The sequence below is a fragment of the Melospiza melodia genome, chromosome 1, assembly GCF_035770615.1.
Source record: "Melospiza melodia melodia isolate bMelMel2 chromosome 1, bMelMel2.pri, whole genome shotgun sequence".
Lineage (NCBI taxonomy): Eukaryota > Metazoa > Chordata > Aves > Passeriformes > Passerellidae > Melospiza > Melospiza melodia.
In genome coordinates, this window is record NC_086194.1 from 131,121,436 (window position 1) to 131,392,595 (window position 271,160).

General features: G+C 41.8%; 1 protein-coding gene and 1 long non-coding RNA gene across 20 annotated transcripts; one reads left to right on the forward strand and one right to left on the reverse strand.

Moving 5' to 3' along the window:
- The first annotated feature begins 19,394 nt into the window (after positions 1–19,394).
- On the forward strand, positions 19,395–243,447 carry DTNA (dystrobrevin alpha). Of its 19 annotated transcripts, none has more exons than XM_063168293.1 (24): positions 19,398–19,506; positions 74,211–74,284; positions 145,094–145,161; positions 150,956–151,036; positions 175,093–175,306; positions 182,467–182,552; positions 184,047–184,201; positions 188,409–188,514; positions 190,506–190,672; positions 193,136–193,260; positions 197,869–197,949; positions 199,825–199,914; positions 205,423–205,500; positions 206,114–206,206; positions 213,073–213,160; positions 215,628–215,725; positions 217,096–217,209; positions 220,376–220,472; positions 221,740–221,757; positions 225,694–225,853; positions 228,620–228,709; positions 229,209–229,377; positions 230,103–230,235; positions 239,925–243,447. In XM_063168293.1, the coding sequence occupies exons 3-24, from the start codon at positions 145,095–145,097 to the stop codon at positions 240,078–240,080; spliced, it is 2,466 nt and encodes an 821-aa protein (XP_063024363.1). In that variant the 5' UTR covers positions 19,398–19,506; positions 74,211–74,284; position 145,094; the 3' UTR covers positions 240,081–243,447. The 19 variants fall into 19 exon arrangements, with proteins under 19 accessions (XP_063024371.1, XP_063024363.1, XP_063024353.1 ...); XM_063168283.1 differs by lacking the exon at positions 19,398–19,506 and adding an exon at positions 62,889–63,153; XM_063168339.1 differs by lacking the exons at positions 19,398–19,506; positions 74,211–74,284 and adding exons at positions 62,890–63,153; positions 233,474–233,518 and having other exon boundaries at positions 239,925–240,065.
- Positions 141,226–150,228, reverse strand: LOC134424577 (uncharacterized). Its single transcript, XR_010029457.1, has 2 exons — positions 149,651–150,228; positions 141,226–144,484 (listed from the first exon to the last, which is right to left on the reverse strand). It is a non-coding gene; the product is annotated as an uncharacterized LOC134424577 (long non-coding RNA).
- Positions 243,448–271,160: the final 27,713 nt, after the last annotated feature.

Genomic DNA, 271,160 nt, shown 5'->3' on the forward strand with positions numbered 1-271,160 from the left:
CAGTTGTAGAAATCTATCATGCATTCCCATCTTGACTATTGCACATAATTCTGATCACTCACTTTCACAAAGAGCACAGGAAGGAAGGAGAAAGCTGTCAGAACAATAAATGCATAGAGTGCCTCCCATAAGATGGCAGACTAAATTCTATGGGAACTTTCAGCTTCCAAATGGTTTGTGAAAGGTGAGCAGGGAATAGTCTTTCACTATTTTCCCCAATTCAATTGTCAAATGTCTTCTGAGCTCTGAGTTCTAATAAAGAAAATGAAAGGGGTTTTTTTTCATTCAGATTTGAATGATGAACCTTAATTGCATAGGAGATTCTGCAGGTGAAAAAAAGTTAAACAGTTTTTAAAAGGAATTATAAAGTTAATAAAAAATAGATCTATTGATGTAATTTAAAAAGGTAGTCTGCATACTATCTCCATTGGGGGAGAAATTCCCTATAAGGCCTTTTTCAACATATGTGCCCAATTTCAACATCTTATACACACATTGTTAAGCTAGCCAGACCTTTGATTTAATCTATCACAGAAGTACTTCTGTTCTTGCATTCCCTGGTCTTGGGAAGAGCAATACCCAATATGAAGTTTTTCAGAGATAAGTGCCAGTTCTTACTTTTGGCTTTCTTATTCTGCTGCTGGGGGATTCTTCCTAGTGCAGGTCTCTAGAAGGCTTCAGTTGAGACTCAAAATAATAGTAAATAGGACAGTTGAACCTGGGCTAGTGGGATAACTCAAATGAACTTTGAGGTCCCTTACAGACGTTTGATTTGGCAAGCTCCAGTGCAGATAAACCCTATTCCTTGCTGCTGCTCAGGAATAGGGTACCTGGGATAATTATGTCCTGTATCTATCCACATCAATCAGTTTTTGGTCCTCAGACACAAATCCACAGCCAGAGAGCAATGAGCTCTCATGGTGAAAGACAAATCATGGTACTTTTACACTTATGTTAAAGAATACAGAAAATTTAGATTTACAGTGACCAATAACTTCTTAAAATATGCTTCTAATTCCAGTGACATAATCCCAAAATGCCCTGCCCCCATCAGTCCCAAGGAACATGAAATTCTAGCTCACAGCACTGAGGGAGTACTTTTAAAGAAATCACCACTACAACAAAACAATGACTTACAGCAAGATAAAAGTCCAGTGCTTCTTTATCTCTACTTATTCCAGAGCAGATAATGTGAAGCAGTTAAAGAGAAGCATCTCATTTCAATTGAAAGCCTCTCATGTGTAGAAATCCTGGGTGTGAAACTAACCTGTGGAGTTTTTTTTAATTCCAAAATTTTCCCTTGTCAGATACTCATCAATGAAGCTTGAGGCCATCTAATCCCTTTTATTATCATCATACAGTATAATATTGTAGAGACAACTACATTACAAAAAGACATCCATTAGGAAAGATATCCTCTATATATGTGTCAGGACTGCACAAAGACAAGGTTTGTATTATACGAGTACTAAACTTGTACATGAGGAAGACATGAGGAAGAGTTTTTTATCCAGGACAGCAAATCTATTCCAGTCTTAAAAGACAGACAGATCCTGCTGCAGGAAAAAGGGGTACAAAGGAGCCATCAAATTACTCTGGGGGAGCTTCTAAATATTCTTCTGTGTGAATAAAGTGAATAATGGTTTTGTTATTTCTTCTTATATCTCAGTAGATGGTTGATAACTACATTTTGTTCTCTATCAAAATGGCAACCATTTGCTAAAATCTTTGCTGGGTTCAAGTGCCAGACAGTCAACATTTGGTGAGATTAATCACTCCAGAGTATTTAAAAGCTTGTCCAGTATTGCCCAAAGAGGCTCTTTTGGGATAGAAAAGCAGGCCACATGGAAGAAGAATTTGTGGAATCCATCTCTCTGCTGGCATTATCTGAGCTGTTCTGCTAAAAACCCAAATACATGGCTGAAGTTTCTTACCTCTGTATTGTTGTGTCCATGTCACTCAGGTGCCCTGATCATATATACATTCATGCAGTAATGCCAACTCAGCAAACCAGCAGGTATTGCTGCCTGTTACTCAAAGTTCTCAAACGCCCAGGTTTACACAAGGGCTGGATTTTGCTGCCTTAAATCAAGGCAACATAACAGCTGCTGCCTTCCTTTAAAGGAAATAGTTTCAAAGTGGTTAATCTGATGATTGTGGTACAGACTTTTTTCCAGCTGTTTACTGCTCTTACAGTTGTTTAAAGGAATAGCTGATGGTAAGGCTCAGTACATTGAAGAAGAGCAAACTGAAATTGATTTAAGCATGTACTTTTACATGGTAGGTGAGTGCACAGACACAATGTCATTACCCTAGGCTGGGAGCACTGGCAGTGGCACTTTTCTGGCCCCAGCTTTGTCACCTGAAGATGCTCCTGTGGCTCCCTACGTGTAACCACCCACTGGCACAAGGCACAAGGGTCCCATCCAGCTCATCACCAGGTGCAGTCACACAAGTGAGCATTGCTCAATATGCTTTGGTGTAAATTCTCCAAGATTAGCACAGTCCAGTTTCAGTCCATTTGCCGAGGGGAGTCTGAGGAGCCCCTTTGCTAACTCTGCTCCCAGGTGGGAACTTCCAACTCAGAAGAGTAAAAGGTAAAAGGGTCATCTGCAAAGAGAGTGTGGCTCAGCTCTGCCTGCAGATCCTGCCGTCTCTGAAAGATGCAGCAGTAGAAGCACACTGCCTTCATCGAGGGGAGGAGGTGTGTGGGAGCAAGCAAGCATGACCAAAATGATAGAGTGCATTAATGCATAAACTGGACAAATCCCTGAAAAGCTGTGCATGCACAAGAAGATTCTCACAGCTTTCCGTGAGGTCTGAGTTTCCTGCCAAGTCTGTCACTTGGATATTCATGATTTAAGTCAGCAGAGTTTATTTAGTTATAAAAGCTCTGGAGGTGGTAAGGAAGGGTATGCTTTGCATGAATGCTAAATGCAATCTACCTATACTCAAGAATTAACATTCATATTTAAGCAGGTCAGTCTTTGAATCAGTTTTGTTAGTCTGTTTGAGTTCTGATCCTTTAAAAAGTACCTTACCTTTGTCAGCCTGTTGAAGACTCTGAGAGTTATAATTTTTTAGAGAGAGATCACAGAACAGTGTGACTTAAACAACATTCTGAAATCTATGTTCCCATGTCGCTCAACTTATCCAAGTAATGTGCTGAGGTTTTGTGATTCCAGTAAGAAGTGGACTAATACTAACTTAAGCCTAACATTTTTAAGGCCTGTTGTTTCTTTTCTTTTCCTATCACCTAATTTTAACTCACACTGCTAGGACATTTTTGAGTGGGTTTTCTTTGCAGCCCATTTGCTTTCTTATATTTGAACAAGTTGGGGCTAGACCTGCTAGACAACTTAAAAAGGCTTTTTGTAAGCATGTTATCAGCCACCATCTCATGTTTAGAGATGTGACTGCTTTGAAAAGGACTCTCATTTCAACAGACATCTCAGTTTGTCAAATATGGTGAAGGTTACTTGTTTTCTTAAGAAACAATTATGGTATGTCACTATGGTACTAGAAGTGACATTGAAAAGGCTAAATGAAGCTGAAATAATTATAATAAATACATAATAATATTAAACATTATATAACATATATTAAGTCACATAATATATATAATTTATGTCAGCTTGCACAAAGTCTAAGCTTTATTTTATCACGTTGGAGCATTGAAACTACTATACCCAGATTCTGTTGTGATTTCTAGTGGGTTGTGTACCCATTTGTTAAGGTTACTCAATCTTTTTCCTGTCCTGTAAGGCTCTGATGCTGTGTTATTAATATTGGGCCACTACAGCACATGAGGAAAGGAAGCCGATCGGTATCAGGGAGGAAATTACCTTTCTGCCCAGTTAGCTGAGTCACCCAACACATGATTCACACTGATGACACTTCATAGTGCCCCTCTAAGTTATTCCTCATCCAGTACCAGTGCTTAGGAGAACAGTAAATACCTGCTCTGGCACGCAGTCTGTGCAAACAAAGTTATCCCTTCCAAACTTGTAGAACAAATCTGAAGCCATCCGTGAGCTGTCCTACTTCAGTGCCTTTCATCCTCCAGCTGTGCCACTTCAATTCCCAGTTGCTAAGCACCTAGGGCCTCACATGATTTCTCTTGGAATCAAAACTTAAGACAATTAGTCCTCAAGCCTTTAAAATCCATCTGCTTTACTATTAAACTGATGAACTGTGAAGTCTTACCCGGTTGTGTATAATCTCCCTCCTTCAGAGCAGTTCAGCTGATGCACCACAGAAGCTGCCCAGCTCCAGGTTGTCCACACTTTCACTAGGAAACACAAAATATATGTCCTCTGTGACTCACTGCCACTGAACTAGGGCTGCCATGGGTCTGTGAATAATGCAGGAGCTCACAAATAAGCAGGGCTTTGTAAATAACATCCTGCCACTGCTGGTGGTAACAACATTCTTCCAGGAGAGGCCAAGCTATGTACCACAGTTCTGGTATCTCAAGCACTATGTCTCCATGGGATGTGAAAATAGCAGGGGTGTTTTATAACTTTTAGCAAACAGGCTTTAATAGCAGCTAAAAACCCTGGGACTTACTTTCATATCATCACTGGGACTGGTAACAGCAGAATTCTCATGGGTGACAGGGTCTCCTAGCTGACACACCACAGATCATGGCATCCCTACAAAACTTGTTACCAGTCATGTTTGAACTCATGGCTTAGGGAATCAACATATCTGGAGGTAGGGAACACAGGATTATATCAGTATCTAAAGACGTCTTTCTCCTTTTGTGTAAAGTGTCCATGGTGTCTTCCCCACATAAGAGACAACAGTACGCAGCCTCACCTATTTAATGTGTCCCAAAACTGTTCAGGAACATGAATCCTGATCTAGCTAGAGGAAGGTCAGCACAGTTTACTCAGAGCTACACATTCCCTTGCCACCAAAAGGGGTTTTCCCTTCTATTTCTCTCCACTTCTCCTTACTGCAAACAATGCACTGAACAATTATGGTTTGTGTCCTGTGAATACTTGAGGGCAAAATTAAATGTATTTTTAACTGTTTCTGAAATGTGCACATTAGTGGACAGTTTTTTGTCTTATATGTGTTTTTTCTTTCTATTATTGCTATTTCCCAAGTTTTTTTGCTGACATTATTTCCTGATTGTACTTTTGGACCTGCTTCTAAAATTATTACGTGGCTAGAACAGGTGCTAGGATAATCCCAGGGAAGGTTTTCCTGTAAATGATCTCACTAATGCAGAAACACCCAGATGAAATCTGCATTCACAGATACCACAGGGTAAGACTTTTAACTACCTAGAAACTATTGATACCTTACATAACTCCTCATCACTGTGGTGTTAGGAAACTTCAGAAAACAGAAGAATCCCACCCCATCTTTAGCTGATAACAATGGAGATAATACTGCTGCTTCCAGGCTAACCTTCACAATAGTAGGTTCAACTCAGCTGTCTAGGAAACACCTCCCTCATTTCTCCTTTTTCCATAATCATGTGCTGGCTCTCAGAGCAAATGAAAGTAGCCAGCTCAGCTCTAGAACAAGGATAACCATCTTTGCATGGCTCAAAAGCAAAACCAGTGAGCCTGGCAGCAACTCAAAGTAGTTCAAGGCACAAACACTTGTGGCTGCAGCAAGATTCCAGCAAAGTTTGCTTGGCCCCAGCACCCCATAAACACGGCTACAGTCATTCCAGAGAGAAGCTGGCTTTGGGTCCAACCTACTCATGTGCATATTTCTCCCTGCTTTTCCACTAATGAACTCTACAAGAACTGCAAAGAAAGAATAGCAGGGTCTTGGAATGCCTAGAGGGGCCTAGGACTTGGGAAACTGGGCAGTCTAGCAAGGGAGAGTTGAGAGTTGGCCATGGAGGAAGAGCTTCAAGGTGACACATTTCAAGGAGAGTGCATTGGGTGAAAGTCCAGATTTTCAGGTGTGGTTATGCTGAAAATAAAAATGTCATTTGAAAAGAAAGGGGAGGGGGGGAAAGGAATGGAAGTGAATATGTTGATCTGTAAAAAATAAAAAGGGGAGAGTGGGAGAAAAGACCACAGGAACCTCTCTTCTATCAGTCACAGATCTTCTCTCTGCTTGCTAGAAGATACAAAAAGGTTAAAGTGCTGTTATCAAGGAAGAAACATTTTGTGTATTTTCTTCTCACCCTGCTTTCCTACTATCAAATATTCTATTTAATTAGTTCTCACTAATTCAGTAAAGTGCAATTATTATGTGACTTTGATTTTGTACTTTGTTATTTCTGTTCAATTATCAGAAAAGTGGTCTATTACTGGCAGTTGAATGTTACACAAATTTCTGGCCCAAATTACAATCTGAGCAAAAACTGTCTTTAGGGAGAAATTCTTCTCCATAGAACAAAAGAAAAAGAATTATATTCACCATAATTTGTTACTGGACTAGTACAGAGTACCACAAAACAAGTGCAATTTACATTAAATGTTTGATCTGGTTGCTGGGTAATCAAAAAGTAGGGATTTAATAAGAATTTTTTAAACAGAAGTGTAACATTTCTCAATTTAGCCAGCTTCTCAAATGTATCTGTTCTGCAAAGTGAATAGCTGAAGAGGAGAGTCCTGCAGATGGAAGATATAGCTACAGAAGAGATATAAAAAATAATTTATTTGATTTATAGTCTCTTCCTACTTTTTTGTGTTCTTGTAGCTTGAGAAATGCTTGGCTGAGTGAAGTTCTACAGTTCTTTATTTTGGAGAAATACTTACTCTGTTTTAATAAATCAGGATTTTCCCATTTCTTCCATAAATCAGGGAAGTGAAGGAATCCTATTACTTTTCTTTCATGAACAGCAAGATGATGGAGTCTCTGTTGTCTGTGTTATGACTAAAGTCAACAGCATTATCCATGAAAAAGCTGCTTTTTGAGATGCACCCAGAGACCAGTTCTCCTCTGCAGCCAGGAGGTTTGGACTCAGTGTCCCTCATCATGAAGGAGGAGATTGCTGCTCTCAGCCAAAGCTGCAGAGGCTGGGGGGATATTCTCTGGGGTAATAAGACTAACCAGCTCCTGTGTGATTAGGTGTTAACCTCCTTGTTAACCAGCTGGTTCCTTCTGCTGACAGACATTAGTGCTACTCAACCCCTGGACCTCCACTTTACTGCTTCTGTCTCTGGTCTCACAAGAAAAAATACAAAATGCTGTGCACTTCAGCTGACCTTAGCTTTGTGAGATACTGAAAGTTCACCCCATTCTGTTGTAATCTTAATGCAATTTGTTAGAGAAAATAGAGCCTTCTTTCCACTACCTACCAATAATGCACACCTAGCACTAGCATTGGATGGGGAATACTCTAACCACTTCTCAGAGCAGATATAACTATCCAGTCTTTCCCTCAGTGAGCAGTTCTGTGTCTCCATCAAAAGCAATCTCTTCATAAAATTAAATCCACTTTGTTCAGTGACTGAGCCAACTGCTCTCCAAAGCCAAAGAGTTGTTGCTGCTGACTCCCACACCTTGCTGCTGTTCTCTTTCTTTTACAGAGCTGAAGATCAGATGGCTTCTTTCTTATGAACCATATGATTGTAGGGGACATAAGGGCTGGCAGGGCTATTGGAAGACTGGACAAGCACATCTAGACCAGCACTTAGCCCTTACCACCTGCACTTAGCCAGAGCTGACTTTTGATACTACAGTAAGAAAGCAGGTCAAGGTGAAGGAAGGGAAGAGGGAGATTGAAGAGGCAGAGGCAGGGCTGAAGGCAGCCCCAGGGAAGAGTGGAAGCCAAGATGAGATCTGGGCTCCAAAAGGACCAGCACCTTGTTTGTGTTTTTTGCTCATGTCCTCACAGCTCACTCTGCCAGCTTCTGTAGTCAGGGCTGCAGAAAGGGTGTAGAGCAGAGCTCAGGTTTCTGCAGAGTACCCTGTGGAGCTAACCACAGCATTCTGCTCAGAAGGGTCTGGTTGTTCCTCCTTCACAAACCCCTAATGGCCACCTTACCCCAGTCTCAACCTTGCTCCATGAGGCCAGGAAAAACTCAAGCCTGAGCTCTGGGCTCTTTCCAGCCACCCTCCAATTACTACTTTTTCCCAGTCAACTTTGCCCAAAGAAGCTGGGTTCTGCTACACCTCCTGTCCCAAAGGCCAGCCAGAGCATCTCAGGGTAAAGATTAGCTGTGCCCCAGACAATAAATTCTTCATGGGAGAATTCCTCTTGCAGCCCTCAGCCTCCTTTGGTAACTACCTGCCAGCCCCATATCCACTATCACTCTGCTCCTGCTCATCTTGCTCTTACCTGCATTTCAACTCAAACTGGCCCAGCCTCTGATCAGCTTCCCCTATAGCAGGAGGTCATTCTGTGTTTTTCCCTGACCGAACCTGGAACTAAACCCCCAACCCTAACCCTAGACTGACCCCTAAGCCAGGCACCTAGCCATGGCCCAGACTGCCAAGGGGAGCTCTCAGGTTCTGTCCCTACATTAAAGCCTTTCTCTCACTTCCTTTATTTACCCTCAAGGATAAAGGGTAAAAAATAAACTCAGGGTAAGAAGAAGGCTTCTTGCTCAAGACCTGACAGACTTTTTCCTAGCCCAATACTCTGCATAACCAACTGGGAATCTCAAATCTCTGCAGCAGTCTCCAGAGACCCCAAATGTCTCAGTAAACTCACCTGGTCTCCAAAGCCCAAAGAGCTGGTAATAGGAAAAAAGAGAAACAAACGAGTGAATGAATAAGCAGCATTTCATGACATCATGCTCGGTTTTACAGCATTTCCTGTACTCTCAAATCAAGGATTCTGGGAATAGAAGAGGAGGCAAAATGCTAGAACAGAGCGTACACAGCAAAAATAAATTGGGTCCTTTCATGATGCTATTATCAGAGCTGCACAACAGTACTGCAGAGAGGCTGCAGGTCAGAGCCTCAGCTGCTGCACCCGAGCAGAGCAGGGCACAGCAGGCACAGCAGGCACGGCAGGGCACAGCAGGGCACAGCAGGCACAGCGGGCACAGCGGGCACAGCGGGCACAGCAGGGCACGGCAGGGCACAGCAGGCACAGCAGGCACGGCAGGGCACAGCAGGGCACAGCAGGCACAGCAGGCACAGCAGGCACAGCAGGGCACAGCAGGCACAGCAGGCACAGCGGGCACAGCAGGGCACGGCAGGCACAGCAGGCACAGCAGGGCACAGCAGGGCACAGCAGGCACAGCAGGGCACAGCAGGCACAGCAGGGCACGGCAGGGCACAGCGGGCACAGCGGGCACAGCAGGGCACGGCAGGGCACAGCAGGCACAGCAGGCACAGCAGGGCACAGCAGGCACAGCGGGCACAGCGGGCACAGCAGGGCACGGCAGGGCACAGCGGGCACAGCGGGCACGGCAGGGCACAGCAGGGCACAGCAGGCACAGCAGGCACGGCAGGGCACAGCAGGGCACAGCAGGGCACAGCAGGCACAGCAGGCACAGCAGGCACAACAGGCACAGCAGGCACAGCAGGGCACAGCAGGCACAGCAGGGCACAGCAGGCACAGCAGGCACAGCAGGCACGGCAGGCACAGCAGGCACAGCAGGGCACGGCAGAGCACGGCAGAGCACAGCAGGCACAGCAGGGCACAGCAGGCACAGCAGGCACAGCAGGGCACAGCAGGGCATAGCAGGGCATAGCAGGGCATATCAGGCACAACAGGGCATATCAGGCACAACAGGCACGGCAGGCACAGCAGGGCACGGCAGGCACAGCAGGGTATATCAGGCACAACAGGGCATATCAGGCACAACAGGCACGGCAGGCACAGCAGGGCACAGCAGGGCACAGCAGGGCATATCAGGCACAACAGGGCATATCAGGCACAACAGGCACGGCAGGGCATATCAGGCACAGCAGGGTATATCAGGCACAGCAGGCACAGCAGGCACAGCAGGGCACGGCAGGCACAGCAGGGCGAGCTGCCCCCGCACCCCGCGGCCCTGGGTGTGCGGGAGGGAGGCAGCAGGGCAGCAGCTGGCACACACTGCAGCAGCTCCCACAGCGCCCCCCTTCCCACCTGGAACTGGATCGAGGTTTGGCTTTAGAAGGACTCAGTCCACACCTACAAGTGACAAAAAGCCAATGACACACATCACCAGGCTGAGAAAGGTTTCTGTGCTGTGCACGTCTGTAATGCACAAAGAAGTGAAATCCTTCAATTTTATACCGATGTGAGGAGTTTTTTCTTTTCTCCAGAGTAAAGGTAAGATAATTATACAAAGTCTTTTATGAAAATTCCTAAGACTGAGCCCTTTAGTGGAAGGAGCTGTGCCATAACAAAATATTATGGTATATCAGCTTTTTGGTCCAGTACGCCATCATACAAGAGTTCAGAATTTAATTGATTCACACTTTTTTGTATTGACTACACACTTTTACACTGAATTGCAGCATTAGGCAATTAAGAATTACGTTGTCTCTAGCAATTGAAGGTGTTAGATGCAAATCACAGATACATAAGATTGGAAGAAACCTTATAAATGTCCTATCTCCATTGAGGAAGAATCAATTCTGTAGCACATTCTTGAATGAAGTTTGACTGTCTTGTTCTTCTAAAACTTTGACAATGGGAATTCTTTGAGAAACCTCTTCAAATCCCAAGATATACTGAGAAAATGATGCTCTAACATACATCTCTCTTGCTGCAAATCAATTTTCATCTTTTTGTTGGCATGGAGACGACTTGATGTTTCTCTGCAAATCTTTTACATAGGTGAAGAATGCTACCAGGTCATCTCTTATTTTTCTTTTTTTTCTAGATTAAATAAATATAATCACTCCTCTTCCTCTTCTGTAGCTAATTTTGCTTTAGATTCTTTTCTCATAGTATTCCAAACTGGGTGCACAACCTGAATAATTAGTGCTGAGTAGCACGGAGTAATTATCCTCATATTCACCAGAATTACATTTGTTCAGCTCATGGGACAGTGAAGTCATTATGGGGGCGAATGTTTTTCCAGCAGCATTATACTGTTGACTCATCCTCAGTTCATGACTGACTGCAGGACCCAGAGCCTTGGCTCCAGTACCACTGCCTGGCCAGCTATTCTCCATCTCACACCTCTGCATTTGACTTCTCCCCCCTAAGAGGAGTCCCTTGCATTCTTTATTGAATTTGATCTTATTGATTTCAGAGCATTTCAGCAGCGTAGCAAGATTGTTTTAAATTCTAATCCTGTTCACCAAAGTGCTCACAAAGCCTTCCCTCTCAATGTCATCCACAAATTTTACCCTCCATACAAATCATTACTCCCATCCAAGTTGTTAATGAAGGCACTGAGTAAAACTGACCCCAGACAGACCCTTATGGGACCTCACTCACAGTGTTCCCCTGGTTTGACAGTGAATCATTGATAATTACTCTGAACAAGTGGTATTTCAACCACTCATGCCCCTACCAGACTGCAGAGCGATTTGAGCGATTTTAGCCTGGCCTCTTTTCCTTTTTTTTTTTTTTTTCTTTTTTCTTTTTTTTTCTTTTTTTTTCAGTTCGGCATAACAACGTCATGCAGGACTACATCAAGAGCTGTGAAAAAGCCTTCCTCACATCTGAGTTTGCCATATACCAGCAGCTAGGTCAGGGATGCCCAGCGTACACAGTTTATCCTTGCAGCATCCTTGCAGTTAGATTGTGCAACTGCCCTTGCAGTTAGATTGTAGTAGATTGAATCTGCCTTACCTATGCAGGCAGCAGATGATCTAACAACACACAGCAAGGTTTTAACTGACCACCTTCCCCCAGACACAGTCAAAGGGTAGGGAGGGACTCAACAGTATGCAGGATCTTTGTAGCACTTGTCCAGTCAATCCAGCACCCACAGAAAGGGATGAACTTGATGAACTTGTGCAGACATTGTTTTGAGGGGTGAAAACTTCTCAAAACAGAAGGGGAAAGCATGGCACCCCCCTGCATGTCTCTCAGAGACATCATGTCACCATCAGCAATAGGGGTAGGTGCCTATGGAATGAGGCTCTTTGTCCTAAAGAAGGGCTTAGATCTATTTAATTGGATTTATTTGTCAAAAGTCTTTGTTGCCTCAGTGTATTCTGCATGATTAGGAACAAAGTGTACTTGCTTCAAAATGTTTCTTAGTGACAGTCCTAGCTTGACTCCCCTGAAAGTTACCATTTTCTTAAATTTTGCCTTTTTAATGACAGGTACTACATTTATCCACTGAGATTTTTCTTCTAGCAGCTGTCAAAGATCATTGTTAGTGCTTTTAAGACTGCTGCAGTCCTTTAAATTTGCCAGCGTAAAGCTCAGTGGATGATTTCTACATTCCTTAAATGTCTAAAAGGTTTTCTGTCCTTGATTTTGGACTTTTCTACACACCTGTTAAAATGAAGCATGCTAAGTTTCTGGGTACCGCCTTGTTTGTGACTGGAAACCACTGAACATGTCAATCTTCATGTCACCTCCTTTTATTTTCTTGTTGCCCACAAAGCAGTAGACCTTCCTTTGGCCTTCCCCCATTTCTAACATCCTTTCAGACTTGTCATTACAATTTGTTCCCTCTGACTCATTTTGTGCCTTTCTGCATCCTTCCTATTCAGGCAGCCTTTGTCCCTGTGTTCCTTTCTGTGCAGTTGCTTTTGTGTGATCCCAGTATTGTTTACTCTGCAAGGTGAACCCATAGTGCCAGGGCTCAGTGCAGTCACAAGGACAGAAGGGAGGCTGTTCACTCACACAGCATCTCTCTCACACACAACACAGTGTGCACACAACTGAAAAAGCTGTTCTAGCTTCTTTAGAGCCACATGTAGATGAATTCATGGATTTGTTATCTCTCAAGATCATACAGCTTCACATGTGCTTGTGTTTGAAGTGTGGGCTCCCATTGTTTCAAGTGTCTGCTCTCATAAATCACTGTCTTGTAACTATTTTAGGCAGGTACGGATACACCTGCTTACCTCAAGGATAGCTTCCACTTTTCCCTTGTAGGTCTTAAGGCATTTACAAGGCACCACCACCTTTTCCTGCTGCAGGTGGATGTACAGAAAGGAAAGGGCTGTGCCAAGGGCAACACTCAGCTCAGACTGGGTTAGGAATTCAAACCAGTTGACAAATCCCAATCCCACATTCTTGCATGCAGCAGCATCACAGGTGAACCACTGACTTCCCTCAGCATGTGTAGAGGTCTAGGTGATACAGATGTAACTTCACTTCCCTTTTAAAATGCTGCATACTATTTAGCTGCTTGGCTCAGACTGCAGCAACGTGCTAATGAAGTCTCTGAAAAAAAGTCTGTATATTGCTCCACAATATCATTACAATAGCCAGCTTGCAAACACTTTAAAGTTACACTTTAGCATTTTCATGACATAGAACACAACAGCACAGTAATGCACCATGCAACTACAATAATGCAAATAACACTCAAACTCGCTTATACCGGCTGACAATAATTGTGCAGCACAATGTTTTCACTCTCTTGAAAGCTGACTTCCAGCTCTAGAATGTATAATTTATTTAATATTAATTCCTAAAAGGGAATTAAATATTTTGCTGTTGTAACTGGTGATCTTTGCAGTTTTATCCTCTCAGACAACCTGAAATCCAATTGTTTGAAAGAATACTGTTTGGTGAAAAATCACTCCGCTTCCTCACAGCCTCCCGTGGAATGCATTTGTCAGTCTTTCACACAGCTGCACTCCTCTCAGATTCCCTTCAGACCCATTATTCACTCTGGCAGACAGGCTGGACTCTCAGGGTGAGGGTGGGAGCCTGTTGGAGCTCAGCTGAGGAGCGGTCACACTGCAGCAGCATTAAAACAACACAAGGCAGGTTCTCCTGGTGTCCCTAGCCATGAGTAACAGCCAGTCTCACTCACCACTGAAAACGTTCTGAACTCCTCTTGGAGTAGGGTAAGTCATATCTCAGAAGGTGCTTTAGAAGTGGAAGATGTGAATAGTTTTATTTTGCCAGCAGATAAAGGTCTGTGGCAACTTCTAATACAGCGTGATGTCTCTGGAACTGCCATCACATTCTGAATAAAACTCACGCAACTACAACAAAGCTACTAATTTAGTAACAGACTTAATCACAATTCTAACTTCCAGGTCATTAAGAAAGACCAATTAAACCCATAATCTGGTGCTAAACAGTCAACACAGTTTCCTTCTTCCAAGGAGCGCATATATAAAATTATTAATGAAAAAAATTACAGTGCAGAAAGTGGGGTTTTTTCTGCCTGCTAAAATCTTTAATTTCTATGTAGCAGAAATCCTACTTCTTCCTTGTGACATCTCAGTGTTAAGCACTGCATTTTTCCAGAGTGAAGAATGGACTTTATTCTCTGGCTGTAATGAGTCAAGGAAGCCACTAATGCACAGTGTCAGTATTTTTACCATTATTATCTGTATTCTGGCATTTCCGACGAGTCAAAGATCATACTAATGATGATGTATCCAAAGGCCCAGTTCAGATAATGTACCCAATGGAACAAATTCAGTTTACTATTTGATTTCACAGGTACTTAATCATACAAAATGATGCCTAGTTGGCACAGTGATAGATGAACTGAGGACAGATTAGATTTGTTAACACTGACATTAAGATCAGCACTGTCTAGTGTGATTCCTGCTCCCATCACACTCTTGGATGTAGGAGGTGTGATCTCTCATTCCTCAGCAGTGGGGGGATGTGAAATTAGGAACCCCAGAATCTGGCACTGAATGGTGGGAGTGCTGCATGGTCAAAATATGTCATTATCATGTCTGTCATCTTTGTTGTTAGAGAGCCATTTCTGTTATCCAAGAGGAAATCAGCTGAGCGTGGAAAACCTGAGAGAACTGTTAGAGATCTCATGGTTTAATGTTACTAAATGCAAATTGTAGGAAAGACAGTAAAAGCCTTGGAAACTCCTTCATGAATTGGTGGCTGGAAAGAAGGGTGGGTCAATGTGTGATAGGAGAGCTTGTTTAGAAGTTGTGACAGAAAAAAGGTTTAGGAATGCAGGAACTATTTTGAACTTCAAACAGAACGACAGCTAGTCATACCTGAGACACTTGCCTTGTGCTGGAAGGGAGCAAGACAAACCACACAGTAGAGGTGCAAATTAGACTTCTGGTTTTTTTATGGATGAGACACCTAAAAAACCTAAGGTGAAAGATAGTGGGGCAACTAGAAAAGAACCTGTTGTTAAATTTGCCCTAGAATTACATTTTAAGTTTAAATTACTTCCAGTCATTCCCACTTTCCAACCTTGTAATTAGAAGCTTGACCTTATGCCTGGCTGGATTGACACTCTAATTTGATTAATGTTTGTACTTGACTAGTGTTGATGACAAGCCCAGGTGAAGCTAATAAACATGAGAGTGGTTTGTGAGATAATCCAAATGCATCTATACAAAAGAGCATAAAGAAGAGTTTTCTGGAGAAATGGCTCCCCAGGGTATTTATAAAGGCTCAGTACATTGAGTGTGCTGCTTTGCAGGTACAAAATTCATGGAGGGCAGGGGGATGTAGGGTGGGGACCAGAGTTTTTAGGTGTTTGCAGAAAGCAGCCTGCTCTCGTAGACACAGGCTCTCTGCAGGGGACAGAGGGCTGAAATACATCTCACAGTTGCAGGAAGCACTCAGACTGCTCCTTAACAACGCTGCATTTCAATTTGTATCATCAGTGTGTCCATGAAACTGCCCAAAAGGCAGGATTTTCACTTTGCAGATGCTTCCCCTTTTGGTTTGGTTTTCATTTAGTTTTCATAAATTTCAAGCAAATCCAGAAACACGTTTTGCTCCTGCAAACTGGGCATTCAATTAAAGCTTCACTTAGAATATGCTGATTTACTATGTACCCTAAACAAAACAACCTTCCTGACGTAGTAGTAGCTCTGTCAGGCAGGCACACTTGTCTGTCTCAAAACTGCTAACCACACTTAGAGCATCATCAACTCCTTAAGTCTCGCTCCTGTGGTGCTTTGACAGGAATCAAAGCATTTTCCTATGGGAATTCTGCCTTCCATGTGACGACAGTTTGCTGAAAAGCAGCTTGCTAACTGTAGTCTCAATCCCCCTTGAAAACATTTGTTCTCCTGCCATGCACAGTCCATCCCAGTCAGGTCTGTGACCCGTGGAGTGGGGAGTCCATTGCTCACTCAGCCTTGGAAGGGCATGTTCCAGAGAATGAAAGATTAAGATTTATTGTGGAGAAACTGCCTATAAGTGCAAATAATTTAGCACTATGTTAAAACAGTGATTAATTTAGCCCATAATTTCAAGAAATGAAGCAACACTCCCTGACAAAGCCTCAAAGCTGTAATTTATAACAGCTCTCCCAGTTAGCAGCCTAGAGAGCTCTCCTCAGTCCTATTAATGTCTTCACTGGACTCCCTACTGAGCATCAAGGTCTCCTGGTATATTCTCCTGTGAGCTGTAAACAGAGATTTTAAGGACAGGTTCTCCTGTGGTCTGATCTGTTTTACATGTCACTCTTCCCTTTCAGTAAGGTTACTGACACTTAAACATCCCTGCTGAAACACAAGTCTTCCCTTACCTCATCATTACAGGGACAAAATCTCTGATTGCAGGCTCATTCATTTCATCCTCTGTGGTGCTGCCCTTCCCCTGTGTTCTTCTGTTATATTGTGATAATAATAATCAACTTCCACGACTGATACAATCTGCAGACACAAAGACTTCCCTGCTGCCTTTCCCTCACCCACCACATCTCATTCCGAGCTCCCATTCCAACCTCAGTGTCCTCCATGACCTCATACCTTATGTCACCTGTTGCGTCACCTCTTATGCACTCCATCCCTCCCACGTTCCCCGTGTGTCTCACCAAGCCAGGGGATACCAGCAGGCCACTCTCTGTGGTACCAGCTCTGCCTGAATCACATGTCCATCCTTTTCTCACCTCTCCTTCTGTAGTAGATAGGGTCAGGCGTTCGGAAAATCTCGCGATGTCACGGAAAGCAGCAGGATCCCTCTCCCCCTAACGCCTAGTGATAAGGGATCACCCAAGAATGTAGACCCCCCTAACATTAGTAACTTTCTACTCCTTATTAACCAATTACAGTAAGGTAAGACCCCCTGACGTAAGGAAAAAACCTCCCCGATTATAAAACCCGACGAGACGGGACAATAAAGGCCTTTGAACCGTCCACCACGTTGGTGCCTGCGTGTGTTCTTGGCCCGAGCGACCCTGGAGAGTGGGTCGCCGTGCCGTTTCCTCAGAACCAGGTCGCCTTGCCTTGCATCAGAAGGCAGCATCCTTCCCACTGCTCCAGCAGTGTGAGGAGGCCAGTACTCAGAAAGTGCTATCAGAGTGAGAGTCCAGCATTGCCTGCGCCTTTCTCTTAAGACTTTTAAAATGAGGATTACTATGCTTAATGTTTGCATGAAGGAGGGGAGTGTAATGCCCTAGCTATCTAACCAGGCATGCTTGAGCCTCCAGTATGATCAAACCTTCCCCTTTTCATTTTCATGTTTGCTTGGGTTTTTTTTCCTAGTCAGAAATGCAGTCTCTTCATGTTGCTTTCAGATTGGACAAAGACAACGGATAGAACAAGAGGACACAGTCTCAAGTTGCGTCAAGGTAGATGTAAGTTAGAAGTAAGAAGGAAATACTTCACAGAAAGAGTGGTCAGAAACTGGAATCATTTACCCAGTGAGGTGGTGGAGGCATCATCCCTTGAAGAATTTAAAAAAAGACTGGATGTGGCACTTGCTGCCATGATCTAGCTGAACAGTTAGAACATCGGCTGGACTAGATGATCTTATAGGTCTCTTCCAGTCTTGAAAATTCTGTGATTCTGTGATTCTGTGATTATCATACAGGACTGATGTAGAAATATCCCAAAAGCCTTCAGCCTTCCTGGCACCCTGTGATTAGGAGCATTTAGGCCATTAAATGTTATCCCAGCTCAAGATTTTAAGTATGCAGCCAAAGAGTTATACATATTGTTCTTTTTGTTAAGTGGATGGGAAAATCTGTGAAAACTGAAGATGAAAAACCCCACCCAACTTCCAAATGTTGTTGCTTTAAAGACCATGCATTGCATTTCTAATGCAGATAGTTAGTTGTGTCTTATTTAAATGTGCTGATGGTTGAAGATGAAAGGAAACCTGAGGCTGCTACTCTGAAAGGTGCTGAATTTTCCTCTCAGGTACCTGTGTGTTAAGCCTACATGGTTAATCCCTACGGTTTATCTGACCAGTTAGGAGAAGATAAGTGGGTCACAGAAACCGAGTGCTGGAGACCATTTCTCCAGCAAACCTCCTGTGCACATTTAGAGAACCGCAGGATGAGCAGAAGCCTTTGCTGCTCGTCACTCCCCGCAGCCGGGCTCCCCGATGTGCTCGGGAGCTCCCGCACACCCACCCACACGCCAACCTCGGCTGTCAGCAGCGAGCCGCGCTGGAGCCAGCGTGTGCCCCGCCACCGGCACTGGCACCGGGCCCGGCAGGACACGACGGCTCCCGGGGCAGGGCTGCACCAAGAGCTCTTCCCCCGATAGTCCCGGCCGGCCGTGCCGCTGCCCAAGTTGCGCTCCGCTCTGCGCCCTGCAGCGGGAGCGCCGGTCGGGCTGGCGGGGGCAACAGGGGACGCTCGCCCGGGGCTGGGACCCACAACGGGGACACCCGGGACCCCTGCCCGGGGCTGGGACCCACAACGGGGACTCCTGCCCGGGGTTGGGACCCACAACGGGGACTCCCGGGACCCCTGCCCGGGGTTGGGACCCACAGCGGGGACTCCCGCCCGGGGCGGGGTGCCTTCCCCGGTGCCTGCCCCACGACCCGCTGCTGCGGCACGGAGCGATCGCCCCCCACCCGGCCCGGCCCGGGGCAGCGCTGGTTGGGACGCGCGGGTTCGGCGCCGTGAGGGGCCGGCACCGTGCGCATCCCCCTCCTCGCCCGCTCCTGAGGGAGCCGCGGCGTCGCGCCCACCTCCTCCCGCGGACAGGCCCCGCCCCCCCTGGAAAAGGGGATGACATCATCCCTCTGCCCCCGCTCGCCCCGCCGCTCCCCCGGCCCGCCCGCCGCTCCGACAGGGATCGGGGGGTCCCGTCCGCACCCCCTTGGCGGAGCCGCGCTCTCCGGGGGCCCGGAGGGGGCTCCCGGCCCCGCCGCCCGGCCTCGCCCCTGCCCCACGCCCCACTACGTCATCCCTCCCACCGCCCCCTCTCCGCCGGTGCTGGCGGGGGAGCGTCTCCCGAGGGGAGCGCCGGGGCCGGGCAGCGGCTTCGCGGCGGCTTCAGGCGGCGAAAGGCGCCGGCGCACCATCGCGGCGCCGGCGCGGTGCGGCGGGCGCGGCTGCGCATCGCGGCGGGGCGGGCGCGGCGGGCGGGCGGCGGGGCAGCTCCTGCGCTGACACCTGCAGCATGTGCCAGGAGCTGCAGCGGCAGCGGCCGCCTCTGCCTCTGCGCGGCGCGGCCGCCCCGCTCCGGCGCCGTGCGCGGCGGCGGCGGAGCAGGAGCAACTCCCGCTCCTCCCGGCGCGTCCCTCCTCCTGCCTGGCACCGTGTGCCGGCGGCGGGTGCACGGTGACCTTACGGAGCGTGCATTACCTCACAGGTAAATATCAGCTGATCCGCCCCGGCGGCGGCGGCGGGAGCAGGCGGCGGCGGGAGCGCACGGAGCCTTGCCGAGGTAGCGATGCCGAGCGGGGCAGCGGGTGCGAGGTGCCGGGCGGGGGGCGCCGCCTGTTGCCGTGTGCCTGTGCGGGGCGGGGGGCGCCGGGGGTTCCCCATCGGCACCGCGGTCAGGGGGTGCGGGGCGGCCTCCGGAGGGTGGGCCGGGCGGGGGGCAGCCCCCCTGTCCCCCACGCTCCGGGGGCCGCCCCCCGTGGGGTCGCACGGCGCTCCCGCCCGTCCCCAGGCGCCGCTGGGGCGCTCCCGGCGTGCGAGTGTGCACAGGCATGCGGCACGGCACTCGCTCCCTGTCGCCCACCCAGGCGCTCCGTGCAGCGGGTCCCGGGCTCCCCGGAGACCACCTGGGGACCCGGTGGGCTGTCCCTGCTCGCCCGCTGTCGCCTCTTGCAGCCGGCTGAGGTAAAAGTGACGAAAGGACGGCGCCCCGCAGCGCGGCAGCGACTGCCTTTACCTGTGCGTTCGCCGGCTCCTTGGCAAACTTTGGTGCTGGGCGGTGAAAACCTCGATCGTTGCAGCCAAACTGGCTTGTTCCACACTCCCATGCTAGAAACCAGCTACCACCCCAAGTGAAATACTGCTGGCGACCGCCGAATCGGGTACTCAATCACTGGATCCACTTCCCAGCATGGGTGATGTTTTAGGTAGTACTTCAGTAGTACTTTAAACATGGGTGGGAAGCAGCGTGGTCTGGTAATCTTTGGTAGTTACTGGTGACCCAGATGTTAAAAGGAGAGATTCAAGTATATAAGGAGCATCAGAGATTTGGTGCTAGTAGGCTTTCAATATATTCTGTAGCGTTTGAAGTTTTGTAACTTGCTGTTCAGTTCTGAACGCTGTACCTCTGCTTCTCTCCTTGTATTTTGGATGTAGAAGTATTTTAATAGTGGGGGTAAAGGCATGGATTCTGTGGTTTAACAGTGTCATTAGCTATGGAGCCGTTTCCATAACTTTTACCTGGATACCAGGTTGTGTCTCACACCTGTGACTGCCACATGACCAAGACTAATAAAATTATGGCAACCGAAGAGTAGTAAGTGCTAGGTTTTTAAGTCACCCTGGTTGCTGGTTGTCAGAGAGTAAGTGAGCATGAGATAAGAGCCAATGCTATGTCTATTTTAAGTTCATGTCTTTATAGTGCTCCTCAAAAGAGAATGATCCTACTGACACATTTTTGGGTTTCACCTTCCTGTTGCAGTCAAGGTCCTGCATTTATTCAAAGTCTGTATTCATTGCAGTGGACAGTTTTGTGGGTTTTTGTGGATTTGGTTTTTTCTTTTTCATAAGACAGAGGTAAAACTCAAAGAACTGAATGCCTCAGAATAAATCTCGCCTTCCTGTACAAAAGCACACGTATAATACCATCTCCTGCCTTGACCTCTCAGTGGGATGTCAGTGTAGTCAGAATGAGATGCTATCGTCTTGCAGTGGTGGTAGTAAATACAGAATTACATACGTGTGCCCTCTGCCCGCACAAGCAAGTGGATGGTTTGTGCGTGTAATGCTCAGTATGTGTGGCTCCCCAGTGGTGTGTAACCATTTCCACAAGCAGTTTTCTGGGTGTTACTGGTTGTGTGCACCAGTGCCCAGCATGGCTGAACTGTGCAGGATCAACCATCATAGATTCAACTGTCTCTGCAGAGTAGCTCAGGACCCAGTCCTGGACAGAAACCTGTGGCAGTGATCTCTGTGTTCTACAGTAACCCACTGATTCTGTGACTGAAAAACAGACAAAAAGCACAAGGTACATTATGGTAAACTGCTGGATACCAATCCCTTAACGTTTAGAGCAAGGTGAAGGATGAATTGTTTTGTTTGGCTTTTGAAGGTTTATTATACCTTTATTAATTATTTCCTTGTTTTCCACAGTTCTATGCTGTCAGACTGTAGATTGTCTCCTCTTACACATTTTGCCCAGTATAAATCCATTCAGAATTGCCTGTAAGGGTCAGCACTGATATAACATCCATTCCAGGCAAATAATCAGATATAATTGCACTGAAATCAATGAATATATACAGACATGAAGTTGTGAGAAGAAAATGGGCCTCATGGTGTTTTATATTTCTATAGTTGAAAGCCAAAAATAGCTGTCATAAACACTGTGTGTCCTTTTGGAAGAAAAAGTCAATGCCTACCTTAGAGTTGTTCAAAGTTTCTTGTGTTTCAGCAGCCTTGGGTTAGAAAAGTGAAAGCAGCAGTCTTGCAATGAGAACTTTTTCAGAGAAACTTTTTGTTCCAGTAGCTAATCTCCTTCTTAATTCCATGTTGTTAATCTTAGCATGCCCATGTTGACACTATTAACATTTGGAAAGGACTACTTTCTCAAACAGGGTTCCTTGAGTGTTCTTCCAGGTGTACTAGGGTTAATTCCAATTACTATATATTAAACTGCTGCTCTTTACATTAGTTATATATATTCCTATCTCTAGGCTTAACGACAAGATGCAAGTGGTGTGGAATGTTACATTCCAATTAGTTTTGCAGTGCAAATGGGGATTACAGTTGATGGGTAGGTCTGACATGTACTGCATGACTTGTCATGTTTTTCCTGGAGAGAGGGGAGCCTTGGGTCTGAGTCACCATGGAAGAACATGGAGCCCCGTAGGCATAAAACTGGTGCAGTGGAGTGATGAGTCAGATCTCTTATCTTGAATTTCAGTATTATGTGCTATTCATGCCTCACATCCATTGTGCACCTAGGCAAGTAACTAACAGGCAGAAAACTCACCTAATAGGACCTCTGACTCGCCTTTTCTTTGCAAAGTTGGTCCTACTTCTATGGAAATAAAAGGCTGCTGGTTAGGATCATGTAGGAAATCATGGTGTATTAACCTTTGGAGCAAATCAGCTCTGCCAGGCTATACCCAGTCATTTCTTACATTGTTTCAAGTCCATGTAATACAACCTAATACTTAAATTTTCACTTTTTGGGCTTTAGAGTTCAACCAGCTTTTTCAGACTTCTGGAACTGGATAAAGAATAGCAGAGTAAGAGCAGTGTTGCATCTTCATAGACCCCAGCATTTGTTAAGCTAAATGACTTTTCATGACCATTGCTGTGGAATGTCAGTATTGTTTCTTTTTCCACAGGAAACTGATATAGCTGCTAAGCTAACAAAAACAATTGATAATTCTTAGAAGTGGTAGCCTCAGAAATATGTTAAACAGCAAGAGTGAAGATTTGCCCACGCAGCTGTTTTTGGAAACAAAACAAAGCCCTACATCAGAGGTGTCTTCACTTAGACACTTACTGTGAACTTCCTTGAATAGCAGTCATTAATAACGCTGTCTTCTCAAGCTAATGGAGCATGAAGGTTCCTTGATTTATAATCATTTGGGAGCAGATGCTTGAAATTCTGTCCACTTACACAAACAGCACAAGAATGACACTTTTGCTGAAAATTGGGGGGAAGCGGGGGGAAATTATGTGTGGGACTATCAGAATGGCTTGAAGAGTGTAATGCAATGTCTCCCTCTCCAATGTCATTACAAAAGCTACTAGAGGGACTGTGTTTGGAAAAAATTACATGAGGTTTCTGTTTGAAAATTGTAGCAGACCATTATTGATCTGTATATTTTTAATCTCCTGTGTGTAGCCAGTTACCATATTGTGATTGCTGCAGATGTTAGTGCTGGTTTTTTGGGGTAGGGTGTGTGTGTGTGTGTGTGTTTTCACGGTCTTGCAAAAAAGAGCTTCTGTCTTCTCACATTGCCTTAAATTGGGAAACTGTTACAATGAAGACATATGGAAAACCATATAGGAAAGATGTGCAAATTTAGATCTAAATTGTACAAATTCCAATTAAAGCGTAAATGCTTCATCTGTTTTTAAGTTAGATGCATCTATTGTATTCTTTATCTATGCAGATATCTAGTGTCACTTGTGGAGAAATCAGTGCAGACAAGGTTTAGTGGTCTCAGCTACTGAGATAAAATGCCAAGCCACTTGTAAGAACTTGGAACTTTCAGTGGTCTTTGTGTGCTGATGTGGAGATGACCAAATCTGAGACTAATTGCCCTGATGCTATTCACTTCATTAGAGCCAGGTTTTTGACCTGCTGCTTAAGACAATGTCTGGGGACATGTGTTTTGTATGGGGCAGAATCCTTCCCTCAATTACGATGACATAAATCCAGTCTTTGTGTATTTTCTCCATCCCACTGAAGAGAGAAGGAGATCACAACTGTTCGGTTTACCTGTGGCATATCCACAGCTGCTGCTGGGGACTACAGTTGTTTCATGCAGAGCTTGTACTATAAAATGTGTGACGTCATCTCCTCTTGGAAGCTCTGTATTTGTACTGATTATGTGAGAAGCATCACTGGCAGTTCACATGCCTGTGCATATGCCACAAGGACCCGGAGGGAAATCCTGAACCGTACCTTTTATTGTACAGAGGCTGCTGCATTTTTATAGGTGTGCTCTCTCTGTATAGGCAGAACAGCCTGTAAAGGGAAATGCAGCGATTTCTATAATTGTTCAAAAGAGATTACAACTTGACAGAATTCCATCCTATAACATACAAAGTACAAAAATAAAGGCTCTTTTCAGTTAAATCTTTCACCAGATTGATGTCAAGAAGCAATGCAGTATCTCAAATGATTTGGTCTTTTTTAATCTTCTTAGCTGGAAGAGATGTCAGAAGAGCCATTCAAAATTGAAGTAGAAGATACATGCGGAATTTCCTCATGTAGTGGTCTGGATGTCTGCTTATTTTGCTTAAGAAGAAATTCAGACTTCAGAGGCACACTTGATTTTCTTTTCTCTTGGTGCTGACAAGCTCTGCCTTGGCTTAGTTGTTTAAAGAGGTAACAGCAATTAAAATGTCATGTGACGGAAATGTCTATAAACTGTTTTGTGATGTAATTATCATAATGTAAGATTTTTCTGACGTGATTAAAATCAACAGGGGAAGGAAACTTGCAGCATTGTCTCTAGCTTTTCAAAAGTTCAGCTGGGACTTCTTCCTGACCACTGAATCCTCACGCAGTGGGTGTGAGTGGAGGCTCATTTAACTGGTAAAACTCCTCCATAGCAGAGTTCGAAGATGTTGATTTAAATAAAAGCATGATATAATTTTGCCCTTGGGCATTCCTGGGGAGCAGAGGAGCTGCTGGTTTAGTGCCAGAATTTGCTTGTCATGCTTACGGGTGAATAGACCCATTGAATAGTGAGACCACATTGAACTGTTCATCTTGGCTCATGCAGGGAGGCGGAGCTGTGTTTGCATCCCACTTAACACCAGTGAGGGTGGGATAAGCTGATTCCAGCCACATTGAGAGGTTCTAAAGCAGGGTTCTAGTGGCCAAGTTCACAGGTGACTGGAGGAAAAGAAAAGCAGAAGATAACATGCCAGGAAATGTTGCATTATTATTGTCATTGAGAGATTAAAACCCCAATGCAAAGCATGATCCACCTCTCTTCACGCAGTGCAAGTGTAAAAGTGAAGGTCAGCTTTAAACAGAAATGTGAACAGGAGCAGCATGTGCAAGATGATCCTCCTGGAAAGATCTGGGCTGAATCGAAATCTGATGCATGTAGGTCTGATCTTGACTGCTGTTTCCTGGGCAGCTGGAGTTACTCACCTTGTCTGCACGCGTGTGGAAGGAGCTGCCTTTTGTAGGCCATTTGTCTGTGCCCTTGCGCCACACAGAATTGCTCTGTATAGTGGCTATTTACATCTATTGAGTCGTCTCACAATTACCCTGTTGTACTTGATTGGTGCCAAAGTCAAAGTTAAGTGATGGCTGGCCTGTGCTCAGCCACAGCAGCATTGTCCGCCATAATCACCTCCACAAAGTAGGATCACAGTCTGAAGTACCAGTCAGCTCTCCTCTTTTCTTTCCCCTTTGAAATCTTCTCTGCTTTGGCATGTGTGCCAATGGTCGTGCTCCCGTGGTGTGCCACAGAAATCTGAGTGGCACTGGGAGGCTTTGGTCCCTGCAGAAAGGAGGGCTCCTGGCTGCCCACCAAAGTCCGTCACCGCCTGACAGCTCTGCTTCAGCAAAAGGGACCGACCAACGTCCCGGTGGGCACGGTGCCAGCCTGGCAGATGGGCTCCGTGTGGGCAGCCAGCAGAGCACATACATGTGTGTAGATGTAGATAATTGTATGGATGGGCATAATAAACAGGCATCTCTGCAGTTTGGAAAAAGCTGCCCAAGTGAACGGCTGCATAGCAAAGCAACGAGCCCAAAGAGAGACTTCTTTTGGACAGGGGGCATGCCAGAGTGCTCAGAGGAAGGATCTGTGCTTTCCTTGTTGCTCTCTGCCTGCAGTTCTGCAGATTATGTGATAAACAAAGGAGGCTATTTAGTCTTTTGAATCTAGGCACTCTTGTAACAACTGGGAATGTGGAAAAGGACACTTCACTGAAGTGAATTTCCTTACAAACCACTTGGAGCTTGCTACCAGCTCTGATTCTACCAACACAGTTACTGGTACAGCGTGAGATCAGTGAGAATTTGTGCACGCCATACTTTTTGTTTTGAATTGTGTTCTAAAGCGTGAAATACTAGAGTCAACAAGAGTTGTGTGGAAATCAGTTGTCAGTACAAAATGTACCAAACTTTCTTCGTAGGTGATTTCTTCCAAAATCTTTGCGTAGTTAGCTAGACTCCTTAGCTAAGCCCCTTCCATGGAAGGCAGTCAGCTAACACATGCTGGCCATATATTATTTGATAGTTAAATATGTAGAATTCTTTCGAAGACATTAACATTATCTGCATCTCTGCAGAAAGGACATAGGAAAGCTAGGTGACTTGAACTTGTCTGCACATGATTTGATTGCAGAAGCCCATCTCCCTAATTTTATAGATGTGATGCTGGAGAATCACCTGGCCTTGCTGTCTTAGGGCACACAGGTTTCTTGCTTGAAGGTCCAGCTCTCACTAGGAGAGAGCACTTGTGGATTGCAGGATGAATAGCATCACATACCCAGCTGGAAATTGCCATGGTCTTCTCTTAAAACTCTGGAAGGTCTGTGGATGCAGCTTTTTTGAGCTGGTTAGGCAAACCACGGATCTGTGATTTCTGGCAAAATCCGTAATGAGCTCCAGATACTCTCAGTGTAAAAGTAGAGATTCAGCTTTATCTTTCTAGGATCCTTAAGTTAGATTATCTGGAATTACTGGGATAAGAAAAATCTTTTCTCAAATCCTGGAAATAAATGACATTTGCCAGATCTAATACAATCCCTTTATGCTTAACCCAAAGACATGGCAACTGCCTGTGTGACTCCCAAATCAGGTACTGCTGATTTCTAAGTGCACACAGTTCACAGAGAAATTTTGCAAGCCAGCACATTAAATGCAGTGGGGCAGACCTGGGGAGTGTGTTTTGGCTTAAAGAGCAGGACCAGGCTTTTGTTGGGGACTGACCTACCTGGCAAGGTGTCCAAAATGACTGTAGAGGAAAGCACTGTTCTGAAGTGGGGAAATAATGAGGTAATTTCTTAGGGCATGGATTTTAAAAAAATGATTAAAACTTCTGCAGGTTTCAGAGGCAGGCATTTGCTCCTGTAATGGAAATGAAAACACCATTCCAGGTCTGGGTATGATGTCTGACGTGTAAACACACTTTTATTAACTTCTTATTCTTTTTTTTAGGCTTCCAGACATGTTTATCATGTGACTCTGCTCATTTTTTCCCTTCTTAAATATTAACCAGAACGAGCAGTTTGATGGTGGTGTGCACTAGTTAACGGGAACTACAGAAATTTAAATCCCCTGTGTTGGAATTCTGCAAGTTTTGACTCATTTAATCCCTCTCTCCTTAGCCCACATCGGCCATTTCCCTTTGTGCAGGCTAGTAGGAATACAGCCTTTAAGTCTCAAGAGGTTTTTATCAGTTTCTTATCACTTGCCTTCAGCTGCTTCTGGTGGGACTGTTAGAAAAACACAGGTGTAGTCCTTCAAAGGACTGGGAGAGGACAAAGGGATAGGAAAACAGGATGCAGGAGGAGGAGGTGGGTTGTTAAAAGGGGAAAGTAGGATGGAGAAGAATAGTGCATGAAAGGAGAAAAAAAATGCAAAAGGGAAGGGTAGAACAAAAAAAGCCTGAAAACAGCAAAAAGAAAAGAAGGAAGGAGAGGAAAGGAGAAAAACCCCCAACCAGATCATCTGGTAAGAAGGATGTACTGTGTTAATTTAAATTAGTACATGCTCCAGCTAGGTTCCTTTTCTCTTAACATGACAGAGCAGAACTGATTTTTGCAAAGGCTTGTTTGGCAAAGAGTCTCATTTGACCTTACAGGACTACTTGCAGGAGGAATTCTCTCGAGAGGAGCAGTGTGAGCAGTAGCAGGGTCAGTTTGCTGGGTTTTTCAAGCCCACAGCCAGGACATTGGAAGCTGAACTGCATCAGGCCGTGCTCTGTATAACCTTCTGCAGAGAAAGGTGATCCACGCTGTAAATACTGCAATATTAGAGTGACTCAGAAAGTAGTCCCTGTTTCTCTAGACAGATGCAGAAGATTTTAAAGCAGTTTTTGTGAACACTATGTTTCTTAAAAGGCACTTTGCTAATTTTTCCTTCATGACTGCTGTTTATCTAGTCATATCAAGACTCAAATGATTATGGACAACTACATGGAACTTTTTTTGCACAGAAAAGGTACACAATATCTGTTGTACACTGTAGTAACATAAAATGCAGCTACTTTGTACATTTCTCTGCATTAAGCATTAGCCAGTCATCCTTAAGCAGAAGGAGAGGTTTCACCTTCATGTTTTGGTGAGAGGTATGTTTCATTTGTCCCATTGTGGTGGTGCTTCTGTATTTTCACAAGGAAAGCTAACTTTCTGATACCTTGGGAGCCCCATATTATCCCTATTTGCATTTACACGTAATTGTTACCTATCTTCATTTTGAAGATAAACTGGCAGAAAGATAATTATTCTTGCACAGTTTGTGGTTTTTTTTTTCTTTCAGCATATGAAAGCACATAGCAGGGCTTACAAAACTCTCTTGATTTGTTGTAGGCAATCAGACTTTTGATTGTGCACTTGACTATCAGAACAAATTACTTCTTTACCATAAGCTCTGTGCCAAATAATGAATGTAATGTTAGTGGGCTTAGTGAAGCAGTGGGTTATATTACAGTGACTGCAAAGCATGAAAACCTACTGTGTCTTTCTGTCATAAAAAGGCCCTGCCTGTGCTGTAGATCCTGTGAAGAATTTGTAGAGATACTTGCAAGGATAAAACACTGTATAAATTCCTAAAGTTCAAAGAGAAAATACCACTCAGGATAAAAAAAGGGAGCTTAGCCCAGCAGCAGCTTAACCATATACGACAGATCTAGTGCTAAGTCCTGCGCCATCAATGCAAATGCTTCTGGAGTTCACCAAGTAGCCACATGGAAAGACTAGAAGAAAGGCTTTGAGGATACTGACCTGGGGAGAGGGGCAGAAATAAAAGGCACATGCTTCCCAATAAATGACTCTTATTCTCTGGGCAGGGTGCAAACAGGGAGGGTTTAAGAGATGTGCACAGCTAGATTTGTATTGCATTTCCTGTGAAAATTGCTTTTGAAGGCTTTAATGTGTTTGTCTGTATTTCTGTGCAAGTATTATGCTATAAATAAAATTGGGAGCCGAGAAACTTGGGCATCTTGCTAGAATAAAATAGGGAAAGGTCACACCAGGCCTAAACAATGTTTTTGAGTATTGAGAGTTAAAAAAACATCATTAGCTATGCCCTCCTTTGGTTGCCATATAATGACATGAATATTTGATCAAACCAGATCACACTTAGGCCATGAGGGTAATCAAAAATGCAGTGAGAAGGCTGGTTTAGAGGTCACGCTACTTCTGGATACTTCCCTTTGACCTTCAATTGCCTCTATTACATGTCCTGGACCCAGCTGTTTCCCTTTCTTGCCAGCTCCACACAGAAACATCCCATGTTACAGTCATGCCTCACGCTGGCCTCCCTCCTTCCCCTGCAGCTGCTTCGGTGTCCTCTTGTCCTCTGCAAGCCCAAGGATCCTCTCCTGTCCTGCCCGTGGCACCTGGATTTAAGCTGCTCTGTCTTAACCACTGCTGCCCATTGAGTGAGGATGGCCTGTGAATATGCAAACCATCTCAGTAATTATTTGCATTGCTTGTCTCACAGAGTGACTCAAACCCTGGTGGCTTTGGCAGGTTGCTGTCACCGTAGATGTGCAGGGACAGCTTGTACAAGTGTCCAAGGAGAAGGATGACACAACAGTGTTTTAGCAGCTCTGCTGGTACCAGGTTTCAGACTTTGTACCCGGCGCTCAGTCTTGTTTCAAATAGCGAAGGTAAGAAGTGATGTTCTACCTGGAACACCTTAATGTTAAATAAAATGAAACGGACACATTTTGTTGTCATCTTATTACAAAAGTTCCCATACCTTCTTGGTAGTTTCTCATGATCAGCTCCTCACAGCACAACCAACAAAACCCCATCTGTCTCCTCAACCAGCTAACCCACTCTTTTTTAGTACTCATCCTTATTGGGCACAGCTGTGGCCTGTTAAGGGCAGGCCTGTTCCTAATCTTTGGTGATTAGTACAGCTGCAACTCCTCAGGTGTGAGACTACCTTCTGCACTATCTTTATTTTCTTACATTATGTCTCTCCACAACATTTCATGCTAAGTGCAGTCCTAGGAAAGTAGGTGTGAGGTTGTAGTCCCTGCTGTGAGATGAGCATGTTTGTTACAGGCCATATTGTGGCTTTCTGGCCCTTCCCAGTGACCACAGGGGTAGAAATGGTTCATACTGCTTTTGTTTGTCCATAGGAAAAGGAAGAAAGATGGAGCTGCATCTCTGTTCTGAAGCTGAAGTACAGGCTAAAGGTATTCTTTTTTTCCCATGGATTTAGGGTTTTTTTAGGAGACTGCAGCAGTGTATTCTAAGCAGTCACAGGAGCTTTAATGACAGCTGTTTTGCTTGAAAGCCTGTATCTGTCAGTGTCAGTAACATGGTTTGATGTAATCCTTCGGATTTCCTCATGTTTAAAAAAGCTGCAGTCTTCTTTGCCTACCGAACCACATTTAACAGTTGAAATTTTAGCAGTGAATATTTCTAAAACCTGCCATTTTGTATATACTGTGTTTGATGATCCTACTGTTTATGTATTTTTAATACATCTCTTACCTTAATCTGAACATCCAGTTAAGAACATGAATGAAGAAAATAGGGTAGTTTGGAAGAAAAAGAAACAGAAATAAAGTAATACTAACAGAAACCTCAGTAGTCCCATATGTCTATGCCATTTGCTGCTCAAAACCAAGGAAAAAGATTTAAAAACAAAGTTGTCTTTCAGAGCAGACCTTCTGCCAATGAGTCAATGTCATCTCACTACTCAGGTGTCAAGAAGATTTGTCCTTGAAACCCAGATTTCCCTTACATACACTGACATGTGTTTTGCAAGACCTTGAAGTTACACAAGGGAAGGAGAGCTGGAAGCTGCTGCCCTAGCTACAAATGGTCACAGTTATCCCATGAACCTTCAATTCCCTGAGCTCTGGGGCTGCAGATGGGAACCCTGGGGCTGCAGGCAGGGCTGGAGGGGCTGCCCCTTTGGCTGGGTGGGGAAGTGCAGGTGTACCACTGAGGGCAGGATGCAGATGTTATCCTCCTTTTGACATCACCAGCTGGGCTGTTGCTCACCTCCTCTCTTTTTCTTTTTCTTTTTCTTTTTCTTTTTCTTTTTCTTTTTCTTTTTCTTTTTCTTTTTCTTTTTCTTTTTCTTTGTGGGGATATAGGACCTGACCTTAGCACTCCTGAGTTGGCTATTAGGAAATCAACCAGGGCACTTGAATTAACTGCTGTTTTTTTTCCAGGGGATTCTCTGTGGCCTCTGTTTAACAGAAAGAAAAAGTGATGTTGTCCCATTACATCCTAATTTGTTGAAACCAACATGCCGAGCTACAAAGAAACTTGTTACCCAGTATTATCAGAATCTAGCTGGATGATTCTCAGGAAGCTTTGGGAGGGGGGAAAAGGTGTTTGGTTTTTCATGGTGGTATTCTTCCTTTCCTCGCTTTTCTTTGTTTTAACTTCTTTCTGCTGAGATGACAGTAGAGCTTGCATGTTGCTGTAGTTAGCTCTTCACACATCCATTTCCGTTTAAGCAAGATACTGGACCAATCTACATTTTTCATGTGGTCTTCAAACACAGTGATCAAGAACAATGTGTTGCTTTGTTTGCAAAACCCCAAACCAAAAGTTTATCACTTCCTTGTCTCTGACAGCCTCACAGTAGTGGAACTTCCTGAACCTCTTGCTCTCTGCTTGGCTAAGTCCAAACAAATCCCTTGTTAACGTGGGGTTAAAAATTCATTAAGAATATATTTGCTCTTTATGCTTTACCCTAAATTGTATTATACTTTTATTTGGAAAGAGCACATCAGTGATTGGAACATAATTTAGGAAGAGTTTTAAATGGTGTTAGAGTGTTTGAATTGAAGCTCCTGCATACACTCATACACAGTCCTTGAATTATGAAAACATTTGTTAGTGCTTGTTATGTGAGCAGTGTGGCTGGAAGCTCAGACCTTGAAAAGGCCTTTACTATTTTTTTCACAGCTTATTTTTCAGAGTTTATTCCTTCTGTTTCTTTTTATTTTTGTTTTTAAAGAAGATGATCCTCCCCTACCCTCCTAGAGCTGAGTGTTTGATGTGACTTTGTTTTGGAAAGTGGTAACACCCACTTGCATACTATTTGTGAATTGTCAATGTCATTAGATATTAAGGTGTTTAGCTTGATTTGGAAATACAAGGTTCTGCTCTGTGTTGTCTGTGCATCTGCATTAACAGTCTCCTAGCTGTTGTGTTTTTCTCCTTGGTAAGTATTCCTAGCAGCAACTCCCACAGCAGTTCCTTCTGAAACTTCAGCATTTGTAACTGTACTGTTACCACTGACTTTTTTAATATTCTATTTTTAAATCTCCCTTTTAAAAACAAAATACATGGAATAGTTATCAAGAAATGTAGCAAAAATCCTACCCTAGCTTCTAAGCCTTTAAAGCAAAATACAAAGCAGTACAGCCAATCTGTGCCTTCTCATACAAAAGGAGAATGTAACACAATCTAGGCAGTAGATCCTGAGCTCCAGAAATTCATATAGCTCCAGTAAAGTCACTCTTAAGGGAATCTCCTATGACTGTTCCCTGTGTGTTTCCTGTGAAATGTCCAGTGCATACGCTGGGGTAGGATCAAACCACAGCTACACCAGAGATGAGAAATAGGTGCCTGAAGATGTACAAACATGCATGTCTACAAAGGTGAGGTGACAGGATTTCTTAGCACATTGAGGAGAGTTGGTGAGGAAGGAGCCAGTGGTAATAGAAAAGAATAAGACAAAAAAAGTAAGGAATGAACAACAGGCTTTCTGTAATTACTTGTAGAGTGTATTGCAAAAGCACAACTGCAAAGAGTAAGTCAGTGTCCTAAGAACAAGAACTGCAATGGTCAGTCCCTTTCAAATGGTGTGGAGTCCATGCCTGCCTTAATCCCAGAGACTTGTTGCAGTAGGGGGGGAGCTTTTGAAATCCATGAATTGTTCTTTTGTAACTGGAGTATACTAAGTCAGCTCATAAGTCAACCAGTGTCTCACAGTGGGGCTTTTAAGGTGGGAGTTCATCCACTGTTTTATTTACCAGCCATATTTATTTGGCTTTAGTATTTAATTATTGCATTCCCAGATAACACTGGTCACTGCTAAAAGTAATGACTTGGTTTTTTCAGATTTAAGTGTATTTAATAACACTGTCAAATAGCAAATCACAGAATCACAGAATCACAGAATCACAGAATTTCAAGACTGGAAGAGACCTATAAGATCATCTAGTCCAGCCGATGTTCTAACTGTTCAACTAGATCATGGCAGCAAGTGCCACATCCAGTCTTTTTTTAAATTCTTCAAGGGATGATGCCTCCACCACCTCACTGGGTAAATGATTCCAGTTTCTGACCACTCTTTCTGTGAAGTATTTTCTTCTTACTTCTAACTTACATCTACCTTGACGCAACTTGAGACTGTGTCCTCTTGTTCTATCCGTTGTCGCCCGGAGAAAGAGGCCGACCCCCAGCTCACTACAGCCACCCTTCAGGAAGTTGTAGAGAGTGATGAGGTCACCCCTTAGTCTCCTTTTCTCCAGGCTGAACAACCCCAGCTCCCTCAGTCGCTCTTCATATGGCTTGTGTTCCAAGCCCTTTATTAGTTTCGTTGCTCTCCTCTGGACACGCTCAAGTAACTCGACGTCCCTCCTGAAGTGAGGGGCCCAGAACTGGATGCAATACTCTAAGTGAGGCCTCACCAGTGCCGAGTACAGGGGAATGTTTCTATTTCTGTCAGTACACCTCCTTTTTAGCTCTTGCAGCACAAGTAGGAAAAAATGCTATAACGAAAACTTTGGGAGCTGATATTAGAGCTGACTTTCTGTGGGAAATTTTGTGTGCAATCCCAGGTGGTTCAGCATGACGGAGATGCCAAGTTAGCCCCTGGGTGCAGAGGGAAGGCTTCAAGGCTGAATGATAACAAGTTATGTCCTTCCATGTTTTGTACACTTACATCCTCCTTTTTTCCTATCTGAGTACTTCAGATGATGAAAATAACTGGCAAGCATTTTTTCTTGTTTGTTTTGTAAGTGGTCTTGAACTGACAAGACAAGAAATCCTTAGACCAAAGGACAGTATTTTTGTGAAGGCTGCAAATGTCTGAAAGTAGAGAGGCAGAATATATTTACCTCTGCTGTGATTTACTGCTATAATAAGATTTTTTTTTGCTTTGCTGCATACACCAGGACTTTAAGATTATGCTAGGTTATACTGAGCTAAATCCAGATATGGGATTTGGTTGTAAAATGTACAAGGAGAGGTTTGTGTCTGCAAAAAGTCCCTACAATCCCCTTTCCATGAGGGGATATTAGCAGGTTGAAAGGAATCCATTGCACAGTGCTGCCATGCAATCCCGGCTGAATTAATTGTGACCTTGCTTTTCACACCCCCGCAAGGGGTAAGTTCACTGGGCTCCTTCCAGATGGCAGTGTTCCTTCCCTGCAGGTATTTTGGTGTTGCTGAAGCTCATGTTGAGCAGAAGTATGTGAACGTGTCGGTGAGCGATGCTCTGCTCCGCTTTGTGCTGCTGTGCCGTGCAGTCCACGGCAGGGGCTGCAGGACCGGCACCTCCTGAGCCTGCACAGCCCACTCCAGAGGTCACCCACCCACCCACACCCTGCGTGCTCCTGAGCCAGCCCTCGTGCTCCCCCTCAGCAGGAGCATCCACAACGGCTGGAGCATAGCTACTATCATTTGGTGATTCATTTGCAGTGCGTATTTTCTAAAAATTGCATAGCCCGTTCTCAAAAGCAAGGCGAAGAAAAAAGCAGCTGTGATGAAAAGAGAGGAAGAAAATCTCACACATATAAAACACAGAGCTTTAAAGAACCAAACCCACATTGTTAGGGGAGGGGAAAAGACCCGAAATTTGCCATGCCATATCTTTGAAAAAGATCAGAAAGATTTTTGAGGTGCTATTCATATTTTAGACAATTAACAGCTATACCAGTGAGTTTAATAACATACAGATTTAAACTCAGGTCTGACTTGCATTTCTTATTTTGTGGGTTTTCACAGAGAATAAACCAGGAAGTTTTCCCTCTTGTAAAAAGATATGATTTAATATTCAGTACTAGTGAATTTTACACATGTGATACTGATAGTGAAATAAACACTGCTTTGTTAGTGGTCTAAGAAGCATCAGAACAGACTAGTCCAACTTCTATTCTATCAGTGAATACAAAGAGCAATTTCATTGTGCCTCTCTTTATTCTAGCACAGCTTATGTAGAATTTGATTAAAAAAGCAGAAAATTGACATGACTGAAAAAAAGAAAGAAAAAGCTAATCTTCAGTGCTATGGAATGTTTTGCTAAAAGCTTTTGCTTTCTGTGTAAATTGATCAACAAAAAACTGTAGCCAAACCCAAAACTTCCCATTCAAATATTTAAAATGTTTCATTTAAAAATTCTTGATCGAAAGATTTTAATGTTGCCAAATTCATTGTTTTCTTTACCTCAGTCTGAACTTTTTTTTTCCTTCCTGAGTCACTGCAGCACTTCATCCTTTCTGTCTCCTACTGTGTCAGGTTTCCCAGCCTGAAGATACATTTTTTCTTGGCATGTCATCAGTATGCAGCTTCTGTGCCCAGTGGGGAGGTTGTATTTTGCTGTCCAAAAGCAGCTCCATAGTCCAGTCTACAAGACACCAAAATTAGAAATCCGCTGAGATCCTCCAGCAGCCCAGAGAGACACAGCTTATCCCAAAACAAAAACACTCAGTCTGTTTTGAAAGTGATGCATTTTCTCTGCATGAATTAAACTTGGCTTTTAATGAAGCACTTCATTTGATTTTGCTGATGGAAGATTTCAGTTTTCAGCTCAAGTTAAAGCACTTCCGTACTAAAATTTCTGCTGTTTGATTTTGTTCTCCTGACCAAGTCTCTTCCAAGACTCTCTTAGTCTTTGTTTGCATGGTTTGTAACTGGGAAATATCCTTGTTGTAAAGGTTTCTTTTCTTCTGGGATGCATTCCCTGTTCTTACAAGCAGGGAACTATGGAACCAGTACTCTTTCTCAAAGTGGAAGAAACATGTCAAGGTCAGATGATAAATTTCCTTGCAGACTAATACACGGATTTATGTTGAAGGTCCTGACCAGCTTGAAGCCCAGTGAAACAAAAATTCCTGCCTGTGTGTGTATTTAAGGAATAAGCCACAGATGAGTCATGAATGCAGCATTACTAATGACCCTACCCACACCACAGCTGCTGAACCTTTCTGCAAGGCAGACCTCCCCCAGATGCCAGGAACACCTCATCAGTACTCTCTGTGTCTGATGGGCTCTGACAGGCTTTCAAAGCTGGCCCCCAGCTTCTAGCTGAAGAGACTGTGTAGAATCCCAGAAAAAAAAAAAAAAAATCTGTTCCCTGCCCCATGGGTGATGTGACCCACCCACATCCTTCCCCTGGCCTCACCTCCTGGGTGATGAAATCTCTCAGCCCTCCAGTAATCCTTGTAGCTCTGAATTTACCTCAAAGTCAGGAAGCTGCAGCAGAGAATCGCTGAATGAGTGAGTGGATGCATGCAAATACATGCAAACAGAAATACATGCAATTACATGTGGTAATTTGTGCAATCTTAATAGTCTGCCTATATGTCTATTAGCATTTTCTTTGATGGACTAGCTTTCCTTTGACATACTTTTTTGAATGACCTCTGTAAAGACATTTTATGAAAGTAAGGTAGGAATAGTTCAATGTTATTTTAGAATAGGCTACAGTCCTTTTGTGGCTCTTCTCGTTAAACAAGCAGTTTTTCTCCCAGGGCAACAAAATGTGAGTTGAAAGTAGGATGAGAGCAATTAAGATCCAAGAAGGGGTGTGTATAAAGATAGGATTAAAGAAAGCTGAAAAGCAAAATTTCAGCTGAAAAAGAAAAGACTGATACATATATTGAAAGCTTTTGATGGCAGCAAAGTATGTAGAAGGGCAGTTCATTTAATTTCAGCTTTTGTTTTAACTGCCAGTTTACTGCAAATGAAGATTTTGATTTAATTCTAAAGAACATTTTGGGGAATGGTATTTCTTCTGCCCCTGAATGCGATTGGCAAAACAAATTTGAAAGATTTGCCACATGAATGTGATTTCTCTCTTTTTTCATGAAATCTAGATTTAATAGATCTTTTTTTTTTTTTAAATGAGAGCTGTCATTCTTTTTTCTCCTTTCTATTTTGCTTTTCTGGCTGGCTACCGTTGTGTGGTCTTTTGGGCCACTGTAAGCCCTTTTATTAAAAACAAGCCATTTTCATAAGAATCTTGCTGCTTCCCAGTTTGGAAACCTGTACATGAGAGCTGCTGCCTTTTTAAGCCCTGTGCTGTCTCACAGTGGTGCCAGGAGGAGAGCTTGCTGTTGGATTGCTCCCACTCTCCCACTGCTGGAAGCTGCTCCTCTCTCTGAATGGGAGGCACCTGAAGCTTTCAGAGAGTTCCTTCTCAATGGTTCTTTAGATGCTTGACCTGATAGATGCTTCTTAGAGCTGCTCAGTCTGCTGCTGCATACTTGGAAAAGTGAGGTGGTTTTTTTATGAAACTCAAGTGTTTGGATAAAATGGTGCTTTGTGTTGCCTTGCTGCCATGTAAACAGTTTCTGGGACAGTTTTAGTGGTGAACTGGAAGTATGAACTCAGAAACTTTGGGCTTTAGGCTCATGCTGGCTTCTCCACAAGGGAGATGGAGTTCTGAAGCTCTGTTTCAACACTACCAACCCTCAGAATGCTGGTGCTTTTTTGAGCCAGTACTATGATTTCAGGGTGATTTGTGTTGATATTCTTTATTTTCATTTGAAAACAAAGTTAGTATTAAAACATTTATTTTTTTTAATTTGGAATTAGATCAAGCACCAAACAAGCTCATCTGAAACAGTTCAGTAGTGCTATACCATAGACCTGTTTGATGTCTAGGGCTTAATAAAGTAATTTTTACCAGATAGGAGGAGGATTTTAGATTAGAGTTGCCTATGCAGTAGTATCCCTTAGTATGAATTAATTGATTCTAAAAAGTGCAGGTCAAGTGCACAAGTCTACTTTATGAGCAAAGGTAATGGATTTTCAGTTGAGGTGCTGGATATACAAGCCAATTTACATCAGCATATGTTTATTAGTGTTTTTTATACTTCTGTTGAAAATTATTGTGTGATTTTATTCCTTTCTCTTCTAGTTTGTGTATCTGAAAATGGGAATCATGTTGGTTTTCAAGCAGCGTTGGCTGTTCGCTGAGCGCCCAAAATCAAAAAGTAATAATTGTATTTTAGAAAAGAAGGGAAAAATCACTGCCAGCTTCTCCTTGTGATTTAAGTTGTGAATGGGGTGGTTTGCATTGCAGAAAGTTGTGATGTGTATTTGAAAATTTTATTCAAGACAGAAAAGCTGAAAACAGATTCAGCCAGTTGATGTGCTGGGTTTCATTCTGCCTTTATCTTTTGCTCCCACAACAGGAGGAAGTATTTGTAGTTAATCATGTCCTTCAATATTTGACAAAATATAAATCTGCTGTGACTTCCAGACTTAGCTGAGGGTGGATTAGGAGTCAAAGAACAAGAAGAGCTGCCACGCATGGTGGGAGTAGTGTGGAGAAGTTTAGTGTAAACTTGACCCATAGCATTACCAGTCTGTCAGTACACCCAAACATGAATTAAAAATATAACAGATAAATTGACAGGTATCCTAGTAGAGGCTTTCAATTTTCAAAAAAGTTTTTTAAATTCCTTTTGGAAATACTTTAAAAAATTTATAGTTCTCATTGTCCTTTCAGCTATAATTAATTATAATAATTATAGCTGTGGACACAGATATTCAAGAACAGATGTGAGTAGACAAGCAATCTGTGGAATCAAAAACTTTATGCAAAGAGCTACACAGTGGAGTTTCTTGCTCTAGGCAGTTCAGTGCATGTGCCTATCCTCACTGGCTCAAATCCTGGAATAAAGACCTTGATCTTCTTTTTGGACGGATAAAGTGAAGCTTAAAAATGTTTTCTGAGACCTTTCAGGTGGAAATCTAATACTAAATTGTTTCTGCTGCGCTTCATTAGAGGTGCTTGCGACTGGATTGCTATTGATTGCCTTTTGAATGTGATTCTGCATTTTAAAAAGTCGCAAGAGAAAAATGACAGTGATGGATGTGTACCTTAACATCCCTCTGTCAGATGTGAAGGAAGCTGCAGTTCATCAATGGCCTGTTAATGGCAGAAAAGCCAATGACTATTCACAACCCGAAGGCTCTGATCCTACAACCACCTGAGACTTGTGTGTCTTCATTAATGAAAGCAACTGCACTGAACATCTGGGATTACTCACATCGATAAAACAACCTGAGTTTGAGTGATCAGTACCTTAGAAGCTGTTCATGTAGGAAAGAGCTATGATCAGATAATCAAAGTCAGGAATGTAGGTGTAAGAAGGATATCAGTGCTTCTGACACTTTAGAGTTTCCCTGCGCTTTCTAGCTCACAGTAGCAAAACATGCAAGGTTAATAATGTAGAAGTAATACACTTTGTGGTGTTAATCACTAGAACTTGCTTTGTCCCTTCTGTGACAGCTCATGTCTGAAGGCTGGCTGAGGTCACTGGGTTATGCCACTTAGGTGAGACAGAGAACTTCACTGGTTTTCACCCATTCTCTGCTGCTGCTTTGCTTTGTGTAGCCTCACTTTTTTAGAGAAACATTGTTGATACATGTGACATTTCCTTATCTTCTTTACTGTGATAGTGACATCAGACTGTGCTAGGAAATGCTGAGGCATCTTCAGGTTCTGCTATGGCACAGGAATTAAAGGAGTGTTTAGATGTCATAGGGATATTGTGGTCATAGATCCCCTCCCTTCCTAGGTTCTTTAAGCTACCCTAAATCACTCATTAGCAACAGGTACTCCTAATCTTGCACATGTGAAGTTGTCCTGGTGTGCTTGTGTGTACAGCAGAAGTCCACAGTTCACGTGAAGGGGGACCTTTAAGGACTGCAGCAGCTGGAGTGAGAGCTCTGGTGATCACATTTCCTCATCCCCTCTCTCCTTTTCTCCCATCCTAACCCCACCCTGCTATTCCTGTCATTGACCCTTCAGGACCACCCTGTGGATTTAGTCACTGGCCCAGCATTCCAAGGTCCTGGTTCCCTGTGGTGTAGGAAGACAACAAAGCACTCTCTTCAACAGTTAGTGCCAGTTAGCCATAACTTTTCTTCTAAGATAAAAGTTATTCTGAGAGTTTAGCAGCACTTGGTAGGACATCAAAAAATTTGTTCTGGCTTTTTGTGCCTTTCCAGATTTGTCCATTTTGTTATGCCTCCTGTCTTCCTTTGTATTAGCTTTACCCCTTCTTCAGTTACAGTAATTAGAAGAAACACAGAGTATGTTTTGAAGGCAAATATTTTGAAAAGTGGAAAAAAATTAGAACAATTCATACAGGTTTCACGGAAAATAAAAGCACTATCAGATTGTAATGTTTATAATTTCATTGGCTTTGCTATGCAAATGTTAGAAATGGTCCTTTAACCAACTGTCTCCCAAAATATGTAGTTGCATCAGACCTCAATTCTCCAGTCCATGATTTTCTGTTCTAATTAGATGAAGGAACCCAGTTTACTCTGGCCAGTGCTCTAAGTGAGAAGTGATTGTCTTCTGGGACTTGAAGTGTTTGCTTTATAAATCTGAATTGCTGTTTGTATTGCAGTGGATTTCCACCGAAGTCTTATGTGAATAAATATCTTTGGTGTGCTACTGATTTTCATGTTATTTCAGTTTTCCTGTGCTACTGTGAGAATGCAAGAAGGAAAGGACTGTCATTTAGTTACTATATGCTGGTATGTGTTTTCCTGTGATAAAGAAAACCAGAATTTTATACTTTATGCTATATTGCATGCACAGTATTATCACTGGGTCATCTAAGCTGATTCCAATACCAAACCTGAATGTATCATTCTCTGGTCATGAAGTTGTTTGAACAATGACACACAGGCATAGCCACTCAAGGTGATTGGAAAATAATATTTCAGACAGCTTAGACTCTTTGGGAAGAGACTGCAAAGGCAAAGTAACCTGCCAGCAAAGGAAACAGATTGTTTCCAAAGTGCAGTAAGTAGCAGTTATTGCTCCTCTTGTCCTAATTGTTAAGCTACTTTCCATCCAGACAATGTGTGATAGACCATCCTCAGCCTGCTCCAGTGACAGGATCTTTGAAGAAACGTGGAGGTTGGTTGGTTTGCTTTTTAATGAGCTTTTTTTTTTCCCCAAAAATGGTGAAATACCAGATTTAAAATTATTTTAAAATTCTCCTACTTCCTAATTCCTAAACGGTTTGTGGAAAATTACTGCCTTTGTTGTCTGATCTGTTGTTTGCAAATTTGTAGTTGGAGGTGATTATTTAAACAGCAGAATAGGCACCCCAGTCAGTTTCACTTTCTGTGATCCTCGACATACAGTGCTTTAGAGTACCCTTTTTTATGGACAATCTTGCTTTTTAAAAAAATTAAGGCACACCATGTTCAGATTTATGCAAGATACCGTCCCATATATAGTTTAAACTGTTGCTTTCCCCCTCTTTTGGTTTGCAGACCTCTGCTGCAGTGGTGAATGTTTAACCCCAGTTTGTGCTCCCAGCAGCATGTCACTGTCAGGGCACAACTCTTGTACGGGTCCCGTGTCACATAGTGGCAAACAAGGCACTTGGGTCAAACAGCAAGGCCTGGAAAGATTAGTTCAAATAACCCTTGTCTCTCTGTGGTACTTGAGAAAATATTGGAAAACAGAAGAATCAAATAAAAAGCCTGTGTTTCATTCTTTCTCTCAACTTTGATCAGGAAATATTGAACTCTTACACAACAGATCAAGTGTTTGTCTTAAGTATGCCTTCAAATAGTGAATTAACTGAACTCAAGTAAAACACGGTTTGACCTGAGACCAAAAGTTCTTACTTCTGATTACATGTAAAACCCTGAGTTCATAAAGTAGCTCTAGTAGTTTTTAGCTAAGGAAGTTCTGTCCCAGCAAAATAGGTATGGATGCAGTAATGAAACTGGCATTCCTTTTGTTGTTTGGGGGAACAGGGGGTGGTATGTAAAGCCTGCTATATGAAATCTCTGTAGAATGTAGGCAGATAGTCTAATAATGTGTATTTGTGGTTTATGGTGTATGAAGAATTGGATCCTCCAGCCATTACCAACAAGTGCTGTGTGAGAGCTACCAGTTTGCATTTCCATCTGTGTATAGAAACTCCAGTTTTTATACAAGCCACCACTGCACTTGTATGATTCATAGCTGTTTGAAAGAAAGACTTATTAGTCACCTACTTCTTTCCCCTTCCTGTATGGAATTATTTTTTATTGTGCTGTACATTTGCTACTTTTTTGTCAGTCTAATTTTAAATTATCGAAGTAATGGAGCTCCCACTGCTTCCCTTGGGAAAATGTTCCAGAGCATTAACAGATCTGCTGTTAAGAAAGATACTAATTTCCTGATATTATTTTTTCTTTTATTAACTTTATTTCATTGCTCCAATTACTGTCTTCTGTGCATTTTCCCATGTTCTCACTTTGAAACTTAAGCCTTGCACTCTGCAAACATGTCTTGTTTATTTTCAGCTACTATAAACGTATCTGAACAGGTAGAACTTAAACTATACAGCCCTTTGGTAGGAGTAAGGCAATAAAACTGCTAAAATTGGTTCATTTTAGAGCAACACTTTGTTGCAAGAGCTCCAGAAGTAATTACAAACAACAGCTAAAAGCTTCATGTAAGCTGAAAGTTGATTTCCTAGGCTACTTTGTAAAAATAGTGGTTGTACTTACCTGAATTAGGTAGACAGAGTTCAAGTAAAACCTCGTGTAGACATCGATTTTGATTTGAGTTTTCTGGTTTATCTAGGGGATTGGTAGGATACTTCAGGTGGTTGGAGAATTTTCAGTTTCCTAGTGGAACTTAATGTGAGCTTCCCCAAACTGTTTCAGCACAAACTTCAAGCCAGAGACAGTATTGGCTCGTGCTGCCTTGCAGTTCTGCCCTGAAATGGATGAAGAGCAGTTGGTGCTCATCACAAGTTCATGGTACAAGATGGTGGTTTATGGTATTCTTTTCTGATCATTGTTATCTCAGATAAGAGACAATAGCTTAGCTCAAGTTGTGTCAGAACTCATTAGACACTCTTTCACCTTACTACAGTTTAAACTCATTTTCAGTGGGTATCAGTTTAAAGAAAAAAGTAATTCTTAAGTGGAAATAACTTACAACAAGTTTGTGTTCCTGGATTCTGCATTCTGGAATAAAATCTGGTTTAAATGTGTGGCTTTCCAGTACCTTGCTCTAAGTACACGTACTTAAGTCACTCCACTCAACAGAATGCTGAGCAAGTCAGAATGCTGTGAAATTTGCTGTCATTAATTTCCTTGCAAACTTTGGATCACATGAACAGCATTCAGATAGCTTGCATGCTTCCAGCATCCATCTCTTTTCAGTCTCTCTGGGACTTGGACTGTATTGCACTGGCCTTGTCCTAACTGCCAGCCCTCTTTCTGCTGAGTTTCTTACATAATTCCAGTTCACAAAACTCCATCTTCTGCATGAGATAAAGTTTCAGCGATGATATCTTACCCTGGATGCCAGCTGGTATAGCAGGTTAGATTGCTTGCTCTAAAATGTTTCATTTGTCAGTTTTGTGAAGGATGTGTCATTCTTTTCCAGGAAGTGTCAAGGTTTTAGATGATACTATTTCCCTAGGAAATGCTTACAGTAGAACTCAAGGATTTTGAAATGTTTTCTGAGGCTAAATGAGGTCAAGAGCATAAATAGCACTTGATTTTACAGAACACATTCTGTAGTCGTGACTATGGAGAATGAAATAAATACATACAATGCAGAGAGTGGGATGGCAAACAGGGCTCTGCTCCTTGCTCAACAGTGTGTCTCACTTCTTGAAATATTTGCATCTCAAATGGCCAGCCTGTCAGGCCTTTGAAGCCAGAGAGAAGACTGCAAATGACATCTCCTGTTGTTTTGGTGTACTCAGTGTTCCTGTCTAAACATCCAGGGAAGACATGAGGGCAACAAGACAAAAGATGATCATACACATAATATAAATAATATAAACTGGCCATCCTAACTTCTGGCTTTGCCAGGTTACTCATGGGTAACGGAAGGGAGACACTGCATTCTGACATAGCAAATCCTAGTGTACTTTCTTAGCTCCTTTTCTAGAGTCAGTGTGTGATTTTGTTCTGTAAAATGGAGTAAAATGACAATCAAAACCAAATCAGTCTTTTGGGGTTTTCCCCAAGATTTGCTCAAATTGGCATTGCTGAGGTTACTGTGAAAATATTACAAGAACTGCAGTCAAATGTTGAGTGTTTGAACAGGTTTTTCTGTAGCTTAGTTGCTCAGACTGTCTTTACCTAGAATATGATCTTGCTGCCACTGAGTGATGAATCTGTTCCTTTTGTTAACTCAAGCTGTTATTTAAAAGATAATTGTTCTTTTTAAATTATAATTGAATCTTCAGATTTTATCTGATAAAGCTGAATGCAAAATGCATGAACCAGCATTAGGATTATTTTTTGTAGTGTAACTGACCATGCATAAAATTCATGTAGTAAGTTAAGCACTGACAAATAAAGTCTTTTTTCCCCTTTATTCTCAGTGGAGTCTAGGTGAGCAGAACACATGGACATTCCCTATATTTGGCTTTAGCAGTCTTACCAGGACCTGTGCTGTAAAGGTAAAAATATGGACTGGGTGTTTTGGGAGTATTTAGGTCTAGCTTATTGTTGTTCACTCGGATCTGTAGATTTCTTGCCAAGAGATAGGTCCAGGTTGAAAATACTTGGTAGGAAGTAGCTGCTCTGCATGAAAAGCAAATGTTAGTACAGAGAAAGGAAGTTTTCTGACGCAGTCTATTAGATAGGTTTGTTGAGATGAACGTCACTTTTGGGATTGCATCAGCTGAGGCAAGAAGCAGAAACTGGCTTTGCAAATCAGAATGGAAGCCTTACTGTAAAAAGTTGCATAGCAGAGAGTAGGATGGAATACTGCCCTACTCAGAGTTTACATTCAACTTCGGTGCTGCTATATACTACTACATCTGTGGTATATTGTGTCTTTTGCTATGCAGGTTTAATGATCTATAAAAAGCTTTTATATGAATTTGTCTTTGAATGTCTGCTCTAAAATGGTGACTTTACATATTTATATGATGAACTCTACATTCATGTTGACAGATGAATAATTCAGTAGCTCTGAGAAAACAGTAAAAAGTCAACAAAAGCAGAAGAAATGTCTGCAAGACTGTAGAGAGCTGAGATTTCTAACCAGGAGACATAGCTGTCGTGTTCTGATGCATGTCTTGATCCCCAGATGGATCCCATGGTGAAGTTGGGTAATAAAAATTTGTGACCTCAGAACCCTGAGAAATTAAGACAGAGGACAGTGACATCACTGGAGATATGAGGAAAAGGGTCAGATTGAGAAAAGCAGTTTTGAAGACATGTTTATCTAATCTAAAATACAAAATGGTTCAGGAAAAAATTGCTTATAAATTTGCTCTCTTGGTTTGCCTTCAGAAGATTTCTTCTTAAGAAATTGTAGAACAGCTCAATGGAACAATAAAAGCAATTGCCAATCTGGTCTATAGAGAAAAACAAACTTTTTTTAAAAAGTAAAGTATTAATTCTCTCACTTACTAATGAAGTGTCATATTTTTGGATAGAAAAAACAATCTCTTCACCTATTCACTTCCTTTCTCTAAACTTCTATGAATTTGAAAACTCTTCTGAAATCTTACTGGGAAATTGACATGCAAGTTCTTGAGAGCTGTTTGGCAATATATAGACTACAGATGCAGAATTTGGGAAGCTATTTTAGTTTGACCATTTGGTTATTTTATGTGCAAAGAGCCTTTACAATTAAGTGTATGCTGGTACTTCTGTCGTGTCATAAATGCAATGACCCTCAACAAAAGAGGTTAATGGCTTTCGTGTCCTAATGCTGTTTGTCCAACAGAGATGTAAAACAGAGCACTAAAGTTGAATTTGTAGTGTTCTTTGTCTTCTTCGTAATATTTTCTTAATAAACGGCAGCTGAGAAGGTTTTAGGATATAGGATACAAATAAATCTCTAATTGCCATCTTCATTAAGTGAAAAATACTTGTGTTCTAGTGAAAAGGACCTTTTTTAATCATATGAAAAGTATCTTGAGAATAATATAAGGGTGAGTAAATACTTACTACTGATGCAGAATTGTAGTAAGCCACAGCAGAATTTTATTAAGAAATAACTTCATATTTAATAATTATGTTATATACAGAAACAGCAATAATGGGCTTTCAAAATATGGGTCTGTGCCTCTCAACAGTATGGTAAAGGCTGTTATATAAGAAGATGTGGAGTGAGCTAAAGGGAATGCTCCTGGGAGCTGGCAATTAACACATTCTGAGCACACAGCTTTCACAAGAGTGCTTACATTGCGTGTGGCTGAAGCATTAGGAAAACTTGATTGTTTCACAGGGTTTTTTTTCTAGTAACAAAACTCACAGCTACAGAAGTTCTATTTATGTATGCATTAGAGGGAAAAGCTCTAGGCATTTGTGCATAAAACTATAGGAAGCACATTAAATGGTTTTCCTATCCATAACATGAAATTTTCAGGGAGGGTCACCACTCCTGCATGACAGACTGTGTGCAGAGTAATAATTCAGCAGATCACTAACCAAGGGCTAGAAGAGATTTAGCACTTCGGGTTGGCTCTTCCACTGCTGTTTTCATTGTTGGAGCCAGCTGCTGCTGGGAATGCTGAAGTGGACTGCTGGGTCCTGTGATCCAGCCCCTAGCGCGCTCCCAAATCTTCCTCTATGACAGTCTGTTTGCAGAGGGTGAGCATCTCCGCCAAGTGCTGTTTGAAAGGCTGCAGAGGAGTATCTCTGGGTAGCTCCACTGTCCTTGATACTCCTTCACACATTTGTTGTCTTTTGTGAAGCCAAGGGCTTTTGTGCTGGAGTTGTGAACCCAGGGGTGAGTCTCAATTGGATTCACCTGTAACTGGATTCACCTGTAAATCCAGTACTATTGATGGGAATGGCATGCATACATTCCTTGTAGGACTTCATGAGTGTTCTGTGGAGAAAATCCTTAAATACCACGGGCCAAATATATCCTTAAGTATAAAGTGTTAAATTTAAATAAGCCAAAACATCTTAAATCCTCTACAAGTTGATTCTATCCCTTATTTTAGCTCCAGCAGCCTTCATCTTAGATCTGACAGCAGTGTAAGATATGCAGATAAGTATTTTTGTGCATTTTCAAAATCCAACAGTAAGCAGAGTGTCGTGTATCTTGGGGAGCAACTGAAGAGCTTTGTTAGTTGAGTATCACTTGCATAATACAGGCATCTTTAGTCTCTTGGGGTTTAAAGCTCAGATTATTGTTTGCAGTTTTCCATGGACCTGATTCAGGACTAGTGGTTTTGAAAAAATGTATCAAATGGATGTCAGCAGTACCTGTCCTCTTATTTTGTTACCCCCTCTGTGTCCTGAGGTGCAGACTTGCAACATCTTGTAGGATAGGAAAGGGATGGGCAAACTGGGGATATTGGTACTACTGTCTGCCCCTGGGAAAGTAAAAATTAACAAGTAGCAACCTGTATTAGGTTTACTGTAAAGATCCTATAAATTGAGAAGCTTTCTCAACAAAATGGACCCCCATGCTTCTTGGCTGGCAGGTCTCTCTGGAAGAGCATCACCATGGAAATGGGCTGCCAGTGAGATGGACCAGCAAAACAGATCATCAGCTGCTCCAACCAAATGGCCTGAGGACCAAGAGTACAGGCATGGGTTTTGGCACTTACCCCACACTGACCTCCCTCTCAACAAACCTTTTCTCAGGGCAAAATCTAGTAGAAGGATCCCAAGCAGAGCTGCAACCTCCCTCCCATTACAGGAAGGAGCAAGCCTGCAGCCATTATAGTCCTATTTTACTGCCCTGTTAAAAGTGATGCAATACTGCTATTTTTAATTTTATTCTTTTTGTGAGAGTGGAGGCGATAAAACAAATTGTTTCTATGCTTCATTCACACACCTAATGGGAGAACAGTGCAAGGGAGCTGCAAACAGTAATCTGCATGAGGAACAGCAGCAAGAATTTCCAAATGCATGTGCTTGGAGTATGCTGAAAAGCTATAAATTGCTAAGGAATCCACTTTTCATCCCTGTTTCTGGTTGTATCCAAGTATAATTCTTACAAGGGTACCTTGCATCCTGAACCCTTTCAGGTTCATTTGTGCTGTCCTGTGGCTTTCATTGTAAGCCAAAGAACACCTGACTATAAGGTGTGTATATACATGACCTTGTAAAAGGCTCTGTGCTGTTTCAGCAGAGGCAGGACAGACCACAAGTGACAGCAAAGATCCTTATCAGGGGCCAGAAAAAGAGACCTGGGCTTGGGCAAATTGTGCCCACAGCCATCCAGATAGAAGGCTAAGGGATTAAAGAGCCCCACAAGCAGAGAGCCAAAGGGCTCGAGTTGCAGGGCCACAGGGAATGATGAACAGTGTGAGAGAGATTTACTAAGCCAGTCAGAGGATTGACGGATTTTATTTCCCTCCAGATTCTTGCATTGAGAGCAGAAGGCTTCCTGGGTAATGTGAGACTTCATGTGCTCCAAGAAAAGGAGAATGCAAACTACCAAAAGGCATGAAGGGTAGGCTGTTCATGAACCTCCTGGTAGGTAGGCAGTTGAAAGGAATTACATATGCTTGCTGTGGATGCCTGATAGTCAAGATTGTGTGCAAGTGGTATCAGTGAGCTATGAGGGTGCCTCCCCTCTGATGCTTCCTTCGTCACGCCACTGCTGTTCAAAAGGACAAACTAAGGCAAGAGATGGGTGATCTCTTAATGCAAATACACCTAAGACCAGAGATGGGTGATTTCTTAATGTAAATACACCTTTCTACATACTATATTGATGTTTGTTGAGGTTGCTGCTTCATGATTAGTTCTGCCTGCTCCTGGTTTCCATATGTCTGAGAAAATGACAGTACATTCTCAGATTTACTTCTATTTATACTAATTAAATACTAGTAAACCTGTCTACCTGAAGAACAGGTAGATGATACATCATTTTTTCCTCAGTTCTGTATTGGACTTCTCTATATTCCTAACTATTAAGGCTCCTCATTTTTTATGTTCTTCTATCTTACAAACAGTTATGTAAGTTTATAGTCCTGCATAATTTAGCTGTGCACTTCTTGCATTGAACTCAAAGTGAGGAAATCATGACACATTCCGTAGGAGGAGGATTTCCAGTTATTCAAGGCCTGAAGTGATGAAATTATATGGAGATTTATGTTTTTGTTAAGCAAAATCATGGTGTCTCCAGAACATCTCCATTGCATACGAGCTGAAGAAAAATCAGTATCAGAGTCATGTACCTGAATTTCTTTTAAAAAATGATTATACACAGTTGGACAATAACATTTAGCACCATAGCACTTAACAAAGGAAAAACCTTTTACAGTGTCCTGCCATTCCAACTGAGCAGGCAGAGGACTCCTTCCAGGGGCTGCAGGTAAAGATCCTGTATTGTGGACAGTGGTCTATTACCTATCTAGTGCAGCTGCAAATAGAGTTGCTTTTTCTCCAGGTATATGGATTAATTTAGGGAGAGCTCCTGTGTGGTCTGCCATGCCACAGAAAGTCAGGGATAAAGGTAGCAAAGAAAGGAGCCATCAGGCACTGAGCTAACAGAGGGTCATGTGCCCACCTGCCTTGTGCCACTGAGGCTGCCAGCTGGCTCTGGCAAAGAGAGGGTAGTTTTGTGCTTAGCAACATGCCTGAAGGTGGAACACAGCACGTTTTGTAGGCCTGGCTGGAGGTAGAACTTAAACAGTTCTAGCTGCTCAGTTATGTCTCTGAAGCAGTGATGTGGTCATGGAAACTTGGAGAGGGGATTATCATGCCAAGTGCTGTATATCCTCATTGGCCTTCGTGCTAAGGAATTGCCAGGTTCTTGGAAGAGAGTTTTATTTTACCCTGCAAAGTTGTGGGATGGTGCTGTAGAAATTAAGTATTTGTTACTGTAGCCAGGAAGGGCTTGATATTGTCGCCTGTTAGGGTCAATTACCCCACAGTGTGAGGCAAGCTGGCCCTACATGGCTTTGGGAGAGAAACGCAGTGTTAGCTTTGCCTTGAACAGGTGAAAGCCCAAAAGTACAAGTCAGAATTATGGGTAAATGTCTTTAAACACAGGGTGCATTCTAACACCCCATTACATTCACATTTGCCTCCTTCATACCTTTGTAATCTTATTTCAGTCTCTCCCTGTAGCTCAGTTCCCATCCCAGAGGCCTGAAGTGGATAAATCCAAACATGCTCTATTTAGAGTTCTGCCCCATGGCCAGCACACACGATATGGCATTTCAGAGACTGAGGGAAGTGAGCCACATTTGCTCATGGAAACAAGAAAGAACTGCAGCAATATAGTGACGTAAGGTTTACCCTGCAGGTTCACCTCGGGTTACAACCGGATCTAATTCAGCATGCTCTTGTCAGTACAGCTTAGTTCAGCTAAACCAAGAAAATACAGTTCAATTCTGCATACAGCTAACTCCCACATAAAGCATCAAAACATTTCCAACCAATCTATTTTTTTTTATTACAGGATTTTTTTTTCCTTTCATTTGAAGAACTGTTGGGTCTGAATAACATTGGTTTATTTATCTGTTTGGTACCAAATAAAAGTAATTTTATGAGTTTGATTAAAGGGCCATCTCAAGGTAGATGGGAAAAAGCACACATTTAAATGAGATGTTCCTACACATCAGATGCTAATGAGGTCACCGAAGAGAACATTATTGTTGGGGGCCTCTACTCATCCCCAGAGTGCCTGTTCTCACTGGGAAAAGGTCCTGCCATGCAGTCTTAATCTAGAGCATGTTTTGAAATAGCTCTTTTAACCAGTGAAGTGCTAAACTGCTTCTTTGTTTTCATCTTAGTAGACTGAGAAGAAAAATGCATGAATTTCACAGCAGTAATATTTTCTTTATATCTGAAATAACTTTACAGTTTGATTCTTATATCTGTGTAGTTGCAAGTTTAATCAGCCAGAGTACTCTGCAACTTCCTAGAACTGCAAATGTGCCTGGTGCAGTGGCAGACCTGAAGTCAAGTTTGTGTTGAACACATCAAGCAGCTCAAAGAAGTGAAATCGTGTATCTTGACCCAGATCTAGACCAAAGTGGTTTTATACACCAAACCAAGTAGAGTTGATGTATGCTTGCTGCCTTAATCTTCAAGTGCTTCTAGCTACTGGCAGTCAGAGCAAAAAATGGTTTAGAAAATAAAGCTTTATGGTACACTCACAATGCTGTCATCTTTTTCCTTAAACAAGCATTTTAGACAGAAGTCTTTTGACTGAACTTCAGTGTTAACCAAACATTGGTTGTTGGATCTGGGCCAGTACATTGTTCCTGACAGTGCTCAGGAACTGGCCAGCTGACAGTTCCGGAATAATGTGACAAGAGGGGATTTTCTTAATCCTTGGGGATTCCCCTTAAGGGATGTCTTACTCCCTGACACTTAATCATTGTTTGTATCAGGAAATATAAGTGTTTGTCTTCTATTACTTAAAAAAAGCGAGGTTCATTAAGGATTATATTCTTTCTTTTTAAAATAGATGAGTTTCTAATGGGAACATGCAGGTATTCATTAACAGTCTAATTAATATTTTCTTTTATAGTCCTTTCTGGCCCCAATTATATTTTGCTGCAGGCAGCTCCACAGGGTAAACTTACATTTTAAGTTCCAAAAGGTAGAACAGCATTTTCCTTAATCTCTTATAAATTTCCCTGTCAGTTTTAAACTCCTTGTTTAACTTGCCTTTCATATCTCTTAATTATTTTGTCTTCCGGCTTCAATATATTCTTTTTCTTTCATTTTGAGAGAATAAATGAGGTTGTTTATTTTTCCTCATTTTTATTATGTATAATTTTTTATACAGCTGTCTTGCATTGCTTTCTCATTTGACTCTTTTTGAGTCTTTCTTCATACAGCTGATTTTCTGAGGCCCAGAGTGATTTATGTTCATGGGATCTGAACCCTTTCTGTGGCTGCTCTTTTTTCAGCACTGGCTGCCTGTAAGCATTCCTCATGCCAGATTTACAGCTTTTTGCTTTTCTTTTTTTTTGTTTGCTTTGGTGGAGAGTGTCCCCCCCCCCCCCCCCCTTGAATTTTGAGCAATTTGCTTGACATTGCCAGTGTCATCAGAAGTGGTAAGAGCCGAGTTCAAACAGGTGGTACCGTCGGGCTGCTGTCACAGGGGATGAGATCATACATTCATTCTGTCTCCGTGATGGGTTTGTCTAACTCTCTCCAACTCGAGCTGACTTTGATCCCATATAATGAAAAGCCTTAAAATAGAAAGTGGAAGGGAACAGAGAGGAGCTTTAATTATTTACTGGCTGGGTTGAATCCATACCTTTTGTAAAGAGACTTCTTTTGTTGTTTTTTGGTCTATTCAGTTTTCATTAAGCCAAATTTAAATCTTTATGTTCAGCATTGGTTCAGATTCTCGAGCTGATTAAAGAGGCTTTTGAAGCAAGGTGCATTTTCCTTTCAACTCAGTTATTTTTCCACTCACTAAATGGAATAAAAATGTTACTTGAATGGTGTTCAATATTTAGTCCCAGTAGTGCTAGGAGGTCAAAGGTACTCCAAGTTTTAGTTGCTCTGAGCACCTAGAAACATGACACCCACCTTAAAACTACTCAAGGCTATGCAGACAAAGCATATGGGAAGTGGGAGGGAGGAAGTAAACATGTCAATTCCTAAATTGACAAAACAAACCTGTGGCATAGCTGAGACCTGGTCAGGGTCTCTACCACTGCTAGCGTGATGTTTAACAACCAGCCCTGCCCCAGTGACCTCTCAGGTAATGCCTGAGCAGCAGAGGCATGATGTGCTGGTCTCCTGCCTGCACTTCAGAGTGGCATTCCAGGTTACAAATGTGGACCCTGCCTCTCTGAGCATTTTGCTAGTGTATGTGTCTTTGCCCTTCTCTGGAAACAGCAGAGATGTCATCTCCCTTGTGGAGCAGGAGGAGTTAATGCAGGGGCATGAGTACAGCTCCTTTGTGAGCATCTTGCCCTGGCAGGTTGTGCAGGAAGAGGCTGGGTGCCATCCCAGACCCATCTTCTTCTCGGGAGGCTGGATGGTGCCTCCTGAGGGCATGAGGGCAGGGGAGAGCCTTTAGGTGCCCCGCTTCCTTGCATCATTACACCCAAAACTAGCAACAACCTTGCAGTTACCTCTGTAGTCTTAGGCAAAAAGCTTACCTGATTTATTTCAGAAGCTACTGTCTTCATGGTGTGCATGTCTGTAAAATCTGCATGCTTGAGTTGAGGCTCAAGGAACCCCAGTGCCTATCAATATCACTGCATCCACAGCTCCCTCACAGGAACAGACAGTAATGTGAAAGATAGTGATGGCTCAGAGAAATGTCCTTGCTTTATCCTCACTCTCTCAGTGCCTGTGGATACGTTAGCAGACTACTGTACATAGGGGAAAACATGCCTTTAATAGTTCTGTCTCAGCTGCTGTTAATTTGATTTCCCTCAGGTAGTCAGTGTTGTCACAAAGTCCTGGAGCAAGACTTTTTGTAGCAAGAAGTACAAATAATTTACACTGGAATGTCTGAGGCTCTTGGATAAAGCATGTGCTTTTCTGAACAAAGGAAAAAAAAAACCCAGTAATTTCTTTTATTTGGGGATAAATATGATGAATTCAGTGAGATGGAGGGAGGTGCTATAAAAAGGAGCAGCTTTGTGGCATCTGACAGTGAGGTTATGACCAGACCTGTGCTTGGTCTCTGTGCCTCATACTTGGTATATTTTGTGGCTGTTCATCATGAAACGTAACAGGACAATGTCAAAATAATCTGTAATTATTACTGGTTTGCTACAGATAAAATTTTATATAGTATCTCAGTTTTCCATTGGAAGTTGTTATATTTCAGCTCCAGTCCAGCTTCTTCTTCCCATGTAACTTAGGCGGTTGGCATTAGGTACATTGTGTCAGTCCTGAGGTCAAACTGCATTTGTTTGCATTTGTGAAAATCTCGAGTGCTGCCTTTGAAAAGAATGGGCTTCATTCTGCCCCAAATTGCCATGTCCCATTCTTTTGCTGGAGTCATTCATTTAAGGGTAGAATTTTTCAGCAGGACTCGCTACTGCTGCAGCATTCTAATACTACTGTAGTATTGCATGGCTCATATAGCTTCACAAAAACTAAAATGAAAGAATTTAGAGCAGAATTAGGTCATGAATTTGATCAAGTGCATTTGAAAATGCCATGCTAATTATTCACAACTTTAAAATTACTGAATGGATTTCTTCCAAATTTGCTCTATTTCGCAGATTCCGTTGACATTTAAATATAATTCATTTTATCACCGTGCTATATAATAAAGTCTGGTTTCCCGTACTTTCATTAGCTGGTAGATGTTCTGTAATATAGGAAGAAGTAATACTTGGGGCATGGAGAAAAAAATGAATTCAGTCTTCTCTGTTAACACTGCCTTTCTGGAACTCACTGATTAATTTTCTTTAGTCTCATATTGCTATTAGGAAGGGTTGTTTTGTTTCTGGTTCAAGTTGTGTAAAACTCCTGAGATTCTCTAGAAGGTTTAAGATGAGTGTATGGCTGAATTTTCAAAGCCCTAACCTGGCACTCCAGCCTTTCATCCCCTCTTTTATTATGGAAAGTGTCCACTTTTCCTGAAGGTGCTGATTCTTCTCATCATTTCTCCCAATTCTGATGAGTGTGCACCTTCTCAGAGAAAAAGTGCTTGAGCGACATTTCTTCCTTTGAAATGGTTTCTTCTCTAGCTTGGATTTCCATAAATTAGTGCTAAGAGGAAAGTGTGGAGTAACTGAAATATTGCTATGAAGATTACCGAAAGACATTGTAATGTTTGAATGTCTGAGAATATGTACTTTCCTTGGGGTACAAGTTTTCCCTGTGTTCAAATAAATGCTTTCATGGCAGCTGCTAATGTCTTCCATAGGTAGTATCCAGTTCTGCCAAATTCTCGGCCCTCAGAAAAAAGGTTGCAGGGTGGAATTATTGACTGCAGTTGTGTTCAGGTGGTTTTTGGTTAGGAAAAAAAAAAAGTTCTCTAGAACAATCAGATTGTTAATTACCACATGATTAATTGACTTCATTAACATAAGACACTTTTCCCCCTGTTCCTTTTTTTTTTTTCCCTGTGCTCCCTGTTGTTTAGATGTGGCTGGCACTGATGTGACTCAGGGTGGGCTGTTTTCCCCCTTTGCTGGGGGTGTTGCCAGTATTCTCTAATTGTCGGGATCTTTAGCAGGTCAGAGTGACCCTGAGAAGAGTTCGAAAATCTCTTTTCCCAGCCCGGTGCTTGAAGAAGGAGTCAGAGTGCTTCATTTCTCGGTCTCAAGGTTGTTTATTATGTCTTACCTATAAAAATTTTTCTCCTGCCCTGCCAAGGTCCGTCCAGCAGGACAGTTCCAGGCACACTGCCTGCCCCCGGGGCTGTGTTATGTCTTCATACTAAAAACTTCGTATACAATGTTTACAAGTACTTTCCAATATCTATCACCTATGTTAGACAGTGAGCTTCTACTCTAAACCAATCTAAAAGTGCCAACATCACAGCAGAAGATGGAGGCCAAGAAGAAGAAGGAGAAAGGCTGGACACACACAGATCCCTCCATCTTGCCTCCTGAACCCCCATGCCAGAAACCCTAAAATCTAGTTTTCCACCCCATAATAACTTCACTGTTATTCTACCTAAACTGTTGTGGCTTGCTGATCTTCATCTAAGGTTGGTAATTTGCTCCACGGGTCATGATCAAAACCACAGGTGTTTTGGGCTGTGTGCCAGGGCTTCTGAGCCCCCTGGCAGGGGTCCTGGCCATCCTGGACAGCCAGAGGGATGTTCTGGGTTCCCACACCTAATGTGGGACTCGGCTGCCGCCCTGCCCAGGGAGCTTCCTGGCCTTTCTCTGGGGCTGATCTGGACACCCATCTAAATCCTAAGATGAGCCAGTGATCTAAATACGTGCCCAAAGTGAGGTGATGGTGCCAAGGAGAGGCTTTATTCCCTGTTCGGGAAGCACCAGTGAAGCCCTGGCAGGTACAGGGCCAAGGAGATGTGCTGGGTGGGACACACAGGTCCGTGCGGTGCCATGTCCCGAGTGTGGTGGCGCTTTCTGCCTCCTCACCAGCGGCTTCACCTCTTCCCCCGGCCTGTGCTACCTGCAGGCTCGGAGCTGCCGTGCCTTATCCCGGCTCTCGGCGCTGCCATTTGGGATTTCTGCGCAGGATGGGTACAGCAGAGGGAGCAGTAGGACAAGCTTCTCCCGGGCTGTCTCACCCTGCGTGCTCCCGCCCCAGCGCAGCCCCTCGGGCCGAGCCGCCCTCCCTTCCCTTTCCTTCCCGTGCCCCAGCACGGGCGCCCCGGGCCTGAGGGTGCGGGCATCCCCCGCGGGCTGCGGCTGCCGTGGGCCGGGATTCAGGGGAGGAGAGGGCTGTGTGGGAGGGAGGGACACCTCCCGCAGCCCTGCAGGGCCCTGGTGCGGCGCCGAGAGCGAGTCAGGCGCTGCTGGCTTTTACATAACCGATCTGATGGGATTCCTGCTGCTGGTGGCCTATATATTAATGCTCCGGCTCTCATTAGCAGTTTCTGAGACTTCCAGGCCTCCTTCCGTGTTCTTGCTGTGCATTTTTTTCTTTATGGAGAAAAAAAAATTATTTCTTTTCCAAGTTTTTCGTCTGGAGGGTGAAATAAAAATGAGTTTTATTTGAGAGCAGGAAGGTTTTTTGGCAGGATGTAGGATGAATGAAAGGGGATTGTTCCTATCTTTAGCTCAATTGAACATAGAATCTGTTTCATAGATTATCCTCTTCCAGTTCTGGAAAAAGTGCATGTGCCACTCCAGCACAGTCTTGTCTGCCTGCATGCACACTTCACACAGTGGCTGAATTTGCAGAAAAACTTGGGGTTGCCTGTCCAGGCAAATATAAAGAGAGAGCATTTGTGGCATTTTTGTAAAATAACTTACTGGAAACCATTTTTAGTGCAGAATTTAGCACTGCAATGAAACCAAGGTACTGTAGTGAGGCAGGAAAACAGAGCCATTTCCATAACAAAAATATCAATATATAATAATTTCAGGAATAAGGACTTTGTCTTCAAGTGAATGTTGTGACAAGTTTTGGTGTTGTGATCTTGACTTTCACAAACGTTTCACTTTTCCTGTCCAAGAACAGGATGCAGTGAGCTCTGTTAATTAGCACTGTGTGCTGCCTTTTGTATACTTGGTTAGACCAGACATAAAGCCTTTAAAGCAGCAGAGGGTTCTTATCATTGAAGAAGACGAAGAGCATCTTCTGCTGGAGCAAAGACTGTGTCATGAATCTTTGTAGCTGGCATGTGGGCTGTTTGTTTATTTTATTCTCAGAGTTTGGCTTTTTAAGGGAACACAATCATACTATGTTTGTTTGTTTCACAGTCCTGGCCACAGCCAGGACTTTTGAACTCGCTAGATACCTTCTGCTATATTAAAAACCTTGCAAGAAATCTCAGCTATACTGATTCTCCTCGATTCTCCCGAAGTGGAATCCAAGGTATCAACCCAAAAAAGAACAGGACATGCAACATTCCCCTCCTAAAGCAGCTCCCACCTGTGCTGGCTGCTCAGTTTGAGCACACACAGCTCTGAATCAAGCTGCACAACCTGCTTGCTGCTTTTTCCACAGCTAGGGAGAAAATACAGAAGTGGAAGTGGAAGGGAGTTGGGAATACTGATAACTGAGGGCAGTATCTAGAAGAACAATCATGAGGGCCTGGGGAAATTAAAAGGATAATTGTGAAGGCAGGCAGTGCAGGTTGGCTGCATGAAGCTGGATATGGAGGTGGGCAGCTCTCCTGTCCTGAGAGGCAGGAGTGGTCATGAGAGTTTGGAGGAAACAGGGATTACTGTTGTTGGAAGCAATAAATAGCAGAGGATCATAAATCTTGAGGAAGACAATCTTCATTAGGGGCGCTGCTCACTGAGCGACCTAAATGAACTATAGCTGTCGCTTCAAACCTTGAAAGTTCAGCATTTTCAGGTAGAGGACAAATAATAGATGATATTAGAAAGTCTGAAAGCAGCCTTTCTATTTATCTAGGAGCATTACCAGTTCCAGAAAGACTTTTCCAGGCCTCAGTACTTTGCAGGCTTAGGTTTACCCATTGTTTTTTTTTTCTTTTTAGAAAAATATTTTTCAGTCTGGTAAAATTATCCATTTAACTTACAAAACTTCAATTTTTAAAAGTTGCTCTTAATTTTATTATATCTCAGACCCTAATTTTGTTGCTCAATTTGGGCAGCTCACAAAAAGGAGTAGTCTTTTTCCTGTATTTAGTGTAAAGATAAATGGAACCAGAATTGTTCTAGTTCTCCCCTTAGGCATTTTTCAATTGAGCTTGAAAATCTGGTAAAGGCAAGGGCACAGAGTTTTTCAAAAGTTGCTTAATGCTTCATAATTAATGTTAAAACATGTGACATACTTGTATATGATGATAAATACTGGTTTAAGCCATGTGTTCATACCAAAAACTTTTACAAAAAGTATAAATACAGGACATAGCAAAAAGAAAGACATGTTTAAAAGTAAAGAATAGATTTTTTCTTAATTTAGTAAAATGCAGTGACTGAAAATATGATTTATTTCTGAAGCTTCAATTTGTGACCATGGATGATCTCCCTTCTTTCCCTGTGGCTTGAATCACAGAAACAGAAATCAAGAACAAAAAAGCTGGCACAGAAAATCCTCTGTTGCTGCAAAAATGGTCATGGAGTATGCATTAAGTGCACTCCCCATTTACTTTATTAATGCTTATTAAGAATTCAAACAATTTGCATGTGTTTTACAAATAGCAGAGCTAACCCATCTGAACATGTTCAGTGACTGAGCTGCCTGCCATTACCCAGTGGGCCTCATGGCAGTGGCCGGAGTGTTGTGCCCAGGCCAGGGAGACCAGGGCAGTGTTTTGCCCTCGCTGAGCCCATGTCCATCCCCTGCATTTCCTTCCAGGACAGGTGTATCCTGCTGTGTTGGGCTGTGTGGTGGGGAGCAGCAAGGGAGTGGCTGCTTGGGGGCTGCCACCAAGAGAATGCTCTCCCCACTGCTGCAATTGCTGTCCCCCATCTCTTAAAGGAAAAAAAAAAAATGGTAGGCAGGAGAGAAGCAGCACATGGATCAACACTTGGCCAAACCCCACCTGCAGGACCATGTTGGAGAGGGCTGTTGGTGGAAGTACATAGCTGAGTAGGCTTGGCTGGAGGTGAGCTGGGGCAGTGAGGGTTGTGCAGGTTGAGTAATACTGAATAAACAGTGCTGAATCCATTGGGATGGGCAGGAACTCCGTGCCTGCCAGTGCAATTACAGCCCCTACTCCAGACCTCTTACTCTTGGACAAACCTGTGCTGAAATATCTGCAGAGGTTAACAAGATCATTCCAAAGGGAAGAAATACTCTTGAGTAAGACCTAGAAAGATTGAGCCCATAGGGTAGAAGTTGTTGCTTGTCCCAGTAAGCCCAAATCTTTAGACTGCCAAGACTAATGAATTGAAGACACTGACAGACAAGGGGAGACAAAGAGCAAGTTCTGTGCGTGTTAAAAATAGCTAAACACGAAGGGACAGATCATGCCTCTTGGGCACTTGGCTAAATTGGGAATGGTAGGAAGTCACATGGCTCCAAACATGTTACCTCTTTGCACTTGTCACTGGTACCAAATTACTCTCCCCTCTCTGCCACTCCCTTGTCTGCTCCTGTGCCAGCTCTAACTCGAGCTCCCACTCCTCCACAAGAACTTACTATTAATATGTTTTCATAGATCTCAAATCCAGTGCCACAGAAGTCCCTGATGTGTTTCACTGATGCTGGCTATAAGCAGCAGACCCTGCTGGGAGAGCAGTATTCCCTGTCACAGCAGTGGTAAATATTGCAGCTGTACACTTTGTGTTGCACATTAGACCCTGGTATTACTGCACAGCTCTTCATCTGAGGAAACTGGACACCTGTCTTCTCCTTTGGCTTGTGTGATACGGTTTTGGACATATGACCTCTGGCTGTCTCATTCATGGGATTGGGATCATGCTGTCCATGTTGACATCCAAGGTTTCCCAGTAACTTCCAGCCTCATTTTCCAAAGCTCTTCCCCTCCCCATACTCTTAGGTTTTTAAATACCCTCTTAGGAGGCACAGGAAGCAAACAGTGGCCTTTTAGAGGATTCAAAGTCAAATCTCTTTTTCCTCTGTATCTACTAAGGGAAACGCAGAAGCTTAGATAAAAGTGTGGATGTACTTCAGTGGATTTCCCTACCATTGTTTTCCCTAACACTTAAGCACTCTCTAGAGGTAGTTTGAAGTCCTATAAACAGCTCAGTCCTAATCCTTCCTGTACATGACTTCATTTCTGAATCACCACATTTGTCTATCACACCTTCTTCTACGGGGAGCTTCTTTCTTCCTTCCTTGTTGCCCTAATTAGAAGGGAGCCCTCAGCCACAAAGGCACAAAGACTTTCCTTTGTTCTTTTGTCTCTCTGAGCATCTTAAGCACTGTTCTTTTTAAAACCTAATGTTAACAGTTGGTCTCTGCTTCTAGTGATTGTGTGCCCTTCAAGGCTGACATCTTTACAAACAATTGGGAAAAAGAATTACTTCATGTACATACTGCATTATATGAAGTTGCACCATTTGAACGGGAATTCTCTGGCTCTATTTTTCTGTGCTCTGAGGGATTTATAAGCCAGCAGTGTTAGAGGTGGCCCTGTCAGAAAGCAGTGCCTGACAAGGCAGCTTTCCTGCAGTTCCCTGCAGCTCCTCAACCTGAGTAATAGACACATGCCCTGAACTGTTGTATCAGGAATCCTGAGAAAAAGCAGTGAAGTGACTTATTCCTCATCTGTCGGGAAATCCATGGCATATTTAGCTGGAGTTTTTAACGTGCTCTGGAAGGCAGGTATTGAGCATAATGGGGTCTGGCTTTGCTAATAGTAACAAACGTTAGTGATTCAAAAGAAATCTTTCAACTTGCTGGGAGTTGTGAGCTGATTTGTTATTTAATGTTTCTGTGCTGCTGGCAACACTTCCAGGCCCACAAACCTGACCTCAATCCAGGTTAAGAAGAGCTCTCGCCTTTCAGTGTATGCAGACTGACCATGAAAATTACTGTGGAGTTACTATTTTTCATTAGGCTATATATGCTATATGTGTTCTCAAACACACTTATTTTTATGCTTGTTATCAAGCAGGCAGGAGATGTGGAGACTTTCTTAATATGCCCTATGATACAGCCCTTTGGCTGACTTTTTTACCCCCCCTCGAGGCCTTTCCAAGTTTGACCCGTTTCCTTCATTAGCCTGAAGTAAATGCTTGATCACTTTTACTACTGTATCAGTCCAGCATCTCAACATTGGCATTCTGAAAAGTGTAATGCTCCATGAAATTGGCCATTGGCAAGGCATTTTCAAACCCTGTTTTCAGCCAAGGGATTCTGGGCACAGCTTGGCTTTGCCCCCTCTGCCCCAGCCTGTGCTCGCTGCTTGCTTGGCCCCGTCCCTACAACCCCCTCTTGGCAGCAGCTCAGACAAAGGCTGAAGATTCCAAGAAAAGAGACACATTTACCAGATTATTCTGTTTGAATTGGTGTGACTGGCAATTGGTATTTTCCTGTTGCAACTGAAAGTGTTCAATAATTCATACATTTTACATAAAGTCTTGCGGCTTGTTCCGCTCCCACCCATGTCTGAGATAAGGCAGACTTGATGGCAGGCAGTATTCAACAGAATATGCATTTGAGCATTAAAATCTGCTGCTTCAAAACGCTGATCTTAAGAGTCAGAGGTTTATGTCAACACTAACAACCTCTGGTAGGGGTACTGACTTCTGGAGTTACATGGAAGGGGTTTTTCCCCCACTTCAGTCACCTAGAATTCTATCATTCATCTGTAGTCGTTACTTCAAAGTGTAAACAACATTGCAATGCATTGTTACTGTAAGGAGCCACGGACTAAAAGTGAAGTTTAACAGCTTTGTAGTCAAGATCTGGTACAAAGTTTATTATATATTTTATTTTGGGTTAGGATTTTTTTTTTTTTTTTTTTTTTTTTGTTAAAATGGCCTTGCTCCATAAAGCTGCCTGTGCAGTCAGTCGGAAGTGCTGTGAGCTGCAGGTGTGTCTCTGCCGACCCTCCGTGCAGCAGCGGGTGAATTGCTGCCTTGCCCCAGCCCCTCCGGCTCGTGTTGCCCGGGCTGCCCTGCCGAAGATGCGCCCCGGGGGTCCCGCTAAGGACCGCGGCTGGGTCGGTGGCGCTGGGGCTCAGGGACCCTGTCTGAGTGGGCACAGGCTGCGATTCCAGGTACCTGCCCCGATTTGCGAAGGCTCCGTGAGGCGCTGCTCGCCGGGCCGCTGGCCCCGGTGCCCGGCGGGCGGGCGGGCGGCTCCCTCAGACGTGGGCGGGCAGCCGGGGCTGGAAGCCCGTGAAATCCTGCCAGCCAACCCCCTCTGTGTGTGTGTGTGTGTGTGTCTGTGTGTCTGTGTCTGTGTCTGTGAGGAGAGGTGGGGATGGGGCAGATGGGGGTGGAGTGGCAGCTTGGGAGGATGGGAGGGAGGGAGGGAGGGAGGTGGAGGGACAGAGGAGGAGAGGGGGCAGGGTGCCTGCGATTGGTAAAGCTCCGCGAAGGCATCTGCCAGCAGGACTTCAGAGGAATGTGAAACCAAATCATTTAGAAGTTAAAGATAGACGCAGAATACACAGCATCTTGAGCCAAGGTTTAAATTCATCCCTCTCTGCCTGGCTTCTCGCAAAGTTCTGCTTGTCAGCTTGCCTCTGTCTCCTCTAGCAGCTGTAATATTCCCTAAAAAAGTAACATCATTCTGGATTCTTGGGAATTACTAAGGTGGCAGAAGAGATCATGGTGCATACAGTGGGGTAAGTAGGAAGCTTGCCTCTGCATTTGCTGGGGTGGTTCCTCTGGGCTTTCCTGCTGACTTCAAAGCACTCCGGCGGTTCCTCTAGGATGAGGTGGATACTGAAATAATGCTTACCCCGGGCGATTGAGTCTCCCATTTTCCCCATATGGAGCATTTGAACTTTATTCTTCTGTGAAGTGTTAACTTTTCTTGGCATACCTAGGGAGTCTTGGGCTTTATTTTGCACTATGGTTTGGAGTGCTGTGTTCCTAACAGATGATTTTTGTTATGTACCTTTGCTCTTCGTTAGTGGGACATGCTGTTCGAAATGTTGCTCATTATTACAAAGTTGAAAAGCAAGTTGTTTTCCACGTTAGAGAGGATGTAATCAATGTTTGCTTGCTTGTTTGGCCATGGTTTCATTTACAAACTATTTCCTCATGGGTGAATTTGATCGCAGCACAGGGTTAATTAAATTTAACCTTCGTGTTTGTTTGTTCCCAAATAATGCTTTTACTGGGAGTTTGATTTTTTTTTTAAAGAAAAAACAAAAAACATTTTGGCTATCATTTTCTTTGAACAAAATCCTTCTAGCAGTAATTTAAAAATCTGTGCATTCCCCTGGTAGTCCTCACTTAGATAGTGAATTTCTGAGTAAAAAAAAATAAATTCAGGCTATCATGTTCTTTCTAGAACTTATCAGAAGTAATTTCAGTATCTGGCAGATACATTGCCTCATTGATCAATGTCTTTTTCAGGCAGTTTCTGAAACATTTCTGGTGAAGTTGTGGTGATCCTATATCCAAAAGGATTTTAAAATACAGCAACTTGTTTGGAAATTAGATGTACTATTTGTTATATAGCAAGAACTTGTAGTCTGAGAGTTTCGTCTGAATCTGGGCTTTGAGTGTGTGTTGTCTAAATGTCAGCATTGTTTATACCATTTTTTCTGGGCATGTGTGTTTTACACTCATAGTAGAGGAGCTCCTAACTTAGGATCTGGTGTCAGTTCCCCCAAACATACTCAGAATTCCTGACGTGTTAGTGCTGCCCATAATACCCATAGGAAATAGGTGCTGGCTGCGGATAACTGAGACGCCTGACATTTTTGGTTATGGATATCACTGCTCAAGGGATGCATATAATGGCAGTGTGTCATGCACAATATGTGAAAGTGGGTGAACTAAAATAGAAACAGTTCCTCTGTTTCAGGGAAAGATGATGTGTCTGGTATCTTTTGGTATCTTTCTGGCATTTGATGGAGTTCATCTCTATTGGTCAGCTTGCCTGAATTTTGCAGAACATTTGGGTGTGTTTGGATGAGCAAATCTGCTGTAAAGTGATTTTTGTGGGATTAAGTGTAGGGTATGGAGAAGAAAGATATAGATAGATAACCTTTAAGGTAAATCTGGCACAAAAACCAGATGCAGGAATGAGAAATGAAATCCAAGCCAGTTCTTTTACAGTTTGTAGTAGCTGGGTGTTCTTTTAAGTAACTCTGACTAGCTCAGCGCTTCAGTCCTGGGCTAAATTTCCAGGCCAACAGTTGCTTACATGAAAGATTTTTTTACATTACATCAAGAAATTATTGTAATATTTATTTAGGTTTGAAGTGGAAGGCCTTTGAGACAAAAAATGTCGAGATGAGTAAAACTTGCAGTGAGTCTTGGTGAAGTTGTGGTTAGTTTCTGGCTCTTGCACAGGGTCCTGTGCTGCTTCATGCAAGTCATGTGAGTTCTCAAAGCCTCTGCAGACCAGAGGGGGCTGGAAGGGGGCGAAAATACCTTTAGTGTTTCTCTCTGTTGGGTATCCAGGTAGCAGTTCCTTGGGTTAGGCATTGCCTCTGATAAGGTTTAACACAATAGGCTTCTGTTTGCAGATACGCTCTTCCCATGGCTATGGCCTTCCCAAGGAGGTAGGAAGAATTCACAGATTTAGAAGTAGGGGTTCACTGCACCTTTTATAAGCTTCCTAAACTGAAAGAGAAAAATAGACTGACATTCAGAGGTGAGCAGAAAATAGAATTAATGTTCCATGGGAAATTCCTGAGTCAGTTCAAAATTTAATTGCATTTCCCTACCACAGTGTATTGCTTTTCAGAAGTTATAGTTCAGGAGCATGATGTTCCCATTTCATTATCTGAGACCCTTCTCCCATAATTAAATGTCCAAGAGGCACTGGAGAGCTTTGTCACAAAGAAACATGCTTTGAATTCTGGGAAGTGCAGCTGCCTGAAAAACCTCGCTCCTGGAAGGGAATGAGCATCTGACCCCGGAACAGGATGTTCCCAGGGTAAAGAACTACATTGTGGTATTAGATTGACTTTTAAAAGTGTTCTGCTCTACCTAATTCACCTGAAATAATATTTTCCAATTGTCCAAGCAATAAATGGAAAACGTTCAATAAAGTGATATTTTCCCACAGAAAATGTAGTTGTATTTGATAAAAATTCTAAATTATTATAATGTTGGCATACTTACTGAAGTGGAAAATCCTTGGCCAGCTGTTAGGATGAATTTTTCCTGATTAGGGTGAGTGTGGTACTCCATGTATGGGACTGCAGTGAGTGAGTGAATTTTTCCTGATTAGGGTGAGTGTGGTACTGCACTCAGTGATAATGGTACTACACAGCAGTGTGATACTGAGTGAGGTTTTGGCTTAAGGGGTGAGGGTGTGGTAGCTTTATGAGGACATGACACAAGGACTAGAACCTCTTTCCTCTACTTGCCCTCCTCTCCCTGCCCATTCTCCCTCACTAGCCTTGTGCTCCTTAGGTGACTAGGATTTGTTGGGAAGTGGAGAGGAAGCAAGGAGAGAGAAGCAGACATCACTTTCTAAAAGGCTTTTGTAACAAGGTGTTGCTAGGGGTGGTGACATGCTCTTCTTGATCTTCTGGCCTTCCTTCCTCACTGCAGCTTTCCCTTCCTCCCATTTCCCCGAACCCCCAATAATCCCACCCAGGGGGAAATGGAGAAGTGCTGCTGAGGCAGAGGGGATGGGACAGTGAGAGGGAGCCTGTGCCCTGCCTTTGCCTCTTGCTGCTGCAGAGAAAGGAGAGGTCATGAAGGTGCTGATCTTCAGGGGGATCCTGCAGGGGTCAGAGCATTGATGGAGCTGGTCCCCCTGGTTTTGGGTATTGTGTGAGTGGGTGAGGTGCTGCTCTGATGCTGGTACCCTAGCACTGTCAGCATATGCCATGCTTTCCTGCTCTGAGGAGCTGACTGCGTGCTGTCCCCCTAGGGAGAAGCATTGCTTTGTCATGGCTGGTGGCATGTCCCCTTCTCAAGGAGGTTGGTTGTGTCCCTCCCTTTTGGTACGGTTTTGTTGTGACTTTGTCATGAGATTTGAGAACATTGTTCTTTCTGAGGTGAAAATGGGTTTGCACCATGTTTCCCCTTTAATAGATCCTACAATTTTTTTCTTTGCAAACCATGCTAAAACCAGTAGCAAGGTTATGCTTATGAGTATTACAAATACCTCCTTGCTAGATTTTAGTTACTGTACGTGGTTTCCATTTTCTTTCTGTCATGATCTTTTTTGCCTTTGCAAAACTTTGCTTCTAGCCTCATCTTCAAGCTTTTTGCAGTGGTCATTTTGCCATATATAAGAAAATGGAAGTGTCATTAGGAGCTGGTTGGTAAGGAGTTTAAGGACTGTTTCCCCATAGTTCCCTGACAATGTGCTGGTGTTTTTCTGAGCTCTGAAGAAGCAGCTTATACTGATACAATTTCCTATATTTTCCTTTCCTGATTCTTCTCCTAGTGATTTGTTTTGGCAGAGTATGACAGTCTGGTGCACCACACTGTAGAAAGCCTCAATTCTCTAATTTTGTAATTCTGTAAAAAAAAAAAAACAAACAAGAACCCACCCACCCCTCAACCTAATGCAATTATTATTATGTCATATGCAGCCATATTATCACCTCTGAGCCCATGAGTAGAAGCCCAAGGAAATTGCCTGTCCAAGTGATATTGGATCTCCTGCACTCACTATTCATTCTGGCTCCTGCTGTATCAGGGAATAAAGGACTTCCTGGCTAATTATTATGGTATGCAGTGATTTACCTGGAAACACAGTGATACTTCCCACTAATAGGATGCTTAAAAATGCATCTTATTGCATCTGTGGTAGTTGAGAGAATGCCCAACACCTAACAGTCTTGAAAAACCATCTTTCCTGACAGGGGGTGTTACAGGAAACTGAGTTTTACTGTCTCCTTCCTGTGTCTGAACCAATTATGTGGCCTCTTGCTCTAAAACTTGATTTGGGGATTATACTCTGTATAATAAAGAGATAGGAAAGCGGTGGAAATGATGAATCTTTCTTTATTAATTCATTTGCTGGCGTGGTGATAGCTGTTTGCTGAGCATAACCTTGCCTGGGGCAGTGGAGGGAAGAAGTCAGCTTCTGTGCCTGTGATCTTTGTCAAGCCAGGGAGGGAGAGGGTTTTGGTGCATCCCATTCTGAGAGCAGTGATGGTGATACTTGCCTGGTTCTGTCAAGTGCTCTAGGATCAAGGGATGAAAAGTAGTACCTACATGCTGCATTCCTGTTTTCTTTTTATGGTAAGGATAACACTAGTCTGGCCTCTTTGTAAGAAAATTTGCACTAAGGGGAACCTTAAAAATAAAGGAGAGAAAAATGAAACAGAGACAGAAAAGTCTGTCAGCAAGTAGACTTTCAAAGCAATTTGATGACAACTTGTGACTACTTTTTTTTAAACACAGTGAAAGTAAGCAATGGCAAAGCACAGAAGAACATGCTTGGAGTGAAGCTGTCCTTGAGTACTCTTTACCAAGTAACAGCTGCAAATAGAATTAGTAATCTTGGGCTTTCCTGCTATATCTTAAAAATTCCTCTTGTAATGGAAGTATGTGCTTTCTAGTAATTACTACCTTTGCAGTGCATGTTCATTCTTAGTGCAACATTGTCCTTGGAAGAACATCAGGGAACACTTTGACTCTTTCCAGATTTCTAAAGCAATGATTATTTGGCTATCACAAGTTTCTGTCCGCCTGTTTCTTTCTAATTCACAATACATTTACATTGGATTAAGAGACCTACTGTATAATTTGTGTTATACAGAAATACGATCCATTCCCTGCTTGTAGATCATTCTTTTTTTTCCTGTGAATTGACTTGAGAATGTCTACCTTTTCATCTAAAAAATTATGTTGAATTACAAAGGAACACATTGATTTAATCATTTTTTAACTTGTGAGTTGGTAATTCTGAAATCTTGTCACTTTCTTAACATGGAATCCTAACTGTCTTGTAGGACTGAAAGCTTTCTCACTTACTTGAAAAGTTAAAGTTAGTCTAGGAGAGCTGGCCAGTCCTTTATCTTGGTATTTGATGTATATTTTTAATTGCTCTTATGATAGCAAATACTTTTCTTTGAATATACACCAACAATCTCGCTTCCAAAAAGATCGCTCAAATTTCCAACCAGATTTAACAAAATGCAAAGTGCTTTATGATTTTATTTTTGTTCTTAAAATTTGGATCAGTTTCCCTGTCTCATTGGAGAAAAGAAATCACATCAGCTTAATGCAGCAATAAATTGTATTATGCTGGTTGGTACAGGAATGCAGGGAGAACCTAACAAAGCTGAGAGTCAAGCTATGTTCTCTGCCAGGCTGTTCTGTAAACAAGCCATATTTTTTTCCTTAAAACCCCCCACTTCTGCTAATGCCATCTATCATATTACTTCCCCTACAACTTATTTTGTCCTGGCTTCCCATCTCTCTTTCTCTGCCGCCTTCCAGGCCTCTTCATCCAAAGCTCTGAGTTGTCTTCCCCCTGATTCCAGCCATAGAGTTGGGGGACCCATCAAACACAGTCACAGCAAGCGAGGCAGGCTGGCAGCACATTCAGAAGTGGAAATTCAGCAGCAGTCCTTGCTCCATCTCCTCTGCTCGCCTAGGGAGTCTCAGGGAGGAGACACATTTTCAAAAACAAGAGGTTGTGTGAGCTTGCAGGGAGCCCCCTGAGCATGTCTCCCATAGACCCACATCAGCTCAAAACAGGAGTCATCAGCAAAGGTGCAGACCCTCAGCTGCCAGAACAATCACTTGCACTTGTAAGCTCTAAAGCTCCCTGTGAGCCATCCTTGGGGAGGGAGTGGGACTTCTGTTAATAAATTCAGTGGCTGTTCAGTGATAGGGACAGGAAAGTAGCAGTTGTATCTGCCTGCAGAATTTTTGTGTGTGAAATGATGGAGAAATGAAGGCTTCTCAGCAAAAGAATAATTAAAGGTGAAACTCTTTCTTTTCCCTAACTTTAGCTTTGAAACTTGCCAAAAATGTGTAAATAATGCATTCAGCCTTGCTCTGATATTTGATATATCAAAGTTTCAGCTCAGCCATAAAATCTAGCAGAGCAACTGAAAAAATGGTTTTGTAGTAGGAAGTGGGGGTAAACAGAGGAAACTTGCTAAAATGATAATTGCAAATAGCAATTATGTGACCCTAGGTGACAGTAAATAGGATTTCAGAAATCATACAGTTAAATAAATAAAGAAGGTAGTGGATAGTTGAAGAGAATCCAAAATATAAGTTTTTCACCTACATTAAATCTGGTAATATATTCCTAAATAGAATTAAAATTGTTAGAGATAAAAGACTTTTGAAAAATAATAATTCCAGGCTCATATGAGCTCTTTGCCGGACAGTACATTTTCATGGAAGGGGTGTCATGGTTTGACCCAGATATAGGTGGTGGCTGATTGTCATGTGCAGTTACTCTCAATTTGGTGGAAACCTGGACTGAACAGGCCTAATCTTTGCTGTTACTCTTTTTAATATCCACTTCTGTTGGAACAGTGTATTCTCTGTGAAAAAAGGCATCAGCTAAGAAGACAGATAATTTTTCATGCCACTCTCATTTACAGGAAGCAAAAATAAATTCCTTGTGCACAAAGCCTGAGCTTTTGCCAAATACTGAAGTAGAAAAGAAGACATCCATTGTGTTATGTCCAAGAGAAACCAAGCTTTGCCAGAAAGGAACCCCAGCCTAGCCAGGTCTGTCCATACCTATTTCACAGGTCATTGCTCCTATCCTTTTTCTGTTGTGCACCACTGTAGGTGAGTGCTTGGGTTGTACTAGGCTTGACTGCCTATGCTGACAGGCTCTATACAGAGCAAGGACATAAAATTGGGTATTTCAGCCTTGGGAAAATAGTCCTACCTGGTTTTCCACCCTGCTTCTGGTAGATAGAGCAAATAAAAAGTGAGGAAGTTTATGCAAATACTGCTCAGTCCTTGATGGATTTCCACTGTTTTGCACTGTGTGCTGATGAAAAACTACCCACAGCTTGGTGCCTTTTGTGAATCAGCATTGCAAGGGCATTTTTGTCTTAGGTGCACAGAGGCTGCAGTGGTGGTGTGTAGTTCAGAAGGTTCACTGAGCTGTTGTCACCAGCTGGCTGGGGAACAGCTGGGGAACAGCCAGTGGGACAGCAGCTCTTCAGGGAAGGACAGAGTTTGCTGTGGATCCCTGGTTGAACATGGATTGGCAATGTGGAGCTGTTGCAGAATAGAAAGGGGAAACAGGAAAGCGCAGTATTGAGCTGCATGTGGGCCCACAGCCTGCAGGGAGCAATCCCCACACTGGTGAGCACTCAGCTGGAGTTCTGTGTTCTGTTTGGAGCACTGCTCTTGAAGCTAATGCTGACCACTTTGGATGTGGAGAAGAGGGCAGGAAAAGTGACCAGAGATCCATAGGACATAGCCCAGGGGGAAGCCCTGAAAGTGTTAAGTTTTCTGTGCCTAAGGAAGAGCAGTCTGCTGAGGAGTGAGTAGGAGAAAGGCAGATTTTCAGCACAGACAGCACAGTACAGGCTGTTGCCAAGACTGGGCAAGTAATATTTTTTCTGTGCCGTGGACAGAGAGAAATGGATCTAAAACGAAACAAGAGGAGGTAAACCCTACAAAAATTTCATCCACAAAATACCCTGCTGGTGGATCTTGTGGAGTCTCCATCACTGGAAGTGTTAGGAATGACTTTAATAAACATGAACAAAATGTATCTGACTCTTATCTCCCAGTGGGAGGTGGATTACATATCTTTCCTACCATCCCTATGATTTGATGATACTGGTGATAATACTGCTCATGGAATTATTTTAATGACAGACATTCTTTCTAAATTCTGGTTGCAAAGACCTCTGCCGAGTGGAATGTGTTTTGCTGAGGTGGATGAGACACTTAATCATCATATAATTTCCTCATTTTGAAATGTTCCTTAGATAAGGCATAAACAGCTGGCTTTGCATTTCATCTCAAATATCATTGTCCTGAAATACTTGGGGACATCACTTTGTCAGCTGGCACTTGACAGTCCATCCTAAATCTGAAATATGTAATTGGATTCTTCGGATGAAATCCGAGTTTCCTTTGAAGTCATGGGGTTTCATAGGGTAAAAATTTCACACTGAGGACAGAGTGATGTCCACTTGTATGTGCTCAGCTTTACTGTCCCAGGCAGGCCTGTTGTTTTCAGGACAAGGATACAAGGAGTGGGTTGTAAGAGCGTGTAACCTTTGTTATGACAAACATTTGGCTGCAGAAGGGGTCCTGCCTTTGGAGTTCTTGTGTGGGTGAGTGAGAGCTTGCAACAGGCATTACATGAGGTGAATTAATTTTTTTCTTTTTTTCAGATAATGTGAACAAAACTAATTTACACCATCTGTTCTGAAATAGACAGTAGAAAAGCAATATCCTTTTTTTAACTTTTTTTGATAATACTTTAGGCACTACGTATTCTCTTTAGTGCAATGTAATTTCTGCCCTTTTTCTCATTGAGGAGAGGGGTCTTCTCCCCCCAAATTTTTTTATTGCCATTTAGTATTTATTAGTTAGTTAGTTAGTTAGTTAGTTAGTTAGTTAGTTAGTTAGTTAGTTAGTTAGTTAGTTAGTTAGTTAGTTAGCCTTTAGGATTCAGATAACTATAGCTGGAAGTTGAGTGTTTCTCCAGCTACTGGATAACCCCTCCTGATGAAATGCACTCAGAGGAGTCTCCAGGTGCTATGAATTGGAGTACTTCCATTGGAAATATTCTGGCTTTGTTTATGCCAGTGCTAATGCAGAGCAAGTTCACTGCTCACAGGTTTAAAGGAGGTGATAGTCAGAATGGCATCCTAAAAAGGAGATCACGTTAGTGTAGAAGCTCAGTGTCAGTCTCAGAGCTGAATGTTAATTTCTTATGCCTCATAATGCATTGCATTTCACATCTAGATTTCTTTGCAGGCTTTTCTTAACTGTGCCACGATGGGCCATGTGTAGGAATTGCATGTATATATCTAAGGCTAAAATAAGCCTCAAGAAAGCACAAACCCAGACTTTAGGACCACCAATACATCAGTTGTTAATAAACTTACAGTGTTACTATGCTCACACTAGAAACATAATTAAATTGGAATGATTTGAAACTGCCATTAGGGGAAAGAAGATGGAGGAAAACAGTTTCATCCTTACAACATCATGTTTTCATTGACCTACTTAGAGTAGGGAGGAAAATGTGTCCCTTCCCTTTACAGCAGAATAGGTTTGTTCAGCAATTTTATAATGCAAATGCACAAGAGAAGACTGGATTTCCTCACCACTCTGGGAGGACTTGGAAGGGAGAGCAATATTATTTCACACGCTTACGACTAAGATATGTACGTTCCTGTTCAAGCTGTAATGTTATTAGTTTAATCAGTTTGGCAGAAAGTGCTTAGAGGAAAAAAAAAGGTGAGAGGAAAAGGGCAGTGCTTGTGCTGCAGCTGTGCAGAGGGACTTTCTGTGGGCAATGACATTTCCTTTGTCTTTATCTCCCCTGTTTCAAAGCCTTTGGGACTGCTGGGCTGGAAGAGTCCCAGACATGGGTGCAAGGTGCATCTCTGCTCATCCAGCACCCCTGCCCAAGCCACTGAGCGAGGAGCCATGGCTGCAGCTAAAGCACCTCCAGAGAAGAACTCAGTGTGCTCCTCCTCCTCCACATCTGTGCCATGAGCAGGGAGCAGGATGCAGGTGTCTGGGTTACTCCAGCCACGGGGCCTGGCAGTGCTCATGGGGTAGGCAGCATGTGGGCTTTGGAGACGTGGGCATTACTGTGGTACTGCTCTGTGCCTGAGTTACTAAGCCATCTTTATCTGAAAATAAACACCTGCGGGTAGTCCTTTCTAGGCTGCTCGGGTCACATTCCTCCACAAGGTGTTGTTGGTAATTTAGTATTGTCAGAGGCATTAGTCACTGCCACAGTAGCTTAATAATGCATGGTAGGAGCCAGCTGGTAATTAACAAATTAGAGATATCATCTACATTTTCCTCAAATATTTCAGATGTAGCAAAAATAATTAAACAGAGAGCGCTTTGGGTGTTTAAAGCTGTTACATATATTTAAAACATCTCGCCGTGTTAGGAAATTATTCATTGTTTTAAAGGTCAGCTAGGCCTCATCTAGCTGCGCTCCTAGGATTCTGTAACTCACACTGAAGAGTTGTGAAGCAGGGGAAGGGCCAGACTCCTGTCTTTTCCTTTAACACTTTAATTCTGCATCATTTAGCAAATTCATGCCAATGCCTGACTTCTGTGCCTGTTTTTAGGAGTGGCATGACTTTGTAGGTCTCAGCTGCTCTCTTTTGCACATAACTTCCTTTCGTATGAGAAGTGTCTTGAATTGAAAGGTTATGTTTGTGTGTATGTGATGGAAAGATGAAATTGGCTTGTAATTGAAGCTAAGGAGGGAAAAAGTTAACACAAATTGTATGAAACTGCAATGCTGGGACAGACACCACAGTATGAATGAAGGTGATGATGGGTTTCATTTTGTAGTGTAACTAAAATATGCTGGTATGCACAAGCTCGCTTTAACTCACTTGGCATCTCCATATTTTATCACCAGATGGTGGCCAGCAGTTTCAAACTGAGACGCTCTCAGTTACCTATGTGTGATGACTGAGCACTAGTATACTTTGATACATCTCCCATCCATGCTGCTTCAGCCCAGTACTGCTTGATCCTCCTGCAGCCTGGCTCCAGGACTCGGCTCTGAGTGTCACAAGCCTTTGACTGTGCTTTTTCTCCGGGGCAGGATCTGATCTGGGCACTCTGAGGCAGACGGAGCAGGGAACAGAGCAAGCGGTCGGAGGAGCATCATTTCTACGGGTAGGGTGTGGTGTTACCTGTCTTCCTGGGGAGTGCTGGGGTACTGCCAGTGGCTTGGGGAAATACAATTTATGTCTGAAAACATTCTTCTTGGAGTTAAAAAAAACTGCTTTTGAAAATGTGGCTCGGTGCTCTTTGATACACAGTGCAGAGTTTTTGTCAGACAGTAACAGTTTGTGTTCAACTCATGGTACGGATGTGAGCAGCTGTACAATGTAATGAAAAACAGATAAGAATCTGCCCTGTAATACCTTTGCTCTTTGCTACATTTAGTCACCTCCACATTGATGGAAGAGCACTGGGGATTTCAAGGCATGCATTTCTGAAGCTTAAAAAAGAAAAGGAATTCCATATGCAATTTCTATTAAGATTTTTAGCCTCTTAGAGTTAAGCTGAGGTGTTTTGAATGCTTCCTAATACCTTTTGGTACTAAAGCTCAAAGGGTAGAGGTTGAAAAAGGCTGGTAAGATACTCACAACACTGTTAACAGTGTAGACTTGTTTTGTGCCCCCTGAGTTCTCATTTGTTGTTCTGGGTGGCTTTTGCTTGGGGTCTTTCTGGTCGCTTTGTACTGACTGTTGCCTCAGCAGAAAACATTCCCTGTTTGTGCTGTATAACAGCAGAGCATGAAAGTGCAGGCAGCACTGGGTCCCACAGCATGCAGACACAGGGAGAGAGGGGTGCTGCTGGGTGAGAGCTGACACCCCAGAGGGCAGGCAGAAGCACAGCAACATGCCAGCCTTTTCCTGCCATCCCACAGCCTCCTAAGAACCGGCCTCACATGTCCCTGCCTGGTGCCAGCAGCACAGCAGGCACATTTTGCACATTTCCTGCTCCTTCCACTATCCACACCGAGGAGCCTGTTGAATGCACCACTTCTCTGGTTTTGTTGGTATTCCTGGATCTCCCTCAGTGCAGTGCAAGGGCAGGGTGTGGGGGTGGTCCTGCCTGGTTCTATCCCAGGCTGTGGGGTGGTACCCTGGCACGCACACTGGCCTGGCAGGGCTCCTGGCATCCATAGCTCAGACATGGCTGGCCAGCCTCACCTGCAAATCTCTCCCAGTGACAGAACAGTGTTTCCTAGTGCAGGAACTCTTCCTGCAAGCAGGGCCTTGCAGTTCATCCAGGGATTAAAAGGCACATCAAATTCTACTACAGTTGTCATCCCCCTGAAGCCCTTCATATACACAAACAATTACACAGACTTCATCATGATTATGGCCTGTTAAACTGCTGTATAAATATTGGTACTACATTTTTTAAATTATTTTTTGCCCTTTGTGTTAATTCAGTTCATAACCTTCACACTTCAGGTTTTAAAATGCCACTGCATCCATAGAAGACTAGATTGCTGTTGAGGGGAATGCAAATAACTACCATAGCAAGGGGAAAAAAAAGTTTTATTTCTTCAATCTGATACAGTTCATGCAATCATGGAAGGTAGGTGATGTCTTCAATACCTGTCATTCCTTTGTGCTGATACTTTCAAAATATTTGGACACAAGTCATGGAGCTTTCTGTTCACCTGGGAATGAAGAAAGACATTCTGTCTGAATGTCCTTAGTTGCTGCTTTTTTCACGTTACGTTTTGGGTTAGTATTTCTGCAGAGAGGCTATACAGAAATCCCAGAGCAATTTAGGCCTCTAAGATTTCTCCATTCTGTAGTTTATTTTGACAAAATAATAGCCATATTGCTCTGTATTCATGGATTATTGTGATGCTTGGATATTGCATTCAAAACACTGCATTTCAGTGCAATTGCTCAAACCCAAACTTTATATAGCTAGAATATGTTATTTGCGGCATTCCTTTTATTCTGAGCAAATCTACAACATCTAACTCTATCATTTTCTGGGGAAAGGGCCTCTTACTTTTGACACATTTTGTTCTGTGTTCTTTTTCTCCACTGTTTAAGTCAGAATTAAGCTGTCCTCTTTGTATTTTATTTTTATTTGATATTTGGGAAGCAATAAGCTAACCTATGTTCTGTGTTCAGTCTGGAAGAGTGACTAATTCCACAAAGACTGCTGCTCACTGGCTGATCACTGCACTTGCAATTTACTTTTACTGTCAAAAATGCTGAAGCCCTGCAGCTAAGCATTTTGCTTCCAAATGCAGATGGCCAAGCTAAAAACCTTTTTTTCCCTAGTTTTTGGGACTGATCAGTGAGATTCAGGAGTCCCCACCAGGGTTGTATTGGAAGTAGTAGGAGTTCTGGAGAAGCTGTGAGGAATTTTGGTTGAATTTGGGGATGATCTGCTGTTAAGAGTTGTTCAGTGCTCTACTTAGTTCATGCTTACAGAAAAGAATTCCTTTTATTTTTAACAGCAAAGAAAAATTTCATTCTCAGCCACTGCATCAATGTCTTCCCTCACTAAAACAAAACAACAGGTGACTAGATCTTGAAGTGTCATATCTGACTTATTTGGCAGTTCTTTTCTGCTTCTTGATAGTGCTGGGATATGAACTTGAGGTTATCCCAGCTGCTCTGGCCACTTCTCTGCTCACTAAAATAAAGACTGCCTGGTTTAGTCATTAATATTTGCTGAGGCAGCTTTTACATGTGCATTTACTCTGTTCAGAAGGTCCCAAACTCTGCATGTAAAGATCTCTGTTGGCATCTTGCAGTGAGAGTCTCCCTGCCCATGGGAACCCAGGCTTGTGTATGTGTGTTTTTGAAGCAAAGGGTTGTGCTGGTATGTGCAGGCTTATCTGCTCAGCCTTTTCATCTGAATGGAGCCTTCCACGATGAATTGACAGCATGAAAAATTCAGTCCATCCTGTTCAGAATTACATGTGTTTGTTCAGTCCTTTGTTAAAGCTGGTGCTGTTATTCTTGCACCACTTTTGCTTCCATGTAAGTTTTATTGTACTTTGATCTCCTGTAGCACCCAACAAACTTTTAAAAACCACTTACCCAGAAACCATTGTTTCACTGCAGTTATGAAAGAACATGCAATGAATCACAAATGAGAATATTACCCAACGAGATATTCCTAGAAACAGAAGAGCACTTACATGCAATACAATACATTAATCATTTATAAGGAGTCAGTTATTAAAATATTTTTTTTAATACTCTGGATGTGAGGATGTGGAAAGTCTGTTCATTGAGGATGTTTGTGTGCTTTTGAAACTTTCTTAAGTTTCCATCCTCACATTCTTGTTACATATTTGAAAAGCAAAAGCTCAAGTATAGTAGTTTGGGTGACTGCAGGTTAAGGTAACTCTATGAGTGTATATGTCTGCATGTGTATATACACATATGTAGATGTATGTGTAATTCAACAAAACTTTGTCTTTAAGATAAGTCCATGGTGTGCTTGGTGCTTTTTCATTTCTACAGAACTGCTCATGATCAAAGACTTTGTCTACTGAGCCACTTTCACAGTTGGGATCTGTGGGCATTGTAACTGGATCTCTCAAATGGACAGAAGTCTGATAAATCTAGCTGAGCTATCACTTCTTCACTTGGGTTGGCTTTAGACACACATTCTTATAAAGGACAGGATAGGGAAGGGAAAGGGAAAGGAAGAAGGCCTCAAGAAATCTTGTTTTGAATTGCCTGTGTGAAGGTGTAGTGTCCCCACTCCCCATTCGGACACAGGCCCTGTGTCAGCAGACAGCAACATGAGCTGCCCTCTGTCCCTTCCCCAGGCTGGTGGGATGTGCTCCAATGCCAGTCACGAGCTGCAGAGCTCACTTAGCACCACACTGTGCCCAGTGATGATGCACAGCATTTTAGCAACTGCTGAAGCTGGAACCAACTCAGAGTTGCCTTGTACCTGCACAGCTCAGAGAGGAAGCAGAGAAATTGGAGTTTCAGTCATGGCCCATGGAGACATTCCTGGGATGGTGCACATTTGTGGTGAAACCAGTAGAGTGGGAGACCCTTCCGGCACAGTGTCTGCTCTGACTCCTGCTTTTGGAGCAGAAATATTGTCATTAAGAATTCTGTCACTACTGGGCAGAGATGCAGAGATGCACTCTTCCCTGGGCATCTCTGCCTCTGCTCCCCTTCTTTGGAGGGGAAACAAAGCAAGGGAAAGGACCAGCTGCAGACAGTAATTGTTTTGAAGCAGCTTCCCACTCCATTAGTAGAATGAAGGTACAGTCTGGGTCATTTAATTTCCCATGTTGATGTAGGCAACAAATCAGATAGATGTGTCGGGGAATTACTCACCACATCTGATAACTCAGCTTTTAAATAAAGAGCAGGACTTTCCAAATATTGCAGGAAGTAGCAAAAGCAGCAGGTGATAACAGATTAAACACTTCTACACTGTCTTCTTTTCAAGTGCTAAAGTTTGGGCAGAAGAAACTGCCATTTTTCTAGAAAGAAAACTCTGTGCAACAAGTAAGTTGGTTCCAACCAAAATCTATTCTACTTGTCATGCTGGAAAATGCAGCAGTTGTGATTCCTGTAGCAGAATTTAAAATGGCAAGCATATTTAAATGAGTTCTTCTAGTGAAACTTGGCTAAAACTATCACATCAGTGGGATGATACCATGAGAGCTTTACAATTTAAACCAAATTTCTTTTGGCTGTGGTGCCATCCTCAGCCCCATTGTGGTGAATACCCTGTGTGGCTCATGCTTTGTGCTTTCAGATCATTCTGCAGTGATTCTTCTCTTTCTCCCATTTTCATGATCCTTCTGTAGGCCAAAGTGCTGGAGGTATGTGCTGTTCACAGACCCTGTGCTTGAGGAGTGGTGAGAGAAAGGCATTCCCTCTTGTTTTCACCTGGCCAGCTGCATTCTTGAATAAACTGGATGGTGTGGTTGTGGGACAGGGAAGGGAGATGGTTTTTGACAAAGATCAAAATGAAGGTATTCCAAGATGGCTTTGTGGTTTAGCTTTCCTCATGAGATCAAATCCCAAAAGAGATCAGACTGTCTGAGTATTAGGAAAGGAACCCCTCTCCCTTCTTCTGACAGCTACTGCCCTCTGCCCTAATGGCTTTTTGGAAAGCACATGTGTTCATTCATAAATGCATTCTTTTTTCACTCTTAAATATCCCTGTTTATGCTCTGAAAGTATTGGTGGTACACAATACAGGACAACAGTGCATTATATTCATAAACTTTCCATGGCTTTACATGCAATATTACTCTTTGTGTCTTTTTTCAGAGATGTTGAGCATCTCTAACTCTGAAGGCCATGGAAAGTCTACATGGCAGTCACACGTTACTCTCTTTACCAGGTATCTCCTCCTTAGTACTCACAGTTCAACTCTTTATTGAAGGTGAATTTCTTATCTCCTGTCTCCTATTTATCAACTCTTGTAATTTATCCTTGTTTTATGCTGTCGTATGCATGATCCAGAACAACAGTTCTTTTGACCCTATAAAAAAATTGATGGCTAGAATGGCTCAAAAAATAATCTGCACTGGAAATCTTATTAAAAGTAAAATTCAACTCGTTATTACAAAATTGACAATCTGATTCATTCACCTGTCCAGGGCAGAATGGAAGGTCAACTAAAACTTGAACCCTTGGTAAGGAAGTGTCACTTCATATTAGTGTAACAGGCACTCCAAAGATAGGATCACACATTACTAAAGGTAAGAGTTGCAAAAACCCACTTACAGACATAAAAGCAACATCTTGTACAAGTATAGTTATTGAGTAGAACATTGGCATTATAATCTCTCAAATGACAGCTTTATCTGACTGTAATTCATCATGAAGTAGAGTTTCTGGTGTGTCAGGAGTTCTCTTGACCTGATGCAAGAACTTTATAGCTTAACTTTATGCCCTCAGGAAATTAAATAGGTTATCTCAATCCTAAATCTAGTCTTTCCCAGCCTGAAGATACTCAAATTCCTGTAATACCCACTACTTATTACAGTGGAAACTTAAAAATTCTAAAGCTTTGTCTTTTTGTCATAGCTGACACAACTGGACTGAAGTGTCTTAACATATTACAAGATACTTGTTTGCTGGTTTTTATTTTGGAGTTAGCAGAGAAAAAGTCACACTCTTAAATCTCCACCAGTTTTCACTTCATTTGAGTTGTTCTGAGAGTTGTAAACAGTACATTCAGAAATAAGCTCCTAGGTGGGATCTTTTGTGTCCTATGTGTGCCACTGCAAAAACATTTTATGTCTGTCCAGTGAATTTGGAAAGGAGACTTCAGTGCCAAGTGCTCTTTGTAGTCACATGGATTGATCTGAGGTACAGTCCTGAACACACTGTCATCACATGGCTCTGAAACACTCATTTACTGCCTCAGAAGAAGGAACTATTTTGTTCCTCTTTCTCCAGAGCTTGGTTTGTGTGAGACCTGCTTAAGTTTTCCTTACAGCATGCTGATAGGATTGCCTGTTGCTTGGCCAGGGATTCTATTTCTTGCAGCTAATCTGAACATGCATCTCAGGTTTCTTTTCAATCCACTGAAATACGCCCGTGATAATTTTATCTCGACAGCCTGTACGGCTCCACTCGTATGCGAGCGTCAGTCTGCCTGGCTGTGGCTTTCAGGCACATGACCTTGGGAGAGGCACAGACTGCTCATGTTGTGGGAGCCTTCTCTGTCAGGGAGATGTGCATGTGTGTGGTATGGCTTTGTAATGCCATGGCAGACACAAAAACTGTCCTTGGGTGTCTCTCACTGGTCAGACTGGCCACAGAACCCTTTTACTGGGCTTGTGCAGGTTCACCTGGCAGCTCTGCCTGCTCTCTGCTCCCCTCCTGGTTTTGTTTTACTGCTTGTTCTCAGCTCAGTGGAGGGTAGTTGATAGTGTAGTCCGTGATAAATAAAATATATAAGTTCCTGACTATGTAATAGATTGGTAGCACCACCAATTAGGAAAGTTGCCCAGCAGTTCCCATTATAGTACCTTAAAGTATTTGTAAAACTTTTAATGTCTGAACTAAAATTTTTCTAGCCAGCTGTTTTCCTCAGCCTGAGTATTTTTGGAATATTTCAGCAAAAGTGATTCAGTAAGACTGAGAACAAGATTGGCATAAAAATAAGTTGGGTTTCTTCACATTTAAAGAAAACCTTGAGTTATTTTCTTTGGTGTACTTTAGTGTTCTTGTACACTGGAACAAGGATGTAAGCTTCAGTAGAACACATGACCTTTGCATGAGTAGTACTTCTCTTAGTTGTCCCCGTGGAAATCTGCCCATTTGGCCTATACAGTAGCCCTCAGGGGAGAATAAATCCAGAGCAGCTTATCCATGTTAAGAACCAGCTGCAGAGGAAGATCCTTGATGGAACCAGCTCTCTACAGGTGCTGGGGAGTCTCCCATTGTGCTCATGGCAACCAAGTTGTCCCTTGGTCCTTGAGCACTTGTCAGGGTTTCTGCTGTATTTGTCTTCACGTGGATTTGGGTGCACAGTTGTGTACTGAGAAGTCAAATGCTGTACCCCTAAGTCTTGCACACACTGAGGGCAAAGCTGCAGCTTCACAGGCAGCCTGAACTTTGACATCTCCAGTCTCTTAAACACTGAGGCTGCTAAAGCAAAAAAACACATAGCATTCTCGTTCCTAAATTCCTCAGGAATAATTCTGCAATATAGTGTGGTTTGTGGAGTAAAGGTGACAGAACCTCCAGTTTCTTTGTAGTAATCACACTGCTTAGCGTACAAAACAACCTTGATAGAGGATCCTGAAGCATACTGGGCTTTCCCATCTTTCTCACATGAAGTATGCATGACATCTACACTTCTGGCAGCATTCTGGTAGGACAGACTACTTGTTCTTGGACAGCACTGTCTCAGGGGAAGGAGAGTGGCTTACATTCTAAGTTCATTTCCATTTTAGTTTATGAAGCACCACTTTTCAAAACTCCTGGGTTTACCATGCTTCCAGCCCTTAGCTGAACAGATGTCAGAAAAAGACAAACAGAAGGAAGATAAATATGTGAACATTTCAAAACTTTTGCTATGGTGCATTGGCCAGTACTGAGTAGAAAATAATCCTGCTGTCATTAGTGTGTTTGATGTTAGGATTACACCTCTGTTCAGCTCTGCATTTTTTGTTGTTGCTGTTCTCTTTTAGCAATCTCCCTTTTCTTCAGAAAGAGCCTTTTGATTCAATGTGTGTTTTGTTCAGTGTGGTCAGATGAATGTTATTTCCTACTTAGTAAATGCCCCATGCTTACTGTGCTTTATTCACATGAGTAGATTTGCTTGAGATCAATGTGAATGTTGCATATTCGGGTTAGCAAAGAGTTAATATTTTTGACCAAGCTGCATAATACTTCGGGATACATTTCTCTATTGATCCTCCAATCCTCTTAGGTCTGCCTAAATAAGTTCTTTATGATGGAAAATAACTTTGCAATTTATAATACTGTGAGATCACTTTCCCCTCAAAAGATCATGTGGATATGTATAGTCCTCCTTACTTTCAGACTCACTGCTTCTGCTCCAGTTTCCTCTCTGGTAGCAATGGTTTAAGGATAAATAATAAGTGAAGTTTGCAGGAAATCATGTTTTTTACAAACTTAACTTGTACCTGATGAAGACACAAACAAAATTCTGGCAAGTGGGCGTCATAGCGTCTTAAAGAGATGCATAAATCAACAGGTCCTTCCCCCAGTTGTCTGTAATAACAAGGCTTTGGGATGTTTTTCTGATCTCCTTCATAAGATTTTCTGTGTTTGCTTGTTGTGCATTTTGCTTCAGTGGACCCCATGTTTTTGACTGCTTGATGACAAATGTCCTGGCCAAGGCACAAAGAGCATGGAGAGGGTATGAGTATATCTCAGTGACTCCATTCTACAAACATTTTCCAAAGTTATAAAATTCACCAACTGAACAACTAAAAATACCATAGTTGAGTGGTTCATTAAAGAGCCTTTTATTAGTGTGAGGCAGATTTTCCCACTTCAGAGGAATACATGTTTGGAAACAAGTAAAAAGAAGACATCCTGCATCCTAGCAATTTATTCCAGACAAAGGTTGCTTTCCTGATGTCTTCAGGGAAACCATCAGTTTTACATACTCTAATTTGTGTTGTGACCCCCAGGCCTTGTATAGCAATGAATTAAGGGGTTCAGGAAGCTGTGGTGAACTCAGTCATTATTTCAATTTAAATCCTACCTGAATAAATGGATTACCAGCTGCTTAGACAAAAATATTTCCATTAAGACAGGAGAGTAACTGGTAAATTCTATGGATAAACATATTTCCCACGTAATAATGCAGGAAAATTGTTACCTTCACGTTACAAAAAGGAAGGGTGCTGAACAGCATGAGCTGATGTGCAGATACGAGCAACTGTGAGTTTATATTGCTGTTGCAAGTGGTTTCGTGTGTACAGAAATAACTGCTGTGCAGGCCAGGCTGGGTGCCAGAGTCGTCATCTCTGCTTGTATGGCACTGAGGCTGCCAGCACTTACCCTGAAACTGCAGCACTTACCCTAAAACTGATGTAGCTGTTGGCACAACAGAGACGCGCAGTGTTCTCTTTGATGTCTGACGTACAATGCAGTGTATGGGCGCCTCCGTTACAGAGGGAGCAGCAGAGGTACAAATCTTCATGTCTGTGGTGAGAAGGAGCGGCTGGGTGTTTGCTGGAGGCCAGAGAGGGCAGTTGGAGAGCAGAGCACGAGCAGGATTTTTCTGTTGGTGTCCTGTTGCTTCCCAGGTGCTCTGACCAGAGCCTGACCACAGCATTTTGTTGAGTGAGTCCAGAAAGGGGCCACAGGGTTGGTGAGGGGACTGCAGCACCTCCTCTATGAAGACAGACTGACAAATGTGGAACTGCTCAGCCCAGGGAAGAGAATGTTGCATGGAGACCTCACAGCAGCCTTCCAGTACCTGAAGGGGGCCTGCAGGGAGGCTGGAGAGGGAGTCTGCATCAGGAGCTGTAATGACAGGCAAGGACTAATAGGTACAAATTGAAAGAGGGGAAATTTAGGTTAGATACATGGAAGAAATACATAGATGGTGAAGCCCTGGAACAGGTTGTCCTTAGGGGCTGTGAATCCCACCTCTGGAAGTGCTTAAGGCCAGGTTGGATGGGACTCTGAGCAACCTGGTGTAGTGGGTGTCCCTGCCTTTGGCAGAGGACTTGGAACTAGATGGTCTTTAATGTCCCTTCCAACCCAAACCATTCTATGATTCTACGATCTTGTTAGCAAAAGAGTTCAGGTTTCCATCTACAAATGGGTTCAGAGAAAGAGGCTTAAAAGAAAGGGAAAAAAAACTGTCTTAGGTCCAAAAAGATTTAAAATATTGGCTGTGCAACTGAAAATAAAACTCTGTGACAGTTACTCTCCAATCATATTAATCAAATGGCCTTTAAACAACAAAACCATTCAGATTATCAGCTGGGAAGTGGAGTTGGGCTGTCAGCTGAATAGACTCACTCTGCTGACAGTAAACATAACTTTGGAGATGAAACTTTGCCTCTGGCTGCATGATAAAGGAACTAAAACTTTCACTCTCTGGTACAGTATAAAGTATAGATAAAGTATGTAGTTCTCAGGATATGTGATACCATGAGATGTGCTCCTCATCCCAGGAATTTGCACCTTACACAACAGTACAGAAAAAACAATGTAGCCCTGCATGAAGAAATGAGATACATCTCATTCATAAAAAGTGCCATGGCATATGTCATCAGTTAATAGGCAGCACAGCATGTACCAGGACTACTTTGAAAAATACTGGGTTGTTTGAAGTTTTTCTTTCTAGCTAAAAGGTACTTTCAGTCCTTCTACACTCAGGAGCAGAAGCTAGTATTTTTTAGAGCATCTTTGTTTTCATACTGTCCTAGGATGTGTCCTACCTTATTACCACACCTTTTCATTTGATAACCTCTGTTTGGAATTAAGAGTAGTGGAATGTAAAATACTGATTCTTAGAGAAGCCATTAAAACTGAAGTTTACTTTTTATGAGGCAAAGTAGCCTACATGAGTTCTATTTATACATTGCTTTGGCTTGCCAAACAGTTTTGTTTGTATATGTCCCAGAGCATGGCAATTTCTTGGAGAGGGATGATTTCTGCCTTTGTTTCTTGCTCCAAGCATGTGGTCAGTGCTAGAGGAGAAGGCCAGACTTAGCCTTAATTGGGTCAGATTCTGGCTTCTGAGAGCACCTGAGTATTCAGCTCATTTTAAAAAAATAGCACAGAAACAGTGAGTATAAAGGATATAATCTCTGTAAAAGTGGCTTTAAGTCTGAGGATTCTCAGGAAGCCTGTCAGGATTCTCACTTGTGGCTATGGACAACATGTATTAAAGACTGCAAGGGAAGTTGCAATTCTTTCAGATAAATCAGCTGGTCTGATTACCATTATTATTAATACTTCAGAGGGAAAAAGCTGATTTGGACATGAGCTTTTTCTAAGCAACATGTCATTTTTACATCATTTTGGAAAGAGCTCTGGCATCCAGATTCATATATCTAGCTGAAGAGGAGGAAAGCTCAACATACTGAATAACTCACTGACTGACATCTATTCTAGTAAACACACCAGAGGTTTGCCTCTGGCACCAGGACAGACTAGGATGGCACAGCACGTGTTCATACCACTGAACTCAGCCTCTAGGCTGGGTGGCCACAAGCAAACAGCCTGCTGGAAATGTCTCTGGACTCTGCAAACTCCCCGACTCTGCCCAGGAGCCCTCTGGAGGAAGGAGGCCCAAAATCGTGCCAGGAACGCTGTGGTGTTGTAGCAGTGCAGGCAACAGCTCCAGCTCTCAGGAGCATGTCCTTGCCTTGTGCCACTTACTAATATAGACATATTCTTATCAGAGAGATGGCACCAAATAAAGAAGAAGCTGTGGCTTGGTTGCTGTCACTCTCCATTGTGTTGCAAGATGTGGTTATGAACCCTGCTGAATGCTGTAATAGGTTATTGAATAACTCTGGGCAACCTGCCCCCGTAACAGCTCCGGAGTTAAGTTGGAACAAATCTGCCCTGGGAAAAGCCACAGCCCAGCATGACTGCTTTTCTTCTTCTGGGCAGGATCTTTCTGTCAATGGGGTTTTTCAAGACACATGATACATTTGCTTTCAAAAGCCATGAGAATATTTGTGGGGAAATCTTGACTACAACTGGCTACAAAAAAGTTTGTCTCCTGGGCCCAGCACTCTACTCGGTGTGCTGCAGTAAATCACTGAAGCCCTAAATTATGGCATTAATTTTTTTTCCAAATTCCTCTATATCTGGCATTCTGTTTTCTCTGTTTACAAAGAAGTAATTTTTTTGCATTTTTATTTTATTTATTATTTACCTTTTATTGCTACCTCAATGTACATAACATGGTGATATTACTGTGGATTGGGTAGCAACACGTAGCTCTGTTGTCCCGGCATTGCCAGATATTACTGCTGCATGTGTGCAAACAGTTAAACAATCCAAATGGGAAAAAATTTGGTTTTGGAAGGAGACTGAGCTTTCAGGGCTTGTCAGCATCAGTTCCAGTAGATCCAAATTGTGTCAGGATGTGCTTGTGTGTAGATGTGAGAGAAATCACAGTCAGGTGGTGAACTGAAGGACCAGCACTGCACAGCTTTCATTCCTTTTTTTTTTTTTTCATTCCCAGAGCAGTTTTCCTGAGTCATGGCTGTGAAGGAAACACTTGTTCATATGCATGATACTAAGCATACGATTCATTCCACACAGACTGTTAAAATTAAGTGCCCAAAGTTTGTATCCATTTCTAGGTGAAGATCTGTTTTCTGGTTGCCCAAATTGCTGTTTTCAAATACCATAATAGTGGACATTATGGGAAAGCTTAAATGTAGTAGAACTGCCTGTCCTGTTTCCACCTGTGTCACTGATGATCACGGGGATGGAGCACCTCTCATATGAAGACAGAGAGAGTTGGTGTTGTTCAGCCTGGAGAAGACTCCAGGGAGACCTTGGAGCAGCCTTCTGGTACCTAAAGGTGACCTGCAAGTGAACTGGAGAGAGTGAGACTTTTTACAGGGGCATGTAGGCATAGGACAAGGGGGAATGGCTTTAAATTGAAAGAGTGTAGGTTTAGATTAGATACTAGGAAGAAGTTCTTTTCTGTAAGGCTGGTGAGACACTGGAACAGGTTTCCCGGAGAAGTTGTGGATGCCCCATCCCTGGCAGTGTTCGTGGCCAGGTTGGAAGGGGCTGTGAGCAAACTGGTCTAGTGGAAGTTGTCCTGCCCATGGCCAGGGGCTTTGAACTACATGATCTTTAGGGCCCCTTTCCAACACAAACCATTGTATAGTTCTGTGTTGCCCACAATATCCAAAAGCTTAAGGAAAGAAAAATTCACTGCTGGCCTATCACTGGTGCGTAGGCCAGCTAAAACTGCTGAGCACTCTGCAGTTTAATCATAACAATAAACATTGTGACATTTTTAGGGAGGTAGATTTATTTCTTTTCTTAGAAATAAATTCTGTGCTGAGTAAGCAGGCTACTTCTGTAGTTTCCTTGACATAAATCAAAAATTTGATATGACATATATATGAGATTCATGCTTTGGAGTAAAGTTTCTAGTTTAATTTGCAAATATTTTCATTTTCCTTGTGCACAAGAATCCTTCTGCCCATCCTCCTTCAGTCTGGTGGTGTGGGAGCTTTGGTTTCCAGTTCAGTGTTCATAGTTTCACGTTTCTATAGTTAAAATACCCATAGTGTGATGAAATAAGTTTTTGGATAATGGTAATTCTGCATGTAATTTGCCATCATTGGGCATTTAAAGTCTCAGGCAGAGCAGAACTGTTGTATCCAGCTCAGGACTTGATCCACAGCCTAATATGGATGTAGAATGTCTCTGGCCTCAGCCTCTCTGAGCACGTTCAGAGCCTGCCAGGATCTCACTTTGGACTGTTTGCATGATGAATTCATCCTAAGCAGTAAACAAAATGTCGTTAATGCTCTAAATAGACTGCCCTGTTTCCTGGGTTCTCTGTGGTTCAGCTGTTATTTAACTTCAACAACACCATTTTTTTCAGATCAGAAAATTAACATTTCAGGTTTTTGTTGCGTCTGTGCAGGGACATATAGCTGAACTGTGGCACTGTGAAGCATCTGTTTTGCTTAAAAACTAAACTTTGAAGAGCATTTTAGTTCTTCTTTAACGTTGCTATTGTTCCACCATTTACAAATTCCCTGCTTTTAAAATTTACCCTGAGAATGATGTTGCAAATGTAGTACTATCACGCTAGAAGGAACTGAGAAGTTCCTGGGGAGGACATCAGCAGTCCTGGGCAGGCAGCTCTGAGTGGCCCTGTTGGAGCAGGGGTGGGAGCAGATAACCTGCAGAGGTCCCTCTCAACCCCAGCCCCTCTGCGGGTCTGTGGCACAGTTCAGTTGCTGCCTCTACAAGAGAGCTCCTTTTCCTGTGAGAGCAGACACCTGAACATGGATGCTAACAACCTACTTAATTTTTCTGTTGTTTATAGTTGTCAGAAAGAAGATTAAAACTCAAAATCTCTCTCTGGTGGCATTGTCTCTGAAAGAAACCTTTGATCTGCGTTCTCTCTGACCATGGTGTGTGGCCATATGGGTCAGTTGGTGGTGGGGGATCTGGACACTGCACAACAGCCCACCTCAGTGGTTTTAAAAAGTATCTGTAGGAAAAGTCCTGTGGGGTCCTAGGATGTAAACCAGTGTGTTCCAATTTCAATAAAAATATAGTCCAGAAAGAAGAAAAAAGACATTCCCTCTGGGATGTTATTTCTGGCTCTTATTTGTTTTTGTTAAATGGAGGGTCTAGAGGGAAGAGACTTGTTTCTCCACTTTACCCCATGCCCTTGAATGGGAGAGATTCTCTTGCTAAATTTTGTCTCTGCCAACTACAGCTGGTAATCAGTTCACCAGCTCTCCCCACTTGTGCTTCAGTGTACTGAACCTGAGAGTCATCAAAGAATTACACAAGCTGCTTTTTTTGTTTTTTGAAGGTCTGAATTACCTTCAGGGACTTGCTGGACCTTCCCAAATAGTAAGAAACTCTTTCATAGTTTCATGTGGCTGATCTCTGACCACTGTTAATCATGTGCTCTAAGTTTTGTAGTTGCTTTCCTTGTTAGGGAATTAGTGACCACCAAGCCCTGTTTGTGTCCTGAGCATTTCATTTTTAATAGCTTTGGAGTCATTACCCAATCCACTTAATTGCTATTAAAGCCAAATGCAAGGAGGGGATACACCCAACCACCACTACTTAGAGAGTTCAGACTGGAAAAATCTATGTACATTGTTATGATTAAGATGGAAATAGTGTTGTTTCTGCTGCTATCCCCACCAGGTTTATCCAAGTTACTGTTTAGAAAATGGGCACTGTTGGGGAGGGGGCTTGTATGAAACTCCATGCTCTTTAGAAAAGAGTTTATCAACTCTTGAAGACTAAATTACTTGGCACTGCATTTGGTTTTCAGGGTTTTTTTAAACTTAATTCATCTTAGATAGATCTAACTAAATCTTAGACTATTTCTCCCATCATTTCATTCTTTCCTGGTGTACCTCTAGCCCCAGACTAGACACCAGTGAACATACAACCTTGCTGGCAGATAAATACTTTGGAGAGAGACCTAGTTTACTGTGAAGACTGTGAGACACTCCTGAAAATGAGCAGAAAAAAGCAGTAATAGTATTTAAAAAGTACTCAAATATGTTTGTCTCTGTAGTCCTTAAAAATGGCAAAGTAGTTCTTGATTTTATCCAACCATTAACAAATTCTTCTGTAGCAGTAGAGGTGTCCATGGTGTTATAGGTATTTTTCTTTTGTTCTCACCAATGATCTTGTAAACGCATGGGTATGTGCTTTACTCTGTTCAGGTAATTAACTCTGCTAGCAACGTGCTCAAGTGCCCTTCCTAAATGTCATGTTTTGTCCTCAGTTTCCTTGAATTAGAAGATATTTACTTAGTAGCCTCATTCACTAACCGATTGGAAATGAAAATAAATTATTTTCTCATTTTTAACATCAGCTTCAAGGGTTTTTTTCATAGGCTAGGATTTGGAGCTCTAGCGCAGCCTTGTATATGCTTGAATGGTCTTACAGATTAAATGGACCAGGTCAGTTGAATATTCAGTGTGCAAAGCTAAATTTACCAGTCCCTTAAGTAATATGACATCTTTGAAAAACACAGATAAGGTGTTTCTGTAATGCAGCCTTTCCTCTTGACAGCATACTTTTAAAGGACAAAATAAATAGGCGATTAAGGAAAATCGTTTCTGACCGATGTTCAGCCTTAGAAAGCTTCTTACTGCCCTGCCTCTGAATCAGGAGGATAGCAGGGTTTATCTGCTGGGAGCACACACAGGGACCTCCACCTCCTCATAAATGTGCTGCTCAGTGGGAGCTGGCTGCCTGGGAGCTGGGTCAGTCCTTGTGGGGCTGTGGCTGCCAGGGCTGCCTGGCTGTTCCTCTGTCGTGCTCTGGGGTTGGTGTGCCACAGCTCTTACCCTGCCCTGACCCTCTCCTCCCTGCACAGAGGAGATCTCCTCGCTGGGATTTCAGAATGCTTTGGTCCTGGCTGGATCCTGCTGGCTTGGCAGCAGTAAGCCAGGGCAGACCCACAGCTGGCTCCAGCTCTCCTCACTGCCCTGGGCTCTGCAGGCAGGCAGGCAGATGCTCCTGGAATCGATGCAGGCAATCAGGAGACTCCCCTGCAGTATTTCAGCACAAACAACTCACACTCAGCTGCACTGGCATGCTGGAAAAGGCTTCATACCACCACTTTGCATTCAAATAAGATTTTACTGGTGAGGAGAGACATACCTGGTGTAGGCTGAGGGGCTGGTGCACAGGGCAGTGTCCAGCTCTGGACACTGAAATGCCCCCTGCCTTTTTGGATGAGGGATGTGTCAGATCACCTACCAACTCCTGTGCTGGGTGTGTGTGGAGAGCAGTGGGCATGGTGTGGAGGGAGGGGAGCCTTGCCTGTGTTAGGTGCTGGGGCACTGGCAAAGTGTGTGCCTGTGATGGGGAACTGGATGTACTTTCTGCATCCATTAATACAAGCACAGCAGGAGTTATCTGTTGAGTTGAGAGGGGCAGTATTTTCCATAGGTGGCAATACCCACACCAGTCATTTTTTGAACTTTCTGTACAAACTGCCAAGGACTGACAGAAAATAAATTGAAGCAAAGGATGAGTTGTAGCACAAACCAGTGAGACACTGTTTCAAGTAACTGTTTGAAGGCTTGTTTTAGAGTCTTGAAAGGAAGCAGGAATTCACGTGTTTTATTTTTAGCTTGCAAGGGAAGAGTTATTTAATGTTCCTTTGTATCTCATCTCTGAAAATGTTCTCACTGAGGCAGGATCTGAAGTCCTGGAGCTGGTTAACCCGAGACTTGCCTGCCTGTGGAAATTTATATTTTACAAAGGGGAATTACTGAGATTGTTTTTCCCCTATAAAATTTTAAGTAGAGCTGAGTCCAAACTCGAGAACCAGTAGAGAGTTGAAATACTTTCTGCTGCTGGCCCTGATTTGTGATTCACAGTATAGAGTCGGGCGTGTTTTGCTTTCAGGATCTATAAGCATTTTCAGGTTTTTATTGTGGAGTTGCTTTTCTTGCCATTTGCTTTGATTTTGGCTCCCATTTGGTTATGGGAGCTCTAATTTTTCTAAAGGAATATTTTTATCCGAGATTTTAATGATATTGCCATGACTGGGCCTTAAATCTCTAAGCAGAGATGGGACGAGCTACTCACAGCTAGTGCTGGAAAAAACCTCTCTTGCATTTCCCTCTCCCCTCCTCCCAGGTCTCTGAATGTCAGTACCATGGCTCATGCTTTAGGTTCCTGAAAATCAATGAAATATTTATGATACTTGGTTTTCCAGCAGCTGGGTAATGAATGGGCTTGCAAGATATTGCTGGTCAATACTTGCCCCTCATGTCCAGTACTCCTGGGTAAACAAACATGCATCTTAACCTCCTTGTGAGACTGCTCTCATTTTCCTTGATTTTCTTTCCTGTGAGGCAGCAGAACAGTGTCAGCAGCAGTGAAATGAGAGCTATCATTTCCTCGAATGGGTAAGACAATCTGCAAAGCATGTATTAAAAATAAAACAGGAAGTCTGTGATTATCAATTTTTAGCAAACACGTTTCTGCTGATCTTCAGGCTGATGCCTAATGGTAACAAAAGGACAAGCTCTGCATCTGGGCAATGTAATTTGTAGTTATTTGGAGTATCTTTTCCCCTCATTAGACATGGATGGCTTTTATTTTAAGCCCCAAGACCTGTAAGAATAATAACAGAGGCCTAGTGTTGTTGCTTGTAAACAGCGTGTGTTGAACAGCATGTCTGGGATAAATAGGTATCGGCTTAAAAAAAAAAAAGGGAGAGTCCCTTTTTTTGTGCATTTACAGTTTTCTGAAGTAAAAGGCAGCATATGGCACCCCTAGCAAGGAAGAAGTCCCTCCTTTCAGAGACTTTCTCCCAGCTCAAGGAGTTAGTGATTGCTTCCCACCCTGATAAAGGAGTTTTACTGGCATCCATGTGGTGTGGGTGACAGGAAATGAGGCTTCCTCCAGACCTGGCACCTGCTTGAGGAGCAGCAATGGTGGTAGGAGGGGAATGCACCTGCCAGCAGGCCAGCAGTCCTGATGGATGTCTGTTCTCCCTGCCAGAGAGGAGCCAGGGCTCTGCTGCACGGGTGGCTTCTCATTATTGCATCTCTTTTCCCCTCGAGAAGAGTCAGGAGTGTTCATTTGCACCCCTCTGCAGAGGAGAGGGAACAACCTGCACACCTGCCAGGAAAGGGAATCCTACACAACTGCTCCTGCTCAGAAAAGATTGGGAGCTGGGCCAAACATTTCATACGTGGGTGATTAAAATTAGGCTCCTGCATCCATATGTACATTCTCATTTTGAAAACACTGCCTGGCTTACTTTTCTCTCCTGCCTTTTATGTATTCCCCTAATGGGAGAATGCTTCCACCTTTCCTGTGGCTTTGACAGTGGCCCCTGCACTCACTGAAAGTACATTTATCTCTTCTGTGTGTAATCATACCTGATCACAGGCACAGGAACACAGCTCTGTCTTTCCATTTTCCACTAATACTCCCTTGACAAGTATCTTCTTGAAAGGGGAAAAAATGTGATAATCTCTCCTTTGGAAAAACAGCCAAGTTCTGCAGCAGACTTGGCTTTCTGCCTGTCTTCCTGTGCTGCTTCAGCCTGAGCAAACTGAGACCTTCCTGCAACCCACACTGCCTGATCCAGAGGAGTACAGGTCCTGCTGGAAAGGCATCCTGAGGACGAAGGGGGGAAGGTAGGCAGGCTGGCACAGCATTCAGCTGTGATGTGCTTGTGTGCAGCCTGTTCTGTTCAGAGGCACCAAAGCCACCAAAGGATAAAGAAGCAATAGGGCAGTGAGTGCATGGCTGCATGACCTCCGATTGTGAAGGATGGAGACGTGCACGTACTAAAGGTATGTTGGTGCAGGAGGACTTTGTGCAAAATTCCAGCTTCCAGTGTCAGATGCATAAGATCACAGAGATGCTTATCATCATTAGACAGCGATTTGTTCCTGAGAGTTCTGAACCATTCCAAGACGCCAGTACTTCCAGAAAGAAATCCTTCTGTTTCTAAACACTTCTGAGTATTTTTTGATGTTCTCCTCATAATGGCTCTTCATAGGAAAAAGAGACTTCCTGGAATTAGCAATTGCTAGGAAAGCCCTATTAATGCTGCTGTTTTATAAGCAGCCAGATGTCTGCATTCTCCTCCTTCACAGTATGTACCCACTGCAGTCTAAGGGCTACCAGTGGGGAGGGAGCAAGGGGGATCCACATTGCCCTGGAGGATGGTTAGCTGTGTCATGTCATGCTTCAAAGACAGAATTCTTACTTGGGCAAACTGCTCTGAGCAAGGAAGTAGCAGAGGCTCCACTGTGCCATGTGTGCTTGGGAGGTGAGGACTTGCCCATCACCCAGTAATTGCAGCGCTGTCCTGGTTCTGGCCCTTGCACATGGACATGCTCTCCCATGCATTTCAGCAGCCATCCTGTACCTTTCCTGGGGAAAAACCTGCTCACACAGAAATGCTGAAATATTTTCCCTGTTGGGGCACATCTTGGATGGTAAATCAAGGCTTGAATCCTCCCCACATGGTCCCAGCTGGGGCTTGCTGAGGGTGCGTGGGATCTCCCTGTGCTGGGTTTCCTTTCCTTTCCTCTGGAACAGCTACAAGCTGCTGGGTGCAGGCCAAGGCAGAGGCAGAGGAGGCAGCTGATGCACACCCCATTCTTGCCCTAACATGGAGCTAGGACAAGGCTGCGGGGCACACAGAGATACAAAAGCTTTTTTTTAATCAAGACTAAGAACAAAGCACCTTGTATAGCAAAGTGAATTTTATAGCTTTTTCCAGCCTGGCAAAAGGCTTTTCAGAGCAGATAGTGCTGGCAATGTCTCCTTACAAGTCTGCAGGCTTTACTCAAGGTAGTTTATCTCAAGCTGTTTTTTCATTCCTGCAAATTTTAAATTGTCCTCCCACACCCACAAAATTAAACAAAAGCAGTGACTTAAAAGCAAAATACCCCAATAAAAAAGCCCAAGTGAAATTTGTACATTTTTACAGAGCAGCTTCCAAAAGCCTTTTAAGAGGACTTGCAATTTATGCATGGCATCTGAACATCTCCCTCCATCAGTAAGTTTTCTGGTGCCATGTGGAGTACAGGAGTATGGCACTGCTAACATTAGAGAAGCAAGCATTCATTGTGTACAAGCAAGAGGACAAGGTATGTATAAAATACTTACAGAATTACGCAGCAGCTATTGCTGTCATCAAAATGTTGGCAACTGAGCACAGGGGAGAAGCCAAAATATGTTCCCCAGGGAGCAAAAGAGGAGCAGGACTGAGCAGTTAGATGTTGGCTCTGGGAGCTGAACCATCCCCATGTGTGTAGCCACTGTGCATGCTGTCTCTTGCCTGGGAAGGCTGCTGCAGCCTGTCCCCCCCACAAACAAAGGTGCAAAAGCCCTTACATGAATGAGAGGGGAAGATGGAAATTAGCTACAGAGGAAGGAAGTTTTTTGAGAACTACATCTCACTGTTTCAACTGTTTAAGGAAAAGCTTGTTTATAATAGTATCCTGTCAATAGGAGGTGTCTGTGTAGGTGGGTGTATATATGCAGAGAATGTATGTGTATGAGGAAAAAGAACTTTCACTGTGGTCTGTCAGCCTTAAGCACATGGCTTCTATTTTTCCTTAAACCCTGCAACTTCATTAAAAAAGGAAAGAATAAGACATTAAGAAACTCCCAAGGTAGAGTGCATGTGATTGTGTGTGTGCGAGGGAGTATGAGTAATTTATCTTCACATTTAGCTGGAGCCTTGGTATTGTCAAAGCAGCTGAATCACTGCCTGAATGCTGCCATCTTTGCCATGGTGATAATTTGTCAGAGTGCCAACACTGCTGCCTACTGTCTCTGAAGAGCTGACCTTGTAACAACATCAACACTCTTTCTTTGGCTTTTGCTGACATACTCTAGGCTCTGGAAACTGTTTTCAAAACAAATATATAATCAAGTGTTGTGCTTGTAAAAGCAATTGTGTTTCTGTCCGTCAGATTATTTTAGGGTGTCTCGCCTGCCAAAGGGCAAAGCAAAGGAACAAACAGGGAGGACACAACTCCACATAAAAAGTGAGGGGCTTTCCATATACAGGAATGATGGGAATCAAAATTAACCATCCCAAAATCATAAGTTAATGGTAAAGGGACAGCCTATGACTCCTTGTGCTGTTCCATTGTAAACTTTTGTTTCTTAAAGCAAGGACAAGTGAGCAGAGCTCTGCAGACAACAGGAAGAATACACAAGGACCAAAAGCAAGGAAAGCTCTGGATTTAATGGGTGCTATTCTGGCTTTCTTCACACAGAAAAACATTGCCATCTAAAATACTGATACTTTGCATCTAGACATTTGATGTGGAGACATGAGAGAGGCTTAGCTTAGCAGGTAGGGTAAAAGCATCGTCAGTACCTGAAAATACCAATCTTCTTGGCTCTGGGTTTACACTGCTCTGTACCAGGTAACCTGATAAGACCAGGCATTCCCCAGCTGGGGGACTGTCTGAGCACTTTGTATTCCCATTGTTCATGCAGATGTACCAAAGTCCAGTGCTCTCTGTGTGTCCTGTGTGTTTGGCAGGGCACAGCTGCAAAGGAAGCAGAACAAGGCAGACACGTGACTCAACTCACTCCACACTTGCTATGCTTTTGATTGTGGGGGCCAGTGGTAGTGAAATGCTGTTACTGATCTCTTTTCTTCTTGCTGTCTTTACTAATCTAAATTAATACAGTGCTCACTGCTGTCCTAAATGACATTTCATGGAAAGATTTTTCTGATATTTGAGACCAGGTAATGGATGCATGACAACCTTTCCCTTAAAGCTGCCATGCAAGGTACAAAACCCATGCATATGATTAGGTAACAGCAGTTGTAATTTTAGATATAGGATTGGAAAATGCAGTTAGATTAAACCTGGTACTCTCTAGGTTAAGACCAGAATGAAAGATGTAGCTAGCCAAAGTTTGAGGGCAACATCTTCATGAAACACCTCAGTTTTCACTCCCCCTCAGAGATCTATTTTCAGGTGTTGCCAGAAAGGAAAACACTATAATTTATACCAACATGTTTCCCCTGGAACCTTCTGAAAGTGCGATCCTTTGGATTTATTGAAGTGAGGTGAATATTTTATATAGCCGAAGTTTCACTTCTGCCTGTAGAAGTAAAAGTTACTCTTGATTTTGTGTAACAGAAGATAAAAATTGTGTTGTTTGTCCAGTTTCTGACTTATTTACTTGAAAAACCTCCAATGTAAAGCACTCTGAATTCAGCTTCTGACACTTAGAGGAGCTTTGAGATGTGTGGGATTTGGTTCACATGCATATTGCTCTGTCTTTATGTGTATGTGTGTGTATATATATATATTTATATATATACATATATGGCCAGCAAAACTGCTGAAAATTATATTCGAGAGAAACAGCAAGCAAATTATATTTGATTTTGCATTGTTTTCCAGCTTGCTTATGTTTGCAGTTTAGTGCTGGATTTTAACCTGCACGTTTTCTGTTTGGGCTACATTTCCTTTTCACATTTCTTCCTGTTTAGCACTTGAATCGGTAGGCCAAAGAAACAAACTAGCAATCAGGAAAAGACTGAAAGCAGGATTCTTAATAATGTGGAAATAACTTGCCATGAGAGTTATTTTCAAACCTGTTGGCCTTTTTAGAGGCAGAGGGCTAGGCTATGATCTTGGACATTGGAACGATACAGCACTGGAATGAGACAGCATCTCAGCTTGTAAGGAGTGAGAGCTGTAAGTTGCTGAGCCTGTTGTATGTTGTCCAAACGGAATGTGCAAGTTTAGCTTTGAAAGGATCATTTGTACCTGAAAAAAAAGAGGTTTTGTTGCCTTAACCAAAGGCATAACTAGTAATGGAAATCTGAATGGTCTCCAAGCTATGGTGGACAGGCAGTGACTAAATCTTTTTAAACATGGCCACCCATATGTGTTCAAATTTGGGAAGGCTTAGGAGCTTGTTGGGTGGGCCGTGTCTAAAATGCTTGCTTGAAGCAAGCTTTTAACAAAAATTTGGTGCAAATTAGCCTCCTGAGATACTACTGAAAGCTCAGTTGTCTTTGCAATGGAAACTTGAATTTTTTCTGATAGTGAGAAAGTTTAGTCGTTTAGTGCCTGAAGTCAGCTCACAAGATGCATGGATTACAGTTCATTCAACTTTATATTAAAAGCAGACACTAGGTTTTAGTGAACTATTTTCAAGCTAAATGTCAATCCCCTGTACCACAGAAACCTGCTTCTTACAGGTTTAGCTTCTTCAGGATGGATGGCAAGAAGGACTTTCAGAATGACTTTCCAGGGGACCCTGCGTTCTTACTGGCAGTGCATGATTTTAGCTAATGGAGTTATTATTACCTTATGATGGTTTTTTGCCTTCCTGTGTGAGTGGGATCACACAGCAGAGAGCCTCCCAGCATGCAGCCCTTAATAATAGGTAAGGAAGATTTTTCTATCAAATGAGAAATTGCTCCTTGTGAGAAAGCTAATTTGATGCTATCTGAGGCAGACCTGCTAGGATTTCTACCAAGTAGTGCCTAAAAATGCAAATTGCATTTAAAAAATGAATATTTATTGTTTACTTCTGAAAACAAGGGAGCCATGCATTAGCTGCTCAGTGAGCAGAGTATCAAACTGGACCACAGAAGGAGAAGAGGAGAATACCATGGAAAATAGGCCTGTAGGCTGAGCCAGATTTTTTCCTGATTTTGTGCATAAAAAGGTCTTGTTAGCCATATCCTTTAAGCCCTGTGGAGTCAAGATGCATTGCCAAGAAAGGCTTTTGCATCTCTGATCGCATGCTGCCTCCTCCACCAGCCTGTATTTTTCTAAAAATAATCCTGATTTCATACCTTAGCTGATGGACCTTATAGCAGCCATAATAGATGCAGCCTCCCTGGAAAACAGTCAGTAATATGAAAAAGCATTGGATCCACTCTTTGAGGGAGGTTGTACAGAGCTTTTGAAGAGGCATCCTTTGTATTTTGAGCCCTGCTAAAACATAGTAAGCTTATCCCAAGCCCCTTCTGCTTCCTTGGAACAAGCAAGTCGCTGCTGAATACAAGGTATCTAACTCAGCAGAAGAATAAGAATTCCTTTTTTTCTTTAAAACAAACAAAGTCACTTGGCAGGGGGCAAAGAAAGGATTTGTTTTCCTATCCATTGGGAGATTTGTCAGGCAGCACAGCCTGAAATGTCTGCTGGGGGTGTGTGACAGCCACTAACAGTGGAGGGAGCGTCCCAAGACAGGTGTCATATTCTCCATTTGATAAGCAGGGAGATGAGCTGCCCTGCAAGTGGCAGCACAGCTTTTATGGGCTCTGGGTCTGTGTTGCTGCACTGTCAGTGGCAGATCCCTTCTCCCACACACTCTGCTCTGCCCTGTTCGTGTCACCATCCTCACAGCTGTGTCAGCTCCTTTATCCATTTGGCTCCTGGGATGTTGCTACCCCAGATCTGCTGCAGGAGCAGCAGTAATGCACAGCTGTGCTTACTGTGGATGTAAGAGCTTGCAGGCAGCCCTGAGGTGTCATACATGTATTCATCAGGGTGCCAGAGGTAGTGAAAATATGCTGATGGTCATTCAGAATATTTTGCCAGCATAGAAATGACTCTGACTTGGTAACTCCCTGAACCAGAGGTGAGGTCTTCACATTTAACAGCATTGGAATATGATGGCATGGTGGTGTGAATGTCCCCAGCCTTCATTCTCTGGGCCGGGCTTGTCTCTCTCTTCTAAGTGGTGCTTTTCCTCTCCAATTTTTTCTCCACAGCAAAATACAAAGAAACTGGTGAGGTTTGATATGTACCTTGTAGTCATGCTGCACCCAGGGCTGCCTAGGCCTGACCAAGCAAAGCTGGACCTTAAAATTCATTGTGCATGTATTTGTATCCGTAAGGTTTCCCAGGCTATAGCCAGGTGGCACCAGAAAAGGAGAAACACAACCCATGCAAACATTGATACAGGAGGGAGCCACTTCCATGTGGTGATTGACACTGGATTGACTCCAGGTGCCCATCAAAGCTTCTTTGTCACTTTCCTCCTCAGCTGGGCAGGGAAGAGAAAACACTGGGAAAGGCTCACGGGGCAGAGGGAGATTGGTCAGCAGTTATTGTCATGGAACACTTGGGGAAGTTAGTTACATTCATTATCCAGCCAAAGCAAAGGAGGATAATGAGAAATAAAGCCAAATTTAAAACCACTTTCCCCTTCACTTTTTCCCAGTTTTAACTTCATTTCCAATTTTTCTGTGCTTTGTCCCTCCCCGTAGCACAAGGAGGATAGGGAATGGCAGCTGCAGTCAATTCATTGCACATTGTCTCTGCTGATTCTTCCTCCTCAAGAAGAGTACTTACCATACTCTTCCTCTGCTCCAGTGTGGAGTCCCTCCCATGGGAAACAGTTCTCCATAAACTTCTCCATTTGTCCTTCCCACTGGCTGCAGTTCTTCATGAACTGCTCCAGCATGGGTCTCCCATTGGGGTCACAAGTCCTGCCAGCAATCTGGCTCCTGTGTGGGCTCCTTTTTCCATGGGGCCACAAGTCCTGCTCCAGCATGTGCTTTCCATAGTTCACATCCTCCTTTGAGCATCCCCCTGCCTCTGGTGTGGGGTCCTCCACGGGCTCTGGGTGGATATCTGCACCACCATGGACCTCAATGGGCTTCAGGGGAGTCTCCTCTCATGCTGAAGCACCTCCTCCTGCTCCTTCTTCACTGACCTGGGAGTCTGCAGAGCTGTTTATCTCACATATTCTCATTCCTTTCTCCATCTGCAATCATTTTTTTGTGCTACCACTGTTGCTGGTGCACTCAAACTTGGCCAGCATCTTGGAGCAGGATAGCACAGACTCCATTGAACATGGGGAGAAAGTTATTAGCAGCTTCTCCCAGAAGCTAACCCTGTAGCATACCCTCTACCAAAACCTGTCCACACAAACACAACACACAGTGTCATCCAGAGTTGTCCTCTGCCATTTCAAGAGATCAATAAACTATTAACAGAAAAGCCTCAAATAGTTTCTGTCAGCCAGAAACATGTATGGGATCAAGAGTAAAAATCGAAAAGCTGTAGTGCATCAAAGAAGGCAGGCAGCACTGATGGCACCCTTGTGCAGGTGTTGGCCAGCTCATCCCTGACTGTTGTTTGACACTGCAGCACATCAGGCTTTTGGCTCCTAGAAACAGCTTCAGGGTGTCCAACACCTAGCACTGGGAGAGGAGGTGGCAAAGCACTGATCCCTGGTTTGCAGGCTCAGAGTCACTCCAAAAGCGATCTCCTGTGCGCAGTGTCAAGCCAACAGAAGCTGTGCCTTGCACGCTGAGGCAGGTTTGACACCAGGGTGCTTGTGTGACAGTCCCCGATGCAGATCAGGTTTGTGCTGCTAAAGTGACCTGTCAGTCACAGGCTGCTCCAGTGGTCGTGGCATCCCAGCATCAGCTCGAGTGTGGAGCGAGCAGGTTGAGCCCTTTGTGTAACACAGCAGGAGGATCAAGTGGGCTTTGTGGAAAAAATCCCATACAAAATGAAAGGTTTTCTCTTCATCTTGACCTGGGTCTTATCACCAGCACAGAAATGTGAGATCTTCATTTAAACATTTTTTTTTCTCTGATGTAAGAATCCTATTCTTCAGTGTTATGCCTAATTCAGTGTGTCTCAGTGTCATCCTGATGCTACACAATTTTACAGTGTATCAATAGTACATTTCCCACTCACCATCTCACATTATAAGGGGTTTCCCCTAAAACGTTAATTTCCCAGTCTGATAAGCATAGAAATTTTTACTCTGACTTACTTTACCTTTAGAAAACACTCTGGAAGTTTGCAGCCTTTTGGCTTAGTTGTGCTGGACCAGAAACATCCACAGCAAAATCAGTACCACTACCATGTTTATAGTGCTATGAATAAGGAGCCAGGTCCACTTGCCTTTGGTTGTGCATTGGCACAGCAGGTCCTGCAGCCAGAAACCCTTTGAGATTTGGAGGAGAATCATAGTTTTGCTTTCACTCTGTGGTCAGGGTTCAGTGTAATTTTAAGGCCTTAGTGGAAATAGGAAGAATGTAATAATATGTGTGTGAACAGTATTTGAAACTCAGGGTGTTGGGGCAAGGGGAAACTTGGTCTGTAAAAACACTGGCAAGTACTCTTTTGCCCTACATTTGAAGTACTGATGTGTTCAGTAGTTAGTGAAACATACAGCATTCACAAACAAAGAGAAGTATTGAGAGTAAACAAAGATTTTCCCAAGGGCATTTGTGGCTGCTCAGTTTAGAAATTTAATCTGAAGGTCTCTGCTTGGTGAAATGGGCTTTCGATTTGTGTCTTACCATTCGTTTTTGAGGTGATTGGACTGGAAATTGTGGTAAGATACTGGAAATTACTACAAAATCCTGAACCATTTAGAGATCCTCTACAACAAAAGGTCTGCAAAAGCCTGTACTGTTGAGAAGGGCTATACAACGATGCCAGAGCTGTATTTATTGTTTTAGCAAATAAATTTGTCAAGCCGTCAAAGCAAACAAGAAAGAGATTTCTCAAAGACACACACATTGTATACCTGGGTGAATTCCTTGGGGAATCATTTCCTTCCTCAGAAGATGGTGCCTTTCGTGTCACTTGGGTGAGCATTAAGCACTATTAGGCAGAAGGATGAAAACTGGTGCAGTTGCTTTAGCGAGACAGTGGGATGTTCAGACTTTTGGCTCACTTGATTTATTGCTCAATTATTAGACTGTGCCCTGACACTCATGTGTGAGAGACAGGGAGAGCTATACATTTCTGCCTGATTTCTATTAACAGCCTTCCAAATAATACCCTGTGTTAACAGCTGCTTTATCCTTTTCATGTTGAGGGAAGAAATGTCTGAAAGCTTTTATACTGTCCAGGTGAGTAAGGGAGAGAAAGAAGGAGCCCTCATCTCCAGCTCAACCTTTATATGCAGTCTCCTTATTTTTTCACAAAGAGCAGTGAAATCCAAGGCATGTTGTAATGCTCTTTGCTATTTTCTTATCTCCTTATTGATGAAACAGTTTAGAGAGAGGCTAACAGGTATGGAACTGATGAACTGTTAAGGGCTGAGTGTTCAGGACATATGGTTATCACATGAGTGATGAGTGAAAATCAGCTGATCCATCAGTTTCCCTCATGCTCTTCACAGCTAAGCTTTATGTTGATCCTGGTGGAGGAAGTGATGTCTTTGGTTAAGAAGGAATGGTATTTTACTCTGTGCAGCTACACTGCAAGAACACTGTGTGTGTTATGTGAGATAATTTAACTGCACTTCTGTGTGTTTGCGTGGAGTGAGAAATGTGAAGTATTCAGGCTGCTCGGAGGTGATACTGCCAGTGGTGTTACAAGACACAAGAAATATAGGAACTGAAAATTCTGAGAAAATTTCCATTAAGACCTGAACTGACTCCAGGCTGGGATTACTGAACGGCTCCAGAAACTACTGATAGGTTCATTTGAGCATGAATAAATGATCATTAATAACAGTTATGATTCATAGGCAAGGGATGTGTGCCTTGCAAGAAAGTTTTCTTAATAGCTGCTACACCTTCCCCCCTCTATTTTCACCATCATTTGCCTCTGCTGTGTCCCTTCTCTCCTGCTTTGATCCTATCTTTCATCATGTCTCTACTGTTACTCAGCCCACTTCTTCCCTTCTCCTCCCCAATGTCTTCTGGTATCCCAGGCCATTCTCCTGCCCAGGAGCTCCCCTTTCTCCTGACCTTCTCTGACCAGTGTGGCTTGCTTGCACTCCTCTCTGCTGTAACAAACACTGCTCCAGGGCTCAAAGGAACAAGGTAGTCCTTGTATTCATGTCCAGCTGGTGCTGAGCCTCTTGGGTTATTGTCCACACAGTTCTACCAGGAATGGTCTGTCTTGGATATTTCTAAGCTTCTTGTCGATGGGATCTTATTATCACACCAGGCTCATGAATGTCTGTGTCCCCAGAAAAATGCTGTGAGATAAGATGTGCTATTAAATCCTGTTTTATAGACAGGAGACTGGAATCAGAACAAACAGGAATTCAGCCAGAACCCTCCTGAATGACAAATTAGGAACATAATGCAATCTTTATGAATATGTCCTTTGTTTCAATTTGCCTGGATAGTTTTTTAAGGATGATTGCAAAAGAATGTGGTTATGTGGGACCTGGAGAAGGCTGAGGTACTCAGCTACTTTATTGGTTAAATTTTTACCAGCAAGTGCTCCCACCACACCACCCAAGTCACAAAAGGTAAAGGCAGGGACTAGGAGAATGAACCACCCAATGTAGGAGAAAATCAGGTTTTAGACTATCAGAGAAACCTGAAGGTGGAGAAGTCCATGTGACCTGATGAGGTGCATCTGTGAGTCCTGAGGAAACTGGCAAATGATGTGGCTAAGACAGTATCCATCACTGTCCATGAGAGGCTGGGACAGTCTGATGAAATTCCCACTGACTGGAAGGGGAACCATAGGGGAAGCATAACCCCCATTTTTAAACAGGGAAAACAGAATGGATTTTATGGATGGACCACTCAGTGGACAAAGAATTGGCTGGATGGTCACACTTGTGGTCAGTGGCTCAATGTCCAGGTGGAGAGCAGTGACTTGTGGCATTCAGGGGTTGGTGGTGGGACTGGCACTGCTGAATGTCTTTGATGGAGAGTGGGATTGAGTGCACCCTCACCAAGTTTGCAGATGACAGACTTGTGTGGTATGGTCAATACACTGGAGGGACATGGACGGGCTTGAGGGTTGGGCCTGTCCAAACTTTATGAAGCTCAACACGACCAAATGCAAAATGCCACACCTGGGTCAGGGCAATCCCAGGTACAAATATGAGCTGGGTGGAGAATGGACTGAGAGCAGCCCAGAGGAGAAGGACTTGGGGGTGCTGGTGCATGAGAGGCTGGACATGACCCAGCACTGTGTTCTTGCAGCCCAGAAAGCCAGTTGTGTCCTGCCCAGCATCCAAAGCTGCATGACCAGCGGGGTGAGAGAGGGAATTCTGCCCCTGTGTCCAGCTCAGGCGTTCCCAACACAGGAGCAGCACAGACCTGCTGGAGCGAGTTCAGAGGAGGCCATGAAGATTATTGAAGAGCTGAAGCACCTCTCCAAGAGAGCTGAGCTGTGAGAGTTGAGACTGTTGAGCTTTGAGAAAGGAAGGCTCCAGGGAGTCCTTACTGCAGCCTGTCCATACCTGAAGGCAGTCTCCAAGGAAGCTGGAGAGAGACTTTTTAGAAGGGCTGATGGTGAAAGGACAAGGGACAATGGCTGTAAACTGACATTAGGTTGGATGTAAGGAAGAAATGTTTTATTATAAGGATGGTGAGGCACTGGAACAGATTGCCCAGAGATGTGGATGTTCCATCCCTGAAGTGTTCAGTGCCAGGTTGTATGATGTTTTAAGCATCATATGCAAAAGGTGTCTCTGCCCATGGCAGTGGTTGAAACTACATGATCTTTAAAGTTCCTTCCAACCCATGAATCTGTTTTGGGAAAAGTCCCAGCCATCTTGGCTTTCCACAGTGCACTGTAAGTGTACTTACACAGTACACATTTCTTACAGTGCGCTGTTAGAAAAGGGCTCGTATTTCAGGTGCAGGTTTTGAGCTCTCTGAGCAATGCTTGCTGCAGTCTCTAAGCAGATAAGCTGATTTCAATTATCTTTCATTTGATTGCTTTCTATTTGTTTTCAGCACTGTTGTTAAAAAAAATAAAAGAAAAAAAGACCCCAACATTTATTTAAAGGTACCAGTACTGGATTTAGCTGTAGCAAAAGTTAAGTGAAGTTAATCTCTGCTGGGGAGAATGGAGGTTTAAACTGACCTCACAGGAGGATAATCAGGAACTGAACAAAGATTTTGAGTTGCCCTCAAGGAAAGCAGAGGTTGCAGCACTGAGCTGCAAATAGTGCCAGGTGTGGGCTGACTGCACACAGGAAAGAGTCCTGATTGCCCTTCTCTCAGCTGGTCCATTCTCCTTCCTGCCAACTGTACTAAGCAAGAAAAATGGACCAAACAGAAGAACTGCTAGGCAAGCTTCCCATTTGGAAAATCAGAGCTACCTGGGCTTTCTCATGCGCTGTTTGTGAGCCATTTGCTTTCTGCAGACGTAGATGAGGTACCCAGGTGCCTGGCATATTCTCAAAAACTGGTCCTTTGCATCTGTGTGGTGAGGAACATCCTGGAAACAAGTCCTAGGTACATCTCCCCACTCATTCCTCCAGGCTCAAGAGCATCTGAGCCCAGGATCCCCTGTTAGGCCAGCTCAAATAAAGAATAGCTGTAGAACTGGAAAGTTCCCTCCACAATCAGCTACTAGTTTTAAGTATTTATTGCAAATACTTGAGTACAAGTGATTTCTAATGTGTCCTTTTGTATTTTTTTTCTAAAACAAATTTCCTGCTGTAAACCAAAAATAATACACCCAGTTAAGAATGATGTTGCTTTTACTGTATTCCTTAAGACTTTACAACTTGCCTCTCATCCCTTGATGGAACAATTCTTAAAATACAATGTTCTCAGTGATCCCAAGATATAAATTATAATTTGCTATAATTTCAAAGATACATTTCATTTTGAAGTATTTTTGCAAAGTGTTTGGTATGTTTTACTATTAAAAAAATTTCCATATGGAAAGCAACCTTGTTGCTACTGAACTGTAGAGAAACAAAAGTTTTGGTGTCACGTGGGGCAAGTTCAGGAGCAGAATTTCAAAGGAAAAAGTAAAAACAGACATCCACAGTTTTCTCTGAACATCGGTAGCTTTGAGTTTTAAGTAACTGATTAAATATGGTATTTTCAAGGTAAATGTATACAAATCCTTTAAAAAACAATTTTTAATTACAGTTTCTCTGAAAAGTTTGTCATAGTTAGTCATAATAGGACCCCATTGAAGGCAAAGCAAACAGGTCTGATGGACTAATGCTACCAGAGGACAGTCAGAACGGATGTAGAGTCATTGCTTAAGCTGTGGGGTATATTTGTCCCTTCTCCTACAGTATAAAGAGACAAAAATATTGCTCTGTGTGGTTTGCATTTTGGGCCTTGCTTTCCCTACCCCAGAAAGCTTTCATTTTCCAGTGCAGGAATCCACATCCATTTCGTTGTGCATTTTTTACCACGGTTGAGTGACCTGTCATGCACATGTTGGCTGTGGCTGCTCTGTGATCTGCAGACATTTCAGCAGTTTCTGTAGTGGCTGCTGCCCTGGCTGCCCAGGCCAGATGCCCAGGACATGCAAACACTTTATTTGCATTCTTGCTCCCAAGTGCTGACTGGCTGGGTGCTAATTAATTAAAACTGGTTTAATCATCTGCAGCTGTATTCAACTTGATTTCTTCACGTACAAATTCCTAGCTGTCTTCCCCCAGCATTTATCTGGAGATATGTTAATAACATCTATAAAGATAGATAAGGATAATATCAAGATTATCTATATTTATGAAAGTGCTTCGTTTGGAGGTCCACAGTGTAATGCACCAGTTATTCCCAAGGGTTTGAATTCCAGGAAAGCTGTCACCTCTGTTTCCTGGACCAGACTGCACTTAACTCTTCAGGTCATAAAGGGTTTTAACTCTTCAGGTCATAGAGGGTGTTCTCCTGAAGTGCTTGGTGTGGAGAATCATCCCTGAGAAGGGACAGCTGTTAGTCACCTGACAGGCTCTGCTCTTTCTGCTTGCAGGTGAAAATATAACAGGATTCTTGTGTATCATGAACATCCTCTCCCCCTTAAACAAACATGCGGTGACTCAGGTTTCCTTTTGTCCAAAATTGCTGAAGAGGTGCTTTAGAAAGAAGAACAAGGTGCATTGGGATGCAAACAGAAGTTGTTTTTAATATGTTCAAAGCTGGCTAAAGAGAAATGGATCCCACAAAACTCAGGATAAGTACAGGATTTAGAGTGTCTTTTTGAGGTACTTTACAGCTTCCATCACAGGTGAATAGTAGCTTAGAGAAATCCTTCCTGTCATATTAAATGTGTTTCATTGATTTACATCTGGAATAAAGTCAAGATCAGTGGGTCTTGCATGAGCCTGGGAAGAAATGTCACTATACCTTGTACATCCATGTGTCAGGAAAACAAGAGTAAAGTTGCAAGAATGGCACTAGCTTGGAGACTAGAAGCTTCTGTCTTCAGAAGGGGCTGGATCTGGAAGGGAATAGGTCTGTGTGTCCTCCAGCTCCCCTACACAGTCAGGGACTTCCAGTGTCTCTGAGGTGTGAGGAAGTGAGTACTGGAGTCCTGGGCTCTCTTCCCACCTGCCAGGTACATGTGAAATAAAAGAGGATTTTGCAGAGCAGTGGCAGAAGGGGAGAAGAGTAGTCAAGTTTGGTGGTGCATTCACACTGGCATGCATCTTTTTAGTAGAACTGGAGTGGGAAATTTGAGGCTGCAGGCGAAGTGAGACGTGATTAGATAGAGCTCATTGATCAGGGAACTGACAGTCAGTGAAAGAGGATAGTAGCACACATTGCTAGGTTTTAGGACAGCTATAGGTGAAATGTGTCATGGTACTGGGAGATCTGGCTTCCCAAATGTCTCTGCTGATCTTTCATATGCAATCAAATCAAAACTCTCTGTATTTTATAATTTTTGTCCTGTTTCATCTTTTGTGCTATGGATGGCAGTCCTATTGATTCTTCTGAGTGAAAAATTCAGAGACTTAGGGATCATGCTTCCATTTAAATGCTGAAGTTTAGTGTGGTCAGAGGACCAGACGAAAAGGCAAGGGGGATTCGTCATTTATATTTTAACTTTAGCAAGGAATTAATTTTAATTTTAATATATTTTGTTTTCAGGGAGAAGTATGGGCCAAAGTATTGCCATAATATGTGGCATTTTCTAAATTGTCAAATATTGTTTCTAAAACTGTTTTGATAATGTTGGGTTTACAGTTACAGATACCTTCTTGCTATGGTGATTGTCTGATACAAATACCAAATGTTGCTATTGGAAGAAAAACAATTGTAGTTAAACTTAGATAAAAATGAAGGAAATAAAGTGTTGTCAAAACAAAGATGATAAACTGAGAATACTTTTCAATTGATACTAAAACTAGAGCTTAAAATAACAACGGTGAAATGGCTAAAATATATTTGACCACATTCTTCAAAATAAAATTAAGACATTTTCTTGTTCAGTGGAAATTAATTAAAACTACTGTTTTACTTAATATGAATGCACTTTGGATTTGTGCTCTATTTTTAAATGATCGGGAACTCAATCCTGAGAGTAATTTTTTCAATATGAGCCTCCAGGCTGTTTTAGTGTGGTGTTTTAAGAATTGTGTAGGTCTCCTCAGAAAGGCAGGTACTGCTTTGCCTCTCTTTTAATCAACATCATTCATTTGCTTTCCTTCATTGGCCTCTCTAGAGCAAAAGGCTGCTTATCTACTCACATGGAATGGGAAGTTCTTTTGGAAAAGCACAGGGAGAAGATTTGAGTGTTAAGTAGGAAATGAATCAAGCCTGTCAGAGCTGGAAACCAAACACATTAACTCTTTACAGACTTTTCTGCCAGAATGCCTTATGCCAAAACTCTGTATGGAATGTTTTCAAGGGAAATCAGTTGGAAAAATGTCAGGAGAAGGCAAACCAGACAGCTGGCTTCAGCAGTACTTGTGCTACCCACAGCCTTGATTCCATCCAACAATCCCAGATGGATTCCCCAGCTACCCAGCTCAGGGGTGATACCTCTGCTGGCTACTTTAATTCCTACTCTCTCTCACCATCTTGTCCCTCTACTTTCAAGCTGCTCTTGGCTGTGGTTGAGTCTTTTCACACACTGTTGAGGGGGCAACTGCCCACAGCTTTTCCCAGCCTTTCTGGGGACGCCCTCCCCTGCAGAGCCACGAACAGGGGAAAAGGGTGGGCACAGGAAAGGGTCTTCCAGGTGAGCCCACCAGATATGGGTGGAAACCACTTGCGCCCTAGAGATTTGGGAATAGGATGTTACAGTAATTGTGAAGTTTGTTTCAGGCTTCATGGCTGAAGATTGCAACAAACGGGTTGCAGCTGAAGCCAGAACCCTGTTCAGCCACCTGAGCTGATGGCAGGCATCCAACCTGACTAATTTTAGCCAGGACACTCTTCCGTTTCCTGCACATTTCACACTTCAATGAGTCAAAGTGAAAGTAGGTGTGGATATTATGAACGAGGTCCCAGCTTGCACTTAGAGCTCTTTAGACACTGGCATGTGTCTTGTATGGCCAGATGAAAGCAGCAAGATGTCCCATCGCAGTGCCCTCAGCTGGAGAGTGTTTCATCTACTGCACAATGACAAAGCTCACTGAAACATGATGGTAAAGTTCCTTTCATTTTGTCTTCTTGCACCTTTTCTTTTGTTCCCCATCTAACTGTACTTCAGCATACTCCCAGCAGGGAAGTCATGCTTGTCTTGGTAAAAGTAATGTAAAAACCTGCACTGTTGTTTACCTACTGTTTATAATCACATTTTCCTCAAAAATTTCTTAGGAAGGCTTTTACATTCATCACAGTTCTGTTCCTTGTACTCACCTTTCATGCTAATAACAGATAGACACAATTATACCTACATATTATTGTAATTGTGATTGTTGATGGTGCCCTATTTAGTTCACACCATTTCTTTCTGTGTAGTAATAGATTTGCTGAATCTGTCCATTTTTGCTTTTGCTAAATTAAAAAGAAGACACATTAACATGCTTTCAAAGAGATTTAGGGAGAGGGAAACCACCACATCCCAGTGCATGAATTAAAAAAAAATGCTAATAGGCCCATAAATGAAAATCAAGAGTTGTTTTTATTTCAAACAGCTGCATCTCCGTCAATGCAAGATTTATTGGTTTCCAGTCCTCCCAAGACTTAGGAACGTGCTTAGTTGGACTCATTGAATTCAAAAGCAGAGTTTCTTCCACACAGCAGAGCAGAGGTGCAGAAGCCAGCTAAGTTTCAGCAGATCCTGTGAGCCTCACTTGTGCTTTGGCTGCATGGGAGCACAGTGACCTCCAGCAGTGAGTCTGATCACAAATACTGGCTCTGTTAGATGTGACACAGGGCCTTCAAAGAGCCAGTTTACATCTGATTTGCCTTCTTAAGGTCAACCAGGTGATGGAGATGTGTTCTGTAAAATATGGTGGATAATATGGCAGAGGATTGAGGCTTCTACATTGTTCCTTGTGCTTGGTTTGTCCGGGATGCAGGTGGAGACTGCCTTGGACCAGGTAAGGCAGTGTTGAATCTGTGTTTCTCTGAAGACCATGCGTGAATGTGGTTTGGATCCCTCCAGAGTTCTGGGGCTCTTGTTGTTCACTCAGTTAAGAGCAGTGAGGAGGTGGAAGCATGTCAGGCACGTTGCTGCTTCCTGCTGATCTCCCAGACTTATTTAGGCAAGTTGCTAAAAGGACAAAAGATGGCTATTGGCAAAGAACTATAAGTAAAAACATTGGGGATAAGATAATAAAGCAATTTGTAAAATTGCAGCAAAATCCTACTTTCTGCCTTATTTCAAAAATATAAATGAGTGACATGAAGTGTAATCAAATATTAAAGTAAGAGTTAAAAATACCTTTAGCTTAATGCATTTCTCTTAATCTCTTTTCTGTGTTACTTTTATTCTGTTACTGCTCTCTGCTGCTTTTATATTAAAAAGCTGCACAAATAGAAGTACAAAGTGCTGTTCAAACTATAAAGCAAACAAAAGGAAATAAAAATATACTTACTTACAGAATTTTTTTATTTGAAGTAATTTTACATACTGTGTAATAATAGCATATTTGAAAGTTGAAGATGTGATTATTTGAAAAAAAAAAAGAAGTTGATTGTATATTTTAAGGACTGTTCATGTTAAATACTATGGTTCTTTTTTTAGTGAGAAGCCTTGTCAAACAAAATTGTGTTAGGTTTCTGTTGCTTGAGGGCAAAATAACTTTCATAGCATTGAGGGAGGCATGCTGTTGCAGCCCCACAGCAAGAATGTTCACGCTGCCTGGCAGCACAGGAACACAGCAGCAAGCTTGAGAAGACGTGTGTGAAAGCAGACAGATAGGAATTTGTTCTCGTTGCCATGGTGTTGGACACTGTTTACTTCACCTATCAGCTGAGTCTGGTTCTTCCCCTGTCCTCTGGAAACCTGCAGACCTGACCTGTAGCCAGGTTCAGCTTCAGGGGGGCAGTCAGCTCCCAGGGGCGCACAGACAAGAAATGTATGGATTATTGCTTTTCTTTGAAATAAGGTTTCTGGCATTTGTGGCTGAGGAGGAAAGCTCCAGATGGTGCAGTGTGCATTATCTGTGCAGTGTGCATTATCTGTGCAGTGGTGTTTCAGACAGCCTAAGCACACAGCTGGCCCTGGGTCAGCAGCAAGAGGCCCCCAGAGATGGGTGCTATTGCTTCTGTCCCCTGGGCCTGGGGCTGGCAGGTGAGAGAGGGGTAGTCATGAGGTCTCACTTTGCTCCAGTCCCACCCTACCTGCCAGACCACAGGGTTGCTCTCAAATAGAGATGCTTAGCTGTTCTGAAATTTGTGGCACCTTAATGTTTATCACAGATGAGGAACTGGATGAGCGCTGCGCATCACTTTCCCTCATAAGTATGTGCCAAGCTGTAAATATAAAATGCCAAGTTGTGGTTATAAAAGCAGGCTGTCAGGTAGATATGGCACACTTCCCTTGATACCCTTAAACTAGGTAAAACAAAACAGGCCAGACATGCATATCCATTTTAGCTTTTCAGCTACTAATGTCATGGTGCTATCTTCAGTGACTTTGGTTTTATCATGGTGCTAAAACTGCCAATGAACTAGTGAACTTAAAAGGTTATTGGCATATCCTTTGTAATTTTGAAAATAAAATATCCTTGTCTCCCTCTGGCTGAGTAGTTAAATCACACTACAGTGGCCCTACTTGATAATTTTCTCATGAAAGACTCAAATCCTAGGGTTAATTAAAGCATGGAATAAGTATCTAGGGAGGCATATATAAATGCTAACAGGATTGCTACCACATATCTGCAGAGACAAACATCACCATGTATAGTTTATGCTAAGCTGAAAAAAGGAAATCCTTAGATCTCTTACAAGGCAGCCTTTTTATATTTCGTGACAGATGTAGGCAAAAAAAAAAAAACCCTCAAACTTAACAAAACAAAATTTGATAATGACAGTATGTAACTATATCCCTAATAATCATAGGGATTAAATTTTCTGGGAGACTGTATAAAGCTTTGTATTTCCAGGAATTTTAATACCTGTTCCGATCAGAGGAACCTGGATCTGGGATCAGAAAGCAAGGAAGACCGGTGTGTCTGACTGAAACGGCTGGGGAAACTTTAGCAATCCAAATTATCTACTGATAACATAATCTGACCAGTACTGCAGGGCAGAATATTATGGAGAAGAACTGCATGACTCATAATGATAGATGATCAGAAATATGGCTCAGCTCCTTGTCTAAAAGCCCTGGTTCTGAGAGGATCCACTGTCACTCACCATCCACCCACCCCTGGCACAAGCACTGACTTGAGGGAAGGGCGGCGCTTCCTGACTTCCACCCACCTCCTTGGCTGGCCTCCCTCGTGCCCATAAGGTTTGTTTTTCTGAACTGGGTTGACCTTCTTCAGTTTGTGCTGGTGAGGTGAGGTAAAGGTAAAAAAATAAAAATGGATGAAGTGACCTAGAGCTTCAGGCAGAAGCCCTCACTGCTATTCTCTCAGCAGCTATAACCACTCTGGCATAAGGGGATTCTGCAAAAGATCCCTACAGCCCCTGGATTACCTGGATTTTAGTCTGCACTCCAGTAATTTATTTTGTTCATTTTAAAAGAGGTTAAGGTTTGTCTGCTTGGAGCAGAACCTTAGGAGATGTACTGATACCATCTGCTTTAGGCATCCAACTTGGATGCATTTCAGATGACAGCGTTAGGAGCAGCAATTCCCAGTAACTGCATCATAGAGAGGCAGGTGTCTCCACATGGGCAATTCAGGCCATTCATGCTAGATGCTTAAAATAGAATGTATGCAAATTCAGACTGTCTGCTGCCTTCACCTTGTCCATTGCTTACGTCTGTTTATGTCTTAAAGGTGATTTATCCTTGAACTGCTGAAAGAGACCTTGCACTCTTTTAAAATTGCCCAATGTGAAAAAAAGGGTGTCTGTGTTGGGCCATGACTGCATGGCAATTACAGCATGTGTGCCCCCAGCACACACTGCACAGCTAAGCTGCTTGGGGGTGCACCTTGGAGGTGCTGATGGGTGGGCAGTGGTGGGGGACAAGAGAGCAGGAGGTCTGGGCAGACCAGCAGCAGCCCCATTGCTTTTGGGTGAGTGGCCAGAGGCCAGTGGATGGGCTGATTTTTTTTAAAATTATTCAAGGAGATTTAGCCCCAATGGTTTTTTGAGGCAGTTTAGCTCTTGCCTTTGCAGAAATATGTTAAAATATAAATGAAGAAATGTGTTTCATATAAAACCATCTCTGCAGGAGTGTAAGCGACTGTGGTGGTAGGGAACCTAATTGCCAGTTTATTTGTGGATGTTTTTTTAAACACATCCTTTTGAGAGCCATTAGAAAAAGGCTGTTTCATCAAACTGCTCCCTGGCCCCTTGTGTTTGCATGTTTGCTCTGCTGCTTTGGAAGTGCTCGAGCTGTCACTCTGCTGTAGAGTTGTCCAGTCTTCGAACATTTGTTCCTCCCAGTGTTACAGTGCTGCTTCATACGGCATCCCTGGCCTTGCATTCAGTGCCATAGTAACCATTCTCTGGAAGGACAGCAGGATGAGACAAGGAACATGTCAAGCACCTAGAAGAGAGAGAAAAAATGCAAAGACTGACTTGACAAAGTCTTGACAAGTATGGCAAATATTTGATGATGTTTTGTGGTGACCGGTGAGTTCTCCCCAGGAAGGAGAAATACAGAAACAATTCAGAATAGTGAGCAAAAACTCCTAGTGGCCCACCAGTAGTTAACAAGGGGATTGCACAGACCAGTTCTGTGTTGAAAATAATGTGCTGCTTGTAGCAACATGGGGGACACAGGTCAAACCCTCCAGTTCCTAGGCTGTTCACAGGCACTCTTGGCGAAGAGGTAGGAATGATGAAAAATAGGCTGGATATTATATATATCCTCCTTGCTTGCTTGCTTTCTTCCTCTCTTTTTCTCTTCCCTTGCCCATGTATCTGGATGTTCTCAGTTGTTCAGCAAGCCTGTAGGAGCTGGCAGGCATCTTGCAGGCACCCATGGAGGTGTATGCAGGCAGGGTTGCTGCATTTGCTCTCTGCCAAGGTATGGGTCCCTTGTTTGGCTTGGTGTGGCAGTGCACTTGGGTGGCACACCTGTCTTCCCAGCCACCCCAGGAGTCCATTGCTGGTAGGCAAAAAGCAAGGCTGAGCCCAAGCTTCAAAGAGTTTTTGCTCATTCTGACCTGTTTTGCTTAAAGTGCTTTATTTTGCATTCAGAGTTTAATCTCAACCAGAGGCACACACTCTGTGAGAAATCCAACTCATCAAATAATTGAAATAATTTTTTGGGACACTGTGGGTTCTTGCACCATAGGGCTTGAGTGTTTATTTGGCTGCCAGTGGCATGCACTGCCAGTTAGCAGATAGTTGGATCCTCAAGGAGGAGGGAGTAGGGGGAAGGAGGAGCTGTAAGGACTTTAGTTGTCACAACCTTTTTTCAGCTATTACAAGATAAGGGCGCGGTTTCGTAACACAAACTCTGCCTGCCTTCAGTGCAGGGTCTCTCCTGTGCCAATCCAGGGATGCTCCCTCCCGTCTCTCCTCTCTGCCTTCCCAGCAGTGCTGGAACTGGAACAAAATAGTTGCGGTGTTGTGAAATGGCTCAGCCACACAGAGGATTGTGCGTTGTATTTCCACCACTGTGGCCTGAGGCATTTTAATTTGAGAAGGGCATCCAGGTGAGCTGGAGCCCAGATGGGTTTGTCAGCACTGGGGCAGCCACAGCCATGCCCTCTGGCTGGCCCTGCCCTCCCCTGCAGTGGCTTGCATGAGGCTTGGAGGCTCTGCAAAGCCAGCTGGATCCATGCTGTTGGGGCTTGCAGAAGCCTGAGGTGATGTCCAAGTGATTGCAAGATTTGTCTGGGTCCAGCCTGGCAGGCTGGGAGCCCGAACTGGCTCAGCATCTTGTTAACTCCCCTCAGGAGCCAACTGGGTGCCCTTGCACTGTGCCCAGCAGCTCTGCTGAGACACCGAGGCTGGCTCAGCCAGGATGCATCTTGGATCGATGGGACTTAATGGTCCTGGCTCCTTGTGAAAGCAATTAAATGAGGAACGAACACTGGGCACTGGTGTCTGTATAAAGGAAGTGTAAAACTCTGATCCTCTCTGGCTCAGAAATCTGGCAGCAAACAGCCCTAACCACAGGTTGTTTCCTTTTAGTATCTCGCCATCTCCTGGGTTTGCAGCTCAACCTCCAGCCCTTTGGGCAGCACTAGGGAGGCCTTTCCTGCCTATTGACCCAAGCAGCTGCCTAGTGCCTGGGCAGGGTGCTGTGAAGGAAGTGCTGCTGTCTGTCAGGCAAGTGGAGCAGTGAGATGTGATTCCCTGTGCCATTTCCTGCTTGGCTTTGGAAGTGCTGGAGCAGTGCTGTTACTCCATCCTTTGTGCTCACACTGCCTTTTAAAGGGAAAGTCAAGTTTTGGCAGCTGCTGCAGGCTGAGTTCATCCAGAGGGAGTCAGTACCCACAGGAGCCAGGCTGTACCTTTATTTTGTATGACTCAAGTATTGTGGGAAAAGATCAGTTATCCTGTGGCAGTAGGAACAGAGCCCTCTAGAAGGTTCTACTGAACCTTATGAGAAAATATTTTGATGGGATGACAGCCATTCATGTTGCAAGTGCACATGTGCTTGGTGCCATGTGTGTCAGGCAGCCCCTGGCCCACAGGTGTTTAAAGAAAGGCAGAGTAACCTTCCTCTGAGTACATTTGACATTGGCTCCTTCTCCTGTTGCATTTCCAGGTAGTTATTAACTGACTCTGTTCCAGAACAGTGAGCACACAATGATGCTGCAAGCCGTGCCCAACCCTTTCCATACAAAGGTAACTGCCATCTGGAGGCTGGTTTCCACCTTTCTTAGCACATTCCAAAGGCCTACCTGTGTTTAAAAAATCCCTGAAGAGTTCAGGGCTGTCTTCCATTACTGACAGGCACAATTTCTAAAACTGTCTGGATTTTCCTGCAGATCTCCTGAAGTTTTTTACAAATGCATGGGAGGAAGGAGATTTGGGTTTGGGGGGAACACAGGAGGAAAGATAAAGACTGTGAAAGCGTGAAATCATGAGTGACACAGGAGGCTGCTTTTGGCCTTGGGACATCAGAGAAGACATGAATTATTGAAATTATGGCTCTGTTAATCTGTGTGTTGTCAGCCCTTCTATAAACAGTGAGCAGGTGCTGTATGACTGCAAGTCCTGTTGAGTGGGAAAGCCCTCTGGTCATGGAGTGGGGGGGGGCATCTGCTGGGGCTGCCAGACCTGGATCATTTGTGGGTTCAAAGTGAAGGATACTGTTCTTCAAAAGCCTCTGTTCATTTCTTTTCTAACAGGTGATGTTGTTTAATAGATTCCATTAGAATCCCTTATTAAGTTTTCTTTTTTACTTTTTTTACTCTATACAGGGTCCAAGTGAAGCCACTAACAGTACTCAGGACAGACTGTAATATTAACAGATATGCATGGAAAGTTTGTTTGCCTTTCAGCTTTGGGGCTTTTTTGCAGTTTTTGGTGGGTGAAGTACTTAACACTGTGTTGCAAACAACTGTGTAGCAATTTAAATTCAAACATATTATACAACCTCAGGAGGTACTTTTTCTGTCCTGATCATCAGCATCAGGGGAAGAAAATTCCCTGTGTATTAAAAACAGAATGGCATTGAGTAACTGTAGAAATTATTGTGAGGAGAATCCTCTTGCACCATGTGTTTTGACCCTGTATCCAGAGTGCCAGACAGAATTTTAAATGTGAATCAATAGGTAAATACCTATTTCAAGGCAAAGTAAGGTGACTCTTTCAGGAGCCTGCATTGCTGTTTTCCATCCTCGGAGGTCTCTCAGAACAGCTGCTACTTTGAGCACCTTCAAAACTGGAGATCTGTGGACTCCAAAGCCAGCTTTTGCTGACAGATACAGCAAGATGCAGATTCCACAAACAGCTTTGGCAAGTCTTGTATGAAAATAGGGTAAAAATATTATGAATTAACTTGGATAGAGTTTGACTCTACTTACAAAGCAGTAAAAGAGAATGAATTAGTAATTAGGGGTTTATTTTTGTTTTGGACTCTCCGATGGAGTGGGTTGAGGTCCATGATAGCAGTAGCTATTTTTCTACATCTTCCATTACATTCAGACAAATTGAGAACTGAATAGAAAAGTTGACTTTTTGATGATGTAGTTGCTGGACTACATTATGGAGCAATAGTATCTTTCACACCTTGAACAGGCTTTTAATCCTGAAAATGAGAGGAAGTTAGTCCTAGTCAAAATGCCTAACACGTTTTGGGGAAGGCAGGTTCCTGGGAAAACCTCATTAGGATCATTTCAGAAAAGCAAGACCCAGTTCATGTGGCAGGTATCAGGTTGCTGCCACTTCAGTCCCTTCTCTTGCAGAAGCTTTCTGCAGGGAAAAGGCTTGGCTACATTACATGCTCTGTCCTTTTCTCTGCTGAAACTGCTGGAGGAAGAATATGGCCCTGCTTTGCAGGATGAATTTGTTCTCCAAGACTCAGTTACAAGATTGGGACCTTAGTGTGGTAATTCATGTGTTCTAATACATTTCCCAAGGCAAATTTTGAATGGTTTTCATAGTGCAAGAATACATTTGAAGCTGTAAAGCATCACTGTTTAACTCAAAAGTCTCTGCTATGGTTAGTCCTCATGCCTAATTTGGTAGGGCAGTATTAATAATGATTATTTAGTGATTTCCAGATAAATTGATTTCTGTTCCGCAAGCAAAATACTTCGTAAGTCTTTTTCCAGACCACAATGGTTAAAGTGCATGGTTGTTTTGTTTCTGAAGGTGTAAATCTGGTGTTCACCACCTGTACTGGCTCTGTATCTGTACCTGTATTACCAGTGAATTTCTGACTGCTGAGCATGATTTTGTGGTTGCAATTCCTATGGAGATAAGGACCTAAATTTTGAAACCAGTGAATGGCAGGAGCAGAAAAATAATGATTATCTGCTTAAGGGGTGTTGATGTCATACTACTGACTCATTTGTTTTATTAAAAATAAACCCTAAGTTGTCCCCCAGAGCAAAACCTATAGTTTATTTGTGTCTCTCTTTTTAGACTTTGCCATTACTTAGCTCTCACAGGTGACATGAGCCTATCTGGGTTAGATTTGCTGCATGAGAAAACAACCCTGACTTTTACCAGGTGGGTGGACAGGAAAAAAACCCAACTTTTTGTCAGTCTTTTGTGTTGCAGCAGCTGGATTCATTGCTGCTATAGCAACACACCACATGATGAGGTGTATTAGATTGCTCTGCGCAGAACACGAGGGGGAAAAGGAACACAGCTCCTTGCTGAAGGTAAAGGTTGCACTGGAGTTTCTGCTGGAGAGCTGGGGAAGGTCAAATGCTCCAGGTCCCAGTGCTTGTTGTGCACAGAGGAAGGTAGAGGCGTGTGGAGGTGTTAAACTGCAGACCCAGGTAAGGTACAGCTGCATTGATAACCTGAGATCTTAACCCTCCTCCCTGTGGCAGCTCAACTTTCCTGAGAGTTTTCTCTTAGCTTTTCCAAGTGGTTATTTTAAAGTTGCTTTGCTAATCTGACAATGTGAAAACATTGACAGCAGTTGGAACAATTAGAGAGAGACTTCTACTGCAGAGAGACCAGTCTTACCGATTAGGAGGTGATTGTCTTCAAATCAATGCAAAAAGTATATGTAGGGGGTTTTTGTTGTTTCAGCTTCGCTTGAAGGTGTTGAACAAGTTTTGATTTTGTTACTATCTGCACAGTGGTTCACAACATCTCTGTTTTCAGTCAGAATTCAGGGCATTATCTACTTTATTATTTTTATTATCAGTACTTTTTAATGATCTGCTCTCTTTAGCATTTATTAACACTTCTTCCTCTCTCTCTCCCAATCTGCTCCATGAGGTTGCCTGAGTCTTCTTGGAAATGAATTTTCATATCATTTACTCCTTCAGGTTTTATGCTGCTTCCTTAAATCTTGCAGTGTTGTTGATGCAGTTAAACAAACTTCAGTGCACCTGTAAAGACATGAAAGTGGAAACAGTGCCACAGGTTATTGTGGTTTTTACCCTGTTAACCATTCATCCACAGAGGTAAAGAGCAATAATTAATGTCAGCCTTGAACTTAAATGTTTATTCAGACCCATGTCAAACTCAAAAAAACTATTAATTCCGCCATGTTCTTTATACACCTTTTTTTTTTCCTTTTTTTTTTTTTTGCTTTTGCCCATCGCTAGGTTAAATGTGACAGGCTTTCAAGTGGCATCCATGAGGTGAAGGAAATACTTTAGAAGGGGAAAAAGTGAGGGACCAAAATGATAGTGGAAAAGATGGAGAGCCTTCCTGAAATTCAAGTTCAATGGTTTAGTACTTTTCCTGCTTCCCATCAAGGGTTTCCAGCATTTTGAATGCTTTCTATTATCTACAAATTACAACATATTTCTTTCTAAAGACTTACCACTGCTTTAACATCAGGCAACATATCAAGGATGTTGAAATGTGCAGTCCTTCTCTACTGCCCTAAGTAAAAGATTTCAAGCAACCTCTCTGTTTCTCCCCATGCATTTATAGCCTGGTGGTCCCGTGTTCAAAGGGCTCATTGGCAGACTGGGAGCATTCCTGTGGAAACTGAGGGATGGTGCCAAGGCCAACCTTCCCCTCACTCGCCCCTTTTAGTGACAGGAAGGGGCAGTCTGAGTTAGGGTATAAGTGAGCCAGGTCTGAGTGGTGGGCAGCTTTTTCACAGCCCTGAGCAGGTGTGCTTTGTGTGGCACTGTGGGGACTGCACGGTCACAGCTCAGGTTTGACCAGGCTCCCCTGCCTGCAGTGAGGTGACTTCAACGCTGCTGAAGAGGGAAGCAGCCACACTGCCTGGGAGAGAATTTGTGAAATAAAAAACCCTATAAATTCCATTGCATGTATTTCTTTCTAGAACAATATTAGACTATACAAATGTCCTTAAAGATTATAAATTTGGTCATGATTTGGTGAATTTGATGTGTTTTCAAATATCACATTTTATTCATTTGTAGGATCTGTGGGTACATATGAACTTTCCCCTTGGGCTTTTGTTCCTCTTACTTTCTACTGTCCCATTAACCCCAGTGAATCTTTTCTAAAACCTTCAAAACAAATAATACTCTCTGCTAGCTGAAACCTCTAAAATAAACAAACAATAATTCTTTAGTTTATGAGTGCCTCTTCTGTGTGAACCAGCTGAGAAAGTCATGGAAGACTGCTAAAATGCACTACTGTGCCTTGAGAATTAATTTACTGCACAGTTTTGCAATTCAGATTTTATTCAGCATTAGAACTGTAACTCATTAATAATGTCAACAGATTTGCAAGGGAGATCTCATCTGCCCACTCCTACAGATTAAATCACACAATTTATTGATATGATAATCTTTTTACTAGATTTGGAATTGTGGAAAACAGCAGAAATACCTAACTGACTTGCCTGCTAAGAAAAAAAATTAACCCATTGAACTGACATGACTGTGTGTCAGCCTCTGAGAAGAAAGAAAGAAATCTGGACTCTTGATCAGTAGGAACCCAAACTGTGTCTGAATTTCAGACACAAAATCGTAAGGCTACATGCGGGATACGATGTGTATATGCCTTGTATGCAAATAGTAACGTAGGCAAGATTCCAATATGGAACAACTTGCAGAGACTAATTGATATAGGAATATGTGCACCAGTAGGAGCAGGCCAGTCCCTCACTCAGCTATCAGATGGCTGAGATGTTTTTCTAGGGATAAATATGTACATGGGTGATTACAGTAGCAGATGCTAACTCTAGGAGCTTGAGCTCCATATCCAAATGTTCATCTGGCTCAATCAAAATGAACAAAAGCATTTCCAAAAGGAGGGCTAACATCTCCAGGGCTGAGTGGGCATTGGAAGCAGTCCAGAATGTCTTCTTCAGATGCAGGAACTGTGCTCTCAGGAACAGTTATTTCCAAAAGATCCAGCCACCTAAAGTATTGAACATGGAAAATTAAAGAAAACTGTTCTCTTTCGAAGAAAGCCTGCTATGAAATCATCCTAGGAGAAGTTGGTTCAGTTCTTCATAGAGCACAAGAGCTTGTGGTATCAGGATGTTCATCTCAGATATCTCTAGGGCTGGCTTCAACAGCCATTTCAGCTTTAAGTGTGTGCTGAAACAGGTCAAACACATTCAACAGCTTGTGCAAAATGAGGTTCTGGTCCAGGACTGCTATAGCCACTGAGCAAGGAAAGGAGGCTTCTATATTAATGCCTCAGGGACACAGGTAAAACTGCCATTTGGCCACATTTGTCTGTGGTCAGACTTCCTGTAATTTTTCCTCTGAGGAGCTTGTTTTCAATATTGCCAAGTCCCAAGTGCTCACAGATCACGAGTCTGTGCTACAGAACAGTCATGAGATGCTAGAGTTCCCCTGCTTTCAGGCTTGCTGCATGTTGTTTTCTGCAGCTGTGAACCATGGAGAACTTCTTTGTTCTTTTGCAGAGCAAAAGAGTCTGTTCAGCCTCCTGTTTCCAGTAGTAGGGTCTCCTAAGGAAAAAATGCCAAATGCTGTGACACCCTGAGAAGAAAAATCTCTTATCCTGATGGAGTGGTAGAGATACAGCCAAAAGAAAAGCTTTTTAAGGTGGGCATATAGTGCAGAGACCCTAAAACTTAGAGATGCTTTTGGGAATATGTGCAAATTATTATTTTCAGTAGCAAAAGAAGAAAATCAGCTCCTTTAGCCAGAAGCTTAGGGCCTCTGGTGGCTCTTAGAGAAGTTAAGTCTTTGAGCTGAAAGGGAGCACAGCTTCTTCCAACAGATTTGTTTCCTGATCAGCCTGTGCTGGGATGGTCTGTAGCTCTGAACGTCAAAGACTAAAGGTCCTGTCCAGATGCTGAGCTATGGAAAAGGTCTTCTCTGTGATTCTACCACCTCCTCCACCAACTTCAGGCTATACTAATTAATGAATCTATGACCAGACACCTCCCTCCCTGCCTGCCTGTCCCATGTAGCCCAAGTCATGTACTTGCTTTTGTGTGTGTGAATATGCACCAATGCACACACAGACACAGCTGAAGAAATTCATGTCTGTCGTTAGACATAAATTATTGGGTTGAATTACTTTGTTTTTCATGATTTCCAGAAAGAAGAATGACTAATGAAAAGATGAAAGGTCATGAGATCTATTATTAAAGATAAGTGACCTAAGAAGTGCTGTCAGATTGGGTGAAGGAGGGTAAAACAAGTGCTGAGTGCAAGTCTCCCCTTCCTTTTGCTGGGCAGGTAGTCTATTAATGGTGTCACATTGTGTTCTGTTCTTCTGAGATGCTGAAGCAGCTCTGGTTGCTTCTGAGGTGTCCCAGCCCAGTCTCACTGAGAGCTGCAGCTGAGCACTGGACTGAAAGCAGCTGCAGGGCTGAGAGGCACTGTGCCACCCACCCACCTGTAATTAGGATCTGTAATTAGGAATGTTCCTTCTCACTGTCACAAGGTGAGCACTGAAAGTCTGTTGGCTGTCTCTAGTAGGGGTATTTTTGTGTGGAGTGCTTCTTAGAACGGAAAGAGGCAGATTAGGCTTTCAAGCACACTTTGACAACAGCACTGAAGCTCAGGGTGCACTGAGGAATGCTAATATGAGAAAACTAGGAACATCTTGACTGTTAATTCTGCTGAAGTTAGCAGAGCAAGGCAAAAAAAAGGGTTGGTTTTTTTTTTTTTCATTTTTGTAACCCCTAGGCTTCATAAATACATCACCCTTCTTTATTGTCAATTTGCTCTGAAAATCATTGCTGACATCTCACCTAAGGACTTATTACCATTCTAGTCAGGCTATCTTTCACTTATATAGAAGATTTCTTGGATTTTTACCAGTCTTAAATTGTATTGAAAGTAGGCAGATGAACATTTAAATTAAAAGGTTAATTGAAACAGAGATATTGCACTGGCACAGTTAATTTGTTTCAGTTTAAATGTTTATTAGCTTAATTGAATATTTACAGAACCCACACAAAAAAAGTTGTGCATCTATTTCCACAGACACAAAAGTGAATGTCCTTGTACTCAAAAGGTAAATACCCACTAATAACACTTAAAAACAGTAGTCTGTAAGAGTGTATTTCCAAAATAAGGAATTTTTTTCTGTATTTAAACACCAATTCTTTTATGATTTCTTATCTGTCACCAGTTTCTTTTACAGTTCTTTAGGATTTATGAGCACAATGAAGTCCTCAAAGGTGTCAGGAAAAAGAGCTTCCATTGTACAAATGCTTGGGGCAGGAAGCACTGGTAAGATCTTCTGCCTGACAGGAGATTACCAAATGATTGTCTTGTCTTCTTGTCTTGTTTGAGAATGAATGATCATCAAGATCCTCATGAGGAAAAGTTGTTAGAGAAATCAGAATGCTTTTTCTTTTCTTTAATTGGAGAGGGATCAGGAACTGCAGAAAGGGGAAAATGTGATCCTTTCCAGATTTCCTGGAAGAAACCATATTTCAGTTAGTTGGCTTTCCTAGGGTGCCTAATTTAGTAGCACGGTCAAATTGTATAACTAATCTAGGGGGAAAATTCAACAGCAATATTAACACCAGAATTTAACTGATCAGACTTCATCTGTATGAATACAAATGTGGTTTTTAGAGAACAAATGGTGCAACGATTTCCAAAATAAGGAGTAACACATGTTATTTGGAATATGTTTAAACATGGAAAAGTGCTTTAATTGGATTATTTTAAAGAAGTTTATGTTTGAAAACATTTAAGCTTAATAGAAATGGTATTGTGTGATTCCCTACTCAAAGAAACATTATGGCCCTAAATAGCAACACAAATGGTTTTCCCCCCCGCCCCAGTATCTAATAGACAGACTGTTTTAAATTCTACTTCATCCCCTGTATTAGTTTCCTGAGAGGATTTTCATCATCAGGCTTTAAGGAATGCACTTAAGCACTGAGGTCTTGAAACTATGGTAATTTTTAATCTTTAGGAAAAATCCGGTTAGACCTTGTTGCCTTATGGCAATGAGGCATTCAAACTTCTCTTCACATCTTAGTTGGCAATTTTCTCCTTGTAGCATCTGTCCCAGTTATAGAGGTAGTTGTACTGGGACAGTATTGTACCAAAACCACCAGTTTGTGACATATGGAATGGGGCTGTCATGTCAAACCATGATTTTATTTTATACATCTTAGCAGCACTGCAGGATGGAAGACAGTTTGTAGTCGTGGGCAATGATGTGGATAGAGAGGTGAGGATGTGCCTCCTGTTTCACTGGAAGTGTGGCCATAGCTATTTTCAAAGAATATTATCCTACCCTGTAGCTAACTGCATCAGTCTTGAGCATCTTAAATGTGCTGCTTCCTGTGGCTTGAGAAACAAAGCCCAGTCCTTTGGCCTCTAAGCAAAAGAGCTACTGTTGGATTATGATAATTTCCTGCCAGCCATTCGTTGTTTCCTGAGCGGTGCACACACAGCTCCCACGGCAGCAGCCATGCAGCAGGTGCCCAAATGCTTCTCTGGTGCACTGCTTCAAACTCATGTGTTCTTCATGTAGGCTGACCAAAAATACCTGTTGTTCTTGTTTTATTCCATAAGCCCTCTGTTTGTTCCCCGTTAGAAATGTAGCTGTTGACTGTGACAGCGTTCACAGGGGTCTCAGGTTGAGGGAAGAGATGAGGATGTTGACTCCATGTTTCAGAAGATTTGATTTATTACTTTATTATATATATTATATTAAAACTATACTAAAAGAAGAAAGGATTTCATCAGAAGGCTAGCTAAGAATAGAAAAAAAATGAATAACAAAGGTTTGTGGCTCAGACAGAGAGTCTGAGCCAGCTGACTGTGATTTGCCACCAATTAGAAACACCAACATGAGACCAATCACAGATCCACCTGTTATATTCCACAGCAGCAAACAATTATTGTTTACATTTTGTTCCTGAGGCCTCTTGGCTTCCCAGGAGAAAATAATTCTAAGGAAAGGATTTTTCATAAAGTGTGTCTGTGACAGTTGACCTCTGAAAACGGTGTATTCAAAGGTACAATTCAGTCTCTTCTGTGGGCTTTGAAAATATTTGCAGTATCTTAATATGAAAGACACTGATAGGAACCCCTTAGCTTCCAGGCTGCACATTCCCTGTATTTCCCTTCTCCTCTGGTGTCCCCACTGCCTTCCCTGGGCTGCATTGTCACTCCCTTCTCTCTCATCTTGTTTCTGAACTACTCTTAGGTGCTTTTGTACTGGAGACTTGGAAATCCCTTCCCTGAGTGCCAAGATAATGTGTCACAGGGCAGCAGTGGTGGTCTCTGCACCTTGAACGCTTGGCAATGATCTTTGGAAAGGAGAATCTGTGGGTTCATGACAGAAGGGGATGACGGGGGATTGTGAGCACAGAGACAGGGCACTGGCTGCTGGTGAAAGAAGAAACCTTTTCTTACAGCTGGATCATGTGTAAGGTTATGAAACCAGCTCCTGCCATGCCTTCTCTTTCATGTTGTTGCTGCACCTCAGTGCTGAGTCTCCTTTACAGAGTGAATTTATTAGTGAGGTATTAAATGCAGGGAAATGGAGTAATCCTGAACCATGATTAGAATCTAAAGAAGGAGTATGTTTTAAGCTAGCCATTAGTAGGGTTGTTTTTTTTCTCTGACTTGGTAATATAAAAGTCAGTAAATCACATAAATAACTTAAGAGACTAAAAGCAGAATTAAATAATTATTCATTTTGGGTCAGGTTTTAGTTTTTAAGAGCCTAAGTGTAATTATTCTGACACAAGGGACATTCTAATGGTTTTAAAGCAAACTGAAGTGACTGCAACAGGAAACCCTTGTGCCATCAAACACAACCAGTTGGTACAAGCAGTGAGGCACATTCCCATGAGCTGGAGTATCACCAGCTTGCAGTGGTTCTGGGAAGTTTCAGGTCTTGGGGATCTTCCTTGCAGGAGAGATTGTGATTCCACACATGTGGACGGTATATGGCTAGCAGGGAAGCATTTTCTTTGCAGGGCTTTTCTTCCAGCCTGTTCTCTGTTTTCTCTTAGTCAAACAAGGGACTCATCTCAGCACATTTAACTGAGCTGCATGGAGAGAAAGATGAGATTTTAAACTACTGAAATTCTAGGAGTTCTTCTTCTGTAAGGCAGAGAATGTATCAGGTAGATGCAGAAATAGCTCTTGCAGTTCAGAAATATATTTTGAATAGCAGAACATCCCAGGCCCTTACGTTTTGGGTGAAGTTCAAAGAAATCCTTCCAAAAGCTAATTCAGAATGTAGCCAGGCCATTCTGTTCCCATTTGTCTTTCTAAAGCCTAGGAAATAAAAAGTTTTTCCAGCAGTCTACCAGTGCAATTAGTTCAGAAAATTTTCTTTGGTTTGGGGTTTGACTTGGCAATGTAGAGAACAGCTACAAATCTGAAAATAGTGAGACAAGGAGCACAAAGTGCTTTTGCTCCCTTTTACTAAGTTCACGTAACTGTATTTTGAATTCTGACCAAGACCAGGTTAAAGTTGTAAATAAATAATAAAAGGCTGTAAATAGTGTAAGGACAACATTGCAATGATCTCACCAGTTTGTAAAAAGAAAAAAAAAGTATAACATTTTCTGTTTAGCAAACATAGTCTACGTAGTGTATTTTAAATTGAGTGCTACCACATGAAAGAATATGTCTTCATAATGATGCTTCTGATTTTGAATTAACTGTCAAGCCTGGGCTTTTATATTGTTCAATTGTACCTATTGGAAGGGGATAGTAAATATATGAAGCTCCATTCTGGTTTCTGAAACTTATCTTCTAGGCAAGTAATACCAGGGCTTTAAGTACATTCTGCCTGGGAAAATCTAATCCATCTTCCCTTCCACTGGCTGGCCAGATGCAAACAGAAAGGCCCCACTGATGTGCTGAACGCAGAACAGACCATCCCTGGTCCCTAAAAACTCCTGCAGGCCAAGAAGAAGAGTTTCAGTTGTTATGCCCACATTTTAAAATAACTTCCCCTCTCTTCTTTGATTTTTTGCATAAGGATAGAGAATATTTTAAACCTTTCTCTTCTGGGAGTGTCCCATGCAAACTGTAGTCACTGTTTGCTGGTTACACTTTTCCTGTCAAAATTCTGGACAGCTAAGTGATAGATTACTTCCATTGGAATCAGTGACTGAAATTAATACCTCAAGGTCATTAGGTGACTTCTTTGTCTTTGTAAAAACAGCATATTATTTTAAATCCAAAGTTATTAAAGTGGATAAAGATGTGGAAAAAAATTGAGCTGATTAAATGGTTTATACAGTCTCCATTAGAGACAGTTTAACATCTGCCACTCTAGGATGAACCAGATCCTGTGGTTTCTGACAAATGCCACTTTTTTCATTGAGAACTTCACAGTGACTAAAGAGCAGAAGTGATTGTTGATTCTCACATTGCTGTCATTCATCTCTTATGGGTTGTTATTTCTGATGTTGCTGTTCTTTTGTCTTGGCTCCCTCTTGATTTTGAATCTGATCACATTACAATTTAACCTTGCAGCATTCTAATTTTAACACTGCAACACCACAAAATAAACAAACATACAGATGAGATTGTTTTCAAAGGATGATGTTTATTTTCATTGCCCAGCTTGATCTTTTGGTACAGAATGAAAACTCTTCTTCTATGAAAGTGGACACCTAATGGACATCTTACAATATATCCAGAAATAGAGGTATCCTAAATCATAGGTTACTTTTGAAGACACAAGATGTTATGGCTAAAATTAAACATAGGTAAAATCCTGGCAAAATTGACTTCATTGTCATTGAAGTAATTGCAAGCCTTTTCATTGATTTAAGTGGAACTGAGATTAAACTCTGTATTTCAAGAGAAGATGTTTTTCTCTTGGAGACATATGCACCCTTTCTGTTCCCTTCTTTTTCGCTCTAAATGAATGTACCATGCTGGAGAAGAGCCACTCTGCAGTTCATGGCCTGTAGGAAAGTTGGCATGCCAGCTGCAGAGAAGCACCAGCCAGTGCAGGCCAAGCATGGCTGCAGAGTCAGCCCAGCCCTTCTGTCCACAAACAAGAGGGTGTTGCACTTGACTGGGCTGCAGCCAAAAACTCCAGGTGGATTTTAACAGGCTTCAGTGCCCACTGTTAAGGGGAGACATTTTAGACATGTTTACGGGGACTTTGAGATCCCTACAAAACATTTTCCATAAGATGTTGTGCAGGTTGCATTTGTGAAAGGATATTGCTGTAGCAGCCTGTGTTGGATATCAGCTCAAGGGAGTAAGTCTACAGCAAGCTAAGGGATAGCAATACTCAGAGTAAATGGCTTCTGACTTTTAGAAGTGTTTGTTTCTGTGGAGAGATGTTAATTTTGCCCTTTGTCTCTGTGGCAGAAATTAGAGGAGCAGTGTTATGTCTGCCTTGTCCCAGGTGTTGATGCTGAGGGAGATTACCTGGGGGCATGCAAGGAGTAGAGCGAGTACTGTTGCATTTTACAACAGTGGACATCTTCAAGGGAGAAACAGGGGTTGTACCAGGATGCTGTATTTTCAAAGTAAAATTCACAGTGTTTGTTCCAGACAAGAGAAATCCACCACAATACTTTGCTCCAGGACTCAGGTAACTCTAGCTAGGAGCCATTAAATGCAGATCTAAGTGTCTGCTCTTCCATCATTCAGGCAGCTTTGCCTCAGCTTCTGAGGAAACCTAAACCCTTTCTTTTAAAGAACTAACATTTACTTTCCCATACAATTACCTGCCTGGAATATAAGAGGATTGTTTACAGAGGGAAAAAAGAAAAAAGACAAAAAACAAGAAAAAAGGACATTTTTCTTTTTTAAAGTCACCCTGTAAAAAGGCTGAAAAGTATACCTTAAGGTCTTTTTTCCAAATCTGTACTTTTCCTCCATAAATATCAGCATAAATTGATGCATATACTGGAGTTTGTGTTTGATGCTTTGTGACTTCAGGAACAAGTAAAATACCTTTGTACCAGGTCAGTGATGGTCCAGATGCTGTATTTTGCCTGGAAGGACCAAAAATGTGTATAGAATTCTTTTTCATGCATAGAAGTAGAGAAGAAAAGATTATTCTGAGTTGGTGTTGCCTGTGGGCAACTTAAAAATTTTAATTTTAAAAGGTTTTCCATCCCATAAACATTCAGGTGTTGACCTGTTTTGCAGTCAGTGTTTTTAATACTAGGGAAACAAACATAAAACGAACACTTTCTTTATCCTGATGTAACAACATGTGCAGATGTGACTACTGTTTGTTTGGTGTGCATGAGGAGAATAGGAACATCTTTCCCTTAGACATTTGAGGGAGTACTTCCTTGTACTGTATTCATTGTTTTTCTGATCCTTTGCCTGTCAAGGACTGAGCGGTCAGGACTAAGATAATGTGATGTGTCATTCTGACCATAGCAAATACAATATTCAAGTTGGATGCAGTGCATATTTTTTTTTAATGTTTGTACCTGGCTTTTCTGTTGAGATTTCAGAGGTGAACAGAAAGCATTCAGATGTGAAGCATTGGATTTGGTGCTCAATATTTTTCCTCTTCAGAGTAGCTCACCTAAAACTGTTCCAGTATCTGAGTTTTTGGCAACGTTCAAGAATTTAGCAGATGTCACAAACTGTTGCTGACAGATTCAGCAACTTTCAGGGCCTTAAAAATGTTGATTCTCCAACTCTTTCTTTTTAAAATACATTATAATTTTTATGTGTATGTATTTTTACAGTTTTATAAATCTATAATCTTAAAAACTTGCAAACTTTTTGATGTTTTCTAATACTCCCCTCAAGAGAGCAACACTATTTCAGTCAGAACAATTTCAGCAGAACACTCTGAAATTATCTGATGAATTTTAGTTATTTGTGTTTCAACCTTGAGTATGTTTCTTACACACCTAAGATGATTATCAAAAAAGCAAAATCTTAGATGAAACTAAAGTGTGAAGGGATCCTGTTACTGTTTCTTTTTCCCCTCCTTATTTTGACCTTATTAATGCTGCCAGGTTATTGATAAGCTACATGACTGCTGTGCTAAAACCTTTGCAGGCTGACTGACTGTATTAGAAACTGACTGACTACAAATTCTACCTACATAAGTGCTAAGTGTAAAGCTTTTGTGTCTGTCCCAAATCTCTGTGATGCTGTGCATTAGAGGATACAGCCTTAAATAGTGAGGATAATAGTGGGGGATGACTGGCACTTGATATAAACAAACCTCCTGGTGCTGGAGATTGCCATTTGAAATCCTTTCTGTTGTTCTCTTCAAGTGCAGAATAAAGACATGTATGCAAGGGACTCTACCAAAAGGCCTCTGCCAAATATTTCAGCGCTCTGCAGCAAAGGTGTTTGTGCTCTCTAGCTGCTCTGAAATTGAGTGGCAAAACGGTTAATAAAAAAAAATAAAATTGTAAGCAACTGGGAATAATCTGCCTCTCTGACTCCTTAGAGTCCCCTTTTCCATTCATTTGTGTTGTAAAACACAATTTCACAGGATTGCTTAAAACCAAGCCTGCAGCTAAATATTTACCCAAAGGATTTTGTTAAATCTGTTTCAGTGCCTCTGGAAATGAATTCACACCTCTAATTCCTAAGTACCCTTTGCCTCTGGGCATCTGTAGTGAAATGCAGGTATTAGAAGAGCTGAAATCAGTTGAGATAACTGATAACCTGAGTCAATAAGCAATGGACTGAGAAGACAGAATGATCTTTTGTCTCTCTGGGGTTTGGAAATGGAAATTTTTGAGCTGAAAAGTGATTTTTCAGATAATGCTTGAAAAGTGATTTCCGGGCCTGTTGTCAGCCTTCCTGCATCAGTTAATTGGCAGCTAATTTAGTCCAAAAATATTGCCCACCAGCACTTCTTCTCATAGCAGGTGGAGAACGCCTGAGAAGGCATTTGTGCCAAAAGGCCTGGCCAGCCCCCTTTACTAAGGGAGGAGCAGCTTCCTAGGAGCTCTAACACTGCTCACGGTCAGCTTGTGTCTTTAATGCATTTCCCTGTTTTATAGGGTGTTACTGTCATCTCAGTCACAGGTGATAGGGGAGTTTGCCAATTCTTCTGTATTTTTCATGTATCAGCCTTTGGCATGTCTTTAACACACAGGAGACCTGAGCCCAGTTCCCAAAATCCAGCTGGATGGTTTGCTCCCTTCCTTTGCTCTCTGTTTGACACTCACAGGACTAAGGCAAGAAGCAAAGTGGGTAAGCTGACACTGAGCACTCTGCTGTTGGACATCACAACCCTGTGATCTAACACAGGGCAACTCTGAAACATCACAAGTCACTAGAGGCAAATGGATGGTTTGGGAGGGACAAAACAAAGGTAATTGTGAAGGCAGAAGGAGCAGTGGGGGAGTGTGATGTGGCTGCTGAAATAGTCTATTTTGAATATTCTATGTTTAAGAAAATAAATTATGAAATATGCAGGAGGAAAAAGCATATCCACAGGTGAGGAATGCAAGATGAGCCTCTGCTGATAAAACTCTACTGCATGTTTTTTTATACCACTGAGATTCTCATCCAGAAATGTGTCTGGAGTCTCCATTTCACCTCATTGAAAGTAGCATTGGGCCTGCGATATATGTTTCAAAAGATTTACTGGGATAGTTTTAAAAGCCACAGACTGTAGGGCATTCACTGTTTCTCTTGAGAGACTGTCTACAGCCTCATACATCTTTCACTTCGAGTTCCCCTGTTGAGATCAGACGTTTTCTGTGTTTAAATGTTATTCTTGTTATTCCTAATTAAACCCTGTATATCACACCTTATAATTCTCTCCCCAACATGAACAGCAGATAGCATTTTTATTCCCAGCTCATCAGCATTTAACAAAACTGTATAGATTTGATGTTACTCTCTTCTGAGAAATAAGACTCTCTGCTCTGTCATTGGAGTGTTTTCCTATCTCTCTGCCTTTCCTTGCACTCTGTCAATGGCTTCCAGACAACTTGGTGCCTAAACTAGAATGTAATAGTTGAGTGTAGTTGAACCAGAGCCAAACAGGAGGAGGAGGAGGTCTCTTGCTTCCTACTCTGATGTGATGCATTTGATAAGGCAGACCAAAAACACACTGTTGCTTTCTTGCCAGAATACCCAGAAGAATATTAGACATGCTCTCAGAATTAAGCAAATGACACCTGAGGTGCAAATGTACTTATTCTTGTTTGCAAATATCATTAACCAGCTTAGCTCAAATCTGCTTATTACCAGCTCAAATACTTTCAATTGAGATGCCTCTGGACCAGTTTAAGAATTGTCTCTACTTACCAGCAGGGTCAAGTTGGACATGGCTTTGTCCAGACAGTGGTGTGGCACGTGTAACTTGCACAGATTTCTCCTTAGAGCCAGTTTCTGCTGCTCTCTGGATTAGGCTGGTGGCATTTCCTACAGTGTGTGGCTGGAGCATCACTCAGGAGAGCTGCTGCTGGCTCAGAGAATGGGTGTTGTACACAGGCCCTCTGGGGGTGGAGGAGCTGTAATTGCAAATTGTCACTGTGGCAGTGAATTCAAGTCTGTTTTTCTTGTCAAAATCCAGGCCTGTAGAAGTTACTGCTCTCTGCAAGGATTCATGTAATGCTCTCATTTTCATGCCCTAATTGAAGTGTCCCTGCAGCAGCCACGAGTACCTGGATACTGGGCTGCTATGGTCAGTGCTTCATTCTGAAAGCATCTGTAAAGTGTTTTATCTGCTCAGAACTGATGCATTTCACATAAAAATTGGCTTGTAACAGTTTGCATTGCTACTCTCTGTCCAAGGATATATTGTGCCTTGCAAGCTGCTGGAGGCCCTAGTGCCCCTTGCTTTTCTGTGGGATGTCTCTGTGCGTTCACATTGGCCACCCCTTCCTCTTCTCCTTTCAGCTGTGAGACCTTCTCATGGGTGATAGCTGTTGAGTTTTGGTGACTGGTCTTTGTAAAATAGCTCTTTAAGTGTTGTGGGTCTTGGGAATGGCTTTACAGCCTTTACAGTGATTGAGTTTCTCTCCGGAGTGGTTTTTGAGGTGGCTCTCCTAGAACTGTTGTGTTGTATTAGAAGAAAAATGAAATCTTTTCAAAGGAAGAAGGTGTTGAAAAAATTGTTTGAGGACATTTAGTCTTTGGGGGAACATGACATACAGACATGAAGTGCTGTGTGATAGTGTCTTGCCTGTTTTGGCACCTCTTATTTCCTGTTGTTAATGATACAAATGTCATCTTTCCACAAAAGTTGATGCATTGTGTGCATTGTAGAGCAGTGCTTGTGTAGGAGTGTGTATTCTGCCTTGACTACCCTTAGAGGAGTGTTTCTAAGAAGTGATCTACTTCATTTTACACAAAGAAAAATCTTTAAACAACCATTTGGGGATTTCACAGCACATCAGGAATCTTTGCAGCCATAAGTGCCAGCCTGCTTAGATGTGCTTCTTCTGGGCTTTCATGTGCTCCCTTGTCTTTCTTCACATTCCCTTCTTGCCGTGGGAGAGGTACATTCAGGACACTGAAATTTCTCCAGATGAGAGTCTGCTTACAAGCCCATTTCTAGTCGCTGAAATATTTATGTGGTATTGGAGGAATTTTTATAATCTCAATGTTCTTTTGCAATATAATTAATACTGTTTTATTTTAAATGTTCCTCCTCAAGCATATTCAACACTGACTCGAGTTTAGCAGGGTCCAGCCAGTGTTAGAAGTAATGTGCATTATCTGAGAGGAGAGACACAGAAGAGCGAATCACATGTAGCAGCCTGTTTCTGTTGTGTCCATTTACAAGCCATTATCTTTGAATTCAATATTTCAAGCATTAGCTTTCTGTTCTGGCTTAATATATGAGACTATTTGCTACATAATTATATTGTATTTCATTTTCTTCTGTATGCTATTGTAATAATGATATTGCCTAATAAAATAATGTCAGATTTTAATTAGGTTAAAAGTAATTTGTTATATTAGGTTTTTTATTTGAGAAAATGAACTAGCTGATAGTGCATATCAAGCTATCCTTTTTTTTTTTGTTTGCATTTGCTTTCATTTCCTGTTGTCCTTTACCTGTTGAAATAAGGGTAGGGTTTTTTCTTCAATTGTTTTAAGTTATTACAGCCTTCCACAGCCTTATGTCTGACACACTGATGTTCTAGTGAGGACATAATATGCCTTTCTATTTATTAAAAGGATAGTTTTGCAAAAATTTCTGCTCGTCGTTAATAGCTGCACCTTTTTAATCATTGAAATAAATTATCTAGACTAATGTGAAAGGGTGTTATGATAATACTGTGTGAGAGTACTCCAGCAAAGGGAGGCTTAAATTTGCTGGTAGGCAAAGACAGAATACATTTGCATCAAAGACAGTTTTGGAAAAGAAAAGCTTGTGCTAACTTTTGTTGTGGGGTACTTCAGGAATAACCAGTGATGTAGGAACTGGCATAAAGTGTATTTCTCTTCATAATTTATAAGAGTGTCATGAATAGCATCTCAACATACATCCAAATAATGAATAAAAAGGTGAAGGGGTGAAAGATTCTTCTGTTTCCTAATGCTCTTTAATTCTTTAATTCCTTTTGCTTTCAAAGTGACCTCAGTACTCTGTAAACTTCCACATCACATGCAGAGGAGCTGTGCTCTCTGTTATGTGATTAAAGGTTATCTTTATTGGGAGACACTGACTCCTCCTTGAAGTGCCATTTCCAAGTACATTCCCTTTTATGTAACCTACTGCTTTTAGGCTGCCCTTTTTTCTTATTTATTGAGAACTAAATAGAAAACTTTTGAGCCCAGTTCAGCAGCCTGTTCCTCTTTGGCTAAGTATGGTAATTACAATGGAATTCAAGCATATGCTTTGGGTTCAGTGTGTATGTAAAGGTTTTGCAGGATAAGGGCAGGTTAAAGAAAGCTTTTGTTGAACAGGAGCCCATCATGGCTTTTCTATGTATTCATCATTAGAAGACTCAGAAATTCTTATATTGACATGTGATTTCTTGTCACTTAAGCTCTATACAAAGGTAGGCATCCCATTGCTGGTTTTTATTGCTGATTCTTCTGTTACCAGTGGTACTGCCAGCCTACCTGTTCTGTTCCTGTGGTGTATAATGACTGTATGCTGTATTGCTTGTGTGGTTGTTGAGGGCTATGCAGGCAGGCACTTAGGGGACAGGAATGTACAGACCCTCATTTCACTCATTATGACTTCAGCAGAGTTAGTATCTTAACTGAGTATCTTGAGGATTGAACTTTTTTATAACTAAGGCTGCCTAGTGAAATAATTTAAAAAATGCATGTGAAATTTCTTTTTCCACCACAAAATTAGAGACATAGAGGTGTGATTTTCAATGAGATCTGATACTTGAAAACAGAATTAAAGTTAACAAGTTGACATCTGCTTTCAAAGCATCGTCATTTGAATGCAGCCACCAAAACAATCAAGTTGTATTCCTGTTACCCAAGGGCCACGCACAGCCAGGTAAAAAAGATAAAATCTTACATTTCTTTATGCCCTTAAAGCAGCTAATTGCTAAAAATGTCTTCTTCAGATATTAATTAGATCAGCCTGGAGGCTGCTCCTGCTTGCATTAAGGATCTGATTTCTCTCTGTGTGAGATTCATACAGATGCAGTAATCAAAGCTTTCTTTGTCTCAGAAGGTATATACTTAACCCAAAATGCTCCTAAATGCCTTAATTCCCATCCTGGTTTCATTCTTCTGTCCTAGTGCCTGCTCTCACTGAGCTTCAGGACAAATTAACAGCTACCACTATGAAGGAGTATATGTGAACAATTTCCTCAGTGCCTCATCATTCTTTCATTTGAAATCTATTTTCTACCTTTCTGGCAAATAGAGATGGAGAGACTTGAAATTCCATGGGATTGTTTTTAAAGATTCTTTTTTCTAGCTGTGTTGTTTAGATATAGTTCAGACTTTCTTTTCTATAAATCTATTTGTTGTAACATTTCCAAAAATTGAAAAGAAAAAAACCCAAAGGTATCTGTTTCAGGCATAAAGATAAAAAAACCTTAAATACCCCTTGGTTGTCAGTTGTATAATGGAAAACATCCTAGCTGATAAGATTTTTTTCAACTCCTCTGAATCAGTGGCTATTGCATAAATTGTTTGGCTCCAACACTTTTCATCAGATAAGGTTACAAAGCCAGTGGCTGTTCTATTAAGTAATTTGTTTGACTACTCACAGTACTTAATTTTAGTGAGATTTTCCCAGTACATGTGAAGGATCTTGATAATTTCAGCTTCCTAGGAATGCATTTTCTACTGCAGCTACCATTTGGTTTATTTAGTTGGTTTTGTAATTCTGAGGACATGAAAGTACCTACTGTCCTACAGCAAATAATCATCAAATCTGTATTTACCAAAACTGACAGCTTGTATTATTAAAATTGGCAGAAGCCAAGAAATGCTTCCTAACACAATTGTATCACTGACAGCTTACTCTCAAATGAATTTGGGTTTAATTATGGCAGCACAAGAAGAACTGAAAGATCCCTTTGACTAAGTAGGATTTTAATTATATTTGATATCCTGCAGCCTCCTTTTTGCCTCTACAATGGCAAATAAAAAAGAAAGAGGACCAGACTATCAAAGTATCAGATTATCAATTAAATGCTTCCTGTGATAGTCCTTATAGTTTTTTATCCCTTGAGTTTCATTACAGTTTTGTCTATGAATTATGCCTTCTCTAACTAAGGCATATTTGAAAGGAGTAGAACTACATATTTGAGTGTTCAAAGGTCATCAGTTCTTTATTGATCTTGGCTTTTAGAAAAATAGTTTTTAAAAATCATATTTTGAAGGAAAAGCTACAATGCCAGTGAAATACAGCTCCAAAATGAGTTCCTGGGAAAACTCCATAAAAATATTTACACATCAGACAAATAGAATTTGGTATTGTATATCATCAGCTTTTTTGTCTGAGTTTTGGGGGCTTCTTCTTTGCCTGGAATATGTTTTGAGTATAACACAAAATAAATGACCATTAGTGGAGGTTATTTCTAGCTACCCCTTAGTTGAACTAAGGCTCTAACAAGTCATATATAAAGGAAATTGGCATCTTCTTTATTGTTTTAAAATATTTAATAAAATTTAGATTAAATACAACTTTTTAATCCCATTTGAATAGAACTTTGAAATTATACATTTAAATCTGTAGCAGTTAGCTGGAATCAGCCCCTAATGTTTATCAGAAGTGATGGCAGTGAAGCCCTGGAGAAAAGATTTTTGGAGTTGACCAAAATTATTTTATTGGATAATCTTATGCTCTTAAAAGATGAAAACATATTTGAAGCACTGAACATTAGTTTTCCTTCCATATTTCATCCAATAAAGTAGTTTCTTGTAGTATCAGGAAGCATGACTCAAAAAGAGCTAGAAAAAATTTTTAAGCAATGCCTGTAAGACAGCTTTTTAAAGTTTCCCATGTATATTTTAAGTGTCAAGTAGTCATTTTCTTAAATGTCTTTCATGTCTGGAGTAGTAAGGTTCTTTAAGAGAAGTTCTTCATGTTGCAGAGAAAAGCTGGAAATTATAATGTAGAAGTACCCATGAAAAGGATGGATGAAAAATAAGGATTTTGGGCCTTATTTTAGCCTAGTTAGGAAGATTTTGAATTCCTAAACCTGGTGCACATGGAAAACAACTGATGTTTCCTTTGTCATGGCATCCTGTAGTAAAGTGCTGATTCCATACAGTATTAAATATGAAATGGGTATATTTTAACTCTCATATTTTCTGTCTCAAAATTATGCCTTTTTTTTTTATTAATCCCTTCACACTTGTTTTTTAGACCTGAGAGATAAGATTTGCACAGCATTCAAACTGTGCCTTATGGAAATGAGTTGCAGTGGGTCCCTTATTAGGCATTTTTGAGTTTCCCACTAAGGACACAAAACTCCCAAAAGGGGGAGCTGATGAAAAGTATGTTGGAAAATTCTTTCTTAAAAACAAAAACACATTTCACTAAAGGAATAAATCAAGACTGAATTTCAATTTTTTTGGTGGTATTAAAATTGAAAAATATGATAAAAATGAAAAGAATCAGACTTGCTGAGACTCATGTTGGAGATGAACTTAGCAACAGCTTTTGTTTTCTTTCTTCACTGTAAAAATCTCTAGATAAAATACAAGCACACTTTGTGAGTGCAATGCAATTATAGCTAGCCTCAGGAAAGAGCATTGACCAGTTTTATTACAGTGCCAAAGATTAGCCCTGGAATGTAAAGCTGAGAGAGGCCTATTAGGGACTTGGTTCATTAGAACATGTGGAACAAGACATTCATAAGGCACCAATAAATCCATTAAGGGGAAGAGGGCTCTGAAATGGCCCTTCAGGATTTTTATTATTAACTACAAGGATTGCTGAGGTTGGTGACGTCAGAAATATGGTTTTAGCCAGCACTTACTGTCCCTTTTAACTCACTGTTCTCCAGTCCAAGTTCGCTTTGAAATAAGCAGCCACAAGTGTTGTAGTTAGCAGAGCAGGATCTGCCTAACACAGCTGTATTTGGAGAAAATAAAAGATCAATGGAAAATCTCCTCTCTCATACTGCCACAAATCCTGCATGAACAGAATCCTGGATGTTGACTACAGCTTTTAAGTTCCTCATAAAGTCACGGTTAGATAGACTCTAGCAGGCTCTTTCATTTTCATAAATCAAAATTTCTGATGCTGGTAAATCCTGAAAAGAAACAGCAGTTTGTTATGTATGAAGGACATTTTGATAAAACTGTCCCAAGCAATGGCAGACAAGAAGCCTGTGCTGCTGAAAAACAGTATTGCTGTCTGCTCAAAGCTGGGTTTAAATATTGACCAGCTGCATAGAAAATAGATTTGTCAACAGCATAAAAAATAGCCACTGAGAAACCAGAACATTTCTCTGCATCCTAATGCTTCTAATTCCCAGAGAAATCAAAGCTTCCATCATTTCATGGAAGAAAAAATGGCTTCTGTATCAGGAGTTTGAGATTTCCTCACTAGGGAAATACAGACTGCTCAGATAAAGGATGCTTGATCCTGGTTGATATTTTCTACCAAATGGGGGAACTTAAACTTCCAGCTACTTGGGTCCCAAAATGCTTCCAAGAATTTCAGAGCCCCAGCACGCTCAGCTGGACAGGACTGGGGCAGAGAGGTGTTCCTGTTTCCTGTGTCCCTGCTTGGACAGAAAAGCAGCTTTTGTCCAGCCTGAGAGGCTGTCACAAGTGTCACTGGCCGGGATTCGGAGCCTCTTTTTCCAAACGCCCGCTGCATCACAGCCATCACATGGGACTTGATGAATTTTTCATGCCAGAATTAATCAATTTCAGTGGGCAGTTTTCCTCACTGGTGTGTGTCCTGCCTCCCTGGGGCACTTCATCTGTCACAGACAGACAGGATGGGCAGTGCTAGTGGGGTGGCTCTTCTCAGAAACATCAAACCGCGTGTGCACGGTTCAGGTCGGGAATTTTTGGGTCTCCTGGGACATGTGTGGGGCTTTCCAGAGGGGAGTGCCTTCTCCAGGCATATAGGCAACTGCTTCTTTTGGTGGTGTGGTGGTTTAACCCCAGCTGTAAAGTAAGTCACATGCAACTGCTGGCTCATTCCACCACCAGCCCCACCCCTCCCAGTGGTTGGTAGAATCAGGGGGGAAAAAGTTAAACTCATGGATGGAGATACAAACAATAATTGAAACAAAGCAAAATATAATAATAATAGTAGTAATAGTAGTACTAATAGTGACTCAGAGAGAGTAGTAATAATGAGACAGAGAGATACAGCCCAAGATAGGTAAGTGGTACCCGCTACAGTGGATCACCACCCACTGACCAAAGCCTAGCCCATCTCCAAGGAGGGATTGGCGCCTCCTGGCCAATTGTCTCCAGTTTATGTAGTGGGCAGGATACTCTGAGGTGTGGAATATCTCTTGGGCCACTTTGGGCCAGGTGTCCTGGCCATGCTCCCTTCCAGTCATTTGTGCACCTGCTGACAAGCACAGCCTGGGAAGCTGAGCAGTCCTTGACTTGGGGTAAGCACTACTGAGCAACAGCGAAAGCAACAGTGTGTTATCAACATTATTCCCATATTAAATTCAAAATACAGCACTGTACCAGCTACTAGGAATAATATGAACTGTATTCTGGCCTAAACCAGGATAGATAGGTTTTTTTGGAGCTAATGATTTAAATGTAGCATGCATTATTTTTATCAGGCACAGACATAGCTCGAGAAATTGGATGTAATGGAAATATACTATTTATGAAAAGAATTACATATACATATATAGGGCTTAATAAAAGATATTATTTAGCCTATAAATACTGAAACAAGAAAAACACTTATTTGTGAGAAAGTTTATTGTAGTGCTCATAATCCAAGCAGCACAACAGGAAAGGAAAGATAAATGAGGCATTTAGCTCTCATGTTATGCATATTACATGATATTCCCACCCACATTTTATAAACCAGAAAAGTATATTAAAAAATAGACCAATTATGCTTCTGATACATGATAAGCATGAATATGAAATTGTAGTCAAAATAGTTCCAATCAAACTATATTATTTGTTTATTTATTATTTTCTTTCTAGCACTACTAATATCATAAAAGTTTTCAGCTTGAAACGTGGGTAAAAAGGAAACATTCACAGTATCTTTTTCAGAGGCTGGAAACCTCACACTTGGAAAGATTTCTGCTTTGGAATGTCTGTAATATATTGAAGCCTTAATCCCACTCTAATTGGTACTTTACTAATTAGCCTGTGACTAGAATTTTAATTAGATACACAATAGGTGTTCTTACCTGCAGTGGAGGAGGTATTTCCTGGGAAGAAAAGTGAAGGGAAGAAGATAGTGAAAGGAACCTATAGAAGACAAATATAATCTAATCCCTACTATAAGAAACATATACAGTAATTAATATTTTTCAAAATTATGTCTCTGGAAATGTATTCTGTTTTTCAAAGCACATTTGCTTTGTGACTTGCTTTTCTCCTGTGGAGAACAAATTGTACTTTGGTTTTTTTCTGAGACATGACTTGTGCTGTGAGCAAACTGAGGAATACTGGAGCACAACTGTAGTTGATTGGCTCAGGGCCAGCCCCAGGGACTGAGGTGGACACATGATGGGCTCGAAGCAGGAGTCTGCAATCTGAGCTGAAGAGCTGAGCTGTGTGCCTGTGAGCTGGGTCACAGGGAACAAGGCTGAAAAGGAGATGCCCAGCACCCTGACAATGGCATTAGTTGAGCCTGGGCTGTAGCATATTCTAGAGTTAAAATGCAAGTGAAAAGCTTGGAAGATGCAGCTGAGTGCATTCCTCCCAATGGCGACTCAGAAGTACCAATACTCTGTAGATGAGCATCATCTATCACTTTTTTCTATCAGGAAAAGACAGGAAAGAGGGATAGAATGTGTCTGTCTGAAAATACTGCCACCATTAATGTTCTCATTAGCTTAATGGCATATACCCTTATAGAGAATTTTAGGATTGTCATTTGGGCGAAGACTGTTTTAAAATCTGCAAAATACCTAGTGCAAGACTCCTAAAAACATAAATCTGAAGTTCCCTCCTTCTCTGAGGAAGCCTGAGTTGTGTGTTTATAAATATAAAGTTATTTGTCAGGCTTGGTAATCCCCATAAGCCCCAGCAGTGAAAAGGGTGATTCAATTTCAGAAGATAATGGGACATTCTGAAAAATGATGATCAGGTACAGGGAATGTTCTTATATGGGGAGATATAAACAGTAAAAGTAAAGGGAGGATGAATTGCAGAAAACAGAAAAACAGTTAAAGAATTATTATTTTTCCCTCCACTAAAGGGACACTTCTACAACAGGCTTTCTGGTGGAAGTGGAAAATGTACTGTACAATTTGCATGATTTGAAAAATACTTTTTGTTACTAAATTTAGACTGGGAAAATTCTTCCACATGGTGAATAAGGTCACAGGTGAGCCACATTCCATGCTCTGCAAGATATTTAAAAGCAATAGCTAAGGAATATTTTTCTCTAGATGTCAGTATAAGGCAAGTAAGAACAAAGTTGCACCCCTTATGTTTTTGATGAAATTTGTAGCAATCACTCTGAGAGCAGTAATTACTTCACAAATGCTAGAGAACATTGGTGAAATGAAAACAGCAAATTATTAACTGGAGAAGCATCTGTAAGATTTAGGTGTCAGTTGTGTCAAGAAGTGGAAGATGATGTCATCCTTGTGCCAAAATCAAATTATCCCCAATCTCAGTCAAATAACACAGGTTATATGTGGTCTGAAAACAAGTTGCACATTGTGGAATAATGCTGAGTATAGGAGAAGTCAGAGAAAATTATGATGGCTATAACCAACTCTACAAGCAATAAATATTAATCAAAAATTGTGTTTGCTCTGAAGAATTCACTCAACTGTCCTGCCTAGTAAAAGATATTATCTTTTCAAAGGGCTTTATTAACTCACCTGTCCTATGAGATCTGGTCATTTCCCATGGCAAATTTGTCTCCTACAAAGAGTTTCATTAGAAACAGAAAGGAGTGGGGAGCTCAAGCCATGGTTAGTGGAATTATATCGCTTTTAATTTTTTATGGGAAGACATTTAAGGCTGATTCATGTAAAAAAGACATTACTTCTTGCTGTCTAATTAAGATGTTAGTTGGGCCTGGCATATCTTGAGGTATCTCATTTTGCAGGGAGGTTTGAGTCTTCCCTGACACCTCCAAGACCCCAGCTGCCTCACATCAAAGGCTGAGTGACCACTCCTGTGAAGCACTATCCTGAGAGCTGCTATCCCTGCAGAAAGGGAGGATACATTAGCTCAGACTTCACGCCGTGCTGCACACATCCCTGTCACTCCTGGGCAAATGGGAGCCTACTTGAATACGAGGTGAACTTGAATATCCCTGCAAAGAGGCTGCATCCATACCCTTTGTCCCCTTCCTAGTGGGACTGCTGCTCACATCACAAAACATCCACCATAGATAGCACTTTAGCAGAGTCTTTATCAGTACCCTGAAAATTGAATAGGCTGCTTGGAAAAGGCAATTATAATGTACCACCACTTCATTTGAACTGTGCAGTTTGAAAGGGAAAAAAAACCACAACAAAACACCTCTTATGTGATTGCCTTCCCGTCTTTGTGAAATAAAAGGAAACTTGTTTTCTGTCTTGAGTTCTTTGGTGATGGTAGACTTCAGCATCCAGTACTTTCATCCTTCCTGTTGTATACATATGGAGGTTTGCTGTGGGATACAGTGCAGTATTTTTGATTGCAGGCTTGTATAGAACATCTCCTTTGTAACCTGGGTAGTGTGATGTTATTTTACACCGTCTAGTTGACATAAGGATGGAGATTAAAATGCAGGTCAGAAGTTCTAACCAGACTTGGCAGGCAGGAAAGGATATTGGTTCGACAGGGTAATTACCCATAGGAAGTGGTGATGCTGACACCAGTTTTAATTTTTTGAGTGCTGCTAAAGATGTTTATCTTCACTCTGAAAGCTTTGGTCTTTTATAGTTTGAATGCTGTCTGTGAGAGAAGCTGTCACTTTTCTCTCTGCTCTATCCAGCAGTAGTGCTCTTCAAAATAGTCAAAAGATTTTTTTTATCTGAAAACAGAAGGAAAATATATTCTTACTTCTGTGCCTTTTTGTGAAACTCATTTAACCAGAGATACACTGCCCTGAATTTGAATGAATATTGGGAGAGTGCTTGCTTGGGTAAATAACATGTATTATGTTATGGAGTAGAGATTTAATTGCTGTTGTTTGTTGTTGGTTTTTTTTTTGTCTCCTCCACATAGAATTGGTTAGAACATACTTTTAGGGACTATAAAATAATATCCGAATCTTTTATGATTTCTTCTCTCTTACATAATTTAAACTGAGGATTCCTTATTTAAGAAAACCTAAAATGAATTTCAGAGCTTGTGTTATGTAAGCCAGTTAGTTACATCAAGCAGAAAAACTGAACACTGCCTTTGGGAGAGAGGGGCGGGAGGGGAAACAAATGCTTGAAAGCAGAGTCCAGAGAATGGAGGGCAGTGTGGGGACCAGGTTCTCCACGCAGCACGCCACAGAGAGGCCGGCAAAAGGCACCGGGTACACGTGGAGCACCAGCCAACCTCCAAGGTTCTTCAGGAGCAATTTTGGATGCTTATGTACGTATGTTCAGTCTGGGAATAATGCTTAATGTTTGCACATGATTTTGTCTTCCAGAATGATTGAAGATTGTGGGAAAAGAGGAAATACCATGGCAGAAAGAAGGCAGCTGTTTGCAGAAATGCGTAAGTACTTCCTGGAAATGTTTTGCTGTGATAGACCAAGCCAGTTGCTATGCAATGTCAGTAAAATTTATGCAAGCTTTCCACCTCAAATCTCCCTTGCACAAATGAATATCATGAGACCAAAACTGCACGAAAATGGGCTGATTTGACCTAAGCAGGAAAGAGAGGTTTTCTACATCAGATTTTTTAATTGAATTATTCATCCGTAGTTTTCTTAAGACAAAGATGATGGAGTACAAAGGTTGCAATGAAGAGGGATAAAGGTCTCCAAAAGCTACATCTTTTTTTGGAGGTATCTGTAGTGGGTTGACCCCAGGCAGCTGCCAAACTCCCACATACTTGCTTAATCCCTCACCAGCCTCCAGCAGAATGGGAGAGAATATAGGGAGAGCAAAAGCAAGCAAACTCATTGCTTGAGATAAAGACTTGATTAGGTGACAGAAAGAGAGGGAGAAAATTACAACAGAAGCCAAGAGCCAGTAATGCAAAGGTGGCTATTCCCCACTTCCAAAAGCAGACTGATGCCCAGCCACTCGTGGAACAGTGGAAGTTTTGTCTGCCTTGGAAGACAAAACTCCCCACCCCCTACTTTCCCTACCCCAGTTTTATTGCTGAGCATGACATTATATGGTGTGGACTAACCTTTTGGCCAAGTGGGGCATCTGTCCTTGCTGTGTCTCCTCCCAGCCTCTTGCCCATCCCCAGACAGCCCTGGGAAGGGACAGAGTAGGAAACCGAAAAGCCAGAGTGCTGTGCAAGCACTCTTCAGCAACAGCTGAAACAGCGGTGTGTTATCAACACATTTTAGCCACAGATCTGAAACACAGCACCGTGCAGGCTGCTCTGGAGAAAGTTAACTGCATCTCAGCTAGACACAGTACAGGGACTCATGTACTTCATACCTCACTTCAGTGTAATTTTTTGTAGTTCCTGATGAAGTCATGTACTCCCTGCACGATAGTGTGTCAGGGATGTACCATACCAACAATGTTCCTGCACTTTTGACAGTCATCTCTGATTTCTCTTACAATCCACTCTTTCTCCAGGAAGTTCTGCTGTCAAGTTTGAGACTGTCACTCTGTTACTAGATTTACCTGAGTTTTGTGTGTAATTACTAAGCCTCCTGTTGTTTGTCCCCTGGCTCATAGTAAACTAGGACAGAGCATCTCCCTGATCTTTGGTGGCAGACTAAGATGGGCATTACTGGGACTGGAATTGTTATGCATAATGAAAGGCCAGGTGTGTGCTGGTGAATTCAGTGTGTGTGAGCCCTACATCTGAGCTCTCCAAATTAAAGATTTCCCACTCAGATGGCCTACCAAGGACTGGTTTGGCCCATTCCACAGTGTCCACTGGCTCTGTTGTGCCCTGTAATTGTTTTAGTATCACACAGTGCTTGCTGCTGTAACTCATGACTGTTTCTCACTGATCTTTTCTCTCTGGTGCACAGTGACAGGACCTGAGGAAATGGAATGAAGCTGTGTCATGGGAGGTCTAGGTTGGGTATTAGAAAGAGATTCTTCACCCAGAGGGTGTTTGGGCACTGGAACAGGCTCCCCAGAGAAGTGGTCACAGCACCAAGCCTGACAGAGTTCAAAAAGCATTTGGACAATATTTCAGGCACATGGGGTGATTTTTGGGAGTATCCTGTGCAGAGCCAAGAGTTGGACTCAATGATTCTTGTGGCATATAAACTCAGGATATTCTTTCATTCAGTTGTCTCTTGTGTACAGCACCTTGGAACCTTGGAGGGAGGTGTTGTACTTTGGCCAGAATCAAAAAATGTATTTGTCCATTAGCAGAACATACTGTAGTTTTAATTATAATTACAGAGGGGCATTGATTTTTATCAGCTCAAGTCAGTGACATAGGTACCATTAATTTCAAATAGTTTTAAATACTCCTAAAATATTTAGGACTTTGCTGTGAAAATTTGTGGTTTGTTTCCACAGTTTTGAAGGCTCTTTTGATGTTGGATTGTTTAGCAGGAGTTAAGGAGGTATTGGGAAGATCAGCAGCTGGAGGCAGAGGAGGGACCATTTTCCTGTATTACACACCAGTAGTTACAGTCTGCTATTTTCTTCTTTCACATTTTAGTATTTTGGCATACTTACTTCAGTCTGGTTTATCTCACGTGTGCTTCCCTTTTCTGTTTGCCTGCCTCTGTTCCTCCACCTACTGTCTGTGTACACAGAGAACTGGATGTTCCAACTAGGTAAAATGAGGGGAAAATATTAAGTCTTTGTGGAAAAACTAAATGTATTTTAGCCATCTTCATAAAACACTGACCTTTGCATTCTGAGAGCCCCTCAGACACCTCTGTGTGTGGAGGGTGCACATCACTGAAACCAAAATTCATCCTAGGATTGCATTCAGCTGTGTGCAAGCCCACACTTTATTATGTGTAACAAAAACCATGTGCTCCTGATGCCATACATATTGTGGGCCATGTGAAGCTTCTTAACATTCTGATAGGCATAAGCCTGTGGCAATAGGTAAATTCCACAACCTGCCAATATCAAAGGAAGAAAATTCATAATATAAAGGCTTTTGCCAGTGTTTTCAGTTCTTGGGACCTACATCTGCAAGTCTGTGATTGAAACCTCACAATAATTGTACAAAGTGGGTCATGCTCCAGGCTACACAAGGTAGAAAAGAGGGGGGAAAAAACAGAAAAAAAAAGGAGTCCAACTTTTCAAGCCCTTTTAAGTGGGAAGTCTGTCCTGAACAAGGAATTGAAGGATTTGATTCAGACTTTAAATTTGGACCACTGTGATTTCCCTGTATTTTGAGAGGTCCAGTTCAGCCCTTTTTGTTTCCTTTCCTTCAAAAGAGGCATCCTTCTAGTTCCAAATTACAAACATTTGTGAATTGATATCATTATTATTATCACCTTCTGTAGAGTCCCGTGATTAAAGCTTGTGTTATAACTCACAATGCTCTGTTGGACATCAAGCCACTAGGTCCTAGTCTTACCTTAGTCTGACCTGACATGCCCAGGTGTATCCACACTGATGAAGAGTTCAAAATGTGCATCACTTTTGGCACATATTATCCAGCCAGAAAACAGCAGCCAAAGTTGCAGCGTGTCCCTTTGTTATTTTTGCAAACTGCCATCAGTGTTACTTGACATGAGCATATTCAAAGGAGACAGAGTGAGGCATTGCCAGGAGGCAGAAGAAAGGAGAGGCCACTGGCAGTCCTGTAGGGAAGTTACAAATTTGCTGTCTCATTTGCTGTGCTCAGTCCTGGACATCTTTCCATTTGTTTAGCAGGACTCTCCATCATGTAAGTGATGGCACTTTTCTACAGAAGCCATTTGACAAACAGATTTCTGACTGTGGCAAAATGTGAATCATGACAAAATTAAATTGTCTATTCCAGGGTCGTCTCAGCAACACCTACTCCCCAAATAATATCAAAATAATACCATCCACTATGTGTGCAAATAGTAAAAAAGAAAATAAAAAGCAGTGTTGCCTACAAATTTGTTTATTTAGAATTATTACTGCAACCTCAGAAGCTCAGTGAGCCAGAGTCTCACTTTGTTTTCACTTTTAAAACCTTGTTAAAAGGCTGAAATTTTATAAAGGAGCACTGGAAGTTTATTGATAGCTTTCACTGAAGAGGGAAAAAGTTACATTAATTTTACTTATTTTTCCTGTTAAAAAAAAAAAAAAAAGCTTAGTGTTACAAGCTTTATCCTCCCTTTCACCTACAAAGAAATTCTCCTAAAGCTGTCAATGAGATACCAATGGAGAAGGGAAAAACCTGTATCATTTTAACAATAGAGGGGATGATGGAAAAACTCACAAAAATACTTCCCATACCTGATGTTAAGTAGTCAAAGGTAATTTCTCCTAGGAGCAGATGGTGTAACTGGCAAAAGGGAGTAGCTGGGAGCTTTGGGAAGATGGTGGGGGAGAATTTGGTCAAGAAAAGAGCAGAATTTGGGGAGAATAGAGAGTATCGTTCTCATTTTCATGTCATAGGCCAGAGCACATTTGAAAAATTGGGTCTGAAGGATGACCATGTTTAAAAAAGTGTGGGTGAACAATGCTGCCACATGCAGAATGGAAACTTCAGGCAAGATTTATCAGGGAAGGAAGCCCTCCAATTGAGTCATAAGGTGCAGAAAGGATCCCCCTCACGCTGGAAACTCCTTCTTAGAGAGTAGTCTGAGTAGAGCTCAATCCAGTCCTAGCCCCAGACTTGGTCAAGAGTTTATTTCTTAAGCATTATAAGATGTAATTGATACTTTATATGACTTCATCATGCAGGATTAAGGATAGCAAACCAAATATATTCATAGAAATAAAATAAATATTTCAATTGGTGATAATGATAACAATTAAGCTAAAATATTTTATTCAAAATTGTTTACCAGGTAGTATAGATATTTATAACTAATTGTATTGGTCACTATTTATTAAATAAATCATTTCAAAAATAGCTTAATAATTATCAAGTACAGATTGGTGTTACTCACCCATATCAACACTGGGGGCAAATCTCTTCCACTTGGCCTGAAGGAATAGCCTTGAGGGGTGTCCCCAGTCAAGGGAGGAATTGCCACAAATGTATCCAGAAGGAAAGTGTTGAAGTCCCTGCCATTAAAAAATGGAACTGAGCTTTTATAGTATAAAGTGATTGACTGTCAGTCAGATGTTTCTAGGCTCCCTTGCCAGCTCAGCAGCCTCAGATAAGTTATCAGTGCTATCACTTGTTGCTTCCTTTATCAGGAACTTTGTGTGCCACATCCTCAGCAGTGCTGATTTCTCTCAGGCAAGACTGTTTTTCATGTCCCCAGAAGGTTTAGCTTTGGGGTTGTGAAGTCAGGCTGGTCTCAGCATTTCCAAACACCTGAAGCAGCATGATCCACCTTCTCCATCCATCACTGATACCTTTTGCAAATGGGAGAAAATTTGAGCTGTTTTACCCCCACTTAGACAGAGTATCCTGCTACAGATGCCAACGTGGCCATATGTTCTGCAGTTCAGCTGAGAAATCTCAAAGCATTTAGGAAGCCTGTGTAAAAGCAGGGCTGTATGCCACTCCTCTCTTGACTGTACCTTGTTTGGATGAGTTTGTTGGACACTGTGCCAGGTTCTGCCCCCACACTGGCCCCTGTGTCCTGTCCTTGTTTGTGAGGGAGCTGCCACTCAGTTTGTTCCCATCTCTTGGACATGTTTGGAAATGTTACTGGATCTTTATGTTGCAGCAGCCAGGGCCAAGATTTGTGCGGTGCACAGAGCTGACCCCCAGAGGTCTCCATTGCAGAGAACACAGAGAACATACATCCTCAAAGTGGAGAAAGGCTGCACACCCCTTGTCATTGCCCCCTTCTGCAGATTGCCATAAATCTTTATGTTACAGCACAGTATGTTTTCTGGGTTTGCTGGCAATACCTTGCCCTGATGTGGCATGTCAGCTAAAGATATTTGTTATGGGTTTTTTTTGCTGAATATTAAAATTCAGCTGAGGTTTTCCCTGCTGTTGGAGCCTGGCCAGTGTGTCTTTTAGCCTGCAGCTTGACCAGATTGTTCTTCAAAGTGACAGACACAGTGGGCTGACTATTCCTTGCCTTCCTTTCTAAAATTCTTTTAACACTGTAGCTCCTGACATTCCCCTTGTTACTCCTCACTCCTCTCTGCTCTCTCTGCAAAGGAAAGAGCCTTGAAAATTGTTAAACCGAGGCAGCTCGTGTGTCCACTTTGTTCCTTGGCTTCCCTGCTAGCAAAGAGACACACAGGTCACATTCCACCCAAATGTCACCGTTCTTCTCTTCCACTAGGGGCTCAGGATCTGGATCGCATCCGCCTGTCCACCTACCGAACAGCATGCAAGCTTCGGTTCGTTCAGAAGAAATGCAACTGTAAGTATGCCAGCACTTCCCTCACCTACGCTGTTACAAGCTTTCCTCTGCACGCTGCAGTCTGTCCTTTGCACCATTGACAAGCCAGGGCTGTGTGGTGTGGCATTGCAAAGGACGCTCATCAGAGTGCCTGGGCAGGCTTCAAATATTAACCTGTTTATGTAAGGAACTTGCCTCAAATATGCCAGTGATTCAGCCATTGAAAGGTGGGGCAGGATACAGGCCACAGCTTTAATTAATAAGAATTAAACTGCGTTCTCCAATGTTCTTGTGAAATAGCATTTGTGAGTTTCAGCAGGGCCCTGCAAATTAAATGCTTTTATAGCAGCTCTGTGAGAAAAAATGCTGCTTTTAGTCCTCTTCTATTTAGGGTGCAGCAAAGTAAGTGCAACGTTGGTGACACCCCTCTATTTCCAGAAGGCCAGCTAAATGCAGCTCTTCTGAGAGACTGAACCTGCTTGTAATCTCTGCATATCTGTCTTACTCCCTCTAGGTTTTATTGGGAAATTTCTCACTTGATTAGTGATCTTTTTTAACTTCTCTTCTGAGATTCAGTCTTTTTCCCTTTACAGCTGCATTTTCTATTAGCACAGTCACGTGCTGTGAGCTTTAAAGGTGAAATACGTATAAAATCTGTAATGGAGTGTATCCTTTCTTCTCCATCCAAAATAGTATGCAAATACTTAAAAAGGCAGATTTGGGTATATGTGCTTTACTGGACCTTTCCACACCAATTTAAAAAAATCCCCTAACCAAGGGCACTCTTGTCAGCAGTAGCAGTAGGGAGAGGACAACACAGAGAAAATAAGTGTTTTAGTCCTCACATACAGACTAGAATGACAACCTGGCTATGCTTGTGCTGCACACAGTGGTAAGTATGTCAAAAAATGCTCACTGTGGATAGAAATTTACCACCCTGTTAAGTTCCTAGTTTTGGGGTTACATCTGTCTGTGTTACAGAAATGTTTCTCTTATGCTGTCCAGACATACTGGAGAGGCCAACTTGTAATGAAAAATATTTTGGAGAGTATTTACTGTGTTATTAGCCACGGAGCTGATAGTTTAATCACTTTTGTAGCACACTTCTCATATTTTTAATATGCCCTTAGCTGAAGTATGAATTGAAGGTTTGGTATCACATTATAAGCAATCTGCCAGACACAAAACCCAGGGGGGGTTAGTACCTGCCCAGCAGCTGGCTTCTCCCATTCAGGAGCAAATGTGTTGAAAGACGCTATTATGTTGCATTCGGTTGGGTTTTTTTAAATCTTATGTTTAGGAGGATGACATTTTCACTTCATTTTCATGGTAACAGAATACAGTAGTCTGAGGTGACAAAAGTATCCAATTAAATGGATGGTGGTAGCAAAGTATGTGTGCAACTGCATGCAAAGCAAATTAAAAAAAAACCCAAGGGCTAACAATAGCCTCATTGCTGGGAGTGTCTGGCTGGCTGAAAATATACTGGTTCTTAATTTTAATTTTGTGCCTCTTATTTATGAGCTGTGATCTGCTTTTGTGGAGCTGTTGGTTCTCCTCATAGAGAATTAGTGCAGATGCCCTGCAATTTGCCAGTTTGTGCCAAGTAGCTCGTGGTTGGGACTCAGCTTCTGGTCTCCATTGATAACCTAGGAGGAGTAATTTGCTGATCTTGTTTAAAGATTTATACTGTATCACTCTCTCCTTAAGGAAAAAAAAAAGTAAAAGGAAAAACTTATAATGTCATGCTAAGTATTAGGTTCTGTGCCACTTAAGAAATGGTGCCTGCTGCTCTGGAACAGGCTGGATTGTGTGTGTCTTTTCACCATCAAGTACAGTTTCCTTCTCCTTGTTTCGAGTAGACTGCCGCTCTCCCAGATAAGTTTCTCTTATCAATGGGAAAAGAACTCATTCATTCACCTGGCAGGTGTTCAAGCAATGGCTGTCCAAGACAGATCTGCTAAACATAGAGCCACTAACTGAGCACTGCCCTTGAAATGGTTAATATCAGACCTCTGGCTCATGTCAGCTACTGTTTTGGGATTTTTTTCTCCCTACAGATACTGTCATTATGCACCACCCAGCAGTAATGAGACAAAAAAGAAAAAGGGGTCATGGGGAAAAAAAAACCTTTCTGCTGCATCTGTGCTGCTGCATTTAGGGTAGACTATAACAAGAAAAAAGCTCAAAGGCAGTTCTGCTCCACTCCCAGTGCATAGCACCTCCTGTCACTCAAGCCATCCTTGTCTTCTTTCAGCTGTGCCCTCCTGCCCTGCCCTGGCACATTGGCCCAGACTTACTCTGGAAAAATTGCTTGGAAAGACTGCATTTGAGGGGTTCTTTTAAAGAGCTAATTTAATAAATGGCTGAGAGCTGCTCTTGGCTACAGGCTGAAGGTGTATGAGGATGGAAGCAGAGAGCTGCTTTCAGTGCCAGAAGTGTTTGTTCCAAGGAAAGCAGAGCAGAGGCTTTATTAGCACCATCTTTTTTACCCGGAGGTGCCCATTAGCATAGGCAGGCATGGGATATCATTTAACAGGCAGCTACACTTATCACACACAGTGCACTGTTTGTTTCTGCTGCCTTTAATGCAGACACAGACACAGGTTCATCTCCTGGCCTCCCTTTGAGAATTCTCTCAGTACAAAAGCAGTTTTTTTGCTGAAGCCTTCAGCAGCAGGCTGGGTTTTACTGGCAAAGTAGGCAGTGTACAATGGGCAAAAATCATATTCTGAGACACATTCTCTCTTGCAGAGTTTCTCCTGAGACTAGGTAAATTATCTGGGTAAAAATAAGAGAGAACATGACTATTTATCACCTTTTACCAGAATATCACTACATATGTTGCACCTTGAGTAGTACCACTGTTGATCAAATAATTTGCTTTGCAAAATTATTTCATTTTCATAAGAAGATTTCTTTGCAGATATTTAGTGAACAGTCTTCAAAATTGCAAATATATGTCTTTCTGACAATTCTACACAACTTTGAGAAAATATTCTGTTTCTGGAAGGTACTTCTTTTATAAAAATGTCTCTGACTCTTTTAAAGTGACAGTTCAAAAACAATCATCAAAGTGTGAAAAAATCATTATCAGTCATTTCAATTATTTGTCAACTAGGATGGAATTTAATCCAGTCCAGCCTTGTTCTTCAGAAAAGCAAAAAATTCTTCTTAAGCACTCATTAAAAAGTAGATAAATTTGAAAAATCTCCAATGTTATCTTTCAAAGAAAAATTCCTGCAAGTTTAAGTGTTCCTCTTTACCTAAGCTAGCACTGCAAATAAATAAAAACATTTACAAATTATTGTTGCCACACCTTTGAATCTGGTAAGTGCCCAAATGCGGGATGCAATGTGTTACAAAAATCCCAAAAGCAGGAGACATGCAAAATTCTGAATGCAGAAATCCTAAAAGCTGGGAAACCTTGTTAATTCACCATGAATATAAACTAATTTTATGCTTTTTATTTCTGCTGACAATTTCTAAAATTGGAAATAATGAAAAGAGAAACTCTGTAGGTAATGTAGGTACTTTTGAGGATTTGGTGGGAATAGAAAGAGATAATTGCAGACTACTTGATGATTGCTTTGCAGAATTCCTGTAGCAATAGACCTGTTGCAATAGCAATAGTCTTCCCTTAGTTATAAATACCAGCACAAGACATAGATGCCTTTTTTGGGAAAAAAAATCAAATAAATACTAAATTCTGGAGAAGATATTGAGATTTGGGCATGAATATTCCAAATGAATGTGAAAACTTGTGGACAGATGACCTTGGAGAACACATTGCTGGTGATTATGTCATCTTTAAATCCCACAGTGTAAAGCCAGGAGTGTATGAGCTGACTGTGGCCATTTTACTGGTGGATGGCTTTGGATATAGTCTTGGAAATAGCAGCATCCTAATAATTTGAGGTTAAATTTTATTATTTGGGGTAATAAAAGCAACTAGGAAGCAGGTGCAGGTACCTGATGAAACATGCTGCATGTTTATTCCAGTCTGTACTGTACAAAATACACAAAATGGGAATAGTTGACTTTATCATATAGATTTTGTAAATGTGCTTCAAAGATGGTCCTAGACAGTGCACACTGCAAGAGCCAAGGAGGGAGATGGAAAAACTACAGGTGAGCACTGTGAGGTCTGAAACAGTCACAGAACTTGATAACCCTATGAGCCAATGTTGCTCTCACCAAGTCAAACAGGAGAGTATTGTCCTTTACTGTGCTGCAGGTGCATCAGAGCAGGTTCTGGAGCTCCCGAGTACATTCTCAGCAAACACAACTCCTGCTCAGCACCCCTTACTGCCAGGAAAATGCTGTCTTGGCAGAGTTGATTTGCTGCTGCTTATCCATGGCATCCAGGCACAGAAGCATCTTAGGCTTTCCTAAAACAAGGATGAAAGACCAATGACAGCAGTTAGACCTCTCTCTTGACATCCACCAGTATCCAGAACCACCAAACCCCACAATTTATAATTTTTCCCAGGGATCATTGTGCCTTTGATTTGTTTTAACTCTTCTTTCTCAGTGAGTTTATTAACATGCTGAGATGAAATACCACATTCCCATGCAAATTCCCTCTGGGCTATTGTGACAACCAAGAGTAAGATATAACAACAAATCATGATAAAAGCCATTATATCATTAAATATCACTCACTAATACAGAACTATATGGCTGGAAAATTTCTCCTGTCCTTGATGAACTATCCTAAATGTGTTGTGAGATCATTCTGTGACCGTGACAGCAAAAGCAGATTTTGTTGATTTCTCTAGATGAGAATAAAACATTGACAGTTGAAATTGTGAATCAAAAGCTGTGCTGGTGATGGTAACATGTGGCTTAATTGAAGCAGACAAAAAGGGAGCTTGTTTTTCTGGCAGTTTAATCTCAACACCTTAGGGTGTTGGTGTCTTTGTTTCTCCCTTCAATATTGTTCAGTGTGAATGATTTTTTTTGTTGTTGTTTAATTCTTTTGGCCTATCTGGGTTGTAGTACAGCAGTTTGTTTTCTATTCATAGGGAGCACAGCTGCCATGACTGTGATGGAATCCTTATGTATGTCCAAAGCAGTCTCCTCCACCTCCACCTCCCTTTGTTCTGCTTCCTCTGGGCTTGTGCAGTCAAGCTGAGGCATGTAGGCATGTCAGCTTAATCTCTGTACATGCTTTTGGGTGCTTCCCTGATCTAATCTGCCTTTTTACATTTGTTTTAAGTTAGGATAATTTCTCCCCTCCTGAAATGCAATAATTTCCTAGTGAAAATGAATGACAGTTACTGTAATTACATTATTTTTAGGTGCTTTTCTTAAAGCTCTTTTCTGTCTGTACTCTTAGACCTCCTGTAATGCTACAGCAAGCTGCTGAAAATGGGTTTGTCCTAGAAACTGACTATCTGGGTATGAAATGATGAGATCATCCTGTATGAGCTACAGGCCCCCATCATCACAGCAAGCAATTTTTAAAAAATTATTTGATTTAACCTAAATAAAATTGCTAGGGCTTAGGGTTTGACTGTATTTTTTTTCTATGCTGGGCTGACACTTAATGTATCCTTTTATCTCATCCCATTCAACATGCAATTCACCACAAAATGAAAAGTCACATTATCTGGTACTTGTAGTAAAAGGAAAGGACAAGTAAGTCTTGATTCCACTGGAAATGGTGTGTGACCTTTGTGTTATCCAGTGACTGAGGAAGTTAACAGGACATCCAGGTTCAACTTTCTTCTTCTGCATGAGAAAATCTGCACCAAGTTTACACATCCAAAAGAGTTCCCTAGAAACAAAGCTAGAGGACACTCACGAGAGTTCCAGTCTGTCCTATTGATGTTTTACCATCGAATCCTTCATAATTACATGTTGATTGATTTAGGACCATGTAACTGCTTCTCTTTACTCAAACGAGGCCTTTTGCCAGTGTAGTACAAAGACATTCATCCCTTGACTCAGTGAGTATTGATTTTCTCAAATGTGCACAACAAATGTGCAAAGGCACAAGAATCCCGTGAAGATCCCTGCCATGGCAGGGGGTGTTCACTGTCACTGTCCTGCCTTTCTCATCTCAAGTACTGTACAGCCCATGCAATTCTGTGCTTGCCTCTTCTTTTCTTTTACTCAGAATGACCATCAGAAACAGAGACTTCAAATTATGATGATTACAGAATCGTTTAGTTTAAATAATTTAATTCTTCATCACTGTAGTTTCCATGGTTAGTGCTCTATTCTCATTGTTGGGTTTTATTCTGTTTTTCATTTCATCTTGGAAGCAATAAAGCACAAGATAGTTTCAGGCTGGGTCACAGAGCAATCAAACTGAATGACAAGCAGTGTTGCCTACTTGAGAAGTGCAAAAGGTCTGCTTGGCTGCAATTTGAAGCAATCTGCCTCTTGAATTTGTGATCATGGGAGTCTCATATTCTTCTAAACCCTGACTGATCAACCTTTTATGAGATTTGCTTAAAATCCTATAATTTGGAAAGAAAAATACCATTTTGCATTCATATTTTTGTTATTCATTGTTGACCACCTTGTATATTTTATAATCTGCTTAGTACTAATACATAAAGGTAGAGGCTGGAAATATCAGTTGTGTCCTTTGTTTTCTGTTTTAATGAAAGCTGAGTCTTACAAGTTCCCTTACAGTGAGTAACATAATTCACATGGCTCCAAGGGATACAGCTTTAAAAAAAAAGCCACTCTATATTACAAGAGTCATGATACCATTGTGTAAGTTTCTAATTCTGTTATCCTGCAGTATTTGAAGAATAGAAAGAGAGATGAGTTAATGATTTTTAAAAGTTTTTTTTCCTTTGTCTTCACCAACGACTTAAATGCTTCTGGAATTGCTAGTACTGTTCCATATGGGTTTCCAGGCAACTATGGAAAAAGGATGCATATATTATACATTCTGCATTATGCATCAATTATTTAATCAAAAGTTCAAAAGGGCTTGATTTAGCATATTCCCTGCAGACAAATCCTTAGTCTGTAAGTGTTCGCTCAGAGCACAATATCCTGAAAATAGGTTCAGATTTTCTTTTCCTTTCAACTGTAAAAGTTTATTAATATGCTTGACAATCATAATAGCTGTTAGAGAGCTGGCATATAACCTGTATATTTGGCATGTTCATTGAGGGACTGCTATTCAGCCTTTTCTTCAGTGTTAGCATGAAGTGTACTCTTGTTATATAAGAGGGTTGTGTTATCTCAGATGTCCCTGAGTATTTGCTCTTAAAGGCAGCCACTGCAAGTCTGTGTCATCCAAGACTCAGACAAGAACTATTAGTGGATATTTGGAATTAATTTTAATGTCAAAAGGAGTGAAACAAGGATATCTACCTTAAAACTCTTACATTTCCAGTTGCTTAGAGATTGATTTTTCAAACATACCCATGATTCCAAGTGGCTCCTGTTGAAAGCAGGAATTGCAGAAGATTGTCAGCTAATATTATTTTGTCCTTTAAAGAAGAAAATGACTGATTTGGCTTTCTTTAAGTCAGAAGTTGACAGCCACGTGGCCTAGGTCACGTCACAAGTATACCTACATGCTGCCCTCTGCTACACAGGTGGCTCAGCTCTGCCTGAATGCAGACAGCTTTTGTAATTGGATCATAGCTGAAAATCTCTTCTTACTGACTTCCTGAACTCTGTGAAGACTGCCATTCACTGTGCTATTTCTGATGGCTTTCCTGATGAACATGTGAGGTTGGACAGTCTGCTCTGTTCCCTGCTCATGTCTCTGAACATCTGCTTCTGGTAATAGGCATCACTCACCTTTGTCTGGCAGCCTTTGGCTTAGTTTCCCCAAGCCAGAAAGTTTTTGTATCCTATTTCACATTGGTCCTTTTAATAAATTCTTCAAACAAATGAAAATTTATTATTAATTATTATTATTACTATTATTACCTTGGTAATCCTTTAGACAGTCTAAAAATGACAAAATGGATGTAGAGATACTGTTTAGTGGAAACAAACCAATACCTTGGTGATCACAGAATCACTGTATCTTCTCATTCTTTGTGTGAGAGCTTTTTCTTCATTCGCCCTCATGTTTTTCCCCTCAATCTGTAGCTGTGGCATTTACTTTATCTCCTTCTCTGCAACCCTTACTCCCTCGTCTGCTCTCTCTTTTCCTGTTGCTCTCTTGGTTCCAAGAACCCTTTTTTGTGCAAACCCTCTCTTACACTTGAGCCTTTGCTCCCTTTCCTTGGGCTGTTCTGATCTGTCCTGTTTGGGTCTTTTACTGGGTCTGCCCTGATGTCACATGAGCACCTCCCTAATGTGTCAGAGTGCATTAAGCAGTGTGACTTAATGCCTGTCATGTACGGGTGATTCTCTTGGGGTTTTTTTCTGTATGACAGCCTGTTTATGTGGCAAGGGGGGAAAGAAGTAACAAGTCATCTTTGGAGCAGTTATCAGTGAGTTTGGTAATTTTTTGTTCCTAAGGACCTTCACCTTGAAGGCCTGTGTCTCCATTCTGGACTCAAAGCAATTATTCTTGAGGAGCCATACATGAGCTCAGTCCATACATAAATATTTTCTGTAGAGACCAAGGGACAGTTTTTATGTACTTGCAGATTCTTACAGGATAAGCTGGACTATTTTGCCCAATATGTGTGTTGTAGCACTGCATTCACAGAATCACAGAATTATTTAGGTTGGAAAACATCTCCAAGAACCTTTGACCCATCACCATTTTGTCAAGAAGACCAAAGCACTTAGTACCACATCCAGGCATTTCTTGAACACCCCCAGGGATGGTGACTCCATCAACTCCTTGGGCAGCCTGTTCCGATGCTTAGCAACCCTTACAGTAAATAAATTGAAGGGTTTTGTTTTGAACTCCTCATGTTTTTGAACTCCTTCTCCATTGCATCTGCCAAGTTGGGAATTTGCTGAATTTTTACCCTGTGTCTGGTTTTTAAGCCATCAGTCAGCTCAGGAGAATGAGTAGGTACTACACAGCTTTCTCCACCTTAACCACACAGTCTGCACCATCTTCCTGCCTAAACAGTGGTCTCCATCACAACCTGACACAGAAAGCTTGATCTATCTCCAGCCATTCCTCATTCCTGTCTACAGTAACTTTTACAAATAAGCCCACTGTGGAGCCAGCCCACTGGGAAGCCAGCCACAGCTAGTGGTGAACGTTCTTAGCAATTATGGGATCCTTCAGGGTGAAGACAGCAAACAGTCCCCAGAAGGAAAATCAGAATGTGGGACCTGATGTCATTTTTTTATAATTCTCTCCTCCTGTAATTCCCAATGAGTGGTTTTTTTGCATGCTCATTTGTTTTCACTTACATTAAAAGTTTGTGTAACTCTAGTAATATAGATCAACTTCATAACACCCAGAATATTTAGAAGCTATAACTTAGCCATTATTTCATATTTTACTGCATCTACTTTTATTTTCATTAAGTCTTAGTGGAAGATTTCATACAGCAAGTATCTGGTATGCTAGGACAAATTGTGAAAACAGAAGATGTTGGCTATAAAAATAATTTCCTGCTTTTATAAGTGTGAAGAGACTGCACAATATTATGTCCTCAGTGGGTATTGTTATTAATACAGTTCTGGGTCTCTATACAATGAACATTCAGCTTCCTGACATTAATGTTTGTGATATACAATGGCTTTACAGAGGCCTTTTTCCTTGTGCTGAACCAAGGCACTCCTAGTCTGAATTCAAACTGAGTTGTAGCTGTGATATTATTTTTGGCTGCAGAGGTTTTCTAGCAGAGGGTTTGGCCCTTTAACCAAGAAAAGTGTAGGCTAATTCCACAGAAGTTCTCTGTCTGCTCAGCCTTTTCTTTGGTCCATGTGGATGGATAGATGGATGTCTCCTTTCCTGACAGGGAGTAAATTGAAAGTAACTCTTTTGAACTCATTGACATCACTATGGCACAAAGGAAGGAATGAATCAGTCTCTCAGTGTGTATTGTTTGAAGAGGTTGAACTCAATTTCTGATAAATGAAGTTGACACTAGTATCATCCTGCATCTCTTGTAAAGGTCCTGATCTTCCCCACAGTTTAATTTTCCACAGTTCATTCATCTATATTTTGCCTTGAAACTCTTTTATTTTGTCTTGGATTTGCAGGATGTCTTTAAGGACTGTGTGTGTAAAATAAAGGATGACAGATAAGTGGCCATGTACATCGAGACTCTTACTCCATCTAGGGGCCCTGACAACATCATTAAAGAGCTTCTGTCACACACAGGGGGGAGGATGGATGTGCAAAACTTCACCTAAATCTCATTTATCTGCCATTTCACATTCTGCAGTCTTGTTGCCTTTCTCAGTGTGGCTGATTGTTGAGCTATGTTTGTATCAGCTGTAGCTTTTCTCCTTGGCCTAGTCCTTATTTCCTTAAGAGATGGGAAGTTTTAGAGCATGGTATTTTAAGGGGAGGCACTGCAGTTGCCTTCTGGTTTGGGAGTCGTGGTTACTGAGGGAATGAATCAGCTGGGGAGATGGAGCACCGACCCACTCTGGCAGAAGACATTGCTTGGAATGTGAGTAATGTCAGGAGAGAAAATCTGGAAAGATTGTGTGAACACTGAAACAGAGTTTAGTCAAATATTCTGGATAGTTTCTCTGAATAAAAGCTGCCTATTCAAATGAAATTGATATCCCAGAAATGGATATTCCAGATACCAGGTTCCATCTTTCCAAGCTGATTATAGCTCATATTCCAGAAGATTTTGGGGCAAATAAATTGCATTGTTTTCCAATGTAATACATTATTAAATACCTATGAAAGCTGGAGCCTATGACAGTAATTAATAACTTGATTAACAATCTCAGCAAAAGGTTTAATAAGATCAGTCTGAACTGTCCTTATGACTTCAGGCATAACATGCTTTTTCACCAAAGTCCTGTGTGTCACATGAATGTCCTGTTGCACAGCAGTGCTCCCACTCTCACCAGCTGAAACTGGTACTGGGATTTTGTCCCAGGAGCCCTCTGGACTGAACCAAACTCTTCAGAAGAGGGAAGCATATGGTAATAGTCTTTAGTATGTCTCTTCTGCTCTGGGGATGAAAAATGCAGTTGTGGTATCAGACTGTTTACCCAAGCATTAAGTTCAGCTTAAAAACTTCTCTAATTATTCTTAATAGATGAAAATGTTATGGGTCAAATTCAGTCCACATTACATAAGAAAATATTTAAATTAATAGAATAAGGATCAGGTTAAGAATTTGCATATATGTAAAATATCACATCTTTTATATTCAAGAAAGTGCACAATTAATCTTTTATTAATGTTCTGTACCTTGTTGCTGTTTACAGTCTGGCCAACCCTAAATGATTTTTAAAAATAATTATTACAGAAAGCAAAGTAACCATGGATCACACTCTGAAAAACAGGATATATGCCAAGGAAGGCTTTTGTTTTTGAGCAGTTCTAAATGTATAATAGGTCCTCATTCTTTTTCATTGACCTTTGTGATATGACTGAACCTTGAAGGTTGATAATGTAATCTCAACTTGTTTTCTATAGCTATTAGGTAAGAAATTGTTGTAAAGAACTGTTAAATCACATTTTCCCTTATCATAACAAGCTATTTTTTATTTTTTAAAGGAAACAGCAGTTAATATGAGATTGGGGATAACACCCTGTATCCATAAGCTGCTTCACAGTTAATATGAGACTGGGGATAACACCCTGTATCCACGTGCACTGCTTCAAAATTAATGAAAAACGTAATTAACCCAATTTGTTAACATTTGCATTCCCTCTCTGGTTGCTTTTGGCTGGTAACAGTGCCAAGCAAGCTGTGGCATGGGAAGTGTTTTGGGGGGAGGATGGATGGAGCTGGCAGCGGTTGTATCAGAGGGGAAAAGGAAACTCTTGAAGAAAGAAAGATGTGGTATAAGCCAGACTTGGCATTTGAAGAAGCATACTGCTGGAGAAGATGTTATCACTGTAATAAGGACATCCAACATGAAGGCATTCTGCCTTTTCCACCGCACGGCTCTGGCACTGTTTGCCCGCGCAGGACACGCTCTCAGCCGCATCTCCGCGCACGCCGTCCCGATCCCACTAAGCACAGACAAGGCCATTTTCGGGAGACAGCGGCGGGCATGCACCGCCTCTCATCCGCGCTGTCTCGCCTGACACCGTGCCAGGAGGGAGTTAAAACGCTGGAGCCAGCGTGCTGCAGTTAAAACCCACCCAGGAGTGCCATCCTGTGGCGGGCCCGCCAGGAACGTGTGCCGCGTCCCGCCGGCGGCGAGGGGCTCGGCTGGGCTCCGGCCTTCCTGCGCTCCGTCTGGGCCTGCGTTTGCACTGGGCCTGCGTTTGCACTGGGCCTGCCTTTACACTGGGCCTGCCTCCGTCTGGGCCTGCCTCCGCACTGGGCCTTCCTTTACACTGGGCCTGCCTCCGCACTGGGCCTTCCTTTACACTGGGCCTGCCTCCGTCTGGGCCTTCCTTTGCACTGGGCCTTCCTTTACACTGGGCCTGCCTCCGCACTGGGCCTGCCTCTGCACTGGGCCTTCCTTTACACTGGGCCTGCCTCCGCACTGGGCCTTCCTTTGCACTGGGTCTGCCTCCGTCTGGGCCTTCCTTTGCACTGGGCCTTCCTTTACACTGGGCCTTCCTTTACACTAGGTCTGCCTCCGCACTGGGCCTTCCTTTGCACTGGGTCTGCCTCCGTCTGGGCCTTCCTTTGCACTGGGCCTTCCTTTACACTGGGCCTTCCTTTACACTAGGTCTGCCTCCGCACTGGGCCTTCCTTTACACTGGGCCTGTCTCCGTCTGGGCCTTCCTTTACACTGGGCCTGCCTCCGCACTGGGCCTTCCTTTGCACTGGGCCTGCCTCCGTCTGGGCCTGCCTCTGCACTGGGCCTTCCTTTGCACTGGGCCTTCCTTTACACTGGGCCTGCCTCTGCACTGGGCCTGCCTCCCCCGGCTTCAGGCGTTCCACATGTGGCTTCTGCTTCTCCTCTGCTCTCGGGGCTGTAGCTGGTCAGAGTGACCCCGCGATATGTTAGAAAGTCTCTTTTCCCAGCCCAGCGGTTGAAGTAGGAGTCAGAGCTGTTCAGCTCTCGGTCTCAAGGTTGTTTATTGTTTCTTATCTATAAAATTCATTCTCTTGGCTTCCTGAGGTCTGCTCAGCAGGACAGTCAGAGGCGCTCTGCTTGCCCCCGGGGCAGTGTTATTTTTTAATACTTAAAACTACATGTACAATATTTACAATTACTATCTATATCACCTATGTTAGACAGTGACCTTCTACTCTAAACCAATCTAAAAATGCCAACATCACAGCAGAAGATGGAGGCGAAGAAGAAGAAGAAAGGGAAAGGCTGGACACATCTAGATTCCTCCATCTTGCCTTCTTATTCTAAAAACTTTCAAAAATCTATTTTTCACTTCATGACAAACTAACTATTATTTTACTTTCATGGGTTGCAGACCTTCATATAAGGTTGGTAATTTGCTCTATGGGTCATAATTAAAACTACAGGCATCTTGGGTTCTGTGTTAGGATCTCTGAGCTTCTTGGCAGGGATGCTGGCAGCTTAGGACAGCTGGAGGGATGTTTTGAATTCTGACACTCTGAACACATTTTTTGAAAGTCTTTGAGATTCATTGCTGTATTCACTGTCAGGTTCACCAGATCTATATTTTACAAACTGACCTGACAGCTCAAATGCAAGGCAGGCTGACCTTTTCGAAGAGAAGTGAGAAAGATGTTGTGTATTATACATATCTGTTGACCAAGTCTTGTTACCTCGTTAGTTCTTTGGCTGTTTGAGAGCTGACACTTGCAGAGCCCTTCTGTAGGAACTAATAAGTCAGACTGAAGCCTGATCACACAGTGCCTCAAATAAAGCCTTTCTCATTAGAGTAGTTCTGAAGTGGGATCGCAAAAATAAAAGAGACATGCAGTCTAGAAATACCATTGTCTTCAGCTGTTTAGAAAGTTTCTGACTAAGGAATACATGTTGCTATTTGCACATTGGTCTTTAGTTCATAAATACGTTTAACGTCTGAAATAAGAAAATTATATGTAATCAATAGATTTAAGATGTCACTTCTTAGCAACAGGGCAGAGTTCTAATTCTTTCCTAGTTGTCATCAAAATACTAAGAAGCTTAGAGTTATATTTTTATTATTTCATTTTATATATGTCATGCTTTGTTCAACATTTCAAATAAATGGTTTCAAAGCACGTTTTAGAAAAAGGATACACTTTGCCAGCATCTGGGTGACAAGTAGATGACAACAGTTTCCCAGCCCAGCGCTCAGGGTGTATCACCTGCTGTTCCTTTTTGCAGAATTGACTGTCATTAGTGCTGCTCCTTGGAGAGACTGATGGCTTTTGCCACCCACAGAGAGCTCTTCAGTCTTAGGTTAAATAGAGGTAAGACAAGATGGTCAGGAGTTGACAGCAGGGGAAGAAGGAACTTCTATTGTAAATTAAATTACTGTATAAAAGAAAAATTTTACTGGAGGTCTTTACACACTCATACACCTTGGTGGATTTGTCAGATACTATATAAAAAGTGAGAAGACCACATTTCAGTGTATTGTTAGCCTATTGATTACTCATCATTATTAACACTTGATCAAAGTTCTGTAGCGATCAGAATCCCAGGAGGTTTTAGGATAACTTGTTTTACCTTTTGGGCACAACAGAGGTAGACTATAATAGGATGGCACTACAACTATGCAGACAGGGGAACCTTTAAAACTTTCCCTAAATTTTTCAGTGCCTCAGTTGTACACATTGTGTCCTGCAGATTTCCAAAAAAGCAGCAGCCAGGTTTGGCCCCCACTCAGGAATGTCTTCTGTGCATGCAGCATGCATCTGGCTGGCATATGCACAGACAAGCCAGCTCCTGAAGGCTGGCACATTGCTTGTCCCATGTGGCATCACTGGGGCAGGTGATCTGTGTGAATCCAGAGAGTCCCAATGCAGCTGACTTACTCCATGTGCACACTGATTCAGGAAAAAGCTGCTTCTGTTGGCTTGTCTAAAAGTTCAGTTCCTAACCTGGGCACTCCTCCTCGCCACTGGGATGGGCAGGTAGAAGTGGATAGCTTTATTCCAGCTTCCTGCTGAGCCAGTGCATACCACACAGCTGTGCAGTCTCACAGCACAGGCAGAAAGGTGAGGAGGAGGAATGCATGCAGCTGACAGGGGATTAAATGGAACCATGGCCTCCCTCTGAAATCCGTTGGTCTTCAGGGGAAAGCCAAAGGGAATACCTGAGTACACACAGTGCTGTGAAGGCCTGCAGCACACCTCTCACAAAACCTCTTGAGAATGTGGAGGACTCTTTCTCAAACATTCAAGAGGTTTCGGTGGGGTTCTGTGGTTTTTCATTTACCACATGTGTTAGAGAAGGCCCTTGGAGCACAGCTTACTTGAGTAATGGTTTTAGAGAAAAGGCAGTGAGGCAGCACTGACTCATTTCCAGTGAGAGTTACTGTGGTTTTGCAGTAGAGGTTCATGATCACAGAATCAATGAAGTTGGCAGGGACTTCTGGAGAGAACAGGGTCAGCTGCAGCAGATTGCTCAGGGTTTTGTCCTGTTCAGGTTTGATTATTTTTAAGGATATAATCCACTGACTTTGTGGGCAATATCACACAGTTCTAAAATCCTTATGGGGAAAATCTTTTTCTTATGTTTAAATTATTTCCTGTATTTTAATTTGTGCCTGTTTCCCTCAGTCCTTTTACTGTCCTATCCCTGAGAAGAGTGTGGCTACATGTTCTCAACTGCCTTGCATAAATGTCTTGGGTTCAAAGGGACCTTAAAGATCATCTAGTTCTAACCCCCTTCCATGGGCAGAGATGCCTTTTTCTGGACCAGGTTGCTCAAATCCCAGGTTGCTGAAATCCCCATCCATGGGGATGACCCATCCCCATCCTGGCCTTGAACACTTCCAGGCATGGGTCATCCACAGCTTCTCTGGGCAACTTTTTCCAGTGCTTCACCAGCCTTACAGTGAGGAGTTTCTTCTTTATATCAGACATTTGGGCCGTAAGCGGTCTGGTTGTGCCAGACTGTGTAGAGTGACAGCTGTCACCAGATGTACCCTGCCAAAAAGTACCTCATTTTAGAACTGAGCAGAAGCAACACCCTGGTACATTTTCATGTAATTTGGTATCCAGACAGTGTGAAAAACTGCAAGTCTTCATTGCTAGCACTTGGATCTGCATAGCAGTGGGATGTGCAGGTAAAGCTTTCACTGATCACACTACAGCTGGCCGATTTGAGGGGCAGCTTGGCCACCAGCAGGTGTGGTTTAGAGAAAATATATGCCTCAGTCAGTCCTCTGTTACCTGCTTGGCAGCAGGAGAGAGGGATCCAAACAGAAAATGTGAGTAACTTCCCAAGCCTTCTTAGCAATGACGATGACAAATGGCCCCAATACCCTAATTTGTGATGGGTTCATAGATTCTAATGAAAGAAAAAGAAGAATCATCTAGCATATTTTATAGTATTCTTAGGATTGCTAGACAAGGAAGCATAAATCTTACCCTTTTAATGAAATCCACCTGAAATACCTGACATACAGTCAAGTGCCATTGATTTCAAATGACAGTACAAGTATGCTTAAACTCAAGCATGTGTGTAAGAGCTTTGCTGGACTAAAATCTTCATGAAATGTATAGTAAAATTTTGGAAAGAATTTAAACCAATATTTAGTTTAAAATTTCTTCTTGAATTCACCAACAAAGGAAAATATATCAAGGAGAATTTTTGGTCCTATCACTTGGACATTTTCACTTATATTTACTTAGACTACTATATGTTAAATACATTTGAATTGATTGTTAAAGACCTGATTTAGTCACTTCCTGTATTTGATTAAATGTAATCTCCTCTTCCATGTTCATTTAGTAATAAGTAGAGATAACTTTGTAAAGTTCATGGTTAGGGTGTAATACAAAGAAAAATTAAATAGGGCAGATGAGGATTCTTGTATTAATAGATTCATTTAATGGTAGGAAAGCTTAATCACAAAGCTTAAGCATGCAGACTGTTTTTAAATTTTTAATTTTTTTTATTTTTTTTTTTACTACTTAGAAGATAAACTTTGCTGCAGTTTTTTCTTTTTTATATTTGCTTAGGGCAACATCATTTCTTGACAGCTGATGTTTGAAGTAATCTGCCTCCTTTGAGATTAGTGATATATCCAAGATTATCTATATCTCAGAGCCTTTCCATAATTATAAATTGCACGATGGAGAGAAAAATTCATTTCTCACTGCATAAGTAAATATTAATTTCTTTGCTTTGAGTTGAAAAAAAGAAATGCAGTACATCTCTTGTCTCTCATTTTGCCTATTAAGATACTGTATCTACCAAAGAGAAAATTATTTATTGCAAATAAATTCAAGTTACTAGTTACAATAAATTAAAAGTACATTTTTTTTAAAGATGAAGAGTGAAGAACCTAGAAAATGCCTGAAGGAAAGAGGGAGGCTCAAGATCAGTAAAACTGACATATATGTGTATAATAAGCAAGATAAGATTGCTAAGTTGTGTTTTCTCTGAATGTATCCAGGGTACATCTCTTCCACAAATTGACCTGTTGACAGTGTTGTAGGTGATGGAATTCTTCACTGTAACTACTAATTGCTCACTTTCATTGTAAAAGTAGTAAAATGTAAAAGGAAGAGGCATTCTGGATGTAAAACTTGAAGGCATCTAAAAACTTTGTGGTGTGAGGAAAATACAAAGCTCCTTTCAAACTGAGCCAGCCGTCTTCATCCCCCTTGCATCCTGCAGGGAGAGGCTGATCAGTTCTGTCTCAGTGCACTGGCAACAGGCACTCTCCAAATGTTGCCTTAACAGCTGAAGAAGTCCATTGAAGGAAATAACATTTGCTGTTTGGAGTGTATTTTCATGCATTGATCTCAGTTCTCTGCAGCTCAGTCCAGGTCTCCTCAAAGAGTGCATTTTTGGTAATGATTGCTGTGGAGTGAATGGCAGCCATCTGTAATGCTCCTCATCTGTGTCGTCCCGCTTCTGTCCAGACACTGAACTTTATTTACATTCACTCATCACTGTCTATTACTGAGCATGCTCAAATGTGAAACCTTCTATGATGCTGTTCAAAAATTACATCAAAAGCTAAATTAGCAGGCAGTGTTCACCACAGAGGATGCAGTAATGCAGAGCTTTACCTTAGCTGTGACTTCAAAGATCACTGAACAGAAAATCTAAAGGGAAACACAGTTTAGCAATTGCTTGTGGAGATGTTCTACATTTTTTTCAGACATTAGGAAAATCTACACCTGGGTAGCTGTGTTGTTTACGGAGTGTGAGGCCTTTCTGAAGGGTTCATGAATGTTGGCTCGGCTTCATGATTTTTGATAACCTTATACCACACAGGCACTAGATACAAGCAGCTTTTACTCCTACTGCATAGTGATCATCTGCTGGCACTGAAAGAACAACTGACAGATTTCTCTAGTTTTCCAAATCTGTTTCCATAGGGGCATCTTTCACATGCTGAGGCATAATTCGCTTTTCAGTGGGAAATGTGGGCAAGGCAACAAAAGCAGCAACAGTAATTAGAAATTAAAAACAAACTTCTGGAGTTTTAGTCTCTTGAGGGAATTCAAGGCAGATTTTAGGAGAGAGAAAGCTCTCCTGCATTTATATGCTGCTTTGTTACTCTGCAAACTCTTCTTGTTAGCATCATGTAGCATGTAGAAATCAGATTTGGGGTTTATTGCACTACGTGTTGTGCAAACAAAATAGATATGCCTTCTTCAGTGAGATTAGAACAGTCTCAGGGATGGATAAATAAATAAATGAGCATAACAGGTATTATGGAAAATGGATAGAAGAGAAGATGAGGAATGTAAGCTTATGCAAAGTTTGCAAGGTTGACATTCTGTTATTACATTGAACAGAATACAGATACCACATTAGCCATAGGCATCAATTTCTATTAGTACAAATGAGTGGAGCTTGCAGAGTCCTGTGTTTTACTTCCCTTTTGCCAATACTGACAGTTTGACTTGGCAGCATGATAGAATACGTAAAAGTTTGCTTACTGTATGAGTAACCTTAAAAAATAATAGAATTCATGGTGATCAGTAGGGCACTACACCTGAATGTAATCTGCACAAGGTCAAGCTATGCAATGTAAAAGGTAGTGACTATGACAGGATCTGGTAGCTGTTCATACAGATTGAAGTATTTATTATTCATATTTTCAATAAAACCTGAATTATTCTAGGTCATGTAGTAGTCAGACTAGAAGAGACATCTTTTCTTAATGTTTAAGGAGGAAGGTGTGGGATTCAACTCAGTTAACTTCAACAGCTCTGAGGTTACGTGTCTCATGCCAACATGGTGCTTTAGGCTTTGTCTGGAGTCAGTGAAGAAATATGGGCAGATTCAAAGCACTGCTCATGCCACCTGTCTCCCAACAGATGCTTTAAGGTGCTTTTTTCTTTCACTGACATGAGAGGGAGCCCTGGTCGCCAGTCAACAGTAGACAGTTTTTTACATTTAATTTAGCTGCATGATTCTTGTCCATGACAACTGACTTGAGTAAAGGTCAGAGACTTCAGTCGTCTGTACAGCAGCCTAACAAAATGTCCTTGTGATTTTGAGCTAGACATTTGAGCAGGTATTTTCAAAATCAGTAGTTCTTGTTAAAGGTGTGGCTCATGTCCGTCTTGCATGTCCTCCTCCAGGAAATATTGCTTTCCAGCCTCTTAGATGTATGTACAATTAATTAATAAAATGCAAAATGAAATAGTGCAGCATGATTGTTGTTTATTCAGCTTCAAGTAGAACCAAAGTGGTTCTGGAGAAAAGAAGAAAAGCCCGAGTAAAATTATTTATAGCACAAATACACAGCAGTTTCTTGAGACTAATATTTCATAGTGGGTAGGGAACTCTTACAGCTCTGTAATTTCCAATAAGTCATTTTCTTAGTATTGTGCCCTACCTTTCTGGCATACCAATGAACATGGGGACAGCTTATGAGCCTTTCGGTTAGAGTTAACAATAAAACGAGTAATTTTCCCTCAGATGTGTTTAGTATACTGATGTTATTAGTCCCACTTCTGCTAGCCTCTGGACATTTTCTATCCCAAGACTATCATCAAAACTAACTCTGGATATGACTATGTTATGAGAAATATAATATCAGTAGGAAAGCAAAACAACAAAAAACCCCACATTAAAATCTGACAGCCACACAGTATCTGTACTAGATCATGTGAAGAGTAAAGACACCAACCCCCATTTCAGCCTTATTCATAGTACCAGCTTTTTTCCTCCATATTCAAGAATTTTCCAGTACTAGGCTACAGCAATTAAAGTTTAATTACAGCATGAAATTCTCACTGTTAGGGAGTTTGGGTATGTGGTTCTTCCTCCCTGGGCTACCTTATATCGAAGTTAGGGAACCCATCACAGTTTCCAATGACTGCAGAAGTGAACGTGTATGGACAAAACTGTTCCTGTACAGGCTGCTTGAAAGGTACCCCAGCAGTTCTGATGATATGACTTGCTACCCTTCAAATTGCCCTTTTCCAGTCTCATGCTTTTTTCTGCTACCACACTCATGCACTCCAAGATAAACAGCCTATTTATTCTTTTCCCACCAGCTCCAATGTTGCTGATTTTACATCCTTATTCAGTATTTATAATAAGGTTGTCCTAGTAATTTCTGCCTTGGTCTGTAGTGCTGGTACCCCTGTTTGTCCTGTTTCTTGGATTGCTCTCTTGTTAGTGTAGTCTCAAGTCAAGGTGAGCATCTGAATATGGCATTACTCTTTCTTTTGCAATTTGTTGTGCCTGGTAATTTCTCACATTGTTATCTTTCTGTAGTTCATGTTTGATGATTTGCACACATAGCCAGAAGCCAACTTGGTGAAACTGCTGGTGGAAGGACCTTCTTCATCTGCTTGGTCTGAATGACCAGAAACAGCCCCCATGGCTATGGACCTTGAGGGAAACAATCCCACTTCACCTTTCACTTTCTGCCTGTCCTTCCCTCTTAATGCCACCACAAAATACATTCGCGTGGTCCAGCCTGTTCCTGCATTTTCTGGCATGTTGCTCTGTATTTCTGGTACTTTCCTTGGCTGCCTTATGTGGTGGAATGCTCATTAACCCCTCTCTCCTGGACCAGACAATGGCCTGCTTTCTGATGACTTCCTCCATCCTCTGGCCTCTGAGCCATGTGGAGAAGCTGCCCAGAAAGGATCAGTTATTATGTGCCAACTGTCTTCCTGGAGATCATTCATCTTCCATTTATCCAGATTACCTCTGTGACAGTGAAAAATGATTGAGTGAATGGGAATGACTGCATTAAAAGGATCTGAGACCTATGCCAGACTTTTTATGGGGAAGTTGCTCTTCCACCAGCCAGAAAACAAACAGAAGAGTTCAGAGGTTGTGTACTCCACCCACCCAGCTGTAGTGGGTTGACCCTGGTTTTATGCCAGACACCCACCAAAGCATCTACATCACTCCCTCTGCAGCTGGTCAAGGGGGAGAAAATATAACAAAGGGTTGAGATAAGGACAGAGAGAGATCACCCGCCAAATAACATCACAGGCAAAACAGATTCTAATTAGAGATACGAATTGAATTTATTACTAACAAAATCAGAGCAGGATAATGAGAAGTAAAATAAGACCTTAAAAATATCTTTCCCCCACCCTTCCTCCTTCACAAGTTCTACCTCCTCCACCTCAGTGGCACAGGCAGACAGAGAAGGGGGATTATTACAGCTCATTAAAGGTTGATTCTGCTGCTGCTCAGGGAGAGGAGTCCTTCCCCTGCTCCAACCTAGGGTTCCTCCCACAGGAGACAGTTCTCCATGAACTTCTCCATCCTGTGGACAACATTGCTCCACAAACTGCTGCACTGGGTCACTCTTTCATGGTATGCCGTCCTTCAAGGACAGGCTGCTCCAGCGTGCAGAATCACAAGTCCTATGAGGACACTGCTCCATCGTGGGCTCCTCTCTCCATAGGTTTGCAGATGCCTGCCAGGACCCCTCTCCAGCACAGGACTCCCACAGGTTCACAGCTTCCTCTCAGGCACCCACCTGCTCTGGTGGATGCTCCTCCATGGGCTGCAGGTGGATCTCTGCATCCCCCTGGATGTCCATGGGCTGCAGGGGCACAGCTGCATCACTGTGGTCTGCACCATGGGCTGCAGGGGAACCTCCGCTCTGGTGCCTGGAGCACCTCCTCCCTCTTCTTCTCCACTGACCTTGGTGTCTGCAGAGGTGTTGTTCTCACATATTCTCACCCTGCTGTTCTTTGGCATTAATTACAACCGTGAAAAACCCTTTTTTTAAATTCTTGCTACATATGCTATCCCAGAGGCATTACCACTCTTTCTGGATGGTGCAGACTTGGATGGCGCAGAGTTGGCCAGCAGTGGGTCCATCCTGGAGCCAGCTGACACTGGCTCTGCCAAGCATGAGGAAACTTCTGGCAGCTTCTCACAGAAGCCACCCCTGTAGCCCCCAGCTGCTAAAACCTAGCCATACAAACATCAGCTTAATTCACGGTAACATTTTGAAGACAACCTGTAGAGGCAACCTCTACAAGTTTGCCTGTAGAAGTTTTCTTTTACTACAAAGATAAAATAAATACTTTGGTGTAACAATGGAATTGTATCTTGTAGGTTTTCACAGTTACTTGCTAGGGAGCAGCAAGAAGTGGAAAAGTGCCTTGTCTAGTACCTAAAGTAATTGCTGCTACTGTTACCACTTATCTGTATGGAGTATCTTCCTCTTTGGGCTCACACATGTGCTAGCAGGGTCTTGGAGGCTATTTATTCCTGAGGCAAAAGAAGGGAAGCCCAATCATAGGGCAAAAATCTAGACTAAGTAAAATGACTGTATCTCGTTTCATCATCCATCTCCTATCAGCTTACACTTCCCTGCCATCAGACCCTCATGTCACATTGCAGTCTGAGACAGCACCTGCAAACCAATCAAATAAAAATATAACGAGGAGGATTATAATTAAGTTTCTCTATCTACAAAAACATGGATCTCCTTCCACATACAGGTGGCTTTTGATACATCATAAGACATATCACCATGCTGTGTAATGAGAACTGTGCAGTAGTTTGTCTGGTGAAAAAAAGAGAATTTGCCCCCTGAACCTCCTGATTTGTTTTTTATTGACACTTTAGTAGGACAGTATGTAATATTAAGATAGAGGGTTGAACCTTTGAGTTCAGGTTTGAACTAAATCCAGTTTTTAAATTACTGTAGGGGTTTCTTTATTTTTGGCACAGTGCACATCTTCTGGAAATGACAATCCATGGCAAGCCAATCATACTGCCACAATAACAGTGCTCTGCAAACAAGATTTCTGTTTGGGTACAATGTGAAGGGTGAGCAGAGATTATCCTTTAAGCTGTCCTTGTAGGTAAAAACAGGCCCCATCAAATTCAGCTTAGACCAGGACTTCATCAAAGAGAGAGATTTAACAAATAATTTGGCAAATATATTTAGAAGACATAAAATATGACTTTCGGATCACTTCATTATGTGTTATTTGTTTAAATGTACCCTGACTCAATTACAATTCTGTTTCTGTAAAATATTTTGCTTTCCATACAAATTGCTGAAAAGAATTTTCAAAATATCAGTATGTGATAAGCACTTAGTATTCGTAGGATCTTCTGAAAAGCCCATCTGCTATGCAAATTAATATCTAAGAGTAATTTCTGAATGGGGATTTATAAAGGCATGGTTCAGAAAAATAATTAGCATATGTTTACCTTTCAGTGATTTCTGTGAAATACAGACATTTATTTGAATACTTTATACAATGAAGAATGATTTCCCAAGCTGAGGTTGTATTCATTACAACTAGTAATATCAGTATATTGTTTGCTTATTAATGGATTTGAATTTTATTTGCTCATTCCTCCACCAGATTCAACAAACAGTGGTGGAAAACGCATTAATTCATTTAATTATTCATGAGGCATGTTGTACATGGTTGTGTTATTCCCCTCCTCGTGGGAGGAGGTGACCCTTGTTCTCCTTTCAGGAGCACGTTTCCCCATCTGAGTCTTTCTGTCCTGTCCCCTAGTGCACCTGGTGGACATCTGGAATGTGATCGAAGCCTTGCGGGAGAACGCCCTGAACAACCTGGACCCCAGCATCGAACTGAACGTGGCTCGCCTGGAGGCTGTGATCTCAACCATCTTCTACCAGCTCAACAAACGGATGCCCACCACCCACCAGATCAACGTGGAGCAGTCCATCAGCCTGCTGCTCAACTTCCTGCTAGCGGCCTTTGATCCGTGAGTCTGCCTTTCCTCCGCCCCTCCCAGCTGCTGGAAGGCTTTGACTTCCTCCAGAAATATCTCTCGAAATCAATTGAGCAGGCTCAATTCTGTCCCAAATAATGAGCATGTGAATAGTGCTAACTAGGGAGATAACCTAAATTAAGGGCCTCTGCTTTCCTTTCTTTCGAGCCAAATTCAGCACAACTGTGTTTTCATCCAGCTACTCAGACTTGTTCCAGTTTATATCAAAGAAGAATTATCTACAGAAACAAATTCACATGCGCTCCTAATTTGGCTTGTTGTTTATTGACACACCAGTGGCTGACACCACTGCAATGCCTCTGCAGCAGTGCCATGGGTTAATAGCTCATTATTCTGAAAGAGCTCATTTCCCTGCAAGTTCTTGCAGCTGTAAGCAATTTTTTTTTCTGGCTCATGCCAGTGCAGCATGATTTTGAGACCATGACAGAAATAGGATTAAAGACCTGGAGGTGATGAAATTCATGTTGTTTATTACTGCATGGGACTCATATTACAAAAAGAACAAGTTTTAGATAGAGAAAACCACTTACATTAATGAGTATTCTGTGTATATCTATTGCAATTTCTGAATACATACTTGGCAACCTGTGCTGCAATATTTGCAGTCCTCAGAACTGAGTTATTGGAGAACAGTGGTTAAGGCTGACAGGTGCAGATGTTGTCACTTTATGGCTTATTTTTTGAAAATTCATCAGCAGAAAACACTGGCCATTAAACATTAAAACAAGGACGCTTCCCCTCTCTCTTCCCAGTGCTCGCTCTCGCTGCCCTGGTACTGGGTGTCATTGAGCACCTCTCAGTGCCAGACCAGCCAGTGGCTCAGTCGCCATGGCAACGGGGAGAAAAAGTAGGTGTTCCACATGAGAAGGCTGCACTCAACCTCTCCTCCTGCCCCTCTGAGAGGAAGAAAAGCCAGTCCATTGTGAAATCATAGCCTTCAGGAATATTTTCCTCCCCTCAAGGGCAATAAAAGAAGGAACAGGCATTTTAATTCATACCATTGTGGCTGTGACAAGGATACTAAAAGATGCTGGAAATGACCAGATGAATTTATTGCTGCATGCCACAAGTAAACTGCTTCCGGGCTGCTAAACATATGGAAAGATCCTGGTCTGTGGAAGCAAGACCTGTGATACTGTGTTTGTTTTGTAACTCAATGTAAAGGGATAAAGATCTCAACTACACAACACAGCTACTTGCAGCATAATGGAGTAGAGGAATTTAGTCCCCTGGAGGGAATCAGAGAATATTTTTAAGGGGGAAGGGTTTGCTTTCCCTGAAAACATCCCATGTGCTGTGGTTCATGATCTGTTTCTGAGCTCCCATCAGGCCCCCCAGGGTAAGGAAGCTGTGACCCTCACTCTCTTTGTCAAGCAGCAGCTCAGTCTCTTGTGCTGCCTCTGAGTGTAGTGCATGGGATGCACTTCCCAGAAGGGCAGAGACCCCCAAGGAATCCCCAGGAAGAGGCTCCCAGCTCTGATGTCAGAGACAGGGACTAGCTGCCTATCACTCCATATTAAATACAGCAAACTTATTAGATGAGGTTCATGTGCAACCTGAGTTACCTAAGTTCAGGTTTCATGGAGATATGTGTCAGCTAGGTCTCTCTGTACTGTAGTGGAAGTCTAGACACCTGTCACAAATAAAGACTTGCCAGTTAAGCATCTGATTCTCAAAACGTTCCCTACACTTTAGTATGACTCATGTCATTGAAGTTTTGTGTTGGATGTTGGTTTAACAACCACTGGTGGTTCAGATTTCCTGGTTTCTGGGAAGCAGAGGGAGGGAGGTGGCTCTACATGCCACAGGGACAGTGTGGGAGCTGCTGGGGTCTAACCAGAGCTGCTGTCTCTGCTTCCAGTGTTGCTCCTTTCTCTCCCCTCCAGTGCAGCAGAAAGGTCATTCTCTGCTGAAAGGTAAAAGTTGGTGGAAGGAGGAGCAAGGTCTTTTCTTGTGGTCTCATGTTCAGAGAGAAGCAATGCTCTGCAGGCTATCCAGAGGGACTCAGCAGGCTGGAGAGGTGGGCCCATGGGAATCTCCTCACGAGGTTCAGCAAGGCCAAGTGCAAGGTGCCTGCAGGTCCAGAGAAGGTGGTGCAGTTTTTCATGTCCCATTTGGGATCCAAAGAAAGTGGAGAAATGGAGTCTGCAACCTAACGTATATGAAAGGACCACAAGGGACAAATTATTTCATGTTTTAAAGTCTAATAAGCCTGCCACTGTCTCATTTCTTTAGGTCTAGTTAATATATATGTTCCTCTTTGTGTACTGTACTGGCTGAAGATCATCCAAACTTTAAACAGAGCCTCTTCCTTCTTTTATAGCCTGCTGAAATCCTTGCAGATTTCTCTGCCCTCTGGCAAGGAGTGTTTCCTTAGGCCTGCAATACAGATGTCTTCTCAGGAGCTAAAACTTGGCTAGCAAAACACAAAAGGACCACAGTGTGCTGCTATGGCATGTGGGCCAACTTAGCCACTGCTGGTGCTGAGCTTACATCCCATTTTTTTATGGCTTTTTTATGGCCTTGGGGATTCATTAGGGCCACAGATATTTCTCTACTGCTCAACCCTGAAAGAAGAAAAAGTGGGGGAAAATTATAGTGTATAGAATTTCATGTGAGACTGAATGGGATGTTCCTTTATGCTGCTAAAAGTAAGCTAAAGTACAACCTTATAGAACTGCAAGCCAACAAATTCAAAATTCTCAAACAGAAATACTTCAATTAACTTATCATTAGTGCGTGGAAGTCAGCAGCATGTGGTAGATGACACTGACAGGCCAAAACCTGTGAGCAGAATGAGGCTTTAAAATAATCTGGACAGAAACATGTCTGAACTATGTTTCTAACCACAGGTTAAAATTAGGCTAGAGCTTTTGCTTCAAGGCCTAAGGTGATTAACTGGCTTTATGAAACAATAGCACACTTCCTTCACTGGCACACCAAGTACTATGTAAAAAGTTGACGAGTACAAACCTCTCTGAAAAATTACTCCAGGCTGGTGTCAAAGCCTAGGCAGAAAGGTGGAATGTCAGCCTCATTCATTTGTTCTCCAAAAAACTGCTTTTAAACAGAGTGGGAAATATTCTGTGCTAGATCATCTCCAGCTATTCCTGCTGCAAAGTTTAACTGTTAAGAAAATAGCTGAATTTTCTCTGTTCCTTGATGTGCACTGTCCTATGAATGAATGGAGTTGTGAGCCCTGGGCTATGAAACAGACCCTGGCTGGCTCAGGGGGGGACTTGACTTCTACAGAGAAATGAGAAAGTTTTCATGCCCTTGTTTAATCAAATGAACATTTGTATTGTACTGATTTCAGTACATAAAGATGATCAATATCCATTTTGGAAATACAACTTCTTGCTCATTCATCTGTTCAGAGCAGTAAAGTGTTTAATTCCCTCTCTTCTCCTCCTTTGCTACTCATTGAATGCCACAGAGGCATTGACAAAGGAAGTCCAGCAAAAAAAAAATGCATTTCAGAGATTTGGACATTATGCATTTGCTGTCCTACATGAAAGAATCTTGCTAAATGTCAATAAAATTTCATCTCTAAAACCTTGTTTTGAAAATGGGAATTTGTAATTACAGCCTCTGACATTTCAGAATTGACTGCCTTGATTACAGTGGGTAGTAACCAATAACTGAAGAACTTTTCTTACTTTTGCAAAAGATACCTTAAAGTATTGGGGGAGCACCACTTAAGCCTCATTGGTGAGAAAAATGGTATTTTCTCAATGTCCTTTTCATGGAACACATTTGCTGTTTCTAAAGATGTGATTCTATTTCTTGATGGCTTTCCCCACCCTCTGGCTGTCTCAGTGTGGGTGTTGCTAGAGATCCTGACAAATGACAGTGACATTTATTTGGTACCACTCTCCTTGGTAACCCAATAGGCAAAATCAGGCCCTGGAGCTGGACTCAGCCTTGTATAGTCTGTGGATTTTGTGAGTCAGTCCGTGGGGTTTCCTTGCTCTGGGGACAGGCTGTCTCTCTCTGCAGCTATGCAGTGAAAGAGGAAACCTTCTTTTCTGCTCTAGTGTCTAAAAGCATGTATAATTTTTTGCCCTTTTTTCCTCATCCCAGTGGGAGGTAACCTTCAAGCCTGGCCATCATTCCCTTTCCTAAGTACTCCATCCTCTATTGTTGTTAAGTGCACATCAGCTTCAGGGTTTGCTTTAGACATCATTTATGCTTCTTGCTGAAGAGTAACCTCAGTAAGAGAGGTGCAATATAAAATCAAAATATTTGCTGTCCTCTCCTGTTTCCACTAGTAAAATTTATTTCTCTTTGCATTAGCCAGCCCAAAGCTGTTTTCAGGGAGTGGTGACTTCTCCCTGCTGCTATGAGCCACTACTTCAGCATTTGCTTTTGCACAGCAAACCCTGTGAGGCCCCAGTGCTGCCAGTCAGGGTCATCTGTAGTGCTTAGACACAGCTTAGGGCACTTCTGGATATCCAAATTATATTGGCCAGTCTTAGGCCCCATTACCCTGTCTGCTCATCAGCCATATGTATTTAAATATGCATGTGTGTGTGTGCACACACACACAAACACACGCAGACATATATATTTGGAGGGCAAATTGGGTTTACATTGGCTCTTGTGATGCTTTTAGGAATACAAATGACCTATAGACAATACAGTGTCAAAACAAATCAACTCAAATGGAGAGATTGAAGAGATAAATGATATATTTTCTTTTTCTGTTCCTCTCTTCCATAACCATTTGAGTGTGGGAAAAGCCAATGGCTCTAGGGTGGAAAGCTGAAGCCAAGTTGATATGTGTCTGCCATGCAAAAATATAATCCTGTTAGTAAGTATAACTAAACCTCCTGGGAAAAATAATCTAAATCTGAAGCACTTCCACATTTTTTAATCTCTAAATCTTCCATTGCTTCTTAATAATGCCATTGCTTCTACTTAGCTTTTTTTTTTTTTTAATATAACAGCTCTTTTAAAGGCAGATGGAAACCTCATGATGAAACATTGCAGAAAAATTCCTAAGGGTCTAAAGGGCAGCATGCACAAAAAGAATACAAAAGGACCACATTCTCAGCCATAACAGAGCTAAGTCTGGTTTACACAAATCAGAATCCAATCAACAAAGAATGGAAGTACAGAAGCCTGGAAATTCCTATGAATTTTAATCTTATGAAGCCAGTCAAAGGAAACTCATGTAATGAAAAAGTGTGCACAAAAGTCAGCGTTAAAGAATACAGTAAATATTTCTTTCTTAAATACTGACATAGTGAATTCGTTATGTTTTGCTTGTATTTCTAGTTAATTGTCTGGCAAAAAGCAGAATTTAAAATGAGTGAAAAGTATAATTAGAATTTCTATTTAGAATTATGGGTTACACTGACATAGAACTAAATCTTATTCAATGAACTTTAAAGATTATTAGCTAGTCAAACTTAGGGAACTGACTCATTTTCTAAAGCCTGAGTGATTTAATGAAGTGAAGCATGTAGCATGCATCGATGTACAGATGTGAGTATACCATTCATGTCTGTTTTACATGTATATGTTACTGCATTAGTCTGGTTTGGGATTAGCAGAGAAAGAGGCACAGTCACAGCTCTGTGTCCTTCCAGAATCAGTTCATCTTTTAGTCCTGATCAGATGCAATTTTCTTCCTTAAAATTGTAAGTGACAATGAACAGAGTAATTTTAGAAATATTGATGAAGATCTAAATTTCTAGGTACTACTATTGCCAGTGCAGTTAGACCATCTTAGGTAGCACATGATTATATACATGAAACAGGAAATCCCTTATAAACATTGTGTTCCCTGGTAGAGTAGACTGATGATCACAGAAACTCCATTTTCAGAAAAATTACACAAAACTTCATTATCTAGCCACATCATTAATCTTGTCAGAATTTAGAAGGAAACATGGCTGCCATTTTGCTAATCTCACAAATATTGGTTGTCTCTTTTTTTAATGCATGGTGACATGTCCTCACTGATGTCATTAATTAATATCATTAATTCATGTGGGAAGCTGTGAAGTAGTGCCAAGGAGTTTGGATGACGGATTGAAGTTGCTCCTGTGCAACTCTGGACTCCTAGTGCCTTACAGTAAGATTTGGAAAATTCCAAGAAAAAACACATTTCACCATTTGGATGTCAAGAGATTAACATTAAGAAGCAGATGAACTTAGGAGAGCATTCTCATCTTTGGAAAGTGACTGAACACTTAGCTGGGGCTGAACATTAAGCTGGGGCTGATAGGTGTTTTAGGGGCCATGTGTGCCATGCAGTGTGTGAGGTCATGTTTTACTTATCCAGCTCAAAAAAAACAGATTTTCTGTGATGGCAGGTGATCATTGGGGACCAGCATGGGTGTACAAGGAGAATGAGGATAGTGAGAGGAATAATAAAGTTAAGCCATTGCATGCTTCAAGACAGTTGGGGGAAGAGCTGGCAATGTGCCTTTTTGCCCCAGGACAAACTCTTGGTTGAATTTGGGATTTATTAGCATTTATGCATTGTAAATTGAAAGTAGAGAGCCAGGTATAGCCTCCCCTTGAACAAACCAGGGACAAAACTCTTCTCCATATCACAACATATATCCTTCACTCATTCTGGATGCAGGCATATTTCCCATTTTTCAGCCAAGTTCTTCTTCAAGGTTCCTGGGGGTCAGGTGTATCTTTTAAAATGCAATTGTCAGGACCTACTGACAGGTACAGATGAAGTTTATGCAATGATGTGAGCCCTGTGTGCTTTTTCACTTTTGTTCCCAGTGCTGATTTTTTCACCTACTTGAAATCTTCTAGGTCCAAAAAATTCCCAAAGCACTTAGGATAGGGAAGCCATGAGTGTGATAGGTGTCTCCTAGTGCTACTGTATCACAGATAGCAGTAATAATTATTACTGTAGTGTATAATGAGATAAACAGTTTAATACTGAGCTTCATATACATAATAAATCTGCTCTGAGATCTTTACAGAGCAGTGTACTGATGTGTGTTCCCACAAACCTTCTTTTTAAAGGACTTATTTCTCTGTATGTCAATCCACATATATAATGTGCATTACAGTAAGTGATGTCATAAATATGCATTTTAATTGAATAGATTCTCATAAAATGGACATGTAAAATATTACTCTTTTCTGCTTTTGAACAGGGAAGGACATGGTAAAATTTCCGTTTTTGCTGTTAAAATGGCCTTGGCAACTCTTTGTGGAGGAAAAATCATGGACAAATTAAGATGTAAGTGATATGTTTTACCTGTTAAAAATTGTTATTGTTGAAGAATTAACAGTACAAGTAGAAAAGAGGGAATTAGGATAAACTACAATTTCTTGGCTGGGTTTGGGAGTTGCCCTATGTATATCTCTAAGTAAATCCCACTAAATGTTTGGTTGAACTTCACACTGAGGTTTTTAAGGACAAATTGCATACATTGAGGTTCTTATTGGTGAATTTTTTTTTTTTTTTCCATTGGGGTTATCGAACTTGGAATATAAATAAGTGCCTCAACATCATGAAGCATAATTTAACCATTTCTTCTGATTATTTTTTAGCAACATCTATGTCTTTTCACATGTAGAAGATCAATATATTTATGTACTATTCATATTTTCTTCCATAGGGGATTCTTATGCCATGTATTTTGGTGAACAGATTCTCATTTTGTAGGATTTATTCTCAGTTCCACATCAGCATACTTTACTTGTTGCTGCAATGGAAGTCTTTCTCTATAGGCATATAATGTCAGGTCCAGAAGACCATTTTCCAGACTTTTTGACCAAAAACCTTCAGTTTCCACTGAGCCCTCTACCTGAGCCCAAGGAAACTGAGTTTACAAATTAGAGTTGTTTACAGTAGACAAGTAGAAATTCCAAGTGCTAATTTAGCCTTCCAGATTTGGTGCCATTTTTTAATATATTATTTCTGTGTAGAAATTCAAATACAGACTGAGCTGAAGTTATAAATTATAAATTGAGCGTCATTTGTTCCCTAAGCTGCTTTAAGAATAGGAGCTGGGTCCATCCAGTGGAGGGCTGAAGTACAGTGATGATTTTTTGGGTCAGCAGTCCTGGAGTCCTGTTGTCAGAATTTCCCTTCCAGGTTTCTGGAAATGAAGCAGCTGACATGACAGCCTGAAAAACAATAAATGTTCCTTAGTCAGAGATCTCCTGCTAAGCAGAGGATAATTTTAAACAAACAGAGAAGTAAGGGCTGACAAACTGACATCACTACAATAATAAAAGTGTGATATTTTTATGCATAAGAAAGAGGGAAAAATGAAAAATAACTCATTGGCAAGACCTTCATTGCTTTGTGTTTCCTGTCCAAGACAATAATAACTGACTTAATGAACCCATTGTCAAGATTTTGATTTGACATGGTAAACTGGCAGCAGGCAAAAAGCTGATGTAGTGTATCTTGTCAAATCAGAGCCTTCTTATCTGATTAAATTACTGCCTCATGCCATGCATCACTTTGCTTAAAAATGACCACACACAAAGAAAAACAAATCAGGAATATTTTAGTATTAAAATCAGCTAGTTCTTAATATGCAAATAATTCTTCTTGTTTTCTATTAAAAGAGGTCAGAAATAAAGATGCAGTAATAGTGGAGGTTTCCATATGCCGAACATGTTTGCTACTTCTCTTTCAAATCAGATGGTACTGAACTCAGAGCTAACCTGTAGCTCGCACTGAAGCTGCTGTGATCTTCCCTTCTCTTTCCCCCCTCAGATATTTTCTCCATGATTTCTGACTCCAGCGGGGTGATGGTTTATGGCAGGTACGACATGTTCCTGCGCGAGGTTCTCAAGCTGCCCACCGCTGTCTTCGAGGGGCCTTCCTTTGGGTACACTGAGCAGTCAGCAAAATCCTGTTTCTCACAGCAGGTAAATGAAGAGACACAGGATCTCAATCACCCTTCTGAGCAGGCCAAGACTCTTCCTGTCTTACACATAAGTGCATATTTGCCCAGGAAACACAGGGCTGGATGAGGGGAAGGTCCACTCCGCTGATTTCTGGTGTGTAGGTTTGGTGCCTTCAAAAGGAAGCTGGTCTCCATAGGTTCCCCATATAACCATGACGAGAGAGGCTTAGTCAAAAAGTGATTCAGAATCTTGACTTACGCATTCCTAAATTAGGGAACTTCCTAATTTAAGCACCAATTACATATATACCTTTAGGTACCATATATATATTTATACCCCAAGACATGCAGACCTCCACCCCACTTAGTTGGTGTTGGTATAAGCATACAGAACACTAACTTCTGCATACAAAGCTGAAATTCCACCAAAAAAAAAATCAAACTTCAGGTTTTCCCAGACACACAAGTTTAGGAGTGAGAAGTAAATCACCTTAAAACTTTTTTGTAAATGGAAATGAGTATGTATTAGAAAATCCTTAGTCTCTTACCAATAACACCAGTGAGATAGGGTCAGGAAAGCAATTAATTTATCCTGAATAAAATACAAGAATTTTTTGCAACTCAAAAGACTCCACAGGTACCCTGAGTACAGCACATTGGCTTCAGCTAATACATAGCACTTCAAAAGCTTCCATAATTGTGGCTGGTTGTCCACTTCTCCAGTGGAGAAAGAGAGAATTCCTCTGGTTCTTGCCACACATCACACTGTATAATTCCATAAATATGTAGTAAGGGAATATGCTGAAACTGGGACAATGTTAGAAATGAAGATGTGTTTTCCTTCTCTTTATCCTTTCATTTGGTAACTGAATACTGTAGAACAAGTAAGTTCAATGGAGCAGGAATAGTGTAATTTTCATGCAAAATAGAGTCTCGTTTTTAGTATTCTCTCAGTTTCATCACTAATCAATAGGCACTCCAGTCAGCCGAAAGGAGATGTTGAAATTCATTTATTGAGTCGTCTCCCAATTCATTTTAAATGGTAATGTTTGCATATGTGAGACTAGTCTTGTTTCACAGAGGGAGACTTAAAACAGCATTTCATCTTATGTTGAAGAATTTACGTGGTGAAGTGACTTCTGATAGTTTTCTATTAAAATAATGCATGGGAACAGGGTATTCAAGCTTTGCATGCTGGTCATGCTGTTATTATGGATGAAAAAAGGAATTTCTTTCCTGAAAAAATCTAATTCAGGCCTCATTTTTTATCTCAGTAGCCATCAGAAATGGCACTTGCTTTGAGATTGCATCCAACTGAGTAGACCAGATGCATTAAGGTATCTTTAGAAGCAACATCTTCAAGCAGGCATTACATGGTTTTGTTTACAAGCTCCACTTAGAGCTAACAAGAGTTAAGTCTCTGACTGATGTAGGTACACAGCAGGTTTACAAAGCTGCTGTTTTGCATCTGGAGGCAGCCAAGTACTCTTGTAAATCTAGTCTGATATTTCACTTAAATTGACTTTATGTAGTTCTCATTACATCCTCACTAGGGATGAACCAGAGTTTTGAAATGAAATTCAGATCTTTATGACACCATAATAAATGGTATGTACAGTCTTAGTCACACATAAGTCATTCTTTCTCTCTCTTATATTGCATATAGCATTATCAGAAGTTGATAGCTTGGAATAGGTTTGGCACTCTCACTCATTCTCACAATGAGTCACTTTTGCTTACCAGAAGCCTTTCAACCCCCTGATGTCTAGAGATTCTTCAATTTCAGGGAAATAAAAAAATCTGAGAATTATCTGGTCATGGTGTCAAATCCATTCAGTTTACATGTGAAAGGACTTTTTTCTTTTGCAGAAATATTTTAATATTCCCAATTCTACTGGTTTGCTTGATCCCACCACATGTTTTCCTCTGCCTGTGAGCTACTGCTAGATTGAATGTCTATTCAAAGTAGAAACAACAGGGTTTCCTCATCAGCAAATTTGTGGGGCAGAAATGCTGGAGCAAGTGACTTAATGTTTCAGAATACAAATCTGTGGCTCAAAAAGAAATTTTATCATCACCACTTCCCCCATAGGTAGGATTGATGTGATGTTATAAACAGTATTGTTATCATTGTAAAAACCACTTTTTAAAAAAAATATCCCAAACTAAAAAGATAGACGCTAACTTCATTTTCTTAGCACTTGTCTAAGTGTTATTCCACAAACCTAGACTCCATCTGTGTGTAGTGTATATTTAGAAAACAGCTTTTGGTTTAAACTTTCCCAGCAGCTGAAAGAAAATTGCAGGAGGAAAATGTATGGAAATTGCTCTGACAGTGTCCTTTTAAGGGACACTACTTTTTTCTCTAATCCATAAAATCAGTGATCACAAGAGCAGTTTGGCCATAAAGCTGTCATGGAAGCTAAGTTGCTTTATTTGGTGCCAATCAGATTTTAAAGTTATAGCAGCTTTCAAAAGCCCACTGCATTGTGGAAGAGCTTTTCTTGTCTCCTTATCTATTTGCTTCTTAGACTGGTTGTGTGTATCCCTTCAAGAGCAGAGGGAAGATCTAAAGATACTCAGCTCTGCAGGATGGGGCACTGGAGGTCCCTTCTTTTCCTGGGCTTCCTTCCACCTTTTTTTCCCCTGTGCTCTCAAGTTCTGCTGCAGACAACAGAGACATTTGCTGGCAGCATTGGTCAGCAAAGCTGTGCCAAGCATCCACAGCAGAAAAAGAAATCCGCATCTCCAAAAGAGAAATCCTTTTCTCTGAGCTGATGCTTACAGCATAGGATACCTTTTTGGGAACTGCTTATCTGCTCTCCATGGCTGGGAAGATAATTCATACAACAAGCAGGTGGTAGTGTTTGACTGGACTTTCACACTGCAGTTATTGTGGGGAAAGGTGGTACTCCAGTGAGGTTTAGAGATCATATTCTGGCTATTTCTGTTCATTAAAGAATCAAGCCCATTTTCACAGTAGCCTGAGGTATTTTCTCCTATGGACAAACATTTTCATATCTTTCCAAGTACTTGCTGTGTTTCATCCCTGAGACTGTTGCAGTGTGAGATGTTTTCCATTGATCACTCTGTGTATAAGAGAAATAACATTTTTATTTACACCTGGTGGTAATTGTGTATAAATGGAGCTCAGATACTTTGTCTGGAAATCTCGGCTCTGAAAAGAATTCCACAACATGCAGAGATGATACATGTCACTGCATAAGTGCTGCTTAGCTTCCTCATGGGGTAACCATAGTTCTTTAGCAAGTTAAAGCAGCAGCTTATGCAATCAGATATGAAAATTTAGCCATCCCTTTGGATATGGGGATACTACTTAAATATGTATGTCTATAAAATATATCTACATATATTCTCAGCAGGGCTCGACATTTTTGCATCTTAAATTTTATTTAAGGAAGGCTCAGTTGCTGATTGAAAACACAAATGAACTAGGATTTGTGATTACTTTTTCCAGACACCTAAGAAATTTAAGGCTCTAGATTGCATTTTTAAAATCAACAGGGATATCTTAGAATTTAAATCTCTCTGAAATTTAAAGGGGCATAAATCTCTGAGTGCTTAAAGGCATGAAGAGTTCAGGAGCAGTTGCAGTCCCTGAGCATATGCAATCTTGACATTCCACAGTCAAAACTCACCCATAACTAGTTGCCATTGCTCCTTAGACAAGCAAAGTTTCTTAAATTACAGTAACATATTGCCTGTGCTGGTCTCTCCTTATTCTATATTTCTTTTGAATTTGTGCTCTCTTGCCAGTATTTTCTCTCATTTTCTTTTTTCAAGTACCGTCAGCAGTGATTTTTCATTTGAAAATTGGTCATACACAGTGATAGCCCACATCCACTTGTACTTGTCACACGATACTCAAAACAGATGAGAGCATGCAGAGTTGAATACCACCCTTAACCACAAAGCATCTTCAGGCAGTGACTCTAGAAGAGAGTCTGGAAGTGAGTGGGAGCTAAGTGTCTCCTACCCAGCCTTGTGAGAATGACTTCTAGTCATCAGTTGTATCATTGTACTGACTAAAAATAGCCTGGAAAAGCTTTGCTAGTATCACTTGGTCTTTTTAGTAAATCAGGGCTACAGGCAAGCAGTGTTTGAAACTTATTTCCAAGTGTTTCTGTAGAGACAAGATAAAATAATTTTGAGATGTCTAATTACTGATTTTTTTTTTTTTGTGCATGTTTGTTTGCTTGTTTGAGCAGAAAAAAGTCACATTAAACACTTTCTTGGATACTCTCATGTCTGATCCCCCGCCGCAGTGTCTAGTGTGGTTACCACTTCTGCATCGACTGGCAAATGTTGAAAATGGTAAGTAAAGAGGTGCTGCCAAAACACAGTTACAAGAATAAACTTTGGTGTGACGATTTTCACACTCTCTAGATGGTTTTGTAAAAGCTACTGTACTGGGTTCATTGACTCCATGTGCTATTTTTACAGTGCCTGGTAAAATATTTGAAGAAGTCTGTTGGTCATTCAGCCAGGAACATGGCTTAAATTTTGCTGTGCTCAGGAAGTTAACCTGATCATGTCTCCTTCTGTGCTCTGGATAAGCAAAGAGCAATAAGACTTCATCCATTCACACACTTATATTTGGTAAACTGTCAAGACCACAACTTTTATTAGCTATGACATATGGCAGCAGAGAGGGAGCAGCTTGGCAGTTTCCGTTCGTGCAGTATTGCTGGCAGGAGGTGTCAGTGCAGTGCAAAACACCAGCCAAAAGGTCCCTAGGAAGGATCTACTCCTAAGTCTACACTGCCAGACCTTATCCTCTGAAAAGGAAGTTCCCTGTGGATGGTGTGCATCCATTTTTGGTGGTAAAAGGAAAAGGAGAAAAAGTTGTATGTGTTCCTGTGCCAAACAAATCTTCCACTGAAAGGCGCCAAGGTGGGTAAGGGATGTTCCCAAGTCTTTTTTGGCTACAGAGCAACCTATCTATTCCACCTTCCTCAAGCTCTTGTCATCCATCCCTGTCCCTCACCAGCTTCACAGTGTTTCCTAGCCCAGAGCAGAAACGCTTCTTGCTGCAAAATTCTGGTAAGGAGTTAAACCCCTGACACATTCAGCACTGATTCAAATTTTCCCAGACTGAACTTTATGACAGAAAGGCAGAGGGTGCCTGGGAACAAGGGGATATTCAGTACCCTGTGGTAAATTCGGTACAGGCTGTAGCAAGGAAAGAGGAACAGAAATAGCAGTATTGCCTGGAAGGTGCTTCCAAATATCTCAGTTGATGCTTTAGTGTCCTCAGTGACTTGCTTCCTTGTCACTGTCTGCTTCTGAACAGAGAACAGGTCTCTCCAAAGGCCAGCTTTCCAAATCTGGGCATCCAAAGCTACATGTTCAACGCCATATATAGGTAGCTAAATGACACCACTTGTTCAGATGAGACAGCAGCAATTAAGAGACAATAACAATCTAAGAGACAAGTGTACTTAGACACTTCATCCTTTCAGGAGTCATACAGCTGAGTCTGACTTTTCCTCCAAGATGCCTCACCTCAGCTGCTTAGAACACAACCAAACACTCAGCTTCTCCCAGTGGTGCAGCTGCAGTGGATTTTCCCACATACAAATTTCCTCTGTCATAAAATGGTGTGGATTGAAAGGGACCTTAAAGATCATGCATTTCCAGCTCCCCAGCAGGGACATCTTCCACTAGACCAGCCTGCTGAAATTCCCATTCAACCTGGCCTTGAACACTTCCAGGAATGGGTCATCCACACCTTCTTCAGGCAATGCAATCCAGTGCCACACCATTCTCACAGTAAAGATTTTCTTGCTAATATCTAATCTACATCTACCTTCTTTCAGTGAACCCATTCCCCTTTGTCCTATCCCTACACACCCTTGACAAAAGTCCCTCTCCAGCTCTCCTGTAGCCCCTTTAGGTGCTGGAAAGCTGCTCGAAGCACTCCCTGGAGCTTTCTTTTCTCCAGGGTGAACAACTCTCAGCCTGTCTTCATAGGAGAGCCCTTATCTCCATGGCCCTCCTCTGTACTCTGTCATGTATTCTGTTAGACACTGAGCACTGAACACACATTTTTTGCTGCTGTGAGCAGGAGGCATGGATACCAGTGAAGAAGCAAAGAAGGGTTTGGTGCCCAGTGTAGGAAGTGTTGCCCATGGCTTAGCACAGGTTGCTGTATTCTCTCAGGTCAGAGCTGTCAGCAGCATCCAACGCTGCAGATTGCTTTAAACAAAGAAGGGAGCACCCTTCAGTTTGGGGTTCGTCCATGAACTTTTTCTGGGTGTTCCTTTGTTTTGCTTTTTGGCTCACCATTTCTTTCTCCCGCCCAGTCTTCCACCCCGTCGAGTGTTCCTACTGCCACAGCGAAAGCATGATGGGGTTTCGCTACCGCTGCCAGCAGTGTCACAATTACCAGCTCTGTCAGGACTGCTTCTGGAGGGGCCATGCCAGCGGTTCCCACAGCAACCAGCACCAAATGAAAGAGTACACGTCATGGGTAAGGGAAAGCTCCTGCCTCGCTGCACACTGCTTTGCCCTCCAGCCATCAGAGAAGCCCCCGGGCACAGCTCTGGGCTCAGGCGAGCTGGGAGCCGGGCTGGCGCTTGGATTAGTGACCCTGTCTGGGAGGCTCCGGCGCTGGGAGCCGTCGGGAGAGCGTGGAGGTGGGAATGGTCTTTCCTGGGTGAGGATCTGGTGCGTGCCGCGGTGAGGGCAGCGCAGGAGGGGCTGGCAGCAGGGCAGCGAGCGGGCTCATGGCAGCTTCTCCCGTTCCCACAGGACTCACGGTAAAGTTGTCACTGGCTTGCTCTCTTTGGCTACGTGTAAATGAAATGATGAATACTTAATGCTCATTCATCAGTATTTTCAGTTGAGTGGCTGCAGCATATGCGTAGCATTTGGGATGATCCTGGCACTGGAGATTTGAGCGTGGTCACGGGCTGAGATCCACAGTAGTGTTTACTATAGAGAAATGCTCACTTCAGGTTTCTTGTTGTCAATCAAAATGATGCGGTGTTTTTCCTAAGCTGAAAGGGAAGTATCAACAGCTGCTGGAACCTTAACTTTCCCTGAAGGGCATGAGACTTGGGGACTCAGCTTTCCATGGACTGGAGCAAAGCCCCAGTTGACCCCCTTGTTTACAGAGCATCAAAATCCTTCAGGATTCAAACACAAATAGCGGAAAATACATAATTAATTTCAAACATTTCAAAAGGATATTGTTTAAAAAAAAAAGGGAAAATTATGCATACAGCAAAAGCTCCCATTTTTATGGTACTTTGAGTTTATTATTTAACAAAGTTCTGAATTTTAATACTTCTAAAATGTCTGGTTTTCTGTTGATGGAATAGGCAAGGGTTAAATTGGACATGGTTTGCTCTGTATGCCAGTCATACAACCCTGCACTGTATCCCAGCAGACCTGGGTCTGTAATTGTTTTTTGTGGGTCCTAATTGCTGCTTGTTGCATAGACACAAATGGCCAGAGTTTAGTATCTGAATAGGAAAAGTGCCCACTGTGTAGCTCAGACTCCATTCCCAGCAGCAATTTGTGCTATAAAATCCATTTTTTGCTGTAGCCAGGGAGCTGTAATTATAGGTAGGAAGTAATTGGAAAACTTAAGATTTCTGCTCAGCGGAAGACAAAAATATGACCACATGCCTAGTGCTTTCAGATGCTTCCTTGCCAGAAACAAATGTTTTGCTTCAAGTTTGAAGTTGCCTTTCTGTAGCATTCATTAGCATTTGTTCAAACCTGGTTGGCATTCTAATGCATCAGTATCGAGCTCCACATGCAGAGCTCGATACGTACTTCATATACTTCACTGGAAGTGTTTATGGGTACAGTGGAAATCAACTGTTCTCAATTCAGAGTGAAATTGCATTTAATGAATGCAAGAGAAAGAGCTTGAACTTTTTGTATTTAGGTTGGATTTCTCTAGTAGAAATATTTCATTATAGAATTGGTGACAATCATATGTCAATGCAGGATGTATATGCACAAATACAAAACCCTTTCTGTCAAATTCCAGAAAGATTCTTCAATTTCAGCCTGTAGAGCTGTGTTTTGGGGGAAGGAGACAGTGGAAAGATCATTAACCCTTTTTTACTGGCGGAGAACTGAATCTCAGGGAGCTCAGTTGAATTCCCTGAGAATCCTTCACACAGCCTAAAAGACACCCTGGATCTCAGAGATCCCTTAAAAGGGAAGTTGAGTTTACTCCTCAAGTGCATAGCCTCCAAACAAAACAAAAAGCAGAAAACACTGGTTTGTTGTTTTGTTTTGTTTTTTTACACATCGATGAAAATTACCCTTCTTGCATAGACCCTCCCTATCTTTTGGGGACAGTGACAGTACATCAGTCTCTTTTGAAGTGCTGGTGCCACAGTGGGGCAATTCCTGGCAAGCCCCTGTCTCAAATTTCCATTCTCCAGTGGTCAGTGGCCACAGGAGGTGGAGGAGAAGCTTTGTAAAGCACCTCCAGGGTACTGGAGGTGAGGAGGGAGATACTAGTGAGGGGGAAGGACAAAGCAGCCTAGTGCCTGGCCCATATCTGGGAGGGAAATGATGTCCCATACAGTGTATCCATAGGGACAAGCATGCTTGGATCTGTTCTCCTTGCAGTCCCAAGCTGGTGAGGTACAAGCCAGCACCAGTCCAGGTGACACAAACTGTTCTTTGTTCATCAATGCCTGAGTGCAAGATTGCAAAAAAGCCATGGCAACTTTCCCTATAGATACACCCCCAGCCTGCTCTAAAGGCTGCTGGAGGTAACAATAATCCCTTCCCAAACTGAGCACTCTTTGCCTTACCAGACTCTGGGCATGGGAGGGGGGCAAGGGGGATGTCAGTCCATAGATACCTGAGCTGTTAGAGCTTCTTGTTGTTTTGTGCTTCCTGTAGCAGAAACAGTATGCACCTTACTTGTCCAGATTACCTCTACCTTCCTTGTTCCTCCCAGAAATCACCTGCTAAGAAGCTAACTAATGCACTTAGCAAGTCTTTAAGCTGTGCTTCCAGCCGTGAACCTTTGCACCCAATGTTCCCTGACCAGCCTGAAAAACCTCTAAACCTGGCTCATATTGTGTAAGTATCTGTGTGCTGTAGACAAAGTAAGCTTTGTGGTAGGAGTTGCTTGCACCAAGTGTAGATACTACAGCTCTGAGCAAAGCAGGAGGCAGATGTGGCTTGTCCAGCTCAATGCATCACAAGTGCAAATTTGCTGGTGGGGATATTTAGTGTAAAAGTGTTCTTCTGGTGTGACTTCACCTGTAAAAATCAATGGGAGATATAGGTATAATCAACTACTGGGACACAACATTGCAATGTTCCCATTCTCCTCAAGAGATGTCCATGCAATTTATAGAGTTTCAACACTTTGGGATGTATTGATGCTGAGAACATCAGTTCTGTCATCTAGAGGCTATTAACTTCAGTGTACCACAGGTATGCCTTGACACAAGGCACCAGAGAAAAGTGAAATCAGACCAATTTTGTAAAAAGAGGTGTCAGAGTTCCCACTGACTTTAGTGAAGCTTCTTCACCCAGCCTTGAAGAATTGTGTTAGTCTGCATAAAAAGCAGGTCTTCAACTGCCAAGTCACTTGAAAAGAGTCTATTAGCCTAATGTTTTGATATGTTGAGAAAACAAGATTATTTTTTGGTATAGTAGCATGTCACTACTTTTTTTGTGCATGAGTCAAGAAACCCAAAGCAGAAAGAAAATGTATTTGTGCAAGGATGAGGAAAGTACCACTTTGGATGGGTTTTTTTCTAAAACATATCCACTAGCCATAGTGGCAGATACTCCAATTTTCTCATTTATCAACTTGGCTTACCTTTGCTTCTCGGGTCCTTTAAAATAAAGGGAAAAAAACATTAAATTTCCCATAAAATTAAGAAAAAATTACGACATTGGTTGGAAGAAAGGTACAAAGAAATTAAGCTGGAAAAAATATTCCAAAAATACTGCCTTTAAAGTATTTCTTTTATTCTGGTGTATTTCTTAAGAAAATATCTTTCTTAAGCATGTTCCCAGGGCACTTGACTGAAGCATTTTGGGCAGCAGCCATTAGAATTGTATTTCCATGCTGCATAGCTGTGTTACTGGCTGCTGAAACTGCTCTAGTCTGTAATTATTAAACATATTTACCTTTGTCCATCCTGAATATTTGTATGTAGCATCTCTAAGGGCGAGTGCACTCCAGCCATTGTGGGCTGTACAACACCTGGAAAGTTCACTCAACCTGTCTGGCATTTTTAGGATGAATTGTGCTGATGGTCTTCCTTATGTGGTTATAGCACAGCTTCTTCGAGGTGTATAAGAGAATGCTCTGGTCTTCAGAGACAAGGTGCCTCTGTAGATACATAGTGCCAAATCCCTGTCACACTTAATTGTCAGTTAAACCCCTGCACCTCTTTATGCAAGAGTACTGGGAGGATGTTGTTCTTTGGCAGAAATGATCCAGAGTTGGATCTGCTGAGCTCCCTCCCTGCTGTGCCTGGCCCTGCTGGCAAGTCAGTGATAATTTCACAGGGCAGATTTTGGCCATCCTTAAGGGAAACTGAGAGAGACAGAGAGCTTGAAACTGAAAGAGAAGCCTCTGTTCCCTGTTGGCAGGGGGATCTTGAAGGCCTGGGGATATGTCAGAATATAAAAGGTAGTGAAAACTGGGCTACTGTGAATGGATTAAATGCATTTAGGCAAGGCAAGGAGAAGGTACCATAATTAAGTAGGAACTGATCCAAATTTTTGCTGTGAAATTAACACCTTCCTTTATTCCTAAATATACAGACAATTTAGAGTGACGGGATGTGAGAACAAACCACCATCTATTCTGGTTTATGACAGTTTCTCTTTATTCATAGATTGATGGTAATATAACTTGGCAATATATATTAGCTACAAGGATGCATGAGTGAGAAACCTGTAAGTTGTGGAGGTATCATGATCTTCAGCATAATTGACACAAATTAACTGAGGGGAGAGGTATGCCACAGAACCTTGTCGAGAATATCTTCTCACTGATGCAGTTTTTATTTTTAAACATAATGGAAGTCGAGAGAAACAGCTCTGGGCAGGAATCCAGGCAAAAAAAGGGGGTTTATATTTGCATCAGATGGAAGAATTTTGGCAACAAAACAGTATCCTTTTCTTAGCTTCTAGCTTAAATGGGGACAAGTGCTCCCTGCATTACTATAGAGACTTTCCTTTTGTTTGTTCTTCCACCTTTGCCTGGGACGAGACAAAAGGACTGCATGGCTTTTTTGTTTTACTGGTGCCACATAAAATTTTGAATTAAGCAAGAAATACATCTAAAGCCTCACCTAGAGAAATAGTTATCCACATGTCATAAACCTGGTGGTAGAACTCCTCCCACTGACGAAAGGGTCATTTTTCCTCTCTCTACATAAGAATAGCAACATGAAAGAAAGTCCAGACAGCAGAGATGACAAATGGCATGGCCATGGAGATATTTTTCAAATCTATTTTGCACTGTCCTGACTTCATTTCCATCTTAAGCCTGTGGGAGCATTATTTTTGACATCAGTGTAAACAGCTTGAGGCAGCCTGGAGCATTTTGGAAAATTCCTCCTATTTAATTTGGTTTATTACTGTGGATATACGTTGTGCCATAGCATGCTTTTATAACATAGCATATTTCAATAGCACCAAATGTTTTCTGTCTCCTTGAGGACAGCTAATTCAGTACCGCTTTTATCAGAAAGCTTAATCACTCACTTTCAGGAATTTAAAAATAACCTCAGAAAGGTATAATTTATACTCAATAGCTGAGATTTCCTTTGCTTTGCAATAAAGTCTGTTGTTCTGTCTTACCACATCACACAACTCTGTGTGTTTGAACACCCACTTGATACTCAAGTGGAACCTCAGGACTGTGACAGTGGGCATCAGCCTTTAGGAAACTTGCCTTGGGAAAGCTCTGGATTAGCTTAATATCATTTTTTCATTATGAGAATTGACAGAGTAATGCTAATCAGGAAACCTTAGCAAGGTCTTGGAGTTTAAAGACATTTTTACACAAGAGTAACTTTGCTTTTGTAAACAGATTAATGACTTCTTATGCATAGAGGCTCTCATGCTTTTTCAGATTCAGGGTCATAAGAATGGAGTATGTCCAATGTATTACTTGAGCCATATACATATTGAACTGACAATTTAATTAATGATCTCTTTTCCATTTTATTCTGCTGCAAAAGAGATACTTGGTGAGTATTTTTCTTCTTTAGTACACTTGTTGAAGGAAAAGCTTGGAAAAATTGCAATAATCTCGGTATTACAAAAAAAATAACATTAAACACTTCTTTGTAAGTATGTGGAAGACAAAGGACTGCTTCTCAAATTCATGACTGATCGGAAATGAAGTTTTTCTGAGGTTCTGCAGATGCAGGGTTCAGTTAAAACTCTGTTTTCATATAAATAAATAACACTCCACATCCTACTTCTTTCTTTTCACAGTTTTAAACTTCTTAAAAATCAGTGTAGCATTATCATGCTGAGAAATTCATTTGAATGTTTCAAATACCATATTTTTGTCTGTTTTATAAGAAGTTACAGGATGAAATATATGGTAATAGTTCAGTTCTATGCAGAACTGGGTTTCTTGGAAATGCTTTGGTTGACCAGTTGTCTTGCAGAATTGGAGCCCACTGAATATTTTGCAGATGGCTACCATATTTCAATTTGCACATCTGCAGAATTAAAAAAGCAAGATAGGTCTTCCATAGAGCCTAAAGGAAATATTAACCAAACTGAGGTCTGAATGTGGCTTCAGATTCTGCTCATAACTGATTGAAAGCCCTGTGATTTTAATAACATACCTTTTAGTTGTTCCTGAGCAGATAGATCTTTTGCCCAGTGTTCCATAAGAAGTCTGCTGAAAATGGGAAATTTCTCCTTAATGGATGCAGAAGGAGAAAATTACACACAGATTATTTTTAAGAGTAGACAGTAAAAGAAAGCAGAGGAAAATTCCTTCTTGTTTCATTTTTTGTAAAAGCGGGAAATAAAGAATGTAGTAATAAAATCATCATTACTAATGGGTCCTCTTGAAGTAAATACTTACTCTACATTTTGACTTGGGATTTGATATACCAATTCAGAAACTTTGCCATCAAACCAGTTTAAAATTCCATGTGTATTTCATGAGATGCTGAGGGCTTGGATACACTGTGGTCACTATGTGGATGTGGCAGCATGGAGCTTAGCACCAGGAATAACTTCATGAAAAGATGTGTCACTTATTGGCAGTTCCATGCTGCAGACCTCCATGCTGCCACAGAGCACTGACTGCCAGTGCTCATCCTAGCTGGTTGTAAGCAGGGACTGTGCCCTGGATGTTGCCTCTGGAAAGGAACAATGGCATTGTGGCTATTCTACCAAAGCAGGGGGGAAAAAGTTGAGCAGGTTGCTTAAAACTCACCTCAGAACACACAAAGACATTATTTCCCTCCAGGCCTAAGTACCAGTGTGTTTATATCAACTTCTTGAAACCAAAGCATCTATAATTTGAAACTATTACTGTGTAAAGCAGAAGATGCCAGTTGCAATGTTACTTTGAAGATGCCATTGCCATATTACTTTAAACAAGCTCATTCTGTTCTACATAAATACTGTTGCTGATGGAGGGGGTTTTGGTGCTAAATTAATGCAGCTGGATATTTTGCCTTTCAGGCCCCCCCGACCTGTAACCAGCATGAACGACACACTCTTCTCCCATTCTGTTCCCTCAGGAAGTCCCTTTGCAAACAGAAGGTGAGTTCTTATCCTTATTTATATCAAACCATTATAAGATAGTGGTAGAAGTTTCAATCTTCCCTCACAGGGGTAAAAAAAACCCCAAACCCTCTCACCAAACCCAAACCTAAACCTAAGCAGAGAAATGCCTTGGTAATTTGGACTGGCACCCGGACATCTGAACAGAGAGCTGGAGTTAAGGCACCCCAGGCTCCCCGCAGCAGAGCACTGAATTTCAGCTCTCGTTTGAACCATTCTGACCCACTAAAAAGTGCTCACATGCAACCCCAGGCACCCTCCCATAGGGACCCAAAATGGGCTGTTGGTGAGAAATCATTTTTTAGCAGCACTATGGGAATAGGAACTGGGATGTGCCATTGCCTACTGGGAATGCCTCATACCACAAGATATGGATGAACAAAGAGATGTCTTCATACTTCCAAGACATAGGAAGACATCCTGTTAAATCGTTCTGATTTTCATTAAAATCAACAAAGAAGAAAGAGTAGTCTTGGAATATGGTGGCTGACCCTTCAGTAAACAAACCAGGGAAGTCTCATCAGAAACAAATCCCAAAGAGGAGGTGCTTGCAGCTGACTGTACATTTTAACTCAATATTTTGGCTCATCCAGCCAAAATTTGTGTGTAGCATTTGCTAGCTGTCTGACCTCATCTGTGTGAGCCTACAAATGCACATAGGTAAGAAGGTGGCAGGAAAATAACTTCCTGCTCTCTTAGGGAAGATGAGAAATGTGTCTTCCTTGGGTGCATTTTATTGCTTGACTCCTGCTGTGTGTGTCAGTGCTTCAGCATTCCCAAATGACTAAACACAATCTCTGGAAATGCACAGCTACATATTTTAACATCAAAACTGAAACCAAACCTGCAGTGTACACTGCAAAGTCAGAGTGTAGATGGTTTACTACTTCTTTGATTTATGAATTTTGTTACCACAAGTTGTAAGCTGTAAATTCAGTGTTGTCTCAGTGCCAGTGGGTGTGACTGAGATGCTTTTTGAAAGCCAGTTCCAGAGCAGCCCCCAAGGCCAGATCTGCTGCCTATACAGAGAGACTGCAAATGCAGATTCATTTCTGTAGTTGGAATATATGGGGGTTTATGTGCAAGGCAGGGTAATGTATTTGTAGCCTCTCCAGGAGAGGTCGCTAAGAGCAGCACTCTTTAGGAGTGTTGCTGATGCTTCTGCTTATTCCCAAGACATCCCTGTGCTTGATTAACAAAAGTACACCACTCCTTAGGCCAGGGACCTGCAGTAACACTCACAGCACTGTCTACTGTGCTGCTTGTCTCTCTTTGCCTGTAAAACATACTTGATTATTTTACTTTTGTCTTCTTTAGTAGCTGACTGTCTTTAACTATCAGGTTTAAACATACATGCTTCCTGAACTGTTAGAATTCCTTTTTTCCCTAGGAAGCAGTCCTTGAAACACTCCCTAGGAAACACAGAATCCCCTAAAGGCAGGTGATAGTACCACCCCCCTCAAGCACAGGTACCCACACTTCATAGAAGTGGATAGTGTGACATCCCTGTACAGTTAAAAGTTTACATTAGGTAGCATTCTGGCTTTTTTAGAGTTAACTGTACCCTGACATGTAAACTAATTACATTGATTGTATATTAGAAGTTTTTTCACTTTTGTTTCATTGACATAGCAGGGTTTTAGGAGTTTGACAGCTCATTCTCATATTTTTATTTTCACCTTTTACAAATTTAATTTGCATCTTTTTATTGGAAAGAAAAAGCACCCTACAAACAGCCAAGTCGTACTCTTTCTAAATAAATTGGATTTATTGTTACAAACCCTCTCTGAACACTCTGCTCTCTGTATATTCTTTTTGAGGTATTAACAAGGTTTCATTGTTTGAATCATTCAGGTTACTTGGGGGTATAAATGCAGCCAGTCCTGTGGCTGATGAGCATTCTCTTATAAAGCTGTATGTAAATCAGCTTCACAACAGTTCACGGTCAGTATGAGAGCACTAACCTACTAATCGCAGTAGTTCTGTCGCTCATGCACTAAATCATTAGCAATTCTGCTAAACTACTCAAAATATTCTTTAAGGAAGGCTCTGATGGGCTAGAGGGTTTCTGTGGCTCTAATTAGTCTTTTGAATAGACTTCCTGCTGGCTGTGAGCTTTGCCAACTTCTCTTGCTTCTGCGCAGCACAACTCTTTCCTTTTTTCCCTTTCACGTAGGATTAATATTAATGTGTCCTGTGGAAGTTGGAAACATTGCTTTTGTAAACTACACCTTTATGCTTCCATCATCAGTGTATGACTTGCCTGTTGTGTTCTTGACCAAGGAATGAGAGAGGCTTGCACAAAAGCCTGGAAATTATTTCAGGTCTCACAGCCAGCTTCTTCTGCCTCAGCTCTCGCTGTGGGTGGCTGCTGTTCTGCCCTGAGCACTGCTTGCCAATAACCCTCCCCAGACCCCTCAGCTTTACTTTTCAAAATGACCACAGGAAAGGCAGATCTAAGTCCTCCTGAAGCTAATGAAAACTTCCCATTTATAGTGAGCACTGGATTTGGACCCCTGAGCCCTTTGTCCAGCATTCCCTCACATCTCAGTGACCTAAAGGAAGATCCTGTTTCATTCTGCATAAAAGAAATACACAATTGCATAAGAACAAAAAACTTTCCCCACCTTTTTTTAATGTGGAATTATGTGGAAATTTCCTTTTTTTTTTCATGTTAATCCATGAGCATTAACTATAATTCAGTAAGAATTATATGCTAAATGCCAAGATCTTCAGTCTGTGTCTTCATTCATTCTTTTAAGTTTTACTGTTACTATTGCCCTGGGAAAATCAGGCCCCATTAGTGGAAGCTCACCCTCTTGAGCATAAGAGAAACAGACTTTGATGGCTCTGTTTGCAATTGTGCTGGTTTTATATTAAATACTCCATTATTCATATTATAATAAGAAGAGTAAAAACTCAGAGTAAAATTTCTAGCTGGATGTAATCAACACTAAAAGCTCTGCTGGCTGTGTTTTCACTGCAGATAACTTATGGTTACTTTAATTTGTGTTGCAGTCTAGTCCAGAGGTTTCAGATAGCTTTAAGTTACATTTTTATGTAATTTGGATGTTTATTCAAAGGAGACTTGGCAGAGAAAGTCATTCACAGCATTCCCATGGTATTTATTTCAGCTACTTGTGTTCACATAAGAACATAGCCATTCTAACCAGTTCCTCCCTGTGGCAGCAAATGCTAAATTCAGCACACCAGCTCATTCTGCTGCTGGAAATGGATAGCATCTCCTAAGTTCAGCACACTACTATATTTCTGGACACAGGGGTGAAAACTGGAAATTAACTGGGAAGATGGAAAGTCTTGTTAGAGGCAAGATCTTTAATAATTGGTAAATGCAGTGACAAATGGCAGGGAGCAGTTGAAAAGAGATGGAACATTATATACTATTTACACTTTAATTGCATCTGAAGCACTGATTTCGGGTGGGTACACAATTACTCAAAAGCTCAAAGGAAGCTGGGTTCAGGCTTTCCCAAAGATGCTTTTTAATTTCTTCAAACTGCTGTAGAATTAAAGTCCACTTAAAATTTCTGTGCTTGTTTGCTTAGTTTGAGCCAGCAGGTCCATAAGAGAGCTTTAATGAGGAGGTTGGCTTAGCAATTACAAGCACCTTTCTTCTTAATGTATACAGTGTGGAAATTGGTATCAACAATGTGCTCTGTACAGCTCAAGAACAGCTTTAAAGCACTTGTGCTAGACAAGAAGAAACAAAAATGTCTGTGATCTTCTCCCAAATACCAAATCATGGTCATTTGCTGTTGACAGCTAACATGATTAAAACCACAAGGCCTGTAATTCTTTTGTTGTAGCTAATATTCAGGGGGTTTCTCTCAATTGTTTTTGCAATTTCCAATGGCTTAGAGTGCAGCAGAACAAGGGACGATTACTGCAGAATAGGTAATGCCCTTGCAAACCCAGTGATTTGGATATGTTACATCAAAACAAGCAAACGTAGCATTATAGAAACTTTTGTCTATTCAAGAGAAATAACTCTATACACTGAATTAATTTTTCCCCTTATTTGAATAATTTTGTTCCCCTGCTGCAGTCTGTCATGCTGACTTAAAGTATATAGCTGCCATAGTAATGGGTACAATGTCCTGCTCTTTCTTTATAAATGTTTTCTTTAAGCTATGGAATTATTGTGCTTCGGTAGGATAAGATGAAACAGAATATTTTTTCTTGCATTTTTCTCAGCCCCTCCTTCACAGCTAATGCATTTAGTTCTTCTAAAGAGGTAATAAACTGTAATAAATGGTGTGATGCAACTCATTCTGGTGAACTTGGAATGACTTGGCAATTGTGTGATAGATAGAAAGAATGCACTGTGATATCAGATACCCATGGCCAAGGAGAAATTGAGTCTTACTCAATGCTGAGTCAGAATGGCTGGTGCCTTTTTTGAACTCCACATTAAAGTTAAAGGAAATGGTATTCTAACTAACAGGATATTCTACCTCTAACAAGAGATTAGGCCAAATTTCTGGTCATCAGCTAACTTGGAGCAAAACATACTGGTTGCTGCTGTTCTCCATGTTCCTGTCTCTAAGGAGCATGGTAGGCTTCAACTGCTTGCTATCTTTGCATGTTTTTTTCAGAACAAGATGAGAAGCCTTATTTCAGCAGAATATCAGCAATATTCCACCTGGCTAAAGGAAAGGTTTATATGTTTGATTGTTTAGTAGCCAGGTAGACACTAATGAGGGCATAACATTTACACCAATATTATTAGGTCTGTATCTTTATAGACATCTGCTCACAGCTGGAAGGTTTGTCTCTAAATTTGGATGGAGAAGCATTACTTAGCATCTTACAACAAGATGTTCCATTTTAGCAGGAATATATCTTTAAAATATCTATTCCCATTGGAAGTTCTCTGTGGCCAGAATGATTAGTTGTGTTTTGGGGAGTATGTGGAGGATGTAGGAAGATATGGAAGAACAAGAAGGACAAATGTCAGCTCTTCCAAATGAAGGAGGATTGAAGGTGGAATGGGGGATAAAGGTGAAAGGGATTATAAAGGAGGCAGCCTAACCTTGGTATCCAAAGATACTGAAATTATAAAAGAGTTATTGAGCATCTGGAGGATAATAAACAAGATATAACCACCATAGATTTGTCAAGAACAAATTATATCAACCAAACTAATTTATTTCATTGACAGGATGGCTGATCCAGTGCGTTAAAAAACAGGCAGCACATACAATACAGGTTTACCTTAAAAGGGCTTTATACATAGTCCCAGATGACACAGAAGTACCCAAAGGAAATACAGACATAGGAAAATTAGTAAAAGAGGAACATTGAAAATGAATAATGAGGTTTTCAGAAGTTTGCTGTCGCTTTAGGAGAAGGACATCTGCTGGGATTCTTGAAAGCTATCCTAAATTAGACACTGCACTGTCTCTCATAGTAACTTAATGGAAGCAATAGAGTGAATACATCCAATTTGTAGGTGGTACAAAGGTTGAAATAGTTGTGGAAAGGAGTGCTTGGAGAGCAATTTCTAAATAAAAGAAAAGTAGCTCAGTAGCAATGGTAGTAATTGATGTCCAAATGATCTGAAATCAATTACAGGAAATTCAGTAATTATAAGTGAAAAGTGCTGTAGCAAGGAAGCAAATAGTCAGATAAAAGATGGGAGCATAATTGGATGGATAGAAATATTTTAAAAGAGGACTTAGGAGTTGCAGTGAACCACAAACTAATTGAAGTCAGCAATACAATTGTTAGATTGCATTTGACCCTGGAACATCATGTGGAAAGCCATTAAAACTCATTCTCCAGAGGAGGAGACATCTGCCTAGAGGTTTGCTGCAGTTTAGGGCAGCAGCACGGGGGTGGATATGCTAACCAGCATGTCTGGAGTCCAGAGGAGACATCCAAACATCAGAAAAACAGAGAGAACGTAACTCATGAGAAAAGGTTGGAAGATTAACGTTTGCTTAGTCAACTAAAAAGGAAAGGGCCATGGTAACAGTTGCTCAGTGAGTAATCCTTGCTCTCCTGTCTCTGCCCCCTGACTGTGTGTGGCCTCTGGAGCATGGGAGAGGGGAACTTGAGGTTGGTGGAGGGCACACTGTTAGAAAGCAAGGCCCAAAATCTGCCCTGGGGCCTTCAGTCTCCCACTGTGGCAGCATACTTATCTGGAGTTTTAGAAGTGAAAGGTGCATTTGTGGCTGAAGTGGCACACCCTGTACCCCATGAATGCATTTTTTTTCTGTAACTGGGAAGAAAACCTGTGGAAAACACATCCTTCTAGATGGCATGGCACATGTTAATCTGCATGGATTCTGCCCCAGTGGAAGTGCAATACACACAAGTAGCATGCTGGTGGGCAGAGAAATGTGAAACAAGCATTTTTTCTTGCTGTGCAGTGCAGCATTTCATTCAGCTATCTTACAAATGTATTATAAATCAATAGGCTTGAGTTCTTAGAACAACCTTTGGTGCCATCCTCTTCAGAACCCTACTGCCAACCTTGCCCTCCCAAAAGGAGGGGAATTACACAAATCTCACCTCATTGAATTCCTTCTTTGTCCCAGTATTGAAGGTTTTGAAGATTTGCACCACATTTGTGCAACATGACCTGCCTACATACACACACACACATAGACCCATACACCCCTGGGTGCACAAGTGCATCCATGCTTTCACACCCATGAAAAAAAATGTGATTAATTTTTTAAAAAAAGAAAGTACAATATAATTTTCTTTTGACTTTTTGTTTCTTAAAAACAAAAAAACACTGCAGCATAAAAAAAAAACAAAAAAAACAAAAAAAACCCCAAAAAACAAACAAACAAACAAACAAAAAAAAAACAAAAACATTTTCAATGTTTCTCATTTTTAGCCAGTGGTAGCTTGTTAACGTGGATATTGAAGTGTTGGGAAAGAGGCAGTTACTGCAATCCATTAAATACTGTAATTAGGAAAAAAGTGTGTTTGGTGACCTATATATTGTTTTAAATCAACAGAACAACAGTACTTCTGAAAATTAAACTGCTGTATCCCATCACTGCATCCAAATAAATGCCTTTCCATAGATTATAGAAACCATCTTACAGTTAGTGTGGAGAAAAGCAATTTAGCTAGTATGGTAAAGCTTTCCCAGCTCAAAAGCAGCATTTGAGACCATGTTTATCTCAGACTCTATCTGGAAAATACAAGCCTTCATCTCTCCATTTGTGAGAGAAGCATATTTTGTTTGTCTTTTCTGTAGTGGAGGCTTTAATAGTTTGCTTTTTGAGAACAGGAGGGGAAACTTGTAATTCCTGATTTTGCATTTCCTGATGTTTTCTAGAATTCCTTTAAAGCTTCTATTATTTTTATTCAGTCCAGGGCACTCAAATGAGCTTCTCCAAACTCTGTTCTATAATGAATTTCAGACATCACTGTTTACCCTCTTCTTAGTTTTCCTGTCTTATTAACTAGCTCTCCTTCCAAGAATACTGAAGTAGAGCAGAGCAAACTGCTGGCTAGGGCTGCTCCAGCTTTCTTGAAAGGCAAAGGGTAAGTTAAAGAGAGAGTATGTTCTTAAATTGCACTAACACAGCTAAACCAAAACATTTCTTCTATTCCTCTCATTTTTAATATATTCTATATACATTTTTCCTGAGAAAATTGTGATAAGCAATTAACCCAGTGAGCTAAGTAAGGCATGTTTAAATATATGTATGTACACCTGGACTCATAAGGTCTTAATCAAACACTTCCAAGCAAATCCAGCTTGTGAATTCAGTGTGTCAGTCATGTATGTTACATATCTACATTAATGGTTTTGTACAATATTAAATCAAATAATGCTGACCTCACGATTTGCTGAATTTTTTAGTAAATGCTATTGTACAGCTCCAGAGTTCAGTCCCTGGCCTGATCTGGCATCTCACTGATTTCTGAGGCTGGCTCTGTCATCAAGTGGGTTGCTACTATCTTAAATCACTAAATACTAACCATATAAATTACAATAATAACAAAATAATTTCTGCACTTGGTGTGTTGTTTCATTTTGAATTTTTTTTCCTAAGACCACTGAAGTATTCATTGCTAGATTCCCATTTCACAGTCTCGCTCCTGCTCTCTCTGTGTGTCTGTCTGTCCGGCTGACACCCTGCCCCTGTTGCAGGTTGCAGTACAGCCTGGATGTTGCAGACAGGCTGGCTGATGAACACGTGCTCATCGGGGTCTATGTCAACATGCTGCAGAGCAGCCCCGCACGGTTAGTGCAGCTTGGGCACCCTGGGGCACCCAGCAAAGGCACCTTGCTCAGCCAAAGCCTCTCCCTGTTCCCTCCCTGCCTGATGAGCTGGAGCAGCTCTTGATGAGCACTAACCTCAGATGAATGTGTGTGAATATGGGGAATGTCCTCCCAAAGTTGGTGGATTGTGGCACTGGCTGCTATTCTTTCTACTGAGGCTTGCAAGGTGTTGCCAAGTGTTGCCAATAATTGCTGAGTTAAGAATGGCTATGCAGGTTGCTTGGGATACTGAGCTCTAGGCAGTGCAGGGCTTGGTGGTAGTGCAGAAATCATCACACAACAATAACTAAACAAGCCCATGTTTTCAAGGTATTAATTTTTGAGATCATATATAATTTGTAGCTTCACCTTCCTTGAAAGTTAGAAACTGTAACAGTACATAAATAATTAAATCACAATAATAATCTTACTAACCTAGTGAGAGAAATTAATTTTGATTCTTACATATATCAGTCATTGCTTTTAAATCTGCCTGATTTCTGCATTGTTTGAATCTTGTATACAAATTTTCCCTTCTTTCATTTAGACTCAGGGGTTTTAAATGGGTGTCTTGAACATTATTAATTGTTAGAGCTTTGTCTCCTAAACCCATCAGCTGTCCTGGCACTTGAAATGCTGGCATTGCAGCCCATCACACCAGGGAAGGGAAATGCTGCCTCAGCTCTCCAGTGCAACAGAATTCCATAGACTTTGCAGCCCTGTACCAGCAGAGTGGTGAGCAGTATATGGCCCTAGAAAATGTGGTGCTGGGCAGAAAACTGTACAATGTTTCTATCAAAAATATGATCAGGAGGTTGATTTTGCTCGTAGCAAACCCTTCAGTTTCCTATGCTGCCACTCCAGAATATTTCCTGGGTTAGAAGAAAGTCTCCATTTACTCCAGTATGTAGGAGGCAATAATCAACTTCATGGTTCTCTGCAGTCTTTAAAATTTCACTTCTGCATGTACCCTCTGTTGAAAATGGGAGTAATTTGTCATGCCCAGTGGATAAAAAAGTCTGCCTCCATTGTCCTGGATCTGCTTCTCTACTCTATAGCCCACTGGAATGTGCCAGTGGTGGAGGGTTGAAAAGGCAAACTAGGTTTTAATGAGGAAAATGAAAATAATTTATCCTAAACAAAAACATTTTCAAGAGGAATTTCATTCCTGAAGAAGCACTTCCAGAAATCAGGCTTATGGAGGAATATTGACATGTGGCTGTGAAAGCAGGCTCTTGGGGGCATGCGTGTGACCAGGCATTGCCCACCCATGGCTGAGGGTAGGAATATGCTGCCACTCAGTCTGGTGTGACAGGGAGAAGGAAAAGTGGCCCTGGCTACCATGAGTGACTCACTTGATAGGATTGTTCAGGAGGGGAGTGAAGAATGGACAGGGTGGTGCTAGGCTGGTTTGCCAGGCAAAGCATTATAGAGTTCATTTAGCTTCAGTGAAGGCTACCAGTTCCTCCTGAGACCTCATTATGGGTCCCTCCCCTCATCTGTACTGTTTTCATCCTCCAAATTTTATTCTTCATATTCCAACCTGTTCCCTCAAGGCTTTGAGCCAACCTCACCAACTCATAGCACCTTTGTTTCCAAATATACATATACAAATCATATGCCATGATATTCAACATTTATTTGGTTTTGAGAAATGAATGGAGGAGTGACTGACAACAACCTTAATTGTTTAAACAACTGATGCAAAGCATAGTACATAACGTCTGATTACTGGCATTAAATCACTGCAGTCACAGCTTCCTCAATGAGAAACAATCTCAGTTATTTGTATAATTAGATTTTGACAGAAACATAACCTAGAGGGGCAGTAGTCTTAGTCAAGCATCAGACCATAAACTGCACTGCCATTTTCTGCTTTGTTGGACCGAGACTGCTAGTAGAGAAATAGAATGGTTACATTTTGGTAAAAACAAGAACAAAATCTTGCCATCCTAGAGCTCCTGTGTGAAGCCAGTTTCCAGAGGAGTGGGTGAGACCTCTGCAGAAAGCTCAGCTGCTGCATCTCAGTCTGGGGTGGCATCTTCAGGCAAAGCTGACCTTCTCCTGCCCATGCCCCACAGTGGCTGGATGCACTTTGCTCAAAACCCACACACTTGTGCCAGGATGGTGCTGAGTTCAAGGTATTCCACCCTGCACCTTAAGGAGGTTTGGTAACCTGAGTAAAGCATGCAGTTAACCAAAATGAGGTGGCTTCTGATTTATGGGAGGCTGCAGCTGGCCAGCTCTGCTGTTCAATCTGCCTGCAAAATGCTACCTGCACCTACCCAGACATCAGATAACTCAAGTGCTTCTGGCAGACAAAGCTGGAAAGAAAATTATTATAGCTGGACCTTTATCTGCAAGAAAAACCTGCAGAGATACTTCATGAGAATAATACATAAAATTATCTGAAGAGCTGTACAGTAACATCTAAAAACAAAACAAGATTTGAGGTTTTTAGATACTGAGGCTAATTTATAGCTAATCATCAGTCTAGTATAAGCCAATATAACTTTGTTTTTGTTTGAAGTGCAGCTATTATTTATATTTTGGGCTTTATAGGCTATTTTTAATTCATTTAATTAATTTTCACTGCTTATCTTTATTTTTCATCTCCAGTTACTTGATACTGCAAGTAAAAGTACAAGTTTTCCTTTCCTTCTACCACAGGCTAATAATCTATTTGAGGGTTTCTTAGAAGCCAGTACTCCAGAGCAAATTGATAAACAATAGGAAGAAGTAATTCATTATTTATAGTAACTACATGGGTAGAAAAATTAGCCCTTAGACAGATGTTTTGAATAGCTTAATTGCAAAGTCTTTTTTAGTATTTAAAACCAATATTTGACACTTACTTTAGTTTATCTTTAGTGTCTGATTCTTAAAAAGAATTTTTAACAGCAAATAATTTCCATTTTTATAAGATAGAGACTTTGCCTAGCTTTGAATAATAATTCCATATATTTCAGTCTTTTTCTTTTCAGGTACAGAAAAAATAAGGTAAATTGAAAGAGGTTATTTTGGTTTCATAGAGAGCTGTTTTCTGGGGTATATTTTAAAATGTGTATTAAGGGACTGTGCAGAACTCTAGATGGGAATGCTGGTTTAATCTTCCTTTGAAAGAGGAAAAACATTCAGAGACCTGTTGCTACAGAGGAAATGTGTAGACGTTTAGCTCCCTTGAACAGAGTTCGTTTTTGTGATTATTCCCACATAGCTGAGTGTTACAATATTTCGGTGGTAAAATCTCAGTGATTCTAAAGTAAATGGCAAATTATCAGTAGTAGAGGACTCAGATGATTTGTCTTGGTTTAAAGTGTCTTAAAATCAAGCCAGTTTTGAAAGTGTGGCAGTTAAACAGTCCTCAGAGAACATTTGGTGTGTTGCAATTACACCTTTTTTTTTTTTTTTTTACAGCCCTAAGACCTAGAAACCGACCCTTTAATATGTCCACATTTTCCATAGCGAATAATTTATTAAGGAAGGGTTTGTAGAATAAGAGCATGCCATGAAAACTGCACTGACACTTGTCTTGCAAAAATTTCACCAGAGACTTTTCTAACCAGTGGTGACAGAGTTGTAAAACCAGCAGGGAACATCCACATCAGCTGTTGCCAGCTGCCTGCTGCAGAACAGGCTGGTCTGACACATCTGAAGCCTGAGAAATAGCAAAGATCCTCTAGAGTCACTCCTTTGCCCATAGGTTATCATGTTCTTCATCCTTTGCCTGCAGTTTTGAGATCCCTTTTTTTAGTGGAGCTGCCTTAGACCGCAGAAGTCCCCTTGTGCAGGTGCTAATATTGGATATTCACTCTACATCTGAATGGTGATAGGTGCCAGACCAATTCTTGTTAATAATTGTAAGGATTTTAAAGAAATGGTCACTAGTGGAGAAGCAGTGATTTTTAGAAAAGAAGGAACAACATTAGGATATTTGTATGCAAAATGTCCAGCTTCTCTCAAAAGGATGCCTGAGGTACCTGGGGTCCCAAATTCTGCACACACATTCATAATATTTTAAACCTTTTTTGTACAGTTGTCTTGCTGTATCACTGTGTAGTTTTCTATGAAGTTGGTGAAGTAAAACAGAACTGAATTATGGTAAATCTGAGAATTCTGAGACATAAAATTCTTGGCAGTCGAGGCTAATGCTGCTGTGCAAACTTCTGGGCTTGATGGTCACATAGAATAGGTATATTCCAGAAGTTCATTTATCTCAGACATTGAAATTTAATTTTCAAGGCTTTGGGGTTAGTGATTTGCAGCACTCATAGACTAAATTTGATGCATTGCTACATCTACTTTATAACATCCACCCACACATAAATATATATCAAAGACATTAAATACAAGTAAGACTCAAAAAGTTGCAGTGGCTTGGTTCACTCAGCAAAGCAGCTGGCTTAGATGTTAGCTCACATCTCAGAACTATGGTGCAGATTGGGTTATGCCAACAAGTGGAACCATAATCAATTTTTTCAAGATGGATGTGGCTGCACATTTCCATAAAAAGGAGAATTGATGCTGAATGCTTGCTGTCTTCACAACCATCTGTTAGGATGCAATGTTTTGGTCATTATGGTAAAATTAAAAATTAATTAAACTGTCATAAAAGTAACCCCTGTTACCCAGTTTACATAATTTTATGTGTCTGCAAGAGTTGCTCGCCCCTTTCTTTCTCTGGGTGACATACTAGTACCGTAAGCATGAGTATGTAAGATGCAGAACTGTGTAAATTTAGAAAAATGCCTTTAGCTTTGGTCTTTCCCAAAGGTATATCAGTTACCCCACCAGAATCTCAGTAAGCATAAAATTAGGCTGTGTATGTAACAAAATAAACATAACCAAAACCAGAAAGTCAGTGTTCATCTACCACCAGAGGTCATACATGAATGTCTGCAGCACTAAGTTTTATTTACACAGAACCTCTCTGTGTCTCACTTTTCAGAGCTTTAGTGTTTTTCTAAACTTCATGTTTGTGGTCTCACAGGTTATTATGAGAATGAGAAAAAGATGATGTTTGTCTCTTTTCTTTTGCATCACTAAGCTGTAGCAAATCCCCATGACACCCAGCTTTAGTTTCATGATCAGTGAATATCAACCACTGCTCATCTTTCAAACATAACTTGTAAATCCCATGGGATTTAATCAGGCCAAACAACACATGTGCACTGTAGTTCCCTGAAGGACACAGGGATATGAACTCACTGAGAAGTTTTAGAGAAATATTCCTTTTAAATATATCAGTTCTTCAAAAGCAGAGCTTTTGGTACAAGTGTGATTTTCCTCTGGAAAGCTTTTCAAGTTCAAGGTACAATTTCTGGGGAAAAAATCGGAATAAAATCCCATGTCCAGACTCTTTTGAAGTTTGCTTGCCAGCAACCAGTTACGTGCCCAGAAGAGCCCATGGGCAGGGAGATTTGTTCCTGTTTCCCTCCAGCCAAAAACCATTATACAGTAGCCAAAGGATAAGAAAAGAGGCCAGACTTGCATCTGTCTGGGAAAGTCCACAGGCAACCTTGTATTCCACATGGCAATTCCACATTCCTCTCACCTCTTCTCAGGAACTTCATTTTTTCTCTCTTATGTATACTAGAAGTAATGCAGCATAGGATTCTAAAGCCCAGGATTATCCAGGGTCAACTAAGTCCTTTTCAGATTTCTGGTTTCATTAGTTTTGACGTTTGTCTGCAAAATTCTTAATGTTTAGAAATAGTGAAGGTTCTTACTATATTACCTTTTTCCTGCTCATCTGACTAAATAATAGCTTCCTATTAAAATAAGGACAGTTGGAAAAGCATTAACATGAGAGAAATATTTGCATTTTATATTCCTGGGGGAGAAAAGATAATAAGGTGCAATATTTTAAAGGAACTCAGCATAATTACTGTTTAGTTTTTATACTTGTTAATCACAATCACATGACACTCTGAAGTCTTGCTCCCAATAGCAAGAAACCAAAAATAAAAGAGAAAGCCTGATTATAAATTGCTAGGTCAGTGATCTATGAGACCTTACTAAGTGACCTGCAAAACTGTCCTAAACACTGTTTTCTGGGGCAAATATGACAAAGCTTCTAAAAGTTTTCTCAACAAACCCCAAGGCCCCTGCTAATCCACTGACCAAAAAGTAGTCTTCCAGGTGATATGACAATGTTGGCATTGTATCACAAAGGTTCCATATTGTTGTGTCTTTATCGCAAGAGTTTCACATCTCCTTGATGTTTCTCATGGTCATCTCCTCTAAGCACTGGCTCTTCCTTCTTCTCGCAGTAGCCAACTGACCCAAATTCCTCTCTCAACCAAGCAAGCCACTCTTTTATAGCACTCTTCTTCTCATTTGCTACAGCTGTGACCTATTAAAGTCAGGCGTGTTCCTAATCACTAATAATTGGCTCAGCTGCAACTCCTTAGGCATAAGATTACTTTCTATACTACCTTTATTTTCTTATCTGCTATCCCCCTACATGACAAAGCTGAGTATCAAAATAAATGTGGAGCGATGGTCCTAACCACCCCCGACGCTTTTTTGGGCAGAGCAGCATCCTGTACAACCTTTACTGTGGGCTGCAGGGCGCTGCTGTTTTCTCCCTTTGGAGAGGTGGTGCCCAGCCCCTTAGAGCTCATCTTGCCAGGGAAATTCTCTGCCCTTTGCTCCATTAACATCACCTGTTCCTAATTCGGTGATGGTTTGCTCCTTTGCTCTGACTGACGTGTTGGGGTGTGAGGTGGTGGCTGGCTGAGGCAGAGGGTGTTTTTGCCTGGGGGTGTGAGCTGGTGGCTGGCTGAGGCAGAGGGTGTTTTTGCTGTGTATTAACCTCTCTCCCCATCTCCCCTCTCCCTGGGCAGCGTCCTTGACAGTGCAAGTCGGCTGGATGAAGAGCACAAGCTGATCGCCAGGTACGCAGCAAGGCTGGCAGCAGAAACTTCTTCATCAGTAAGTGTTTTAATTAAAAGAAGGTACTTTCCTTCTGTTGTGTTCCAGGGGCTTGGCAAGATCAGGGAAATTATATCTGACAGTCTAATGATTAATGTATTATTTTTCCCTGTTCTTTTCATCAGAGGCTGTTATGCTTTAATAATAACACTTTTATGCAGTCCATTGAATCCAAAGAATCCACATACTAATGCATATAATCTATATACTAATGCAGTGGCATTTAAATAATTGCATCAAAGGGAGTCTGACATCTTGAACTCAGGAAAGACTATAAAATATTGTCTGGACTAGCTTTGGTTAAAGGTTAATGATTTACTGCATTGGGAAAATGTGGTGGTGAATCCATTTTACTCTCTAGCTCAAATATCACAGCCAGTAGGGCCTTAAGTACTAAGGATATTAAAGAATGTTCTTCAGCAGGATGACTGTAATGACCCCCTGCATTAGCCCTGGCTCCCATTTTCATTTCAGAGCAATGATTATTCTGCTCTCTGTGTCCAAAGATAGAAGGGGATGACAGGCTAAAACCTCACTAACTGCATTCAGGAACAAGAGAGAATGAAGCAGGAACCTTATCAAAGTATATTAAATCTTAAATGGTACATAAAAGGTCAGCCTAGCTACTTTTTTTTCGATCTCAGACCATTTGATAGAACAAGGGGCCGTGAATGATGGTTAAGTGAAAAGCAGCAGGTCTGGAGCACCCAGAAACATTTTCACACTGAGATTTTCACACTGTGGGATCAATTGAAAGGGTGAAGTTGGGCACCACACATTGTGTAAAGACACTGGGTCACATTCAGACCACATGAAGACAGTCTGCTGCCCTGTGCAGATGCTGTCACGGAGATTTCACACTACCTGCAGCTGCCTGGGAAGAGAGGGGTGCTTCTGTTCTGCCAGTCCAGCTCAAATCAATCCTTTCCAGACATGTGACACAGTTTTTCAAATTTAAGGCAACTTGTAGATAACAGTCTTATTCCTGAAAGACAGTAATTCTTTATGGGAACCTGATTCCCCAGTAATAATGTCTCTGGTTAAAAATCAGTTGACATCAGTTCCATATAACATGTGTCCTTGATGTAGGGGAAAACAGTATAAACAGAGCTCACTTGAAGGAAAATACTGAATTTCTCATTGCCATCCATCTTTGCTCTTTGAACAAAAGAGACAGAAGGAAGAGGAGAGGTTTTCATAAAGAGAAATCTTTCCAAGCAAAAGACTGATGCCCAGTAGGGGCAGTGGAAATTTTTAAAGCTTTGGTGATAGTCGTTCTGGATTTTAAGGAACTAAATATATTGGTAACAGTGGGCATTCAGGATAAAGATCCTGCTTCCTCCTGTATGAGTGATGGCATCCACCAGCATGTATCAGTTCTTTATGCACTGTTCTGCTTCCCTGTGGTTGATGTGTTAATGGGAAACCGTGTCCATAGCAGAAAAGATAGTATGTGGTTATGGGGAAAACATACTGTCCTTTTCCCACAGACAGTCCTAACCTTTGTTAGGCTATTGAAATGTATCTTCATCCCTTTTGAGGGTTCACCTCCTGGCAGAGGGGATGCCTGGCATCACATAAAATAACACTCCAGAGTTACACTTCACAGGCCTTTTTGTGGTGATGAGCCCTCATGTCACAGCAGTAACTCAGCAGAGTATTTTTAAATACCTGATTCTTTCAGGTGGGAGTTAGAAATAAATGGGTATCCTTCATAGCTGTGAAACTTTTAAATGTCCTGTTCTGTGTTGTCATTGTTACAATACTGAAATACAGGAGTGTGAACAAGAAAAACAATGATTGATTATTGCTGATGAACATGCAAAAAGGGCATAGTCCAATGAAGCTGTAGGGAGCACTGCCTAGTTTGGTGAGAGACAAATTCTCATATAATTTTATTGGTGGAAAAAAAAGATTTTGCTGTACATGAAGGACTGTGGAAAGAGATTTTCTGAAGTATCATGAGAGCAGATTGGAAAGCTTGGCCAAATGGGCCACACAGCCAGACTGAAAACTGAGCACTGCTTTCAAACTGAAAGTAAAACCGAGCTTTCAAGAGCACGAAGCATCACTGCACTGGAAACACAACCCATCCTTTCTGGAGGCAGACACTGCTTTTTGCTCCACTGTGCTCCTCTTGTCTGCAGCATCAGTATCAAGAGCCACATTACAGCAACTGCCTGCAGCAGTGTCATTGCCTTTTATGATTGGTTCAGAGGAAGCTACGTGAAGAAGCAGTGACTGACAGGATGGTAAACACTGAGTCTTATTTATTCTAGCACTTACTCTGCTTTTACTAGCAATGGTTCCATACTGGTATGAGCACAACATGAATGTTCTTTTTTTAGTCTAGGCAAGCTTGGTACTGCACTTTCTGTAAGCAGATGTCACAGAACAGATCTGTGTTGAACTCGTGGTGCATGCTGGCTATTCCTCTTTCAATGCAGCCTTCTCTGTTTTACAACAGCAGCCGAGTCAGCAGAGAGGGGCATCAGATATCTCCTTCACCATTGATGCAAACAAGCAACAAAGGCAGCTGATTGCAGAGCTCGAAAATAAAAACCGGTAAGGATCCACTAAGTTCCTGGTTTTGTTCAGTCCCATATGTTACATATGTGTTTGTTTCTTAGCATTTTTTACCACCTGTACAATGTGCTTATACAGGCACATGTATTTCCCCCTACAAAAAAAAAGAGCACAAAAAGGCTCATACAATAGGATAAAGGCTCTGAAATCCATAGCCACCCCATGTTTTCAGAAGTGTAATGTCCAATGACATGATATAATCATGGATGCTTTACTGTTTGCAGCTGCTGTTTGTTAAGAGTTTAAAAAAAAGTCTGTCCTGTTTCAAAACCAGATTAACTTCCAGTTGGGTTCTCAGTAGCAGTATAACATGAGATGATAAAAGGATCAGTCACGCTTGTAATGTTATGCTCCCCTGCTTTTATTCAGGAAAAAGATGATTAAAGCTCTTCAGAGCACAGTCTGCATGGGAGAGGTTAGCAGGAAGATTAGCAGCAAGTTAGGCTGCTGATCAAATGAGACAGGAGGTGCAGATGTGACCGAAACTGAGAGAGAGTGTCCAGGAGAAATAGGCCAGCCGGCCCAAAAAAGGAGTGATGCCTGTTTGTTAACAGCAGAGAACCTGGCCCTGGGTACCAGACTGCCTGATGCCATGAAATGTATGGCAGCAGAGCCCCGCTTTTAGTGCTGGACCATAAAACAGAGGCTAGCCCAGACCAGATGGTTTCCTATTCCAACTCTGCACTGCCTTCTGTCACCATGTAATGAGCACCACCAGCTCCAGTCTCGATTTGCCTTTCATACTTCGAGGCTGCCTCCTGACCGTCTGCTTCCAGCACATTGTGAAGAAGAGACAAAATTCACAAAGGTTTCAACCTTCTGCTGTGAAGCTTTATATTAGCCTTTTGACAGCACTCCAGGGCTCACAAGCCAGTCGTAACAAGTCTTGTTAAAGTGCTTTTCTGTGATTGTCAACTGCTGTCACATCTCTGCTTCCATTCAAAGTATTTTAAAGGGCTAAATATTTTCTCTGATACCCCACAATATCCAGAAAGGTTACTTCCATTTTTTTTTAAGTTCCTGAGGTGCTGGAAATGTTCATGGTGAAGAATTAAAAGGGAGCAGTTCTGTCAAGCACGGAGCTATTTTATGTCTACCTGTGTTTTTGGGGGAGTTTTGAAGAATGATTTCCCTTTATGGCAAAATCCTAAAAGTTTATTCAGAAAATATCCAGAAAATGTCCCATTGCTGAAGGCTTCTTTGGTTGGCTGCAAACAAGTCATTTTACTTACATCTTCACTGATTTAAAGCTAAATATAGTCATGCTTTTTCACCTCTTGAAATGTCCAGGGAGCTGCTTTTGTGGAAAATTAATGACTTATGGTCTTCTGCTTATTCTCCTCCCCAAGAGAAATCCTGCAGGAGATTCAGAGGCTGCGACTTGAGCATGAGCAAGCGTCTCAGCCCACACCAGAGAAGGCCCAGCAAAATCCCACTCTCCTTGCAGAGCTCCGGCTCCTGAGGTAAGCTCACAGGAGTAAAACCTCTGGCCTTGGCAGGGGCCAGCCACTCATTCTCAGCAAGAGAAGAAATAAAAGATAAGCCTGGCTTATGGTTTTGGAGGGTTTTTTAAGTAAGTCAGCCAATATGTATTTTTTATCAATTTTTGTTGCAGCCCATTGTCCTAGAAGTAATTAAGCTTATGCTTTAAACTGTGTGCATGAGAAATCTCACGTGCTACTCCTCTACATTAAATTAAGCATATGCATTGGGATTTGCAGAATTAGGGCCTTAGGTCATTTGGAACAGGTCCCTCCAGCCTGGTCCAAATGCCATTAATTATATGGGAAAAAATGTTCAGAACAAATGCCTTTACAAAGATTTCTAGTTTATGCTAAAGAAAATAAAGAGCTACATGAAAATACAGCCAGAATTAGATGTTAATCTTTGGAAATTTGCCCCATGTGTTGAACTCTAAGGAGAGGTCAGTTCTCTTTGTGGTGCCAATCCAGGCTGCAGAATGATCTCCTTTTCATGTGGGGGGTGAAGAGTAATGTCATCTGCAGCTGCTGAAGATTTAGAGGATCCTTCCTCCAGTCATCCCACCAAGCTAAAAACATTAATATGGATGTGACTGCATCTTAGTTGCGATACTCTACATGAATTTACTAATTTCCATGTATATCACATTGAAGAAGTACAATTGTCATTGGCCCAGATCCATAGGCTCCCTGGAAGTCCTGAAGTTCATGTTGTGAGAGCCAGACAGAGAATCCAATAAGAACTATTCAAAATGCTCTTTATGAATAGAGAAGAGCGTGTAAGCACTTTCTTTTCAGTGAAACAATGCTAGATTGCTCTGCCCCCTGACTAATGAACATTTTTTGCCACTTAGCCGCTCCTCACACAACTAATATTTTAGAGGTCTGATGCATATCCAAAGGAAATTAATAAGAAACTGTGCTAATTTTTTTTCTTTACAAATATTTGATAGTTTTATTATGGAGTTTTCCGCACAAAAATATTTTTCTGATTCACAAATCATTACTTTGGCTTCCCAATCTAAATACAAATTAGCTTCTTCATTTCTATGAGGGATTTTAATGTGTAATTACTTCTGGAGATCTACAGGCAAGTGTCATTGTGTGAGACATATAGAATGCTTGTCATGAAAATGTGTACACTGTAAAATATACCAATAATGTAACTCTTGTCCATCAAACTGAAGGTCCATCTTCAGCAGGTTTAGGAAATCAACTTTCTATATAGTTGCCTAATAAAATTCATTATACTTTTAAAAAAAAGGAATGATTGTGCAGTGTTAGCAGGCTGACTACTTAGCTTTTCCCTCTTTTCAATTTTGATCCACATATTAAAGCATAATACCCTTATTTTAATTTCTTGATATGCAATGTCCCTAGGGCACTGATACTGAATTCCTCACCTCTACCTTCCCTGATTTAATATGCAGTACGAGAATCAGAAAATAACTTTTAATCCCTGGGTCTGAACTACTTTGCATTCCTTCTGAAATGTTCACCATTTGAAAGGCAAAAGTCTTGACTTTGGATTTACTGGGGAATTTTAACACCACCTCAAATTCCTAGACACTTAAGATGGCACAAGGCTTTTTTTATGTGTAAAACAGCAGGACTCAGGGTAGCAGCTCTGATTTATGTCTGTTACCCTCCTCATTTTTCAGGCTTGAAGCACTTAGGGCTGTAGATCAATTTAGTTCATGTTGTATTAGGAAATGTTGGAATCTGTGAGCCATGTTGTGGGTACCTGTCCCACCATCTTTCTCAAGCTGCTGTAGTGTGGCACTCAGTGAAATGAGTCCTGAACACAGCATTCCTTCTCATTACCAGTACTGTCTTGGAGACAGGTAGGAAAACCCTTTACTTGCAAGAATTTGCTCTGGAGTACAGCAGGAAAAAAACCTCAGAGGACAGTGCACACTGCTTAGCTCCTCTCTCCCTGTGGAATGAATGTAAAACCAGCAGAGCTCTGTACTAGGACCTGCCACTTTGAATTACACGGACCTTATTTTTGTTAAATAATAAACTCTGCTGCCTTTGTACAGTTCATAGCATTTCCAACCATTACCTGTCTGGAAAAGAAAAGCCAACCAGGCATTTTGTAGCAGGAAATAGATCAATCCTTCAGAAGAGTAAATGCAACCTGGCAGTGTTACTATATGATTCTTTTATAAAGGTGAGGGATAGCACACATGAGCAGTCCTGTAGGAATCAATGTTGTCTGTATCTGTAGTCTCATTGGTTCCAGTGCTCTTGCATTTAGGATTAAATTGTCATATTTGTAGGTAGTACAAGGCTAACAACATAGTGTTTGTATGTTATGTGCAATACAGTAGAATATAAAATGTACATATATTTTTCAGTAACAATGTTCATTATATCATATCTTCCAGGAGGCAACGATTTTATTTTGTTTTTAGGTGGAGACCTCCCACAATTTAGTGGTTTAACATGTGCAAGTGCTGTTCCCCCATCCTGTGCAGTGGAGCTGTGCAGAATCAAAGCTGTTCAGATTTATGGGGGCACAGAGAGACTGTCACAGTTGGAGTGGCTCAGTAGTCACACTGTCACACAGCCAGCACTGGACTCTGAATGCAGAGAGCTAACTTCAAGCAGTTATATCTGTACTATGTGATAGTCTTCCTCTTGTTTTCAGGAAAAAAAAAAAAATAGAAACAAAAGCAGATTACTGTGGGTTTTTGTCTGAATTTCTGAACTCTCTTAGCTTCTTTCATATCTCACTGTGTTCAGTGCCCCTGCTGTAATTTCCTGTCCTTCAGGGCTTGGCTTTAATTTCTCCTGACAGCTAGTGAGGTTATTGACTGGAGAGTTCCAAAGCTAAAGTTGCCAGGCATTTGCACAAGGGACTGTAACACAAGCTTGTTTGAACCTCATTTGTTCTTTGAAGAAGGGTCTGTGGCAGTGTCTGTCTTTTCCCTAATCACTATTCAGTCCTGTGAGGATTCCCAGTGAGAGGGAGCTCCCTTGCCTTCATGGAGACACATTTCTAAACCCTGTGCTGAATTCACACTGTGTGTTTGCTTTCCTGTGGTCTGTAGGCATCTGTCACCATAGTAGGGCTGGCAGAATGATGCAGTTAAAAGCTGCTGCTGTGAGGGGTAAGGCCTGATCAGGTCTCCTTGTTTCTCAGGCAGAGGAAGGATGAGCTGGAACAGAGGATGTCTGCGCTCCAGGAAAGCCGAAGGGAGCTGATGGTGCAGCTAGAAGGCCTCATGAAACTGCTGAAGGTAAGAGCTGCACCTGCTACTGCCAAGGAAAACACAAAGTGAGAGAGGAGAGGGAGAATATGAAACCACAGAATTCTGCAGAACCTGACTGTTTCTACCCACTGTGAGACTGTGTTTCCCTCCCTTCTTATGTTTTGCCTTGGTCTTTTAATTCAGGGGTTTCAGATGATGTTCAGATAATGTCCTTCCTGTAGCAGTACTGCATCATTATTGTCACCTACTGCTAAAAGGAGTAAGAAAAAGAAAAGGAACCAACACATAAAACAAGTTAACTGTTAGCTGTAAGGAAAAAACCTCAGTACGGTACACTATTATTCACTGCAGCTGACAGTATAGAGTCATTAGGTCTTTAACTTGGCACTTAAGTTCAAGTTTCTTTAATTTATTCAGTTGCTGGTTTTGTCAGATGAGTCATTTAACAGCCACATCTACCTCTCTCAGCTCAGAGGTGCTTTCCCTACAACACTTGTCTCCTTTCCAGGGACACAGAAGCAGGCCCTTGTTGAAGAGATGAAACATGTCTCAACTAGGATCTCAGTTAAGAACCAAGATATCAAAAAACATGTGCACTTTTAAACAGAGGCTAGGGTGAGATGGAATATGTGTTTTTATTTGCAGCCTTATTTTACCTGATGTACTTCAGGACAGATGATGCCACAAATTCACATTGGAAGAAAGCTCCCTGAGCATCTACCAGAGACTCTTTAGTTGTTGTCTATGGCAGCTCAAATGAGTTCACAGAAATTCAGTGCAACTTGGGTCAAATATGGCTCAGATAAGAGCAGAAGCAATTTCACTGAAACCCATTTAGAAACGTGCATCCATTTAGAGCCATTTGCATCAAAGGATGAGTTTGTCACCTTTTGTCACTTGCCCCTCCTCAGACACAGGCTTTGCAGCCACAATGCACAAATTGGTGGCACCTCAGCAGCAGGGCCCACTGAAGAGCCAGCAGATTTTTGGGGGCTGGAACTAGGCAGGATACTTTTTGTTCTACCCATGAAATGCTGCAGTGCCACAAGCAGCAGTGAAGGCTGCCTGCTGTTAGTCACTAGCTGGACAGAGAAAATTTGGGGTAGGACAGCAGCTTTCTGCACACTTTGCACTGTTCTGGTGTTTCAAAGTGTGCAGAGGTGGGACATAACCTGGTCTCATATCTTCAAATATCTTGATTGCACCTTTAACCCTGTGCTCCAAATTTGGCTTTGGTTTTTGTTCTTCACTTACATGCTGGCTCATCTCATGTGCTGATCCTCTTTTTCTTTAGGAAGAAGAATTGAAACAGGTAGCAAGTTAACTGCACTTGGATGCCTCACTAACTCCTACATGTGATTGTGTTCCTGTGATTTGTGTTCCTTCTTTTGCTTGAGAAGTCTGTGTGTGTTCTTTTGACCAAAATTAATATTTTGCACTTCTTTCCCACATGTGTCTTGGAGCAATTTTCACAATGTGCTCTAGAAAGTGAGTCATGGCTACAAGGAATCTTTTTCTCACTCCTCTAAATTAAAACATGTAAGGTATAAAAATTACACCTCAAATGTAGTGAAACCAATCTAGAATATGAATTCAAAAGATAACATTTTGAAAATGTAATGAGAAATTTTTACTTTCAAAAAAAGCATAACTGAGCTTAAATTAGACGAGGGTAATAAGTTTGAAAGCTCATTTTATCCAAAAACTCAGGGCATAGTGTGCACATCTTTAAAAGTTGGCCTTGATGCTAACAGTCCCATGAGTCTTCAGGGAAATAAATGTTTCCTGCAACCTAGATCAAAAAGAGGAAGTATTTACATTAATAATAGTAAATTTTAGAAGATTGAATTGTTTCTGAGCTTTTCAGTATTGTAATGGATCTAGGAAATATATTAGGCTTTAAAAAAAAGGCACTTCTCAGGTAGCAGTCTGATTTATGAGTTCAGTAAAAGTGTTTCATTTTAACAAAAGGCATTTCCTCCTGCTTTCATCAGCAGAAGTGCAGTCACAAGTCTGATGTGTTCTGTCTGTGATACAGCATCCAGAGTAGGTAATGCTTACCTTTGTAAAACCAACATTTGGCTAATTTTTGTAGACTTGCACTCAAAAAAATAAATCTGCCCGAATACCACCTCCATTTAAGGGATGTCTTTTTTGATTCTGAAAATCTGTTCACAAAAGAGAAGCTTCCAGTGTGACAGGAGTTACCTTATCATGTAAAATGTTCACTGGACAGTGTAAGTGAAAGCACATTTTCAGGCTGCTATGAGGTATTTTTATGGCTTTTTTTTTTTTTTTTCCAAGAGTAATAGCCTCACTGAATACCAGGTGATGATGCTAAAGAATTACTCTCACCATTTCCATTTAATGATCCCCATTACGCTGTGCCATTTCATGATCTGTTGAGAGAAACAGGATTAAATTAATTTCTGGAGGAATTCAATTGGAATGAGCAGCCTGGCAATTCATCTAATGCTTATGAATTATCTATTTCTCCATTGCCCTTCCTTCAGAAAGGATAATGAGTTCTTCACATCCCTGTCGTTTGATGAGGCTGTGTGATTTCCCCATATGTCATCCCAGCTCAGTCCCAGCAGAGGGAGCAATGGGCTAAAACTCCTGTAAAGCCAGTTTTCATTTCAAGCATTTTATGCTAAGCATGCGTGACACTTGATAGTGGGGAAATTTTCCTGTCTAGCAAGAGTTAACTTAAAAGCTGTAGCAATTTGACTAGGGATGGTGAATTAAATAAAATACCTGAAAATTTTCCTGGGAGGCAGGAGAACACTGATAGCTGCAACCAAGTACTACACAAAAGCTGAAGCCATCCAAATATCCACAGTGGCTGTGGTAGCTCCTCTTTCAGCCTGCTTTAATCCTTAGCTGGTAGAGCTGTCAAGGTTTGAGAGCAATTCAGGGCTTGTCTTCTCTGCTGACCTTATCAAGAAGTTAAAACTGGCTGTCATAGCAGATTTCAGACCATTAGGTCCAGCCTTTGAAAACCACAATTCTCCTGATAACCACTAAGCAGGAATCCAATCCTAATACCACTTCATTGCCACAAACCTGGGCTGAGGTGGATCCAAATGAGTAAAATAGATTGAGTTTTCACCTCTCTGAAATCAGGCATTCCCTAGTATCCTGCTATTTTAACTTGCCGTTCATCAGTTCCATCTCATACTGCCCAAATAGTATAAAAAGTGAGATTTTTTCCTGGACAAGGAACTCTGAATGCTTCATCTTCCTGTGTTTCCCAAACATTTTGTGTTTATCATAAACACAAGGTTTCAGTCGTAGCTGCAGAGCAGACAGAGGGTAAGCACTGGGTATGCAGCAGTTTCCACATCTCTTAAGGGAAAATTCCAGCCCAGAGGTACAGGCAGGCATCTGTTATTTTTAGTAAATAAAATGCCTATTCTGAAGTTCATTCCTGAATACGACTTGATGGCAGGAAGCAAATTTTGTCCATTTTTTTCCTCATCTTTCTCTGAAAGTTCCCACTGTTGTTGGTGTTCCCAGAACAGAGATCAAAGGCAAAAGGGAGCTAAGGAAAAAGGCAAAGGAAAAATGGCACTTGTCTTTCAGAGAGCTGAGAACCAAAAATTCTTCTGCAGATGTGTTTCAGTGAGGATGAAATGTGCTCTGTCAGGGAATGAAAGAAGAAAGCTGTAGATCCTGGGTGCCCTGCCTGATGTGCAGGGGTTATGGCTAACAAGGACCTTGGAGCATCTCCAAGTTGCTCTGAGCCCTTCTTCTGGAGGACTAAATATCTCCATTTCTGCTGGTATAGATGATTCTAGAAACAGGAGAGCATCTGGCCTTTATACATTCAATTTGCCTTTTCCATCCATCATGTAAATGTTCCAAAACCAATAATTAAAGAAATTATAAGTATTAAATCTTCCATTCCTCCATCAGTAATGTGCTTATTTCTCATAAAACTAATGTACCCTTGATGGCTTTCAGGTGATAATGTCTCTTAGGAAGGGGTGATAGGATAAAAGAACAAATAGCTTAGTATTCTGATACATTATTTATGGTCCAGGTGAGGAATTTGTAAAAGTTTTAAGGACAATGCTGCGCTCAACCTGCAATGGCCTGCTCTTGTCTTTCTTAGAACATATTTGCCAAACATAATCAGAGCTGCAGTGGCAGTCAATGCCAGAGTCAAAGTAAATGCCATGGGAAGAGTTAAGAAATCCTCCTGTATTTTTAAAATAAAGCCAAGATAAGAGAAACACCACCTCTCCAGTCACTTTTGACTGAAAATAACCAGGAGCTTGTCTTGCAGTTCACCTTTAAAAGCACTCAAGCCACCTCCATCCTTGGCATGTGCTAAACACTGTGTTTCAAAAGCTATGTGCAGTTAGGTGTGGGTTCCAGTATTAGTTTTTTCTTACATGGATACACATTCCCAAGACTTTGAAACAGAGGGTGAGAAGAGTGCTGTGTCTCTTGGTATCATTCACCTAGCTGCATTAGTAAAAATTGCAATTTTTTTAAAGTCTGCTTGAATTTCAGCTAAGTGATCCTAACTGTGAGGTGCTAACAGCATGACATTTATATGACTGGTGTTAAAACATTTTCACTTCCAGCAGCTTGAACCCATGGCAGGCATTTATATTGCCCTATCTCCACAGTGTTTTGGGAGTGTCTGAGTATGTGGAGCAGATAATTTAATAGTGGCTTAAATAGTTCTCTAGCTCCAAATAAAAAGCAGAACTGTGTGTTATTTACTGAGAGTGTCAGACTTTATGTGACTGGGAGGTTGCACGTACCATGAGCTTGTCCTGCAGGGGATGGAGGGCAGGGCTGTGCTGAAAGGGGCTGCTCCAGTCCCTTGGCCAGGCTGAAAGCCAGGCTGGTGCCAGCAGCTTTCCCTTCTCCCAGCCAGAATGGGTTACAGCTTAGCAGACATGCATGTGAACTGGGGGAGTGAGAGGGGAGAGGGCAGAGAGCTCTGCAGTGTGGTCTTTATTAACTTGGATTTTTTTTTTAATTTAGCTGCCTGACATTTTCCCATGCTTGGAGGAAGTCAGACCTTGACTCATATTTTCCTACTCACTGTTTCTCTACACAGAAGCCTCGCTGTCAACTAACAACTGACTTCGGTTTATTTCTTCTAGCAAAATTAACATTCCCCAGCTGATGCACAAGCAGCACGATGCCTTTACGCTGAGGGATGGGTGGCCAGGAGAGCAGGCAGGCCCTTGCCAAGCCCCTGACTAACACCTGGATTGTTTTGCAGACGCAGGGGGCGGGCTCCCCGCGCTCCTCGCCCAGCCACACCATCAGCCGGCCCATCCCCATGCCCATCAGGTCTGCCTCTGCCTGCTCCACCCCGACCCACGCGCCTCAGGACTCTCTGACCGGGGTGGGAGGAGATGTGCAGGAAGCCTTTGCACAAAGTAAGTCTCATTAACAGCTTGTCCGAGGCACCTGGAGACTGAAGAATCATTATTTCTTGTGGTTTTACTGACTGAACGTACTTGAGCTTTTGAGTTGCATGCAATGAAACAAAACAAAACAAAAAATGTCTGTGATGACTGCTTTTTGCTATTGAAAATCAACGTTGTCAGCCATCAAAGCAAGCAGGTAGGCAGAAACTGGACAATGATGGCAATTAATTGAGCTCGGGGTAAGAAGGAATTTTGATTCCTTATCACTGCTCTGTTAACCAGAAAATGGCTATTGACCTCAGCAGGCATTGTAAGTCTGTTTTAAAAAAAGACTGCTGGAAGTAAATGATAAAATCATAGAATTAGTTGAGGTGGAAAGGGCTTTTGTGAGTCACTGTGTCCTTCTGGCCCAAGAAAGAGGGCTTCAAAGTGAGATCAAACCATTCAGGACATTTACCAGCTGAGTTCTGGATGGCTCCTGTCACTCATTTTCTCTGTTGCAGTGTTTCACCATCCTTATTGTGTAAATTCCTTGTCCTTCTATCTGGGTGAAACATCCCTTGATGCAATTTGTGACTGTTGTCCCTTGTCTTTCTGCTTTGGGCCTGAGAAGGGTCCAGTTAGACTAGACAGGGATCAAGTCTAAAAGTCTAGGTGAACCCTTTCTTTGCATTTCCAGAAAACTGTCATCACCTTCCCACTTTTTTTTCAAGTAAGAACAAATTTTAAACTGTTTTGAATTTCTAAGGCCATAAATTATTATGTTGAATAACAGAAAGTGAGTAGTCTGTGTTATCTAAATGAACAAATACTCCTAATTTTTTAATCCGCTCTCTCTAAAATATTTGCATATTTGCATTTCTATGATCCAAATAAGTTTTTTCCCCTCTTTACCCAGCACAAATTAAACATAAGTTTAAATGTAAGCTCAGAAGTTCCTCTGCCACAGTGGAGGCATGCTTCTTCCCAGGAACCCAGTTCAGCCCTCTCAGGCACCCTTCCCCTTGATTTTCCTGTGAATTGTGTCTTTGTGTGTGTTTTTTGACAAGGTTGAATCTGTAATGCAATCAAGAACTTTGTCCTATAGCACTGGTCAATTCAGGTATTGAACATAGGCATAAGTCCTGGTCCCAACATAACAGATTGCTGCTAATCTCATTTTCTGTGGCAAAAGAAAAACAGGCAATATGTTTTCCTTTTTTTCTGCTATGAGAAAAATCAAGACAGGCAAAAATATGGAGCCCTAGCTCCTATGCTGTTATGGGACAGCTTCTTCTAGAGTTAAGAGTAAGATAAATAATATTATTTATAATATATAAATAATAAAATATCCATAAACAATGCTAAGTCTGCCTCAGGCAAATGCATTTTAAGTGAAAAAATGTGTTCTGTTCAAGATCAAAAGCAATATAAGAAGTTATGTGATCACATTTTAAAACTGCTGCCTTTGATAAATACCTAGCTTTGTGTCATTATTTACTGCAAGCTGTAGGTCAAAGCCAAAGAACTTGAAGCCAGCATTCTGTCACATCTTGACATATGACTTTGTGAGGGGGTTGGACTGAGGTTTTATGACTCCATTCTCTGCTGCACCAACAGAGATCTGCACACATAATGCAGACAAGCCATGGTTAAAGAACGTTTTCTCTTCATTTTTTCCATTTCTCTTTCACAGCATTTGCAATAGTTCAGAGGTATAAATTTCGGAAGACTTTAGAGAGGGAGTGGCTGTCTGTCTGTGTAAGAGAGAGTTTAACTACTATAATTTACATTCCAGTAACTATTTACTAATGGATGCATTAAAAAAAAAAAAAAAAAAACTCTTCAGGATTTGAGAAACTTTTTAAAATTTATTGGTTTGTATTCAGTAAGTATTAAAAAATCTACAGTAGCCAATTCCTGTAAATAATTGCATTTGGAAGACTAGTGATTCTGTGGAATATATTGATTATTCAGCTATTCAACAATAGTATCTGTGTTTGGGATTTGACGGAGTTAAGCACATGTTACCCACAGACCCCTCCTAAAGAAGGAGTATTCCATGCACCTCCCAAGAATCTCTCATGATTGATGGTTAAGGGAATATTGCCAGGTTCAGCAGGGAAACACTTCTGGATGCATTATTAGAAAGAGTTTAAAAGCAGCCTGAGGCTGTTTAAAGAAGCAGTAGTGCTTCCTTTATTAAAAAAAAAAACAAGGGGGGCAGGGGAGAGGGAGAGAGAGAGGGAGTAAATTATAGAATATACAAGAAAGTCCTTGAGCTGCAGGAGAGGCTGAGAGGGAGCAGAGGAGAGAAATCCATATAGTCTTCATGAAAGATGAGGTCAAGTGTGTTTCTTCAACATTTGCCATAATTATCTGGCAAATATCTGGCAATAATGGTGTCATTAAACTGAGCTGTGGGAACTTGGAGAAAACACTTCATTTCTTCCCTCCTCCCCCACAGGCACTGTAAATGAGTTCACGCTGGATTTAATCTTCCAGGCCTGGTCTGCTGGTGTCACCACACAAATGCAAGCTTGATGGCAATGAATAATCTCCACATATCTGGCATTGTGGTTAAATGAAGCATGAGGATTGGCTTCTGCTTTTGCATACAGCATAAGTAAATGAGCCCATTCTGCAGAGAACTCTTCTGCACGTGCCCTTCACAAGGACTTTGATACCCTGAATTATCACAGTGACAGCTTTCAGAGGGGTCACAACTGCTTTCAACAGTAAAACATATGTCATGTGAATAATGGTAACTTGTGCTTTGTCCATCTCTTGCTTCAGGTGCGAGACGAAATTTAAGAAATGATTTGCTGGTGGCAGCAGATTCAATCACCAACACCATGTCTTCTTTGGTAAAAGAACTAAATTCTGGTGAGTGAGGCATATGAGGGGGAATAGTTGCCACAGTGACATCTCACATTTGTATGAAAAAAGTGGGAGGTAGGAAGATATGTATCTTCAAAACTTTTTATGCTTTTGTTAAAGTAACAGCTTTTGGAACTCAGCAGTTCTCAAAGCCATGGATGTAGAGGTGCAGCTGGATACAGTGAAAAATTTGACTGTGATTCCACATGGAGTGAGATTTCACTCTTTAGAAATTAGATTTAGCATAGATCATACAGGACCTGTTGTAAGATGCAGTCTGTAGTATTACCATTAAAATATCCTACCTAATAACTGAGATAAGCAAAAGTTTCAGTATTTGGTCCCACCACACGAAGAAAACTGTAAATTTTGCTAATTGAAGTGGAATAATATGCTTTTAATCACTACAAGGAGATGGTGTTCCTGGTTGGGAAGGCAAAGAAATGCTTAAAGAAATAGGCAAGTGTACTTTTGTGGAAGTTAAATGGGACTTTTTGCTTTCCAGAAGTGGGCAGCGAGACAGAGAGCAATGTGGATTCGGAGTTTGGCCGGACTCATTTTGATGATCTGGTTCCATCCCCGACATCTGAGAAGGCTTTCCTGGCCCAGATCCACGCCCGCAAGCCGGGATACATCCACAGCGCTGCTGCCACCGGCTCCATCCGCAGTGACATGTGGGTACCTGCCCGGCCCCTCCTCCTCATCTCATCCTTCCTCCTCTGAAAGCAGTGTGCAGCGCACAGAAGTTCCTCTCCCTCTCAATTATTTGGGTTAAAAAAAAAAGAAAAAAGCATAAATCCAAGTGAGGACTGCTTTGTGGTTACATAGTAGTGGACTCTGTAAACAATAAAGCCTGGAACTTAGGACTCCCTCAGGAGTGAGCTGTCTCACATCCAGCCTGGAACACTCAGGCAGCATGGAGGCTGTGGGACAGCTGTTTTCCCAAACATGCCCTGCAGTCCTATGTTTATCCAGACTGAGGGACCTGTTGGGGCTCACTGGAAAAGGAGAAATGTGTAAATGGAAAAGACAAAATGCTTTTCATTGACCTACTCAATTGATGAACAAACAGATTGATTTTTACAATCTGATCCTTCCGTTTAAAGACAATAGGCATCTTTCTAGTTATTTTTAGTTCAGCCTCTTTGTATGAAGTTGTTGAGAACTTTTGTTACTCATTTCCTTAGGGGAATGCCTTCAGCAGAATATGCCCTTTGGTGTACTTCGTGAGAGAGGGAAATAACAGAAGTGTTCTCCACTGCCAGGAAAATACTAACTAGTGGAGCATGTGGTTGGACTAAAAGTATCCCACAGTCCTTATAGATTACAATAAAGGGAAGTTTTATTGACTCTGAATGTCATTCATCTCAGGAGGCTATTTATTAATAATTGTCTTTAGGGTTACAGAAGATGGAGACCCCTATGTCAGAGCAGATGATGAAAATTATGAGAATGACTCTGTCCGCCAGCTGGAGAATGAACTGAAAATGGAGGAGTACCTGAAGCAGAAGCTGCAGGATGAGGCGTACCAGGTGGGAGAAGGACACCAACTGCCCCTGTTTTCCCTCAGTGAGAAAGGATGATGGCCCTCAAGTGCCCAGGGCCATCTAACCAGGCCTGGGCTCTGGGCTGTGATCTCTTCTGGGTTACCAGAGCAGTCACATTCCAAAAGCTGCTGTCAGCCTTACACAGATACACGTGCATCCAGCCCATGTGCATATCCAAGAAGACCACATTGCCTGAAGCAGCAGTGATCCATAAGGGTACCAGGGAACCAGGTGGGACAGAACTCCTCTGAGCTTGTTCTCTGCCCATGCCCACCAAGTCACTTAGAGCTTATTCCCCACTACCATAGGTGCTGGATGGTGGTGTCAAGGTGTCCTGCTATTTACTTTGTCTTTTTTTTTTTCTCCAAAAGAAGAAACATTCATAAGGGTTTCTCCAGTGTGAACTGAAGCTCAGGTGCAGTCTGTGTTACTGTCATTGTCAGAATCTGGAGGTACAGAAAAGGGTCTGGAACAAATTGTATCCCAGAGAACCAAGTATTCAACAAGCATCTGGTGCAGAGAAGCCTGGGGATTTGTTATTAAACACCTCCCTGAGGAAGCTCTCAAAGGGCATTTGTTTAAGAGTCTAAGCAAAGCAAATATGCCAGGGGGAGGTGGAATTCTGTAGATGCCCATATTCGCATTATGGTCTCCACTTCTACCTGGTGTTGCAGATTATTGCCATGTTTTCCATTGTTCTGACTTGGAATATATGAATTTAAAGTACATTACTTCTTATAAAGTTAGAAGTAGTGTCAGTAGGAGGGAAAACCTAGTTCAGTTATTTGGGAGCAGAGCTGAAGCAAGCAAAAATAACTTTGTTTCCACATGGCAATTGGCTCAAATTTGGATGTCACCCCTAAAGAACATATTAAATGGGCTACAAAAACCAAATTAGACGTATTCTGAAAGGCCAGATGTCTGCAAATGAGGTTCAAAATCACTTTATGGGCAGCAATTCTTTATACTGCTGATTTCTAGGAGCTAATAAAATCTATCCTTATTTTCTATAATTTTCCTCTACTGTTCAGTGCTGGTCACTTCAAAGACAATCTGTATCTGACAGGCTTGTTTTGTAATGAAGATTGGCTGATCTTTTGGTCTTCTTTGTAAAGCTGCTAGGATATGTTAGTATTGCAAAGTTCATTGAGTCTTGTCAAAATTTGAGGTAACTTTGAGGTTGATGTGAACATCTTTTTGTTATTGTTTTTGAGACCTGCTACATTCCCATGGTAGGCTGCCAAAAGTAATTTCATTGCAGAGGTCTTTAAGGACATGACAAAAGGAGCAGGATTGTTTTAGATCATTTACTAAGGCAACAGCAGGTGACTATGGGGAATTGTCAGAACTTTTTATCCAAGATAGGAATGGTTAAAAATCACAGCCTTATAGCTTCTGAACAGGATGAACAGCTTCTGCTGATGTAATGAAACGTAGGTGTCAGTTTAGAGAAGGGGTGCCTAGATAGTCACAGCTGTCAGGCATCAAATAATAAATGTTATTCTTGCTGGTAAAAATTCTATGTTCTTTAGAAAGAACAACAGACTAGTTTGACTGTATTTTGATTACAGTATGGAAGTGCAATATATGGCAATAGTGTTAATTGAGTTTCATGAGTTACAATGGGATTTTGTACATGCATAATGTTCAGGATGTATGTGCACTGCAAATAAGGGTAGGAGAAGTTATACATGTCACTTGATGGCACTGGGTGTTACTCTTGCTTCAGTCAAAATAGTTTTTCTGTTGTTTTCCACCAACATTCCCAGGAGAAAGGGAGGAAATCTTCTCCCTGTTAACATCAGAATAAAACTCCTGAATTTAGGTGAGCCAAGACTACACACAAGTGAAGCTTATTCCCCATTGGTTTACATTATTTGTTTCCACCAAGGGACAAAAACAGACAAAAAACCCAGCACACACACACCCTCCCCTGGCCAAAAAAAGGAAAAGCTTTTTTTTTTGTCAAAAATATATTCACTGAGGGAACAGAAAGTCCTCATTCTAGGCAAGTTCTGCTCAACAGCATTTTTTCAGAAGAAGTTTTATGATGTACTTTACTGTCTGTGAGATTGTCAGCTCCTATCAGGCAGTGATTTGACAGTAGTGACTTGTAAGTAGAATCTATTTTTAGTTGATACCACAGCCCCAAAGCATGTAATGGCAATGAATGAGAAGTCCTTCCCAGTATGGGTGATGCCATTTAAAATAGGGAATGTGTTTAAAGGAAGGAAGAAAAGGTATTAAGTTAATAGGAACTACTAAGATTAGGAGCTGGTTGGAGTGTGTCATATATTGACCCTGAGTATGTGCTTTAGCATTGGTTGTTCTCTGCAATTTACTGTTTATTTGTGGTATTTCACTCTTCTATCCCTTTTTCTGCTAATATCACTGAGTATCCTAAAAAAGCCACAGCTTACTACTTGGAAAAGCAAAGGAAAATTGGAAAATTTCTGTTTAGGGTATCCTGTTGAACAGAGGCCAGGTCAACTATTCTCATTTGCATCAAACCATTGGGATTTATTACGAGCTGTTTTACTGTTTGTACTCACATATACACTGCATTCATCTGGATTGCCAAAGAAAGCCAGAAGCTGTAGCTATCGTAATGCAATTGTCAGCTGAAAAAATCTGCAAGGAGGAACTCCTACTAAGGGTGCAGAATGGTCACCTCAGTAACAATCTGGTAACCATTTTTATGTTATTAAATGTCTCACTTCGTGTAAAATCAGCACATCTAGAAAAACATGTAGATGTAGTGTAGCATGAAAGGTGGTTGGCCCAAACCCACTCTTGTTATTTTGTGTCACCTTGTGTCCAAGAAAGATTTTTGTGCTGAACTCTAAATTAGTATAAAAAAGCCAAGATACACAGGGAAATCAGGGACATGAAACCTTAGAGGAGGCTTCTTTTTCTCTCTTTTTTTTTTAAGCATGTTGTAAATAACAAGTATCTGTATCAGAAAAAAAACCAAACACATTTAATGCACAAGTGTAAATGCTAACAGCGTGTATCCTCCCACATCTGTTTCCACTTTTGTTCTTGGTACAGTCTTTTGCTGATATGTTGTGTAAGACAGTTTTCACTGGGTTTATTTTCTGGCTCCCTAATTGCTCCCTTTATTTTTAGGCTTGTGCATGGCTTTTTTCAGAATAATACACTGCCTGGCTGCTCACGGGCTTAATTTGTCATCTTCCTGTTTTCTGTCCTTTGTTATCTACAGGTCAGTTTGCAAAGTTGAGTGCAATATTCTTCTCTCTCCTCTCAAGTAAGTATTATTATAATTTAGAAGAAAGTTTGGAATTAATCCCCATAATAAACATTTCAGTTGCAATATATCTTGTGGCGCCTGAATGTATGTGACAATGCTGTTCTTTCTCCTTTTAACCTGTGTTGGGGTACCTTGGAATCTCTCTGAATCACGTCTAATTTATGGATCTGTAGTCCTAATCCCAAGGATTCCTGTTAAATTGTCAAGGATTCCTGTTAACCCTTTTTATGTTTTTCCTTTGTTGACCATCAGAGTGAGAATGTGAGCTTTTCATCTCTGGGGATGATGACAAATATATTAACCAGTACAGAGAAGCCTTGTCCAGGAGATAAGGAATGAGATTACATTTCAAGAGACCTGAGTTTAATTCCATTCAATGCTTTAGTCTTCCTAGGATAACTGAAATAAATAATTTATTATGAGATCAGAACATCTACTCTAGTGTGTGAAAGAAGACTTACACAAACATTAAAGAAAGCAATCCACCAGCTGCTTAACCACAGAGGTGTCCTCAGATGTCTTGTGGAAGTTTAAAAAGCCCCAAAAAGTGGAAGGCACTCAGCTACTGGATAGAAGCTGGCAGTTCAGAAATATGGCAAGATCTGTAAATTCCCTGCTGTCCCATTGATGCCTTAGGATTTTAGTTTTTATATTTTTCATATATTTGTAATCCTGCAGTTCTTTATTGTGTAACTGTAAACTCCATATGGAGCTCCTGTCTTCCCATTTTGGTCAGACAAAACAATTCCTCTCTAGGCCTGGGAATCAATGACACCTCACTGCCTCAGGCCCCAAGAGATGTAAACAGAAGTGAGTTGGGGCTGAGCAAACTTGGGGTAAATGACTTCATTACCTGAAGCTGTAATTGGAAAATTAATACCCAATTTGCAAATGGACCACACTTATAAAAGTGTGAAAACTCATGACCTGTCATCCATTTTTTGGGTATAGCCCTGGAGGGCTTAATCTGCCTGAAATGTACCTGAAGGCACTTCAATAAATATAACAGCTTTTTATTCCCTTAGTTTTGCCTGACCTCTGTTTCTAGGTAGCCCCAACAAGGCATCACCATATTGAGGGCATGTTTCTTACATGTGCCAACCTCACAGTTGCAGCACTGAGGTTACTGCCAAGTTCAGCAATTGTGTTTTTCCTCAGGAAGACAGACAACATCTATTTTTGTGAAGTAGCCTGTAACTCTGAACATTTCCCCAGGAAATGGGAGACCATGCATTTCTTCTTGCCTCATCTGAAGCCATGGACTCTGCATTTCTGGCTCTCCAGGAGAGTGCAGGGCCCAGCTGTGAAGATGGCAGTGAGACAGTGCTGTCCATCCTGCTGAGACTCTGAACCATGGGATGATGGGGATGGAAAGGGAGGAGAAATCAGAATAGGGACCTGATTCCAGTCTGCAGACTGAGCCTCTTCCTCAAAGCCAGAGCTGAAAGCAAGCAGAGGTCAACAATCGAATGGACACTGGAGCTTGGGCAGGGTCATGTTCAGATGAGCAAAACCAGTGAACTGGCCTGTGCCAACTCTAACAGGAACTCACATTGTTAAATTTTGTGTGTCATGTTTTATCCTAGACCTCCTCACTTATATGGCAGTTTTGATGGTAAAACTTGACCCTGATTCAAGGGGTTTGTGTCTTCTGATGACAGTGAAATTTGACTGTTAAAATGTGTACCTTGTGAAAGCAGCTGCTAAAGGGTATTTCCAAGGCATCTGTCTTAGTGTCTCTTGCAGCTGAAGCAGAATAACTGGATGTGAAAAGCAAATAAACTGCAATACCCAGAGTACTATAAACACCAAATAACTGCTCATAAAAATTCTCCTAACATTGCTCCTCGGGTTACATTCATTTTCTCAGTAGTCTTGTTAAAAACATGAGCCATATAAAGTTCCCTAAACATTTACTGCCGGCAGAATAAGTTTCCTTACTCTGTTTTGGTGCATTTGTCAGTTTTAGATCAGGTCATGTGAAAGGAAAGTAGATATTTCAATAATAATTTGTATGTATAACAATGTATATAGTGGAAATTTTGTATATAAGTGAATATAATTACAATTTGCAATAATAAATAAAAAAAACCCATTTTTAATTAGAATTACAAAACTCAGACAATTCTATATAAGGTTTCCTCTTTTTTTGGGAAGTAGTGTTAACATAGTGACGTGGGAAAACATACTGCCCTGGAAGCCTGGCTTTCTTGAAAATCTGTATCCCATCTCGAATTAGCAGATATCTGAGACTGAGATACTGTCTCATCTCCTGAATGATTCGAAACCTTGTCAAAAAGAAAGATTTTGATAGTGAAATTCTTCATAGCTCCCAGGGTAGCCCTCTGGCCAGTACCAAAGAGTGTAACATTCCCAGAAACTAGAAAAGCCCAACCCTACAGAAATGGGCATCCAAAACTGGTGGACTTGGCACTTCACCTATATCCACAAGAACAAAATGCATTATGGTGCATTATGATAAATCCATCTTCACATGGTAAGTGAATCTTCTCAAGATTCACTCTGTTGTGAATATGCACGTCTGTTATATCTTGTGTATTTTATTTGGTACTTACCTTTCACAGCACTGGAAAAATAACTTCAAAATAGTTTATGCCATTCATAGTATCTAAAGTGCTTTTGCAGTTTCCATTGGGTTCTTGCTTGAAGCTTAGAAGCTGCATGGATATTTTTATTTCTAAGCCCTTATTCATTCAATAGTGATACCAATACAACTGATATGGCCCTAGGTGGCCATAGGAAGTAGAAAGTCAGCAGACTTTCTCACACCAGTATTATGTTTGTGCTTATTAAAAAAAAAAAAAAAAGGGGGGGGGGAAATTAGATCAGTTTATTGTAGCTCCTTGTGATATTGCTGCTGATGGCCAGCCACAGAGTTTTATTCATTTCCTCATTCATCTGAAGTTGATGGTATTTGATTGATGATTTTTGCAATCTATTTGCATCTTTAAAAGTGCTGTGTACAATTTTCCAGAATTGATTTGAAATAGCATCTAGTATATAACAAATTCCCAAGAGAACAAGTGATTCCAGTAATAGATAGAAAATAATTTGTGTTTTCAATTTACTTTTTATGTTAAATATGCTTGTTTTATTTTTAGTAAAGAAGCAGAGTGAATTTGAGCTTGTTCTCAGCAGGTACTAGGTAGATCTTGACATTAGGTGAAACTGATATTATTTTACCTTTATCCCCTTGATAGCATTTGGTTTTTTGCCAAGGGCAGCCAATGGGAGCAGAAATCTTGCATTTCAGAGACTGGTTGAGAAGTTGTCATTTTCAATTAGTTGCAGTTGACTCATGCAGTGGACATGTCCTCACGAGACCTACAATTTCCTAGATTTTTCTAAAGCTGTGCTTTCTTAGTGCTGGCACACATTTGAATTGGTCATGCCTAATTCATGTACGTGCATTATTAAAACAGGGGAGAAGGTGTGAAAAGCTAATAGAAATCAGACCTAAGGCATCCACTGAGAGGGAGTGCAGAGAGGAGGCTTTATTGCCGATTTTGTTCTCAGATTTTGACTGTGATTTTCCCTCTCTTGACAAAATTTAATAATTTCAGTTAAAGATTGAGTTCCATTCCCACTCTCTCAAAACCTTGTAACATGAACTGTTGTGGGATCTGAGGCTTTGGGTGTCTTGGGGAGACATTTTCCATTGCAGAAGTGACTGAATGGTTTCTATTGAAACAGGTGAATTTTTTTTCAAACACTAAGACCCCAAATCCTCTCAAGTGTTTTATATGAGTGTATTCTTTAAAAATACCTTGTATTCAATTTGACTGTTTTTCCAGGGCAGAATTCGTGTTGAGTAACATTTTCATCTTTTTCTCATCTCTTGCCATTTTTTTTGAACCTCTGTTTTCATGTTTCCCAGCAGAGATTAAGAACACATCAGACGTCAGGTGATAAAACCCAAGGGAGAGTGTGGTCAGTCTAGTCCAGTCTTTTTTGGTTTTTTCTTGAGCAAATACATAAAAGCCAGCATTATCTGGACCATTCCATTTGAAAATAACAGGAGGATAACAGCACAGTAATTTTCAAAAATGTCTGCTATATTCACTCAGCTATGTTTTGGTTTTCTTTTTGGTTTATTTTTCTCCCTAAGTCCTCCTCTTCTTAGCATGTAGGTGTAAAAAACACTGTGAAAAAACTGTGACCAAGTTATCAGGGAAGAAGGAGCTTAAATTTGTGAATTCAGTTCTAAAATTACACAAGTGATAAGGATGTTTTTTGAAAAATCACTGAATGGCAAGTAACAGAAAAGAAGCTGTGGATTAAGTAAAAGAAGAGGTCTAGAAACAGTTTTATATAATGAAAAATCGTAAGAATCTTAAATTGGAATTAATTTTGGCACTTCCAAAATGTTGCAGTGAATTTAGAGCTCTGATGTTCATTAGTACTCATTATCTCTTGTAGGAAAATATCTCTATCCCTGTAGGAAAATATGTCTGTCCTGGCTGTGAAACAGACAGAAGCCTGGGGAGAATTTAGAATAACCCTTCCCACAATCCACCAAAGGGAAGTAATTTATCCAGAAAATAGGAAGCAAACCCAAATATTTAGCATTGCTGTCAATGTGTCTTAATGCATCCCATGTTTCACAAGCCACTCTTATTTTACTCTTGTGGTTTATAATGGTACCATCACGAAATATGACACGTTCCTATATTTTTGTATATTAGGAAAAACGTTGTCACCAAAAGGGTTGCCAAGCATTGGAACAGGCTGCCCAAGGAAGTGGTTGAGTCACCATCCCTGGAGATATTTGAAAGGCATGTGGATGTGGCACTTGGGGACGTGGTTTAGTGGTGACGCTTGGCAGTGCTGGGTTAATGGCTGGTCTGAATAATCTTTTCCACCTTAAAGGATACTATTATTTACATAACCCTGAAGCTGATTCAGTAAAAGTCAGTCTCAGACAGCTGAGAACTGACCTCTTCCATGCCTTTGATTTGCATTTTTTTGTCTGAATTGTGAAGAGCAAAGTGTTCCTTTGCTAAGATTACCAAATTAGTTTGCAGACTTAAGTACAGGTGCCTGTCTGATTTTTAGAAGATATCATTTAAGATGTACCTCAGAAGTTTTTTATTAAACTCTCACTAGACTTGCACTGCAGGTTTTCTTTGCATTTATCAACAAAATGTTAATGCTTGTCTTTTGTAACCATCTGACACAAGGAGACACTAAATTAAGATCATGATACCATTTGGCATGCTTAGGTATTAAGGAATGGGGTGGAAGTGTTTGTGCTTGAATAATTAAGACAATCAAATGGTCTCAGGAAGGGGAAGCAGCAAACTAAACTACCTGACCTTTCTTCATTCATCAGATTTAATTTAACTATTTTTGCCAGAGTAATTTGCATTTCATCTCCCATCTTTTAGGCCAGCTTTATGCCTGAGTGGAGTAGGAAAGAATTTGTGTGTGGGGAGTGGTATATTATGCTGTGATTATTGTATCTCATGCAATGCAGATTGGTTTTCTCTCTAAGGTAGTTCAAAAGAAAAATGAATGAGTTCCTTTACTTAGGAAGGGTCAAGTGTGTAAACAGTGCCCTTACAAGAAATGTTCCAGAAGCAGAAGTTTGCACTATTGCCTGTCTGTAGATGCTGACATTGTTCTGAGAAGAAGCAGCAGTAACCTATCAAGCATTTTCCATGACCATCTAAAACTTGATGCCTGTTCTGTAGGAATTTAACATACTCTGTAGGAATTTAACATACTCACTGATGCTTCAGTATACAGAGGAGCACAGGCAAAAACTGTGCACCAGTGGACTAGGCTGTTCATGAGCTGTAGCACCCAGAATCATACTTTTAAAGTAACTAGAGGTTTTCTTAGACACAGTAAAACATACAAGATATTTACATGTGAGGGGAGGCTCATGATGGTGAGTGGCTGTAAATCAAGTGGCTGAACACTGCACTAGGTGGATGAACCATGGTTTCACTTTCAATAGTCTATTTATAGAGTGAGCTGGAAGGGGAAAGTGGAAGGGAAAATGGGAACGCTGCAAGTCTGTGTCAGTGCAGACTGAGTTTCCCCTAGGTCCCACAGCAGAGCAGGCAGCAACAGAGCAGGAAACTTCCCTTGTCTTCTTGCCCATGACAAAGGAATTTTCCAAGTTCCCACATGGCCTGTAAGTTTCTATTTACAGCTCAGATACCTATAGCTCACCTAGGTAGAATGGCTTTTTTCCTTTTTTAACTCCTTGAGGGATAACCACAGGAGTTGGCCAGCTTCCTTTTTCTCTCAATGAAGCAGCAGTCAGAGGCTTTACTTGCTCTGCCTGCATGAATGCAGCATGTTAAACTAGCACTCTTTAAAAAAAAATCTTCCATAAATTCTTTAAAAACCTTCCATAAATGTTTCTCAACAGGGAAGCTGCAGTCAGACAGACAATGAAAGCTACGTGAGAACTGATGATGAGGAGAGCTGCTTTCGGACAGATGATGAAGAAAACTCAGCTGCGAACTTCACAGAAGAGTGGAACCAAGAGGTGCAGCGTCTCTTGACGAAAAAATCACATAACTAATTCTGAGGACTGTAGCACAGTACTTTTGTTCTAAGAGTTGTAGTTTGTAGATGTGTGTTTTTTGACAACAAGACTTTTGTTTAAAGCTAACTTATATTAGCTACATCTTCTGTAACATGGCTCATTACTGGCGAAGCAAACAGACTGACGCACGTGCTGCTGTCACACACGGCGGCGCTGTTAATAACTCACGTGAACCCTTTGCACATGATATTGAACCTGTTCAGTTTACAAAGACAATACTGTTTATAGTTAGAAATTTGATTTCTGAATACTTTAAGATTTTAGTAGATTGGTTTACTATACACTGTACATTTTTTTTTTCCACGGGAGAAATAAAAAGCGACAATTATGCATTTAACACTGAACGATGATACTCCTGAGTGTATATATCTAGTAGCCCGAAAAACAAAGTACCAGACTATATTTGCAATTTGTTTGCAAGTCTTTAAATTAAGGCTTATGCAAAATGTACTAAAATAATAATAATATAATTAATAATAATAATAAACTTCTCTAATTTAGGGCTAATGTGTAACTTAGGAATGTTTCTTTCAAAATAGTCTAACAAATCAGCCATAGAAGTTAGTGTAAATATTTTTTTTCCAAATAGATATCATATACAAAAGGTGACATTCAAATGATATAGAATCTAGTTTTTAAATCAGCACAGATCTTCTTAAAACTGTGAACTATGTTTTGAAATACTCGTTGCTAAAGCTGTTTATAAACCACAGGTGCCATAAGATCCCTGAACTGACTGATGTTACGTATAATCCTCCATGGTATTGTTTCATTGATGTTTTAGCTTTAGTAAGCATGTGTTCAACAAACCAGCTCTTTCCATCTCTCTGCCCCTCCTCTTCCTCCCCGCCCCCTACCATTATGTTATTTTCGAGGCCTTCAGCTTTAAATGTACAGGCTTAAAGTGCGCTTGCAACTGTTTCCTTTTGATTTCCGAATGTGTACTGCCTTAGCCAGCCACCAGATGTTCTGCATGCCCTCTTGGAAATGTGTGGTGAGACTCTTTCAGAGCTGGATGGAGAAATAGCGCTCAGTGAAAAGCACAAGAAGAGCAGTGGGTTCTTGCGAAAGGACAGGCATACAGTTACAGAATGTTTCGTCCAGTTTAGTATTTTTCCAGTATCAAGGCATTTCAGGAGAAAGGGGACTGACGTGGCCATTAGGCAGGGTTAGGCAGTGAGGCTGCTGGCTAAAAAGTGTTTGCTCTGCTGTGACCACAAACCTACAGATACTCCTGAGCGGGCATTGACACAAACTAGCATCAACTGCTCCCCAGAGCACCCTGCTCCAAAACAAAGGTGGCACCTCCGTGGCACATGGCACTGCCATGCAGAGCAACCAGAGCCAGGCCAGGGACAGCTGGAGCAGCAGCAGGGCAGGGACACCAGGAGGTGTTCCATGCTGGCCACCTGAGCTGTGCAGTGTTAGCTCAGGGCCGCCTCTGTGCCAAGGTAACTTTACTGCCCTAATGCAAGACTGGGCTTCCAGTGCCTGGCTGACCTGAAGTGACACTGTCTAACAGCCCTGAACACAGTGGTGTTTCATACAGATATTTCACACCAGCACAGTTTGCCTACAGCAAGTGATGAGATACCCATCTAAAGCAGGTTACCGTGGCTTGTCTGTCCTTGCTTTCATGGTGACGTGGATGTGTGCTGCCGTGTTTACATGAGATTGCTATGTAGCTCGACCCAGTAAGTCCACTTGTTTGCATGCATTCTCCAGGCTCGTGGCTGTTTCCCTGGGCACTATGTGTTAGGGAATGAGTATCTGTATGGAAGAGCTGCTGCCATTTCACTTTCATATCATTTTATTGTGTATGCAGATCTCTTGTCTGTATATCCTTGCATACCTGGGCTTGCTCTCAGACATCCAAATGCATACTAAGGGATCCAGATATCTTCATGTAAGCTTTTCATTTTTGCAGTCACTGGTCTTTGCTCCTGGGTATGTGCCATCCTGGCAAGGCAGGCACCATATCCTCCACTGTCCCCTCCTCCAGCCTCCTCTCAGGAATGAGTTAGCCTCCACTAGTGCCTAGCACTCCATGTTTTAAGCTACTCCAGTGAACCTGTAGACATTGCTGTCAGCTCAGGACTCCAGGCAAGCATTTCCTGAACAGGGAGAAAACAAGCTAGAACACAGCTATGTGCAATGGCTGATTAATTCAACCCATGTCATGTTTAACTGTGCCCAAAGTAATAGATCCCTCTCATCACCTCAATGTCCGCGTGCTCATTGTTACTACACTTAAAATAGATGCACTAGCCTAAATCCAGTGCAAGAACTTCTGAACCAGGAGGAAGAACTGAAGTTGACTAATCAAGCACCTTTCTTTTAGGCTGGTGTCAACAGGGTGATCCCTTAGGAGTTCTGGGTCCCTTATGCCCTGGAGCTCTGAGATGAAGCACCTCTTACTTAGCTCTGCAAATGTCTATTTTAAGCATTTTCCCAACTGTTAAGCTGGCTGCATTTTCACCCAGCTGGTCTTTGTCTGTTTGTTGACTATTATTTTGGTTGTGGTTTGCGGTCATTAAAACAAACAGAGTTACAGAAGAGGTCCCTGGTACGGCCCTTTTCTTAATTACCCATGGCCCGCCACAACCATCAAAGCTCCGGGTGGTTTTGCTGTCACTGGAGGAAAACCAGTGGTTTGGAATCAGGAGACAGGGATGTGAAGATATATAGGGTCCTTGAATGTCCAAAGCGAAGGTGGAGAATGGGTTGTCTGTAAGTAGTAATGTTAACTAAACTGCATAAAAAGGTGTGTGGCCTTTGTTGTGATATAATATGTATTTTCTTATATGCATGAGCCAAATTGTTGCATCATAATTTATCATAAGTGTGTCCGCCTTTACTTTCAGTCGTCACCTTCTCCCATTCTTATTGGTTCTTGGCAATTACTGTAGATAGACCTTGTAAATATTGCAACCTCGGGTTGCTGTGATCACACTGGTTCAATTCAGCAGGTGGAGCTGTGAACAACAAGCACTCCACAGTGTCCTGAAGAATAAAGGGCATTTTTACCTTTGAACCAAAAAACAACAAAAAAAAGTACGAAGAGTTACATCTTGAGGCTACTAACTGCAACGCATTTTTAAAACACTGTACTTGACACCACTTGAGACAGATGCAGAGACACTAAAAATGTCACGATATTCATTGGTATTGTAACAGAACTGCTATTGTATGGGGTTTTTGTATTGCTGTTCAGTATTGTTTTGTGTGTGTGTGTTGGAACCTACTGGGGACATGTTATATTTTGAAGTGATTAAACTATTTAATTGTGTGTCTATATTTTGGAATGGAATTATTTCTTCATTAAAAAGATTTTTAAAAGGAATTTATGGAGCATCGTATTTGTGGCTTATTTTCGTTTTCAATGTGCTGTTTCACGGAGCCCAAACAGCATTTTTTCCAGTAGAGAAGGAAAGTGTGTCCCTGTGGTGCAGCAATTAGTCTTTGTCTCCTCCACCATGTCATGACAGAACCCCCTCCACCACCTTCCACAGCACTTTGAACTTGGTACTGTGCAGCACCTGCTTTCTGTGGCCCAAGCAGTTTCTTCTTTCTTCCTTTCTTAATTCTATGTATCTTTAGCAGTCCACAACCTGAAAATGAAGTTCCCCATCTGTAAAACACCTGCCCCTGATTCCCCTTAACAGCAATGAAAATGACCATAAGCAGATGACATCAGGGCCTGACAAGGTGCCTGGTACAAACTTAGAAGGTGGTACATGGTTCTCAGGAACCGGAACCTAAACTATCTGCAATAGTGTAATTTTTTTCTTAACCACTGTGTTTCTCTGGCCTTAGAAGGAAAAAGACATTGGAACAGGCACGTTTAAATGGCTTTACCATTCACAGTCACACGTTCTTCTGTTGCAGATGAGCACAAAGTCTGTTTTTCCAATTACTCTTTTAAGATGTCTTTCCTTGTAGTTGTTGGTAATTGCAACTGGTTGCTGACCTGAAAGAGCGTGGAGTTGCAAAGCAAGAGCTCACACTTAAAGCAGCAAGTTTGTGTTCTGATGCAGTGCTTGGGGCTGCCTCATCGGGACGTGGCAACATCTGGAGCGGCCAGTGGTGCAGCTGGGTGTGGTGGCAGCCCCTCCCATCTGCACTGCAGCTGCTGTCCCAGAGTGTGTCACTGACATCCCAAATCTCCCCAGCTGTGCACTCACAATTGTTAGCTGCCCCGTGAGCTACAGCAGGGAGGGGTCTGTTAGATGGAAAGCAGCAAACCAAAAATGCTCTCTCTGTACTTAGCAGATACCCCGGTGTGTTGGGAAGCAGATAAAGCCCAGTCTGCTGCCTCCCTCAGCCCTGGCTGCTGTGGTAACCTATAAATCACCAGGGTTTATTTGCCCTAATTCTCCTGTCTACACGTTGACATTCTTCCATAAAGATGACCATTTCACACTGTAAATTGTTTGCCAGATCTGCTGGACTTCGCCTCCACAATCCCAGTCCAAATTCATATCCACAAGACTGTAATGTATGATGACATATAAACTCATGAGGATAACCCTGTTTTATCCATGCATAATCCCAAATTGCTGTGTTGCTTCCTAACCCACAATCAAGTCTATGGCCCCTGGGGAACAAAGGAGCCACTGAAAACTAATTTATAGGCAAGGGCTGTTTTTCTCTTTGCCTCTTGGTTACTCTAACTGCTTTTTGCAAGGAAAATAGACTCATACAGGAGGAAATAAATTAGTTTCATTTGCAAAAGGAAATAAAATAGTAAATAAAAAGTAAAATAAAAAATAAAATAAAATAAAATAAAATAAAATAAAATAAAATAAAATAAAATAAAATGAAATGAAGTAAAATAAAATAAAATAAAATAAAATAAAATAAAATAAAATAAAATAAAATAAAATGTGGTCTTTAGATCTGAGTAGTTGGCTCCTTAGCTGCATCAGCACTGAACTAGGGGGCTAAAAGCATCTGGAATTTTCTGGAAGCACCTGAGAGTTTCATTCAGTAGCACACAATTCTATGGGTGCTTTTCCAAAATTTGCTCAGGCCTATTGCTCAGCAGTTGTATATTCTACTGCAGGCAACCCTTAGGTCTGGGTGAAACTTTTAAGCCACTATTGCAGGAATATGAAGCTGAGTTTATGAGAAAAATGAAATGTGTTGGGTAGGAAGAGAAATCTCTATTGTTCCACAAAGAAAAAATGTATTGAAGAATTTCATATGCCTCAGGATCATCCTGTCTAATACCCCGGATAATCTGCAGATTAAGGATTCCCATTTGCTTTCTCCCAAATTATGCCACCAGTTGAGTTGCCTGTGGACTAGGACAGCTCTCCCAAGCTGCCAGCACTGCACCATCAAGCCTTTGGCTGCAAAAGGCAGAGCAACAGAATTAGGCTACACTTCTCCCTTGCCTCCCATTGCCCAGGAAACAGGTCCCAAACTGAAGTTTTCTCAGGACTCAAAACTCTGGAGCTTTCTAAAAAAGCTGCTTTAGGTTAGCAACCTCCTAGGACAAGGCTGAGGGATGAGGGGAATTGTGCCATCCCATCATACAAAGATGGTTAATGCATAACATAAGTTGGTTAATGCAGCTTGGAGATAATAAAGACCAAAGAGATGGATGATGTGAAAGAGTAGTTGGTTTTTTGTGTCTTGGTAGGCAATGAAGGAGGTCATGGTGCATTTTGTCATTGGTATGTGATGCTGCAGAATGTAGTTTGCTATTTAATGCAAGATCATTTACTACTAGCAAATTAATTACCTGATGGCTTGCATTTTTCACACAGCACTCAGCAGTGGCCAGGTGGCAGATGTGTCAGGCCTGCTGTGCTAATTGTCAGCCCCAAAGGCTGCCCAGCTAACACTTCTCCCCTGCTTGCTGCAGCCCAGCATTGCTGCTAGAGCCCAGCATTGCCTGCAGCCAGCAAGCTCATTCAGAGAAGAGGCACCCTCCAAGCTCGTGTTTTGGCTCATTTTCTTGTTACTGCTCAGTTCAGTTTTGGTCCCTTTTGGTACATTCCTGTCCAAAAAAAAAGAATCGGACTGGTTTCCAGTGTGGAGATGTGTCTGTGCACACCTGCATTTCTCAGCTTTTGGTCTTTCAGCCCCCAGATCCATTGCAAGTCTCCCCTAACCCCAGGCAGGGGTTGAGAGCATCCATCCCTGCTCCTCCTGCCTCCACCTCATGCACCTCAGTGTGATTTCAGGACAGGCTGCTCCTCACCTGCACCAAACTTCTCCTTATACCTTTGGTGGTGCTATTCAGCACCTCCTCGTGGAGCAGGGGCTGCTGCTCACCTGGGAAAGAAATTTCTCACCTCTGCCTTCCTCTCCCACTTCTCATGGGAGCTGCTATGGGGCCCAGACCAAGTTTTTTCCCAGAGGGATCCCTTGTTCAGGTCAGAAAGTTCCTTTTGGACACCCAAAATCCTTTCCTGGTTTCACCAAACAACCAAATGTGTTTGTACTCCAGTGATCCACAGAATAACCTCCCCTCCTGCACCCCTCAGTGGTGCCTAGTCCAATTACACTCCTTTCTGTTTCTTTTTTGCTTATTTTTGAATTGCTTTTTTGCTTGTTTTGAATTGCTTATTTTGCTTTATTCCTTATTCAGGCTTCTGGCAGTAGCCTTAAATCCCCCATTTTGCTCCTACACTGCTGCTATGAGTAGGAATCAGGTGCTTAACAGGTCTCTGCACTTCTTTAACATCTGCCTTCATGTGAAAGAGCAAGAGATTACATGCTCTGTAAGAAGCACTTTCATCATCATATTCATTATGTAGGAGCAATTAAACTTAGAAATCCCCCCAAGAGACCTCAGCTCTGACAAACGACCCTATTGTCCTCTCCACAAGGCAGGGAAGTTGTATTTTAGTCCTTTCAGTGGCACTGTGTGCTGTCTGGAGTGTTTTCCATTTGCTACCTACAGTAGCTGCACCCAGGCTCTCAGCTCATTTGCCCGGAGACCCTCACAGCCCACAGCCCCCAGCAGATGGGGGGGCTCAAATAATCCTGTTTGTTTCAGCTGAAAGGCTGAAGTTGGTGCAGATGGTAATTAGTACTTGAGGGAGTGCTGTTTCCAGGGAATCCTCTCGTCACTCGCTCTGAGTCACACGCTTTGTGGAGGACACTTCACCAGAAACACTTTTGCTGCTACTTTTGGATCTAAGCTCCCACAAATTAATTTTTTGCCTTCACGTGTAAATGGAAGAAGGAGGAATGCAGAACACTTTTGTAAGGTCACAATCATGAGAAATCTATGCAGACCCATTCACAAATTAAAAACTGGGTTTGTAGAGGTTATACAAAGTCTGCTCAGCTCCAGTATTGATTGTTTGTCTGGCAAAGTGATAATCAACAGAAAAATTAACTGGGTTGGACTGCAAGTTGGGATTGCCAAGGCTGATGGTGCCCGGAGGCAGAAAAATTTAAACTGTTTTATGTTTAGCTGGGGATGCCTCACTTAACCCAACGGGAGCAAACCCTGACGACTAAAACCCAATGAAAACCATTGGCTGCTCAGTGGCCAGCTACTGCTTTCCTTGGGAAGCTATTCATTATTCCCCCTACATTTTGCACTGCTGGGAGTGACACATCTCATCTGCCCAGGCAGCACTGGCGAGTGGCAGGTGGTTTTCCTGCCACAAGGACACAGCGGGCTCGGTCCTGCCTGGCTGGGCCATTTGGTACAGCTGAGGTACAGCAGGCAGAAATGTGCCCTAATACCTCTCTTGAGCTGGTAGCAGGACTGCATCTGGTCAGCCCTTTACTAAAATGTGATGAATGCCCGTGGAGTGTTTTCCCTGGCAGCTGAAACCTTTTCCAAGATGGAAATAATTTTCATGTCTTTAGCCACCCAACAGATGAGACAGAAAAACTGGTGGCCTTGTCCAGAAAGCATGAGCCAGCCTAATTCTGGGGTGAGGTTCACCAAGTTCAACTTGGTGAGGAACACCAAGTTCAGTGCCAATTCAGAAAGCAAGAACCTTTATGTCAGATCCTTCCCCTTTTATTTGCCATAGACTCTCTGTACTAATATCTATAATATTTATTGTCTTACCTCTGAATATAGAACTTGGCCAACACATTCAAAAAAAACTGGGAAAGGCAAGCCTTGAGTTGTGTCGAGTATCTGCGTCATGGCCTGTTGCCTAGGTAGCTACATCTAGAATTCAGGGACTTGTTTCTAGGAATGATGAGCTAGGGAGATAAACAAGCTCTTTTAAGGATGCAGAAGAGAAGGGGACTCGAGTTTGGTTTGCTGTACTTACTTTGCTGTGCTCATTTAGACATTCATGGTCTGATGCTGACCTGGAAACAGAGCTGCCCTGTGGAAGTGTTTGCCTTGCTCCCCCAGCAGCTCTGTGTGCCCAGCCCTGTGCAGTCCCTGCCAGGGACACACACATGCACTCACACCCCAGAGAGATTGCTCTTGCTCTGTGGAGAAAAGAGCAACATTCCAGATTGCCGAGGGTGAGTCAGATGTTGTGAGAGGTTATGCAGTTTGCATGGATGGGGCTGCTCTCCTTTTCAGTGTACAAGAGGGTGAGCAGCCCCCAGCAGGGAAAGGTGAGAGCTGCACTGCCTGTATGCTCATGCCAGCACGGCTGGCCATTCCCTGCCAGACACGCCGCCCATCCATATCCCAGGAGCTGCCTCTTCTTGCCTCAGAACTCAGGCACCAGTTCTGCTTTTGTGAGATCCCACAGGTGTGAGGGTTCTGATTTTACTGCACTTTAACCACCCAACCTTCTGGCCTTGGTTTTGTGCCTTCAGGGCGCGCAGATGCTGGGGTGCAAGTCAGGGTGCCACCTTGCCAAACACAGGCAGGTGTCTGTCCTCCTCCAGAGATGAGATGCTCCAGGAAAAACACATGAAGGAAGTATCAAAAGCTGAGGTGATGGGATGCTCACCTGCTAACATGAAGTATCAGCAGGCATAATTGGCTGGCCTCAGGCCAATTCACCTCTAAGATGCCAACACACAGTGGCTCTTTGGGGTGTTGGCAAGGTGTTCTTGCCCATCAAACCTTGTCTGATTGAAGCAGCACCAGTGCAGCTCCCCTGATCCAGACAGGACTTTCCTCAAAGGGCACAGGAGTAATGAAAATGTTTATTCTTCATGGCCCATGAATGCATTTCATCACCATTTAGCATTACCACAGATGTAACTGCAAGAAAACCTATTTTCAATATAGTGTGTGAGCTATTCAAGCTTGCTCCAGAATTTCTGAACTTCTGACAAGTTCAGCCCAACCCAGCAGTTCCCCTCATCTAATTTCCCACTGAGACATGTGGACGTGTCTTTAGCTGCATAAACCTAATTATACTCCCACAGCCCCAAAACTGACAACTAAATTACTGCTACAGAATACTTGCAGAACAAAGCTTAACCAGAAGCGTCACAGCGTGATTTGTTGGACCAGCAGTCTGAAAAGAAAGACTGTTATGCAAATCTAATTTGGAAATCATTAGCAAGAGCGATGCCATAGAACAGATTCCTTTTATTTTTTAAAGGGATTCCACCTTATTGTAACCACATTCAATTTCTGGATACATTAGCATAAATAAATTGCAGGAATATGAAGTATTTTGTGTATGGTAGATGGGCTTTTGAAGCTGAAGTCTCACTCATATATTGCAGTCCTAAAAGCAGTCTTAAATATTTTTAAAATCCAGCCTCTATGGTAAGCATGATTTCTTTTCCTTGCAAAGCTGCAAAATTGCTGTTCAGGAAGCACTTGTTTTCAGCAGAAAGTTGGAAGTGTTCATAAATTAACTCACACTGAAAATTAAAGGGACCCACTCAGGCTGGTCCCAGTCCATACTTTGCTCCATCCAGTGCTTTTCCTCCTGTATTTTCTGCCTGACATAAACCTACAATCCATGAAGATCTGCTGCTACACAGGGAAATACAACATAATCCCTGAAGAAATAATCTCTGCATGATTGAGACTTCATATGTATGTCTGTCTTTCATGGTTACAAGAACCAATATACACTCCAACTACAGAAAGATGAGAGTCTTGGAAACCAAGGCAAGGACCCATAGGAAGATAAAGTCTTCTTTACATGTTTTACCTATCAATAGGGGTAAAGGTTTCCAACCTAGTTGCAAGTAACACTCTTTACACTCTACTGACATTATTTATACTTGTTTACATGTGACATTGTGAGGCTTGGAAAAATAAATTAATACGAGCCCAGTCCTTATAGAAGAATATTGGTCCAATCCATTACCCAGTGATGTAAAAGACAAAGATGTTTTTTTTGGAAGCATGGAATCAAGGCCAATATGCTGGTCTGTTGGGTTCTAGAATATGGAGAATTTTTCATCTTTTCCTTCCATTTCTAAAGAATCCAGGAAGTAGCATCCAACAGATAGGAAACAGGAAAATGAGTAGTTGATCCTTACAAACTGCAAACATGTAGACATGAAAACCAGAGACAGTAAATGCAAAACTCATTCATATATAAACTCATATATAAATAATTATAGAGCATGCAGGAAGACAGGAACATGTATGTTTGGGGTTCTTTTGCAGTAATTATCAGCACTTCTGTCTTCTAAAACACGTCCACTGCATTTCCACTAACAGCTGTATCCTGGATTTTCTTGAAGAAAAACAGAAATGAAGAAGCAAAGTTGTAAAACTAGAAGAATATTTTTAAAATGCAGTGAAGTAAAATCAAAAGTCTGGGGTTTATTTATTGCAGATAAGGACTTTCCCATAGAAAATCATTGTAGGAATGGAAGAGTTGTGCCACATTTCTCACGACAAACAAAAAAAAAAAAACAAGCACAGATTTTTGGCATGACATCACGCTTCAGATTTTCAACAGCCCTTTTCACTGTGTGTAAAGACAATAATCCTGGTGCAATGTGAGCCAAGCCACTGGCATGCAGCAGGATTTTCTGCCAGCCTTTCCTTCCACGCTGCAGCTCCAGCTACTGTACAGCTTGGTGAGAAATCTTGGTCCTGTGATTTGTTCTGCATCCCTCCAGGTCTTCAGCAGAAACTGGGGGACTAGTGGGCAGTGGGGAGTGAAACAGGAAAGAATAAAATCACTTTGGAATTATTCTAAACTCTTCCCTGAATTTTTTATATGCAAATAGTTAATTAGGAAATCAGGGATATTTAATGCAATGTCCTTAAACATAAAGTCATACCTAAAACCCCAATGTTGGCTAATATTTTCAATTTATGACCAAAAAGCATAATTTTTGCAGCCCTTGCTGCATTTCCTCTCCTCCTTCATTCTCTTAACCTAAAAAGTTTTTTTTTCTTTTCCAAGGCCTGTCTCTGCTCTGTTATGTCCTCCTCCAGGCCCTGGTCAATCCACGTGACTGGCATTTTTTCCCAGGGGACACAGCTGGGTCAGAGCCACCTCCTCATGCCCTAGGGACAGCAATCCTGGTCTTTCCAGCAGCCAGGAGGCCTGATGTGCTGGTCTCCATGTGCTCTCTTTGGTTTGAGAATAAACATCTGCCTGGAGAGCCCCACCATGGACTCTCCAGGAGGATGCTCTGCACCCTGGCTCTAGGAAACCTGGTCCTGAGTCACAGCTTCCCTACCCTGTAGCAGAGTCTGCTGCCTTCTCCAACACACAGCTTAACTTAAGGCTGAAGTTCAGTGAGACTCACATGTCATAGACTGTGACCTCCAAAAGAGAGGAGAAGAACTGTTTTCCCCAATTCCCTTTTGCTCTTACTGTGGTTCAGTAAAGGCCTTTACTTCCATGGCTTTCAGTATTTCCTTCCTGAAGAGTGTCTTTGTTTTCTGCATGGGACATTTACCTCTTGTGTAACCTCAAAAATTCAGGTGTCTGGAAACTTGGAGAAATTACAGCTTCAGAGAGGGCTCAAGACTAAACAATGAAGTAGGAGAGGAGCTTCCAGGCAGCCTGTAAAATCCTGGGGCAGAGATTGTGAACTTGTCCAAGCTCTGTTCATTTGTTTTTTTTTTTTCAAATACCTGCTTTAATGCAGTGATAAATTAACATTTTATGGTGCCTTTGGGTACGGTTGTAGCCCACAAACCTGTGGCCTACCTGTTCTTACCTGTGTCAGCCAAGGTTCCCAGCTAGCCAGCACCTGCAAAAGCAGAGGAGGACAGATCCAGCTTCACACTGTGCTGAGGTCAGAGGAGGAAAACTGGGAGAGATGTTTTTGCTTTTTCAAGTAAGTTGAGCTTTTAAAACACACCGGAAGGAACGATTACAAAGATCCACAGCACCTCTTTAAAACCTTTGCTATGAATGGTCACCATTAACATCTGTTTGAATGACACACATACTAACTCCATTTGTTCAATTTTGCACACATGTTTTAGTATGAAAAAATAATAGAGGGTGGTTATTGTTGTTGTTAGTGTTGGCTTTGTTATTGTTATTATTATTGTTGTTGTTGTTGCAGTTGTTATTCCAATTCTTTTTACTAATAACAATCATAATGTTGTTGCTATTATATTTTATTTTATAGATTTGAAATTTATCCAGATGAAAACCAGTTGTAAGAGAAAATTTCTTTTTTGGAGAGATACTGGCAGCACATACACATTCACATACAGTGAAGGAGGTAGCATTAACTCATTCGAAACTGAGAGATTTACAATTACTCCATATACTAAATATTTTCATAAACTTCATTTGAATGCCTGCAATCAGTCCAAAACTTCACAGATGTTGGACTTGGGTAGGGTGCATGTGCACCCATGGCTGGGGAGATGACAGGGGGACACTGGTGTTCCTTCTGCATTTCAGATTTATTTCAGCTTTAAAGGGAAACCTCTAATTAACAAAACTGAGTTGCTGTCAAATATGTTCTTTTCTGTTGGTTTCTATTTATGATTCCCACCGGAGAGGAATTAGGCTGAAACACAAATTGCAAAATACAAGAATCAGAATACAGTATTATATAATACACCCACCAGCTCTGCCCTGTGGAGCTCCTGTGAGAAGGCAGAGCAGGTGTGTCCTCTCTGTCCTGTGAGAAGGCAGAGCAGGTGTCTCCTCCCTCTCTCTGCACCTCCACCCATCCCTCCCCTGCCTTCAGCTGCTTGGAGGGCAGGGTGTGGGAGCTGTGCCCGTGCTGGGCGCCAGACCCACAGCAATGTTGTTGTGAAGGTTTTCCAGTTCTGTGGGACTGTCCAAGCCAAGCCAATGCCTAACTGTTGTTCTGTGGATGCATTTCTGCTGGAGAGGGCGATTTTGGGAGTCTGGGGCTGTTGACAGGTGTGAGGTAACACCCTGACAGCTTTATTCCCATCTGTTAATAGCTGTTCCAGCCCTGGTGAAGCTGGTGCAGGACACCTGCTAAACCTGCTTATTTTGTTTGTGCATCCACCAAGCCTCTCAGAGTTAGTTTATCCACTGTTTTGGAATAACATACCAGTTGGTGAGTAAGCCACTAGGACTGTAAGTTATGCATAAGTGAATGGTTTCACCTCTGCCAGAGCTCCTCTGCAGAGGAGGTAATGTGCTGCTGTCACACTCTGCAAAGCTCAGCCCAAGATCACAGAGAGCAGCTCCCTGGCCAGCTATGCCATCCTCTTACTTACTCAGCAAAATTGCTTTTATATGTCTGCCCTGGTCACATTTCTCCTTGCTTAGCTCATAAAGAAACCCAAATAATTCTCCCTTGAATCCAAATTCACAGGTCCTAGAAACTGGTTCAGTCAGCAGTATCTGTGCTCTTCTCTGCTGGGAACATGCCTGAATTATCCACTGCTTCCTGGCTCTGCCTGTACACTCAGAAACCAGAATAACCCCAAAAGCTAAACCCTCAGCAGTGTAATCCCACTGCACTTTTCACTTAATCCTTTACCACAGACATTCCTCACCCTTTGCCCCCTGCAATGCCTTTGCATGGTGCTTGTTAGAAGGAATTGCTGTAAAACACACTGAATTAAGGACTGTGATCCCCACACCTCCAGAAGACAATAAAAAGGCTTATTAACAACAAACTTGATTGATGGGATGAGAAGGCATTTTTAAGGAAATTTCTCATTCATTAGTTGGTTAAGAGTTCTAGGAACCACAGATCACACTGTGCTCACTGGGGCTTAGCCAAAGAATGAGACGAAGATGGTGACATCTCTACCACAAAAAATTGATTTCAGCAGTACTTAGATCATACTTTAGAACAGCTGTGGAAAGGATTAAAATTTTCTAGTAATAGATGCAAATGCATGGGGTATTCAGGGACACCAAAATTAATAAGTGTTATTACCATGCCATGAAACCATTTGTGTCCTACTTTGTATCAACCTTCCCTGGTGTTGTCATGATGATCTTTCATAATACAAAGCTAAATTAAGTCCATCCTTACACTTTATCACACAGATTATGAGATTTTTCCTTTGTCCATGGTGTCCAGTGCCTCTGCCTTAGGGTGTCTATACCAGGCATACACCAAACCTATTGTGGAATCTCTCCCTTTGCCCCCTCAGACTCGGAGTGCTCAGTGAATAAGGTGACCAGAAAATCCTTCAAGCCCTTCATCAAACTGAATTTAGCCAAACAGCCTCAAACCCTGATGTCTCTGTACTCTCTGTGGCCTCTTGAGACAGATTCCCAGTGTACTTTTAGCTTGGGTGGTGTGCGCTGTGCCTACTAATCATTTGTAGATCCTCTTTCCCAAAAATAAGGAGCAACAGATGAAGTTGTTGAAGCAAAATGCAGACATTTAATTTTGACTGTTTTAAGGGTTTGTTATTTTCTCAGCTAGGCTACAATTTTATCTGTTCAAAGCAGCAATTTCTGTGTTTCTTGCAGAATTACAGCAGGAATGCTTTAGCCACTTGTATGCTTTGAACAGTGATTTTTATCATGTGAGAGCACCATACTCAGTGTGCTGCTGCATCAGCTGCTGTTGCAACTATTTTAAGGCTTCATTCCCCTGAGGTCTCATGAGGGAGCCTGGTCACCACCTGCACCCCATGATTACAAGTCCTAGGAGATGCCCTCAGCCCAAATCTCTTGCTCTGTGTTCTCCGGCTTTTTTCCCTTTATGCAGCTCTATTTATTTCACCCTTTGCACTCAGACATCTCTCTGCTGGGGTGACTTGGAAGCAGAAAGGTCAGTTTCGTACAACCAAAAGTAATTAATTAGATCAGTCTCTTGGGGCCTTTTTGAAAGGGAAAAATACTTCCTGGTACTAATCTGCTCCAGTAATATAAATTATGTATTTCTGGTTCCTCTTCTCAGATGCTGTTTCTACTCTTTTCACACCTCTGAAAGAGAATGTACAGTGAAGCAAACAGTCCAGGTTAGGCTGTAAGCTCCTGCTACATCATTAACCTTGGAATGACATCTAAACTCTCACCCTTTCCTGTCTACTCCAAATAATGCTCTAATTTTTGTACAAAAGTCCATCAATGCCAGGTAAAATAGCACACCATGGAGCCATTCAGGCTAATGCATCATAAAACTACTGCCATATCCACAGGTCTTTTTAGATCCTCCCTCTCAGTGGATCTTTTTAATGTAGCAGCAGTGGGTTCATGAAAGCAGCAAGGTACAGTTCCTGTAGAATACTGCCAGAGTTTCAGTATCCACTGGTTTCTGATTGTGCCTTTACACTCCAGTCATTCCTCTTCTTCTGCTTTCTGTCTTTTGCTTACCAAATGCACTTGGCTTTGAACAGCAAATTTGCAAACTAAACATTGTATTTAATAGGGCAGGAGCTCACAGGTTCTTTTTAAAGCTGATGACTTGCAACTGTTTTTAAAAACATTAGTTCATAAATGTGAAGGCTAACATAGTTTTTGACTATAATGAATAATTGCACTTGAAGGGAACACTTGGATTCTGGGAAAATGTTCACATTTTAACTGCTTGGTAGCTGTTCTGATCTATCATAGCTCCATGTCTATGGAACTATTTCATCTGAGCATATTAAATGGTAAACACTTACTTATAATCTGTGGTTCATCAAGTTCAAAGTCCTACAGAAGATAGGACACGCAATAATACAAAGCTTTGGTATCCATCAATTCCAACACGCCAACAAAATTCAAATTCGGTTTTACATCCATAAGAAAATTGTCATGCAGCTACTCTGACACAAACATCCAGGTCTCTGGCTGACACACAAAGTCTGTCTCCTGCACCAGAGAGAGCAGAAGAGGTCGATATCAGCACCTCAAACAACTGCCAGTTTATAGTAGGCGACATCCATCAGATAAAATGATTAAGAGATCAGCTTTCCAAACCACGGCCCCAGTGGCCAACCAAGATGCAGAGTGCAAGCCCTGGTATGACTGCATCTGTCAGGATGTATTAGCTCTGAGAAATCATTACCCACCCTAGGGAGGAAAATTAGCAAAGAAAAAAAAAAAACCCACATTAGTCTGAGCTGTGTGTAAATGGGGCTGCCAACGAGGAGGAGGGGGAAGCAAAGCAGAGCTTTTCCTTATTGCCAGGCAGGCATTAACTTTCTACATCTATTCCTGGTGAAAAAATAAGCAGATCGGGAGAATAAAGTCCAGGAATAATGGGATTTTATTAAGAGAGCTCCTTCTGGCCTTCTTAGCCTGCCTTTTGTGAGAAGTGGGTTTGGCAAGACTGTGAAGTTTCTTCCCTCTTTTATTTTTGACATCATGTTCCCTGAGTGCTGACAGCTTTACACTCAAGTGATGCAAGAAACACAAATAGTTCATAAACTAAGAATTGGGTTCCCTCTTCTGGGTGTTCTTTGTTCTCCTTGTTGTTAGCATTGCAAGTTTAGTTACCTACTAAAAACACTTCTCCTGCCAGAGGCTGCCTCTGGGGAGGGTTGACTGTCTTGAAATGAATGGAGATATAGGTATCTATTATAGATATAGACAGGTATAAATACTGGTATTGACTGATCTAGATCAGTCTCCAGGAACTTTTTTACATCTGAGCTAATCCTTGGTACTTGTTGTTGCATGGTGCGCTGTGCACAGGTGCATATGATAATCAGCACAAAGCTGCCTGGGGACAGGGATGTGAGAGGAGGATGGCTTCACTCTGTGAGACTAGCTTTGGTAATATTCTGGGCTCGTAGGAGGTGTAAAGTTTTTCTTAAAAAGGATGGAATCTTTGGTACATGAAGCTGTCAGACAAATGTATATCTTGTTCTGAAATACCTTGTTAATGTTATTTTCTTTTTCTGTATTTTAAAGTTTAAAAAAAAAAAAGAGTGGACTGGTTTTGGAATGCTTTTTTTTTTCCCCAGGGGCTACATTAGAATACAAACAGTAAGGAAAAATCTATCTGGGTCATATGGTACAAAGGAGAACTCCTTCTGCTTGTTGACACACAGACATAGCGGGTGGAAATAAACAAGGAGAGAAAAATCTTTAAAACTTTAAAGCCAAAACTTTTCTTTTCCTCCCCAGTCATGCACCAGAAGAAAGGCAGAAGAAATGTGTACGTGAGAAAGCAAAGCATTCAAGAAAAGCACGGAGAAAACATCCTGGGGAAAACCTTAGCACTGCTGAATGAGTTTTGCTAGCAAGTTGCATAGGATGAGTTTTTTCCAGCTTGCCCCAAGATGCAGTGCTGGTTCTGCTGCTGCTCGCTGGGTACCAGGGACCTCGCTGGCCAGGAGGGATGGCCCAGGACACAGGGACTGCACAGGTATTTACCTCTGCCTTGACAAGAGTCTGCAAGCTCATCAAGGCCCAAAGAGCTATCACAAATACTAGCACAGCTCGTTGTCTTTGCTTACTTTCCCCTCCACTGCTAACTTACCCAAGATCCTCTATGATATTTATAATTTTCAAAATCTCAGCCATATTAATGGACTCTACAGTCCTGGCAGTACTGACTTACAGGCACATCCCCAGAGGACTGAGGAGAGGTATCAAGCAAAAGTTAAAACCATTTGGACAGGCAAGAGTTATTCCTGTTTGCTCCAGGTTTCCTGGGTGGCTCTGGGTATGTCGCCAAATCTCCATGGGTATCAACTGCCCATGGCATTTTGCTTCATTTTGTCTTTGTACAACCTAATACAAATATAATTAATGCAATGTCGTATCTAAAGGGTCTCTGACATCTTCTTTTTGCTCCCTCCCTCTTTTAATCTTGTTCCTTGTCCTTTTCTCAACCGTCCTACACTTCATGCCATAATGCTTAAACTAGGTTTTAAAAACAAACTCAAAGCCTACATGATTTTTGCACGTCATTCCTGTGACCTCTGTTTCCACACTTTTAGAAGTGATTCTGCACTCTGCAACATAAATACAGCCACACATGTCTAGCAGGGATATTTAAAGAAGATTCTCACCAAGAGATCAGAAATGGTGGGTAATGTAAAAGATCCCCACAAGCACACATGCAAGGTACACAGGTTGAACTAAGACTGAATGAAATTTGGGCTTAAGTCACAGTTTTTAATTCACAATTTAAATGTGAATTTGGGAGACTTTGATGAGAAGGCCAGACTGTGTCCAGCTGCCCTCCACAGCCCATTGGCAGCAAAGGAGAGAAGTTCACAGTACTCTAAATACAGTCACATGCTAAGATATAACCTAGAGCATCTTTCCTTCAGAAACTAGGGATGGTACTGCTACTTTTATTTATATTTCATGCAGAATTCCCAGACAACAATGGTTCTGCAAGTGAAAGAGGGTCAGTGGAAGTGCTCAGAACAAAAGCAAATCGGAAATAGACCTGGCATCTCTTCCTGTGGCCTTGGAGAGCTCCTCCACAGAGTCATTCTTCTGAGAATGAGTAATGCTGGGCATGGGATCTCCCATTCAGCATGGGATCTCCCAACACAGCAGAGGCTGTGTTGACTGTGAAAACTCAGAGCTGTAGGTTAATCTGGAGCACACAGCAAACTGAACAAACACAGCAGCAGTAGTAGATGCCGTGAGAACACAAAGTGGAATTTCAAAGCAACAGAGAAAAGTTCAGGCCGAGGTGACTCGGCTGCTGAGCATTTACCTTGGCCCAGCCTGCAATCTGTAAATAATGCAGTTATTAATACACTGGCATGCTTTCAGCCACTGCTCTTTCAGCAAAAAGCAGTCACATCCTGACAGATACCCACGTGTTTGCAAAGGCCAGATGCCATGAGGTGACATCAGCCCCAGGGTCTCTCTGGACCTGCTTGACTGAAGGCAGGGGAGAATCTGCCCCTGCCTTCCAGAAATGTTAGCTCAAGACCTATGGGCATGTGGAACAGAAAGCAACAAGCATCTGTCACCTCAAAGGCAGGGAGCTGGCAGAAGTGTCACACAGATTTCATTAGCTGTGTACACTCAGGTGTTGCATTAGCACAAATTGCTGTGGTTTAAAATGATTTGGTTTAAAAAACATGCCTTTGGGCGCTCCTGCAGCATCCTGGGATTTAAAATATGTACTATTTTATGCCTGTTTTTCAGTGGATTTCTCCCACTGCAGTATTTTTAGCTCTTTCCTCTCTCCCACCAAATTGTATATCAAGAGGAACTGACATCTCTCTGCCCAAACACATAAATCAGGAGATGTTTGGCCTTGTACCCCCAGAGTGTTTGCAAGGTAACATCTGGGACCATCCCAGTCTGTAGGCACAGCTATGGACAAGCCAGCCTGCTGGGTCTTGTTGACAGGCTCTCCTGTTCCTTGGAGGGAGGGGGAAAAACACAATTTAAAAATGAAGAGAATGAGGCTATCTTTTAATCCTTTGGTTTCTAGATGATTTTTGTTGTACAGGAACATGAAAACAAAGGGAAGGGTCAGCCCAAGGGTGAGCACTATGGACCAAATTCACCCTGACACAGAGAGGGAGCAGCTTCCTTCAGGAGCTGTACCCGCCTCCTCATTGTCTGGAGGCTTCCCATCCTGCACTGTCTGTTCACAGGTTTTGCAGTGAGCTGTTTTTCTGCTCTTTTGGCATCAATTTTGGGATCGGGAAACAAGAAATCTTCTGCTTTTTGGTACAAAAAAAAAATCCAACAAAATGAGCAAATGTATTCCTGCAAGCCTCAAGAAGAGGTGGAGGTGGAATCACTTTGCTTTCCCCATTGCCATGTGGCCCCTGGCCAGTGCCACTGAGGCTCAGCAGCTCCAGTGCCAAGGCTGGTGGGGCCATGGGCACAGGGAATGCCATGGGCACGGAGAATGCCATGGGGACAGGGAATGCCATGGGCACGGGCAGTGCCATGGGCACGGGCAGTGCCATGGGCACAGGGAATGCCATGGGGGCGGGGAATGCCATGGGCACAGGGAATGCCACGGGCACGGAGAATGCCATGGGCACGGAGAATGCCATGGGGACAGGGAATGCCATGGGCACGGGGAATGCCATGGGGACAGGGAATGCCATGGGCACGGGCAGTGCCATGGGCACAGGGAATGCCATGGGCATGGGGAATGCCATGGGCACGGGCACTGCCATGGGCACAGGGAATGCCATGGGGGCGGGGAATGCCATGGACACAGGGAATGCCATGGGCACGGAGAATGCCACGGGCACGGAGAATGCCATGGGCACAGGGAATGCCATGGGGGCGGGGGAATGCCATGGGCACAGGGAATGCCACGGGCACGGAGAATGCCACGGGCACGGGGAATGCCATGGGCATGGGGAATGCCATGGGCATGGAGAATGCCATGGGCATGGAGAGTGCCATGGGGACAGGGAATGCCATGAGCACGGGGAATGCCATGGGCACGGGGAATGCCATGGGCACAGAGAATGCCATGGGCACAGGGAATGCCATGGGCATGGGGAATGCCATGGGCACAGGGAATGCCACGGGCACAGAGAATGCCATGGGCATGGGGAATGCCATGGGCACGGGGAATGCCATGGGCACGGGCAGTGCCATGGGCACGGGAATGCCACGGGCACTGGGAATGCCATGGGCACGGGCAGTGCCATGGGCACGGGGAATGCCACGGGCACAGGCAGTGCCACGGGCACGGGCAGTGCCATGGGCACGGGAATGCCGTGGGCACGGGCAGTGCCGTGGAGAAGCAGCCACAGCAGTGCAGGAGTGTGACTGTGCTGCCAAGCCTGTGGCAGGGACTCTGCTGGCTGCTTCTGATTCACAGCTGCTGCCAGGGCACGCTGTGGCTCAGGGACAGCCCAGAATTGGCTGTGCAGGCAAGGCTGTCTGGAGCAGCAGCAGCAGGAGAGTCCCTGTAGGGACACGGCTTCCCACGGCTTGTCACGCTGCTTTCAATTAGAAGACTGTCAGGGAAAGAGTCACAGATACCAAATCACAGCAAAAACCTGCAAGCATATGTAGGTGCTGAAATAGGGCATAGCATGGAAAATGAAAATCCCTGGAGATGGCTTAGCAGTCTCAAAGGGAACAAATATTTTCCTTATAAAATATTGCATAGGAATGCCTCGTGATACTCATAATGAAAAATTTATGGTAAACATTTGACCCCTTTTCTCTCCATGATTTCTCAACAACTAGGCTCAATTCTTTATGGTTTCCCTTCTTCAAGCAGTCCATAAATGTTTTATATGAACACATTTCAGCCTAGGCATGCTCTTGAATGCTGTGTGGCTTTAGTCTGGTGTGTTTGCTTACCGTGATTTGATCCATGTTCCCTCATTGCTCATCTAAACAACAGAAGTTATTTTTCTTCCATGTTAGACCAGTGAGCCTGCACAGATGGGGAAATCATTTGTTATTACTTTGCTGAGAGCATACAAGTGACCACGTAGGAGATCCACGTTTCAGATAAGAAGGAACGCATTTACTTCCCCAACATGTTTTTATGCTGTTACAGACCCAAGAAAACCAAAGCATTCCCTGTATTAAATTAATTCTCACAGAATCCTAGTGTTCCACTATCCATATGTTACAAGTAAAAAACAGGAGAAAGAACTGAAGACTCATTTTGCTACGAGGTCTTCTTCAGCAGTGACGCTACTCTTCATTTTTCCAAAATGTCATCTTCTAATAATTAGTGAAAGAACACAACCATAAAGCAGGAAATTTTATTTTTCTGTTTCTATAGTCAATCTCTGTAGTGAGATTTTGAGGTAGATGAAGCAATGAACTCTGCACTTTCTGAATGGATCCACTGCTTACCCCACCCGATTTTCTGGAGCAAAGAATTGTGTCAGTCTGTGTGTCTGTCCATGTCTCTGTCCGTTTGTGCTGGCTGGTACATGCTCTTTATTTTCCTTTTCTTCAGAAGTGATTTCTTTGCTCATATTTCACTTATTGAATGTGTTCTATTGATCAATTTTCATTGCATTGCACTTCTGCCTCACTGGTTATGAGGAGCGAGCCATGAACTGCAGACCATATCTCATCCTGGCCAGGGGAGAGAATCAAGGAAATGCTTAAGTCTGGATCCTATACAGCGTGATAATATTGAGCAATAATTTTTCCTTTGTTTTTATCTCTCTCCCTTTTCTGACCCCTGTGAATATGACTTTTTAATCAGAGCTTCAAATGAAAGAGGAGGGGGAAAATAAAACTATATACATATTGTGGCTCAAATTAACAACATTATGATCCAAGTAATTCTGCCTTGGATTCACAACTGCAGTAGAACAAACTACATTATTAATCTTTTATTAGAAGTTTTTTAATCAGAGTCCTTTGAAGTTAACTTGATAATATAAAACCAGAAATGTGACACGTAGCAGAGGTAGATCCTGAACAATTTGTAGCAAACTGCCAGGAATCTTCAGTTGATTCTTGTTATTTTTGAAGGAAAATATGTGTGGAGAAAGCACTTCTTTTTTATAATGTTACCATAGACTTATCTGAAAATCAGAAATTACACCAAAACAATAATGTAATCCATTGTGTACTACAAAATTATCAGAAAACAGCTGTGAATATGTTTATTGTCAATGCTCAATTTTGGAGTCCTTTGGCATACAGAAGTTCTGATCTAAGCATAATAGCCCTGTTATTCATGAACCCCAAGTCTCTGAAAAAACACTGTATTAATGTGATATCCTTAAGATTTAAGATCTTCTTACATCTGGGAACTGAACGTAGAGGATTCAAAGTTTAAAAGTCCTGAGTACTAAAATACGCCATCTTTATTCTCTTGCTAAAAATTAATGTAAGATCACAAGAACAGATACACTGGATCAGATTCAAGGTCTAGCTAGTTCAGGGTCCTGTCTCTGGCAGCAACAAATATTACCTACTTTGGCTAGAACATAAAAATAGGCAGTAATATAGAAACATTCTCTTAATATAGTTACCAGCCTTTTTTGACTGCAGCTGCAGAGATGGCATCTTGGTGTTCCACTGCCCCTGTGGATTTTTCTTTCATTAATGCATTCAATCATTTTTAACCCTTTTAGATCCAAAACATCCCATGGCATTGAGCTCCACAGCCTAGATACCTGTTGTGCAAAGAACACATTTGTTCTTGCAACTCTTCCCAGTCTGCCACCTAAATCTGTGTGTTTTACCCCAGATTCCTTTATTCTGGGAAAAACCAAACAATTACTCCCAAATTATTTTTTCAGGGAAACCAAACAATTACTCACAATTTTTTTCAGGTCTTCTCAGGACTTAATAGAAGTCCTTATCATATTCCCTCACTTGCTCTTTCTCCTGGCTGTAGAGAGTCCATTTGTCACTCCTCGAACAGAAGCGGTGCCACATTTTTGGTCTGGCTGGTTTCTTCTTTGTGTAGCTTTTCTTCTCTCATCATATATTTATAACAGAGAGTGGGAGAGCGAAACTAGATCCAGATGCACTATGAATTTATATATGCTATGGCATAACGATAAGTAGCATAAGAATGTTGTGCACAATGCACAATACAATCAAAGAATGCTTTGGGCTGGAAGGGACCTTAAAGGCCATCTAGTTCCAACCACCCCTGCCATGGGCAGAGACACTTTCCCCTAGACATTGCACCAGTTTCAGAAAATACAAGTCTTATGGAAATTATGGAAATATTATACATTCCAGTCTGACATGTCAGTTTAGGCCATGGTGTGGCTCAGCTAGGGTTTCAGGCTCAATTTTTGCCTTCAGCTCCTCAAACACAGGTAACATTTTCAAGCTTCTACTTGAATTATTTCTGGTTCTGTCTTGGTGGAGATTTTTTTTCAATTCAAATGTAAGAACTAGGAAAAATACAGATTTTTTGTTTTGTTTTGAACAACTTTTCAGCATATCTGTCCAGCTGAAGTTTTTCCATGCCAAAAACTGAAATTTACCATGGAATAGCTCCAGCTACTGAAAAGATCTTGGAGTGTTCTGGTAGAACTGATTGTGCGACTGATTTGAGTCAGCCTAGAGACCCATCACTGCACAGAAATGTTTGTTCTGTACAGGGAATGGCAAGGTCAGGCACCACAGAGAGAAGCTCATTGAAGCTACACTGGAGAAAGTCGGGCAGAAATACTTGATTGGGTGAAATGCCCTCAAATGTTACCCAGAGCTTCTTTGTAACTCATCACTGAGGGCAGACACTCTCTGAGATGTGTTTCGCATATCTGAGAGCAGCAATCTGTCCTCAGGTTACTGTGCCAGAGGTGCTGCCCATGGAGAGCAGGCTACAAAGCCCTGAAATTGCACACAGTGTTCCCTTCTTGGTCCTCATCACCTCACATTGGCTCAGGTGCCAACTTCCCTGCGGCTGGTTCTCAGTTCTCCTGAGCTTTTGTGGGATGGGTGGAGAGGAGGGAAACCCAGAGCTCAGCATTGCAGAGTGTGGTGTGATGTGATGCAAGCTCAGATTGCTCCCCTTGGTCCCTGCTGGGTCACAGGGTGCTGGCAAGGCTTGTGACAAGTGACAGTCCTTGGGACACGGGGCCACCCAAGTGAGGCCAGCCCACCTTTGTTTCCAGGGTCCTGCTGCTGTGCCAGTGGCAGCTCCTTATCCCTGCATGGAGCAGCAGGGATGGACATGTGCCTGTCCCCCACTCCTCCCCTGGGCTGCTGTCTCTCTGAGACACTGGCAGCGCTGCAGGGCAGGGGGAGCAGGGCTGTGTGTGTGCCAAGGACAGACAGCCTGCTCCAGCTCCAGCTCCAGCCCAGCAGCTCAGGCCGTGGCAAAGCTTATCTCCTTCCAAAGCTACTCTGTCATGGCCAAGCTGAGGGAAGCTTACTTGTGTGGACAGCTAATTTTTAAAACATAATAATGTTGGATGGGGAAGAGAACTTCTGAGGGTTTTAGTTGCAATTCTTATTATGTTTACTTCCCTCAAAGCACATGGAGTAGTGAAAAGCAATAACTATTGGTATTGTGTATCTTTCCATGGAATCTCATTAGTATCAGGGCATCTGTAATGCAATGGATTTTGAGTACTATTTGTTTACTAAACCATTAAAAGTACCCATTTTTTAGACAATTTGTAACAAAAATATCCATGTAGTTCTCTTCTCTCTTCCTCCCACCACTGCTACTCCTGGCTTTGCTCCCAGACAACTATCCTCTTCAATACAGAAAATGTCCTTTATTACAAATCAAAATCAACACATCCCAATAATTTAAAAATGTTTGCTATGATCTTTTTTTATTTATTTATTCCCACCTTATTTGAGTCTACAATGCATATTTTGTGTCTATTACAGTGTTTGCAATTTTCTTGTTTTCAAATTTCAAGCTTACCAAATAATACCATGGAGAGTTACATTTCTTTGTTTTCAAATAAATCATTAAAACCAGAATGATGGTTTTAAGTGACAAGACTGATCTGACTTTCCTTATCATCATCATCATCATCATCATCATCATCATCATCATCATCATCATCATCATGAAAAATTGGAGGCTGTTTGAGAATAAATAACAATATATTATTCATGCCAAATACTAACAAACTTCTGGGGTTATTTAGGTGTCTCTTTTGATTCTAGAACTTTGGACAACTTATTATTTTTAAGTAAGCTTAAGCAAGACTTTGAGAATTAAGTTCTGGGAACTGAGATCTTGTTGGAGCTCTACAGATGTGGAGCATAGTGAACTCCTTGTTTCACTTGAAAAGCTGTGCTCACCTTTTGCTTTTGATGGAAATTGGAAACCTCAAGTCCAAGTCCAGTCAGTAAAGGATGTGTTGACATGAAGATTTTGCTTCACACCAGGAATGTTTTTTTAAAGGGACTCACCTGGCTTTCTTCACAGGGCTGCTTTCCCCACTGTGCAGCAGAAGCCACAAAATGGATTTGTTTTGTAAAATAAGTCAACCAGATGATACCATGCATTTTCAAATATAAATGCATTTAACAAACTTCAGGTGCTAAAGCCTTCAATCCACAGCACCAGCCCAGATCTCGTCCAGGATATCCCATCCCTAGCACATGTGTGGCCCTTGGGCTCGCTGGCCCTTCCCTCTGCAAAGCCACTGCCTGCTCCTGTAAGCAGAGCAAAAGCCATGCCAAGGATAACACCCTTTGCTAAACAGCTGCCAAAATGTTCAGCTCATTGCAAAATACAGTTCCTGACAATTTAAATGCGTTATTGCTGGAGTGCTGTGCTACCCACAGCACCTACTGACAGAGACGTGTGTGGTACAGGAGAGAAAGGAGGCAATGGTGTAGAGCAAAGATACAGGATGTGTTTTCTTATCATGACTGAGAGGAGAAGCTACTCTTTTAGCATCAGCAAGACACTGCAAGTCCAGAACTGCAGGAGTCTGCCCTTTGTAGCTCTCCAGACCTGTGCTTTTCTGCATTTATGACAGCATTTCAAAAGAACTCCATTAAATCCCATATAAACTGAGCTGCTTTCATCTTGTATTAATCCATCTTTCTTTAGATGTTACCTGAGATGCACTGAGAGCATCAAAATCACTTTAGATACACCAATATGTGTGTTGTCAGCAGTTACACATAAGTTTCCATTCTTCAGAAACAGCATACCTGGATTTTCAATGAACCTCTGAAGCCGTAACTCTGATCAGCAGTCATGGTACAAACCTCCAGTTCACTTCTTTCTTGTGCTGTTAGGATGGCACAGATATTTATTTTTATGTAAGTGACAACCAGGGAGCTTTTTAAGTTCAACAATGATGGTATTTGCTCATATTGTCCCTTATTTCCTTTTATGAGTGTTTCTGTCATATGACATTTGACTTTAAATTTTACTGTCTGAGGGAGAGAAAGTGACTTGTGGAGGTAGGCATTGCTTATGCAAATTGTTCAGTCCTGTGGGAAAAGGTTTAGTCACTTGTCATTAGTTTCCTTATTAGCCACTCTAATATATTAACAGTTACTACTTTGGATAGATCATTTCAAAAGTAATATTTAATAGAATCTCATATTTTATACAGCAAAATAATTTGTGAACCACTCCTAGAAAATCTACGGCCTGACAGGGAAAACATGTGTTCATTTTTGTTCCCTTACTGTTAGTCACTGCTCTGAGACAGCCAAATGTGTGCACATGGATAGAGCACAGAATTAATTTCATCGAGAACAAAGGAACACATGGTGGCAGCGTGGACAATGTCAGGGGCTTTCAATGCTCTGCTGACTGGGATATTCAGTCCCCTGCACTCTTCCATCACTGCTGGTTTTATTCCTGCAGATTCAATAAGACCTGATCCAGCTTTGTACACACAGTTCATTTACTTCTTGCATGGCTTGTTTCTATGGTAATACTAAAACAGGAGATATCTGATTACTCATGCTTCCTTATTTAGGGAAAAACTCAGTGTCAGATGCCATAAACTAAATTGTTTTAACCCATGCCGCTAAGGCATAGTTTTGCATCTGGTTATGGCAGTGCATCTTGCTGCTGTGATTACCCAAAGTGACCTCAGCTTTACAGGAAGAAAAAAAGTGATTTTTTTCAGATGAGATGGTTCCTCATTTTACCCCTCAGATCATTGCTTCCACTCCTGACAGTCACGGAAGGAACACCATGGCTCCCTCCAGCATCTGTTACAGTGAGATGTGCTCAGTGTTTTCAAAGAGGAATTTCCCTCCAAGTTCCAAAAGAAAACCTCTGTAAAGGGAAAGTGTGGCTCAACACTGAGTTTCAACTCAGCTGCCTAATTATTCCCTCAGGGAGCAGAATTTCTTCCAGTTGTAATCACGGTAATTCTGGCCCTTCACAACTGAAGATTTCCTGAATTCTGCACAGTTTGGGGCCACCTGTAGAGGGTGAGGAGACCTTGTGTCATGGCACATTGCCATCAGCAACCGTTTCCACAGAACCAGAGAGTCACAGAATGATTTGTCAGGCTTTTGCTGCTTCCCCTGAGGCTGCTCAGGAGCAGCTCTTCCCACGGTGCTGCAGGGGTGCAGGGAGCACACGTGGTGAGGTGCTACCTGCCTCCTCTGCTGAGTGCCACAGACAGTGTCTGCTCATCCCTCTGCTTCTGCCCCACAGACACCACTATGATCCCATCTCTAGGTAGGTGAAGTTTCCAAGGAAAGAAGATCTTCAGCCTCACTGCTTTTCACATTCTCAAGGTATTTTCCCCTGATTATCATCTGGTAGGTCCCAGCAGCTGGGGACTGTCCCCATGCACAGTGGGGCTTCTTTTTACCCTATAACCACCTTCTGAACAACAACCTCCTGCCAGTGCACTACAACTGCTGGTTATTATTTCTCTGCTGTTGATGACAAGTATTAGATTAATCTTGTGGGGTTTTTTTCTTTCCCAACTTATGTAATGACAATCCATTCCAGAAATCCTCCTGGCATCAGGGAAGCAGTCCCTAGCCTTGCAAAAATCTTTCACACTCAACAGACCCAGAGAGATTTAGCATCACAACTTCAGCAACTTGATTAGCCAGGCTCTCACTGATAAAAAACTTCTTCCATCTAAAGAAAGACAATCTCAATTAAGGTCGAAGGTGAATCAGAAGAGACTGGCTAAGGATTTGTGCACTCCTTTGGAAATTAGGGGTTTGGCATACATTCAAGAAAGCATCCTAGTCAGAAAAATGGATGTGGGCCTGATATGTGACGCATACTTAGCAGCTTTCTGGAAAAGGACCTTCACAGATACCATGGCATAAACACTTGCAAAGAACTTGAGTGTAGCATCTACTTATTTTTTTCAAATGTTGTCAATTTCCTTTAAATGAATACATTTATCTCCACTATCTGACTATTTCAGAGTTTGAAAACCTCCCCCCCTGGAGAAAACCATTTTAAAAGGCTGCACTTGGGTCTGACCTCATAAAGGGGTCCTAACCCCTTAAATTAAATGCACTCTTAAAACTCATTCATTCATTCTAGTGAGAGGGGATATCAGGGCCACAGAGAGGTTAGAGAAGAAGGATTGCTCTCTAGGGATGCTGGCAGAGTGGGCAAATATGTAGATACAGCTAAGAACCTCATTTTTAATTCTGGAACTGGGCTGAGACAATTACCACTTAATGCTGCCCTTCCCTGATGCAAGCGAGCTGAGCGAGGACAGGACTGTGCCAAAGTCTTACTTTGGCCCTACTGGAAATAATGGATTTGGATGGCAGCAGAAGCAAATGATGATATCCTGTATGAGCTGGGAGTTGCTCTATTTGAGCCTGCATTTGAGAACAGAACACAGAAGGTGATGACCTTCAGTGAGACTTTTCAGGCTTAACCCCCAACAATTTCTATAAAATATTAAGAGTGACAGCTGATATATTGCTCCTGTTCCACACACACCACGTAAAATAGGCTGTGTGTATCCAACCAAACTATTTAATAGCCCACTAATGCTTTTGGGGATTGCTTTTTGAAGGTTTTGGCAGAGAAAAAGCCTTCTGTAAAAATACCATGAAACGTATCTGTCAGATTACCTTGTCAACACAACACAAGTCTCCTTCCTTCCCCTTCCCTCCCCGTGCTCTGCTCACTGTGGCTACTGGAAAGGAGGCAGCAGAGGCACAGTGTACAGCTGAGACCCCTTCAAAGGGACACAGGTGTGTGTGCAGGGCTGCAGGCTTGCAGCATGATGGTGCACACCAGGGGACAATGACAACTTATCTCATTCCTCAGTTTCAGATGAACGTCCGTGGGTGCTGGGCAGGGTCACCCCCTGTGGGCTGCTCAGTGCTTCCTGCCATCCTGGGGGCACCTGGGTTGGAAGGCCAAAAGTAAATAAACATCCCAATGAAGAGAGTAAGGAAATGAGCAAAAGTAAAGAGATGATGGTTTCCTGAGGATTTCCTCTGATGTTTCTGGATGCCAAACAGTAAGGTTTGGCCAAATGCAACATTTTGTGGGAAATGTGGTTTGGGAGGACAGTTGGCTGGGGGAGAAGAGGGAGGGAAAAAAAAGTCTGGAAAGGTTTTATTTTTTTTAGAGTAGAAATTTTGCATGAGGGAAAAAACCCAATTCCTTCAACAGGTTCTACAAAACAACAATACAATCTAATTGTGACTTTTAGGAAGTGCTATTATTTATCCTGACACAAACTTGTTTTCTATATATTCTGTAAACAAAAGCTGCTGCTATGTATAAGATATGTTAATTTCAAATCTATCCTTTTTTTAAAATGGGAAATGTCTGACATATTTTGGGACACTGTAAGTTTTAAAAAAGGCACTATCCAGGAATAACGAAATAGTAAATGAAGAAGCAGAGAAGCACCTGCAAGTGACAATGCTAAGTTTTATATTCAGATAGATGTATTTACATGGATATTTAAGTGTATGTCCTTGCTAGAAGACTCAACCACACACTTGGCTTGTACTGTGGGTTTGTGTAATGGGTGAGATCCAATTGGTGGCAGAAGAGCATCTAAATCAGTTCTGATGTCCCTTTTATTCCTCCTTTAACAGCACTCACTGATGAATCTGATGCAGAGAATTAATTACAGCTATGAAGAATGAAAGTGAAAGGGCCACATTCCCTCCTCAACCATGACCCTGCACTGGGCTGACATCAAGGAGGTTGCAGGGTCAAAGGAATTCAGGAAAAAGCCTTTGGTAATAAATTCTGCTGAGATGATGTCCTGTAACCTAGCTGCAACTCTTCAATCAGTGACTGGAGATCACGTGCAAAGAGCTCTTCAAAATCTGAAAGTCCTTGCTTCTTCCTGGAAGTAGAGTGCAGCTGGGGAGGGATGCACTTCCCTGAGGCTCTGACCAGGTCACAGCTGTGCCTGTAGGTGCCTCTCTTGCTGTGTTTGAAGGAAAGCTGGGACCCAAGTGTGTTGCTTTGACCTTTCCTTTGTCAACCTGGAATCACCTTCTGTTTTTTCGCTTGCTGCAAAGAGAT

Excerpts from the sequence above, each read along its gene's own strand:
- DTNA (XM_063168265.1), top strand. Across the intron at positions 193,261-197,868 it reads CTAAACCTGGCTCATATTGT|GCCCCCCCGACCTGTAACCA; the intron begins GTAAGTATCTGT and ends TTTGCCTTTCAG. Across the intron at positions 205,501-206,113 it reads GCTTTCTTGAAAGGCAAAGG|GTTGCAGTACAGCCTGGATG; the intron begins GTAAGTTAAAGA and ends CCCCTGTTGCAG.